Source organism: Argiope bruennichi, chromosome 3 (assembly GCF_947563725.1).
Source record: "Argiope bruennichi chromosome 3, qqArgBrue1.1, whole genome shotgun sequence".
NCBI lineage: Eukaryota > Metazoa > Arthropoda > Arachnida > Araneae > Araneidae > Argiope > Argiope bruennichi.
The window spans coordinates 63,025,671-63,314,028 of record NC_079153.1 but is presented as its reverse complement, the minus strand read 5'-3'; the positions used below and the strand labels follow the sequence as shown (position 1 = coordinate 63,314,028).

The 288,358-nt window shown below is 29.4% G+C and overlaps 5 protein-coding genes across 17 annotated transcripts; 1 reads left to right on the top strand and 4 right to left on the bottom strand.

Moving 5' to 3' along the window:
* Positions 1–67,328: 67,328 nt before the first annotated feature.
* Positions 67,329–87,807, bottom strand: LOC129964106 (B9 domain-containing protein 1-like). The gene is made up of 6 exons (XM_056078788.1): positions 87,567–87,807; positions 86,844–86,912; positions 81,067–81,178; positions 77,839–77,935; positions 73,042–73,172; positions 67,329–68,008 (listed from the first exon to the last, which is right to left on the bottom strand). The coding sequence occupies exons 1-6, from the start codon at positions 87,621–87,623 to the stop codon at positions 67,920–67,922; spliced, it is 555 nt and encodes a 184-aa protein (XP_055934763.1). The 5' UTR covers positions 87,624–87,807; the 3' UTR covers positions 67,329–67,919.
* A 16,315-nt stretch (positions 87,808–104,122) lies between these two features.
* On the top strand, positions 104,123–188,394 carry LOC129963456 (RNA binding protein fox-1 homolog 3-like). 11 transcript variants are annotated; one of them, XM_056077840.1, is made up of 12 exons: positions 104,123–104,579; positions 159,371–159,523; positions 164,299–164,352; positions 165,712–165,885; positions 166,546–166,599; positions 172,243–172,335; positions 175,724–175,778; positions 179,228–179,381; positions 179,795–179,861; positions 183,138–183,247; positions 185,405–185,468; positions 185,562–188,394. In XM_056077840.1, exons 1-12 carry the CDS (start codon positions 104,445–104,447, stop codon positions 185,595–185,597), a joined length of 1,149 nt encoding a protein of 382 aa, XP_055933815.1. In that variant the 5' UTR covers positions 104,123–104,444; the 3' UTR covers positions 185,598–188,394. The 11 variants fall into 11 exon arrangements, with proteins under 11 accessions (XP_055933815.1, XP_055933822.1, XP_055933826.1 ...); XM_056077841.1 differs by having other exon boundaries at positions 104,125–104,579; positions 179,255–179,381; positions 185,384–185,468; positions 185,562–188,391; XM_056077838.1 differs by having other exon boundaries at positions 104,125–104,579; positions 185,384–185,468; positions 185,562–188,391.
* Positions 188,395–188,445: 51 nt separating this feature from the next.
* LOC129963457 (centromere protein X-like) lies at positions 188,446–206,471 on the bottom strand. Its single transcript, XM_056077852.1, has 6 exons — positions 206,265–206,471; positions 205,203–205,254; positions 203,522–203,575; positions 193,191–193,222; positions 188,728–188,802; positions 188,446–188,635 (listed from the first exon to the last, which is right to left on the bottom strand). Exons 1-6 carry the CDS (start codon positions 206,298–206,300, stop codon positions 188,621–188,623), a joined length of 264 nt encoding a protein of 87 aa, XP_055933827.1. The 5' UTR covers positions 206,301–206,471; the 3' UTR covers positions 188,446–188,620.
* A 4,182-nt stretch (positions 206,472–210,653) lies between these two features.
* On the bottom strand, positions 210,654–234,988 carry LOC129962860 (uncharacterized). The gene is made up of 10 exons (XM_056076859.1): positions 234,952–234,988; positions 230,755–230,810; positions 229,699–229,804; positions 227,288–227,379; positions 226,389–226,502; positions 223,990–224,081; positions 221,626–221,685; positions 218,417–218,492; positions 213,915–213,993; positions 210,654–210,774 (listed from the first exon to the last, which is right to left on the bottom strand). The coding sequence occupies exons 1-10, from the start codon at positions 234,986–234,988 to the stop codon at positions 210,686–210,688; spliced, it is 801 nt and encodes a 266-aa protein (XP_055932834.1). The 3' UTR covers positions 210,654–210,685.
* Positions 234,989–242,694: 7,706 nt separating this feature from the next.
* LOC129962489 (nucleosome-remodeling factor subunit BPTF-like) lies at positions 242,695–286,016 on the bottom strand. 3 transcript variants are annotated; one of them, XM_056076225.1, is made up of 24 exons: positions 284,120–286,016; positions 280,050–280,171; positions 277,188–277,393; positions 276,148–276,251; positions 274,487–274,646; positions 273,899–274,291; positions 272,181–272,786; positions 270,833–270,972; positions 268,530–270,252; positions 265,547–265,685; positions 263,704–263,953; positions 262,443–262,548; positions 262,211–262,350; positions 259,955–260,078; positions 258,842–259,140; positions 258,565–258,697; positions 257,669–257,965; positions 255,374–255,593; positions 253,860–254,085; positions 253,264–253,661; positions 250,308–250,481; positions 249,163–249,358; positions 248,276–248,360; positions 242,695–245,747 (listed from the first exon to the last, which is right to left on the bottom strand). In XM_056076225.1, exons 1-24 carry the CDS (start codon positions 285,230–285,232, stop codon positions 245,554–245,556), a joined length of 7,548 nt encoding a protein of 2,515 aa, XP_055932200.1. In that variant the 5' UTR covers positions 285,233–286,016; the 3' UTR covers positions 242,695–245,553. The 3 variants fall into 3 exon arrangements, with proteins under 3 accessions (XP_055932200.1, XP_055932202.1, XP_055932201.1); XM_056076227.1 differs by having other exon boundaries at positions 263,782–263,953; positions 284,120–286,015; XM_056076226.1 differs by having other exon boundaries at positions 274,556–274,646; positions 284,120–286,015.
* Positions 286,017–288,358: the final 2,342 nt, after the last annotated feature.

Below are 288,358 nucleotides of genomic sequence, written 5' to 3'. Positions count from 1 at the left end.
CAGTTCATAACAAAACAACACATTTCACAACAAAAATTATATCACATTAAAAGACCAGTTTTCTAGGACGACAGAAAGTTTAGTTTTGATGTGCAAGAATTAACACCTGAGTAACAAGCAACGTTTAAGTATTTTGTTAATGGATTGTATATTTAGAAAATTTATCATGAAATATCTGAGAGATATCAGTATTTGTGCATAATGATTGTGAAGAATCAACACCGCTTGCAGCATGGTTAATATTTCTGGGGTCACATAAATGAATCTACTGCATTTCAAGTCACTTCTCTGAAACCTCATCAGAATCCTAAATAAATAAATGTAGTGCAACATGCATTGCCTTCAATTGTCCACACATTTTAAAACAAGATGACTCACGTCTTGGAACATGAATTTACTTAAATAGAAGTCTTTGCTATTAAATCCTTAAATTGAAAACTGATGCCTAAATTGTTTTTAGCTATGCTGTCAGAAAACTCAGACAATTTTAAGTTCATCATAGGCAACAAGTTCCGATAAACTAATATTAACTTTATGCCAGCAAAGAGATGACTATCTTTCTAAAGAAACTGCAATAAATTCCCTGATGTTTTCCATAGAGCAACAAATTATTTTGTACATCACAATCTTTTCGAAAAAACGCTTGCACAACAATAAATTATTGGTAGTCCAAATTGCATTACATTTTGAAACAAATGATATTTTTTATCGCAATCTTCAAAAATAGTAAAATAAAAAACCCGAACCAATTATACCTTATTTACCAGTGGAAATCGCCTCCCCGAATTTTTCTCGCATATTCTCCGTTAAAAGTCTTTTCCTCCCCCCTCCCCTCCGCCTTTAAATTGTGGATCTTAGGTAATGTCTCGGATGTTTCGTATTCCACTAGCATATAATATATACGGTAGACGCCTTTTTTTCCAGCCCACTTGAAATCAAAGTTTGAAACTGCAACTGTAAGCAAAGTACAGTAAAACATTTGTAATACAGTTCGAAACTGCAATTCTGAGTCCAAAGTACAGAACTGCAGTTGCAGTCACGATGATGCATTGAATTTCATTGATTTAAATCATGGCATTTTTCAGTTATTGCATTTACGTGCTGCAAAAATATAAACGGTTAACCCGTTGATAAATATGGTTAAAACGTTGGTAATAATATGTATTTTGGATCATAAACCTGTGTATTAACTTTTATATACCTAACTTTTTATACTTTTAAGTTCAGAAATCACTCATACTCAGACAGACAGACTTCACGTGAATGAATTTTCATAATTTGACAGAAATCTACAAAATTGCCAAGTTTTATCCTTGCAGCATAAAGCTTATTTTTAATGTGTTTTTCGAACTCAAGGTGGTCTGAAATACAGGGATACGTCAAAAAATCAATTTCGATTTTTTTTTTTTTTTTTTTTTTGAAGATGACAACACTTTCTTTATACTTCATACACAAAGAGGAAAAGAGGATATTGACAACAGAAAAAATATCTAGGATGAATAGAGAATGGTGTCCACTTAATCCAGAAACTAAGCCTTAAGTTGAGTTAAATTTTAACTTTGCCATAGATTAGAATTTGTTTGCTATGTTAAAAATGCTAAGCCAAATCAAGAAAGAATTAGAATTTTTCATTATTAGATTCTATTCATCCTATCCATAATTTTAGTTATATCATTTCTAACTTAATTTTCAACTTTATTTACCATTTACTCATTTTTTTTAATTTTTTTATATGTAACTACGTTGATGAATTATAAGACTATGGGTTTATATATCTGTATCTCTTACCAAACTATAAGTTAAGTTAGATTAATCTTCACTGTAACTCAGTCTCCCAGAAATGTACTGTAAAAGGAATGTTTTTATTAAGACATTCTCTAGCAAGAACTTCGTAATGTTCCATATATTATCCTTTAAAAACTCGACTTCTATTCCCAGTAAGCACCATCTGCACAATATTAAAGACATAAAAGAATTAACACTTTCTGTCTGCCAAGAATTTTTTACCCTCGGACTGTGAAACTTTGCCCACTTTTCCGGTTGGTCTAACAAGGAACTGGAGAGGGCTCAGATGCCAGACACTTCATCTGATTACGGCTTAAAATATATTACATTCTCATGAGGTTTCAAAAAATGGAACATTAATATCATTAAATTAAATTAAATCAAACTAAAGCCTACTTTTATTATTATTATTATCTTTAATAATTAAAATAGTAAAACATAGATATCAATAGGATAAATTCCAAAAATAAGAAAGGGAATTTACTGCCGATGTGCTCTTGAAAAGCTCTAAATTACATAGGGATTTCATTTCTCAGCAAAAGTAGTCGAAAACCGGAAACTAAAAGAATTGAATTGAATGTTTGTGCTTAAATTTGCTTTGATTTTTAATCCATAGAGCATTGTAAATGTCTTGTAACAAAAAGCATGAATGAAATAAGTGACTGAATTTATAAAATTTGAATGTCCTTTCTTTTTATTTATTTATTTCAAATGCAGAAAAAGGCAAAAAGACGGGAATCGGAATAATCCATAAATAGTATTTCTTATGATATGTTTCCATGTCTATAAATTTTCTATAAGCTATATTTTATTCCAAAAGTAAATTCACGACAATAGAATTTTCAGTCTCATTTATCTTAACAATCCACTCATGTTACTTTCATCATGACTATAAACATTGTATTCGATAAATCTCCCAAAAGATAAAGCTTTCACTTTACTCTAAAAGTGCTGAAAATACACGCAAATTCCATAAGAAACATTCCTTTAATCTTTTTGTTCTACGAAACCTGAAAACGACTTTATTTCTGCATTTTTATTGGATTGAATAGATCTACACAACACATTCTGTTGATTCCTTGAAAGCACGCCAGGATCATTCCGCTCCGATAAGAATTGAATAACAACAAGTGCGCTTTTCCAATATCGATTTGAAGTATAGAGATCGCACTTAACGTTGTTTGAAGCACTCTCCAATGGTTAAGAGACGAGGTATCTTCAATGTCAAGGAGCTAAGTTTTGAGAATTTTCGATGCAACTATGACAATGTCGTTACAGCTATAATTCCCATCAACCAGAGTTAGAAAATCATAGGAAACAGCCGATATTGATTATGAAGGAGGAATGTGTATGTATATACAACAGAATGCATGATGATACTACAGGATCGATTCAGTGAGTTATTCTGCAGTTAAACATATTTTTTTCTTTATGACATAAACAGTAAAAAATATATAAAAAAGAATGAAGAAAGATCAGGGTTAAGGCGAAAAACATGTTGCCTTAAATAGTAGTAGCAAAATTATTTTGAAAAAAAAGCGCATTTTGAAAATTTTAAGTCTTCTAACTGTAACAGTATTTGCAGTAATACCATAAAATTATAGATCATTAGCTTTTACCCGCGACTTCGTACACATGGAAATTTTGATGCGTTATGTGTTCAATATCATTAATGCTATTACATTCACGACAAAGGAGATCATTTTGGAGATAAAAACGATTCAACAGTCCTGGTGTTATAATTGTTTTGCTGATTAGTCTGGCGAAAACAAAATTAAGTCCGTATCCGTTGAAAATACAGTTGTTGACAATCAGAACACACTGCGCATGCTTGAATTTTCAACTCCAATTGGAGCAACGCAAATGTGTGAATTTTCTACGCTCTTTGGGGTAATGCTGATTTGAAATTTTTAATTTCTATTATTCTGTTTTATTTTAATTCAAAAGTACTTCAGAATGAATCCGACCGATCGATTCATTAACAATATTTAATTTTAAATGCATCAAACACTAAGAAAATAAACAGAATCGTTTGAAATAATCAGTCGAAAACATGTTAAGCCTAACCTCATTAGCATGGGAAAAAACCCTGAAGCTTTATTCATTTGGCAGTGGGGAATTAAAAACAATTTTGGCTGGAAAGTTAGTTTTTAATTAATAAAAAATTAAAAACTCAATTAGTCGGAATAAATAATATCCTATGTCCTATTCCATACTATAATTTATATCTGTGTTAAATTTTGTCCAATTCCGTTCAGCCGTTCTGGCGTGATTGACTAACAAACATCCATCCCTCCATCCATCCAAACTTTCACATTTATAATAGTAGTATAGATTTTAACTATAATTTAAACAAGAATGTGATGCATTAAATTATCTTCATTTACAGACTCTGTAGAAGGCATGTTCCGTCATAGGTAGAAGGCAGTCATCCTACACAATTTTTGTATCCAACAGAGCAGCGAGAACTAACCACCATACTGGAAGTTTCTCATCCCCTTTTTGAAGATACCCCCAGGAATGTTGGTCTCTGAGTAATCACACTGATTACTCCACTCCGCCTAGTAAAGACATTCGGATTAAATCTGATTCACCGGACCGCCGTGACGGCAACTCTTGCGGGAATTATGATTGAGTTCTGAAAGCCATCACTCGCCACAGTACAACCCTTCCCATCGGAAGCACATTAGTAGAAGATAGTCACCCCACACCAGTTTCGTATAAATCAGGGCTGTAAGAACTAACCACCAAGTTAGAAGTTTCTCATCTCCATTTTTGAGGTGGACCCCTGGGAGATTAGTCTCACAGTAAGAAAGAGTTCTACAGATATATTTGATGGATGCTGCGTGAAAATCAGATCAATGAGCCTGATCTTAGTGACTATTTGGCAACTTTGCAAAGTATAGTCGAAAGATTCTTCTGGAAAATAAAAGAATTATGCCTATATTTCTTTTAAAAACTGAAACCCAGAGATTTGTCTGGAAAATTCTATATCCTATTGGAAAACCTATATAAAAGCAAAGATCTGTAGCTTTTGCAGCATTCTGAACTCTAAATGTTGTTTTCTTTGGGGTCTAAAATTTCGCTTATGTTATGAATTTCTAGAAATACTATTTTCTATGTAGTATTAACTGTGTTTTGTTTCCATGCTTCAAATTTTCTTTTGGAACAAAATGCTATTTTCCATTCTCCAGCGATTTCCCTTCTTTCACTCTATACCCACCAGAAGAATTTTTCTGCCAATACTATGACCGCATTCGAGTATTTATTAAATAATAGTTATATTTTGCTGTTCATACTTGTATGGTACAATGATTTTTCATATAAAGAGAAATAAATCCATCTGTTTTATGAGAAAGTCCCTTGAGGATTTGTTTTCTGTTGAATTCATAAAAGTTTCAAAACACGTACTAAAACATTCGTTAAAGCTTGAAAACATGAGTGAAAATTCTATTTTATAGTATCTAGGACCGTTGTAATAAACTTGAATTGTTATTTAAATTCAGTTTTCATGCATTTTAGTGCCATTTTAATGATTTAGAAGAACAGAAAATCAATGCTAAAACTACATTTTCCAAATACTTTTCTTTAAACAAATACTCGAATATTTGTTTTTATTTTTAAAGAATGTACTTAAATTGTGTTTGTCCATCTGTGTCTGACATTTGGATCATCGTTTGAATCTATCAAAATTTTAATACAACTTTCAAATTTTCAATTCAATTTTCATAAAACTGATATCTCTGTCTTTCAAAAAAAATATGCTTAAAGGAATTTAAAAAGCTTAGCTGAACAGAATATGAAAGTGCAAATAGCACTCTTATTCTAAATAAACTGATCGAATAGAATCAGGCATATGCATTTGAAATTCATGTATTATTAGATAAAACCCAAAAGCATAACAGAAATAGACAATATGCTGTTTTGAATCAACTGAGCTTAATATATATAAATGATAGTTATAAAATCTTTATTCTTAAATATTTAATTTTATGTATTCTGAATTTAAAAATTAAAGTTTGACCAATTAGCTTAAAAATTAAAAATTATGTTAAATAATTAACTAGTATTAAAACTAATTAAGACTTAATTTAGATAATTCATAATGTTATTTGAAAAAGCTTGAGAATTTTTTTTTAGAACGCAATAAATGTCAATCTTTTAGCTTTCATGACGAACTGAGTTTTAAAATTCAATTTTATTAACTTAACACAACATTTTATTAATTTAACACATCATTTTGAATCTGAACTCGGACTATTTTGGGACTGATGACATAATTTTAAATATTGATTAGCTGACACTCGCTCTTCAAATTTGCACATCACATCAGCGGAAGGACTTATGACCTTGAAAATTTCGAGCCTAGAAAGAGTGATGCGATCGATTATCCATCTTGCGATCGTCTGAGTTAGAAAATGGATATTTAATAATTCATTCCAATATGAATTAAAAGGGGACAGATAATAATATAACAGCAAATTATAAATATATGAATTTCAGTATGCCATTAAATTTAAGTCTTTTATTAATTATTTGTATTTCTTTTCTGCAATTTTTTTATAGATTATTTAATAAGAAGAACTAAAACATTGAAATAATGCAATAGGTGAGTATATTTATATGGAAAATGAAATTGGAATCTACTTTGAGTAGTTTTGAATGCAGCTCTGACTGTGCAGTCCAGATCTCTAACTGGTGAATTATCAAATCTGTGAATTTTTCCTAACTGGTAAGTTACAACTAATTAGATAATTTTTTATCTCTTCCTCCTGAGAATTCGCTTTGATATTTTTTTATTTGATGTATTCATGGTCTATTCCGTTTGATTTTTTAAAACATTCATTCACCTTGTTATATTTAAATCTTCAGATAATTTTTATGTAAAATTTAGCGGGAAACAACCAAACCACTCCTTTAACGCCAAACATTCATCATCTGGCGCAAGTCAATACTTTCGTTCATATTACCTTTGCATAGAAAGGCAAGGAATAATACAGTCTAGCATCACAAATTAAAAAGTTTATCATTTAAGATTAAAAAAAAGCAATTTAAAGTAAAAATATCTTTTATAATGAAGTGCAACATGCATTTACGATTATTTATAGAATTTTATTACAGTATATGTATGTCTACCCTGAGAAAGAAAACATTTCTTTGCTAATAAATAACGCTGCAGTTTTAAATAAACTGTAATTTATAGATTCAATTTCGCAAGCAATTTTAATTAAATTTATTTAAAAGAATTTTAACTTAAAACTAATGAGATATATAAAAATAATTGTTGATATGATTACCACTATATGAGGAAGCACTCTTAATTGATTAGAAAAAATAATAAGCATATGATAAAATATCTTTAAGAATTTTTGTAATGAAAAGCAATCTAATTAGCAACGTCATGAAAAATAATTTCAAATTTGCTCGTGTAATGCACAAAAGAGGAGCTCGAAGTGTTTTTTTTTTAATTGATTAGCTCGATTCGTTTTCAATCCTGTTTTTGAAAAACTCAAATGAATTTATTTCTGTCGAATCTAGTTTCGTTGTAGGGTCAAATATAAATCAATTATCATTTTAAAAAAACACAGAAGCTCATGCTAGGAAAAATAATAATACAAAAAATCGTGAATAATATTGATTCATTAATGTGTCTCTACGATATACCAAATTCATTTTTTTCTCGGTATCTGATTACCATGTCCTGAATCAATTTTTGATCCTCTAGTAGGAATTTTTATCACAATTAGTCTTTCCTTCTATCTAGATTTCGAAAAATTATTTTCCTAACCGGTTATGGTGAAAATGCTTTAGTAGGAGTTTTTATCACAATTAGTCTTTCCTTCTATCTAGATTTCGAAAAATTATTTTCCTAACCGGTTATGGTGAAAATGCTTTAGTAGGAATTTTTATCACAATTAGTCTTTCCTTCTATCTAGATTTCGAAAAATTATTTTCCTAACCGGTTATGGTGAAAATGCTTTAGTAGGAATTTTTATCACAATTAGTCTTTCCTTCTATCTAGATTTCGAAAAATTATTTTCCTAACCGGATATGGTGAAAATGCTTTAGTAGGAATTTTTATCACAATTAGTCTTTCCTTCTATCTAGATTTCGAAAAATTATTTTCCTAACCGGATATGGTGAAAATGCTTTAGTAGGAATTTTTATCACAATTAGTCTTTCCTTCTATCTAGATTTCGAAAAATTATTTTCCTAACCGGTTATGGTGAAAATGCTTTAGTAGGAATTTTTATCCCAATTAGTCTTTCCTTCTATCTAGATTTCGAAAAATTATTTTCCTAACCGGTTATGGTGAAAATGCTTTAGTAGGAATTTTTATCACAATTAGTCTTTCCTTCTATCTAGATTTCGAAAAATTATTTTCCTAACCGGATATGGTGAAAATGCTTTAGTAGGAATTTTTATCACAATTAGTCTTTCCTTCTATCTAGATTTCGAAAAATTATTTTCCTAACCGGTTATGGTGAAAATGCTTTAGTAGGAGTTTTTATCACAATTAGTCTTTCCTTCTATCTAGATTTCGAAAAATTATTTTCCTAACCGGTTATGGTGAAAATGCTTTAGTAGGAATTTTTATCACAATTAGTCTTTCCTTCTATCTAGATTTCGAAAAATTATTTTCCTAACCGGTTATGGTGAAAATGCTTTAGTAGGAATTTTTATCACAATTAGTCTTTCCTTCTATCTAGATTTCGAAAAATTATTTTCCTAACCGGATATGGTGAAAATGCTTTAGTAGGAATTTTTATCACAATTAGTCTTTCCTTCTATCTAGATTTCGAAAAATTATTTTCCTAACCGGTTATGGTGAAAATGCTTTAGTAGGAGTTTTTATCACAATTAGTCTTTCCTTCTATCTAGATTTCGAAAAATTATTTTCCTAACCGGTTATGGTGAAAATGCTTTAGTAGGAATTTTTATCACAATTAGTCTTTCCTTCTATCTAGATTTCGAAAAATTATTTTCCTAACCGGTTATGGTGAAAATGCTTTAGTAGGAATTTTTATCACAATTAGTCTTTCCTTCTATCTAGATTTCGAAAAATTATTTTCCTAACCGGATATGGTGAAAATGCTTTAGTAGGAATTTTTATCACAATTAGTCTTTCCTTCTATCTAGATTTCAAAAAATTATTTTCCTAACCGGTTATGGTGAAAATGTTTTAGTAGAAACATGCATAATGAATGTTCTGTGACCAGAATACATAATGTATTTATATCATATAATACTTCTTTACAAAAATAAGATAATTCAGTAAATATATAATTTAATATTGAATCTAAAATTAGTTTTACAACTAAAATCAGAACATCTGATATTTTAAATTATTTTATGCTTCAAAAGTTTTTTTTATATAATAGAGCTTACAAAAGTAATATTTACTATGTGAAATAAAACTTTTAACGCTTAAAAACGTGATTTTGAGCACCACTGAAGAAAGATATTTCTACATTTTTTTTCTTGGATTTTGATAATTAAAAAAAGCATGTTTATGTGATTTTCAACAATTGATTGGTAATCTCAAATCGAAACTCAGGATTTTGACGAATCTCCACGTTTTAAATCTCCCAGAATTTGAAAAACACATTTTTGGCATTGTCTGTATGTTTATCGGTGTCAAATATAGCTAAAAAAACTTTGAGATAGATTGGAGAAATTTAATATATCGTCTTCATACCAAAGTTGTAGAATTCTATAAATTTTTATTTTTTTATACGATGTCTGTCTGCCCGGCTATCTGAATATCCATTAACATGGCAGCTGCAAAACGAAGATTACTTGAAAAATAAAATTTGGTACACAAATCCAACATCTAAAATATAGACTTTTGTAAAATTTGGTTCCAAGGGAGTTGACAAAGGCGTTGGAACCAAAGGAATTGAATCAGAGGACATCAGTATTTTTTTTCACCAGAAACTCAGAAATTTAATTAGATATATAAAATTTAAAATGAGAATTTATTGTTACAATTACAGGTCTGAATCAAACTTTAGTTTTAATTAGAAAAAAACGCATCTAAAACATATATTCGATTTAGGGCACCTATTGCTATATGCCAGAGGTTAATTCTCCCAAATAATCGCCAGGGTTCACATAATAGATTCAATAAAAATGCTTAATTCAAGCCAAAAATCAATATTCCATAAATATTGCTCGCCAATGCTAGGCAAGGCATTTATAGCTTTACTTTTGCCAAGATTCATAATTTTATGTGGTAGATGGGTGAGGGAATAACACCCTTATTAGAAAATATGGGGAAAGTTATGGGGAAAATACTCCTGCTGCTTCTAATAAAATGCAAACCTTTTTTCATCGCTTTATTAAATATTTAATCCCGTGATTTTCTTCCATTACTGAAAGATATAGGAGAGATCATTTCAATTAATTATGCATAAACAAGGAAAAACATAATTTTCCGGAATATTCTATGTTCAATTAATATAATTTAATTACGCTTCCATGGGTATTAAGAGATCCACTAGAGAAGAATTTAGTTTTATAACCTTTTATCACAGAGAACTATTGAAGCATGACTTTGGAAGTTCTTTCTTCTTTTTGAAAAATTGCTACTCGGGTATTAATAAACTCAAGGTATTAATAGAACTCTTTCAATTTGCTATTGATAAGATACTTTAAGAGATACGTTATTGTTAAGATAATTGTTTGCTTTTTCTTTATTATTTTAAAATACTCACTGCAATCAATAGCTATATTACTCATTTGGCAAAAATAAAGAAAAGTTACTTAAAAGGAAATATCCACGAAAGTTGGCTTCATTATTCATTCGGCAAACAATAAAGAAACCCTGCTTGATGGAAATATGCAGAAGGCTGGATACATTATTCATTCGACCAACAATAAAAAAAGCTACTAAGAAGGAAATATCCGGAAATCTGCTCCAATATTCTTTCAGCGAACAAAAAAGAAAAGTTACTTAGAAGGAAATATCCAGAAAGCTAACTACATTATTCATTCGTCAAAAATAAGGAAAAGCTACTTAAAAGAAAATATCCAGAAAGCTAGCTACATTATTCATTCGACAAATAATAAAGCAAAGTTACTTAGAAGGAAATATCCAGAAATCTGACTGCATTATTCATTCGACAGACAATAAAAAGAAGGAAATATCCAGAAAGCTGGCTACATTATTCATTCGACAAACAATAAAGAAAATCTACATAGAAGGAAATATCCAGAAAGCTGGCTACATTATTCATTGGACAAACAATAAAGAAAAGCCACATATAAGGAAATATCCACGAAAGCTGGTAAACGCACCTACGAAAGAAAACTTTCAGTAAAGAGCGTTAGTGTTTTTACTAAGCGAGCTAAAACTAATAGTATTGAAAAGAATACAAGAAAAGGATGAAAATATACCAAATTGACAAGTACACAAGAATCATAAAATTACTGTGAGATTTGCCAAAAATTTGCATGTCTGGAGCCTTTTTAACATGTTTCCTTTGGACTGTAACATTCCAATGCAGAGAATATGAAATTAATTTATTTATTTATTTATTTATTTATTGCTTTTTTATATCTGAATTTCAAATGTTCTTTTATTTTCATTTTGTTTCTACAATTCCTATTACGAATATAAACATTTCATTTGGAATATGAGAAAATTCACTTATTTTATATATATTCCATTCAGTTGATTCTTTGATCATTTTATATTGTTATAATATTTTATTTATAATTACGTTATTTCTTCATGATTATCTTTTAAAAATTTATACATTATATCTAGAAAATGTTTACCACCTTTCAGATCGGTATAGAGCCTGCGTCCACTGGAAGGTTAAATTGATCTAGTTTTTCCAATATGCGGAGGTTCTCCTCCTAATACTCATATCTGTGAGGTACGTGGCAGAACAATTTCGATAAATGGAAGTTAATGATTTTACACGAATCTTAGTGATGGCGGACATCTCAAAACATTAAAAACTAAAATGAAGAATAAATCTACATAATTTTGCTTCCTCAAATTTGTGTGAGAAGCGAAGACAGTACACTAGCTGGAAAGAAATTGTCGAAGATTTCGAAAAACTCAATGTTTTGCAGCAATAAAGTATTTGCTGCCTTTCGAGAATTCAAAAGTTGTGTAACGAAAATGTTCGTAATATAACGGTCTTACCGCTCACAGAAACGGAGTAAAATTTTGGTTCAAGGTATTTTGAGGTATACGCTCTAATATCATTTGAAAAACAACTGTTAAGCTCTAACAGTTACGGTTACAGCGATAAAATTCTAAAAAATTTCTAATGGCAACACCAGCTTTTTTTATTGAAATATGTTCTCCATAGTCAAAAGCAATAAATAACATTGCAAAGGTGCCTATAGCACGAAAATCACCAGGGCTAGACAGACTAAGAAAAGAGAAAATAACCAATAACAACAGAGAAACAACAGAAAAAAACATTTTATTGTGTTTCACTAATTTCTACTTAACATATTCTATCACGATTAACTTTGTATGCGGCAGATGATGCTTAGAACCAAAGCACGTGCCATGTCGAAAGGAATCTGCTGAACTCCACATCTTTGTTTGCATACCACAATTGTTTTCTCTTTTCTTCTTAGTCTGTCTAGCACTGGAAAAAAATAATGCATAAAATAAAAATATATCAGTCAAAAGCAAAAAAATAGAGGGGGGAGGGGGGGTCTGCTAATATAAATAGGTATAAAGCAAAAACGTCCAGTTGTAAAGTTTATAAAATAATTTCTTCACAATTTTGGAGATACTTTAAGAATTATATTACCCAATTCCTGAAATAAAAAATAAACTGCATTCATATCCGTGTCTAAATATTAGGGTTCAACTAAAATGATGAATTATCTATCAGTTCGTATGCATGCAAACTATATATTTTCAAATATATATGGAAATTATAGGAAAAGGAGCTATGTGTATGAAATTTAATACACAAATTTATCAGCAAAATTGTAGATCTGTATTGGATTTTAAATAAGATTGATCAAAAAGGAGGGTTGATGTTCTATATATAGCTGTGGACGCGCTAATTCAAAAAAATTAAATATTATTCCAAAAGTAAATATTTTTTTGATTCAGTAGTACTTAATAATTTTTAATTCCAATTATGTCAAATTATTTTAATAGTATTTCATTTCCATAGTTATTTTTTAATTGCCTTCAATTACAATTAATCCTTTAAAGAGTATTGTACAAAAAGTCATTTTAAGATCATTATTAAAAAGTCATTTTAAGATCATTATTAAAAAGTCATTTTAAGATCATTATTAAAAAGTCATTTTAAGATCATTTCATCAAAATTTAATGAAATAAATAAATTTTCAAACAAATAAAAATCAAGTAGAGACATATTAAGGAAGTTATTATTTTTTGTTACATTTTTTTTTGTCATTTTCCAATCAGTTAATGAGCATGCTTGTGCATTTAAGAAGTAGAACTAACACAAATAAAAAAAAAACTTCATGGAGTAAAAAGTATTTCCTATATATGTCAGGAGAGCTATAATTAACGAAAAAAGTTGGAAGAAAGCTTTATTTTCTTGTGAATATTTGTGATGAAGGCTTGTCTTGATATTAAACTAGAAATGAATAGAGAAAAGAGAACTCTTTATGCGGCATAAGAAAAAGTAGGTAATTTTTTTCTATTATTTTTAAATATTATAAAAATAGCAGATTTGAGGGGGGAAAAGAGCAAACTCGTCGCCTGGCATTGCAGTTTCTTTTTCAGAAGAGTAAATAACTTATTTTCTACAAAAATAATTCACGTTAATGATTAAAAAAAAGTTTGTCATTCTGATGAATTAAGCTTTGCCTCATTAAAATAAATGAAAAAAAGCAAAGTTAGAAATTTTTGTTCTTAAACAAAAACAGCTTTTTAAAAAGCATAATAAATTGCGGAATTATAAAATTCAAAATCTGTTGTCACCATTCTTATCTATTAAGAGGTAGCACAGCACATTGAACGCATCAATAAAACTGAAAACCCATTTTTTACTTTCTAGTTTAGTTATATTAACGTTCCGCTTTAAAGTAATTCTAGAACTATTTTGGGACAAATCATAATTTTGAACTGCGTTCAAATGACGAGGATGACATCTGAGATGCCTCCCCCCCCCGCACCAATCTTTTAAAGTGATTTAAAGTGCACCAGTTCTGCTTACACAACGGTTCTTTGATGGAATCAGATCTCAGATTTGAAAACCTTCTGTTCCGAAGCCGAGACCTTACCACAAAGCAAATGCGGCCCTTGACTTTCTAGTGTACGTAGTATAGAGAAAGTAAGATAATTATTTAAAAAAATCTAACTCGATATTTTGACAAATCTTCATATTTTAGACCTCTCTATATTCGGAAAACACATTTTTGGAAAATGTGTATCTGTCTGCGACAAAAATAACTCAAAAACACTTTGAGCTAGATGGTTGAAATTTGGTATAAGGTCTTTACAATAAATTTGCAGATTTCTATCAAATTTTGAATGAAATCTATTTAAATGAAGTCTGTCTGTCCGGTCTGTCAGCATAATAACTACAAAAAAAAGAGAGCTAGATGGATAACATTCAGTACACAGATTTAACATCTATAGCATACAAACCTGTCAAAGTTGGAGCCAAAACCAAAACGGGTTGACTGTCTGTCGGTCTGTACTTTAAGAAACAGGTAGGCGTGATCATTCAAAAACGCAACGTATCAAATTAAGTCTGGGATTCTGTGACTTTAAGTGCAGTTTTGTGTCAAATTTTTTTGTTTCTATCGATTGAGAAAAACGTGCCTAAAGCACAAATTTGTTTTTCGGATACTATTAACCTCATACGAGTGATTAATCGCCAAATACCTCGCCAAGGATGACGCGATAAATTCAGCTAAAATGTTAAATTCCCTTCAAAAGTTACTATTCTGTAACTATTGTACTCCAGTGGTTTGCAAGCCATTCTCTGCACTATCAACTTTATTAGAGAGCATGCGAGAAAGTTATTTGGAGGACCACTACCACTAGTTTATAATATGCATTTAGTTATTCAGTAATGCAATTATGAAATTAATAGTGTGTTCAAAACTTCTTTCATGCATCTGTAATACGAAGAACCGGAAAGTCATATCATTGACTCTCCAACCCGCCCGAAGGCACACGGATAAAGAATACTGAATGACAACAGCAACACTGGCGGGAACTATGGTTGAGTCCTAAGGGCCATCACCGGCGACGGTACAACTCTTCCCGAAGGAAGTACGTCCTGTCATCGACGGGAGGAGCCAGATCCCCCACCTTTTTATGTACCTTCCAGGGTGGCGAGATCCAATCACCATACCAGAAGCATCTCATCCTCATTTCGAGGTTACGAAGAACAGGAAAAAAATACTCATCACAAGAATAGCTGTGTTATAAAGATAAACGCATATAAATATATTTTTTTCATAAGTAATTGTAGAGGCAATTATCCTGAAAGATCTTTTATAAAATAGATTCACTAACAATATTTAATTATCAATGACTTATCAATGTTAAAACTCCTACTAAATTATTGCATTAATATTTATTTATCCAGCGGGAGTGAGATTTAGATATCATAACTCATTTTGGATCCAAAGAGAGCGTTTTATTTCAAAGGTAATTTAGAAATTTTTTTTTCCTTCGAAAAGCTAAATTTTAAATAAAACATTTGTAATTAAAAAATTATTCTAAGTACTGATGAATCATTTCACTAATACTCTTATTCTCTGAAAAATTAGGAATTTCTTTATAATTAAATGTTTTTATGGTGAATAACAGTTATTAAATATTATCTTGGACTACAATGATACATGTTCCATAAGAACAAATTTTCACAACCTTACTGATTTTTAAGATACAATGAATCATAAACATCCATTTACAATTATGCTGCATATTAAAAATTCTGTTAATATCTTGAAGGTCTATGTCAATTATTAACTTAACCTCTTCAAATTCAAAATTTAATCAATTCATTAAGAGCATGAATCTTTTGTAACGTGGTTCCACAAAGCATGATTTTTGACTTATGTCCTCATGACCGTTATGTCTGTGAAGAAAAAAAGCAATCCAAACTATTATGTTGTTGTCTTCCAAGTCCAGAGTAGGTTACATAGTTCTTGTGCTAAAATATTGAAGAAACTAAAAGATCCGTGGCACGAATTATGAAATTTCTATAAAGATGTAGACATCATCGAGTAAGAAGGATTTTAAATGCCTCCATTAGCTACCAAGATATTTAGTGGAGACTTTTTCAATGAGTGTTGTAAATTATCTTTCCCTTTTCTTGTTTCATTTTTTTTAATTTTATTTTTCATTATATTCTAGATTTTTTTATGCTGAAAAGATGTTGCTTAATAGTAAATTTTATCAAGTTGCTCCCATCCCCATTGTTTAATAATACTTTTTTAAAAAATTTTAAAAAATAGACGTGCTGTTCTTGGCGAAATTAAATTCACATTTTATTTAATTGGTTATAGTAGGTAACAACAAAATAATCAAATGATAAATAATGGCCGTTTCTCAAATAACACTATATATTGTTAATGGCAAAATGCTTGTACAATCTTTATATATTGTCACGAATCTGTAATATTGCTTTTCTATTCTGTTAGTCTTTTAAGAAAGAAAAGAGTTTCACAGATAGTGTAATGGACATCGAGTAGATGGCAGGTCACTTACCCGGACTTGGTGACAAAACTTCCGTAAATTTGGTGGCTTGGTGCTTTTGGCGAAAAAATGAAGGTTTTAGTAAAACCAGAATTACAACGATATATCTAGTAGGAAACAAGTTACAAAAATCCTTCTATATTTTTTAGATGTCTTATCGGAAAACCTATGTAAAAGGTTAGACTAAAACGATTCGAGTGAATTCTCTCTTCAGAGCGTTGATCACTGAGTTATCTCTCTAGCTGTAATTCAAGCGATATTGTGCTGTGTTGTTATTTAATTCACAATATGCTGCTTGCGTTTGTGCTATTAATTTCTTTGTGAATGCTTCGGTGCGTTCTGCTGTTTGAGAGTGTGCTGTTGATTTCGTTGTATATGCTTCCGGTGCGTATACGCCATTGATTTCTTTGAGAATATATGCTTCAGATATTTTTGTTGTTTGCTTCTGTGTATATTTCTTTAAGTATGCTTTCAATGTGTTTTGTTATTTATATTCGTATTTCTCTGTGGAATAAAGTGCCATTATCCGCAATCGAGATTGTTGAATTTCTCACCGAAAAAATTTTTCATGATGGAATATATTAGAAGCAAGGTTTTTTTTTATAACATGGCTGATATGGAGGCTTTATTAAACCGCCTTATCTCACTCATTTTTCGAATAGTTTTGCTAACCTTTCCTCAAGAATAATTTCACTGATATGGCTAAATTTTATATTAATGAAGGAAAAAAATAGGTTATCCTGAGACGAATTCAAAAGCGTTATTGTCTAATGTTTTGAAAAAAAATGAAACACATTCATGTACCTTTCCCAGAATTCACCTTTAAAAAATATTTTGAAATTCTCTTTTCTCACAATAATATGATTAGCATTGCCAGTCAATTAAAAAATCGCTGTAATAAAGACTTTATTTTCAAATAAATAAAGTTAATACTTTGTAAACTTTATTACGTTACTCAGTGAAAGAAAAACAAAACTCATACTCTAAATTATTGCTAAAATATCTTTAAGTTTCAACAAATCAGTTTTTCCATTTTTTATGTTCAAATTTCAGAAAAAAAAAGCCTATTTAATCGTTTTTCTGATAACAATGATTTTGTTAATGTTTGAAATAAATATTTATGCCCCTTTTATTAATATTCATTGTAAGTACTGAATTTTAAAATATTTAATTTTAACAAAAACTCTATAAAGATTACTCAGGTAAATCCTTCATCAGTTTGATCAAAATTCAAAATCACGATGCTAGTCCCTAACAACAAATGTGGCAGATTCAGGTATAAGGCATTAATTTAAAAAGTGTGATATTTTATAAAATTGAAATCTATATATAATAAGAATTTACATTCGATTATTCCTTATATTAATCTCCTTTTCTACTAGATTATTGCTTTGTGATTATGAACAATTTAAAATACGTTTCGGTATTTAAACTAGCAAATCGTTTTTTTTTTAAATGTATTATCGAAACTAGAGTATTCAGGAACTTGAATATTCAAACTTGAAATTTCCTCTGATTCTTTTAGGAGCTTTTTAAATCGTTGCCCATAGCTCTTTAGAAAATTTAGTTTCCTACTCTTTGCTTTGTTTTTACAATAACGGTTTCTATAAATATTTGAAATCCATATTAAATTGTTTATTTTCTAAGATTTATTGGAATGCTTACAGAATTTAACCATATAAATAGATAAATTATTATTTTAGATACTTTTTCTGAAATTTCAGAAGATATGTTCCCGTGACTTTTATCCAAAGGTAAGAGAAAATGTTTCAAAATCTTATCTTTCGAACGCTTGAAGCATCAAATATCTAGCCTTCTGTAACTATATTTATACTTCCCAGATATTTTCTATTGTCTGGAGGGTACTTTTATGCATTTGATGCAAAACAAAGAAGAAATACTCCCACAGCATCTATTCAATGATAAGAAGAAAAAAAATTCAAAATCTTATCTTTGGATGCTCGAAGCTTCAAATATCCCAATGTTGACGTTATACTTATTTTTTCTGTATATTTTCTGGTTGTCAAGAGGCTATTTTTATGCAAAATTAAACCTTAACCAGACGATGATTATCAGTCGATGAATTGTTTTGTCTCAGTCAAAAAGAAGAAAAAAATTATTTTACTTTTCCTTCTGGCGATTAGTGAAAGATTTTTGGCGAATTTAAGTGTCGCCAAAAGGATAGAAGTTGTAATCACCTCGTAATAAATCAGAAAAAACTCTCAAATAGTTTGCCTTTTTTTTTATTGTTGTTGTTGTTCATGCTGTTGTTTTAAACTGTTAGTAAAAACTTTTTTCATCTGTCTGAGAGTAAATTCTTTTCGATTTAGAACGGAAGTGTTGAAAAGTAATTCTATTAAATCTGGTCAGTGGGCTTTTGTTTGGGGAAAACTTACAAGATTGTATCCACCATTTATTGACAGATATAAGGCGTTTGTTTTTGTTGTTTTTTTACGGAGAAAAAAGTCGCATTTGTAAAAATACTTTGATCTATTATTTAATTAATATATACTATTTTATAAAGCAGTCTTTATTTAATGAAGCACTTCTTTGTTTTCTCAAACAGCAAAGTAATTTTAAGCGAAAAGGCTTTTTTCCGAATATTTCCTGACCATTATATGACCTGAAATGTTTTCGAGGGTGGTACTTAATGTCATTCCAGCTTCCATTTAAAACAATGTTAATGTTGTCCAGCTTCCATTAAAAACAATAAAACTTAAAGTTGAGCAAAACTCAATGTCGCATAAACATTATCTCTTTTATGGAACATAAAACAATTTCCTTTATTTAATAAGGTCGTGTTGCATTTTCAAAGTGTTAATATAAAAAGTTGCAACACAATCCATTGCAAAATAATAGGAAAATGTCATTCACCAAAGCCTTTATTTAGCTTAATTTTTTTCTTAAATCTAAGAATTGAAATATGCACTCGGTGGTAGATTTAGATTCTTTATAGACGTAGGAAATACAAATTATGAGACAGTTTATTTTTAATAATCTAGATAGTTTAATATCAGATTTCAACTTAATTTTAATTCTTAATTATTTATTTCAATGTTATGTTACTAATTTTGTGGAAATGTATGTATTTTTTATTTTCATTTGTACGCAACATTATTGAAGCAGACATTTCGTGTCTATAAATATTCTAGTAACAAAATTAATAGGTCAGTGAAACATATTAAAACTTGACCAATTATAGTTGATAAAGTGTTAATACTATCCATATATTTTATAATTCATTGCATTTTTACAGATTACGGATTTATTTATTTGGCCACTAGAAAAATAAGATTTTTTAACTGGCCCTCTTCAACTTTCTTTTAACTATCCCAATTTAATTATCCCCATAATTAGCATTTATGACTGAGCGCACTTACGACTTTAGCACTTATGACTATTTTATGTCATAATTAGCATTTATGACATAAAATATAATTTTTTTTACTTTATTTATACTATTTTTTTCTATAGATGTATGTGTTTTCCCATTAGATATGATGCTAACGATTTAGAAATTAAATGTTAGCCCCGATTAAAAGTGATAATTTATATATAATACAACGTGTTTTTTTAACGAATAATTATTTAATTAATAACAGATACTTTAAAAATCCCAGAAACCTTTGTTCTTTCATTTATTTTTCTAGAAAATTCATCGTTCATATTTATTTCATTTTATACTGACAAGTGTTGAAAATTAAACTTAGATAGGTTTAGTTGGTAGGGAGGGTTCATTTTATTTTTTAATTTAAGGTTTTGTAAATGTGATGGCTAAAAGCTAAGTTGATAAAAGCTAAGTTTTCTCATGCAAGATTGACACTTCTCATGTACGAGTAATGCATGTTAAATTTTATTTTTATTTTATATAAAATATATTGTTAGAAAATATGCTTAAAATTTTATTTGAAAATTAATTAAAAATAGAAATATTCAATGGCAAAAAAGCTGGTACCAGCAAAAAGATAGTTTTTTGAATTTTAAAATTATATAAAAATCAATTTTATGCTGTAATAATTTCGGAAATAAACGTTGAAAAAAGTCAAAATTTTCTTGAATTTAAAAGCTAATAAAAATTTCTAAACGATTCACTTCAAATATATTTGTACATATGTGATGTTACATATGTGTACATATGATGTGTGATGTTCAAATATATGTTAATAAAGTTAAATATATGTGTGCAAAGTGCAAGTAATTCTAAATCAGACTTTTAATCTGTGGTGAGCCAACACACACACTTATTATGTAATTTTAAAAAGTTCAAAAGTCATGAAATATTAAATATCATCTTTCTACTACTGGATAATTTTTGTCTTAATCAAAACTGTAACGCCGTCTCAAATATGCCCTCTTGTAGTTTCGAAGACTACAATAAACTTTAACTTAAGGGGATTTTTTTTAATATTTTATGTTAATTTTAATATATTTTAAGCGATCTTGTACACTGCGTAAAAAAAGTAGAAGGACACTTGATTTTGTAACAATAACAGAAAAATATTTTATTTTTACTAAAAATTTTTATTAGAAACATTTAACAAATATTTCAAAAATACAATTTTAACATCAGAATTATGATGTTCAAACATAAAATATTAATGGCAACAAAAATAGTTTCTCTTTTTTGAAACTTTGTAAAAAAAGTAGAAGGACAGCATTATAATGAATGAAAAAATAGTGACTTTAATAAGGAATGGTCTTTCCATTGGCCTTTATAACTTCAAATATTTTGTTTGGAAGTGAATTGTATAGAGTTTGAATTTCAGTTTGACAAAAATTGTCCCACGAGTCATTCAATGCTTCTCGAAGCTGAGTTTGCGAATCAAATTGCCTTCCATCAGCATAAACTCGACGAACTAGCATTGCCCGGATGTTTCCCACTATATTATGGTCAGGACTTTTGGTTGGCCATAGTAAAACATCCACATTATTTGTTAGGAACCAATTTTTGACTCCAGTCGCGGTGTGAATGGAAGCTCCGTCTTGCTGAAACTGCCATTCTTCACCCCCCCCATGTCAGAGGCATAAGGAAGAAGCTCGGAATTCAGCACTTGAATGTAGTCTGTATGTTTTTGCCTACCATTTAAGAAAACCAGACTTGTCCTTCCTCCGTATCCAACAGCCAACCAAACCATTAAACTCCCTCCTCCCATTTGTCGTGTTGAATAGTATTCGCCTTCAGTCCCCAGACAATGCCAATAGTGCTGATATCCGTCTGGACCGTGTAAGTTAAATTTTTTTTCATCGGAAAATATCACAGAAGTCCATTCTGTAGTCCAGGACATGTGCTCCTTAGCCCACGCTAAACGGTTATCAATGTTAGCTTGTTTCCACTTAGGATGATGTTTCCTTTTTTTTGAAAATGAATTTTTTAGATCTTTTAATATAGTTGTAAACTGTTTGTTTCGTCACATGATTAAGTCCTGCTTGATTTCTTGCCTTTGAAACACTTCCTTTGTTCTTCTTCAGCACACGAGCAAGTTTTCTTTCATCACGTGTTGTTAACTTCTTCGGTCTACCAGTCTTCTTTTTATTTCCATTTTTATAAGGATTTCTGATAAAGTTTGAAACTGTATTGGGGCTCACCTGCAACAATCGAGCAATCTCTCTGACACCTTTACCATCATTTTGATATGCGGAAATTTGGCCTTTTTGCAAATCGTTCAAAGGTATTCCTTTAGGTATTTCTGAGAACGGAGAAACAACGTAACTTTTAAACAAATTAGATTTTTTTGACAGAAAAGGATAAAAAAAGTACAAAATCACTATTTAAATAAAGAACAACTCACTAAATTAAATATATTAGCAAGTGTCCTTCTACTTTTTTTTTTTTTTTGCGTATCGGAAATTATATATACTCATTTTCTTAATAATATTAGTGGTAGATGTTTAATTTTTACCTAAAATGAAAACAAGGGTCATTGAAATAAATCTGCATAAATATCTGGTAGTTAGGAGAAAATAAGAGATATTAATTAGCAAAAAGACACTGTCCTTCTACTTTTTTTATGCAGTGCAATTCTAAGGTGTTACCTTTCATTAAGAAAGTTTAACTAATGCTATTGTTCCTTAAACGAAGTAATTCAATTTATGATTCTTTAGATATTTCACATTCACCTAAATCATCTGGAAATAAAAGCAACATAATTTTTTCTGTTTACATAAATCAAGTCAAATATCGTTTAAATCACCTTTTTAGCACAAATGTTTATAGTAAAGACTTTCATAAAGATATGTAATTTACTTGAAATCTAACAGTGTAAGAGATATGAAAATTTTAGCTATTAATTGTAGTTAATGTTTTTAGTAATTAATGACTTATTAATTCAAATTAGCTACATGAAGCTTAAAACTTGCTATAACTCAATTTTAAATCATTAATTTTCGATAGGAAATGTCTATTTATAATAATAAATGGGCGATAAATCTTTAAAAGTTCTGAATTTAGTTATAGTTTAGACTAAATGCAACAAATCATTAAAATTCAGAACACATGTTTTTGACACAGACAAACATCATTCATCTAAACTTAAAAATGCTCTGTTTTTGTAATTTTTAAGTATCTCCAAACATTTTTTTAAATATTCGAAAAATGTACTATCAAATGAGTTTTGCAAGAGGTTGAAAAGTTTTGGATTATTTTAAAATTATTCTTTGGTGTAAAAGAACACGTAATTGAGATGAAATTCGTAAATTAGATCGCGATGTTTGAAATCATCAATTAAATAGTTAACATAGCTAAGATGTGTTTTTTTCATCTGAAAGATAAATATTAGTATTGCTAAGACGCATGGAGAATTTCAGAAGACAATTATCTGCTTTCCCATTAAATGTATGCTTTCCTTAGAAATTTGATTTAAAATTTTTATCAATCTTGTTCAACATTTTGTAACAATTACGTCAGAACAAGAAGTCAAAAAATGTCTGTATTTCTAATAATAATGAGTAAGATCGGTATATTATCGGTTGCCAACTATTATTTATATTTTAAAGAAAATTCAACGTAATGCCTGGTTAAATAAAGTAATTCATAGAAGAAGATTATTTTATAATTATTCCTTTGCAGAACTCAATTTCATGCTCAAATAATATCTTCTTAAAAATTGTTTATTCAATTTTTATTTAAATTTTTCTGCAATATAATTCATTTAATGAACTTACTCTTCCAGTTATTTCTTCTAAATTTATGAACATAATAATAAATAACATATCATTACAATTTCGCTCGATTTTTTTTTGTTTAGTTTCGTTATTATTATATTCTTTAGGTTGAAAAGTGTTGCGTGGCAATGAATAAATCTTTTATGAGCACCATGAAGGTTTAAATCTTACTGAAATATGTTTATATAATATTCAAAAGCTTCATATCATAAGAATTTCTCTATGTTAACCATTTCTCTACCATTTTATTACCAGTAATCCATTGTTAATTATTATAGGTCATTCTTTATTAGCCCGATATTACAGTAAAAGAGTACTATCTATTTTCCAATTTTTTTCTCCTTTATTAAAAGAAATGCAGAATATAGAAACTATCGTTTGGCGATTATTGAAATAAAAACACTAGGTTATTGACTGAAGAAGTTTAATCGAAACTAAATTCCTCAAAGTTTATCCTATATTTATTATCTAAATACGGAATCCATTTTTCTAGATGATGGATTTTCCAATTCCTACTATTAGTTCACACTCTCCCTATATATATATACAGTGGCTCAAACAATTGAGAGTACACCTTGCTTTTACTTGATAAATCTGCTTCCAATATAAATAACACATTACCGAGAAGTGCAAACATGTGTTTTTATTTTTACACTTAACAAATGGTTTAATTTAAAGAAAAAATAAAGAACAATCGACGAAAAATTTCTAAATTGAAATATTTCAGAAGCATTTTAAATAAACATACTCAGATTTCTGCCTCAAAAAATTGAGAATACACCAATGAAATTTTTGCAATATCTCGCATTGAAACAAAGTGTCACTATTAAGTTACATATTTTTTGGCTTTTATAATGACCTCTAAACGACATGGTATCGATTCGACCAATTTTTGGTGGTATCTGAAATTTTACCCCATTCTTCTTGCAACACTTATTTCAAAAAGGTTTTGTTTCTTATTTTGTGTTTTTGAACCCCTTTTCGAGTATGGGCCATGAATATTCAACGACATTGATGTAGGGGCACTGTGGTGGTGTGTGCAACTGCTGTTTACAATAAAAAAGACACCACATTTTGTCGTTGCTTGCATTCTGTTTGGAGTCGTTGTTCTGCTGGAAAATGGAATTTCCATCTAAACAGAAATTTTTAACACTTCCCTTTAGATTACTGCTACCATATGGTTCATACAACTTGCTGCAGAAACTTTTCAAATCATAGGCAGAAGTGTTAGTGCTGAAACTGTGCAAAATGCTATTATACAAGCTGGATATAAAAGTAGCATTTTTAGTGAGAAATCGTTTGTCAATTTGCAAATTCAAAAAAAGCATTTGAAGTTTGCAAAAACTCATAAATTGAAGACCAATAACTTTTGGAAGAAAGTTAAATTATGTAATGAAAGAAAACTTTACATTTATTGGCAATGACAAACATCGTACTGTATGAAGAAAGCCTAATACTGCTTTGGATCCAAAAAATTTACATCCTACAGTTAAACATGGTGGTGACTCCATCCTTATTTGAGGCTGCATGGCTTCATCCGGGGTAGGAAATTTAATTCTTATAGATGGCATTATAAACCATATGGTTTACTTGGATATACTTCGCAGCCATCTAAAGAAAAGTGCTAAAAATTTGGGTTTAGATGGAGATTTCATTTTCCAGTAGGACAACGACCCCAAACAGGTAATGACAAAATGTGGTGTCTTTTTCATTGTAAATAGCAGTTACACACACTACAACAGTACTCCGACATCAATGCCGTTGAATATTCGTGGCCCATACTCGAAAAGGGGTTCAAAAACACAAAATAAGAAACAAAACCTTTTTGAAATAAGTGTTGCAAGAAGAACGGGGTAAAATATCTTTAGATACCACCAAAAATGGGTCGAATCGGTACCATGTCGTTTAGAGGTCATTATAAAAGCCAAAAGACATGCAACTTAATAGTGACACTTTGTTTCTATGCGTGATATTGCAAAAATTTCATTGGTGTATTCTCAATTTTTTGAGGCAAAATTCCGCGTACGTTTATTTAAAATGCTTCTGAAACTTTTCAATTTAGAAGTTTTTCGTTGATTTTTCTTTATTTTTACTCTAAATTAAACCATTTGTTATGTGTAAAAATAAAAACATGTTTGCACTTCTCGGTAGTGTATTATTTATATTGAAAGTCGGATTCATCAAGTAAAAGTAAGGTGTACTCTCAATTTTTTTGAGCCACTGTATATTTTGTTCAAATTTTCAATCGTTAATACATTTTTTTAAATTTGTAGTGGATGACACTTGATATTAATATAGTTTTTTTTAAATATTATTATACTATCGGAATATTATATTATCGAAATGGAAGTTAACCATTTAAAAAAAACACTAGAATAGAATAATTTAAGGAAGTAAAAACATAGCCAATATATCAAAAATTATATCAAAAAGGGAGAACGATGTTAAAAAGGGCTTTGCCAGGCAAAAAAAATCAGTGAATATTAGAAAGAACTATAAATAAAATGCAGGGGGCGGGGAGTCCCTACTTACAGCCATAAATAGAACACTACCTCATGTTCCCCTGTCTGTAACCCTTACGGTAACTGCCGGTTGAACAGACCAGAAAACTTCACATTTATAAAAGAAGCAAAAAAATCACGAATATGCATATTACACTTTTTAGAAAATACAAATGAATAGAAAATTTATAAATAATACATCGGAACAAATAAAAAAAAAATCTAAGAGTTTTGAAATTTTAAAATAAAAATAAATGCATGAGATGCCTTATAGCTCTTTTACTTTTAAAAAAGAACAATGGATTTAAAAATAAAAAAAGGAAATTACATTCAACAATGAAAGAAAGAAAATTTATATTCAATAAAAAAAATATCACCAGTAGAGAGTACAACAATTCAGATAATTAAAGGAAGAGACTGATGATGTTCGAATAACCTTGAAATATTCTCAATGTCATCTATAACCTTGAAATGTTCCCAAAGTCATCGTCATAGTTTTTTTTTCAATCTGTCTTCTTATATCACTTTTGTCCTAAGTTGTTGTTTTTTTTAAATCTGCACCTTAAGTTAAATTAATGATATGTCAAAGCATTGAATTATTCCTTTTTCTTTTCTTTCAAAATCATGTAGTCTAATCAGTTTTTATGAAGCTTACCGTTATGAATCATCATATTAAATTAAGCATAGAATTAATGTATTGAAAATATAGTACCAAAGTTTTTATTTAGGATTTTGCTTTCAAATTTGGCTCAGCATAATTTTCACTCAAAAGACATAATGAAATAGAATCGAATGTCACTTTCTGATAATTGTTTTAAAGTGTTAATAAGATGTTTTTGATATGTCGCTTCAGAAATAGTTATACATAATAATAATAAATTAGCTTCAAAAAGACTAATAAAAAAGATTATGTGATAGAGAATTTTTTAAACGATGAAATAATAGGATGTGTCAAATATTAAGAGTATTTTTGGCACTAATGCAATTGTTTTACAGATGAGGAAAAAGAAACCTTCCATGAGAAGAATAAGGTCGTCTTTCTTTAAGAAGAACAATCAATTACTCCCAGAAATAAAAAGACAGCTTAAAGATTTCAAATATCGAAAAGAAAGGAGACAAATCCTCTTTCAAAAAGTATTAATGCTATTAAAGAAAAAAAATAATAGTTTACATTTAGAAAATAAACTTAGTTCCATTGCAAGATAGATTTTCAATTCGCACCTCGGTTACACTTTAGTCTAAAGTAGTTCTAAAAATCAGATCCCTATACAATTACTTTTCACTTTACTCTAAAGGGATTTCTTTTTCTGAACTTTTACTCTAAAAATCATTCGAACTATTCGCTTTAAAGAAAAAATCAGATCCCTATACAATAACATATAATTTAAAATCTTTGTATCTTTTTATATTATTCTATGTCAAATCGTAGAATAATACAAAAATGATGCATCATAGAATAATATAATCATTTTTTGTTAAAATTAACAAAAAAATTGAATGGAAATTATTTTTTTGTAATTAATAAAGTTATAATTTCTATATTTTTATATAAAATAATACAACTCATGTCACCAAATTTTTGAAAAACTCATTTCATAAACATCTGAAGTATAATAATTTTCATTTATACCTCTTTTTGGTCAAAAAAACATATTTCTAGCATTTATTAAAATACCTGTGACTTTTAACCGGTATGTGTTTACTTCATAAATCTCTTTTTCAATCCATTTTATGTAAAAATTCAAAAAATATAACATTTTTCATTATGTATCAAAAATGTCATATACCTTAAGGGAACTGTTAGAAAATTTTTCGAACTGGAAACTCGTTGACGCTTACGATTAACAAAAATTTCTTTTTAATTTTCAACCTCTTAATTTGTTATATATTGCATAAAATTTTATTTAAAAATTATTTAACCGTACTTATAATCGTAACGTAAACTTTATAACCGTAAACTATAAAAAGAATTCTTATTTTTTTAATAATAGTTATTCACACAATCTTTTCTTATATGTGGGAAGCGCTGACAGATCCCGTATCCTGTATGGCGCCATGCTGGCCATGTTGCGTCACGTCATTAATCAAGTGATGCTTTCCCGCCATTATTGGCAGACGAGAGTTAGGCAGTGAGACTGCAAGACGTGTAGCTCACGCTCATGTATCTTTTATGTTCTATGTAGTAATGTTTTGTCCTTTGTACTTTAATCTTAATAAATATATTTCAAATATTAATGCTGGTCGTTGCCTTTTCCCACATTTTTGGGGGCTCGGCCTTTCTCGTGAATACCCCTAGCAAATCCCGCCAAATTGTTGAAAAAGCTGTGGACGTTAGTACAATTTAAGACGTTAAATTGATGCTAAGAATTTTGATAAGAGTGGATTTTTGCCGTGGATATTTTAATGGACGTTAGTGCACGTTTTGGATGGATATGATTCAAGTGGAAACGTTAAAGGTTCAATTACTTCGTGTTCTTGTGCAACTGTGCTGACATATACTGGCTGCTTTAAAAAAAAGGAACTTTTAAGAGTGAATAATTCGACTGCTCCCAACCAGGTAGGCGCAATTTTTTCCCAAGTTTGTAATTTATAGTATAGTACGTTACTTTATTCCATTCTCCCTTTAAATTTTAATCCCGAGTGAATGTGCATTAGTTCTGTTTTAATTCATTACAATGTCTTTAAAACTAGGCGATATTGAATTAATCGCTAACTCCCTTAAATATGCAAAAACTAATTCCGTAAAATTGCTTAACTCTGTGTTAGGTTACAGTAATTTTGACCATTCTTCTCGAAAAAGAATGTGAAATTTTGAAAGATTTGAAAATTTAGATGTAGAAAAACATAAACAAGAATTGCTGAAGATTTTTTCTTTATCTGATTTTATCTCCGTTTCTAATTTATTACACTTAGAAGTAACTGAGACCGACAAAGATGCTATGTGTGAAAATATTTTTAAAGCCCTAACAAATTTAAATGAATTTCAGAACTCGCTAGATATTAGTTTTTTATCGGAAACAGAAGAAAAACCTTTGTCTCCTCAAAAGGTTTCTCAAACCGAAACTTCATCTATTAATAACAGCTCTATGAGTAATACGGGTAATAATTCTTCCTTCCCCATCCCCGTAACTTCAGACGAAACATTAATAAATAACAGTCAGGCATTAATTACTGGCGCCAAAAGGGAATCACTCGAAAATGATCCCTCGAATAAACAAACGATGAATGAAATAAACCTTCAGTTTTGTTTTTTATTACGCGATCTCTGTGGTAGTAGCAGAAACTTCACAGGAAATGATTCCTATTCGATTAAAAGTTTTTTTTATGATGTTGAAGAGAATTTTTCTCTTTTTCTTCTTTAAGCGAACAACAAAAATTAATCTTTGTAAAGAGATTAGTTTCCGGCGCAGCTAAATCTTTTTTATTCTCTCAAAGAAATCTAAATTCCTATCATGCTTTTAAAAGTGCATTCATTAATGAATTTTCCGATAAAGTAACTTCGATTGAAATACATAAACAACTAGAAAGACGTAAAATGCGCTCGAATGAAACTTTTATGCAATATTTTATTGCCATGCGTGAAATTGCGAATCAGTCTGAAACCCTTATTGATGAATGTTCTGTTATTCAATACACAATAAATGGGATACAGGGTTCTCCTTCTGATAAAATTATTCTTTATGGTGCAAAATGTTATTCTGAGTTTAAAGAAAAATTACGAATTTTCGAAACTATCGTAAGTGCAATGAACGCAAATAATTCAAAGATGTCGTATTCTAGATATGCTAATGACGGCCAAAGACGTGATACAATACATAAAATCCCTGTCCAACAAAGAGAATCAAAATTGAATCTTAGTAATCCGACTAACAGTAAGACGCGTTGTTTTAACTGTAACGATTTTGGACATATCGCAAAGTCTTGCCCTAATCGTAATCGTGGTCCTAAATGTCTTTCTTGTAATTTTTTCGGACATAAATCTTCCGATTGTCATCGTACTACTCGGAATGACAGTTCTACCCCACAGGATAATGTCAACACTTTACATTTATTGCATTCTCCGTCGAATATGCATAAAGAGGTTGTTATTCTTAATAATACACTTTCCGGATTAGTCGATACTGGTAGTTTTTCGACACTTCTCAAACATTCTGCATGGATTAAACTAGGATCGCCGCCGTTGACGAATAACAAGATGACACTAACTGGATTCGGTTTTTCCCAAACTAAAATAATAGGTTCCTTTGAATCTGAAATTATTATTGACAAACAAAGTTTTCCTGTTTTTATTTCTGTGGTACCTAATAATTGTACTACTTATGACCTAATAATAGGTTGCGACGTAATAAATCAGGCAAATTTGATAATTAAACCTGACGGTGTTGTATTTTCCAAAATTTCTAAATCTGATGATCCTGTTGAAACTGACAGTTTTATAATGGCTATTTCTGCCGAAACTCCCACGTTTGATATAGGTCCGAATATTTCTAAACAAACTCGCAATGAAGTTGAACAGATTTTGTTAGCCTATAAACCTAACAAAACTAAAACCACGAACATCACACTTGATATAACGCTTACTGACGATGAGCCAATTTTCCACTCTCCTCGACGTTTACCCTTTGCCGAACGTGATACAGTAAATGCGCAGATAGACGAGTGGTTAAAAAATGGAATTATAGAACCATGTTCTTCACCCTATGCTAGTCAAGTTGTCGTAGTTCGTAAGAAAGATGGAAAACATAGAGTCTGTATAGATTATAGAAAATTAAATCGTAAATTAGTTAAAGACCATTATCCACTACCATTAATTGATGACATTTTAGATCGTCTTCAAAATGCTAAAATTTTCAGTACTCTCGATTTGCGTAACGGATTTTTTCATGTGCCGGTAAAAGAAAAAAGTCGTTGTTACACCAGTTTCGTCACAAATACAGGTCAATTTCAATTCCGTTATATGCCATTCGGTTTAAGTTCATGTCCTCCTGTCTTTATGCGATACATAAATGCCGTTTTTCGTGATCTTATTGCAAAAGGCATTGTCCTCCCGTATATGGATGACATCGTCATTCCCGCAAATAATGAATCTGAGGCTCTCGAACGCCTTAACACTGTTCTAAAAGTAGCTCGCGATTATGGACTAGATATAAACTTTAAAAAATGTCAATTTTTGTATAGTCAGATTGAATTTTTGGGTCACGTAGTAGAACACGGCAAATTGCTCCCTTCACCCTCCAAAACTAAAGCCGTTCTTAATTATCCTGAGTTAAAAAATGCAAAAGACGTACAACGTTTTCTAGGTCTTACGGGATACTTTAGAAAATTTATTCCCTCATACTCTACTATAGCAAAACCACTTAGTGATCTTCTTCGTAAGGACAGCCCCTTTCTATTTCAAGCTCAGCAAAAAATTGCGTTTTTACGCTTAAAACAGTTACTTTCTGATAAACCCGTTTTAACTATTTTTAATCAAGGCAGTCCCATTGAAATTCATACAGACGCGTCAATTGATGGCTTGGGGGCAGTCCTACTACAAAAATCCAAAGATGATAACAAATTCCATCCAGTGTATTATATGTCCAAGAAAACGTCTGACAGCGAAAGAAAATACACCAGCTATGAACTGGAGGTACTCGCCATTGTAGAAGCTCTTAAAAAATTCCGAATTTACATCCTCGGATCACACTTTAAAATTATCACTGACTGTAATGCATTCGTCAAAACGTTAAATAAAAAAGAAATGAATTCCCGCATTTCGCGATGGGCATTATACTTTCAGGATTTTGACTACGAAATAGAGCATCGAACCGGTTCAAAGATGACTCATGTCGACGCTCTTAGCCGAAGCCCATGCTGCATGATCATTCAAGACTGTGTCAATCTTCAAATTTTCAAAGCTCAACAGACAGATGAGCATATTACAGCTATAAAAGCATTACTTCAAAATGCACCTTACGAGAACTACATAGTCAAAAACAACATTTTATATAAGAACTTAGACGGAATCGATTTATTTGTCGTACCTGATGATATGCAGGCCAACATTATTAAATCCTGTCATGAACGAGGCCATTTTGCAGTAAAACGCACGCAGGAAATGTTAAACAAAGAATTCTTTATTCCGAACTTGAAAGAGAAAATTGAACGATGCATACGCAACTGTGTAACATGCATTCTAAATAACAGAAAACGTGGCAAATTAGATGGCACTTTGCATCCACTTGACAAAGACGATACCCCCTTTCATACATATCATATTGATCATTTGGGTCCTCTTCCCAGCACTTCTAAGAAATATAAGCATATTCTGGCGATCATCGATTCCTTTACGAAGTTTGTGTGGCTTTACCCGACCAAGTCCACCGACACCGCTGAAGTTCTCAATAAGCTCGAATGCCAAAGATCAGTTTTCGGTAATCCTTCAAGGATTATTACGGACAGAGGTACCGCTTTCACATCTACGTCATTCAAAGAATATTGTGAACATCAGCATATCACCCACATTGCTATTACAGCTGGACTTCCTAGATCAAACGGTCAGGTAGAAAGACTTAATTCTACTATCATATCTGTACTCTCCAAGCTATCCATAGAAAACCCTGAGAAATGGTATAGCCATGTTGCTTCCGTTCAGCAAATTATTAATTCTACATTTCAACGAAGTATCAATTCTACTCCATTCGAAATTCTGTTTGGAACTAAAATGAAATCTGAGCATGATATAAAAATCCTCGAAATCGTCAACGAAGAGATCCAGTCTGCATTTCTCCAACAGCGTGATGAGCTCCGTAAAGATGCAAAACAACAAATCCTCAAAATCCAAGAAGAAAATCGCCGTACCTACAATCTGCGTAGGAAACATGCTCAAAAATTTCAATTGAATGATCTCGTCGCAATCAAGCGCACTCAATTTGGCCCTGGTCTGAAATTAAAACAAACATTTCTCGGACCATATAAAGTGATCAAAATTAAAGCAAACGACACATACGATGTTGAAAAGTGTGATTTCTTCGATGGACCATCAAAAACTTCAACTTGTGCAGAATATATGAAACCATGGTCCAGCAATATAGAACATATCACTTGAATTGTGTTTCAAAAGAAAACACTGAACATTACTTAAAGAAAAAGAGAACTATTTGCCTTCTTTTTGTGTGTGTATATTTGGACGATATAGACTTTGAATTTTTTTTCTCTGTTTATTTTGTGTTTTTATATTTTTATATGTTCAACACTAATATTATTTTTATTTTTAGTTAGTTATTCGATATTTCCAGTGCACGCTATTGTATTGCTATATACTTATGCTGTCACGGATGGTATGACTATTTTATTTGTTTTATCTTGTGAATATTTCAGTTTTACATATTATTATTTTCCTGTATTTGCTGTTTGTTTTATATATTTACTTCATTGTACTGTATACCATAAGGCGAGGTCGCCTATCCTGTCATGATGGCCGATGTGGGAAGCGCTGACAGATCCCGTATCCTGTATGGCGCCATGCTGGCCATGTTGCGTCACGTCATTAATCACGTGATGCTTTCCCGCCATTATTGGCAGACGAGAGTTAGGCAGTGAGACTGCAAGACGTGTAGCTCACGCTCATGTATCTTTTATGTTCTATGTAGTAATGTTTTGTCCTTTGTACTTTAATCTTAATAAATATATTTCAAATATTAATGCTGGTCGTTGCCTTTTCCCACATATATATATATATATATATTCAAAGCAAAAAAATATAAGAGTCTGGGGATGCAAAAAAAATCTTTTTATTAACTAATTGAAGTTTTAATGAGATATTAATATGCGTGAGTGTATGTGTGTTTAAGAAATTTAATTAAAAATTAATCTAAGTTTTCACGTTTATCCGCGATAAAAATCGAAAACTTTAATGCATCAAAATTAATTTTATACCGTTTCAAATGTTTAAAAATTTGTCTTCATAATAATATAAATTTGGAATCGTGTAATTTTCTCTGAACTTCAGTAATATTTTAAGAATATTTTTTTTTTTTTGCCTAATTTCCAACAAAAAATTAGATTGTTGGTTTGAAATTCAAACGATTTTCATCAAATATTGAATTACGTGATTTTCTTCCACTGTTGAAAGTTAAAGAGTACGAATAATTTTTAATGTCTGGCAAATTTATAAAACAAATTAAAAAGTAAAGTTAAATATCGTAAAATTTAGAAAATAGATATAAACTGCACGTTTATATTTTTAATAGTGCTATGATATTCATTTGAAAAGTTCGTGTATACAATGAAAATATGTAAGAAAAATTAAAATAAATGGTTTTAATGTTGACAATTTTACCGAATCAGGAACATGAAAAGATATTTAAACGATTTAACTGGAATTAAATATCACCAACATCCCCTGTGAATTAGCTAGTCGCCAAAATCGATTTGTATTAAAATAAAAATAATTAATTAACTTAGTACAATGCAAGAAAATGTCATTCTAGCAATATTAAAAAAAAAACAATTTATCTTAAAAGTTGAATTTATTAAAAATGGCCAAGTTAAAAATCTAAAATTCATAGAATTCCTCTAACTGTTTTAAAATAAAACAGATAGAAAATTCTTGAACAGATTTAAACTGGAAAGAAAAATCATGTGTTTGTTTATACTGCGTACGTAAATTTAACTTTATCTCTACATTTTCTAATTATTCGACATCTGGTTAAAGAAACCTTAATCTCAAAAACCTTTCTTAATTAGAAAGTTAGTCTTCTAAAGTTCAGAAAATTCTGATTTCGAATTTCGATAACTAATTCGAAAATCGAGCTTTTAGATGGTTACATTTAAAAAACTGTTTGTGTTCATTTTATCCTTTTCATTTCTAGACATCAGAATAAAGTAGATTAAACAACCAAAAAAAAAAGGGAGAGAGACAATGTCAAAGAAGCAAAAAAAGGCTCTAAACAACTTATTTTAAGATAGTGAAAGCGATTTTCCGAAGAAATTTGTAAAAGAAAAACAACTTCCATACTTTAAAATTTCGAGTTTTATACTCCAAACATTCTTTTTCCCAAGAGATTAGAATGTTTAGGTCGCCTTGTTAACGAAACCATTTTCTTACAGTTCAAGTTACTTTTAAAAGGTAATTTTATGGGTGAAAGGCAGAAAAAAAGTAATAACAAAGGTTTTGGGGTTTTTACCTTGAGACTATTTAGGCAGTGAAAAGGAGTCAAAAAAAAAGGAAAATGGTCTTGAAAGTTTAAATTTTTTCAAAGTTCTAATTGAAAGTAACGCTTGAAAAGGAGAAACTAAAGATGGTACGATTTGCTTTTAAAACCATCTTTTCACAGGAATAAAGAGGATATAATCACTTTTAGATAGAAGCTGGGAAGAAATTTAAATTAGAAAACTTCAAAGATTATGCCTTTTACTTTCTTAACATCAAACGGCGTCGTTTATACTTTAAATATTTTTCACTTTCTTTTATACGAATTGCACTAAAAGAAAGTATTGTAATCGCCAAAATATTAGAACTAGACAAATTTCCCCTTTTAAACGAATTAGACGGATGTCCTCTTTTAGACAAATTAGACGGATCTCCCCTTTTAGACGAATTAGACGGATCTCCCCTTTTAGACGAATTAGACGAATCTCCCCTTTTAGACAAATTAGATGAATTTCCCCTTTCAGACGAATTAGATGAATCTCCCTTTTACAGGCCTCAGGTGCGAATTGGAATTTTGTCTATTATTATTTGGAAATATGTTTGCCTACTAAAAAGATAATTCAAAAACGCTTTAAGCTTCACGGATAAAATTTGGTACTGTATATTTGGTACTCACGGATGAAATCTGTACTTCAAATTTGTAGATATCTATCAAATTTTGAGCAAAAATCGATTCAGTAATATACAGTAATATGCAGACAAAAAAGATATTTAATGCAATAATTCTCATATTTATATATATATATATAGATAGATAGATAGATATATATATATATTCGAGTTACAAATATATAAAGGAATACTTAGTAATCAAAGAATGAAAAGTTTGTTATTAAATATACTTTAAAATAATTTTAAAGCTATTATAATTAGAGAACATACAGAAATAAAAAATAATTATTTATTGAAAAAATATTTTCTGAGTTTTAAAGCAGAGTAAAAACTGTTCTTGGACTGTGTAGTTTTTGAGGGAAAATGCTAAAATTTCGATAAATTTTCACTTCCAATCTAATTTTTTTTAATTTAAAAAACCTCTTTATAATATATACACAAGAGTGATTAGTCTAGATCCAATTATCTACCTTGTAGAGCATTTTTGAATAAGGCGAATATGCATGTCGCCTAACGAACGCATCACGCATTTTACAGAGAATATCCACTTAATAAACATTAGCATTTTAAAACTGATACCAATATTTCATTTTTTGTTATAATAACGCATTAAAAAATAAAGCATAAAAAACAGTAAATAATAAAAATATATAAAATTCAACTTTTCAAATCTCAAAGATGTATTTGTCTGTTAAATGAAAATATTATTACACATTTCTTTGAAACTTTAAAAATAAATAAATTAGAAGAAATTACTCATCTATACATAGATCTCTTGGGAAAAAATTATCTGTTTAAGACGAATGCTACAGAGAGAAAATGGATTTTTGAACTTCTACAGGCCATATATTTTTTTATAACATATGGCCGGTAGAGGTTCACAAATAAATATTTATCAATATTTTATAGCTAATATTTTATCAATTTTTTTAAAATAATTTTTATTGATAGATATGTATATATTCTGTTATACATTCTGCGAAAGCAAATATTTAAATAATTGTTATCATAATTTTCCCGCAGATAAAATTCAAAGCTACGAATTTCTGTAAATTTTATTTTTTCTTGAATAAATGTTTGATGAAAAGAGAAAGATATAATATAATTCATAGTTTAGAATACTAATTAATTTTTTTATCACTTTGAATTTCTAGAAGCATCTTGACAGTTTTTCAAAGTTAAAACTTTGTAATATTCAACTCACATAAAATTACATCACAAAAGAGTGGGTAAAATGTATTCATTGTAATTTTCTTTGAAATATTTTACAGTTTATTTATCATGGTCTTAAAAGATAAAATAAAAAAGCAAAGACTACATTAAACACATAATTAAAAAAATCTTTTCACCAAAAGTAAATATTCGCTATAACAAAATCGTTGAACTGCAGCTCATTGTAATGTAATATTTAAAATTGTGTAATTTTTAATCTTTTATTATAAATTTCCTAAGTGTAATGAAAAAATTCATTACTTACAAAAATATTAAATAATTATTGTCTGGGTAATTGTAACAAAGGGTGCTGTAGTAATGTGATTGCGGTTAATATTATGTTCGCTTTATTTTTATCAAAGTGGTCTTGGTGGCCTGGTGGTAAGGTCTCACCTTCGATTCCACAAAAGAATCGTCGTGTAAGTGGGGTTGTTGCACGCTAAATCCATCGGGGCCAAATGTCCTATCGCTGGTAGGGTGTGGAAGCTTGGAAAGGGGGACGCTAGGTCAGGCCCCTTCATCATCATCTGACTGCGGCTCAAAAGTACGAAGTCCATCCCAAAATAGCCCTAGTGTTGCTTTAAAACAGGACGTTTATAAAACTAAAGTAAATTTTATATTATCAAAATACCTGTGACTCAAATCGATATATTCAAATGTGCATAAAATTATTCGTTTAATGAGATTACTGCATCACTTAATACTATCAGTTTTGAAGTAGATAATTTACCAATCTTTCATTTTCAACTAGCTTTAATGATTGACGTTTCAGGAATTGCTTGCACCATTTGTTAGGAAAAATATGGAAATCATTTTTCCCAGAAGATGCTATTCATATTCTTTTATCTGTACTAGAGAGATCTGGACCGATATAAAGCAATAATTAATCTGATAGATCTGATTTGAAATTCTGTTGGACAATCAGTTGCCTGAGACTGAAATTTGAAAGCAAAACAGATAAAAATAAGCTGCTTTGAGAATTAAAGACAAAATTTAAATTCTTAGCCAGTATGAAAGTTTTACCTAAAATTAGTCAATACAGTGTTGACACACCGTTGAAAATTTCACAGACTTTTTATAAAATTTTAAAAAATCGTGAGCTTTTTTGAGCAAGAATAAGCTATAAAAGTTGATGGTTCCGACAGGAAAGAACGTGTTTAAGAAACCGTCCAACGAACTCCAAAATTAGTCAAAGACTTGATATTTTGAAATCCCAAAGCTTCGCCTAGTAAATTTTTTTAAAAATAACATAAATACGAATAGTTTATAAATCAAGTATAATTGACTATAAGCAAAAATTAATTAATTTTTAATTGGAATTTTTGAAATAAATTATAAATAGATCGGAGAAAAATACTTTTTTTACTTTATTTGATTAAAAAAAATATAGTTGATTTTATTCCATTTGGTTACAGTTATCGAACAGTTAAAGTTTAAAAAATTCTTAAGTCATGAAATGGTAGCTACAACTACTATACTAAAATTATCGAAAGTTGAAAAGAACTGGCAGTAAAAGAAATTGCACTGATACCCTGATTCAAGAGATTAAATATAATACATCCTTCGACATTTGGAAAGTCAGGAAACTTAAAATCTTTCCAAGTCGGTAAATAAGAAAAAGGCATTCTTTTGTCGAAACCCAACGAAAGTGTATAATGAAAAAAGAGATACATTATTTAACTTCAATAAATAAGTAAACTTTCAACTCTACGTTTTCCATTTGATCTATATTTGTATTAGAAAAAGCAGTACCAAAGCCTTTCTTTGTTAATGCTTCCTTTAATAAGAAAATCAAACCAACACACAATAGCTATGATTTTTTAAAAAAATCTTTGTATTCTTACCTTCCATGACTCTTACCAGAAATTGTATGGATATCCTAAAAACTAACAAAAGAATTCCATAGTGATAATTTCACAGAAACTTTTTCTAACTTTAACCTTTTTGCATATTAAATTAATCTAATAAAAAGTCTTATCGAAAATGTCATTAACAAATTTAATAGTGCAAATTTTTATTCGTTTAGTAAAAACTAGAATTTTTTTCTCAATTTTAATCATTCTCAACTTTTTATGCTTCAATTTAAAAAATTTTTGTAAATATTATGAAATCTTAGAATTAATTTTTTTTCTAAAATTCTCATCCAGATGGGGCCACTTGTTTAAAATCAGAATTTCATCGAATTAATCAGTATTGCTAAATTAAATGATTAATTCTGAAATTTCAAATCTAAAATGCTATCGTCTAGAATACACAAGTTAATAAAATTTCAAAACTCTAGAACATCAGAAAATACATGGAAAATGAAAAAATTACAATACTAATTAAACGAGTCAGTTTGAATTAAAGTGTGTAAAAATCAGTAGTCAGACCTTAAAGAAATCTATGTGGTAAAATAACTTTCGTATTTTTAATGCTTTCTCTTAATATCCAGTGTTATTTTAATCTCAAAAGTTTAGAGTTTTCATATACCTTGTATGAAAAGAAGGAGTTAAAAGAAGTTTGTCTTTAAAAGAAATTTGATGGACAAGATACATCTTTACTTGCCTTTGTGACTGAACCACTATAACATCTTCCCTTAATTTTTTACAAAATTATTGATTAAAAAATCTCAAAATTAGTTACAACTTTCCAGAAACCTTAACGCTTTAAAAACCTAAAGCGTAAAGCCAGATTATAGAAAAAGAAATAACTGTAATAAACTGTATAAAAGAAATAAATAAATGACGTATGAATACGCTAATTGGGAGATTATAACTACTTTGATCATTTATCTTTTTTCCAATAAAATGGAGAGAAAATAAAAATACAAAGTTTCAACACTTATTTCTTAATTTTAGAATCCCTAATTAACTAATTTCATTTTAACTCCTTTAAACTAGATCAGGACTCTCTAATCTTGAAACAAGAGACGTTATACTTTATTTCTACTTTTAATATTATTATTCTAATATTCTTTAAATACTTCAGTGTTCTCAGCAGCTGCCATCATAATTATACTCAAATGAGAGCGGAGAGGCTTAAAACTGCAATATTTTATGACATAAAACTTGAGTTTATAAAGTGTATAAAAATTTAGAGATTCATATCTTTATTAATAGTGGTGCAGTTCTCTGAATATTCCTAAAGTTTTGATATCTTTAATCAAAGAGTATATGAGAAAAATTCATCAAACTTCTATGGATATACATTTTTTTAATTATAAAATAAAACTCCGGTTGCAATTATAAGTACATTTCTTTCATTTTAACATAAGTTAACGTTACTAATAATTTATTACTTAATTTCCGACCTTAACAACTCTGAGAATGTCTATTTCTTATTCCTCTAGCGTTTCCATTACCTAGAAGAACAAGCATAACTCGGCAGAGTTTGTGTGTGTGTGTGTGTGTGTGTGTGTGTGTGTGTGTGTGTGTGTGTGTGTGTGTGTGTGTGTGTGTGTGTGTGTGTGTGTGTAATGATATTTTAAACTCTTAATTTAAACCAAATTAATTTCCAAAGCTTTAACCCATAGCAATTTCATTCTCTTATTTCTTGATCCAATTCCACTTTCGGTTTAATTAATCCAACTAAAGCTATGTAAAAATTTACTGCGCAATCACTCCTACGTATCAAATGAAAGTGATACTTCCGTTGCCCTTCTAAAGGTCAACACGTGTATTGAATTGGCGCGTGGCCGGAAATCCAATGTTATATAAGACTAGTGATCATTTGTTTCGGCCCTTCTTCCCTTTTTTCTTACTTCTGCTTTTGTGCCGCGCTGCGTCTGCTTGTAAATATGCTTTATTATATATATATATACAATCGTAAATAAAATTCTGCTCTATAGCTCGTTTAAAGTTACAAGCGAAATTTAATTGAGTTGCAAACGTAGAATCGAACATGAGAAAAATGCATGAGAGTCCAAGCTCTAACCACTACCCTATTACTGATACACTTATGTTCTTCATCATAGAAGGGGTTTAGAAAAGGGTGCAATTTTTTTTTTTTTTTTTTTTACAAGGAAGACATATATAGATAAAATTAAAAAGCAGAACTTTACTAATTATAAAATTTGATCCAAACCATTAGAGCCGTTTCCGATACCAAAATTGACCTTTTAAAGTTATAAGATATAAATGCTAAGTAAATGAGTCATTTTTATTGCATTCTACATCTGACTTTAACACCGAAAGTTGCAAATAAACAACAAAATCGTCTCCAAGCTACACACTTTAACGCTGACATTCTGAAGCAATCATAAACAAGTACATGGAGGTAATTCCTGTATATACTCAAATCTTAGTTACAAACTCTTAAAATTAAGTCATAAATCCAGCCGACGGCGATGAAATGCTCAGGAAAGGATACAGAAGAGAGCAATTTCGCAGGCAGAGGAAGATTTATAATAATCTCTGAGATAAGTGTAAAGGATTGTGTTTTAATCTCCAACCAGAAACAAATTAAGCTGATCAAAAGCTTAGGAGACTTTTAAGATTAAGTAATGAAATAAACTCAATTCCTTCAAACAGAAAATCTTGACTTTCCCGTTTATTTAAGTAGAGTAACGCACTTTAAATACAATGCTTCTGCAATAATTGTCTCTTATATAGCTAATTGTCCCGATTTGTAGGAATGATAGCAATAGCTGTCTAACAAATTTTCACAGCAACTTAGAGCGTCATCATTTCTTATACAATCATACTCATAAATTCAAATATTTCAGAATATCAAAAAAAAAATCCCTATAGCAAAACTTTTTATGAAATAGAATTACACTATCTTTTGAAGTATGCTTTTTTTTCAAGCTGAATAATTTTATTGGGTGCATGCACCGTGGGTTTTTTTTTTTTTTTTTGTATCATTATATTAAACAACTTTAAGATTATAGCAATTTTTTGTTCCCACATTTTTACTTAATTAATATAGATTAAGAAGAAAGTATCAGTTAGTGGAATGAACAAAATTTGTTCTATTGCTTCCTTGCATAATTCATCCCATCGTAAAGAAGAAAAACTTACCGATAATTTAATGGGTATCAAATCCATGACGCCGAACTTGTTGGCAAACTCAGCGGCCATTTGGCGATTTGGATGAGAATTGTTGTTAGAACCCAAGGTCCGAAGATCCTTTCAGAAAACTCCACATCTGTTGGGAAACTATTAAAGACGAAGCGGTCACACGAGCGTTAATTCTCTCATTGATGAGTTGATCGCGGAGCGAGTTCTCTGGTTGCACTCGAAGCACTATCGTGATGTGCTATTGTTTTATAACAATTCACTGTTTATAATTGCGCATTGTTGATTTCGGCAAGTGCTATGTGTGTGTACGTTTCGGCTATATCATGCTATCTGTTTTGCTTGCTTTATTGTAGAATAAGACAATGTTTTCTATTAGTGAGCTTCTGGAATTTCCCATTGTATATCCATAGATGATTTCTGTAACAATATTTCGTTTACCCTTTGGAAAAAAAATCCCAAGAAATTATTTTCTACAGTTCAATATTAAATCTTTCTGCAATGAATGCATGGAATGTTTTTTTTTTTTTTCATTCTCTAAATCGGTTTTGTGATAAATTGGTCGACTTTTTTTAATTATTATTTGTGTGAATTCTCGAATTTTCGTATCGTACGGTTTCCCCAAAAAAATAGCTATATATCTATTTATTAAATTCAACTCATACCTCATATTTCCTTGACTTTTTAAAAATATTTCACGTATTTCTGTCTTACCAAAAAAGAGTAACTTCGAAGCCTGTCGGCTGAGTAAATGATATTTGAAGGAGAAAAAAAATATCTGAAAGTGATTTTTTTTTCCAATTTCGCCAACTTTTTTTTTTGTTTCATTGCTCTATGAAATTTACGATAAAAATCTTTGAAACTTTTTTTTTTCATTCTCTGCATAGCATTTTTCTGAGCAAGAAAGCTGAGATCAAAAGAGATAGGATTTTCGAAAGACATCAAAGACTTGGAGTTCAAAGTTTGCGAATTTCCAGAATATGAATATCTTATCTTCCATCCTTATTTAATTTCCCATTTCAATCTGCTATTTTCCATTTCTTAATATTTTTGTTCTGTTGCCACAAAGAATATTAATTTATTTTTTTATTCAGATACTTGTATCACATTATCAAACAGGAATAATGGATCACATCCCAAGGTTCTTTCAATTTTTAAATACTCTAAATTCAGTTGATTCATTGACTTGTTTCATATTTGTAAAAAAATTCCTTTGTAATCGTTTTTTGAATTCATTTCTTTAGATACTAGAGTTTTGAAAATTTTGTACACTTGTGTAGTTTTAAAAAGAATTTAGTATTTTAAAGTTTCAGGGTTTAGTTATCACTTAATCGATTAATCACTTAAAATTTAATTCTAAATGTAAGTTTAATTCCATAATAAATGTTCTGGTAAGGAATTCTAGAAAAGTTTATTTTAGAGTTCTTTAATATTTATAAAACTGAATAAGAAATTAAAGGGTTGAAACCCGAGTTTAACCCCCTTCTTCGCCAAGTTACGATAACGCGCCAAAGCTGCCAATCTTTATTATGCACTAAAATTGGACATCTGCTCCTTTTCTTTTGAACATTTCGCAAAACCGTTGTTGGCAATTTTTGAAAATTTCGCCAAGCAAGGAGTTAAACTCCGGTCGTACCAATTAAAGATTATAAACCATTTTTTCTTTTAGTACACGAAAAAAAAAAACGTTTTAAAAATTGTATTTATTAACTTATTTAATCATGAAATACAGGAAAAGAATCTATTTTTCATGGTAACGTTCGAGATAATAATATCTATTGATTAGTACGGCATCCTTATATATATAGTAGTTTCAAATTTTTTCTATGTACGGTGCAGTTTTTTGCTTTTAAATTTTTTCTAATTTATTAGATGAACGGGGAGAAATTTTTCATGGTATTTTCTAAATACTAGGAGAATGAATTATGCATGAACCTCTGGTAATGAGCTACTCTATATGTATATTAATAATTTATATCGATCATATCAACCAGCTATGATTTTATCAAAACAACAAAAAGTTATTTTAAATGACACTTAAATTATTTCTAAAATTAACAGGATTCATTCTGACAGACAACTCATGTTGCAAAGTAGAAAAGCAGAGTATCTCCTTCTCCCAACTTTCAGACCCTCGTTTAGAATGATAGTTCCCTACATGACTGTTTTGTACTTTGTGGTTTAGTGAAGGAAGCCGAGTATGCATTTTTAACGCTTTTTTATTAACTTATAAAAACCAAAATTTGGAAAAGAACTATAATTTTTATAACAAGATCACATATTAAATTTGAATTTTCTAAATTATTATGTTTTCGGGTTACCAGTTACTAATGCAAGATAGAAAGACAGTCAACCCTTGATGGATATCCTTCAAATTTCATATGACTCTCTATATTAGTTGGTAAACCTTTGTACCAAATTTGTTGTTGTTGTTTCTTATGGCACTTGCCTCTGACAAGCCCGCTGTTACGAAGACAGTGATTTAAGCCGGAGGGGGGCATCTCTTGTTTTTATAGTAGCTGCAACTAGGGCCAAGAGTACAACTTTGCTACTCACGCATCACTCATTCGCTTGCACAACCCCTTTTTATAGGAGGGCACATTCACACATCTCACAGATAGAACAACGGAACAACCATGCCCAAACTGGGATTCGAAACCGGGACGCTCAGATCACGGGGAAAACGCGCTCCCCCTATGCCAGGACGCCGGCTTTGTGCCAAATTTGTCTGGTTCTATACATTTTTTATGTAAACTTGTACTCGAACATTCGGATAAATACGTTTCCTATGAAGGAATTTCATTAAGATTTGACAAAATTGGAGTAAAATCCACATATCATCATCACCATATCATATCACACCCAAACAATGGAGGATAAGCGATAAGACAAGAGCATTATCCTCTCCATTTAACTTTCCAATAACCGTGCAGAATAGCAGTCCTCCCACCCCCACCCTCCACACGAGTGTTTTGTACTTCATAGTTTAGTGAAGAAAGCCAAGTAAGCATTTCAAGGCCTTTCTGTTAATTTATCAAATCCAAAATTTGGAACAGAACTACGATTTTTGAACGAAACAAGCTCACATACTAGAACTTCGTTGCTTTAATTCGCTGCGTTTTCTAATTACTGAGTTTACACATGGACCGAAAGGCGTTCAACTTTCTGACAGTTTAGACACTAAATGTATGAAGTAAACATTATCCATATAATTCCTTTTGTTTTGTTTGTAGTCATTATGTAAACTTGTATTAAAACAACAAAACATACAGAATTCCTCTGAATGTTCCGTTCAAGTTTGCTAGAAATCTACAAATTTGATGTAAAGACCGTAAACCAAATTTCGACCGTCTAGCTCAAAGCATTTTTGAGTTATCTTTATCACAGACAGACAGATGGACATTTTTCAGAAATGTGTTTTTCGATCTCAGGCAGGTCTGAAATTTAGAGATTCGTCAAAATCTCGAATTCGAATTTTCTGACAATTACATTAGTTTCTTTTTGTATACTTCATATATCAGAAAATAAAAAATAAAAAAATTAGAACATCTCAAACTGCTCCTTCTTGGAAACGATTTCTTTTATATAAATCTTGTTCTTTTAGACTTAAACCAGCTGATTGCGTTCTATTTTTAGCATCAAAGAATTATTTATGCGATAGTAAAATCAGTGAAGGTGCTAAAACGATTAAGGAAATATTTTCACCTCTGAATATCGTAACCTGCTTGAAAGAAATGGGATTTATAATCGTGTTTCTAAAGGTAAAAGGATTAGCCTCTAACTGTTTAGAAGAATAATTTTTCCTCCTAAAGATTTCTTTTTCATCATCATGGGGGGAAAACTATTCTTTGTCCAATATAATCTTACACATTTTTCTTTCTTTCAAATCTATCGAAATGATGTATGAAAACTCTTAGCCTTCTAGTGACAAATCTGAATCGAGAATACTGTTAATAGATACTGTAATTGTGCCTGCTTTATTGCAAATAATCTTGGAATTTCCTTCAATTTTAATGAGAAAACGAATGCATCAAAAGAATTATTCAATTACATCATAATTATCTTGACATCCTGTGAAAATCAATTTGTTTAAAACCCTTTTCTGATTTTAGCAGATTTATCAGTAATCCTCTATGCTATATTGATATTTTCAAGCCACATATTTGTATTCCATTTTTTTTTTTTTTTTTATAATTTGTTGCCTTTGTTCCTTAAAATAGAATATATATTTTGTTATTTTATATCTTCTTAATAACAGATATAGCCTATTAATTTGTGATTTTCAAATCTAGACTGAAGTACCAAAACAAGTACATTAAAAAATAAAGATTGTGAGAGGAACATCGTCTTTTTCTTATTATTATTAATATTTATTATTAGCGGCGGTGGTGTTATTGTTAATGTTGTTGTTGTTGTTATTATTGTTATTATTATCAGCCTTGTTGTTTTGTTAATGTCTTTTTTTTTAATCATCGTCGTCTTCATCATCATCATCATCATCATTATTATTGCTTGCAATGTAATCCGATGTCCGCTAACGAAATTCAAACAATTAAGTTTAAATGATATAACTCAACTTTCCAGAAAATGACATCAGCATTTTTTTTTTTCGAAGAATTTGCGTTCTATGAAGAAAATTGTAGCTTTTACAAATCTCTGATACTGAGAGAAATGAAATTGTGTGATATTGATCTGGCTCTGTTTAACTCATATTAATCAGCCAATCATCAATACAAATTATCTCACTTTCCGCGAACGGATACCCGGATACCATAAGGAAGCAGAAGTGGGTAAACCAAGGAATAGCAAAATGAATTGGCAACGAGTAGTATCTGCATTTCATCAGTTTTTTTCTGTTAGTTGGAAATGACTTCAGATCATTTTGTGAAGTCATATCTGCTTTAATTGAATAGTCAATTGTTGAAGACTCAGTGCCACACAAAAGACAAAGACATTGGGATTTAGCAGGTGCCAGGTCCATTTACACTACAGTTCATAGAAGAAATTTGTTTCTGAACCCGAAACTTTCCATTCCCGAAGTCTTTACCACTAAACGACCACATCACAAAATTCTAGAAATCCAAACAAATAATTGAAATTGATTTTCAATAAAATAATTTACAACACTTGAAAAATTAGATATCCCAAAAATTTTCTGGCTTACTCTCTAATAAAGGTGTTATCCAGAGAACGCCTTGCATGGCATTGGCGCCCAATTGTTACAAAATATTAACATTTGGCGTGAATTTAACATTTTTACTGAATTTATCGTGATATTCTTTGCGAGTTATTTCGCGACTAAACCTTGGCATAAAGTTAATAACATCCGAAAAATTGAATCTGTATTTTAGAAGCTTTTTTCCCAATCTATGAAAATAAAAAATTATAAAAAGCTACACTTGTAGTAACAAAATCCCATAACAAATTTAATATATTTACTCATGGCATTTTTGAGTGATCGCGTTTATATGTTTCTGAAAATACAGACCGACAGACTGTCAATCTGCCTTTGGATTTGACTCAAAATTTGAAAGGTACACTATAGATGTTAAATTTGTGGACCGAATTTCATCCATCTAGCTCTCTTCGTTTTGCAGTTATCATGTTAACTTATATTCGAATAACCGAACAGAAAGACTTCTTCTGAATGGATTTTGCTCAAAATTTTATAGAAATTTACAAATTTGGTTAAAGACCGTATACCAAATTTCATCTAACTCTACGTTTTTTTTTTGTTATCTTTGACACAAACAGACAAAAAGAAGGACATTTTCCAAAAATGCGTTTTTAGAACTCGGGGAAGTCTAAAACGTTTAGATGCATCAAAATCTCGAATTTTTTTATGATTAATGATGATGTCGTGTCCGCATTACCACAGAAAGGGGCTGCGGTAGCTTCTGAGGCAAAGGCCCCTGAACGCCTGAGAGCAGAAGTCTTTCTAGCTCATATAAAGATGACACTCACACACTCGCTTGCGCAATCCCTTTTTACAAGTGGGCTCTTTCGCGCACCTCACAGATAGAACACAGGATAAAGAACAACCATGCCCGAACCAGAACTCGAACCCGGGACGTCAGGATCACGAGGAAGATGCGCTACCGCTATGCCAGGACGCCGGCGACCTTTACTATATTTTCTCTATCTGAGAAAGTAAAAGGTTATTTGTATTGAATTAGGTTTAGTTTAGTTTTATTAAGGTCCCATTTAAAGCAACACTAGGGCTGTTTTCGGACGGACCTCGTAATTTTGAATCTTGGTCAGATGACAAGGACGACACCTGAGCTGGCATCCACCTCTCCACACCCGCGGGAGACGTTCGGTCATGACGAATTTAATGTGCAACAGACCCCCTTACACGACGGTTCTTTGGTGGAATCGGGACACGAACCTGAAACCCTCCTGTTCCGAAGCCGAGATCTTACCACCAGGCCACCACGGCCCCTGTATTGAATTGAGAAATTTAAATTTATCTTTGAGTTTTCAAATTGTTAAACGAAAAAATTGTCCAGCTATTAACTCTAATCGCCCAATAATTTTTGGACTCAATCATAGCCTTAATTTCACCTAAAAGAGGTAGAACAAGATAGTGTAAATAGAGAGATAGAGAAAATTTCGCAGAAAACGCTAAACTCTTATCACCTATATTTTTCAATTTAAGGTAATAAAATCCTTTAGAAACTTTTAAAGTCACTCTCCTAATCTTAAAAAAGAGCATTTCGTAACGAACTTCGGCACTTTCACTCCTTGCATTCTTTGTTCTATTTACCCCAAGAGATTAGAATGTTTCAGACGTCTTGTTAACGAAACCATTTTCTTGCCACAAGGGATACCATTACAAGAGACTTTTATGGGAAAAAGATGCAACAACAAAAAATTACAAAGGTTTATGTGATTTTACCGTTCTACGCCTATGTGAATAAAATACCAAAAGGTATGTAAAATAGCTTCGTATTTTAAAATCTTTTCCAATACTGTAATTGAAAGTAGCACTTTAAGAGACAAAATTGCAGGTAAAATGTTTTGCCTTTAAAAAATCTCTTTCTAAATAACACCAATTTGGTTGAAGTTGAGGAGTGTTTTTACTGGCTTATCCTACATCAATTAGTAGAAACGGAGAGATTATGACCACTTTCAGCTTTGCATTTCACTTCGATAACAATTAGGAAAGAAATAAAGTTTGAATAAAAATTGACTTTAAGTATGCATTTCTATTTCAATTTACTGGTTTCAAATTTGTAAAAATTGTTTTTTTTAATGCACTTCCTAATGAGCTAGAGTTCTGTTGGGTGTTTTCCTTGACAATATATTATTGTAATATCTCCAGAACTAATTAATTCGTTATTATATAATCTGTATATATATATTAATAATATATTAATTAATCGTTTAATTTTATTAAATTTTGATTTCCCACACATGGGGCAACTCAATAGTGAATTTGAGAAAAATTAATTTCAAGTTCCATAGTAATTATTACATAGAATTACAAATACTTAAGAGTAATAAGAAATTGATATTTATTACTTTCATTATAGAAATAATGTTAATTTTTATTACTTTGATAAAAGTATGTTGGTATTATTAAAAACTGCTCCATATTTTAGCCTAGTTTAATTACTAGTTATTATTGGTTTTATATCTTTATTTATTCTTATTCTTTCTATATTTGTCTCCTAAACTGCAACATTAAATTTTACAAATAGCTTATTCATTCTGGTTTTATATTTTTACAGGCTAGGAGATTAATCTATCGAATCTATAAAATAATCTATAAAATATTATATTATTCTTTATTAATATATAATATATAATTCTCTATTAAAATATTATATTATCTCTATTAATATTATATTATTCTCTATTAATAGATTTAGTCTTTAGCGTTTGGTTTGGTTTGGTTATATTAACGTCCCGTTTGAAGCAACACTAGGGCTATTTTGGGACGGACCTCGTAATTTTGAACCGCGGTTAGATGACGAAGACGATACCTGAGCTGGCACCCCCCTCTCCACACCACACCACACCAGGGGGAGGACGTTTGGTCATGACGGATTTAACGTGCAACAGACCTCCTTACACGACGATTTAGTCTTTAGGGAATTAATCGAATGTTAAATACAATTCTACAGTTTTGATGAACAAATTATACTTCTGTGACCAAAAAAGTATCCGAATTCTTCAGTTAAAATATATCTATTGTAACTATCGTTTGAACTTTTATCAGACATTTTTATGACTTGACTTCTGACAACAATCAAGAATTTATTTCATTTTATTGTTTTAAAATGAATTTTTTTAATAATATACGAATTTTCCTATGGTTGATTATCCGAAATTGGAAATTTATTGAGCAAAAAGCCTGTATTGAATTTTTTTTGGCAATGAAAGTTCTTCTACAAAAGCATTTGACATGTTGCAAAAACTTTCTAGAATTGACTTATTTCTAACAAAAACAAAAGTTGCTTGATAGAAAAAGTTTGAAAATTGTAGAGAATCCGTCATAATTGATCCGTGATTTATTAGAGTTCCATCTAAATTAATGATAAAAATGTCGATAAGGATAGAGCATTGATGTTTGGTGGTTGGTGTTTAGTGTTTGACAATACATGACATTACTAAGCTAGTTATCATCTGGTTCGTTTAGAGTAATTTTAAAAATCAATTAGGATTACAAAACGTCGCTTCTCGAGATGTTCCAAAAACAATAACGTGCTCAAAGTGACTCGAGAAAAGCTACGCTTTTTCGATACGATTTTCCATTGTACCCAAGTAGCACACAAATACTGTACAATACTGTATGACATTGATCAATATTTTTGTTGTATAATATTGTGTAACAGGGTGTGCTACCTGGGTAAAACGCATTATTACTAATGATGAAACTAAAGAGTGTCAAAAAATTAATACAAGATTTGAATTTGCCATCATTTATGCAGTAAAGTGTTGCCAATTATTTTTTAAAAAAAAAGCCATTTGACAGTTGATAGGTCAGGATTAGTAAAAATGGAGCGTACGCAATAGAAAAACATGTTTTCATTGGTGAACAATATTTCAAAAATAATGAAAGTCTAGGGGTTACAGTTCGAAAATTTGAAAATTGGTCCCCTAGATCATGTGATTTAACGCCATTATATTTCTTTTTATGGAGTTATTTGAAGTCAAAGGTCTAATAAGCCAATAAGCCAAATTTTGATTTGATTCATATATCTTTATTTTATTTTTAGAATTTAAGTTTACTGTATGGCAACGATTAAGCACATACCAAAAATAATGTCTTTAACATAATTGCAAAGCGGAAGCAAAGATCCAGAAACTAAAACAATTCTGTAAAATGGCAAAAAAAAAAAAAAAAAAATGCTTCGGAAATAGAATTGATATCACTGAAATGCTAAAAGGTTATAAAAATAGTTTGAGTACAGTAATATGTCCCTATGTCATTAAGAAAACAAAATTTAATATTTCGATTAATTCTTAATTTAAAAATTTATTTAAAAGATTTTAAAATCTCTTTCCTTTGTGGACATCTACCACTCAAACAATAACTCCGTGCCAAGTATGACGAATCTAGATCCAACCATCATTTGTGTAGAATGCTTTGAACAATTTTTAATCATACATATCGCTTCAAGCAAGCCACACATAGTAATTCACAAGTAATATGCCAACCTATAAACATCATCATGTTAATAGTATAATTATTTAATCTTCTTGTATCGCAACGTTTATCTTAAATAAATTCTTTCGATAAAAGAAAAATTAATGATGACATTTTAATCTTCCATTTCTTTGTTTCATTTTATCGTTCTCATAGTGTCGGCGAAATTTGTTTATTATTATGTTACCGTTAAAGCTCGAAAGCCACTAATGCACAGATTAGCTAGCTAATCTGCAGATTAACTGATTTGCTTCGTTAAAGTACGGAATCAAGAGTTTTCCACATTTTAACTGTACACACTAGCGGTTTCCTATCGTTAAAGTTCAAAAGTTTGTTTCACTAGTTAATGTAACCCCCCCGGGGGGGGAGGCACCTCGAAATAAGGTTGAGATGCTTTCGGCATGGTGGTTGGATCTCGCCATCCTGGAGGGTACACTAATAGGTGGGGGGTCTCACTCCTCCCATCGATGACGGGACGTACTTCCTTCGGGGAGGGCTGTACTGTGACCGATGACGGCCCTTAGGACTCAACCACAGTTCCCGCCAATGTTGTTGTTGCGGCGGTCCGGTCATTCAGTTTTTATGGTTTAAATCCGTGTGCCTTCGTGGCGGGGCGGGGCGGATCGTTAGATGGTTGAATTCACTAGTTAATGCTGGTAAGAATGGGTTATATAAACTTGATACTAAAACAGGTATTTTAAAACAATTATATACCAAATCTGAATTCAATATTTAACAAGAGAAATTTTTAACTAAAGAAGATGTCCTTTCTGTAGAAATATCTTTATGTCAAACAGCAATAAAATAATTCCTTGGTACTGGACAGGGTTTCAAAACAGGTGATTGCAAATCTAAAGGTACAACAAATATCATTACAAAAATCAATTGCTATGCAATTCAAAGGGTCACCGATCTTTAGATTGCACTAATAAGTATGCATAATTTTAACATATGCTTCGCAAATTCATTTCCTTAACTAGAATAATATGTTCAACCGTTTGATTCTTTGTATTATAGTTTTTAAATTGATTGATGATTGATTTTATCAATTAACTTGTTATTAACTTGATTCTTTAAATATCAAAAAAAAATAAAGCATTTAATTGAAGCGTGCAGAAACGTTGCTTTTCCAGCAAAGATCTTATTCCCTCTTAAATGATTATCTAGTTGGTAATGTGTATATTATTTAGATAATTCGCAGATTATCTAGGTAAATTGAGAAATGAAACAATTTTCCGCACTGTAACGGATCACCCTAGTTAATGTGCAGATTAGCTAGCTAATCTGCAAATTAACTTTCTGCAATTTAGCGACAGCGATCATACACTCATGTCCATAAATTAAGGATAATGCAAGTTCAGGAAAAGAAAGAGTCAGAAGCAAAACAAATGTGTCTTATTTGTAAAGCCTTTTTATTAAACAAAAAGTAAAGAGCTAAAAAGGTACTATATGTTTGATATCAGTCATAAAAATTCATTTTTTTTTGCTCCCTGAAGCAAATTACAAAAAAACCCACCTATTTACAAATACCAATATTACATGGTTGGTATGATTGTTAATACATAGCATGTCTCCCAGACGATGCAATGCAGTCCGTACAACGCCTAGGCATACTGAATATCAAATTATCAATCTGATCTTGGGGAATATTACACCATTCATCAAGCAATGCTCTCCGAAGTTCCGACAGACATGTAGGAGGTGGTTGACGGGCTACAACTCGTCGGCCAAGCTTGTCCTATACATGCTCTACTGGATTTAAGTCCTGTGAGAATGCTGGGCAGTCCATACGGATGATATCCACCGATCGAAACCAATCGTTTACGATGTTTACATGGTGAGGACAGATGTTATCATCCATAAACACGAATTTTGCGCCCATCGCGCCCTGAGACAAACGTACATGTTGTTCCAGAATGACGTCCCGATAGATTTTGTCTGCCATGGTTCCAATTTGAACATGCAGGTCAGTTCTAGAACCCAGAATAATTCCTCGTCAAACGAGTAATCCTGCACCAATGTAATAGTGTCGTTCAATGATGTTCTCTTGGTGGTAGCGGGTACCTGGCGCTCTCCATATGAAAGTCCGGCGAGAATCAGATTGCAAGCTAAACCTGGACTCGTCGGAAAACATCACACAAGCCTACTGTTGCGGTGTCAACAATGCATGCTCTCTACTCCAGGCTAACCGCAGGAGACGGTGAATTGCGGTAAGTGGAACACACCTGACAGGTATACGAGCATATAGAACAATTTGCCTAAGTGTCTGTACACGGTCTGCCTTGAAACTGTTGTACCAGTGGCTGAAGAGAGCTGACGAGACAGGTCTGATGCTGTGCTCCATCTGTTTCTTTTGGTAGTAACTACCAAATACCGGTCCTCATTCGGCGTTGTAACTCAGGGGGGGGGGGACCTGTGCTGTAACGTCGACTCACATTACCATCCTCTTGGAATCGTTGCCAAAGCCTGAAGTTGTCACTCTGGGCGATTCCAAGTTCCTCGGATACTTCCAGCTGGGTACGCCCACATTCCAGACGGCCGATAATTTTTCCGCTTAAAAAATCATCGAAATGCGTCCTTTGTGTCATAAATATGCGGTTATTGCACTGAAAAGTTTATAAAGCACTTGCGAACAATTTTGCTTCTTTGCCTGTATTCCTTATACATCACTCTCTTACACTCTCGTCATTGTGACGTACTATAGGTGTCATCTATTGGTTTCCTACAATTTGCATATGATATTTGAAAATGTATGTAGTCATTTTACGAGTATGTATTTTAGAGTTCGATTTCCGCGTGACTCTGAATTATCCTTAATTTATGGACATGATTGTATTACTGAATCATAGGCTAATATGCATTGCAAACACATAGTATTTCCTAACATGTAAAGGAATGCAGAATGTCATTTAACAATCGCCTGTTTATTTAAAGTAATATGAAACTAAGCATTTAAGATTGCTTTGGGAAATTTCATTTTTAAACTTTAAATTAATCCGCATTTACATTTAGGGAGGAAAAAAACTTCTTTCTCCGTATGACCAAACAGTTATTTCATTTTAACACAGCTCATTTCATATACGAAAGAAAACAAAAAAAGAAGAAGAAAAACCTTGGGAAAAAGTTTTACAAAGCACAAGAGAGAATAGCTGTAAAAAAAGAATACCAAAGAGGTATTTCAATTAATTTAGATGCATGACTGAGCATCCACTGGAAGAAAGCGCTTATTTTCTTTGTTTGGAATTTATGAAAATCACATTCCAGAGTTTAAATTGAAATAATGGAAATTTTACTCTGCATCTATGATTGAATTACTTTTTTTTTTTTTTTTTTTTTTGCTTCAGCTTATGATATAAATATTCGTTTCTCTCGTTTTCGCTCTCTCTCTCTTTCTCTCTTGAAATTTCTTCTCTCTTTTTAATATCAGTAAACGCTGTTAAATTGTCTAGCACGCCGTTCAAAAGAATAAAATTATTTCTTTATTTGTTATGAATTTGGGAATGGCATGAAATGTAATATTCCCTCAATCTAACTATTATTATCTCCGATTTGCCATTACTTCTTGTTCATAGTTAAAAATCCAATTTTCAAAAAAAAAATTCAATTTTTTCGAAATGTAGGGAAACAAATAATTCTAAGGACACTGTTCTTATATTGAATACTAGTTGCCTTTGGCGACCAGCTAGTTCGCAGGAAATACTGATAATATTTAATTTCAGTTATATCTCATGTGCAAAATTTATTTATGGTTCCTTCACCAAAAAGTTGACAGCAGTGGCCTGGTGGTAAAGTCTCGGCTTCGGAACAGGAGGGTTTCAGGCAGGGGCGGCGCCAGAGGTTTGCCGACGAGGGGGCAAGACAAATCCGACAGGGGGGCAAGCATTAAAAGAAGTTAAATATTATTTAGCTTTTTTTTTTTTTAATTCAGATACTGACCTTTTTTTCATTGTTAAAAATTCACAAAGATATTTGTAAGAAAATGTTCTCAATTTCTTTTACCGAACATCAAAGTAGCTCCCTACCTATAATAATTTTTATAATAATTGCAACAACGAGCAGGAATTTGGATGCATTCATCCAAAGTCTTTTTAGTTATCTTTGTGACAGACAGACGGGCATTTTCCTAAAATCTGTCCTTCGAACTCAGGGATGTATAAAATGTGGAGATTCGTCAAAATCTCGAGTTCGAATTCTTTGACGATTACTATTCTTTCTCCTATATTACATATACAAGAAAGCAAAAATCAATATATTTTATTAAAAAAACAATTAGATCTTGAATATGAATTTCCAGTTTTAGGCAGGTGGTCTTGCAGTTAAATACTTTTTTCCCTCGAAGCTATTGCAAGCTAATATTTTTCCCAAAAAATAAATTTTATGCTCTCAATTGCATGTGTTTGTTTTTCTTAACTCCTTCGTATACAATAATAAATCTGAATCGAGCATCGATTCTCTAAATTTTTAATTTTTTATCTGCATTAAGTAAAAGTATTAAATTGAAAACGCATCATTACCTGAAATTTCTTTCTATTATTCAAGGATTAAAATAAAAATAATTGCCCCAAATAAGATGTGCCATCTAATTAGGAAGTTAAGTAAATTCGTATGTCAAGGGGTTAATGTGTTATACATGAATATTCTATGAATAACTATTTTAATCATCATTTTATTAAGACATCTTTATTTAAAGTCTTTAAAAATTTAGAAGCATCTGAAATTATATAGTTTTTGCCGTGAATAGTAATTGAAAGAAAAAAATAAAAACGATACAAACGATGCGTAGTCATAATATTAAATGCAGAGTCTGAAGAATTTACGTAGTAATTTATTTAACAAATTTAATCCATACTTGGATAAACTCTTTAAGTGTAGCTAAAAAGCTACCATACCACAAATATTTATTTTTTGACGTCATTTGCAGTCGGTAATATTTCTTTAGTGTAATAATTGTACATTGATAAATTAGATTTCAAAAGAAAACAGATATTTTACTGTTAAATAAGGTTAATTCACAATTATACAATTTATTTTCTCCTTGATTTATAAATAATTCACATAATTTGGCAACAGCAAAGTAACACTTTATAGCATGCATATGCTTAAGAATGTCAAAAGAAAAGAGTTTTATTAAATTTAATTTAACCATTAACTAGATTTTAGTAAGACAATTCTCATAGTGAAAAGATTAAAATAAATTTCATAATTCGTTACCGAGGAAGTAACAATTAGATGAAAAAAATGACGATTCATTTTTATTCGTTGAATTCTGAATTAGGAAAAACAACTCTATCACCCTATTCATGTATAATATTAAAGTATATTTCCCTAATAACTCTGCTTGCAGGCACTCGATGTAAACTATTTTTTTCTACTATCTATGATAACATTTTCGCCGAAAGTAAAAGATTAGTCAGCAAAAATGCAACGTCTTATTCACTTGCTTATTCTCTTATCAACGTCTTATTCTCTTATGCATATTCGCATTCTGTTAAATATAGCGCATATTATAAGCTGAATGAATTACATTGCCAACAGGGGCAGGCAATTGCCCCCCTTTCCCCCTGCTAACGCCGCCTCTGGTTTCAGGTTCGGGACCCGATTCCATCGAAGAACTGCCGTGTAAGGGAGTCTCGTGCATATTAAATCCATCCGCGCCAAACGTCCTCTCGCTGGTGTGATGAGGTGTGGAGAGAGGGGGTGCCAGCTCAGGTGTCGTCCTCGTCTTCTGACCGCGGTTGAAAATCATGTGGTCCGTCCCAAAATAGCCCTAGTGTTGCTTGAAAAACGGGACATTAATATAACTAAACTCAACAAAAAGTTTGTAAGCATAAAGCCAAGTCCTTGCAACTTTTTCTGTTTATTGTGAAGATGAATTGTTTTCAATGCCTCTTCATTTTTTTTCCTTCGTGCACCAAAAAAAACTTCTTAATTTCATTACTTTTTACGTTTTTAATACATTACATCAATCATTATTAGCATTCCCTAAATATTGTTTACCTAGCCATAAAAACAGAATAGTCAACAATAAATAGTGTATAAAAAAATATTCAAAACTTATGACTTCGAATTATGGGTAATAATTTGTTATTACCCATAATTTAAAATACAAAATATAAATTTTTAGTCAGTCTATGCGCTCAACAATTTCCAGTTATTACAATACTTCTCATAGATTGATAAGATGACCTACATAATTTCAACACTGTAGCGAAATTATCCCAACTGAAAAGACAAAAATGCTGACATAATCACCTTAAATATGCTATTACAAAGAGAAGAAGCACATTTAGGAGTCATATATCAGTGACCAATATAAGCAAAAATTGTATGAAGAAATAAAAGGACTGGATAATATTTTCAAAAATAAGAAATGCCTATAATAAAATAATAGATCAAATATAAGAAAAATAAGATAAGATAATCAAATATAAGAAAAATAAGAACTAGATAATATTTTCATCTGCATGTGTTTCTGAGTTGCCATTTGTATTTATCCTCAAAATCTTCAAGTACTTATTTTCCTGATTTAAGTCCCCACGCTTCTGAATAAACAATCAATGTTATTATTTTTTTTATTATTATTGAATAGTTTCATTGAAAATTTTTTCAAATCTCCCATTGTGTATTGTCTAAAATCTTTAATTCTGCATTACTTAAAAAAATAATTCTTTACGATTTTTTTGATCAATTTCAGAAAGCTCTATCCCTCCTTTTTTTTATGAAATTTTGTATATAATATATTATATTACAAAAGTAAAATGCGTTTCTGTAAACGCAGTTGATAAAATTATGAAAAGCATTTTAATAAAATAGTTTTAAAAATATTTTCAAAAATTTATTAAAATGAGGAAAAATTTATTCAAAAATAAAATTGATATCTCTGAAAAAAATGTTTTTTAATTTTAAAGTAGCATAAAAATGGTTTTTCTATAAAAAAAACTGCTCTAAAATTATTGAAATAAAAAAAAATCTTTAAAAAGCAATAAATAAAATTTGATTAATCTTTCATCAAAAAAATCTAATTAAAACTTTGAAAAACTTCGTTTTAATGAGCATCTAATACCCTAAGAGTAACTATCTGCCAAAAGCAATACTCTACCTATAACTATCTTAATTTTAGTAATTATAGGTCCATCAATAATCTATATTGTAGGAAGATTTTAAACACATCTACAGGAATTTACAGATATCTTAACATATTGTTACGGAATTTCCGGGGTTCGTTTGGATAGTGGGAGTTATATGGTGTGGAGTACACTCAATCAGCAGGCGGCAGTAGAAAATGAAACAACGACGTTTATTTACAAGAAGACACACAGGACAACACAAAGACGAGAACTATATACAGCACAGAAGACGATTATCTTTAGCCGAGACGTGCAGCATACAACAGTATACACAGCAGCTCTACTCCGTCGCTGCTCCGCTAGTCCCTGGAAGACGAGTTCGTTCACCACTCTTCTCTGTCGCTTCCAACTGTGACCCATTCACGCCTCGACTCACCACTGGTTCACAACCCAATTTACGACGACGACTCTGGTTCTTTCTACTCTGCTCTGCCGCTTCCGATTTCTTCTTAATTCACCGTCCCGGATCACGACTGCCCGGCAGCTGCGGCTGCTTTCTTTTATAGGTCTCAGGAGGCGGGGCTAGACGCCTCTCAACCAATCTGGAACGTTCGAGGCGTATCTCCGTTCCTACTCGACGGATTGGGAAAATTCTCGATGTTTCGGGTATAATCTATTTTGGCGCCAAAGTCGCCAAATTCGTCGCTAAGTCGCCAAGTTTGTCGCCAAGCTCTGGAACCTCCTATGGAACTGACTATGCTGGGAAGCCGCCTCACAGGTTTGTAACAATATAAATATTATCATCTTTAAAACATATTACAAAATGATTAATTACACTAATCTCTTTTCCCTTGTCTATTTCATAATTTTCTTAAAGCTAGAAGGAAGTTTATCCGGGACTAGCCGCCTTCGGGAACTAATTGGTTCCCCCAGAATATTGGTAGTGTTTATTTTCAATTAAATCTCTAATGTATAGCTCAATATTCACGATTCCATCCAGAAAATATTTTTAAACATCAAATTGTGATAGAAATTAAATCTGTGTTTGTTTAATAAATTAATACTTAGAATATATAAATTTCCCTAAGAGTGTTAAGTCCCAAGAAATCACAGCGCATCTTAAAATCGTAATTGCCCAATTCATTTATCTTTTAATTCCCTCGATACTTTAAATTTATTTTCTGATTCATCAGGCAACCTGCACAGATAACAAATAAAATTCTTCTTCTTTAGCTTTCAACAATAGAAGAAAATCTCGAGATTAAATATTTGCTGAAGCAATGAAAATGATTTTAATTTCTGTGTAAGCAAGCTATTATTAAAAATCAAGCAAAAAAAAAATTTTTTTAAACAAATCTGCCAAGATTCAAGGAAAATCTGCACGACCATTACATTTATATTCGAAAAATATTATTTTTTTATTTTAGTAAATTTTAGGATGGTGTAAAAAAAATGTTTGTGTTGTAATATCTTCAGAATTTATCGTGAAAAAAAATGAAAAAAAAAAAATCACTCCGAGATGCACATTTCCACCTTCTAAAATACATTTTTGTCAAATTTAACGACTTTAAATCTAACGGCAACTTTAGGTCTGGCCTGTAGAAGGCTAGGAAATACCTCTCTATTATTAGTATTAAAAAATAATACATATTAGTAGTTAAAAGCTGATTTCCTATCAGTAGTTATTCATATCTAGAATGATACTTTTTGCTCTTTGATATTTATTTTCAAAAATGTCTTCTGCAAATAGATATTTACCATATGATGGCATAAGAAAATTCATTAAAATTCAGAATATTGAATTTTAGATACATTAGAATTTAAAAGCATCCTTTGATGTGCGTTAAAAATGGAAAGTTGTTGCGCTGAATTTCCATTTCCAGAGAACAGAAAAATATTGCGTAATCTTTTGCAGCGGGGCTGGCTTCTTCGCTCCATTCGCAGAAGTCATCTTTATTCTATTTCGTCACATAACTCAGGAGCTCCATGAGTGAAATTCCGGATAAATATTTGAAATGCCCTTTTCCGGATATCAATAGAGGTTGTGCGAAACATGGTAGACTTTGGCATAGGAATTCAGTTGTAAAATCCATACCTGGGAATTCTTCTGGAACTAGGAAAGTTTGAGAAACGGAAATTGATTTAGAATGCGCATTAATAAATAAAAAGGATGATATACTGAATCTGTTGAAAACTTTGATCTTGAACAAATGCACAAGAAATATGCAATACTTGTAAGCTGATAACAAATAATTGAAATGTATGCTGGTTATTTCGAAATGAATAAAAATTACTCATTATTTTCAGAACTTAAATTTAATCTTTTTATCTGGCAACTTTTAGTTAAGGAAAAAATGGAATTATAATCAGAAACACTTCAATAAAGACTTTAAAAACAATTATAAGAAAGTGATTTTACCCTTTTAATGCGGAACTTAAGTATCGTACCTTTGCAAGGAATGCCTGCCCAATTTGACGAATTTGTTAGGATTGAGAAAACGCTCATTAAAAAAAATGTTTGCAAAATTTAAAAAGAAATTTATTACGAAATAACGGAAGAATAAATTAATCTCAGATGTATTTCAATAGTTTTTGAAAAGTAAAGTGTCCCCGCCTACAATAAAATATATTGCCTTTGTCATTTTTCGCAAATGTTGCAAAAAAACGATATATCGTCTTTCGGCGCCAAAAGGGTTAATAAGGTAAAACATTCAACCTCAAGATGTTGACGATTCAATTCAGTTTCACTGCATTAACATCACATTTTAAAACAACACTATGGCTATTTTAAGGCGTAATTTTGAACCGCGGTTAAATGACAATGATGGCACCTGAACTAGCACCGCCACCCCTCTCCAAACTTCCACACCACACCAACGGAAGGAAATTTGGCTCGGATGGATTTAACGTACACCAGGTTCGCTTACACGACGGATCTTCGATGGAATTGGGTTTCGAACCTACAACTCTTCAGTCCAGAAGCCGAGATCTTACTGCCAGGCCACCGCGGCCCTGAGAGATTTTGACGAATCTCCTTATTTTAGATCTCCGGAGTGAGAAAAACAAAAATTCTGGAATTATGCCTGTCTGAAAAACTGTGTCCATTATAGCTTCAAGTTCGATACAAAACAGTGGTGTCTTATATATGTAAACACAATTACTCGAAAACCTTTTGACTAGACGAATGAAATTTAGAATGTGTTTTTTTTTACACCAAAATTATAAATTTGTCAAATTTTACCAAAATTCATTTACACGAAATCTGTCAATGTGGCTGCCCGAGTACAAATGAATATGATGACTACAAGTTTAATGAGCTAGATAAATAAAAATTAGTTATGCAGGTGGTATTTAATTTGGTATATACGGTTTGGTTTGGTGGTATTGGTATTTAAGGTGTAGATCTATGTCAAAAGTTGATTTAAATCCGTCAGGAATTGGCCATATATTGGTCTATGCATCTGCATACATGTAAATGCGATTAGTCAAAAACACAACGACTTAAATAAATGAAATTTGTTGTGCAATCTTTTCACAAATACTTTAGATTTGTATCCCATTTTGGTTTCAATCGGTGGAAAGAATTGCGTAAAAAAATGGATATTCGATTTTCTTTACTATACTATGAAGTATAATGTTCACATTCGAGACTCTAAAACCAAGAATTTGAGCACTCATGACGTTCATGATATTACCCAAAATGACAAACGTATGTAAGTGGTGAGAAAGAATAACAACTTCATCCGAGAATAAGTAAAAAATGTTTCAGGTAGATCACTCCTGTTGGTTAATCTTATAATTTCTTGTAGCTCAGCATTTTTAATTTTAGTGCTGTATAAATTGTCCACTACTGTCAGTTTTTATTTTTTAAATACTGACATATTAAAATCTTGTATGTTAACGTGAACTCATCATTCAATGGATATCTCTCCTTCAGTTCTAACAATATAATGACTAGCAGCATAATATTATATGCATTACTTACCTTTAATCGAAACCCATCTTTGTACTACTGTGTGCTTGTTACATTTTTTTGTTACATTATTAGCACACAAAAAGATTAATCTTTCATTGTTGTTGTTTTTATTATATAAGCAATGCCTTAAAGTGCACAAAAATAATGCCTTAAAATATCTAATTTTCTAACAATATTTATCTTTCAAATATTTTTAAAATACTCATCTCCATACGTTTAATTCATCATATCTCCAATGTTATATAATTGGTAACATAAGGTGCTATAACAAACTTCACTTGAAACAAATAATTTTTACATGAAGTAAATTATCCGCTGTCTTTTTACAGAATCCATTTTTTTTATCATAAAATACTGTTAAACACTTCCATCACAAAAATATAGTGTTTTAAAACATACACTAAAAAAGGTTTTTTGTAAAAAATAAATATGTATAGAACTCTGCTATTTATTGCCTCAAAACTATATGTGTAGGCAAATAGAAATGATAAAAAGCATTTTCTTACTAATGTCTGCCCTTTCTCGACCACTTTGAGCCTTATCTGCAGTTGTAATGATTTCAAGTTCCATAGATAATCGGGAATTTATTGGGCTGTATACCCAAATGTACAATAAATGAACAGACAATAATATGCTAGAAAAAAAATTAGGTAATTTTGGTATTAATCCTTTAGTTTGATTTGTCCTTTAAATGGTTTAAAAAAATAACTAAAACACTTATGCTTACACTCACTGTTTCCATCTCTGAAAATATATTTAAAGTATTTTTTTTTTTTTTTTAAAGAAATGAATGCACTCTCATGAAAATCATATGTTTTATTCAAAATACAAATGGCAATTTCTTTTAATTTCATTATTATTTCAATGCCAGTTTTGACAATTTATACAATAGCAGGTCAACAAATATTGTAGAAAATAATTTCATACAAATAAAAACAAAAACAAATAATGCATCATATTACTCTTTAGTAAATGTGATAGATCAATTCATAAAAAAATCAGTATTTTGTTAATTAATGAGCATAATTTATCATTAAACAATAAGCTACCAGAAAAACAATTAAAGTATTATAATACTAGATAGGAAAATATAAAATGTTAGTTTAAAAATAATGATGTGAAAATTATAATTATGCAGTGAATTTTAAAAGTATCATACATATTTGAACAGAAACTGCAGCTTTTAACAATGAATAAAATACCAAAAAATAGCAGTTATAAATATATATATTTTGTCTTTTTTTGTGTGTAAAATCAATAAAGATATTAATATGTTTCAGAATTGCAATAATAAGCAAAAACATCATTTGGAAAAGTACAAATATTGTTAAATACATTACTGATAGATATAACTGGAAAAAAAAGATTTATCATAGACACAAACTGAAAATTAGTTACTTTTTCTATTATATTACAAAGATATAATTTAAAATAAAAATAAATATATCTTAGTTATAAACTAATAATTTAGATATCAACAGTTATTAAGGATTGTCAATTGCCATCATTAGAACTAAAAATATCTTAAAGTTTCAATATCCCAAACTAAATTCGTACCAAAAATATTTCAAGCAAATTCTAAGTAAGCAATTAACAAAACAAAAAAAAAATACTTATTAGAATGATTTATTCATTTTAATTTAAATGATTAAAATATTGTAGATTAAGAGTCAATTAGATAAAAATAATGACATTAAACTACAATGCATCTTATTGTTTCTAAAAATAGCAGAATTGTAAAACCATGTTAAAAAAAATTAACATAATATACTTTTATCTTAACATTTATCTAGCAGCAAAAGTATAATAAATGTGAAAGGCACTGTGAAATTTTATATTATTGCTTCTAATCTATAACATTTCATAATCTTGTGCAATTTTTTTGTGTGCTTAGGTGAATAAAATTTAGATATATAAAAATATTACAACCTATTCTAATGTTTTAAGATCCTTATATTATTTATCATAATATATTAATTATTATGTGAATGCATTATTCATCATAATGCATTCACTTCCTTATCAAAAGTATAAATACAATCAATACAATAACAAAACTTTCTTCACTAATTATTTCAAGGTATAAAATTTTAATTATAATATTTTGATACTCCTATAATCTATGTTCAAAGGTATACACTCAAAAAATTTTAAATGCACAAAGGAACTTTTAATATTGTAGATGTTTTACCAGGATCTAATTGAATTTATATGAAAATAAAACCTTTGTGAAGATACTAATTTTAAAGAAAGTTATTAATGAAGGAATTTCATGAAGCATTATTATGAATTATTAATAAATTGCAATGTGAATTAATCATATGTGAATGTGTTAACATTAATCTTTCAGGCCTTTAAAACTATAATACTCCATCCAAACATAGTTAAATAATAGAATTTAGGGATATAAAAATACAAAGAACTTGAAAATGTAATTTTATTGAGAAATGCAAATTTCTATTAAATTCAATATTTATTAGGAAAAAAAATGCAAAAAAAAAAAATTCACATACAAGGTTTAGATACCTAATACCTTCATACATATGTAATTTAAAAGTAATGTATGTTCATCAATTCTAAGTACAACATAGTCTATGTGACCTAATTATATTAATTAATGAATTGATATAAAAATAATAAAATCAAAGCAATAAACAGTACTAAAAATCTCACATTTCATGGAAAGTAAAAATATCAAGCTTAGTGCTATATGCAGAAAAACTGTATGTTCTTGTCTAAACATAAACAGTAATATAGAATTAAATTTTGGCCAGTTTATAATTTCCATTTTATGTTTCTAAATTATACTGATACATTCAATATGTATAACAGGATCAGAAGCAAAAAAAATTAGGCCTGAATATAAAACAATGAAATTAAAAACTTTTTTATAATTCAAAAGGCACTGTCTAACAATATGAAGCTCCTTTAAACATTAGAAGATCTACCTTAGCCTTCTAGAACACAGAATAAATATTCCTTAAATATATGGCACTAACTTAATTTCATTTGTTGGATGTGCGTTTATCTTGGACGGAAGTATACATTCTGTAGGTAATTTTATATTGAATTGCAAAAAAATTTTACCTTGATGATTTAAAGAATGGCTCTAATTCTATGATTAATTTCTTTGTACAAAATACATTATATATTTAAAAAATGATGACTTGAATCTTTTAGAACTTCTACGTATTTTGATGTTATTAGAAAATAACATCCAAACAACAGCAAAATTTATTCATAATTCGATAACATTATAATTATTATTAAAGTAATAATTAACAGTGTTTTTTAGATATATAATGTCATTCTAAATCAAAAATTCTAAAATTGAAATAGAGGTTTCGTTGTTTTGTTGACATAATCTTGTATCGAAAATAAAATAATCTTATCATAAAACAAACAAAAATATGAATTAGTATTTATATGACTAAAAAAATTAATAATCATGCATTTATGCTTAAAAACAATCAAAGATTGTAAAAATGAAAATAGTAGACAGTATCAGTTTTATATGCTCCTAAAAAGAAATCTCACATAAATTTATATTCTCTAAATTTTGGCTAATAATTAGGGAAGGATGCCAATACATATAGGTTGTTCTTAAGTTAATTGATTCATTTTTGTTAACCATATACTTTCACAGATATATATCAAACAATAGAAATTATTTTGAACACTCACAAATAAACAAGAAAAATTATAAGAATATTCAAACAATATTGTAAATTGGTTTGATATACAAAAATTTTGCATACATATGAACACATTCAATAATACATACTTTTAAAAGTATTATCAGACAACATATATTTGAATTGTAAAAATAAATCTAAAAGTCTGATAAAAAATACTTTTTTAATTTATAATATTTAAAAGAAATGAAATAACTTTCAAATGTTATCTGCAATCCTGATAATCTTTGGCATTTGCATGGATATTTGACTTTTGGTGAATAAATACAAAAATGACTAGTGGAGTATCTTAGCTTTAAAAAAAAAAACCAGCTAAATGTCCAATACATATACAAAATATTTATTATGAAAAGTTTAATTTATTAATACTTAACTAAAAAAATGTTTCCAGAAGACAAACAACAAAAGTTACTGTAAACAATTCATTTGAGAATTCAATAATTTTATCTTCCATACATATACTAATGTCATAATCGCACGAAACAAATATGACTTCCTGTTAAACACGTTATTTTTTTTAATAATTCAATAATTACTTCATAAAAATTCAAATATATAAGATTCTTTTTTTCAAAGCTAAGAAAATTATATATAAATACAATGCTTGACAGAACCACAGCATCAATTTCTGGATTACTGTTAACAATAAATAAAAAGATTTAAGAGAATCAGATAATTTAATTGTACAGATAATTTTACATTATTTATATGCAAAAATATTATTTTGATTATTTAAATTACATATCTACAGAATAAACTAAATTTATTTCCAAATTAAAATTTATTTATTTTAAATAATCAATTTAAATTTTGCAGCTATTTTTTCATTATGGGAAGAAATATAATAATCACACAGCTATATTTATTTTGAATGACAGAATTTCCTTTGGGTCAGTCTTTATAATGACCATATTTGATAATCTCATACAGTATAAATAATGTGAAAATTTGATAGCAGAGGAGTGATAAAAAATATTATTTTTACAAAAAAAAAAAAAAAAAAAATTAAGTTCAAAATTAAGTAACAAAATAATAAAAATTGTTGCAATCACATAATTATTATTTATAAAATCAAAATATAAATCTAATGATTATGCTTCTAGACAAAAATAATACTTTCATAATCATATATGAATGGCCATACACAATTTAGTAAGTTCATTTGAAGAAAAAAATAAGTAGAAATATAGCTCATTGAACAAATAATAAAAGTATGCTTAAAACCATATGACTAGAGTGAAAATATGTAGCACCCTTCCATTTAGCATTAAAATCATTTAAATAATAACATAAATACATGCCATAAAATAATCCTAAAATGACTATATGAATGATCTTCAATATCAAAATATGAAAGGCTCACTAGTATGAAAATACATAATGACTTTTTAACCAGTATTATAACCCAGTTTCTCAATATTTTTGGTAATCACGTTAAAAAGCACTGTAACATATCCTTGTGATCTCACTTTAGTAACTGAAAAAAAAAAAAAAAAAAACAAGCAAGCAGTATTAACTGTTATTTCAACATGTTATAAACAGAATATTTGTAAAGAATGTATCCAAAGAAAATCTAAATAAACATTTTTGTCATAGAATACGAGTCTAAAATACCAAGTTCAAGTACTGGTAATTCAGAAACATTTAAAAGGAGAAATCAAAAAATTGTAAATAAAATAAAATAAATCTTTAAATGAGTCTTAATTTTTTTTTCAGTTGAAACTGAGAGAAATAACTACAAACATTAATACAGAATTAATTAGAATCTGGTAATTTCATAAATATTCAGATGATTCATAATATCTCTTAAGCTGGAATCTAATTTTACTTTAAATATATAGAAAAATAATTGATTAAAAGTCTCTTAATGAAAAATGCAGTACATATGCATATGCCTATTCAAATAACTAGATAGGTTCTTATATTTATAAAAAATATTTGCTAATAGGAATATAGGCTAGTCAAATATGCATTCTCATAAACTTAATATTGGTATAGCAATCGATAAAACTTCTTCAAAAGTTCACAAGTCTTATATGAAAATAGCATTCATACGACTTGCAACTGCAGAAGTTGGTATGCAATGAAACTTGTTCTAGATATCATTTAACAAGTTCCAGAATCTGTACCTCTTCCAGCACTGAAAAATTCTTTTCTTCAAAGCTGCCAATAACAAATCCTGTAGTTGATTTGTTGGACAGCCCAATTAGCAAATTCTAGAGTTGCATATTCGCAATTTTGTAGAAATGGATAGCTACAAAATTTCTAAATTTGTATCTCATGATAATATTTATTAGCTGTATTATTTAATCCCACATTCTTACAATTTAGCCAGATATTTATTAACATCATTATACATTGATAGCATGCAGATATACAATACATCATACTCATAGTTTTTAGAAAGTTTTATACTTTTAACACTTTCATTGCGGCAATGGCGCACCTTTGTCCCACCCTCTGTGCTAAGATATATATGCTCATTATATTTATAAGATGCATTACAATAATATAGAAAAACCTTGAGTAGAGGATGAGTTATTTTGTCCCTCACGATGAAAGTGTTAAAAAATAATTCTAAAAATCTAAAAAATACAGTTTATACACTAAATAAAACATTACATTTTTTTTTTTTTTTTTTCTTTTTTAACATCAACGTGCTTTTGATATTGTCTCTTTCATTTCATGGTTTGGTGATTTCATACATGGTTTCATTTTATGGTTTCATACTAAAAAAATGGCAAAATGGATTCCTGGTGTTTCAAAACATCAGAAGTACACATCCAAAACTCCAAGTTGCATACAATTAAAATTTATCTTCAAAATTAATAAATTATGAAGGGTGTAAGAGATTAATGAGATTACTTGCTTTTTCAGGGCTTCAAAGATCCTGGTGTGGGCAATTCCTTATTAATTTGATGTTTAGTATTCCATCTGACTAATGATATGAGCATTGAAGTACTCTAATCAATTACTAATGTCTAATGTTATAATCTAACTCTATTGTCTATAATCTAATTCTATCGAAAAATTGATATTTTTATTGTTTTATTTCTCATTTAACAAGGAAGTCACATTTCTGTCATTTTATTTTAAAAAATTAGAAAGTGTTAAGGCACTTTACAGACATTCTGTATATTATGTTTTTAAAAAAATTATCATCAGTGTATGGGCTTCAATATATACAGCAGAAATATTTTATGAAATAATATAACAATTTATAACATGTCTGATTTTTCCATTCATAAAATAACACAAAAAAGTTACAATTTTACATTATGTTATAGTATTCTGTATAATTAAAAATGTCATTAACCTGTTTGCTATCATGATTGATGCCTGTGATTCAGACCACTATCTAATAAGAAACTTGCTTATTTGCTCTCTTTTAACTGTAGTAGAAAATATCTATTTAGATAGAAAGTATGAATCACAGCCGATTCACATGCTGAGCAATGTATTAAAACAAAAAATGTAAACTAAATATAGGCTTTTTCTACAGGTATCAAATTCTACATTGACTGAGAACTTTTGTTGTCATGCAAATGCGAGTGACATGGCAATCAACGGGTTAATAAATATAGTTTCAGGATTTAAAAAAAGAAAAAGCTTGAAAGTAAGCCAAATAATAAATTTTAAAAAAACACAGAAGTTAAATAAATAGTATGCTTATACCAGAGATGGAAAGTTCTTTGCATAGTATAACTTATATTATTTTGTAATTTATCAAAATGATAGATGGTTGGCAGAGACATTGTAACAGATTATCTGCTAAAGATTGATTAATTCAAGTCCATCTACAAAGAGACAAGTATGTTTGCAAACCAAGTTCTACCAGGAAATTTTTGAATTCCTCTAAATACTTACACAAAAATAAATTAATATGCAAAACATTTTAAGCAAAAAGAGAGTTTATAGAGAATTAGAATTCAAGTCTATAGATAATTTGCATATATATTTTTGGAGATGCTTTTATAATTGAAAAAAAAATCAAATAACACTTTTACTGTCCTTTGGTATTAAAAAAAAAATATTCCTCATTTTAAGAAAGTAATACTGCACTTAACCCTTTCAAGGTCAGTGGTTGCAAAAGAGGACACCAATTTTAAAATTTTCTGTAAAAAAAAAAAAATTATTGGTTTTAAAACTCAAAAAATTGTTGGAAAAGTGCAATTGGTTTCTTTTCCAATGAACAGATGGCAACAAAAGCAATTTTATATAGTTTTTTGGGGGGCGGTATTAATTTTATGTTAAAAATGTCTCAATTTTTTTCCTGAAGTGTAGGAACTTTTTTTAATTTTTAAGAATTGAAATTTTATCAAAATCAGTCACCCACTTTCTTACGATGTCCAAGAGGTTTTAAATCATAATTCTTTTGAAGCTTCTAATTAGTTTAAGAATGAACCAAAGTGGTTGGTTTCTGGCTGGCCACATTTGGGGACACAGCCCATCTAAGACATCTGTTTCTTTGTTTACTTATCTTCTGTTTTTTCACTTCTTGTATCCATGAGAAAGCTATAACTTGATATTTTTCAGAGAAGAGTGCAATACAGATTTTTTTTCTGGCAGGGGGAGGGTTCTTGTCTTTGGAGAATGACCACCCATATTTGAAGCCAGAAAACATTTCAGGCGGTTTCTCTTTTTTAGCGCTTATACTCTGCTTAATTTTTGAGACTTTTTCCTGTGAACCTCAAATAAAATTCCTGACAGTTTCAAAAAAAATGTGCACAAAACATGAACAATGTGCAGAATATGCAATGTGCCATTGTGTGTTAGACAAAAGGACACTCCTATATGTTTTGAAAGATTTCATGCCAACTAATAAGTTATTCTCAATTTTTTTTTTTTTTTTTTTTTTTTGCTTTCTATTTGATATTTATAAATTTAAATTTAATTGTGAATATATATTTTTAGCATTTTAGTTAGATAGTTCTTATTCTTAATTGATATTTTGTATTAAATTGCAATGTTTCTATTTTTTATTATTTATATATATAATTTAGAAAGTTCATAATAAATATGTCATAAATTGTATTTTTAATATTTTAAATAATTTAAATAACCTAAAACTTTTTAGAAATGTTTATTAACCTAAAATATTCATAATTACTGCTATTATCATAAGAAATTCAAACAATTATTTCAAAAGATTTTCTAACACAGAGATTGCCCCTGACGGGTGGTGGATTGTTAGTTAGTTTTAATGGCACAAGAGCCAGAAAAGGCTATACTGCGCCATATATATGGTCAATAAGAAAACTAAAATTGTATAAAAAGTTCAAAGAGCGTACAATAAAGTAAAAGGTGCATAAAGTTCAATGATAAAACTGTAGAACAATATGGTAATGTGTTTGAAAATAATTAATATAGAGTTTTAGATGCAGTGGAAAAATCACAGGAACCGTTGTTGGTTTCTCAAACCCATAAAAAGGATTTAAAAAGGAAAATTGAGGGATATCCCATGGGGGAAATGAGAATAAATCAAGTGTGTGAATACTCACATCACGAAGTTCATAATCCTCGAGGAGTAATTTAACTCTCTCACAGAATGGAAGAATGTGAGAAGGTCGAGCCGTGTATAATCTCCGAATGCGAACAGGAAGCATCAAAGAGTGTGAAGGATGTTTCGGGATTGACAAAGCTCAAAAGTAGTAGAGTACACGCAATTTTTGGCGCCATAAATTTAATGGCAGCTGGTGGCAGACAATGTAAAGACTGGTGAACTCCGAAATGCTCCTGAACAAATTCGAAAGGCAGAGTGGTGTATGGCATTCAGTATGTGTAAAATGGAAGACCTTTGCAGACAAATACACCATACATCCATAACCAATGCATGAAAGAATAATTGCTTCGTAAATTTGAAGCAAAGATGTACGATCTGCTCCCCATGAGGTTCTTGATAATATTCAATAACCTGTCACACCTCTTCCGCATATGTAAGACATGTGGAAGAAAAGTGAACTTACAATCAAATATTATTCCCAAAAATTTAAATTCATCCACTACAGGAATTTCGACATTCCCAGTATAAATTTCAGGATCCAAATGAAGGCCCCGTTTCTTGCAAAAGTGAATGCAACAACTTTTTCCCGGAGAAATCATGTGTTCGTTATGACCACACCAGTCAATAAGTTTATTAACTGCAATTTGCAGTTGGTGTTCCATTGAGCGCATATTGCTGCTTTGGCAGGAGATCTGGAAATCCTCCACATATAAGGTGCTTTGAACAGATGAAGGTAAAACTTTGAGACGGGTGGTATCCTCAAATGAGGACACTACCCCCGTGGAAGGATAGATATTAAAAAAAAATTTGATTGTCTATACAATCTATTAATCACATTGATTGGGGGTTTTTTTTATCAAATTTCAAAAATTTTAATGATTCGCCACTGAAAAGATTAAATACCTAAAGTATTTGAAGTCAGGGAATATGTTAATGTAATTAACGAAAATAATAACCAATAACAAAGCACCAATTCACATATTAATAAATTCAACAATTTTACTTACCATCCCTCCCTTCTCCTTGAGCAACAACACGTGGATCTATGAATTCTGGTCTACGTCCAATAAGCCAACTAGTGAATTTCTGAAGCATAGATGAAGATTCTGGAACAAACATAGCAATTCTTCTTTTGTGCCTAAAAACGAATGTGAATCTTAATGCTAAGCATACATTTAATTATACTCACAATGATAAAATTTTAAACAAGAACAACATTTGGCAGGCCATGTATGTCATGTTCAGTATTTACCTCTGAGAAAAGGTTTTGGCAATATTCAATAATTTTGAGAGCATTGTGCAAAAACAAGAATAATACAAGATTAATAAAGCCCTGATCTTGAACAACTAATGAGAAATTGTGCCAAAATTGGCAGCATTTTGGTTTTGAAAAATTAATAAAAGAAAAATTAAAAAATGGAACTGACACAACACTTCGAAAAAACAACCACAGATTGAAATCATAATAACTGACTGCTCTATCATGTTCAGCATTTATCTCTGAGAAAAAAATTCAGCCAATATCCTAGAATTTTGAGAGTTATTGTGCAAAAAACAAATCATACATGATCTAAAAGAAATGCAATGCAGTAATAGTTATGAGTAAAGTAATTTTTTTTATTTTTCAAATTATCTATTAGTAACGGTATTCAATATTTTAGGCCATATTTTACAGCTATTACATACTCTTTTTCACAAACAATTATAAACTGAACTCTAAACTGTGAGCATTAATGATTATATAAAGCTTAAATCCTTTAATTTCATTATATGCACAATTCATGTAAAAAAAAAAAGATTCGAAATACAGGATTTGTTAGTGAAAATGGTTATAAATACTAATTGGTAAAAATATTATTAAAACAATTTTGAATACCAAAAATAGTAAACACCTGAAAGAGATAATATATTCAACATTGCTATCTATATGATGAAGCTTTCCCATTTTAGATTTAATTTCATACAACTTTCAATTATTGATTTCATATATATACATACTGCTTTTTTATTATTAATCACAAAGATATTTTTTAAATAAAACAGAATAAACATTCATGTCATACTGACAAATTACGCAAGACTAAATGGTGTTCTTTTATAGAGTTTTCTTTAGAATTTTTTATAGAGAAAATAAATTTGACTACTCAAAAATAATTGTAAATCCAAAATTATTACTGAAATTACAATGTCCATTCCTCTTCCTTCATCCTGTTTAGGGATAAAGAAAAGGGGTGGGGGGGTCTCAAAATCTCCAAAAAGAAAAGAAGCTATTTGAGAGTGATATACAACATATATATAAAAAAATTAAAACAGAAGAAAATTCTCAAAATTAAATCATTCTAATAATATTCTATAAACAATAAAATATAGTTAAAATATGTGGGAATAGATAAGACAGCATTAAATAGATAGAGATCTTCATTTAAACTTTCGAATTAAATTCCTGGCCTTGAATAAGAAGTGGAAATTGTATATCCCAACTAAGCCAGTCTTGAATATAAATCCTTCATTGCTGGTTTTATTTATTAAGAAGTTATTATTTATTTATTAGGAAGTCGAAATGGCAAACTAGACAAGGAAATGTGGTTGCTGAAATATACATTATCTCTAAAGCAATCAGAGATAAGAATACATGAAGTTATTCAACACTAGACACTAAAGAGTTGACTTATTTTGGAAAAACAATAAGCACTTCTTATATAAATATAAAAAAACAATTTTTAAAAATCAAGAGTGAAGAAATTAATAAATTAAAAATTATATTGAATAATGATTTATTCATATATCTTACAATAGATACAAGCACCATTTTCCAGACCGATGTATTATTTATTAAATTTTGTAATTTCTATTTAATTTTCAATTATTGTTAATTAAAGGTCTTATGTTCAGTAACTGAATTAGTATTATTTAGAAATCTCTTGATTAAGCTGTTTTAAACTTTTTACAAAATTTCTAAGGATAACTAAATTGATTTTTAATTGAGTGGGGAGGGATAAAAAAAAATAAAAAGACAATTTCAAAATATTTCTAAAATTAGCAAATGAGCAAGATGAAACTGATGATTATGGAAATAACAGAGCTCAAACTTTTAACAATTCACATAATCAAATATATACATCCACAGAAAATGTACAGCAGCTGGTAAACTAACTATATTAATTGCTTAATAATGCTTTAATTTAAATTCGCATATAAAAATATCTGTCTTCCTTCATGAACTAAATTCTGAGTAGTTTGAGTAAAGTTTCATTATATGGCATATTTATAACTCAAAGTTTGGCAAGTTTTCACTGATAGAAAAATAATATTTTGCAGACCATATATGCTTGGCAATAATTGTAATGAACCTCACAGAAAAGTACTGAATGAAGTTTTTGTCAAATGAAGAGAAAATAGGAATTACAAAAAAGAATATGAGGCATTTGGGATGAAAAGGAAAATTGTAAAGAGACAGATGATCAAAGGAACAATATTTTGAAAAGAAAATGTCATTGGTTGGGATGGTCTGCCTCAGTTTATTTACTTTTGGAATAAGAATTTCAGATATATTTAGAATAAAAATATATAGATAATGTGCAGTTTGTATTGTGAAGATATTTGTATTTTGTAGGGATTGAATAAGTGCATCTTCATAATACAGAATGTAATTCAAATCGTGAATTCATATAATTGTCCTTCAATGACAAATACATAAAAAATTATATAATCTTTCCTATTTTCACCTCAAGATTATTAAAGTGATAATGTCACATAATTTGAATTAAAACAAATTATATCAGCTGTAATTAGATGGAACTATTACACAAATGGGGGGGGGGTGATCAAAAATAGAAAAATGGTTAAGTTGCAAATAAAGAATGACAAGAATTTAGAGGTAATCAGTTCATCCTTATTATTTTGTCTAAAAGGTATTTCATGCCTTTAAACTGTTTTCGTTAGTGAGAAGATATTACTTTACTTATGCATTTACAATTCAAATAGAAGGTAAACAAAGCTTATGCACAATTCATATAAAGAATCTCATAGTTCAATATTTTCAGTGACTTGTATGTTCAATGAATATATGGTAATACATTGTCACATTTCAATCAATTTGTTTTGTGATTTTATTTCATCAATATGGAATATATTATTTACAAGCCATCTTTATAATCAGCTAGTACACCTAGTATATTCTTTCTGAGATGTTGGACTATTAATATATAAAGCTTTAACAATCAAGAGTACACCTTGGTTGTTTGAAAAATTGTTCCCATTGTCATGATGGAAGAAAAAAATATATTAAGTAATTCCAGAACTACATTCTTTTGTACAAATAAATTGTTGGAACCAAAACAAGTAGTCTCCCACAAATTTCTTGCATATTCCCTATAAAAATACTGTCCTCATTGATAGAAATTATGCACCTCATGCAAGAGCATGAATGTTTCCATTTTTATTTTCAGAATCCTGCATATGACTGTTTCTTATTTTATGAAATTGTGAAAAAAATCCAAATACAACTTTTAGGTCCTTTTCATCAATTAATTAAAATCAAAAAGTGTAAAAGAACTATAATTTCAGAAATATGAGCATATATCAAATTTAAAATATCTAATTTATTACATTTTTGAGTTCTCATTTCTGTACATTCGTATACATATTTGCACATGCATGCAAATCTTTGATGGATTGCATTCAAAATTTGATATAGATCAGCACTTTAAATGCTAAATTGCATACCAAATTTCATTTATCAATCTATTTCCCTTTCAGAATTATTGGGTTCACTTGCATTCGAGTAGACATACAAATCTCCTCTGAATATAATAATCTTTTAATTTCATTCAAAACCTGTGAAAATCTACAAATTTGCTATAAAGAACATTCACCAAATTTCGCCCACATAGCTCAAAGCTTTTTTTTTTTTAATACATTCATAGAAAAATATAACTCCCAAACTGTGTTTTTCAGGCAAATAAAGGTTTGAAATGGGAAAATTCATTAAAATTGCAAAGCCAAAAGTTGTGATTAATGATTACAAAACTCTCTCTTTGCAATAATAAAATTTCTATATGAGAAAGTATTAATAAAAAGTATAATTTCTTAAATTTCAAAAATGTCAAAAAATCATTTTTGTTACAAATTTAGAAAGTTGCTTAAAAATGCAATAAAATCTCAACTTATAATTAAAATTTTAAGTAGATTTTTTTTTTAAAAAAATCCCTTTAAAGTGCCTATTGCCATATCTCTAAAATTTGTTTCAATTTAATCTGGTAATTCTAATAGTCTGCCCAAAAAAGACAAAATAGAGAAACAAAGTCATATTAACTTTTTATTATGAGTAGAGTTGTCATGGTAATTTCTTTTCTTTACATTGCTTTTTATAAAGACATAAACGATGTTTCGTTATATTTAATAACAGTAATTCTATTTTAATCATTGAATTTAAAAAAACAGAATATTCATACATGCAAATTTAAAAGAATACACAATAACAATATGGAAAAATATCTTTTACAGAAGGAATTGTACTTAATTTAAACTAGAAGATATAAACAAATCCTAATATCAGTTTTTGAATTTTTTTGCTCATTTATTGATGTAAATTTTCAACTCATATATATCAAATTATTAAAGTATATAGTAAAATAACTATGTTAAGCAAAAGATTATATGAACTTTACTTTTCTTTAAATACTTATTCAATTTTTTTCTCATACTTATAATGCATAATTTTTTTAAATTTTTTTAGATATATTATTTCACTAAAAAAAATTAGAAATGATAGAAATGCAACATTTTTTTGTCCAATGACATACCTTCCAGCAGATATGGGTACATGAACAGAACCATAGCCTCTAACAATATCATTTCCAAAAAAGTCTATACCATACATACTAACAACTAATTGAGGCCCTGAAAAATTTAATTACTATTAACTTATGAACAAATAAATAAAAATACTGAAATAAATTTATTCCTGTAGGAAAAATTATATTACAGAAATACTTCAAAACCAAAAAAGAATCCTAAGATTATATAAAATAATATTCAGAAATCATAATACTTTTAAAAGGAATAAGCAAAATAATAATCATGTTTTTATCATTCACATTTTTGGTTACTGTGACAAATCAGTAAACAGTAACCAATAGGAAACTTAGCAGAGCAAATAACAGTAGAATGTATTTCAAAAAAATTATTTTAATAATCAAATAATCATCAGTATTATTTTTTTAACGATGTTTTGAAATCAGCATTAAAATAAAGAAAATTTCTAAACACACAAGTTAGAAAAAAGACAGGTTAATGTATTTCATTTGTAAGATAATTATTTATAGAGAAGCAATGAAGGGTAAATAAAATTTTTCTTACATAGTTTGACCTTACATACAAACATGAAAAATATGAAAAAACACTGATAATTTCCTTTTAATTCTTAATAATACAATATTATCACAAAAACAGCTGGCTTTTGGAGGCCATTCGGACTTCCAGTAAATTTTCACTCCATGTTTTTTTCTCTTCTTTGCACATTTTCTAACTTGAAATGAATTAAAAAACTTAGATTTAAAGAGAAAAATAAACCGAATAAAAATTCTTTTGACATATTTGTTTTTATAATTTTCAAAAAAGGAGGCAATATTTTTTTATTAAATTTTAATATAATGCACCTGTACAGAATTTCAACTTTTTCTAAATAATTTGGATAATAATTAATTATGAAAATAGTTTGGAATTCGAAAAATAAATGATGTAGAAAATTTATGCACCAGAGCCTAAGATCAGGTTATATAAAAGATATGGATTAATTTTTCTCTGCTTTGATTTGATCCATTTAAATAAAATATTGCAAGGACTTAGAGAGAAGGTGAAAAAAAAAGTTAGATTTCTTAAGTGTTTAACTGTTTTAAGCCACTTGTAACTCAATAGTCTCCCAAGACTATGTGTCCTTCTTGTCCCAATCTAGTTAAATTATTGAACTAATCCAAAAATAGACAGTACTTTGAACAGGCCTTTTAGAACATTTAAAATTTAATTTAACTAAATGGCAGAAATAGGATCTGAAGATCATAAATCTTTACATTCAATTATATATAACATGAGTTATTTTTAATTTCTTTAAACACCATATACTATTTTAGACAGCATTTCAACATTTCTCTTACTCCTTTCATTACAAAAATTTTTCATGAAAGAATAGTATACATATGAGATGTATTTAGCCATGAGAAAATATTCAATTTAAATATTTACAAATAGCCAATACAATTTAACATTTTTCCTAATATCCAATGGTACATTTTCACATTTAAAAATTATAGCTTTTAAGTTATAATAAATTAATATATTATAAAACAAACAAACATAAAAAGCAAATTTGTTATATTTTATTGAAAAATATGATAAATCAATAAATATTGATAGCAAATCCTAATGACATTAGTACAATTGACTTCAGCGTTTTGGATACAATTCTTGAACAATTAATTCTACAATTCTTCAACAATTAATTCTTAATAGCAATTCTACAAATTTCTTGAACTGCTACTATGCACTCTTAAAATCACGAGGCTTTGAGAAGCATTACTCTGAATCATTGTAGAACACATATAAAATGCATCAGCATTAAAATGTTGTGTTGCATATAATAATAATGTTAATAATTAATGTTTTATATTCATCTTGCTTCCATGTAAATGCACACTCTCTGGTTTTTAAATCTTGCAATATGTTGTGTTACATTTGACTTAAACCAACAAAATTTTCTATTTTCAAAATCTTTTGATAGCAAGGAGTTTGCATGAAAGACAGCAATGCATGAAAGTGTCCAGAACTCAACTATCTATGTGCTCACTGTAAATACTGTAATGATTCAGGCAAAATAAAGAAAAATTGCCAATAGAGAGAAATTCATAAAAATTCTATTTGCAGAACATTCCCCCATTTTTTTTTCTCCCATTAAAGAGGTTAGGGTGCCCAGAGCTCTCCTCAGCACCACTCTTACTTATAGTGCCAGCAACAGGAAGAAGTTTGGTAACATTGAACAGATATTTAGGTTGAAATACAAAACAGTAATGTTGAAATAATTATAAGGTGATATTTATAGTCTAACTATAGAATAGAACTTTTCTAAACTTAAGAATTCTAATAAAAAAAAATATTATTGCAAAAAAAATAATGAAAATAATGCAGGGAGTGATAAAAATAAAGGTTATTTTTAAAAAAGCCATCATAAATAGAAATGTTAATAGGTTTGATACAATGCAAAGGAAATTGTAGTATCAAGAAAATGCTATAAGCGACAAGTATCCAACCTTACCAAAGTGTGAAAATGTTAGTATTTAATTCTCATTTTAATTAAGTGAAAGCATGAAGTTATGTTAAATTATAAATAAATATTAGAAATTAAATGTTAAAAGCAAAAGTACAGAGAAGATTATAACAGCATATTTTCTGTAGTTATGAAACAAAATATTGCAATAAATAAAAGACATTCACAGATTAACAGCTATTCAAAATTTTAAAATATTTCTATACAAAAACAGCAATTTTATAATGCAGATTTTATTGAATTAATAAATAAGAAGTTTTGAAGAAAAATGAAATGCACATTTTATAGTTTATTGTATGAATAGTAAAACATTAACAATATCATAAAGTATAAAGAATCTTTTGCAACATTTGAAAGAAACAAATGAAAAAGCAAAAAAAAAATAAGAAAAAATTTACATGATGTATTATACTTTACATTAATCTATCATTTATCACACTATTGAATAATATCTTATGGACAAAAGATTATAAATTAAACAGGGATTTCATTTAATACATTTTTAGTATGTTTAGTAAGATATTATTTTTAATGCATATTTTATTATATTGAATATTAAGATTGTTACACAAATACACATTCTTTACATAAACATAAAGATAAATTGTAATAAGCCAGATGAACTCTTCATAGTATTAAAAAATTACTATAATTATTGGAATATCAATTGTTGATATTAAATTTTTATAAAACTTAATAAAATAATACTTACAGCCAAATGGATTTGTTGATTTAAAAGAAATATCTAATGGAAAATTAAAAGTAAACTGTCCTGTTTCATCTTCACTCTTTTTGGATATTTGTGATATTCCTTCTTCTATACCCTAAATATAAAATATAACAAAGCATTTATAAACTATGAGTGGAATTAGGGAAATTTAGTAATGAAATCTCAGATACTATTTAATATTTTTTGTAAAGATTGAAAATTGCTTAACCCTTTCTAGGGTTGTGGAAAGTATGCTTCCCACCAAATTTATCAATCTTTGTATGAAATTATGCAGGTTAGAATAAGTTCTGACAATTTTTTTTAAAAAGACAGAAACTTAGATGCTTCAGTTCTTTATCTGTGTCTTGATTTGTTACTTAATTATTAATTAACTAAATTAATGAATTAATCAAATTAAATTTATCTAATAAGATAAATGAATCCCTTTCCTTATTCTAATTTCAAACCTAAAAATATTTTAACATAATATGACTAGAAAAAAATGGCCCTTTAAAGGGTTAAAAAAAGCGATAATAATAATTGTCATCAATAAAAATATTATATATATATATATATATATAATTATATATATATATACATAGTGGTGGTCAAAATTGTGTTCACTTTTGGAAATTGTTATGTTTTCTAACTTTGTATGCTTACATTTGTACATGTAATATACATATGTATATTTCACAAAATGCAGACTCTTACATATCATTTGAAAATTTAATGCTGGTTTCAATACAAAAAGCAAAATACAAATATTTGCATTGCAAAAAAGTTATTCTTACTTTAATCTGAATAACAAACACTGTGATGAAGTGGACTGTAATTTCTAACTTTCCTGACAAATCACTATTCTTGTTCTGGGCAGCAATCAAATGTTAATAACTACTAGCAGAAGATGATATCATGTTTAAAGTTGGAACAAGTTATTATTGTCCTTTTTTCTGTAGAAGGAAGACTGTTTTTTATGTAATCAAATTGCAAATTAGAAATTTGGTTAAACATTTTAATACATAGTAGGAATTTTGGAAATATTTCTAATATTTCCTCAAGAAGTAACGACATCAAATAAAAGAATAGATTGGACATCCTAGAAAAAGAACTAAGATTATTGTGTAATAAAAATGTGGTTTTCCTATGCTGAAATTGCAAGACAGGTGAGTGGTTCAGTAATTACATTTGGAGTCCGAAAGTTTTGTTTACAATATCAGGAGACAAATTCAATAAAAAACAAAACAGGAAATGGCTGAAAAAGGTGCACACCATCTGTTCATAACAGAAGAATAAAAAGTCTATGTCTCCAAGATAGAAGAATGTCATCAGCAGCAACCAGAAGTCAATTGAATGATGCTGGCATTTATGTCAGTTTAAGAACAATCAGGGGAAAATTATGAGATGTTGGACTAAGAGGTAGAATTCAATGAAAAAAATCCTTATGTCAATTTACAGCAGTGTATAAAAAGATTACAGTGGGCAAATGAACATATTAATTGGACAGATGATCAATGGTCAGAAGTTATAAGGAGTGATGAAACCAAGATATTATAATTCAATAGTGATGGCAAAAATATGTAAAAGATAGAATAGGCGAAGGGCTACATTCTGACTGCATTCAGACAACTATGAAGAAGTCAGATAACGTTATGATTTTATCACACATGTCAGCAGACGGTATTGGTCTTTTTCATGTTATTGATGAAGCATTAAATGTAAGAAAACACACTAACACTTTTCTAGAGATAAAACTTACACCTTCCATCAGTGATCTCTTTCCCAACAATATATCATTTATTTTTCAGCAGGATTCAGTTCCTTGCCACACAGCAAAAATATCAAAAGTTTGGCTTAGTACATAGAGCACTGAATTGTTATCATGACTTGGAAACAGTGCTGGCCTCAAAATTATAGAGAACTTAGGGTACTGTTTGAAAACTCTTATACATATGAAGTGTTCATAAAATAAAAGAGGATTAATTAAGGCTATAATTGTTTCTTGGTATCATGCAATAATGAAGGAAGAGCTTAAAACTCTTGTTAGCTCAATGAAACATCAATGTGAAGCTGTAATAAAAAATAAAGGCTACCTTACTAAGAACTGCAGTCATCAGCATTTAATGTATCTAATTGCCTCTTGACTTTCTTTTGTACTGCAAATATTTGAATTTTGCTTTTTGTATTGAAATGAGCAATTAATTCTCTTTAAAATGATATGTAAGAGTTTGCATTTTGTGAAATGTTACATTTTCTACAAGCATACAAAGCTAAAAAACATTGAAATTTTCGAAAGTGTCAACAATTTTGGCCACCATTGTATATATATATATATATATATAACAACGGGGGGGGGGGGGATTGAATTCTGCACCGAAAGTAACCATGCACCAAGTTTAAAATGGCATTCTTCTAAAGCATTAAATATACAATATCAGCTCTTTCAGACAAATAGAAACTATGCCATGTAAAGGTAATTAATTTTAAATTGAATAATATCAATGTATATTTCTTGTTCCAAAGGCAGCCCTAGTCATCATGAAAAAATGCTGATTAAAAGTCTGAAAATTTCTTTCTCTTCAGGCTTGCTAATTTGACAGAAATGGCAGCATTATATATCTATATATACAGAATGTCCCAGAATTCATGCGCCAAAACTTTAACTATAATTAATTACTCTAATTTCCTAGCATCAGGTTGGAACATATTTATATAACTAATATAAATGTACATAACATATTTATATACATTTGATTAGTGGCATATTTTAATAATATGAAGTCACAAGTACTAAATTATTTTAATGACTGTTCGAGATAAAACCTATTAACAATAAAATTTAAAAAAATGAATTGTATTAATTTGTGCTTTTAACTTTATAATTATGCTTATTTTCTAATATTCATTGCTTAATTTGAAAGTAGTTCCTGTTTTGTTATTTACTATAACATTTATTTTCGTAAGTCATACAGCTAAAATATTTTTTTAACTACAAACAATATATACTAAATTATTTTTTTTAATGGTTTTACACTACCAAGTCTACCTTTTATTTCATATTGATAATGTTTTCTTTTTTAATTTGTGTAAAATTTAGCATCCATTTAAATATAAATTACACAAGAGTCGATATTTAATAAAATTTTCAGATATTTTTTTTCAAAAGACTCAGATTTTCACCAAGACTGATTAGCCTAAATTAGTAAAATATTTAATTGCCCAATAATAATGACAATCAAAGCTTTACAACTCAATTAGATTTGGTTGCAGAGCATTAAACTGTTTCTTTTATTTAAAGATTAGAGTGTCAAGAACAGAGCCGGCCTTCTCTATGAAGGGGCCCAGGTACGAAAAAATCATTTGCGGCCCTAAATTTTTGCAAAGTAAAAAAAAAAAATGCGAACACATATTATTATTGTATGTTTATTTAATGCTTGATTTTTATTATTATTATTAATTACTTCAGGAAAATTACAATCTTACGTGATTTTTTTTTCGATGCTTAGTACAGCAAAAACATTTAAGCGTTATGCACACATGTTTGACCGAAGACCATTCTTTAGTAATTTTAATTTGCTGAAAGAGCGCTCAGCATTAATTATAGAAATTGGCAATGTAAAGGAAAGTTTTAACACTGTTAATACATTTAGAAATAAATCATTATAATTATTAATTAGTATATATTGCAGTAAGTGATGAGTGTTATTTACAACCCTTTCATTCAAACAATTATTTGGATTAGGTTTTCATCTACAGCATTATTATAAAAGATTACAAAGTTTTCAAAACACTTTTCTAATTCATGTTTTTTTTTTTTTTAAGTTTTCATATTTTATATTATAGTGATTATTCGAAATACTTTCAAATCTATCTTGTATCTGTACAATAACAGTATCAGTTATAGAGTTAAAAAATAACATCTAAATTCCACAACCAGGTTTTCTATAATTTCATCTTCTGCTGTTTCAAAATATAATTTTTCTCTTTTTTGAATTCGTTTCTCAGGAGAATGCTTTGAAAGATTCCAATTCATCAGAAAATGAGCTAAATTTTATTCTTAAATTTCGGGTTTCAGTTTTAATTTTATTGACTAAATTAAAAGCCCAATTGAGAACAATTGTTTTTACTTGCAATAGTTTATTGATAATGCTAATTTTGAACAATATTGTAAGCCATACTATTAAACATAAAATAAATGTCATTTCTTGTATTGAATCCAATATTTTAGCTTTGGATACCACTATATAATTGTTATTTGCATCAATAAAATCTTCTAAGTCATTACAAGTTTGTTCAAACTGTATATATATACTATTTTAACCATATATTTATTTTGGCATCCCAACGAATGTGGCATAATGGTTTAAGAGTAATGTGCATTTTGTAGAATTTCCCATCATCATCAGAAGCGGCATTACAAATTAATAAATTAAAAGAGTGTCATAGGCAGGGCACATAAATTGCATGAGGGGTTAGAGCAATTATTCTAGATTGTACATCTTTATATTTCCCTTTCATGTTACTACCATTGTCATATGCCTGCCCTCTACAATTCATAATATCTAAATCAAGCTCAGTAAATCTTTTCAATAGAGTTTTTGTTAGTCCTTCTCCAGTCACATCAGTTACTGCAATAAACCCTATAAATGAACTCATTTATATTTAATCTTTTCTTGTCAAAATTTACATACCTAATAAAGACTGAAGTTTATTTTTTATGGGAAATATCAGAAGTAGAATCCATTTGGATACTTTAATAAGTGACTACTTTTCTATTGTCTTTAATTTTGTTAAGAACTTCATTTCCTAATGTAGGAATAATTTGATGCAATATATGTGCTAAATCATGGACAATTCTATTTTTGGATTTTTTTTTTATTCTGTTTGTATGATCTATAAACACAGAATTGTATTTAGTTAATTATTCGAATAAACTTAAAAAGTTTCCATTATTAGGCGTTTTTATTATTTTATGGTTTTTTTGAAGCAGATTACTACATGCTAAAAACAGAATCACATCTACAATTCTTTGAAATAGTTCTTCGTTCCATTTCCTTATTTATATTAACTTGATTTGTTTTATCAATAGTTGAACATAAATTTAGTCTTTTCAGTAATCCTTTCCAATGAATAAATGAATTAAATGACAAATAGACTCATGATCTTGAATTACAGTTGATAAATTTCTCCAGTAATTACAGACACCTATAAATCACGTAGATTTTTCATTTCCTCAGGAAAATAATGTATAGCAAAAACAAAATACCGAGTCTTGTGTTTTTGAATAAATCAACCATCTGCAAAGCTAAATTTCATCATTCAGCACTTTAAAAAAAATAGTAAGTAATGGAAAATGATCTACCTTCAGCATTCTTAGCAAAAACTCTTTTGTTTGAATAGATCCGATTTTAACACAAAAAATTCTAAATTTATCAGTTATAATACTTAAATCACTTATAAGCACTTGATCACATTTGTTATTGTCATTTTTCATCGTTATTTTCTGATTCAAAAATTTAGCTTTTCTTCTTTTTTCTTTTCTGCTAATTTTCTTTTTTGAAACCGAGTTTTGTTATCCACAGTGATAATTCCATGACATGGACATGATTAGATCTAACAATATTAAACATTTTACAGCATGAATTATCAAAATAATATATGCAATTTAACCTACAAGGTGAGGTAAATGATTTTTTTTTTTTTTTCATATTTTGCAAATTTTTCAATATGTGGAAAAAATGAATTTAATCCAAAGATTAGAAATTTGAAAAGATACTCACCTCAGTTACCATCCAATCAGATCCATATACAAAACAATGTTTGCAATATATATCATCAATCTCAGGAAACTATAATAAATTTTTTCAGAATTTTAAAATGAGTTAGATAAGATTGCATTAAACACAGAATCATTAATATAGATGAAATTAAACAAATTTCATAGTTTTATAAGTTTGTTGGCTTATGTAGATAATTACAAAAAAAAACACTCAAGAAGAAAACACCAAACATGCAAAATAATCCATATTAAATAATTTCATAAAATTGTTAAATTATTACAAATTTAATCATTTCACTTGTACATTAAATTCTACAAATTGTATGTGGTACCACACAATTTAAAAATATTTTTATGAACACTATTATATTATAATTAATTGCATATTAAATTTATAGCATGATAATTTCTAAAAAATAAGCTGCAATTCATAATGAAGATTACAAATTCAAGATTCCAAACATAATAGTTTCTATTCAATAAAGTCATCAAATAGCAAGAGAATGATTTATTTTGAAATGATCATAAGTAAAACACAGGAAAGTAATAAAGCTTGAATTCCCCAGATGGAAAAAGCAACGCATATGCAGGAGAAGAAAAAAAGTTTACATCTTAAATGGCTTATCAGCATAACAGTAAAATGTTAACAACTCAGAAATCAAAAAGTGTCATTAAAATTATTTAAAAATATAATTAATTAATTTTCTTATTAGATATCATTTACCTCAGCTGACTCTATTTGACCAGTAACCATTAACAGAAAAGAATTTTCATTTTCCATGACCTGATAGTAAACATTTGTTACAGATTCCCGCGAATTATTATCTAATGTGATAACTGATTGGATTTTAAAAAAAGGATGATTAAAGCATATACAAATTACTATTCAAATTTTAAGTACTGAGACTCGAAGAAAACCCTTCTGGTTTACAAACAACAAAGATCTTCATCCCTTAACATTTAAATTCAGCAGACAAGAAAGAAAAAGAAAAGTGGAGCATAAACAATACCTTATTGCCATTCCTAGTTATCAAATAATTCTTTAAAAAATCCATGATGGTTTTTATGATAAGTATTTTATCTATTGTTTTGTTAGATATAACAAACTATTATTTATCATATCAAACTATTATATTAACTATTATTTAAATAACATATTTTATTTTTAAAAGTATATTTAAAGATCAAGCTATTTTGAAAGAAAATTTTATATAAAAAATTGCTATGTCTTTATATTATATTTTTTCAAAGTCTGTGTTTTTTATTTTATATGGTGATACCTACAGTAAAATTTAACTTTGGTTGCTACTACAGAATCATAGCATAAAACTCCATAAATACAGAAATCAAGTTACGTAGATTTCACACGAGGCTATTTTGCGCGCAGTAGATGACCGGATCGGACAACGGATCAGAATTTTCCATCATAGTCACGTGATCAACCTGAAGTAGGCGTGATCTTTTTTTTTTTTTTTTTTTTTTTTATTGAACATTTATGAATCCCCCGTGCACCACAAAGTATCACATGGGGCTTACAGAAGTAAGTATGTAACACATTACAAAAAGAAAAATAAGAAAATTTAACAGTTATGAAGGATTACATATGTCAACAATAAATTTACAGAAATTTTCAAAAGCACTTCTAGTGGAAATAAGTTGGTGAAACTCTGTAGGCCAATTTAAATTCATGTGCTTAAGAGCCAGTCTTAGGATCTGTCTTTCTTTGACAAACTTGGAACATAGAAGGAGCACATGTTCAACATTTTCCTCCCCACCAATATCACAATCGCAGGAAGATGACGGAAACAAATTAAATTTGTACAAGTAACTTTTAAAGTTACCATGACCAGTTAGAAATTGGGTTATTTTGTAATTAGTATAAAAATGATGGCATGACAGTCTCTTATTAATGGATGGAAAAAATTTCTTTGTTAAGCTACCTTTATTTGAAAGGAGGTATTCTTGATTCCAAGACTCCAATTCTATTGTGGTCTTCTATTGCGCGCAGTAGTTGACTTTGTGTGAACGCTGCTGTACTTAAGACTTCCGCAGTTTCGAAAGTTTGCCAGTGAATAACATATTAGAATGGAATTTTCAGTCGAGCAAATATTTAATAAATGATTATTCGATCGATAAAACTGAATCTATCGATACTGATCGAAACATCTGGTAGGAAAAAAAATGCGAAAACAATAGGAAGATCTAACCACGGAAAAAGATTCGCTTCCTCCGTGAATCCAACAGAGTTTAAATTGAAGAGCGTTTATAACCAAAGAAACGTTTTATAGTGGGACAAGGTAGTCTTATAGAGGTTGGTGGTGCGTAACGTACTGTGTGCTCTCAAAGTTTAGTTGTTCCAATTAATTTTGTTTCCCTTAGCTTTTTGTTTTCCTCTTCTGAGCATTAGATAAAATTACCTGCTCTAATTTTTTGTATATAAATCTATTTATTCAAGAGCTTAAAAGTCTGCAAACTGAGTCACTCAGAATTTATTGTATTGTATTCTTCGCTTGAAAATGTCACTACAATTATGCAGGATTCAACAAATTCCTTGTTTAAACCCATTTCTCATTCAATCCTACATTGAACAGTATATAAATCGGCAGAGCAATATTTTAAATGTAAAATTCACAAAGCAAGATTATTTTCACAAAATCGGATCCTGTGTGGGCTGCCCATGTCTTACGCTCGGATAAAATTCTTGATATCCCAGTTTCGAAGGGAGTCATTTGGGAAAATGTGACTGATATATTAATTATATTTAACATACCCACACAAACTTCTCTTGAAGAACTGGCTGAGGAACTAACACGCAGTAACGACATAGAAATCATTGAAATGAGAAGATTTGTTAAACCTAACTTGACTCGAGACTTTTCTCCAGTTCTCTTTACAATACTCGGCACCGCGTTACCAGAATTCATTAAGATTTGGTTTACAAACCAAAAAAATCCTGAAGTTTATTGATAAACCTAGACAATGCTTTAAATGTCAGTTTCTTGCATCTAACTAGAATTTGCACCAAACAAATCTGTCATTTATGTGGTGAAACACATGATGGCCAATCCCGAAAAGTGCATTAATTGCCAGGGTCCGCACTCAGCGATATCGAAATCTTGTTCCCATTACATCAGAGAGCGGCAAATGCTTTAATTTAAATGCCAAAAAAACTAACGTCTCTTCCAAAAAATCCTCAAAAGCTATTCTAACACAGTCAAAACAAATATGTCTGTGAGCGAAGTCGAGGAAACAGTAAACCAAAAAATGAAGTTATGGTCAAAAATATCACAGAGAAATTAGAACAGCAAACAAATATGCTAATTGAAATTTTTCAAAAAAACTGTAGAAAATGAATTGCAAAATTTTGCCATCATGTTTAATCAAACAAATCCCCTGGGAGGAAAAAGAAACAACAAAGATTGTGGCTCAAACTACAACCATTCCGATATAATGGGATGCAGGTGGCCCTTCAAGTTTAACTTTTAAAAAGTTCTCTTCCTTTTGGATGGATTTTTCCTTTCTTGTTAGTGTTTTTGCTTTTCATTTACCTAAATGATGGAATTGTTTATCCTCCTATTCAAAATTCGGGTTCGAACTTACGAACCTCTTGGTTTTTGAATCCCTTTTGCTTTTTGTCCTTTTTAAAATCTCAAACTGAGATAAGTTTCTAGTAATCATTTTAACTGTTCTTTTTCTTCCTCTCCCTTTTGGGTTTTTCAAGAGACATTTCTTTCTGAAATGGAAATTTTTTCCGTTCCGTACATTTTTTTTCCGTACACACAGACAAAAGAAACTGGGTGGTGATCTTCTTATTGGAATTCCTGCTAACATTTCCGGGAGAATAATCCCCAACAATATTAGAGAAGACATTAACTTGGAACTTTTTGCAGTTAAAATACAATTCCAGAATAGCAAATTCAACATTATTAATTTATATGCTCCACAAGGTTTTGATATTGATCAAGCAAAGCACTTCTTTGATTCTCTTACTTTACCTATTTTCATCTTCGGCGATTTTAATTTACACCACAATATTTGGGGAGTATCTTGTTCATCGGCTCTGAGTAGCGATTTTGTTGATTGGCTAACTTATTCGCATTTCATAATTCTTAATACAACTATTCCCCCTCATAGTTCCTTAAGAACTCAATCTATCTTAGATCTTACTCTCTGTTCATCTGATATTCATAATCAAACTTCCAACCGTTCATCTGATATTCATAATCATATTCCTTCCTTCCATTATGTGATGAATTCACCTTTTGAAAGTGATCATAAATCATAATCCGATAGTTGTTTTCTGGTCAGTTATAGAAAGTGTCAGTCGCAACTTACAAACAATTAATTGGACGAGAATCACACAACAAACACGTAAAATTTTTAATATAGCAAATCAATGCTCCATTGAAGGAATTACGGTGAATACAACTAAGATAATAACCCAAAATACTACATATAAACCATTGTCGTGTAAATCTTATCCTCCTTGGTGGAATCTTTCTTGCCATAATTATGAAAAGCTCAATAAGTATTTTCGAAAAAAGGCAATCAGAGACATTTTTGTGACAGATTGGATGAAACACAAAAAATTTGCAAGTCGGCTTCGTTTTCACGTTAAAAAAGCGAAAAGAGAATATTAGGAAAAAAATCCTAATCCAAAAATGTTCTTTAAAATTCTAAATAAACTTTCAAATGACACAAATCCGAACTCTAAAAACAACAACATTATTATACAAAATAATCGCTATATATGCGATCCTGCACACCAAAGTGCACCCATTTGCAAAGACCTTTTCTAATCAAAATACAAATATTGAACCTATTCCCTTGGATTTATCTGGAATAAATTCTTCCCTCAATAGCAAATTCGAAATTTGGGAACTTAAGAAAGCAATCCATAAAACTAAAAACTCTAATCCTGGAGCTGACAATATCCCAGCCATCTGATTCAAAAATCTCAAAAACGATCAACTTCAAATTATTTTGAAACTATATCAACATCAATTTCATTCAGCTGACATCCCCAAACAATGGAAGCACGCTTTAATTATTCGGATTCCGAAACCTTCTTCCTATCAGCCCATTGCCCTAACCTCAGTTTTTTTGCAAAGTCTTTGAACATATCCTCACTCAACGCATTACTTACTATCAAATTTGTAACAAAATACTGCTTACAAAGTTTCATATGCTTCAGAGATAACCAAACTGCAATTTACAATATTCAGATAAAAATCACATAAGCTCACGAAAAAAAAAAAAATACTTCGTTGCTGTGAATCTCGATATCAAAAGTGCATATGATTGTGTTCATATCAACAGCCTAATTTTTAAATGCTTACAGCTTGGTATAACAGGCAACATGACAAAGTGGTTTTTCAACGTCCTACAAGCCAGAACTTTCCAGATTCGCTGGAGGCATTCCCTTTCTAGTACTAGAATACTAAACAAAGGGTCACTCAGGTCAGTGTTCTTTTACCAATTCTGTTCATTATCTATATGCATGATTTCCATGAAATCATAGAGGAAGGGATTGAATGTACTCTCTTTGCGGATGATATCTTTGTCTTCTGAAGCCATTATTCCTGGGAAATCATTATCAAGAAAATACAAAATACAATGGAAAACATATACAAGTGGTGCAATTATTGGAAACTAGAAATTACTCCAGAAAAAAGTGTAATAGCTGAATTGTCTAAGAAAAAAATTGCAACTTATCCACGCATTTCTTACGCGGAACACCCTTTAAAATGGAATGAAATGATTAAATTTCTTGGTATTCATTTTTCTAAAAAGAATCAAATCTCAGTAAAAATCTCAGAAATCCTGCACTTAAAAAGATAAATGATCTCAAAATATTCGCATCAAAAAACCATGACACCAGAGCTAAAGATATTATTAATATCACAAATAATAGTATTTTCAACATATTTTAATATGGTTGCACCCTAATCAACAGGTTTTCCGAGACTCAGTTTAAAGCATGCAACAGTATTTGAACTATAGCTCTGAGAACTTCTTTAGGCCTCCCAAAATGGACCCCAAATGTTGTCCTTCTGAAAATTGCTTCTCAGGAAATTCTTTCTGAAAAAATCAAGCGACTAGCTTCCCAGTTTTTTTATTAAGGTATCCGAATACGTTGAAATGGCTATTTTTTTCAAAAAATCGTATTTTTAGTTTTTGGTTTTATTGAATAAAGCAGTTATTTAGCTTTACAAAACAGCTTGTACTTTGTTTCTACGTCAATTACAAGCCGAGATATTAGCAAATTAGTAAAGCTCGGTAAACCGGAAGTGGGTGTTCAAGTAACCGGAAGTAAGCATTTAAATGCCCATAAAACTGTCAAATTTGATTGAAATTCCGCGATTTTTTTAAAAAATAATTTTAGTATATTATTAATTTAATATTTAAAATAATTCTGCACCTTAAGGATATCTGGCAACGTAAAATTTAAGGAAATCTGGCAACATTAGTTTGTTTACATTTGTAGCGTGCGTTGCGATTTTGTTGTGATCTTCTTGTTTAGTTTTTACAAAAATAATAGTAATCTGCATTAATTTGATAGATTATTAGTGAAATTTTAGAAAGTGTTAGTGTTTTTAACAGTGCTAGTAATGGGTAATAATAAAAACAAGTGTTACTCTCGCAAACGGAAATTCGGAGGGAACAGATACTCCAGTAAAGCTACAAAAAGTAGTAAGTTAGATGCTTCACTGTTAACAGTCAGTGAAACAAAATTAAAACAATCTTCGAAACCTTCAGATATTCCTATAAACAACGAAAAGAATGTGCTTATTAATTTCCAAATCCTCAATGACATTATTTCATCATTATGTTGTCCTGTGTGTTTTAAAAGTGGAGTTAGCATTATCCAGGAGTCTGTATTTGGCTTAGCGATGAATATGACATTAAAGTGTAAAAATTGTGACTATTCAATATCTTTCTGCACCTCTCAAAAGGTAAATAAAATGCATACCATAAATCTTGCATTTGTTTTTGGTATGAGAGTTATTGGCAGGGGACATTCTGCAGCGAAAAAACTGTGTTCTGCGATGAATGTGAATGTGCCTTCGAAAAAGTCATTTGGCTATCTCGAAAAAAAACTGGAAGCTGCTGCTAGTAACGTGGCATCCAAAACAATGAAGGAAGCTGCATTAGAAATTAGAGGTGACTCAGTAACTGAAGAAATAGCTCAGTGCGGTGTGTCAGTTGATGGCACATGGCAACGAAGAGGGTATTCATCTCTGAATGGATGTGTCACGGTCATTTCAATAGACACTGGAAAGGTGTTAGACATTGAAGTGATGTCGAAAGTGTGTAGAATTTGTGACAAAAAAAACAGCGAAGCAATAAACTCTAGTCATACCTGTACAAAACATACAGGTTCGTCTGGTGCTATGGAACCTCTTGGTGCTTATCGTATTTTTGAAAGGTCTGCTGACATGAGGAAACTACAATATATAAAATTCTATGGCGACGGGGATTCAAAAGGATATGATGCTGTGAAAGATGTTTATGGGAAGGATAGCGTTACAAAATATGAGTGTATTGGACATATACAGAAGCGTGTTGGCACAAGGCTAAGAAAATTAAAATCGAAGCAAAAAGGTCTTGGAGGTCGAGGAAAACTTACAGACACCTTCATCGATAAATTGCAAAATTACTACGGAATTGCTATCCGTAGTAATGTGAATGATTTGGAAGGCATGCAAAAGGCAGTAATTGCAGCATTTTTTCACTGCTGTTCCAGTGCAAAACAACCAATGCATGGTCAATGTCCAGTTGGGCCCGAGAGCTGGTGTAGATATCAGCAAGCCATATCGAACGGAAAAAAATACAAGGAAAAATCAAAAGGGCTTCCAAAAAATGTCCTCAATAGCATCAAGCCTGTATACATGCAATTATGTGACAAAAATTTGCTACAAAAATGCTTGCATGGGAAAACCCAAAATGCAAATGAATCGTTCAATGGAATTCTTTGGAAATTTATTCCAAAAGAAATTTTCGTTGAGTTGTCAACATTGCGGTTGGGTGCATACATGGCAGTGATTCAATTTAATAAAGGATTTGAAGGACTGCTAGATATTTTAAGGCATTTTGGTGTAAGTTTGGGGGTGTTTACCCTCAAAGGTTTTGCTGAACTCGACGAAGTGCGAGTTAACGAATCCAAGCGACATTCTTTGCCCGGAGTTAAAGTTGCCAGAAAAAAAAATCGGGCAGCTAAAAAGAAAAAATTAGTTAAAAATGAGCAAGCAGAAGGTTTAACTTATAAATCTGGGACATTTTAGGTTAGTAGTCACATGTATATAGCATATATGTGGTAAGTTGTAATAAAAATGCATTTTTCTCAAAATCACTTTTTTTGCATATTTTGCCAGCGATAAAAATGATAACTTGAATTATTCTAAAGCAATTGCTTTGAAACTTGGTATAATCTTTCCTTATAATGTTTTCTAGAGCGTGACCTAAAAGAATGTTCATAATAGGAATATTTTTTAAATTATGGTATGTTATTTGAATAATGGTGTTATAAAATATGCAAAATACCCTGTGATGGTTCTTCGACTAGCTCTAGAAGTTTTATTTATTGGGGTAGCCTTAAAATTTTAGGTCATTCCCTAGGTAATTGCATAAGGATTATTTAAATACTAAATTTATTGAATTTGGTTAAATAGAATTTCGTGTACCATTTTTGAAGTTTTCCTAAAATTTCTTCAAAATTCACCATATATCTACCAATTTTCTAAAACTAAAAAAAATTATTGCAAATTTTAACTTATAATAGCTTATGTACACATAAACTGAAGTCAAAAAACATGTTAATTTGTTTCTATATGATAATTTTCAAAAAAAGTGCTCCGAACGTATTCGGATACCTTAAGCAAATAGCTAATGGTGTACATTCTTCACTTCTAACAGAGCATTCTCATTATAATCGAGATCACTCCCATAATTTGTTTATTCTCAAGAATTTTAACGCCTCTACCAACCAAATACCTTGCCTGAAAACCCATCGACTAACTCTAAGCATTTTAAAATTTTTCTTATGAATATTGAATATCAAAATAAAAATCTGCCCTTGACTGAAATCAATAATTACTTTAATGAATGCATTCGGAATTTCTTTCTTGGTCATTTTATTGTTGCTACTGATGCATCTGAAACTCTCCAGTATACCTCAATTGCTGGTTTTTCTTCTATCCAAAAATTTATGTTTCGAATCCATCCTGTCAATTCCATTTTTACTGAAGAAAGTTTAGCCATTGCTGAAGCACTAGATGTTCTCGTTGTTCCTGGAAAAGACGGTCTGAATTCTTAGAGATATCTACTCTGCGCTTACATCGTTGAAAAATATCTCCATCCAGTGGCCAAAAATTATTCACCGCATAGCCTCCAAAGTTGAAACTTTAACCAAACTAAATAAAAAAATATTCTTCCTATAGGTATCTGGTCACTGGAATATAATATGGAACAAGCTTGCAGGTCGCTTAGCCAAAGAAGTTACAGAAAATACACCTTGGATTGAATGGATCTCTCCTGAAGATATAATTTCAAACCTAAGAAAGCATCGCATCAGATCGCAATCAATAATTATAGAAATAGTAAATATTTCAACTCGTTGGGAAACATTCTTAGCATTGAAGCACTATCTTCCTGGTCCAAAAATTAGAAGGAAGATGTTGTTTTGGCCAGACTAATCAGCAAAACAATTATAACACCAGGACAGTTGAATCTTTTAATCTCCAAAATGACCCCTTTTGTCATGAACGTAATAGCATTAATGACATTGAACAAAATGTCTCGTGCAAAATGTATACATATTATAGAGACAAGTTATGGACTTTTTTAAAGTTAAATAGACAAGATATCTCCTTCAAAAATGTTTTGTGTAAAATAACTGCAAACAAACCAATCTGCAAGTTTATCTTCAAGCATTGAAACACTTCAATATCTATTAATTTTATTGATCACACTTTGTTGCGGCCTTTTTGAGTCACTGTCCTTCGTCTTATTGTACCTCGTCTTTTCACTGGAATTTTAGAATCTTGAATACGGACTAAATCGCATCAGCGGAACTGCTTTGTAACTGTTAACTGACTGAAACTTCAATTTGTTTTTGTGTATGTGCACGCTCTTGTGTTTATTGATATAATTTTTTTGCTCTCTTCATCTGGAAACAGGGGATAACAGCCATTGGAGCTATAAATCCCAATCTCCTACTTCTTTCAAGCAGGAAAAGTTTTATGACGTGAGATATTTCTTTTCAACCTTTTTCGGCAACGATTGATCAACAATTCCAGAAATTAAACGATTTCAAAATGTAATACAACGTTCCATAGAAGATGACATTCTCATTGAGGATTTAAATGCATGCAAATGCCTAAATGGAAACTGCGGTTCATATTACTTCGTTTAAATTTAAAAGACACTTAACTAAATTTTCATCTATAATGGAATTTCGAAAATAAATATTTTTTTTTGTTTAATTTTATTTCCAAAATCTGACAAATCCATTTTTTACATCAAAATTAAACACATTCGCTATCGACTATAACTGCACATCTCGTCCATCCACCCTCTAAAAATGTATCCCTGCAGTTTCTTTTGGTATCTTAGAACGCGCTCGTTAAGCAGAACTGTTGGTTAAAACAGGAAAGCAATATATATATATATTTAGGTTTTTTTGCTTTTTAAGAAATTTTGAAAAAGAGATATATTTACTTTTAATAAGAAGACCTTAAAATATAGAAATCAAATATAATCTCAGTGCAATAAGCATTTTGAAACTTTAGGAAAGGAAAAATTCTGAATAAGATTTAGAATTTCTATCGTCGATTTCGTGGAAGTATTTTTAGAGCGGGAGAAATCCTGATAATCAGATATCAAGTCTCAATTATACCGACGTATTTTCTCTTTTTAACCGTGTACTTCTCAAAATAAATATATAGAATTATTTACAAATAAACGTAAAGTTTGTTCAGAATGTGGACTAAAGTTTCAGTTGTGTTCAGTAGTGACTCAAAAAATGGGACATTTTCCATCTAATTTTCAAACTGTAAAGTTTTACTAAAATATTAAAAGTTTAAATATTACTAAAGTAAAAGAATTCTGCGAAGATTTTAGATTCAATTATTATTTTGTATCTCCAGTATATTTATTTATAGGATGATTTTATTTACCTGGATGGTATTCTAATGGACCATTCTTGCCTAATTAGAGAAATAAATATGGCTAGTATTTGGAAGAACGATTGAATGAGAGCACTGAAAGCTATTGGTGTCTTTTTTTACTTTTTTGTTTGCGAAGTATATAAATATATATATATATATATATATTGTGATTGTCAAACAAATTTGACTACGAGATTTTGACATATTTCAACTTCCTTGAATCTGATATGCATAGTGTTAGAATTGTATCTGTTTGAATGCCCTAGATTATGGGAAAACGATACTCAAAAACGCTTTGAGCTAGATGGATGAAATTAGATGCGCTTTCCTTGCTTTCTATCAAAATTTAGGCGAAATCCCCTAGCACTAAATTTAATTTCTACAATAGTAAAAATTTCATATACAGTTTTAACATCTGAAATGTAGATCTGTATGAAATTTTGAAGCAAAGTCCACAAAGAGTTGAGCATTAATTTTTCTGCATATTTGAATGAATATAAACGCGACAAATCAAAATCATAAGGACTCAGACGAATGAAATTTGGAATGTAACTAGCATGTTTGGTTTGTAACTAGATTTGTTGTTTGATATCAATTTCAAACCAGTCTAAAAGAAGGTATCCAAAATGCCTCTTCGACTTTCTTCACAATATTATGACACAAATTATTCACAATATTATTAATTAATAAATAGCTCATATGCAGGTCTTTTGTCATTCTATAGGACAATCGGGAAAGGTGAGGGTGAGATGCAGATTGTACTGCTATCTTTTAGTCATGTCCCATACTTTTTTATGCAGCAAAAGGCCATCAACTTTTAATTAAACTCATTATAAATATACTGATTGTAACTTTTCATTTAGTATCTAAAATTTTGTTATGAATTCCAAGTCAGAATTAATTATATTTGAAGAATGTAAGCTACTGCAAATTAAATACGGAAAGAGGAACGGTTTTCCCGTACCATATATAGTAGTTTCTTTCATCATACGGAAACTTTATGAGACGTGAAAATGTTTATAGTTTCAATGTTTTCCAATTAATATGTTTTTTCATACAACATTGAGTATCTGACCTTAACTATAACAAATTACTAAAATACCAAATAAAGGTAATAAATTTGTTGCTATGTTTGAAAAAAAATTAAGAAAATAATGTCCCCTATAGATTGCGTTTTATAGACCTTAACAATAACAAATTACTAACAGACCAAATAAAGGTAATAAATTTGTTGCTATGTTTGAAAAAAATTAAGAAAATAATGTCCACTATAGATTGCGTTTTATAGAACATTATCTTAGAAATAATTTTAATTTTTGAATAATTTTTAAATTTTGAAATAATTTTTATCTGGAATGAGAGGAATGTAAATTAATAAAAACTAATTTATTGTTGAAATTAAAATTTTTCAAAGAAATAGTGTAAAATTAAATTTATCATCTTCATCACTAACGCGACTACCCCGGCTTTCCGCAGAATTCCATTCCATGCTGCACTATTCGTGGCTAAGGTTTTCCCCAATTGCCACCTTAATAGTTTTCAAGTTTTTTTCCAGGCTGTATGAACATCCCATATATATAGCAATTTTAAACTGTTTATTTTCGTATATATGATTTTTTATCGCAATTTCATATATACTTGTGTGTGCGCGCGCGTGTGTGTGTAATTAAGGTTTTAAAATTCTTTAATCGACTCAATTTATATTCTTTAATAGACTTCTTTAGAGGGAAATTTACAGTACATTTATCTTCTAAATTTGTCTGTGTTGTGTCTTTATTTGTAACGTATATAAATATTACGTAAGTATATAATACATTAAAAGTACATAAACACACCAAATCTTTCTTCCTTAGTTTTCAACAATAAGCGAAAAGCACGTGATTAAATATTTTATGAAACAATGAATATAGTTTGTGCAGTTTGAATGTAATCTATTGCTATTAATTAGCCAAAATAAAAAGAAAGATTGCCGAAATTCAGAAAAAATTTACACGAATGTTTGGTTACTATTCTTGCAAAGATACTTTTTTGAATTTTAGGATGATGTAAAAATCATTTTTGTGCTGTTATAGTCGATATATAGTTTTAGATATATCCAGAAATTGAGGTTAGCTAGCTCTTTCGTGCGTTTTTCCCATACAGAATGTTTATAGAAGCAGTATTTTCTGGATTCTTATCGAAAATGGGGAGTGGAAGAAAGCAAGTGTTACGAAATTTCCGGGTTCGTTTGGATAGTATGAGTTACATGGTGTGGAGAACGCTCAATCAGCAGGCGGCATTAGAAAATAAAACGACGTTTATTTACACGAAGACACACAGGACAGCACAAAGACGACAACTATATACAGCACAAAAGACGATTATCTTCAGCCGAGACGTGCAGCATACAACAGCAGCATACAGCCAGACTCTACTGCAGACAGTAGCGCACAGCTTAGTTCAGCACTAGCTTCACTCCGTCGCTGCTCCGCTTTTCTCTGGAAGGCCAGTTCTTTACCGTCGCTTCCGACTACTCTACTCTGTCGCTTCCGACTACGACTACATAATTCACGACGACCCCGGCAGCTGCGGCTGCTTCCTTTTATAGGTCTCAGGAGGCGGGGCTAGAAGCCTCTCAACCAATCAGGAACGTTCGAGGCGTATCTTGGTTCCTACTGGATGGATCGGGAAAATTCTCGATGTTTCGGGTATAATCTATTTTGGCGCCAAAATCGCCAAATTCGTTGCAAAGTCGCCAAATGGTCGCCAAGCTCTGGGACCTCCTATGCAACCAACTATGCTGGGAGCAGCATCACAGATTCGTAATATTGTCCCCCTCCTAAGGACTGCACGTCCCGGGCAGTCCCACTTCAATTCAACAGCTGGCGTAGGTTTCCGAATGATGTGATGATGTTGATGCGTTTGGCGACTTTCGCACTTTCGAAGATGACATCATTCACTAATTTGGCGGCGACTAACGATCCATCCGAACCTTCTCAATGCTTTTGACACTGACCTCTTCGTCGTTTCAGATTGTACACCCAGACTTGATTTCTTTTCTTGAAATGCAATGTGTCCCATGAGGCGAACCGCTGTATCGTAGTAGAGTCCTCCGAAATGAATTCTTGCCAGGCTGGTCGGTTTATCACTTTGAACTTCTTTCATTGAACCAACCGTATATCAGGATTACCCGACAGTGCCTTCTGAAGTCCACTCGAATGCCAGGTATTCACCTTCGTCGCCGAAGCTTCCGCGAGAATATCTCCTCCTACTCCCGGCTCATTCTCGACACTTGAGAATCGTCCGCTGCTCTCCACACTGGATCTTCTGAAGAGCGCATCCGTTTCTGCTGGAAGAGTCCTTCTGCGACGACGTAGCATGTCCGGATACACAGGAGATTCCTCGGCACCTACGTGCATGACACTCCTTGGAGAATCCACAGCAAAGCCGAATTCTTGGAGGAAATCGAGGCCGTGACAACAAGGATCAGCGATTCCAGCCACGTAGTCTTCTTCCGTGTCACTATGCCAGGAGATACCAAGAGGCTTGCAGAGAGGCAGTTCCTTTAATCTTTGGGACGAATTGAATCCAAACAGGGTCGCATTAACTAGGCATCGAACACGGATCCGTCCCGTCCGAACAAAGTCCATCTTCTCCCTCCCCAAGCGCCTGCACTTTCGGTTCCACTTCAGGGGACTCATTCGGAGAAGACTGCTTCAGTTCCGCAATTATTTGACATTCTCCCTGTTCGTTCCTCTCCTTATTAAACTTCGGTTCATCCTCCGGATGGCTCAGCTTCTTTTCGGTGACACCGGTCCCCATTCGATCTTGAGTCTTTTCTTCCACTTGGCTCTCGCTGTTTCCTTCCATTTCTTCTGTATAACTTGGATGTCTTCAGTTTTGTTAACTTTATCTTCTAAAATTTCTTTCCACGACGAAAGTCCTTTCTTCAATTCACTCTTCATTTCTTCATATCCGGTTTTCATTTCTTCCGTGAAGGCTTCCATTTCTTGCAAAAGTTTCTCTTGTCCGGCATTCAGCTCTTCTTGGTTTTCAACTCATCTTGTCTTTGCTTCATCTCATCCATAGATTTCTATATCTCAGCCAACAGAGCCAGTAACTCACCATTACCGCTATCAGCCATTTTTGCTTGGGATCTCGTCAGCACCATACACTATTAACCACTATCCCACTTCTGACACCAAATGTTACGAAATTTCCGGGTTCGTTTGGATAGTGGGAGTTATATGGTGTGGAGAACGCTCAATCAGCAGGCGGCAGTAGAAAATAAAACAGCGACGTTTATTTACACGAAGACACACAGGACAACACAAAGACGACAACTATATGCAGCATAAAAGACGATTATCTTCAGCCGAGACGTGCAGCATACAACCAGACTCTACTGCAGACAGTAGCGCAGGGGCTTAGTTCAGCACTAGCTTCACTCCGTCGCTGCTCCGCTTTTCTCTGGAAGGCCAGTTCTTTACCATCGATTCCGACTACTCTACTCTATCGCTTCCGAATACGACTCTCTGTCGCTTCCGACTACGACTACACAATTCACAACGACCCCGGCAGCTGCGGACAGCCTCCTTTTATAGGTCTCAGGAGGCGGGGCTAGAAACCTCTCAACTAATCAGGAACGTTCGAGGCGTATCTCGGTTCCTACTGGACGGATCGGGAAAATTCTCGATGTTTCGGGTATAATCTATTTTGGCGCCAAAATCGCCAAATTCGTTGCCAAGCCGCCAAGTTAGTAGCCGAGCTCTGGAACCTCCTATGCAACCAACTATGCTGGGAAGCAGCATCACAGATTCGTAACACAAGCAATCACTGATGGCATATTCTGAGGTCAAGAGCTTTTTTTATGAAACAAATATTGACCAAATCGGATTACTAATGGGTGCTGAGCGGTTGGTTCAGTAACGTTTCTTATTATTTTAAACATATAGATGATTGTAGGCTTACTATGTCGTTTATTTTACAATTTTCAATAGCTAGCACATAATAATGACAGAGAAATTACTACAAAACAAATTAAATTTGAAGGCAAAACTCAATACAGTATCGAATTAACTGAAAAAAAAATTAAGATATAACCTTATCCAAAAATTACCTACATTTTATGTAATTCATATTTCATTGACTGAAATCTTATTTTTATTAGTCTGAGTTAAAGGCAATTTCACAAATGGTTCGCGATGCCTATTTGATTATTATTTATTTTGCCGATTTGATTATTATCCTTTTAATTTGTGTTATTTAAAATCGTATGTTTTGTATTACATTTTTTCTAAAATCAATAAAATTTCAAATTAGATTTAATTAGAGTACTTTTCTCCATATTATTGTGAATATGTGAAAATTATTTCAAACCATGCAATGTATTTTTCTATGGTCATTTGCGTAAAAACGCAATTCAAAAAACAAATCTAGAAAGTACAAAAGAAAAATGATGAAAAAAGAAGGAATGATTGCATCATACCTTCAACCGTTTCAGATTAGCGAGAATACAGCGGGATAAAAATGACAATTCATTCTTATAATGACATGCTGCATTTAATGAAGTTCGAATATTTTCATACTATCTCACTCATTTATTTGGTCAGTATAAATGAAATGCGTAATAGTTGGAAGTAAAAAAAAAAAAAATGATCGCAGAAAGAAAGTAATTAGTACAAATGCATTGCATAATATTGTTTATTTCTCATAATACATTTGTAAGATTGTACAGTAATGCTATTAATGATGACCCAGCTATTGTATCCAGCTCCCATAACAGACAAATCAAGACGCAATCTTTTCTGACGAAACAGGTCTTCTATGAAATGGACGTACTATGACGTCATAATCTTATTGCAATTTATTTTTAGATTACTTTTATTAGAATCAATGATAATAGAGTTATTGCGACTCTGATTCTCTAATTTTCAATTCAATATAATGACAGAAGTGCATTTCTTACTTTTGCAAAACAGCTTTTTAAAATTTTGTACTCTTTTAGTGGCTCACACTAAAAATACATTCCTGTCACATTAGCCAATGATAGAATATGATTCTTGAAGGTATTTTGCTGGATGTAGCCGCTTTTCATCTCACGGTTCCCGCGCAAGCGCAGATGCTGTATTGGAAAATCCATCTTGAAGTGATGTGTTGCGATGCAGGGAATGTGCTAACCCCCCGCCGCCCCTGATCACTGAAAGCGTGCATCCGGGTACTTGGTCGAAATTCATTCATTTCATTCTTTGTTTTCATACTTGTCAGTCTGTAAAAAGTGTAATAATTCAGTGCTGGTAATGTCACATTGGAGAGGCACGACAACATTGATGTGATTTTATATAAACTGTTTTTAAATTGAACTATTTAAGTGGTTTTTATATTGTTTTAATAGAAAGTGGTGGACGCATATTTCATCGTTATTTGATCAAGTTACTCATCTTTTCAAACTCATCATGACATCTGCTATAGTAAATGGACTGCAGTTTCAAGGGCTTAATGATGAAAATGACAATTCATCTCATCCAAAAGAGCAAATATATATGAATGGAACAGCAACGGATACTTCAGATTTACTGAAATCGGAAACGGTTAGTTTTTTTTAATGTTTCAAATATTTCCATGGCGTTTTTTGAATTAGTACCTACTATCATTCAAAAATGCCTAATGAATTTTTCTTTATTTTAATTCCATATAAATACACGAATACTACTGTTTATTAGTCTTAAACTAAAACTGTTTAAATGTTAGAAATTGCCATTAAATAAACTGCATTGTTACTTTAGTTTTAAGTAATTTCCAAAATTAATACATTTCTACGGTATAAAAATGTTCATGGCAATAAATTTCAGTAATATGGTCTCGGTACTTTGTTACTTTATATTTATTCACATTTATTTGAAATGATAAATTGAAAAATGCAAGATTAATGAATCAGTTGGTTAGCTGTATTTAAACAATTGTTTAAAAAATCATTTGTTGGCTTTTATCTTTTATTGTTGAAAGTATTTAAATATCAAGTATAAGATTAATTTAGATGCAAGCTAATTTTATCTTAAATTCCTATAATTTATCTTAAATTCATATAAAATCTAGCATAAGCTTAAGTAAATTATTAGATTCTTGTGTTAAGATTAATTATTAAATATATATTAAATAGATTGTAATTAATAGTATTTTTTCCTTACCTTCTTTAAAGTTATTATTGTTTTATTATGTAGCATTTTAAATATATATTTGAAGTTTGATAAGCTATATTTTCTTACCTGACAGAATTTGGGAATTAAATTTTTGTAAAATGGTATGGTCGTATTTCAAAAGTTTCCAAGTTTATATTTGAGAAATGCAGTTTGGATAAATGCAATTCTATCTCACATTTAAAATTTTTGAAGCATGTGTAAAAATGATTAAATTGTATAACAGATATCTTTTCTTGATACTTTTCATGTGAATTCAGTAACATCATTATCAATAGATATTAATTGCAACAATATTATGCTTTCATTTGTTGAAAGTCAGTTGTTTATTTGCCATTCGTCAAATTTAGCTTTAAACGTTTCATTTTGGTGAAATGTATTTAAGTCCTTAGTTACGTTTTTTTTAAATGTGGTATTTAATCACTTATATTGATTTTTTTTTTTCTTCTTTCCTAATAGTAATCATTTTCAACTTGCAACCTCCCCTTCTGTATCCTACATATTAATATGTTGATTTATGCAATAATTTAGCTACTATGATTAGTTAAAAACTTTTCTTACTTTCTTTCCAAATTTTTAACAAAATTAAATTAAATATCACGATATTTTAAACTACTGAAATTCATTCCTCATCACAATGAAGAAAGTTAAGAGCATCCCAGTGAAGGGATGCTTAGAGAACTGATTCTTTGTGAATCACTTCTCAGAGCAATTTAATTCTGCAGTGTAAACTGATTCCCATACAGAATCGGTGACACTGTTCTTTGTAGATTGCAACTGTCATTAACTTTCAAAATATTATCTAGAAATGGGCAAAACTGTTTTGACTAATATTATTATTATTTATTTCATATAGTGAGGATTTTAAATATTGTTTTCTTGGATAAATTTTTAAATAATAAATTAATGATGTGCCTTATCGGAGAAAAATACTAAATTTAGCCTGTTTTTACAATCTTCATTTTTATTTAGATCATAAAATAGGCAACAATACTTATGTATTGCCTCCATGTCATTAGTGATTTTTTTTTTTTTTTTTGGCTTAACTGAATGCAAATATTGTCAATAAATTGAAGTAGCATCTTTGATAATTAATCACTGCTCTGTATTATATCTAAGAAACTCATGTTGCAGTGATGTAAATGTGTTTATGAAATCATTTTTGAAACATGCCTGGTTTTTACAATTTGAGATTAATTAAAGTCTAATAGTCCTTATGCTATTTTAAAGGTAGTAACAAAATATTTAATCCTTAGAAAAGAATTATATCCTTAGAAAAGAAATTTGTTTGGATACAATCTATTATGCATATTTGAAATTATATAAATCTATAAAAAAATCTTATAAATTCACTATATAACCTAATTATATAATTCTATAAAAAGTATATAATTTTAAAATTATAATTTTATAAAATTGTTGGCTTTCATGTTATTTTAAGGCTTCATGCTTTATGCTTTTCATGCTTTAAGATTTTTTTTTTCTTTTTTTTTAAGAACTGTTCCAAATCTATTGTAATAATTAGTTTGCATTAAAAATATTTTGAAAAACTAAAAATGAGTTTTTTTATTTTGTTACTGTTTAGTTTGTTTTGGTAATAGCATGCAAATGTATAGATATTTAGATAATTTTAATTATAACAGTAGGCATGCTGGGATTAATCTAATCTAATTTTATTTAAGCTTTTATTTTTACTGAAGTAAGATTTCTCTCTCGTCCATATCATTAATTTTTTTCACATTTTAATATTATCTTTCACAGTGACTTCATAATATCTGATAATATTATTCAGCATTTTTAAGATTTATTTTAATTTACTAAAATTTGTTATTAGATTGCAATATTCAGCATTTTTTTAAAATATAATTCTTCATGTCTGTAAAATTCATTATGTAAGTTAATCTTAAATCAAAATTAAAATATCTCGATATAAAACCATTTATTATTCATTTTTTCTTATGCTTTATTTTTACAATTGATGGATTATTTTAGAATTTATGATTTGCACAATTTCTTCCAACTTCCTATGATAATTTTTTTAATTTTATGCATGAAGAAATTTGCATTTAAGAAATTATACTTTATATAAATTAATTTTCTTTAGATGCATGCTGGTTTCCAAACAATCTTAAAACATTCTTACGTGCTTCTATTTTATTCTTTTTTATTTAATTGGCTTTTATTGTTTACTTTCTTGAATTCTTACTGCATGTAAGCATTTAAAAAAAAGGGAAGGGGAAAGGAAGGAAGGAACCTTCCATTTTCACCAGAAAACTGATATTTTAAAGAACATGATTAGTTTTAGAATCCAGTAGTCAGTTAAAAAAAAAAAAAAGTATGCTTATTGTGGAGACAACTGTCTCTGTAATCTACATAATTGAGAATAATTCACTGCCAAGAACAAAGTTTAGAAATAAAACATATCTTTGTTTTAAATTGTTGTTTTTAAAAGTGTTTTTTCCCCCCATTTTATCTGATTGAGTTGTAAAATGTGTTAATGACAATGATACAAGTTAGCATAAAGAAATGTAAATTAAGTAAAAAGTAGCATTCACATCAAAACCTTAAAAAAATTAGTGTCTGATTATTGAAAAAAATGTGATTTTTTCTGAAAAGAAAAGGGCTTAGGCCAAAGTTATCAATTATTTTGATCTAATTCCTTTATGATTTTTGAAACAATTTGATTTTTTTAAGTAAATAAATCAGATGTCTTTTTGTAAGCTAGATAATTAAAACTTTGAAATCTCAAGAATATTTTACTTGTTTGATAAGTTAATTAAGAAAACAAAGAAATAAGAATAATCTATTTTAAGTAGAATATGAAAAACTGAAAAAAGTTAGCTAGTGCAGTTAAGGTATTTCCAATTTGGTTAGTCAAAATACAATTCATATGCTTAATCTGACTATATTTTTGTTTATATAATATAATAATTGTTACCAAAATTTTACACCAGTCATTCTGCCACAAAATTAATATATTTGACCATCTTGTTGTTCTGATATTTAAAGAAGCTATCAGTTTACTGATTTGCAAAAAGAATTAAATTTCATTCAGTTGATTGCGTAGTGAATAATTTTTCATTTAATTTGTTTAGTTAATTATAATTTCAGTTTTGAAATTTTTGTTTTTAGGTGTTTAATATATATAAGTGTTTTCTCATATATACCCATATTTTGAAATTTTAGAGCTTTCTTTATGGGTTGTGTTAAGAAAGTTGATCAATGAATTGAAATAAATAAATAAATTGATTGTTGTCATGATTGAATCAAAATAAGCGAAAAAAAATTTATGCCTTTAGTATAATAATTACAAAAATAATTGTACTTAAATGGGGGAAAATTACTTTGGAATACAAGCTGTCAAATTAAAACAATTGGGGAAGTCATTAAGGATTTATTTTATGGGTAGAAAAAATGTTTCTTCATCTATTTCTGAATTTAACTTAATGCTGAATGTTCTGGTGGGTAACTGATTCTTGTCACTGTAATAAGGAATACTAATAAAATTTGTTATTAAGATTGTTATTCAATAATTTTGATACATTGTGAATAGAAACACTTTCCCTTTTTTTCAAAATATTTTTTGTAATTAAATTATATTATTAAAATTTAATTTGTTTTAGTTATTCCAATTTTATTATTTTGTTCTTTGGTACTTAAGATGTGGTTTATAATGAGAACTGACATGGTTTTTATCACATGGACCAGCCTGCTAAAAGCATAAGATATTTTGTCCCCCTCTCCATTATATTTTGAGCTCCACTTTTCAATTCTTGGTCCAGTTTTTAGTAATTCTTAATGAAGAGAAACATCCTTAAAGAAATTCCAAGAAGAAGGGAAAAGGGGGGAGGGGGGAGGAAGAGTAGCAAAAAAAACAACATTTTTTTTTGTTAGAGAAACATTTAATGATTAACGATATATAATTTATAACTGTTGTCAAATAAAAATTAGCTAATTAACAAACAAAATTTAATGAATTTCTCTATATTATTTCTTTATGTCTTAGATTAATGTATTATGAAAACAGGAAGAAATAGGCCTTGATTAGTTCTGTTGTGAATAAGATGACACTATTACTTCAAAATATTAATTTTATTTTTAATTGGGAACAATGAAGTGAAATGAATTCTCTTCTTGTATTATGTTAGGGAATTCTTTTTTCTTTTAAAAAGGAAATAAAGATTTTTTTAATATTTAATAGTTGTTAAGATTAGAATTGCAAAAATTTAATAAATTATTAAGCATATGTCTGTGATTAATCACCAAAGAATATCACTTAGGATGTCCATTGTAGTTTAGTGAATATGTTTGATAATGAGATGCTATCAAGTCCAAAATTCACCTGTGACATGTGTTTAAACCAAAAGTTTGCCAATGGCATGCAATTATTACTTACCTTTAAATGAATACTATGCATTTATATGAAAACAGTTCTAATTAACTCTGACCTGCTTTGATTACATTTATTTTGCCTATGATGTGTAATCTTAAAGCCTAATTCTACCAGGATGTTTTAAAACCAATAAAGTAAACCTTAAGAATGTAAAGCATGTCAAAAAAATTTTCGCCACAGATTGCAGGTTGTGTTTGATATGGTAGCTTGTTAGAGAAGTCTTTTCTATGCTCTATCCCATACAATCAATTTCTAAACAGAAACAGAACTTACACAATGCACTAAGCGTATATTCAAGACTAAAGATATACAATTCTTAATACTTATCTCATTACTTCTGAGACATGGATTGCTTACTTGCTATGAAGATTCCTATATGCTTTGGAATATTCCTAGCATTGTATTGAAGGTTGCATCATCACTGAAAATCTAATAAATTGTTTCTGATTAGTGAAAGTAGTGTCAGATACAAGGAACTTGATGCATCTTTTAGATATAAAAAATACACATTTTCCTGAAATACCTTTTCTTACCTTCCAACTTGTAATCATTTACAAGCATATATTATATGATGAAAAGTATTTTTTAAAAGTGTATTTGTATTTTATTCCCTTTGAAAGTTCGTCTCATTAATTTTGAAACACCCTGTATTTTTTAACTTTTTAAATAAGCATTAACAATATGATATTTTTGATAAACCGTATTGTGCTAAAAAGTTATGTTAATTGATGTGATTCAGACGATTTAGAAATTAGGCTATCAAATTGGCAATCTATTTTCAAATCTTAGCAGCATTTTCTAATGTATCTTTTATGTTTAAAATAATGAATTCTTTAAATATAAGAGGTGCTTTTATCATTACTAAGCCATTAATATATTTATTGAATCTTATAGGCCTTGGATTTGTATTAAGAGATAAAATTGATTAAATGAATTTATTTCTCTTACGTAATTTAAGTTATGGTGCACTTAATCTCTAAAAATTTTATGGCATTGAAAAGCTATTTGTAGGGATATTTTGCTGCATGCTCTATATGTTAATTTCAACTATTTCAGAAAAGTAATATTGTTAAATTTTTCTGTAGAATAATAATGGCTGACTCTACTTGCTCTTTAGTGGCAGTAATTTTGTTTCTTGTGTAATAGTTAATAAAAAAATACTTATTTATCTAAATATTTGCTATGTTATTTCATTAATATCATGGCAGAATTTTTTATGTTATCTGCTTATTGCTACATTTAAAAAAATTACGACTTATATCTCCATTTTGAAAAGGGGGAGAACCGTAATGTCACACACATCTTCATCTGATCTTCCCCCTTTCCTTATAGCTAGGGATCCGTAAGTTTATGCAAAAAGCATAAAAATAAATTTCGTAATTGCAATAATAATGAACTAGGAAATAAATGAATAATAGGACTGAATTACTTTGATGAATAAAATGTAACCAAGATGCATTTTACAACATTGGCAATTGATGATTTTAGACACCTCTACAGATTTTGTGTCTCAAATTCCATTCAATGAATTTATTCGGGATATGGACTCATAATTAAAAAAGTGATGACTTAACCGTGTAAAACCATTTTGATATGTCTGTAATAATCTGGTAGAATTCCATGTAAGGCGAATCCAGACTATGTATTTTGCTTTGGGTAAGATGTTAGCTTACTGGGCCATTCTTTCATCAGTGCTGATTTGTATTCCCCGACGTTCTTTTTTTATAAATAGACGACCTTCAAGGTTTACGTCACTCGTCTTTTCCCTCTCAATGTAGTGTATTCTCATCCCTCCTAGCACTTTTTTATGCGCTTCCTCTTTTCTTTTCAGCACTCTGTGCATCTTATTAAGCGTATTTCACCAGCTTTATTTCGTTTTCTTTCAAATGGATTTACTCGTCTTTAGTTTACTCATAGGAGAAAGTTGGAACAGCTGTTTAAACATCTCCGTCCGTTCCTATCATTAACCTATTTACATCCAAATAGTTCTGGCCTTTTCAGCTTAGGATAGGAAGTCATCTGCATGAGATAATGATGAGATGACTGCTTTATTTGAAACCATTAAAATATTTTTAATAGTAGTTTGAGAAGGCGACATAGACGCCGTTTTGCTTCATCTAACCGAAGTGTTCTAAATTTCCCATGTTCTGCAAAATCCCAAAAATTAATTTATTTAAAAAGCCTAGATGTTTTGGTTTACAAAAATTATGGAAGTATGTTAGTAAGGAAAAGTTATTTTTTCCTCTTAAAATGTAAAGATTAATAGCACTAATTTAATCTTCAAATATTAACAAATGTGTGAAAATGCATACAGAATCCTTTTCTTGTATTTCAACAATTTTTAGCAATAAATTTTAATAATATATTTACCTATACTAATAACCATGGGGAAGGTCTCCCCGAAATTTTATCGCACTCTCTCCAATAAATGGTCTTATCCCCTTCCCCTTACATAAAATTGTGGACTTACGGTAAGAGTTCGAATGCCTAACATGGCATTGGGCGAGCAATAGTTACGAAATACAGCTTTTTAGAGTAAATCTAGCATTTTTAATAAATCTGTCCCCTGAACACGTACCTCGAATACGGTTTTGCCGACCAACAAAAACCAGAACTACATTTATAGTTGGTAATACATCGGCAACGTAACCGATTTCATCGATGAAGTCATTATATTTGCAGTTACTGCGTTTAATGCATATGAAAATACAGAACGACAGGCGGTCATCCATTTTACAGATTAGATTCAAAATTCGATAAGAATCTGCATCTTAGATTCTTAATCTGTCCATCAAATTTTGTATTTTATTCTTTGTTTTGTAGTGATCATCGAGTTCACTTGTACTTGAACAATCAGGCAGATAGACTTTCTGTAAATGGATTTTTTTTTTTTTTTTCAGATTTTTATTGAAATCTGCATATTTGTTTTAAAGTCCACATACAAAATTTCATCTAATTAGCTCAAAGCGTTTTTGAGTTAGTGTTCACAGACGAATAGATATAAAAACAAAAATGCGTTTTACAAACTCAAGGAGGTCTAAAACGTCATGTTCCATAAAGTCTCGAGCTTGCATATTTTGACGATTGCAAACAATACTTCTGTACTTCATATATGAGGTAGTAATAAAGAAAAACGCTTGTTTGTGTTACCGATCTACGGGGCAGACCATTTGGCCGAGATATACTAAATTTGGCACAGATGTACTTTGGGAGGTTGGAATGTGCACTTAGGAAGGATATTTTTGAAATTTTATTTATATTTGTATTGAATTAAAAGATAAGCGATATTTTATCATTTTCCATAATAACTTCCAAAAATATAACAGAAAATATGATTCTCACATTATTTAAAAATTCTAAAAACTGTTCTTTAATTTTATCTGTTTAATTGTTATACACTGTTTTACTTAATTAAAATATATATGTGTGTATTCTTCAATTTTTAATAATATTTATTCGTTGAAATTCAAACCATTTTCATTGTTAGGCTAAATACTTATTCAAGTGATTTTCTTCCATTGCTGTAAGCTAAAGAAGGATTTATTATGGAGGGTATTATTATTTAAAGAAGGATTATTTAAGTAGAGTACATGGGAAAGAAGGAATTGAAGTACCGCGAAATTTAGAAGGTAAATGGGCTGCAAATTTACATCTTTAATAAAGCTGGAGGAGTGGTTTCCATTAGTAAGGATAATATGCACAATGAACAGAACATCAGACAATCAAAAATAACACGGATGGAGGTATCATGAGCATTAAGTTATGCATATTTAGAAATACATATAAACAATATTCCTGATGTACCAGTTCGTCATCAAGATGGCTAATGATAAATATTTACAAATTAGAATATTTGTTATATGAATTCTTTTATTGAATTTCTAATTTTTTATGTTGATAACACATTTGTTGTTAATATTTATCCATATAATAACAAAGATGAGTGTGTGTGAGGGGGGGGGGGGGAGGGAGGCGCTCTACTGGCCACATCATTTGATCTACAGCTTCTAAATTTGGCACATGTATACTTTAAAGGATTGGAATATGCATTCCGAATAGCATTTTTTTTTTTTTGAAATTTTAATTCGAATATTATTTAATAAGCTAGGTTTTGCTAAAAAATAAATTAGATTTTGAAATTTTTTTCAATGTAACTTCCAAAAATATTACCGCTTAAAAATGATTTTTACAGTGTTTAACGTCAAAAAAAATTATCTTTTCAATTATGCCAATTTAGTTGTAAAATTCTTTTTGTCTGGATTTTAATTAACTTTAAAACTTATTTTTAAGCATGTGTTACTACAATATGTTCATTGTTGTGAATGAAACCAAAATCGTTTTAATTGTTTCTTCAAATATTTGATAACGAGATTTTTTTTTCTATTGTTAAAAGTTAAAGGAGGATTTACCTTAATATCTATTTACAGACTGAATGAAAAAAAGGAAGTTAGATACTGCTAAATAAATTTAAAAACGAATGATACATAGAGCCGCTATTATGTCATGGGGCTAGTTTCCATTATAAAAGTTCATATGTGCAGTGAATTGAACAGTTGATGACTTGAAATAACGCAGTTTTATTGTCTGACAATTTGTTTTGATGGAATCATGGGTATGAAGTTTTATCTAAACGATTTAACAGCAATTAATATAACCAATATCTCCGGCGAACCAACTGGTCACCAAAGGCGTGTATTTAATAAATTAGAATGAAGCGGAATCACCTTAATCATCAATAATAAGTAATTCTGAAAACATAATTGGTTACACAATCATTTTTATAAAATGAAATTTCACAGAGGTTAAGGTAAAAGCTATTATAAAAATTCTTAAGTTAGTTACCAGTTGTGTAATTTGTGTTTATATGGACGTTGTTTTTAGAATTTTTTTTTATTTATAAAATAGGAATAATATAAATGAATATTATTTTGAATTGTTTGAATTTTTTATAAAATAGAACTGAAGCAGAACATTCAACTTCATCCCTAAAGATTATACGTTGGATTCCATTCCAATATGTCAAGCGGAAAACGCGACTTACACTGTTTTTTGAAACTTTCTCTCATCCAAACGTTTATTTATTCCGCCTTGCGAAAGCCCGCCTAAACGCGGGAGAGAATCCTTCGCATGTGCCACCGAATTCAGCGGCGCGTGGCTAATGCTTTTTCGTAAAATCGATTCGTCTGCTGGAATATTTGAAAAGTCTCCCTGTTTTGTCTGCTTTGAAACTTGATATCAACGACATGCTAGATGGGATTTCCCGCCATTTTTCTTTCTCTTCCCCTGTGAAAGACATTGATTGTTGTCTAATGTTCTTCTAGTTTAAATTAGAAAGAGTTCGACATCTTTAAAATGCTAAGTATCTGAATCATAAAACTTCTAAACAGTCGTAACATTCTGTATTCTTCAGTTTCTAGCAGATGGAAACATTCTATCATATTTTTTTGTAAATTGCCTTTCTTTATTGCTCAGTACATTGATTCACTTAATATACACGCAAATGCGATTTACAATTTTCAAGAAGGTTTGAAAAGGTGATTTGTTTTGAACTGTAGAAGTTAACAGGCGCACAGATTTAAATTAATATTCATTTACTCTATTTTATGTCGCATTATGAAGCAGTTTTCGGAACTGGAAACAATAATTAGAATTTGTTTTAACAACAAACAAAACAGTTACACTGCAAATCACGCATTCATCGTAAGGAATTATACTTTTTAAATGTTTATGCGAAATTTTTGTTCTTTCCTTCTATCGAATCAATTCCAATTCAACGATTTTTTTGAAAGTTTTGTATTTATAATTTAATTTGGGATTCTCTTCATGACTTTCTTCCTTTTTTTCATACAAAAATATCACTTATAAAGTGTTCCCTGTTTTTATGTGTTAATGTCCCTACCCATGTGTTATGCGGTCAGAAGTTTTCAACTGTTATTAATCAGTGCTCTAAAATTACTTATAATTTCTCACCCAATGTCGATTTGGCTCTGCATTTTTTTATTTTTATAATTTTAAAGTATTTTAGTGATAATTTTGGAAATAGTTACTGAAAAAACATCATTTACTATATATATAATATTATCGATTTCATAACCGTAAAATTAATTCATAGTACTATTATAGCTTTATATGTTTAATCTTCGTTTTTAAAATTTTTTTCTGTTGTTTCTTAATATTAGTACTTAGCTTAGAATAATAGAAATATGAAGTGACTAGTTACCTCGGCCGACCAGCTGATTCCCCAGTAATATTAGTTATGTTTAATTTCAGATCATTAAATCGTTTAACCATTTGATTCAACCATAAAATTGTTTAGTTATGACATGTTTTTTAGTTTTTTTAAAAAGTCTTAGTTTAGTTATAAGGTTAGTCATGCTCATGATCACGCCAAATCTGATATTTATCTCACTTAGTTCTGTTATTGTATGCCTGAACCTTTCTAATGAAGATAGCCGCATAGCATCACAGCACAATTAAAAATTTAAATAACCGATTCATCTAACTCGAATTTCGCGATGTTGTAATTTCACTTTTATTTGTCTTGATAAATTGCAAAAATATTAAACAGAATCCCTCTTCTTTAGCTTCCAACCAGGGAAGAAAATTACGCAATTAAATATTTGATGGAACTATTAAATTGTTTCAATTTTAGTTTAACAATGTTCGAAATAAAGCGAATAAATATTCGTAAAAAATGCTAAAATTTAGCTAAAATTCGTATGATTATTAAATTGGTATAATTTAAAAGGCATTTAAAATTTTTTTTAAACGATTTAGAAACTTATTTTTGTGCAGTTATATTTTACTAAATTATCGTGACATAGTACGCACAAACACACATCTTTATTATTAGTAGAGTTGGTAGAAAATTTTATTTTATATTGCGGTATTGTTGCATAGGTCTATATAATTTAATGAAAATCAAATGTCTCTTTAGTTAGAATATGTGATGAAATAAAATGTTTCGAATTTTGGATTGCTAGTAGTTTTACTATAAAGGTAATTCTACAGTGCTTTTATTGTCAACAATAGTGTCATAAACACTGTTTTCAGAGGTAGAATGTTTATCCAGTTCTCCGGAAACGATTTTCTTTTATTTTCAATTTATTTGTCTGAATTTAGGATTATAATTAAAGGTGAAATAAAAACTTTCATTGCTATTTAATTCTGAATTCATTTACGGATATTCGAAGGTGGTTTAGAGATCCCGCTTTCATAATTAAAAAATAATGGTGTCTTGTTTATGTAAGAGAAACTTCTAGTGCAAGTGAATTTGGATACTCTTGAATAAAAGATACTTTATTCTTAGAAATTTTCATTCTAGAATTTTATTAATAGTGTGATTGATACCTTGAAACGTTTTTTAGTCAAATTTTTTCCCGCTTCATATATTTTGAAGAATTTTTTTCACGTTGGTAATTATTTTTAAATGCATGAAAAAAAAAAATACAACTAAGTACAAATGCCTTACTGTATCTTGCCGGATAAAAAAAAATCTCATTGAAAACTTACAGAAATTTCGCTATAGGCAACCGGAACCTTTTGCAATCGTCGATTATAGTTTGTTGACAAATAACAATAATCACTATGGTGTGATTTTATGCTCACATAAGGTTCAGCAAATATCCCGTGGCAACTTAATTTTTATATCCAATATAAATTTTGTTGGAGAAAAATGTTTTTGACATAACATAGCATGCGCACTTAAGTTTGCTTATTTAGTTTTTTTAATCGACTCCATTCTTCACATATGAAATTCGCTATAACTGTTGCAAGGATTGATGGGGTTTAAGTGTTGATGTGTTTTGTTCAAAATTTCTATTAATTTTTTTAGTCGCATAAATATGATATATTTGAATATTTTGCTTTCCTGTATTAGCGACATTTGGAGAATTGTAATTTAGAATATACACATAACAGTATCTATGAAACTATATCATTTACTTTCAAATCAATAGTGAATCGAATAAAACATGCATGTTATTTACTTCGTAATATTGTTATGAAGCTTTTTGCTTCATAATATTACAAAATAATATCTTACAAAGAAAGCCAGTTAACTTATTTTCTCTACAGTGAAGGAGGGGGGGGGGATCAAACTTTAAGAATACTTTTTCTTCCTTCGCCCCCTCTAATTTTTTTTATAAAATTTGATGCTGGTAAACTGTACACTTAAGTATGCATTAAATAAAATGCTAGATACCATTCTTGAGCAAAATAGCAATATGTACAATGCACTTATTGCAAAAGTACATTAAAGTACATGCACAAAATATCCCTTTTATATAGATATGCATTAATTTAATCAGTTGTCCTTTTATACATAGTTTATTTTGCTGAACATAAGAATATAAGTGCGATCCTGGCTTAAAATTCTTGTCATAATGCTTTAAAGATATGGTAAAGCCTGAAATAAAAATTTTTAAAATGTTGCTTTATTATTATCCTTAATTTTATTGAAAGCTTTAAAATAGTTTTAAGTTCCCCGAGACTGCTTTTGAAATGTAAAATCACTTTATCTAATTTCATTGAAATATTTTACCAGTATTGTTGTAAGGAAATAGTTTAAAATCTTACAAAATCTGAAATTTTTAAAGAGAGTAAAAATTCTCTTCCTCTTCTAGTAAGACAGATTAATAAGATCTATTCGGAATTTTTATCTATTTCAGATTTCGTGGGTTAAAAAAATATCACTTCCCATCGCATTTTGTCTGTGTTCCATGTTACCGAAGACAATTTTACAATTTTAATAATCTTTATTATGAAAATTTTTTAACTGAAAATCCTTATCCTTATTATGAAAAATTTTAAACTGAAATTCCTTATCCTTATTATGAAATAAATATTTAACCGAAGAGAATTTTAATGGCTTAAATTAACCTTATTATTAAAAAAGATTTACTTATGCTACCCATCTTATTAAGGCCACGCATTTTATTAGTCTTACTCTTATTCTGTTTATTGTGTCCGTGGATCAGCTTAATAAAATCATGTCAAATGATATCACAATGCTTGAAAAAGCTAACTTCCGATTCATATATTTTCTAATTTTCGCTTTACTGTAATTTCTCTTTCTTATTCTCCACTTGCTGCTTTTGTGAACCATCTGGATCATGAGTAATAATGTTTGCATTTAATTTAAATTAATCATCTACATAAGTTATTTATATATTCATGATTTCTACAGCAAATATCGAATTAATTCTTCGTATCTTTTTTTAATATCAAATCTTGATAAGCATTAAAATCGTGTTATTTTATTAGCTTTGTACTTGTTCTGTACATTGTTTATATGGATCGTCCTAATAGATTCAAGTTACTTGACATCTGAGTGCTAATAAAAATGGAACTGCACGTAATAATCCGTCTTCTAACTTAATGGCGTTGTAACTTCACTTTCTTATTCTTCATAGATATTAAATACAATCGTTCTTCTTTATATTTCAACAATGAAATTTATTGTTAAAAATTATGCAATAAATATTTTTAAAAAATTGCCAAAATTCGTTGAAAATATGCAATGACATTGCAAAATGCATTGAAAATATGCAATGACATTGCAAAATGCATTGAAAATATGCAAAGTTAAATTGATATTATTAAAAAGACTTTTTTCTAAGTAATGTAAAGTCAATTTTTTGCTATAATATTTTCGGAAATTATCGCGAAAAAAAAAACACCTTAATTTTTTAATTAAAATTTCAAAGAGAAAAAAAACAAAACATTCCTACTCTCTCAAATTATATCTGACCCCAAATTCGGTACCTCAAATTCAAACGATCTGTCTTGCAGAGCGCTAAAACACACACACACACACATGCACGTTCTCCTTCATTACTAGTAGAAACATGCAATAGAATCTTGGAGAAAAAAAAACACGTTTTAAAGTTATTATTTGATATTTTACTTTTTAAGGATCATATTGTGTGATGTTGATCAAACCATGCACATAACAAAAATGCTAAGTAATAACTTTTAAAAATTTGTTATTTCAAAATTGCGAAAATTGAGTAATTTCAGAGTAGAATCAATTCTGAAACTATCTTGGGTTTTCAGTTTTAAAATATAAAATAAATGTTCGTATCCCTAATTTTTTTACCAATTTTTCTGTCATTGCTTGCTAGATATTTTATACTTTCATATATTTGAAATATCAATAATATTTGAAGTATAGATTAGACAAAGATCTACTGTTTTAAAAAGATATCTTCCAAATTTTAATGTTTGTTTCTCATAATAATAATCAGCGTCGGATCGACGTTTCGGCTCGATTCGGCTTCATTACGTCCCTCCTTCTTACATATTATGAACTTCTATTTTCTTTACGGTACATTTCTTGAATATATCGTCTTTATTGTTCTTTGAAATCCCTTCCCATTTTTTCCATTTTTTTTTTTTTTTTTCATATGTTTTTCTGATTACCAGGAAAATATACTCTGGAAATAATCGATTTGGTCTATTTTTTGCGAAGATCTCTTAATGGGGTAGATTTATCTAAAATACATCCATTTCAACGAGCAGTTCAGATTAAATTGAATGAGGCAGTAATGTTTTTGTTGTAAACGGTCTTTTATTGCATATCTTCAAAGATTCATGCAAAAGAGCGTTTTATTTGAATTTGGTTTTACAGGGAAATGCTTTTAAGTATATCACTGTAACAAACCAAATGACTACAAAAATGACGCGAACTAGAGTAATACATGGAGAGAGGGAAGTCAAAACGCTTTACAGTAAAGGACGATCAATACGTTTCTCATTTATAGATTGTTTAATCTAAGACCCGATACATTTGTAACCATTATAATGATAGTTTCTTTTATTCAATGCAAAGGTCGCAAAGCTTCGATTATAGATTGTTTTCGGTGTCGAAAAACTGGTATTGGAAACGAATTTGGTGTTAAAGAAGACAGTGTTGGAATTTCCTGGTCTGCCGATTTGAGGGATGTGTCACGGAGTTCTTGAACTGGAGGTTCTTAACCTCCGGATTGAATAGATAATATGGGTATTAGCATGACATTCTCCTGAGTAGCGATCCTTTTCAAGAAGTATGTGAACTGTGATATTGATATCGTGGAATTATTCACGGTTGTTGTTTTAATAGAAAAATTGTTTATTTAAACGACGATATTGAAGAAGAACGTGCAGAGTTGTTTTCTTTTCTTTTAAGGATGTAATAAGCTCCATCAAAAGACAAATTTGTTTTGTTTGCGAAACACACATACTCAATGTAAAAACTCTCCGTGAACTTAATTGATCTAACGCTGCGTTTAATATTTACTGACAATCAATATGCCAGTTGATGGTTGAATTTGTTCAATAATCTTTTTTTTTTTAACCAATGCTTTTTAACGCATTTTACTTCAATCTCTTAAAAGACGTGTAAATGGTGCTTTACTGTATTATTACATTAAGCGCACTTGATATAGATCTATTATTTTATTTAGTGAAATTTCAATATCATACTTAAAATTTTATTAGATTAATAATGTCTGATATATTGTGAAAAAAGTTTTGGCCATCAACCGTGATCGTTTATTACATATTTGAAATTGAAAATTATTAATTTTTTAAAAAAGTTATTCGAAGAAAATTTTTTTAAATTAGATCGGAAAGATAAAAAATTAAAGGAAAATAGTAAGAACAAATGTCGTTAAGCTAGAAATGGAACATCAAAATCATCTCTAATGGAACGGAAAAAATCAATGTCTGGCTAATGTTGTAGTTGAAATGATAATGCTCTATTATGATTGTCATAATAGCTTCTGTTACAATTCATGATTGTTCTTTTATTTTTTTCATTTGATGGATATTTCTAACTATCTGACAAAGATCGACTATTTTATTTGCATTTGGAGATGTGATTCTTCTGTAGAGAAGAGAATTTTCAATGTTCTGCGAAGAATTGGCGCGATATTATGAAGCAATTATCTACAATGAGGAAAAAAGGATCCCCCCCCCTATTTGAATTTTAGAGACTACTAAATCGATAATTGGCCTTCTATTAGTGTAATCGACTTCATAATTTAACAACTTAAAATGATTCTACCGACTCGGGAGAACATTTTTCAAAATGTTTTTTTCCCCCCCTGATAGAAAAGTTTTATTGCAACTTTTGATGATTTCTTAAATTTGAATAGTAGTTTTAATGATATTTAAACCAATCTCTTACGTAGTTTCTATTCTGTGATATTTTAGATAAAGAATGCTTTGGAGAAGTTGATATTTTGTTGAAATTCCTCATCAGATATTTAAGTGTTTTGCACAGAGCTTTGTAATCCATTTCTCGTATTCCAAAAATTAACAATCGTTAAAAAATTTGCCCTTAGTGTTTTTGCAATTTTCTTTTTCAAATTTTGCTGAGTCGAGAAACACATTTTTAGAATTATTTCGATCTGTGAGAACTCAAAAATACATCGAATTACATGCGTGAAATTTGGTGTAAGACGGTTTCAATTAGTTTGCAATCAAATATCATTAGCTAAATTTTGGATGAAATTCGTCTTTGAAAAGTCTGTATATTGGAAATCTATCATATTCCATGTCTATATGAATAAGATTTACTGAGAAATCCGTATAGCTAAATGTATAAAATTAAGCATATTGATTTTTCATGAGAACTATAGAGCTATATCAGATTAAGATCCCAAATTATTCTCTGTATGCATTTGTGACTGTATGAACGAAATAACATGGACATGTAACAGCTTAGACAAATATAATTTTATGTTTGATCTTGTCATAAACATCTTGTCAATCCAAATTTTTGTACCCAATTAGTTGAAAGGAAGGCATCTAGAACCCATATTCGATCTTTTTTTTTTTTTCTTTCCCCCCCCCCCCCCCCCTCTGAATTAGACAAAATCCGCCATATTGTGGTGATGCACCAGAAAGACGAGATGAGAGACTCTTTCACGTTAAATTTGTGCTTGAGGGGGATAAGTGGTACTAAATGTGTCAAGTTTCTTAATCTAATTTAACTAATCATGTTATAGAATATTTGTTACTTTACAGTTAAATTATTTTTATTTTTAAATTGGGAGTTGGTTTTCTATAAAAAAAAATAATTTCTCTGTTAATTTGTTTTTAAGATAATATTAAAAAAAATCTTACACATTTATCACATTTGTACATGGGGCAGTAAATTTAAAATAAGCAAGATTTTAAATTTATAAAATGCTATAAATATCTTCTTTTAAATACCATTTCACCTTATGAAAGAATACTTATCTTCGAGTAAATATATATACTATAAATTCTAAATTTTGTTGCTATCAGATATTAAATTACTTATGTGTATTTCTCTGATTGGAATATTATACAACACACATCAGCTCTCTATTTTATTAAATTTTTAAACAGAAGTATTCTATAGAAAATCGAAGAAATGTTCTAGAAATTACTCCATCCTCATTCCACCCAAAAATAAATCGAATCTTTTCTTTCACGTAAAAGAATCGGATGAAGAGACTACTGTGAATCCAACCGTTGCATCACGAAGAGATAGATGCCTATATTATTGTAGTACGTAACGCTAGCGTGAAATGACCTCTTTTCGGTGAATTATTTATATTTTTCTGATTTGTTCACATTGTCTTGTGAATCGCGTGCTTGGGCGAGTTGCAGCACTTACATTTACACCATACTTTGCGTAATGGCATGTATAGGTGCGTGAAATATTGGGACTAGGCGTTGGTCGACAGAATAAAGGTGATTGCTCCATTCGGAATTTGATTGAATGAATACATATCTAGAATTGCTGCAGTTTCTGCACATTTCAGATTCTTTAAATGTTTGTCAAAACGTATTGTAACTGCCTCTTATTTGATCGTATTTTTTTCGTCCGAAAGGAGTTTTTAAAGTATAATGTGAAAATTTTCATTTTCCCTTGTAAATTAATCAACAACTTTTGTTGCAGTCATTGTAGAAAAATTAAACGAATATTTAAGATTAAGTGTTTACATTGGATTATGACCTTAATGGAATTGTTTAGAACAACATCAGTGACATGGGAATTTTTTATAATGCTGTCTGCGAAACTTTTCACTATTTATAAATAAAAATAAAGTAAAAAAAATCTTAATAAAGAAGACTAATAATTTTTTTTTGTTAAAATTTTGCGAAATAATCATGAATGTTTATTTATTTAAGTAAATTTTTATTTTAGTAGTTAATCAAAAATGTTTTGTTGTTATTGTAGAAAAATTAAACGAATATTTAAGATTATATTCTTAAATTAGATTATGACTTATTGGAATTGCTTAGAACAACATTAGTTGCATGGAAATTTTCTATAATGGTTTTTAGGAAACTTTTCACTATTTATAAAGAAAATTAATAAAGATTAATAAAAAAAAAATTACGAAAGTTTTCTCAAATTATCATAAGTTTTTATTTAATAAGATTTTTTTGTAAATTTTTATTTTAGTATTACACCCCCCCCACACACACATATACACCGTGAGCCGAGAAGTTTTCTTTCATATTGATGGCTTTTTTCTTCTTTTCCTTTTTTTGGAGATTTAAATTTTTTAATCGATTCTTTATGATTGAATAGAATTTCGAGCTGTAGTTACCCTAACAATATTTTCCAAGGATGCTCATCACGAGATTCACATTTGGCGAATTTATTTTCAGACGAAGTTTAAAATAGCATTAATGTATTACTAAAAAATTTTTTAATTAAATTTTTCAGAGAAAAGAGGCGAGGAAGTATTGTTTGTGGTAAGTAAAACTGTTTGCATCTGCCGTTTTGAAATAAAATAAATGTTTTCGAAAAGTGAAGACAATACTCTATTTGACTTAAACACACAAATAACTCGCAAGGTCACACAGTAGATAAAATTGTCATGACCGTAGTTCCATGTTTAGTCTCTGTCCTACCCGTAGAATTTTGATAATTGAAGGACTAAGAGAAATAAGTTATACTGAACACAGCTGTAATTCGACAGTGAAACCTTTGTTCGAGGAATGTTTTATTCTATCGAATCTTTTATTTATGCGTGCTCTTGTCCGAATTTTGTCGAATATATAGGAGAACTAAATATTTTTTTGCAGAAGGAAAAAATATTACTCTATTGAACAATGCATCTTCCAAATTTTCAAGCGACTTATAAATTATGTTTTATATTCTTTCCTATTGTGCCGTTGTATCCTATAACTTATCAGACATTAAATCAGTCCATTTCTTTTTGTTTAAATTGAATTTTAAATTTTTGAACTTATCTTTAAAATTATTTTGGCACTATATACGGTCTCTAAAAAAATATCTCTAATACAGTACACTCCCGATTATCCGCGGAATTGGGTGGCGCGGCCGCCGCGGATAACAAAAATCGCGGATAATCCGAAAAAAGCTAAAAACGGGTATAGCAAAAGAGAAAACAGTCATTCCAACTTTGAAAAATTGTTTTATGTACAATAAAACATAAAATAAACAGCAGGAAATGTTTAATTAACGCTTCATATTTTAGTATATCACTCAAAACTAACCTAAAATGCATTTTGTTAATGAAAACAGAAAAGTGCTTTGTACCTACGAGAGGCGTCAAGGATACACAGAAAAATTAATACATATGTACTGTTTTAATACTGTAATGTATTATGTAATTACAAAAACATAACTGTAAGACTGCACCTTTTTGAAAAAAAAAAAAAAAAAAAAAAACTTTGTGTGGCAGGCGCGGATAATCCGCACCGCGGATAATCGGGAGTCTACTGTATCTTGTATTATTGCATTATAATGAATGTATATTTCTTAACACAAGAAAGCGAACTGAGATAAAGCAAGGCTAAGCTTGCTTTCAGTCAATAGTGATTGAAAGCGAGTATAAACATTAAAAGAACACTTAACAAATTCAAATTATTGTGAAACTTAGAAAGTCTGGGAATTTTTCGTATAATTCCCTTCCTATTTTTTATAAATGAGTCATCACTTGTTGAATTGGAGAAATTAAGTACTGTATGAAACGTGTATACAAAATGAGAACAATTTTGCTGATGGAAACATAAACTAAGTTAAAAAGGTTTTTTTAATATTCAATATTGAGTACAAGAATGTAATTATTTTGAAACGTTTTTTGTTGTTAATTGTTGTATATAAATATTATTTCCATGTAATGTTCAATTTTTTTACTTTTTCGTATACAAGTATCAAGGGAGTATTGTAATCATCAAAATGTCCGAATTCGAGGTTTTGATGTATCACCACGTTTCAGACCATTCTGAATGCGAAAAACGCATTTTTGGTATTATATTTGTCTCTGAGCACGATAGCTCAAAAGCTAGATAAATAAAATACCAAATTGGTAGACTTTTATCAAATGTCGAACGGAATTCATTCACAGTAAATCTGTGATTTCGATATTTATATAACGCACGCAGTGAGCAAGGTAAATAACGTTCGGTATTCGGGCTTAGCATCTAAAATACGGATCCTTATCAAATTTTGAAACAAATCCGTCAAACGGTTAATCGTCTGTCTGTTTATACTTTCGAATACATATAATTGCAATAACTCCTAAACACGACAACTTAAGAAAAAGGATGTATTATTTTGTGATTACAGTTGTATTTTCTTATCAAATTTTGGTGTTAATACGCCGACACGAAGATGTCCAATATACATATTTTCGCGATAGGTACTGTAAAATTGCTAATTTACGCCAAAGATCTACATTTTGTATCGATTGTTCACCACTGCTATTAACGGCTTCTTCCAAGATCCCTAATCCGATGCTGATTAAGGGGGTAAGACTTTTCTTGGAGAGTATGCGAAAAAGTTTCGGAGAGACCGCTTCCGTTGGTTTAAAACTTGATAACTTTATTGTGTTAAGGAAGAAGTAGTGCTTGCTTCCTTCCAATATATTTTAATATGTATTTTAAAAGTAAAATTATCATGATTAAATCTGTGTCTTCACTTATGCCTTAATCTAAATTTTTATATTTCCATCAAATATTCAGTTGGATCATATTTATTACATAATTAAAGATAACTTTAACATAACTTTAATAATTCATTATTAAAGAGATTGATTATTTATCTTGCTCAAATGCTTTGTAGCGTTTGTCTTCAGTGATTTGAAAATTTTCTGCTGCATAAGCAGTATTTTTTGTGATGCTCTACGAAGCTGTTTACACCGTACAAAATCCGTTAATTCTAAAATTTCTTTTAAAACAATGTATAAAAATATTTCACGCGTTATCTTTTCCTTTTCATTCGATATAGCTTGTATTCCTCAAAGGCCTTAGTTGCTCGCCACGTAATTTAAGAACAGTCACTTCCGAGTCTTCACTCTTTTAACGATGTATAAACGCTGCTTGATTGTTCAATTAAGAATTCGGTGAGTAATTGCAAACTTGGTGGGAGGCATATTGTGATGCACGCAACTTTAGAACCACCGAAAAGTGACGTAGTCCGAAAGAAGAGTTCTCGACATCAATCTTGATTCATACCCTTCTAGCTCCTCCCTGTTTGTCTGCAAATGAATGAAGCAACTGCCTTATTGGTTGGACTGTGGGCTATTATCTTTTCACTGCAGTCGCTTCTGGTATGAAATTTAAAAATCGGGACTGTTCTCTAAATGCGTGCTTGTTCACGTCGCGTCCGACTACGTTATAGTAATTCGATGCTGCATGACCAAGTGTGCTTGTTCAGTGACTGGGATGTCGTTCAGGGTCCCACTCTGGCTCAATATTCTTTCACCTTTCACACCTAAAAAGGATGGGGGGGGGGGGATTGTAACAATAAAATTGAAGTTTGATTAGAACCCTTTCCATGTTTGAGGAGATATGAGTATAAAAATAAGAAAATATGTTTATTAACCCTTCTTTAGCTTAAGAAAAGTTTGTTGTTATGGTTGATCATCGACTTTCACATATGATTGTCATGCGCATTTCAATGAATTTACTGTAGCAGTATCATCGATAACAGTTACAGTTCAGATTGAAACCTAAATATTAATTGTGGTTTTTGACCGTTAGATTATCTTTCTCTTCAGTCAAATGAGTATAAATAGACATATTTAGGCGTGATCGTGAATATTTCGGTTTCGAATATTATCATTTCTTGAAAATAATTTTCTTTTATATAATAATTTACAATATTTTATGTTAAATTTATTCACTTGTGCAATTAATCGTACTTATTTTATTTCTCGATATTTGTGTTTAGCATATTTCATTATTTTATGAAATACAGTTTATTATTATTATTATTTCAAGCCATTGTTAAGCCTGGATAAGTAATAGAACAACTACTGTGACTATTTAAGGAGTGGGAAAACAATTTTTGAATTTCATGTTTTTTATTCATCAGTCCCAAAATAATTTCGCAATTTTTCTCCCTTTTAAGATTTTGTTATTTTCTGAATTATGAATTTTCTGTTGTATGGAACTAATAGGTTGTTTTTGTATTCTATATCATCGATTCTATATAATTCTTACATAAACAGAAATTGGAAATCGGAAACCTCATTTTGCATTTTTAAATGTTGAATCGGATGCTTACTAACAATATTATCAATGCAGTTTAATGCATTTGTATTTTTTTTTTCTCAAACATTACAAACAGTTGATGCAGTTGGAGATTCTTTCTTTTTCATATTGGTTTGCTTTAGCTTGAAAGCATTAAAAATGCCATTGGCAATGTAAATAATAAATAGGAAATAACACGATATATAATATGAAAATGCCATTGGGGAAATTGATGCGCAAAAGAATTTAAAAGTAAAATATTTATTATCTGCTACATGATATATTTTTCACTACAGAACCCTAACTTTTTACCACTTATGTAGCTTAAGCACAATATTTGTCTAATCTAATCAATTCTGAAATCAAGGAACACTGCGTAGAATAATAAGTTTCCTTTCTAAAATTGATATCTTCCGTAGTTCCTTCCTATTCCATTGATTGTATAATGTTTCATAATTGTGAAGCATTTTAATAGTACATAACATTTGTCGACATTTTGTTTAACATGTGTTTGCCAATGATATCGCTGTACGTCTTTCAAGGCTGAACATTAATATTTCTGTCGCGTTTTCTATTGTGTTTCGTTGCGTTTAAGCGCTTCTTGCATAAATAATTTTTAAGTCACATACCAGTTAGGCTTACGTTTTTATTGTCTCAGATTAAAATAATAATAATAATAAACTTACTTAATTGCTTTGTGCTTTTCTGAGATAGTAATAGAAGTTTCACCTTCTAAACTGTTGAAGGTTGTTTTTGGCAATTTTCTACTTTCAAAAACTTACAAAGGAAAAAGAAAGATGAATATCTAAAAAAAGATTCTAATATTTTCAATATAAATATTTATTTATATTTTTAATAGCAGAGGAGCTAAATATTTGCATGAAAGAACAAAAAAACTCATTGAATGGTGATTTCGATTTTGTCTTCGAAATCCAGTCATTGACTGCTATCAAATGAAACTCATATACAAACGCCATTGCTTTCCTTTCTTTCTGACAGCCATGTTTTAATGTAACCTTTGTTTCAGATTTCATATGCTTTTAAGCTTAATTTCTGTGGTTTTCATTACATCACTTTTTACGATTAGATTGAAGAAAAGTGGCACTCATACGAATATCTAAGTCGAAATTTTTTTTGGAAAAAATTAATTTACATTTAATGGTTCGATATCTTTAGAAAGAATACTTATTACTAAACATGGATATTGCTAAATGCTGATTAGTTTCAATATTTTTTTTTTCGTTCATGTAATATTTCAGACGCATACATGAAGTTATAGCTTTTAACCCCTTATTCATTCCGATGTTTTTCATGTTATTTAATAAAATAAGAAATTGAACGAATCTTGACAATTTCACCTTCATTCAAAAATTTTGAAATTTCATCTGAAGAAATATCAGCTGAGATTTCGAACTCGTAATAAGTTATTCAATAATTTTATTTTACCATAATGAGACTCATGCATTCCCTTCCTTTATAATTTTTGGAAAAATATTAATCATCACCAAAAAAAAAAAAAAATGTGGTTCAGAAAACAAAGAAGCAAAATAATTGCGTTCCACGTGGAAGAATTTTTTTTAATATTACAGAAATATAGTGACAAATTTAACCAGTACTCGTAAACAAATACTGCAGAAAAGTATCATGACAGATTTTTTTTTTCTCTTATTCCCTGAAAATATCAGCCGCGTTATGTATTTAAATATTATTTGCCAAATTTCGAAAGTTTTTCCAAATCGTGATCGCAGTTCAGTTGTGAAAAATTAATCGAAACGGTGCAGCTGCGGCTATGAAAGTTATGATAGCGCACTCAGAATAATATGTGTAGCTGCCCTCTGTCCCAGCCATGTGGCGTGTCAAAGGTGCAGTTCGAAGAAGCAGCAAAAAAAGCAAACACTTCCCCTCCCGTTCTTCCTTTTCCCATCACTTTTCACTCACTCGTCTCCTCTCTTCTCATCCGTTCTCCCGCAAGCTACTCTCGAAAATGTGGACGGAAGGATATCTCCCCCCTTGGGGTGAAAACATGCGTTGGCCCTCTCTGATCGTTTTATTTTTTTCCCTCTCCCCCCCCCCCTTTGTTCAATGGAGGGTAAAAGGGTAGATGTAGATGGGAAACGTACTGCACTGAAATAAAAAAATAAAAAAAAAACGTTCCAGATTTGGTTTTTGCTTACTAATATCAGCCTGTTTAATTAAATAATATTAAATCTTATATAATTTTAACTGATTATATTATGCTTGGTTATTGATTCGTGTTTGAAATCTTGATTTACCGAATTTTATTGTCATTTGTTTATATTTATAATATAAATAAAGCAAAAGATTAGGATAAAAATTTATCATAAGTGAAGGGCGTACATTGGATTGTTGATCTCTTGAAGTGAAGGGCGTACATTGGATTGTTGATCTTCTCTTAATGTTGATTTTTATTAATTTACCCCTGATTTCTTGTTAATAATGATGAGTAATACACAATTCAAAATAAAAACTGAGCCATTTGTGATTCGAAATTTTGTCTACGTATATAGATACAGAGTTATTCAATAATTAATGTATTATAAGTCCGTTTTTTTTTTTTCACAGGTTTTATAACTAATTGTTTGCGCTTGTGATATGTTAGTGTTTCATTTCCATTTATAACAAACAAACAAAAAAAAAACCCAAAAGAAACAAAATGAAAGATGCAAATGATAATAAAATATGAAATATAGATTTCGATTCATTTTAGAAAATTTTTAATAACTATTATGGTTCCGGATATTTATTTGTTGTTATCTGCGATTGTTTTGAATATGAATTAAACAAAGTTAATCTATTTTTTTCCTTCCTTATAAGTGTTCAAAATATTCATCCTTTTAAGCTTCGACTATTTAGAAAGAATTTGACTGGCATCGGCCATGTCTGTCGCTGCTAGTTCAGGTTCGCTTTACATGGACAGCTAAAACATCGAATCTCTGGCAAATGAAGATGAGCATGTTTCTAGACGGCCAGAATTATACCTAATGAAATTAAGATTTAATTTTTTTTTAATTTTAGAATTCCTTTACAAAAAAATCCGTGATTACTGTTTAAATATATAAATATATAAATTGCTTTTAAGTATTTTATCATCAGACATAATATATTGTTGGACAGTTGCTAACGGCGGATGGTAGTAGCAAAGATAACTACAAAATGAAGGGCAGACAAATGCGGAAATTAGTATAAGTGTAGGATATAGTAAGACGTGTTGTGCGTATGCAAATTTTGGATTCCCGAATTTGTTCGTCGTGTTATAGTGCTGATAAGACATAAAGGAACTGACGCCAATCGACTATTGTTGTTCAAACGCAATATTTAACGGGGAAGAATCAATTGACAAACTTGCAATTTTCTGTATGTGTTCCCGACATCATTTAAATGAATTCATGCATGACCAAATTATTAGCAAGATTGAAGAAAGTCTAAAAAATATAGGTTGTTGTCAGGGGGTTCGACGGCAACTACAACGCTGATTCTAGATTTTGGAAATTATTTCAAACAAATGAAATGTGTAACAAACGTCACGGAAGAGGTTGTGTTGGCAGTACGATGCTTGCAGAAGATAAGTATGTAATGCTATCGACAAAGAGGAAAAGGCGCAGCACATCTATTCAGGTAGCAAATCAGTTTCTTTCTGTGTTGCCAGACTTTATACGGAGGACTGCCATTCTGTTATGTGCAACCCATTGTCCAGACGTCACCGTTTACAACGGCGTCATCAGCATCGCTGTTGGAGGAAAAAAGAAAGTGCTTGCATATTCTTCTCGGATGAAAGTAGATTTAGTCGCCAATTTGGCATGAGGGTGATATTGCATGTAATCCGGCAAATATACAGGAAAGAACCAATATCCTACATGTGGTGTCATGGTATGTATTGGCAAATTCTTCCGTTTGTAATCGCGACTAACATGGACGTTTATGGAGCTCTTCTGCCTCATGCTCGCATATTCCTTGGTACTGTCGGTGATAAATTTGTATTTTCATGGATGACGCAACATGTTATAGAATAGTCGCTTCCAGGAGTGTTAAGAGAGCGAGGATATTCAACGCTTCGAGTGGCCAGCAAGTTCTCTAGATCTGAATCCCATTGAAAATGTTTGAAATGCTTTAAGGAGGATTTTTCTGGTTAACTAAGCTCTCCAACAAACCAGAACACCTCATCCGTGTTCTAACAGAGGAAATGGATAAATTATTCCAACAGCTGCCGAATAATATTGTGCAAAGCATGTCACGACGTATGAATTGTATTGCCTTTCATGGTGGTCATATCCTGTATATTAACATCTTCCGCCAGAGTTCTTAAGGGAGATAATTGCATTTTTTAACTTTTATGTATTCAGCTTAATATGACCATTTTATTCCTCAAACAATTTTCGAACCCTTCTGGATTTCAAAGCTCAATAAATTATTGTTAAAAGAATGTCCTAGCATTCTGACATCTATTTTATTTCCCTTTACATCCAATCCCGCTTACTTTTTTTATGCGCTGTATAGCAGTTCGTGATCCATCCTTGGCAATTGTCCACCTATGTAGTATCTCTCGAACTTGCTTATTACTGTTAATTTGAGTTGTCACTAATTATAGCATATTCGATTTCTGTGTAATTAAATAATAAAAGTGATAATATACGTCCACAAATTGTACCAAAGTATAATAAAATAAGTAATAAAGGACTAATTGTGTCGAAATGCACCAATAGAAAAAAAAATCAAGCAGAAATAAAGTCAAATATTTACTTGTCTCTGTTTCGGTTGAATAAATAACAGGATTCTTGTATCACTCGATTTTCTCCTCAGTCGTTCTACCGCGAGCTTTGCTCGAAATATGGATGAGAGGATGTCCCTCTCCCATGGGTGAACTATGCATTTGCCCTTCCCGAATGCAGGACGCTCCCCTCTTCCCCCATCGCTTCCTCCCTCTTGTTCAATAGAGGATAAAAGGATAGATATAGATTTCCGTTCTTTTTTTTCTTTTTGCGGGATGCAGATGAAAATGCTTGCTTTCAAATAAAATCGTTGAGTTCAAATTTTAAAGATAATGTTATTGTGAGATCACATAAATATCACTAAACTTATTCCCAAAAGAATGCGGACTGAATGAAATTTAAATATTCTGCTTGGAACAGCATCCCATATTTTGAACTTGAGTTTCGATGTTTAGTTTTACTTTTTCCTATTCTATATATTTTTATTTGAATATTTATTAAAAAAACCATTAAAAAGAGATTGTTATAAAACATTGTTAAATTGAAGTTGCCAAAAATTTGTTTTAAATGTAATAATTTTTTGCAAAAATGTTATTGTTTCCTTTATTCTTTTTTTAAAAGTCTACGATGCTTTTCTTGGATAATGTTAAGTGACCCTTACTAAAATTACCAATGTGTTAAACTACCAATTACCAATTTGTGGTAATTACTTCAAAATCGGAGTAAATTAGTGTGTTTGTGACTCAACAAAATGTTACTATTGAGCACTGTATTTTAATAGTAGAATTTGCCAAATAAAAAATTTTCCTTGATACCATTAAAAATATTGTTAGATTGCTTATTTCTTATGTCCCTTTTTATATTTAATTGCTAGGTTTCGAGGTTTTTTTTTTATTTATTAAGGATAAATTAATAAATAAATGGAAGAGAATGTATTATTGATTCCAGTAATAAATTAGTGTAAGATAGCGTATTATCGATTGCAAGTTAAAAATTCTTGCAGTTTAAAAAAAAAGGTAAATAATTATTTTAATTTTATTGCTCATAGAAAAAAAAAACTTGCCAAATAGAAAAATTTCTATTTTGAAAGATGAGGGATTTTTTTTAAAGTGTTAATTGTATTAATGAAAAAAGATCCTGCATATTTTATACATTAATTTATAACAAAATTCGAATTATAATTCTATATAACGAAAATTAAAAGCCAACAAATGCAGTGGGCGTAAAAAAAAAAAAAAATATCCATACAATGAGATAAAGTTTGAATAAATCATCGTTATTCCTGTATTTGTAAATACCTGCATGGAATCGGAAAGCATTTCATAGCATGAAACAATCTGCTTAAAAGACCTAAGCCTTTGCCTTTAACTCCAGTGTAAAAAACAAGAAAACAGTTGAGAAATATTGACTTTCTAAAAATTGTCTCGAGTTCTAATATTGCCATTGATGTATTATGTAGAATCTTTAAATCATGAACCAGTTGAAGAATTGAGTGGCCAGGGAATTTTTAATTTCATTCAGTTGGAACTTGTTAAGCAATATGAAAATTAATGATCTGATTCAGTGACGTGCATTTTGAGCAATTATCAAGCACTTTCAAAATATTATATCATTTGTCAGATTTCTACTAATAATAAAAGAGAACTTGTGTGTGTTGATGTTCTACAGGCTAGACCAGTTCATTATTACTATAAAACATGCTTTTTAATAAAAATTTTGAAATTTTGTTTTATTTGCAAATTTATTTTAATACTAAACAGTGGTGAAGTATTTAAAGTGCGTCCATTTTTAAACATTGCTACCCTTTCCTGTGATTTACTTGGATGCATGACAGTGTAAATAGAAAATAACGGAAATGCATAACACAATGGGGCTTCTAATAAGATAAGATAAGGTTTCTAAAAGTGAAAGAGCTCTATATCTGTCTATTCTATATTTATTAAAATTTGAAGCTAGAAAATATCTTGCTGGGAGTTATTAGTAACAAAAAATATGTAATTGAAATTTGTATCAACTGTTTATCCCTGTGACCCAGCTGATCGCCAAAGGCGACTAATGAGTAATAGAAAAATATTTGCAAGCTAATGACCAAGGATTTGCCAAATGAAATACCGAAAATAGTATATCCAGCCTGGATTTAGAAATTTCTCTTAGAAGGCTTAAGAGACATAAAAAAAATGATATTACTTCCAGTTAAACATCAATATTATTACAATTTGATATACTTTCACTGCCCCCCCCCCTCTTTGTCTGTGTGTGTGTGTGTGACATGAGATATTGATAGGGAAAATATTTTTTCAAAGTTCTAATATATTATTAAGTTTTTGATTGGGATTTCTGACTCACGCGCGAACCAGGCAAGGGAAACACAGAGATCTTTTTAAAAAGTATTTGTTTAGATCAGTAATTTTTATCCTTTCACTCGCAGCGTAGGAACCGCTGACGAAAGTGTTTTTACAAAGCTTCTCTTGAATTAATTAAATAGAAGAAGTGGAATGGGATCAGGAAATAAGATTATTTCGCTGTGTATTATTACTTAAATGGTGCTTTTTTTTTATGCTTTTAGTTCATGGTGGAATCCTTAGCACATTTTTGGAATTCATTAATACAAATGTTTATGCGTATTATTCTTTTCGGAAGCTTCTAAATAAGTATTTGTTATAATGAAACGCAAAATTATTGGTGTACATTTTGTTGCCAATAATTAGACGGATATAATACGCCTTGTAAAAATTTAAATTTTTTGTATTATACATTAATTTAAAACTATGTTTTATAAGCTGGTAGTCTTAGGATTGTAGGATGATAACAGAGTTGAAAACACGCTTTTCGAAATGATTCTTGCTGAACATACTAATTGAAAGATAAAACCGCTGCTTAAAACATTATCAAATAGTTTTACTTATTACTAAATTCTTTCTTATAATCAATTATTTCTTTGTTTTAAGTATAAAAAAAAGTCGTAAAAGCTTCTATTCTTTTTCTTACAAAAAAACTGCCATGAGGAAAATTAAAACTCCTAATATAATACATACCATTTGCAAATATATTTTATGTTTGGTTTTTAAATATTCATTAAAACTTATTCAGTAGCTTTGAATTTTAAATTGAATTGTTTTTGCATATTAATGAACTTTATTTGAAACTTTATTATGCAAATTGAGAACCGTATAAAGAGATTAAGATTTGCTTATACTTCATTTTTAACGAAAGAGAATAAAATGAACATATTTCATTAATTTTTTAAAGGATTTAGGATTGAAGCGCAAACTGTTTTAATTCAGGATCAAGTCTGCTATATTTTATTCTGTTTTGGCATTTTTATGTTCCGTCCTACTAAGCAGCCATTTATCGATCTAATTAAATATTTATTTTAAATGGATTCTTTCTTTTGCGCGGAAGAGGAGAACGTGACTATACATTAGTTACGGCTATCAATTACTTTTGTATTGTTGATGAAATGCATCAAAATGAGTCTGACACACTTTAAAAACTTTTAGTTGATTGAAAACCTTCTGGTAATTATGTCTTGTGAGCTATTTAAAAAGATGGGCATTAACGGTCTTTTTTTGTTTTTGAATAGTTTTCTCTGTATTGTATGTGAAATATTGCTCCAAATTGTATTCACAAAAAACCTCATGTTCCACATCCTTGATTACATGTAATATTGCTTATCCAGATTGTTATTATTATGTCTTTGGAAACTAAAAAAAGGAATTAGTGGATGATAAAAATGGCTTCTACCTCATAATTTTAATTGCTTTGGAGAACTCTTCACTGTTTTCAGCATACGAGAAACAATAAAACGAACAAATTTGCCTCTTTTCAAGGTCACAATACCTGTCTATTAACCTTGAATGCATTTTACGAAAAGAACTGAAATCCATAAAGCACCTTGAAAAATAGGTAGACGCTCAAGAGTTCAGGATTGATTCCCGATTGAATTCTTTTTCACCTCTGTCATAAAATATAGATATTTATACTGGAGTACATTTTTATTATTTTTATTTTACTTTGTTTTTAGAATCGCAACCAATTAATTGTCTGAAAATTCTTTGTAATAATCTGCTTATTTCCGGTCATTAGAATTTCTTGGCACATTAAAGTAAACGAATTGCTGTGAAAAAGGTTGAGTTACATGGAAAGGACGCTTAAAAATAAACTGTTTATGTGAGTAATAATACTGGCCTATAATTCTCTATATAAAATCTGGATTTGATTTACAGGCTGGTCACAAAATCTTTCTCTGATTACAGATAGTTGTTGTGAAAAAACTATTATATTTTGGCATATGATTATTTCGACGTATTGTTAATACGTTTATAAATTTTTTAGTAAAATCACTTGCGTTATTAAATTACAAGTGTAAGCATGCTTTGTACCTCGAAAAATGTCAAGACAATATTCTTTTTCAAGTATTGTCCAATATGTCATCTGTCACACAGTCACAGCATCTGTGACCGTAACTTGGAATGTGTCCATATCTTCAATTGGCATTGCAAACTCTTTGTCATTATGTAACCTCAAAATTGAATTTAATCAGTAACGGCATTTGAATTCATGGAACCAAAGAATACAGTGAACTTCTATTTACACCGTTTTGATTACAAACCAATTTAAAATCTCTATCTATGCTTTAGTAGCGCCATCTATCAGATAAAAAAAATAAGAACACAACTGTACCTTTGTAAAAATGTTATAGTATTTCTCTGATTACTATATATGTGTAATGATATATCTTAATCTAATTTAAGTCTTAGTTAATTTTCTAATTTTTATCTTAATTTTGCCTATATTAACTTTATTCTAAAATCTCTTTATTTCCCGATTCATTCTTATTTTTTATTTAAATAATTCAACACGCGCTTTTTAAAACTGCTCACTGCAACATTTTCTCAAGCTCCGAGCAAAGGGATAAAAATCCTTAATGCTTAAAACATTCTTTTAAAGATACTTAAATTTCATGTTCCTATATCGACACTTGTCAAAGAAATCCCTATGAGAATCTCGTAGTAAAAACCACTGAAAGGGAAATTTCGGTTCTCTTTTGCTTTTCTGCTCTTGTGTCGCGATGTAAACTGACGTATTTCTTACCACTTATTCTTTGTGTGTGAATTATGCTTCCCGTGGTGAAATAAATCAAAGTTTTAAAATTTGAAAAGTTTCTTCTATTTGGTCACGCATTTCTTATATATAAATCAAGGAAATACTTTATGATGATATTATATATTAGGTGGAATATTAATTCACTAGTATTTTTCAATTTTATTTCAAACTTCGCATTAAAAAAATCTTGTTTGTTTGACGAAGTTGTTATAATTGCTTTTTTTTTTTTTTTTTTTTGAAGCTCGAAGAATAAATCTTACGTATAACTTGGACCTTCTTAACATCCCTATCAAACATGAAAAGCAAAGGGAATCGAAAATGCTTATTTTCTGTACTTGTCATTCTGTTATAATGATTTGAGTATGTGCAAAAAACAATAAAATTTTATTATCTTGTGCTGCATTCAATTCTCATTCAAATAATTAGGACGTTTTTAAAATGCATTTTTGCATGGTTTTTAAATTCCAAAGGGATAGGGAATAAATTATTACTCAATACTACTTACCGCAAAAAAAAACACAAAAAAAAAACCCTTAGACTGAGTGGAAAATTGACAACTTCCAGTAAGCACTGATATCAAAACTTTACCATTTTTAATAGTTCTTATAATATTAAAAATGAATTACTGATGAACTATGGTATTACAAATGAAGTGTTCGTGTTTATTGAAAAACTAACTAGTTTCAAAAAGTGAAGGCTTTTGTTTGTAAATGAAAATAAAAATAAATAAATTATTTATATTCAGTTACCTTTCTTTGTGAGAATTTTGATTATTTTTTGTTGTTTTCATAAAATCAATTTATACATAAGGATTTAAATAACTTCCCATACATTTTTATTCAATCTCTTTCTCTTGCAGTTCTGCTTTTACTGAAAATTTAGTAGTATCCATATGTGTGTCAAAATAAGATAAAGGAAGATTTCATTAATGCCAAACAGAAAAGAATATTGATTTAATGCAGTTATTTTATTAAAGATTTAAATTAAGGAAATTTCTTTGATTATTTTCTTTTATTGGCATTAAAGTTTGAATCTTAATCTACTTACTCCACTTATTACAGCTGTTTTAAGAATTTAATTTAATTGAGTATAAAATGCTGGCAAAACCTATATTTAGTATCTATCATTCGAGATATGTCGCATCATTATTCATTCTGAAAATATTTTTTAGTCTCCCATGTCTGTATATTAAAATTTATTCATCCCGTTCTTCTCCTTTTTTTTTTTCTTTCCCCCAACAAGCATCATTTCCATTTTATCACCTTAAGATAAATTTTATTCCACAATACCAACTATGCATTGTTGCTCTATCATCTTGTACTAGGAGACGCCAAACCTTTTAGAAAAGTGATTGTTTTCAGGCACTTGGATCTCTTGTCATGACAGCGTTAGACCATTTCCACTCTCGCCTATTCTCTGCACTCAGTGTTAGAGCGTTTCCACTTGCCAATATTTATAACTAGACGCTGAATTGGCAGATAACTCACTCTCCTGTTATCACTGAAAATTTTCCTGAGCTCAGTCCATTCTTGACTGACTCTAATCTTCAAGTTGAAGTCGCTGTTCTTCAGCTTGTCATAGAAAACGTATAAATCTCAAGAATCTAATCCATCTTACTACTAATAAATAAATAAAAGAAAATTGTAAGATGCCTTATTTTTAAGACTGAATTGCACCCATCTTCCTACTCTAGTTTTTCATCTTTTTCTATCCCATAGGATGTCCTTTGTTTTGCAATTTCTGGTTATTCAGTTTAATTGTATTGAATATCAGCTTCCTATAATTCAAAAGATATTCGTTTTATTAACCTATTTAAAAATTTCAATGCTCTTTATGCAAAAACTTTTCAATTTAGCCTTTGTACTGACTTTTGTCTGCTTATAATAATATTGCAACAAAAGCACATCTGCGCTTGTAATTCTCCATCTTGTGTTTTTAATGGTTGTATCATATATGTAAATTGAATGATAACAATCTAACGTTGTGCTTTATGCAACCGATAGAAATTAACAGTGGAGATGGCGAAGTATTAAATTTAATGCTAACACTACTCAAATTACTTATATAAGAACTGGAATTTAGATTTTAATGGCTCAAGAGCCAAGTATAGCTATACTGCACTGAACACGTGGTGTATATAGCTAGCTGCATATGATGAATATTTATGTACAGAATGCATGTTGAACAAATGTGATTAAATAAAGATTTCTGCTTCAGATTTTTTTGAAATCTTTATGTGCCACCTTTTTTTACCTGGTAATTTGAATGCTCAATTTTTATAATAGATTTCTTTCTTCTTTGCTTCAGATAACGTTTATACCAGATTTCAACAAAATGCATCAATCAGAAAGATCTTTAAATAAGGTCATTTAATTATATTCACCCTGCTTTAGAGTTTAAGGAATGTTCAAAATACTTTATATTTAGACATGTAATTATAGAACAATAACACAATTCTGTTATTTATCCGAGCTATACGACCATATACTGAATAGACTAAATAATAGTTACTAGATTGCAAACATTGATGCTATATATATATATATATATATATATATATATATATATATATATATATATTTCTGTTCGACTTTTCTTATTGTTACTTTCAACTTTTTATTTCTATTTAAACAGGTTGTCTGCTCAAATGTATCATCTACTCTAATGTATTTTTTTCTCTGGATATTAGGCATCAAATGTTTCAGTTGACGACGCGTTATCTGTTTTTATTGTTTCACACTTTCATACGTGTCCGACATTGTTATTGCACAATATGAATTTGTTTTTGAACTGAAACGCATTTTGTCACAACTTGGTAATTTAAGGGAAAAGATATTTCTGCAAATTATATAGCTAATCTCTCTCTCCCTTTCGTCATACATGCGAATACATTTTCCTTCATAAAAATATTTTAGTTATAATTTTATATGGATGTATTCCTGGGAATATTTTAAGATCATACTTTTTCTTCTTTTGCATGCAAATAATCTATAATGTTATACCAGGACCGTGTGCACGATGTCTTAAGACCGTAAGAAGTTGCTATTTTAATAGTTTAAATTTGGCCATCTTATGAGTTTTTCCCCCATGCTTGTATACATTGTAACAGATATTGAGTTAAACCATTGTCGTAATTCAATAGTTTATAGTTGTCTACTGTTTATACTTAACCCTTTTGTTCATTTTGTATAGTATACCATACATACAACTTTATAAAAATATACTACCACTATAAAATAATTTTTAACTTAGTTTTATTACACGATTTTTTTATTTATTTTTTGATGTTTTTTATAGCGTAAAGAAGCTACTTATATACATTTTTTTGCTTTTCTTCAAAAAAGCAATCTTGCCACGATAAGGGTTAATTAGCTTCAGAAGTGCTCTGAAATTGTCTGATATTTTTTAAAATTAAATGTATAGTCGATGATATCGTAGGATTGCTCTGCAATACAATACTTTTTTTTAATTTAAATTTTTCATCATGTGAGAACATGATGCTGTTTTAGTTTGAAGGTTTTGAAGCCTCAAAATGCACGGGTAGAAAATTGGCAATTCATCGCTTTTGAGGCATCAATTTTTCGCTTTTAGGATTATTAGAAAATGATAAAGAAGGTTGCCACATTTGGCGAGTTATCACCAACAAAAAAGTTACAACTTGGCGCGAATGTCCATCATGTAACCGATTCTCCTGTCTGGCCAATAAACGACACTGTCGTAAAAAGTTACAGGCCAAAGAAATATAGAGAAGAAAATGGAAATGAATGCGAAACAGCGAGGAGAGATATCAAAAGTTTACTTCCCCTCGATGAGGTGTATATATACACATATAATTTTTTTTTTCAATTTTTCTAGCTGACAAAAAAAAAGTTTTGGAGCTTAAACGATTTTGAAATGGGGGAGAAAAAAAAAACACACACATCGCTTTTTCAAATGGTGACGATTGCACAATACAATAGTGGCGTGATCATTCCAAAAACCAGTTTAAACCAAATTTTCTCAAAAAAAAAAAAAAAAAAAAAAACTGATTTTGATACAACGTTTTGGAGCTCAAACGATTTTGAGATGGGGAGGGGCGGAAATCACCATCGTTTTCTAAATATCGACGCATGCTTAATCTGATAATCATGCGTGATTGCTTAAAACCAGTTTAAACTTGTTTTTCACGTGAAAAATTCTGCCCTCGAGAAAGAAAAAAAAAAATCTCAGAACTCGATTGATTTCGAGATGGTCAAAAACCATCGCTTTTCTAAATGTGTTTGCGAAATATGAGTCTTGTGAGAACATCATGTTTTTCTACCATTTTTGGTTTGATACTTTGATCTAAAAAAAATAACCTTCTCACATGATAACTTGAAATTTGTGATATCAAATTTAAATTTATGATTAATTTTTTAATTTGTGCTTTTACCGCAGGAAATAAATATTGACCTCCGTGAGGGGGGACATTCAAAATTACATCACTTTGTCAGTCTATTTGCTATACAAAAACTTTTAATAGAAGATGTCTCTTCAAATCAATGATCCGTTGGATATAATTTGGGTTGGTGTCTCAAATTTGTCAACGAATACAAAGTAAAATTGACGTTTCCTTTTTTTTTTTTTTTTAAATCCTTTTCAAAGAACAGAAAACTGTTTGCTTTCTGCATTGAACACGGCCTTTTTTTATAGCATTCTAAAAAAGTGCCTTCCTTTTCACACAATACAATACTGTACGGAAGCTTCAACGGAATTCCGGTTGCCTAACTGCATAAAGACGACCAAGCGGGCTGGCTCAATGCTCGTTTCTCGACCTCGCATGAAATAAAACTCCCTTTACATTAATCACGCTTTTTCCTAAGTACCTGCTATTCGTCCACTAGTGATTTGAAGCCTTCGCGTGAGGTAAAAACAGCGCGCGCGTTTATTATTCATACCACCTCCGCAACATCGTAAAAAAAAGTATTATTTTTAAAATCTTCTTTATTATCACGATCTCATTATTGGCTTTTCTCATGTATTCCGCAATAAAAAAAATGAAGCCTCTTGGTGATCTTCAGTTTCGAAACACGATAGATAATTAAAAATCGTGTCCTTAAAATGCTTTTTTAAAAGCTCGTCTCCATTGAAAGTAATAGTTGAGCAAACAATTGGAAGTAATGGTAGCTTTTGTTCCGAGGAATTACTGCCTATTGTGAGCAGTGTCTGCTTTTAATAATTTTTAATGCAGTTGTTTTGGCTCGAATCACAGCAACTGCCGATTTTGGTTTTGTAAATTTTACTGACTTTAAGACAAAAATATCTTTGGTATCATTAAATATACGTACTTTATAAGTAGCTTATTAAATGATTATTTTATTTTGAGTCTTCTTTGATCTGTTCGTCATGATTTTTTTTTCTTATCGTCCTGCCTTAATCGAACCATTATTACACTAGATATATTTTTCTGCTTTCAGATTCACTTAAATAAATATTGTTTCGATAAACTAATCTAGAAGGTTTGATTTTTCTTCGTGATATGCAATATTAATAATAACTGCACATCTGTATGAAATTAATTCTTGAGAGAGGTTGAAAAGGTCTTTTTATTGTTGGAATAATTTTTCTTTCATTTTTATTTTTGGATGTAAATATTTAAAATTTTCCCCTACTCGACTTTTTGATAACTTTTAAAGATAATTCATTATTTGCTTGAAGATTTAACCTTACAATGCATCGTGTAGTCATTTGGCTACACATTTTTATAAACTTCATATGACTGTTCTAAAGGACAACAATGAGTATTCGGAAATTCTTTTTTAAATGCGTTTTGATAAACATTTGCAGAAAACACTGATATATGGCAGGAGTGGTACTAGAGTTGGGTTTAAATTGGGAAACTTAGAAAAATACCAAGATGGCTGTTGTATAAATAATTCCACCATTAAAAATGTTATCAAAATATTTTATTTCCATTGTAAAAAATGTATTGGTAAAAAGAGACTTTAATTTTTATTGCAGAATCGTTATTACGAGATTTATGTCATTAGATATTGTTTAGTTCATAATGTAGCCAATTGGCACATCTTAATTGTTTTGTTAAAATTTCTTCTGAAAAAAAAAATGAACTAAAATCTTTTAAATAATTTTCTTGAATGATATGCAGCAGCTATCAAAACGTGTATATTTTTTGTCATAAAAAAGTAAAAAGACATACATTCTAGAGTTAAATTTCTCATTACAATGTTTTGTGCAATAAATTACATTAAGGTGTTATAAATAAGTAATTCATTCGAAAATTGCACGAATATACTTCCACAAATGTGTGGATTTTTTTTCTTTGCATTATGACCTATCTATAAGATAATATTTATTACTTATGATTTTCTTTGTGGATGGTTTTACTTTTGTGTAGAGATTGTTATAATTCTCCTGAAAATACATAACTCAGCATTTTTATTTGGAGCTGAATTTTCCATACATTTATTTACTGCCCTCTCTCGTAGTGGTATATGTAAAATTTGCCGTTTTCCTACAAAAATTTTTAATTTTAAGTAATTAAACATAAAATAATGAAATTAATTTTTGGATCTTACAATTTTGAGAAAAACGATTTTTTCTTCATGAACTTAATATAAGGTTCTCGTGTTTTTGCTATAAATTTTCTCTGTGAATGATTTCACCTTTTTTGCTTGTTTATAGGTAGTTATAATTTTCGTGAAAATAATAATTTTTTTTATGGTTGCAACTTAATTTTTTATTTGGAGTTGAATTTTGGATATATTTTTTATTCCCTGTCCTCTGTCTTAGTGTAAAATTTGGTCCCTTTCAAATAAAATTTTTTATTTTAAATAATGATTTTTTTTTTTTTTTTTTTTAATATTACGATTTTGAGAATCTTTTTTTTTTTTAGGGACTTAATGTAAGGTTCTCATGTTTTTAGTGTTTCGTTCTTCTTCCCTTAATATTTCGTGCCCTATATGGTTTGAAAATCACTCCTCATGGTAAAAAGAATAACCATTCATCAGCATTTTGTAATAATTGCCATTGTTTCCCGTCTCTTTTGAAATTATTGTTATTGAGAAAAAACAGTAAATAAAAAACAGTATTAAAATAAAATAAAAAAAAAACAGTATATTAAAATAAAACCATTAATGGATAAACTATTGTTTTGAGAATTTAACACGTTTTTATTGTTCGAACTTTTTGGCCACCTCCTCTGCATATTTCAAATTTCCGCGTTGTTGTTTGTGTGTTCTGGTTTTCCTCTCTCCTCGGCCAAAAAGTGAAAATACCAGACCTCCCTTTTCGCGTATGTCTTGAGTATTTATAAACTCTGGTTTCCTGCGCTTCTCGAAGTCTATTTTTAAGGCCAGATCCTACTCATTCCCGCTTTTGTTCAACACTCGTTCGCCTCGCTTGTAGCTGAAACGCGACTCGTCGGAAAAATTACCTCTCTTATTACTTAGTGACGAGGCAGGAAGAATCGGTGATGAGGATGGTGATGTACTCGTAGTCCGATCGCACGCTTGTTGGACAATAAAAAATAAAAAAATAAAAAGAGAAGAAATTTTCTCTGTCCATTCCAATCCAGCCATTCGCTCGGTTTCACTGCGTTTCAGTGTCATTTCGGTTTTCTTTTCAACAACGGTGCGTTAGTGTGTGTGTGTGTGTGTCTGTATATGTCATTGTTTTCCGGTGGTTGTATATTCCGTGTCACTCGCGTCAAATTTTAGTGCATTTTATTTATTTGCTGTACATTCGCCGAAGAAGTCATGGCTGCTATACCCAGTGCTGTGTTCCCGAGATTGCTGGATCGACAGAATTTAGGATTGTTTGGATTTCCCTTGTTACCTCAGGTGAGATCAGATTTTGCACTTCTGGTCTAGCTTAATAAGCTTTAAATAAGAATTAAAATTACTTTAAAGTAATTTTTCTTTAATTAATAGGTTAAGTCAACATGTCGCATATGCAGCTTGAAGGACAGATATCCGAGTAGCACACATATATTGTAAGATATTGTATGGCATTAAACAATATTTTATAATATTGTTGAATATTAATTGATATATTGTCACACAATGTTATATTATATTGTGCAAACAATATTCTATAATATTGTGCAACAGGATGTGTTGCCTTGGTAATCTGTCAATTTATATCTACTTTGCCTAACATATTCCGTTGTCAGTTACAATTAGATTATTAAGTAATCTAATTACTTAGATTACTCAATAAAATTAATTAATAATTACATATATTAGGTTACAGTGGTTAGATAGCAGTTTGCCATAACAATTATCCGCTATAATAAATTAATGACTTGTTTTTTAGTTTTTACATTAAGTAAATTTAGCACTGTGATGAATCATATACTGATTCTCTAAAACAGTAAGAACACTGAATAAACTACTATAAGACTATAAAATTTCAAATTTAAAAAACTATTTCTATTTTCTTAATTTTTTTTTATTGTCAGGAATTTTCAAAATTATCTTCAAAATTTAGCATTAATAGGAGTACTAAGCATTAATTAATAATTGTATAGATTATTAAGTAATACCTATTTTATTAGTCGGACCAAAAAGTGCGAGAATGATTAATTCTCAATTCGAGTAGTAATTTCTCTTGCGCCTTATCTCAGTAGCATTGACCTGCTTTGTTATCTATTTAAAACTCAAATCAACTTTAATAATAATAATTTTAAAAAATCCCGAGTAATAATTATTTTATATGTATAATCATAAGTCATGTCTTTACCTTACCTCATCTCTTAGAGAGGATTGTTAAATTATTTGGTATTTGCTCTGCTTGTCATAAAAACTCATTTGCATAGCAAATGTGCCTTATCTGTGAGTAGATTTTCTTCGTTTTTGAATGCAGAAATTTTATACTCACCGAAAAAGCAAATAGTTATTTTCTACTTTTTCTTCTACCAAATGAGGGTTTTGTTTTTGATTTAAGCAGCTGAATCTACAAAGCAAGCTGTATTGTTTTATTAGTAAACACAAAACGCGCATCGCATAAATTATTTTTGAGAGGGATGCTGTTCACGGCTTGTACGTAATAGTCGAGCACCGATTGAGCGGATGTATATTTTCGTTCTGCTGAAATTGAATGAAACTAGAGATTAAGAGCTATTTAACGCTGTTGTGTGCTTGATTTCCTTTTGAAGAACGTTTTAGAGCTTTGTCATTAAAAATCGTAATCATTTTAGAAATTGTGAGCAATTTATTGGTTTTTATGAATCAGTTATATATATTTAAATCGTCATACAAATCAGAAGCTTTAAGTTTACTGAAAATTCAAACCAGCGCCTGAGTGAGCTTTTTTATTTATTTATTTTCTGTAACATACAAACCCTTCTTTTTGTTGAATTCGTATTAATAGTCAAACTCGCATTCTAAGAAATATAAATCATTTATGTTATGATAAATTTTACTGAAAAGTTTTTATGTCTTTTCGTTATGTGTTATTTTTTAAATTGTATTTAAATGAATGAAATGGCATTCAAAAACCTGTTTCTTAGAAGATTGTAAAATTATTGACTAATAAAATACATTGATCTTTGCAATCAATGAATTGAATGATTTTAGATAAAAGAAGAGGACAGGACAAGATATCATAACGTTATTAAAATAGAAACTCTGCTCAAATAGACAACGAGAAGTTAGCAGTTTTTAGATATGAAACGCATATTTTGTCATAACATACTAAGTAAAATTTAATCTCATTGTCAAATTTTCAGTTTCAACAACAATTTAGAAGTTCTGATCCTCAAAACCTGAAATAAGTTTTGAAGAACGGAGCTGCCAAATAATTTATATATAATATTTACTTTTTAAAATCCAAGTGATATGGAAGTAATTCCCTGAATCTTTATATCCAGCGAAGATGAAGAAAATTTTAAAAGCTCGAGAAAGATAAATTTAAAAAAAAAAAATTCTTATTTTATTTTACGATTTTATATCCATCTTACTAATAATTGCTATATTTTAAAAATTTCTGAAGATAGGAATAAATTAAGAAAAAAAATATATTTTTTAAATCTAAAATTTTATAATCTATGAAGTATTCAGTATTATTGTTTTAGAGAACAAGTGTATGATTCTTCATATTGCTAAATTTGTTATATTGAATAGTTTGAAAATTGAAAACAAATCATTAATTTATTATAGCGTTTAATTGTTGTACCAAATAGCAAATTGTTGTCTAATCATTGTTGCTTTTTTAAGTTTTGCTAGATCAAAATATCGAACCAATTATCAGCAAATGCAATATTATTTTAGCTATCAAATTCCACCAAATCTATTAAAATCACGGAACCGAAATTCTTCAGATTTATTCTTAACATTAAGTGAATAATATCCTCTTATTTATATTCTCTTATTTGACAATTTGGTTCACTGGGTTGGTTGCTAAGAATTTCAATGAAACATTTTGTACTACAACAACTTACCAGCAAAATATTTATAGATTTCAAATTTTGATAGAAAAAAAACTAATATTATTTTAGAAGCTTTATATCGATATTCATTTGTACTATGCATTTCCTTAATTTTCTTTCGGTATCTTTATACATTCAGTTACGACAGAGGAATGAGGAGCGTTATTTAAAAATAAGTGAACTTAATTTTTTTTTAACCATTGTTTAGTTCTGAAGTTATGTTTTAATTGTAAGTACAACAAAATGTTAAAAATCTTGTTAAAAGTATACCTTGTACTGAAACTCACGCAAAATGGGAAAATAAGTCGAATCTTCATATCATGGTCACCACCAATTTGGGAGGGGGGAGACAAGGATGAAATAATAGCAACAACAATGGAAATAGATTTATTTCACTTCAACAGTGAAATATAATATAGCTAAATATACTTTTTTAAAAATTACTTAAAAAATAGAAAAAAAAATATTTTTTGTGCTATAATATATTCGGAAGCTATCGCTTAAAACTGCCGAAATTATATTTAATTTTTAAATGGTTAAAAGTTTAATTAGAATTTTAAAAAATCGTTCAATGGTGCGGTGCACATTCGTACCCTCCAAATAATATGTGTGCCAAATTTGGTAGATTGGCCTAAACCGTCTGGTACGTACTGACTAATATATTTACTAAAGAAGGTTATTTCTTTGAAGATAAACACAATTGCATAATTAAAATTCTGAACGAATTACACTTTATTAATTTAACACTAATATTAGTAGGAATGATATTCTGAACAGAAGTGAGATAAAAAATGTTTTAGTTCAATATTTAAATATCACCCTTGCTGTATATACTAATGCAATTACATTTAACAAATTCTTGCTATTCTATAGTAGTACGTAGAACGAACGCACATTTGGTTTACAACCTTTTTTTTATTATTATTAAATTATATATATATATATATATATATAAGAGAACATTTGTTTGTTTGTCATGACAGCCTATAGGATTGACCACTTGACCTAGAGCTACCAAATTTGGAATGAATACTTTAGAAGGTTAAAAATGGCAATCGGAGTAGTTTTTTTATATATAATTATCAAAATTTAAGCAGAATCGTACGTTTTTTCACCAGAACCTCCAAAAATATTATAGTATAAAAATTATTTTCACATTATCTTAATTTTTTTTTACTAAACTATGATATTAATTTAATTTTTCTATAATGTTTAGTCTGTTTTTAATTAATTTTAGAAATACTTTTAAATATCCTAGTTATAAATTTTACAAAATTACGTGAAAAATAAATTTGGTTTATTACAGTATTTTATTTTAATACAAAATCATGATATAAGGTGTGTATGAACCTAGTTGTATCATCATCATGGATTCGAAAAGAAGTTTCAGCGAAGATTTACAGACCAGTGTAAATTTAAAATCTGTCGTCAGAGATCAAACACTATTATTGCATACAGTTTTTAAGAATGAGATGGCAGCTCAGGTGCCGCCCTTGTCATTGAAACAAATTCGGAATGACCAGCTCTATTCCCAATTAATTCTCACGTTTCAATCTTCATGCTACTTATCATTTTGCCTTAATATATGTATGTATTTTTTCCCCCTCTATTCGTGTTTCTGCAGCAGATTACAAAATAAGTCATCCGTTTTTGTTTTTTGTTTTTTTGTCTCTATCCACTATTGGTGACTATTTGTTTCGCTATTTAAATATTTTGAGTAATAAAATTCCTCAGCAAAGCTTTTTTTTATATATATTTTGTAAAAACTCCTACTATATTTAGAAACCTTTCACCGTTCTGTTCATTGTGCTACTCAGTTCTCTATTTTTTTGTCTGTATCTTTACATATCCAATTATATCACAGGAAAGAACAAAGTCACATAAAACAATTTCACCTTAGTTTAAATGTAAAGTTTAATTGATAGTACAGCGAAATTTCAAAAAATTTATTTCAAACATACTTATAAGAAACCTACTCAGCATGTTAGAAGAAACCTGATCTTCGTGTCTTTAAAAAGAGTCAAGATGAAACATTAGTAACAGCAATAAAAAGGATTTGAGTTTTATTTCACTTCAACAGTGTAATATTTTATTATAAGATACGCATAAAATATTTTTTGAAAATTAATTAAAAATAGAAAAAAGTCATACTACGAAATAATAGGGTATTATTGAAAAAAAATGTAAAAGTCATTTTGCGGCTGTAATAATTTCGAAATCTATCACGGTGAAACTCAAAAATTTTGTTTACTTTTTAATTAATCAAAACTCTAATTAAAAATTTAAAAAAAACCCCTTCAAGTTGTATGTTTCTACTCTCCAAATTATGCAGTTCCAAGTTTGGTAATTCTGCGTCAAATGGCATGTTCTGTAGAGTGCTAACGAATACATTCATCTTTCTTATTTGTAGAAAGAATAGGAGGGGAAATCGGCTGATTTTAATCTATCATGTATAAATTCCATATTTTTATAATTAAAGAAAGTCATTCAAAGAAATGGATTAAACAACTTATATTGTGCTCTAAATCATTAAGCTTGGTCATTAAAATCATTGCGTTTAACAGGAGCTTGCTATTGCTTAGTTTAAAAAAAGATACTAATTCCATGTAACATCTGAAAGATCGCTTCACATTTGCAGAAGAGCTATAATTCGCCTTTAGAAATTTTTCTTTGCCTCACAGTGCGAAAAATTGTACTTCATTTGTTTAGTTGAGATAACATTGTAGAAGTTTTCCTTATGTATAAAATTTTTTTTGATTAATTATATTATTGCTGTGTGTTCTTTTTTGTAGGGGATACATTTTATATTCATTTCGCATATAATTATCGTGAAATCATGGCCTACATGTTGTTGTAGTTTAGTTAAATTTGCTTGTTTTTCACACTGTTCTAAATGAAATAATGTGTAGATTCTGTTCCGTAATCATTGTATAATTATTTAAATTGGAGGGAAAGCGAAGACAATGTACTTCAAATTTATTTCCTCCTCAATTAAATAACTAAAAGTTAAAACAATAATAATAAATTAGCTTATTGAGAATATTCCTTTGAACATTATAGAATGAATATTATTAGTTAAATGCGGAATAACAAAATACCAATCTAAGAAGGTAGTATATTGTCTGATTTTACTATTTTACGAATCATATTCTTTCAAAATGTGGCTATATTTGCATGAAATGACGGCATATCCAAAAATTGATTTATTAAAAAAAAAGATTTAATTCTTTATTTTTGATTTAAAAAACAACAGAAAATTCATTAAAATTAAGTACAATTTGAAAATACCATCGAAATGGATGAATTAGGCGGGGAAAAATAAGCTATGATGAAGGAAATAACTGATGAAAAAGAAATTTATTTTTATTATAGTCATAAGAGAATTTCTTATTTTGGATTAAATCTCTAAAGTTAATTTTTAACAGCTTAATCAAATGCTTAGAATTTTGATCTTGTGATTTTTTATCACAATTTTGATTTTACTCCAAGACGATGTAGCTGGAACATTCTAGAAGTACCAGGGCGCTTAGCCAGCAATCTTCTACCTTGATTTAATTTTTAAAAGCTGCCAAATCATTTTTTAAGTATTATTTAATTACTGTACGCTGTTAAAGGAATCTTGATCAAACCATCACAGCATACTGTCGACGGTCATTTTCTATTCCAAGACTAGCTTATTTATCTGTTGACTGAATGGACCATTAACGGTGTTTTGAAATAAACGCAAAATTATCCATATTGGAAAGAATGTGGCTTAGTTAGACTAATCAAAATTTCTATTTCAATAAATCAGTGGATGAAGGTGGAAAGTTTCAAATGCATAGATCCCAAAGTGTAGGGCGCAACAGTCTTGAATGTACGAGTATGTGCATCTTTCCACAGTTTACAAAAAATTGAAATGGGGCATAAATCTTCATCAGGCTACACTTAAGAAATATTTGGTGGAGATATATTTAATAAAGAATATTTTTTCCACTTCATAAAGGGTTTTTCCCCCCTCCCATAAAACCTCATTTGGAAAGAACATATATTGTTTGTGTTTTGTTAAAATCAGTACACCCAGGATGAAATGGGTCGCTAAGTCTAAAATTTATTAACCCCTGCTTTAATGTATTAAGAGCGACTAGGTTGCATTTGTCAAAATTACAGTGGGTAAAAAAAGTATTGGCAATTGCCTTAATTTATTCATATTGACAAATAAATAAAATGTTATGCAATTTTAGCTGTCGTAATTAAATACAAGACATCTTAGATATATAAAAATAGTAAAAAAAAAAAAAAAAATTTAATATGCATTTTCTACGATTTTTTCTTTCAAAATAGAAAATTTGCATGTCAAAAACATATTGGCAAAGTTTTAACTGCTATGCAAATTTTGTTACATTGAAGTCACGTGTTTCGACTGATAAGAAACTCTACCGGTATAAAGTCTGCAAAACTACTCCAAAAGTGTCTATGCATTATTTTGCGATTACTGCAGCAAAATGACTTCGAAATCGAAGGAATTCGACGTTAGTGTTAAAAGCATGATAATTAGGCTCAGAAATGAAGTTTTAACTTATCGTGCTATAGGAGTGCAGTTGAATAGAAGAGTATTTACTGTCAGAAGTGTTGTAAAAAAGTTCAAGGAAACAGGATCAACGGAAAAAAAGACTAGAAGTGGACGACATCGAATATTTTCTACAAGAGAAAAACGTGCCATTATTAACAAGGTTAAGAAAAACCCTAAAATAAGTGCACCCCGGATAGCTAGAGATGTTGCTTTCACTTCGCAAAAGACTTTCAGCGTACAGACTGTACGGAATGTTTTACACGAGGGACGTTATTATGGAAGGGCAGCTAGAAAGAAACCATTCATCTCGCAAATAAATAGGAGAAAGAGGTTAGATTTCGCAAAATCCTACGTTGGGATTACTACTATCCGAAGAGTTTTGGAACACAGTTATTTTTTCCGACGAATCAAAGTTTAACATTTTCGGCAGTGATGGACGACGATATGTGTGGAGGAGGCCAAATACTGAATTGGAAGAGCAACATTTAACTGCTACTGTAAAACATGGTGGAGGCAGCGTCTTAGTTTGGGGCTGTATGGCAGCTAATGGAGTTGGCAACTTGTATTTTATTGATGGTATTATGACAGCACATACATGCATTGACATTTTGCGCGATAACTTAAAAATCAGTGCCCAAAATCTTGGCTTGGGAACATCATTCGTTTTTCAACAAGACAATGACCCCAAGCATGCAGCGAATCTCACCCGTGAATGGCTACTCTGCAATGCTCCTCGCCAGTTAATAACCCCACCTCAATCGCCTGACATCAATTCAATTGAAAATTTATGGCACCTGCTCGATCTAGAAATCAGGAAACATAAAATTTCGAGTAAAGACGACCTCAAACGTTTACTCTTGCAAAAATGGCACAAAATTCCCAACAGTACAACAAAGACCTTAGTTTCCTCTATGAGAAATAGATTACAAGCTGTTATAGATGCAGAAGGCATGCATACAAAGTACTAAACATATACTGATTTTGTTTTCGCTCATAATTTTGACAATTTCATAATTTTGCCAATACTTTTTTTATCATGTAAATTTTGGATTTTCTCGTAGATTTTGACTAAAAAAATATTTAAATGAAAATTTCGTTATATTTGTTTGTCTTTCCTCCTTCTGTAATCGCTATGTTAAAATAAAATTTGTAAACATACTTTGTTAGCAAATATGATCATTTATAGGCAATTGCCAATACTTTTTTTATCCACTGTAAATGATAGTTGATGTAATTTTGGTATGCATCATAACTTGTTATATAAGAATATCTTTCATAATTGTCCTGTATTTGAATTCATTTCAGTTTGGACCCTTGATATTTATTTTTCGGCAAAGACGATATTAGTATTATAAATTATATTCGTGTTATTATTATCTGCTTCTCAATAATCCTCAGCAAAACTCATTTAATAAGCAAAAAAGAGAGGTCTAATATCATGATAGTGAATTTCGTAAATTTAATTGATGTACCGCTATATTCTTACAACAAATAGAAAAAGAGTAATGATTTTTAATACTAAGCAAGTTTCCTTGATACAGAGTTCTCCAATTAATTGGACATTTGCATATGTCAATAGATTGCGAAATATTAATTAGCTAATTAACCGAATAATTGCATTACAACTTAAATATAATCTTATGAGTTTCAAGCTCACATTTAAGCGGGTGTTCATCGTTCATTCTGTGTTCTTATAGCATCGGTGCGTTTCACATTCGAAACCTATTATCGTGTGTGCGACCTTGGTGCATGTTAAATCTGACCTTGAATATCAAACGACCTCCCGCTGGCCCAGGAACAGTTTGAGACGGGTATCGTTTTCCGTCACCTGATCACGGCACAAAATTACGACACCTATCCCAAAACACCTTCCATATTGCTTTAAAATTAATTCATTGTGTTTGAAACGTTTAATTGCACTGGATAAACCAAATATTATTTGAAGTTTCATAAAATTAATTCCTCTGGGCAAGTGCAACAATATTTTCGTTCAAGATTATCCGAAAGACGATGTTGCTTGTCCTGAACTTGATTTGTTCTAAATGAATGTGCCCACGACCGTATGGAGAGAATTGTGTCGCCGGTAGCATATTTGCAAATTAACGAAGAGTAGCCGCATCTAAACATTTGCGAAAAAGGCAAACTCTGTGTGTTTATTTATCTGAAAACCCACTGAAGTTGATTATAAGATGCTATTATAAAATTAATAAGGGAATATGCGTTGACTGTATAATTAAGCTTAATAACCCTTTCTTTTTTTTACCCAAATAATTTGTGTCCATCCTGGATTTTCTGCTATCTTTTTTTGACATCGATTTGACGACAGGACCATGGTTCTTGGTTATAAATTAATCATAGTAGTTATTATTATATTAGTTATTATAATATCAATTATAAATTAATCATAATATGATGACATATTAGTGTATACGTAAGAATAAAAATTAGTATTTCATGTTCCGTTATTAATAATAATAAAGATTAATCTATTTTTAGTGATAAAATATAAAATATGATGAAAAAAATCGGAATTTTTTCAGATAAAAATCAATTGGTTGTGTTATTTATTTTTTAGTTTTTGTATACTCTCTAAAACATTCTCATGTTGTAGATTTAAAATAATAAGGAAACTACATTATTTAACTGTTCATTGATGTGTTTACGAATTGTTTTATTTGAAATTCAGAGCTGCGTATTAAAGAATTTTTGAACCGGACGATCATTTCATAAATCTCTGATTCGAGACGAAGGAAACAATTACCCAACCTCAAAGAAAGTCGATACGAGGAGGGGAAAAAAAAAAAAAAAAAAAAAAAAGATCGAAACAATTTTTCTGGTACGAAAATTTTTTCGATGTTTAGTTTTTTGCTGTGAACACTAAAAAACTTTTGTTTTATAAATAAATAGTCTTTTCTTAAAATATAGGATTAGGGATGCTATATGAGAAATGAGAAAACGTTAAGAACACTCTTTGCTGATTTTTAAGTTTCTCTTTACGAAAATAAAACTTTAGTAAAATGTCACTGTTATCAAATATTTTTTGTTTCTCTCTTTAATAGCATATTCAAATCCGTTTTTCTCTGAGTGTAATTATTTCTGTATTAGAATTTTAAGATTTTAATATCTTCATATTTGTTGAACTTTTACTATTTTTATTTTGCCATAACTTTTCTTGTTTTTTGTTTTTTAAAATATCTTAGAATCCATTAGCAAATTATTTCTCACCACACTTTCTTTTTTGAGATATTACCGTATAGATTTGTGTAGGAGTATACAGTGAGTTTAAGCAATAAATAATTCTTATTATGTGAAAAGTGATCTTGATTTCTATTTGTGCGATAACTACATATCAATAAATTTCATGTGTAATTATTTATCTTCATTCAAGCCATATCATAGAAATTCGATTATCAAACTTTCGTGTAGTTATGGTAGGTATTGCACTTCTTCCGTAGGTAGCATTTGTTCCACGTTTTTTTTTTTTTTTTTTTTGTGTAGTAGTACATTTTGTATGGGAAAAAAGAATATTCTTTTCTAATGATTCAAAATTCTGCTAGTTAACGATAAAATTAACCATCTTTAGTATGCGACTGAAAGACATTTTTTTTTTTTTTTTTTTTGAGATGCAAATTCGATCTGTAGTTGATAATTATGCATGCATTTTCAGCTGTTATTTCGATTATACGACAGTACCGTAATATATTTTGTCTTTAAATACAGGACCATCTGTATCTGTAATTAACATCTGCGTGAGTTGTGCCGATGTTTCTTTAACTCTTTCAAAGATTTGTTTATTATTTTTAAAGCCCTATCAACCTTTCATTGGAGGATGCGTGTCTTTGTTAAGAATAGTGTTAGATTGCATTTCCCTTGTGGAATACGTTTTTATTCATCAAATGATTTTTGAAATATATGATGCTTCTTTTTGTGATATAATTTTGTTAAAAATTTCTCTCGATGGGTTTGGATATTACTTACATATATATATTACTTGTTTGTTTTTTCCCGATTGAAATTGGAATATTGTTAGCAACTGAAACACAACTGTTTCTTAAGCAATGTCAATTGTCGTCTGCGACTTTTTGCCGATTATGGATGATTATGGCCGTCGTAGTCTTATCGCTGTAATGCGAGAAGAATTAGAAAATGAATGGATTAATTTAGACAATGAGATTTGGGTAAGAAATCTGAATTTTGTTCGCATTGTACTGTGCTGTCATTAATGTTTATTATCATAAACATGTTTGTAGATATGTTATTTGCTTCTTCAATTGTGAAAGAAAGATGTTTTGTTGCCTTTTATTTTTGAAATTACTTAAATATGATTCAGTTTCCTCGATCATACATAATATATATTTACAATACTAAGTGCTGTAGTGATTTTATTTGTCTAACGAAAATAAATTTTTAAAATTCTGTATTTAATTATTGACTTGCCAAGTCTAAGTTGTGATTTTGGAATTCTTCCCGATGAGCTTACTATTTTAGATCTTTTGAGCTGTAAGTAAAAAACGTATAAAATGCTGTATTTGTTGTGTACTATATGCTTGATGCGTATTCTCTTATTTTAATAGTTCGTATTCTTAGAAGTCGAATTCTTTTTTATATTGTGTAGAAAATCATACGTACATCCTTTATGAATGTATGATTTCATTCATTCTATTCGTTTTTATAAACAGAATACTAGAAAGGTTGATATGATGTTTTACTGTATTTTCGTAAACAAACTTTACATTTAATGTCTTGAAAAACAAAATATATGAATGTAGAATGCTTTTTACTTTTGGAAACAGGCCGAACTTTATTTTCTTTAGATTGGACGAATAATGTATGAGATAAAATAGAAAATCTTCGTGAAAGATGTTTAACCTGATGTACTCGCTGATTTTCGCAAATTATACAGTAAATCCTCAAGAGTTACATTGGTAAATTCTATAATCTCACTGACATCCTGAAGTGGAATCGGAGTCACAAAATTCAAAACATATTCCTACACTACTGGCTCAGAATGCGCAACAACATTAAGATATTTTTACGATATTGGCCAGTATTTAGAATATCGTACGTGGAAATATCGTACAATATATTGTGCCTATAGGTTAAGGAACAAAGGCGTAGTAGAAATAAATAACTGCTTTTTTTTTTTTTTTTTTTTTTTTTTGTCACCATGCCGGATTAGAGTGAAATGAACGAACTTTCAATATACCTTTGGTGTGGGGGGAGAGACCGAAATTACCATATAAATGTATTTATTTCACATTCTAATATTGTATTGTATCATCTCCCACCCCATCTAATAAAATAAGAATGGGTGTCGTAGTAATCTTCTCATTTTTCGACTGTTTTTGCACATAATTTTTTCTACATTGAGCACTTTGTAAAGAAAATACTGAAACATATAAAAAGGGCTTGCATGTTGATTTACTGTTTACCTTCTGCGTAATCTATATTGGTTTACTATTTTTAAACTTTCCCGTCTTGGTGTTCGCTTATTTTACTAGCTGATCGGATGTGGAATGTTAAAACCGAATGTTTTTAAAATAGATTTCCGAACTAGCTGTCTGGATTATGTTACTTCCTTCCTTTTTTAGCTATGTAAATTTGAAAAAACTTGTTACTGCATTTGTAGTTCAGACAAAAAGATGCAATATGGATAAAATATTCGAATATATTACTGCTTTCTTTTAAATCTGTTTTTTACAAGTTGGAACATTTTTAATTCCTTAGAGAAAAAAAGAAATCTGTTATAATATTAATGAGATTTGCATTGGATATAGCTTACTCTTCAGAATAAAACAGGAGTTTGTACAAATCCATTATTATTTTTAGTTACATATTGTTAATGCCATGTTGTTGTCCATTTGTAAGTGTGTAAAAAAAAAAAAATACTTAAAAGATGTGTTTTTATTCCATTATTTTAAAGAATTTTAGCAATTTACAAATCAATATTTGTATTGATGAAAAACAGTATTTTCTATTGTTTCTTTATATAAGAGTTATTTTATGAAACAGTTTATTTTATTTGATCCTTTCTTATAAAAAAATCATTTTATTCTGAAATTTGTTTTAGTATTATATAATTGTTACTCTTATTTTTCCCTGCTAGAATGCTTCCATTACTATTAACACTCTTCTCATTCAGGGTTAAATTCATATTCTTTATTTACTTTTAATATTAATCTATTTATGAATTTTTTTAAACTAAAACATTCTGAATTTAAATGTTTTTAAATAACTAATATTCACTTTTAACGATTTTTGTTTAGTATAAGTAACTATTTAGTACATTTATTTTGCTTAGTTTCTTGCTTTTTAATTTTCAAGAATGTAAAATTTGATTTTGTATTGTTTTAATTCTAATATATTTAAATAAATTTTAACTCGTAAAATGGTAGTTTTTAACTAAAAGTTCATTTTATTTTGTTATGAAATATATCACCTTTTTATCAATAATCTCTGTTTTATTGATTATTTATTTGTACTTACAAAAAAAAGCTATCAACTTTTTAAAATTCAATTATTTATTTGTAGCATATGGTTACACCTCAGCTTGCGGCAGCTTATCCACAGTATTCGCCATCAACTGAACAGACTCAGCCACCTTCATCTAGCAGTGCTGAATCTAAAGACAGCACTCTTTTCCCACCGTCAATAATAACTGCTAATGGAATTGAACAACAAACTGTAAGTTTTTCTTTTTCTCTAAATATGTTATATAGTATGGAAACTTTTAAAAAATGCATTTCTGACTCAGCATTTTCTTAATAGAAAGTAGTAGAGAATATGTGTACCTTAGAGTATGTGTATATTTAGTTATTCAAATTAAGGAAGAAAAAAAAATCTTAAAAGTTGAAAGATTGGAAAAGGAAGAAAACATAAATTACACAGCCGTGAGCCTTAAAAATTAGGTTTACTTTTTATAGAAAATATAAAATGTTAAACATAGTAACTATTTCTAATTTTATTTCAGAATTCATAAATAAAGCATTTTACTTTATGAATAAAACATGCAAGAATTGGATAATATCTGAGAAATAATACTTTGAGAAAGAAATCACAAATACTTGTTGCCATTTTCTAACAATGAGCAAATTGCTGACATGGTTAATCATTTGAAAATACAAAGCTTTTTTTTATTGTTAAATTTATTCTTTGATTTAGCATTACACTGCGCTTGAATTTTTTATAGTATTTTTTCTGTTGATCCGTAAGATGAATATTAAATTATATTGTCTCCAAAAAAAGTGTTTTAGATTGTAGGTGGTAATCATTGGAAATAGATATAAATAATATATATGTAGAAATTTTTTTGATTAATTCAGAATTTATCATCGGTGATTCTGTTTATTCATTGTTCAAAAACAATGAATAGTACAAATATAATGAAATTCTTCATTTGGTTTGAAGGCACATATTGAGGTTTGTTTTCTTAAACACACTGGTTCATTACAGGAATGACTGTAATGTCTTCATTTTCCAGATAATATACTGTTCTTTTTTATATTAACTTTTTTAATCTGTAACTTCTGGTAAAAAGAATGAGATACTGATACAACTTCATCTCAATAATAAAGAAATAAGATAATTATAGATTTATGAAAATTAGACTAATTTGGGTGGTCAGTGCAATGGTTGATTTTTTTTAAAAAAAAGTTGAATCTTTAATGTTTTACTTATATTATGAATATACTAGTAGATTAAGATTGAAAGTCATAGATTTTTCATATATTTAATATTATAACTGTTCTTAAATTATTGGTTATAGATCTTAAACTCAAATTATTCCAAAATTCTTTTAAAAATTAATATAGTAAGAAAAGAGCATTGTTGTAAAATATTCTGTTCCATTAGTATGACTCCAATCATCACTACTAGTCTTCAATGTTGCTTCTATTTCATTAATACATCTTTAGTATTTGGTGATTGGAACTACTGCTGAGATTTGATGAGTTTTGTTTGGAATCTTTCAATGGGAAAAATTACTTAAAATATATATGTTTATTTATCTGTATTTTTTTTAATGGAAAAGAATTGGCCTATTTAATTCTTATTTTTGAATTTCAGTCTTAATTTTACATAATCAGAAAAAAAATAATAAAAAATCTGCTTTGAGTATTGCTGAAACATGTGCTTCTGAATAAGAAACTTGTGAGTTTAGAGTTTAATGTATTACACATTTTCTGTAATTTCTTTACTTTCTATGCATAGAACTTGTCTTTTAACTGCATAATATCAAGCATGTTCGTTGATGATTTTTCTTATATAATGTATTAACATTCTGCACAGATATGTTTTACAGCTTGGTAAACTGCTAGAGCAAAGTATAAGACTTGTGCATCTTATTTAATTTTGCTGTTAGTGCATCCTAATAGCATTATGTTTCAAAATGGATGCTATTTTGTAATTTTTTTTTTTTTTTGAAATGTCATTTTTAAAAATAAAACATATGTTTTTGAAAAAGTATTTATGTATTTTTGAGTTTTATTAGAAAAATGTATATTCAGTATTATTTATCAAGATTAGTTTTAAGTATTCATTTTTCTTGAGATAAATAAATGCTTGAACTTTAAAAAAAAAAAAATTATTTTTAGATAATATATAATATATATACAGTGGCTCAAAAAATTGAGAGTACACCTTACTTTTACTTGATAAATCTGACTTTCAATATGAGTAACATATTACCAAGAATTGCAAACATGTTTTTATTTTTACATATGACAAATGGTTTAATTTAAAGTAAAAACAAAGAAGAATGAATGAAAAACTTCTAAAAGGAAAAACTTCAGAAGCATTTTAAATAAACATATGCAGATTTTCACCTCAAAAAATTGAGAATACAGATGGTATTCGCACATTTTTATACGATTTTAATGAAAAAATTACATTCATATTTTGTGTTTTAAATGTTCAGCTTGATAGCCCTTGTTCTTAACAATCATTCTACATCATTATTATCATGATATGATATTCCGTCATGGCTTTTAGAGCGTTTCTGAATAAGAGTAACCTCTGCGGAAAGGGCGAAAATGTATCCTTCCATCCATTGCCTTTATAAAAGCGCCATTTTGCTTTTAAACAAAAATTCTAAATATCAGATGATAAATAAAACTTTCAAAAATAAAATTGTCTGAAAAATGTGTGAACTTATGAAAAATATGTTTAATTACTAATAAATATTTTTTATTGCTGCTTTAATCTAATTTTGAGTAATCTTATCTTGAACTTTTTGAAAAATTATTTATGTGTGATTAAGCTTGTGAGATTAACTTAAAGTCAAACTTTTAATTGGAAAATGGCTTCTTGAAGAGAAACCAATATTGATGTAAGAAAATTTATATTAAGATTATTTAAAAAAGGAAAATCTTATTGTGAAATAGCTGAAATAGTTGGTAGAAGTCACACTTGTGTCCAGAAAATCATTATAAAATTTTAAAATGACAGAGATTGATTGAAAATAAATGTGGAAGAGAAAGAAAAGGTATTCTGAGTGATGTAACTAAAAGGAAAATTTTGAAAGAAATCAAGATTGATCCAAAAGTAAGTGCAGTCAAACTTGCTGCAGAAACTACTCAAATCATAGGCAGAAGTGTAAGTGCTGAAACTGCACGAAATGCCATTAGACAAGCTGGATATAAAAGTCGAGTTGTCGAAAGAAACTGTTCATCTGCTTGTAGATGCAGAAAGGTGTTTAGAATTTGCAAAAACTCATCAATTGAAGACGAATATCATTTTGAAGAAAGTTATATTTAGTGATGAAAAAAAAATCAACATTTTTGGCGGTGACAGCTGTCGCTCTATATGGAGAAAACCCAATATTGCTTTGGATTAAAAAAATTTACATCCTACAATTAAACATAGTGGTGACTCTGTCATGATTTGGGATAGGAAATTTGGTTCTTATAGATGACATTATAAACCATATGCTTCACTTGGATATATTTCCCACCAATCTAAAGGAAAGTGCTAAAAATTTGGGTTTAGATGGAAATTTCATTTTTCAGCAGGACTACGACTTCAAACAGATTGCACGTAACATCAAAATGTGGTGTTTTTTCCTCTGTAAACAGCAGTTACACACACTAGCACAGTCCGCCAACATCAATGTCATTGAAAATCTGTGGGCCACACTCGAAAAAGCAGTCCAGAAACACGAAATTAGAAACAAACCCTATTTAAAGCAAATGTTGCTAGTAGAATGGGGTAAAATATCTTCAGATACCACCCAAAAGTTGGTCGAATCGATCCCACGATGTTTAGAGGCCTTTATAAAAGCCAAAGAACATGCAACTAAGTATTGAAACTTTCTTTGTATGTGAAAAATTACAAAAATTTCATTGGTGTATTCTCAATTTTTTTAGGTGAAAATCTACATATGTTTATTTAAAATGCTTCTGAAATTTTTTCCTTTTAGAAGTTTTTTGTTCATTCTTCTTTGTTTTTACTTTAAATTAAACCATTTGTCATGTGTAAAAATAAAAACATGTTTGCACTTCTTGGTAATGTGTTATTCATATTGAAAGTCAGATTTATCAAGTAAAAATAAAGTGTACTCTTAATTTTTTGAGCCACTGTATATATAATCAAGAAAATGAAGGAAAAATAAAAGTTTTAGCATTTCTCTAGTATCCTGATTTTCTTTCTATTCTACAATTAAGAATCCTAGGCTAAATATTGTTTTTTTTTTTAAAGGGAAGTAAGACAAGAGTCAGATTTGAATAATAATTCAAAATATAGATTAATAATTTTTTTCAAACAGGGAAATGTTTCAAATAAGATGAAATGAATATGTACAGCTGAATGTTGTTTCAAGAAATTTTCATATTTTAATAAAGAACTCCAACATAAAATTTTAATACACATTTTCTTTGTTTGTCTTATATTTCTGAGTGTCATTTGAATTCCTGTTATTGATATTATAAAAAATATTTACCTTCTTTCTCTGTTATGATTTTAAATTTTTATTTTGCCTAATAAGTGGTAATATTGCAATAATTAGTTTATAAAACTAATGTATTCATTATTACACTTCCTAATTAAAATTTATTTTTTGCTGTTGCATTATTTTACCTTGATTTATAAGATGTTAAAACTTTTTGCTGATTATTTTTTATTCAGAAAAGCTTGAAAGCAGCACTTCTATATTTAATAAATGGATTTTGCTGTCTTCATTCACTTATCATTTCTTAGATTTGTTGACAGTAGTAATTTCAATTTATTTAATAATATTAATTGTGATGTGCTTTGATTTTATAACACATTTGGTGTCTCTTCCCATTGCCTATTTTATACAAGATATGCTCATGGTCAAAATATTTAGCTCATGATGTGATTACAGATTATCATTATTTATTTCTACACAATTTGTTATTGAGTATATTTTTTAACCAGACTAGTTCTCTCTATTCTGTTTTGTATTAAAAATCGTTTTCATTTTCCAATGTATATTTTCTCTTAAGCACAAAGAGAAGTCATCGCTTGATCATGAGGCACTATGGTGTCAACTTTATAGGGTATGTAATAATTTATATTTTCGTGGTTCCTTAAGTGTAATTGGGAAAAGGTGGATGGTCATCTAATCTCATGTAATTCCTCTCATATTAACCTTAAATACAGTGTGGAAGTACTGTTTTCTTGCTTTCAGCATTTTCCTTTTGTAGTTTTTTATTTCCCCAACCTTGTGTGTATTTTTTGCTTTTTCTTATTATCACCAAACTAACAATTTCTAGGTGTTTGTTTGTTTTTTATTTTAGGAATAGAGTGTTTTAACTAAAGAGTGTTGTTTAAATCCTAGAAGCTTGAGTAACTTGTTCCTGCACTAATGAATGTATTTTATATGTTTTGAGCATTACTAAGCTTTTAGTATGTGCTTGTCAATCTTTTAGTATGTGCTATTTTGCAATGACCAAAAAATAATGTGATTGTCTAAAAGGAATGCAAATTAATGAAAATAGCTTAATAAATACGATTGTACTATTAATTAAAAATTTTGATTCTAATACTTTTATTTTATTTTTATAGCAATTTTAATTCATTATTTATATATAAGTTTGTATTTTTAGCAGTGTCTTAATATATATATATACAATTATAACAGTGTCTTAATATATATACAATTAAAAAATTTTGATATTAATATTTTCTCTTTGAAGGGTATGTTTGAATTTCATTTGGTGTTTCACTTTTAAAAAATAGTATATTTAAATAATTATCAATATGATTTAATGAATTTACTTATAATCAAAATCTCTTTTTGCATCAACTGAATTATGAAAAATTATATGGAAATGTAATTGATATTACTTCTTAAACTTTTAAATTATTTGCTAAGCATGATTTTGTGAAAATTAAATGCTAAGCTAAATAATCTGCATGAAAGTAAAATGGTCCCTTAATCTGTATTATTTGCAATTCATTATCAATATTGGACATAGTGGCTGTATAAATTATATTATAAATATATCTATAGTGTATAAGTTTTTGTTATTCATAAAATCCTTTGAAAAATGTGTTCATTAGATAACTTAAATAATAATATTAAATATATATTACAAAATATTTGATTAAAAAATATTAAAGAAATTTCTCTTTGCTGTATTATGGCATTAACTTTCAAAACTAAAATTTCACGTGCTTATTATGCAAGATTTTTCTGATGTTTTTTGAATTGGTATAAAATATTGTATTACAAATAGGAGCTATTATCACTTTTTCATGAACTATGATTATGGTGAAGCAATTATAAGCAATTTTTATATTTACAATGCTTTAAAGCTGCTGTCTCTCCCCACTCATCCTTTCATTTAAAAATATGGCAATAGCTGTATCTTTTCTTTTCTATATGGTGAAACAAGTATTTTTATTATTAACAGCAAACAGACTTGGACAATGAAGTCAATGGAAGTACTTGCCAAACTACTACTAATTCTACTACTGTTACCACCATTCCTGCTACGGATGCTACCAAAGTAAATCAACCAAAGCGACTTCATGTCAGTAATATACCCTTCCGATTCAGAGATCCTGATTTGCGACAACTTTTTGGGGTATTTATTTTTTGCATGCTGTTTTAAAGAATCACTGTATTGTGTGTTGTTTCTGTGAAGTACTAAGTACTTAATCATACCTTTTTAATATGTTACTATAATAATGAAGGAGGAAAGGGTACCTTTCAGACTTTTTTAAACCAATAAATTTCATATGGATTTAGATTTAGTGATCTACATTTACTTTATACAATTTTCTTTCAGTTTTGAAGATTTTTCTTGATATATTTATTTTATCGAATGACACATTTGTTGAGATATTTCTATTTTTCATTAATCCTATTAAAAAACTTTTTATTCCCAACTTTAGCGTTTTCAATTAAAGAGAGCCAACCCATTTCAAAATGTTAGTTCATCAAAAATATTTCCTACTGATTTTCAGGATAATTTTTGTGATATGTCCCTTTTTATGAAAATGTCTCGGCTCCAGTAGTATTAAATAAATTTAATTTTAGAAAAATTTTATATTTCAGAAAATATTACTTTGATAAGAAGAAAATTGATCAATTTGATTTGAGAAATCATTCATTAATTTATCATATCTTTGTTGTGATTGTAAATTTTCTTTATTTTCTGAATCTTATATTCAATATTCAGCTGTGTAATTTGTTTTGTAAAATAAGCTATTCACATTTAGACGTTTTCCTTCTTTTTTTACAGCAATTTGGTCCTATATTAGATGTTGAAATAATATTTAATGAGCGGGGATCGAAGGTATGTAAGAACTCTCTGTAAACTAAGTTAGATGTGTCAAGGGCATCAGCAAACCAGCAAAAGTTGGATAAACATGAGCGAGTTGCTTTTGCATACTTCAGACAGTAATATCAGTATGTTCCATGAAATTTCAGTATACAAACATTTATTTTGTATGAAAAAATTTCTTATATTTTTATGGTAATTGATGTATTAATAATATTTATTTTTTAGGGAAAAGGTTAACATTTTCTAGTAAATAGTGGAATATTAAACATTTTCTGTATGTCATTTTTTGTTTATTAATGCTTAATTTTTCTTAATTTGTGAAATTTTAGGTAATATAATTTTAGCTAATTCAGTACTTTTCATATGCATGTAGAAATATCATTTTCTTTCAATTAAGTATTTGCTTAATATCTGAAGATATATGCGAATAATATATTTTTTTAAATCTATTTTCTTCAAATTTTATTTTAAAATTTTTTTCTATTTTCATTTTACCACTAAAATTCTCTTAATGTACTTATGGATAACTTTTCTTTCATGACTGTTGGTTCTTAGTGCCATTCTGCTTGCAATATATAATTCATTTATTTATATATATCAGAAAATTTCCCATGTGTTTTTGTATTACTTTGAAAGTATTACTGACAAAATGAATTTTCTTAAAATATGTGGTTACAAATTTAAATTTATGAAGAAAAATTTAATAAATAATTATAATTTAAAAAAAAGATGGGGGATCTAAAAACAACCGTAATTTTTTTTCTGCCTGTAGATAATTACTAATTTTTAAATTATTGGAGAAAACATTTTCTGAGACATAATTTGTCAAGTGACATTTATAAAATATCTTAAAAACTGTACATGAGTATCAAAATTTTTTATTCAGAATGATGTTAAGTGCTGGATACGTTGTTAAAACGCAAATCATTTAGCAATTGTTAAAACTTACTTTTCTTTCAATTTCTCACTTAGTGTGGGCTTAAAACATTTCTTAGATTATATATATATAATGTGATTTAATAGATAAAAAAAATCTGTTAGAAACTTTAAGTTAAAGCTAAGGGAAATTTTTAAAAGTGTACTTCCTCTCAAACTCTAATCTTACAACATTATTTGATTTTCTATTAATAATTGACTAACTGTTGGGTTTAAGTGTTTTAATGTTTCCCATTTTCTTGATAAGAGCTTATCCTTAGTTATCTTTTTATTGCAGTGAATGTTGTGTCTGCTACAAAATACTAAACTTTTTTTTGTTATTGTTTTTTTTTTTTTTTTTTTTTTTTTGCATTTATCTGCATTTTTATTTAAACTGGTAGAAAACATTGTTTTTTCATGAATTGTTTATGAGCATGAAAATAATTAATGTTTTGAGGCTGATTAAGGATGCACAAGTGGCAGGTAAATATGATTTTATCTATGTTTTGTAATGTCCATCCTCTTTAAGTTTTGCATAAAAATGATGTTAAAGCCTTTTATTAAGCTGTTTTATACTTATCACATTATTCTTTCTATCTCTATCTCTTTCTCTCTTGCAGTGACATTTTTAGAAAAAAAAAATTTGCTTGGCCTGAATTTTGTAACCACTTTTGTACGCTGAAGTTGTTACATGCTGTCTGTTTTGCTTGAATACACAAAGAGAGAAAATAACTTGGTGTTGTTGCAGTTATGATGCAAATGCTTTTTTGTAGTTGTTTCTCCCCTTTATCTTGAATGTATTTTCTGCAACAAGCAAATGGTTAATTCATTAAATTTTTCATCCAATATCATTAAGTAATTTATGCACCTTGTGTTTTTTTTTATGTGTGTGTCTGTAGTGTTAGTATAGAGCAGACAGTTTTTCTAATTGCCCATTTGACTTTTAAAGTAATTTAGATAAATTATACTGATTTTAAATGCATGCTTTTTTTTCTAAGTTAAAAAGTTTTAAAGCATGCAAAAAATAAAATTTTGATCATACAATAGGAATGGCAAAAATATTGATAATTGATAATTCATTAAATTATTTTAATTCTTTTCTACCCTAATGCCAATCTGATTCTGTTAAATTAGAATATTAAATTAAATTTTTCCTTTAAAGCATTTCTGAGTTTATTTTTTGTGAATTAAATTTTGATATATTGTCTGTTCTTTTTGCTTATGTCAATTTCTGCAATAAAAAGAGAATAATTTTATAACAAAGAATGCATTGGCAAACAAAAAAAAGTGTGTAATTTAAATTTTAACATTTTAAGATGTTCAGAAAAATATTAGGATATTTTAATGAGAAATTTTCATTTCAGAAGTGGCCCATTTGTTAGTATTTCTTATAAAACATAACTAATTTAAGTTAGAATTGTTTTAGATGTAAAATTTGTTGTGAAATATTGAACTATGTTTCAGGTTGTTAATAGAATTTGCTTTATTTATTAATTTCCACATATTCTTATCATAAAGAAATAAGATTTTATTGCTGTTTATCATTTCAATTTAATATTTTTGAATAGTAGGTTTGTTATTTTGATGTACTTAGGGGGAACTCTGGTATTTTGTATCTTTTTATAGATATTCTTATAGATATCTTATATAGATATAAACACATCATTCCATCATATTCCATATTTTACTTCACTGCTTTTAATTGTCTTTGTATATGGGAGGGCATTTTAGTTAGTTTTTCACTATTGAAACTGTGCACTATAAATGTATATTTGAATTTCATTAAATGTTAAACTATTTGTTTTCCATGTTATATTTTTAGTAATGCATAATTCATGTTTCATTTAGATTTTTAGTTAAAAAAAGATCAAGAAAGATGTATGCTTTATAAATGCCTTTTATTTTAAACTATTAAATATAAACTTAGGTTCAGAAATTCGGTTCTCAATGTTCAAACTCCATACATTGAGAACCAAAGATTTGGGTGTTTTTATATTAATTCAAAACATTGCATTGAAATCACTTATAAGTATTCAAGAATCATATATAGTGGGGGAGAAATGTACTGGCAAATTTATTCACATTTAAACCTAATTGTTGCAATTAAAGTAACAGTTGCATGGTTATTAAAATGTTTCTTAAGCTTTCATTGAGAAACCTTATAAAAATTTTGTACTTTTATTTTATCATGCAAATCACCTGATCTGTTGTAGAAGCACAATAATTATATTGCATTTATGTACCATTTGTATTGAGTTCCTATCATTAATAGTTTATGCATGCCAGTTTATACACTGATACTGCCATATATATTCATGCCAGTTGTATTTATTACATTAATTTTGTCTGAAATATGTGTAATATGTATTACATGCTTTTTTTAAAGTGTTTTATATTAGTTTTATTGTATTCCCACTTAGCTTCTAAAGCATGGTGCATGAAGCTGTGGGTAGGCAAAGCGTTAAGGGAAGGCAGGACCATTATCTTTCTATAATTGACTGCTATCACTTAATAATCTAAATTAGCATTTCCTATTTCTGCCTTTTTGTGTTGTGCAGCTTCTTTTCTAATAGTCACAGGTGCTTCCTTGAGTAATTATTCTTATTGCTGTATTTCCTTGATTCTAAGAGGTCTTTTAATACTGATTTGCATGTCAATTTTTTATATATATATATATATTGGTTTGTAACTTATCACTGTTGTATATTCGAAGGGGCAATTATCACACATTTTATTTTTTCTGCCATTTAAATGTTTAAAGTATATATAAAACAATTGTTTCGATTTTCAAATTTTAATTTTTTTTTTTTTTAATTGAGTGAGTTTTAAAAATATAGCATAACCATCTTGCAATAAATGCATTCATTAATTGATATATTCCCAGATGCAAGTCCATCGAAGAATTGTTTTTATGTATCTATAATTAAATTTAGTATTGGCTTTAAATTAGTTTTTTTTTTTTTTTTTGTACATCTCTTAGAAAATGTTTCATATTTTTGTATACTGTAAATTTGAAAATCCTGCACATATTGTTCTACAAATTGTGTTTTTAATACAATTTTCAAAGTAAGATAGAAAATTTTCTTGCTACATTTGATTCTATCAAACCTTTAAAGTTCATAAGAGAATTTCTATTTGTTAAATTATGCTTTCTATTCAACTTAAATATTTATGATCTTTTTTTAAAGCTCTGCTTCGCTGAGAAATAAACTGTGCATTTGTTTTATTTTATTAACTTTTTTTTTTTTTTTTTTTATTATTATTAATGGTTATGCTGTATTTTTGAAATTAGTTTGACGAGAAAATGCTTATAGCTTAAAATTTTGATGTCAGAACCATTGATAATTTATGATTCCTTAAAATATAAATAGATAAAAAGCGAATTAATATTTGAAATTGGCAGAAAACTCCTTTCGTGTTTCATCAAAATGCATCCTAATTCTTTAAAATTCGTTCACGGTATTAATATTTATTTGGTTATGAAATATACAATCAACCATTTCTAATACTCACTTTTATTTTTGATTATTTTTTATGAAAGAGCAATTTTAAAAGTCCATTGTTTGTAGTTTGTTGCAGTTTAGATTCCTGCATTAGTCAATTAACCTTCTTCTGAGGTATTTCTTGCTTATTCTCATTGTCTTCGTACACTTTTTATAAATAAGTAAAATATCACTACAAATTTTGTGTAACCTCACAAATCCCATCTTTTACTGTTCCAATTTTATAAAGAAATAAACTGCATGGTTTATTTTACTACTTTAAAAATTAATAATAGATTCTTCTATCTACATAATTAAAAATGCTTTTTTATAAATGTATACATCTTATTAAGTTTCATGCATTCCCCCCCCCCTTGTTGCATTTTAAAGATAAAAAATTCAAATTTAAAACCCATATTCTTTTGTGGCCTCTCTCCTTCCCCTCGACCAGTGTCTAAATGACAAATTAGTTAACATATTTTTAACCCTTTTTATCGCTATTTCCAGCAGTTTAAGAAAGTTTTTAATGAGAAAGATTTTTAGAACCAATATTACAGCTATTTCCTCCCCTAAAAGAAGAATGTAATTTTCTTTGTTGCTTGAAGATTATCATGATGATTTAATTATTCAATATGACTAATGCAGGTCTCTAATATAATCATATATCAGTTAAAGGTAAAATTTAAAACAGTTCCAAAAGGCCCCATCATATATTATTATCAAATGAGGCTCCAAAAGAATTTATTTAAAGGTATCTTACTATTGAGGAAATACAGAACTTAATTTCTACACTATTAAAGTATGAGAAGATATGTTTTTGAACATTTCTTCTTTTTAAATTTAAGTAAAGTTTAGATATAATATATTTAAAATTCATTTTAGTAACTATTTTTGAATGCTTAAAAAAAAAACTACTCTAGTGAGCAAGATTTTTAAAAATAATTTTTCTAGAAAATCTTACTATGGATTCACTAGAATTCATATTGGACTTAGTAATGCTTTAGATCCTTGTCATATCCTGCCATCATTATTTGTAGTGATGATTCAGCTCCTTTGAAAATTACCATTGCCCGTGCAGAGGTCTGCCTTGCATGAGGGCTTTTTATTACACTGGTTACTGACTGTCTGAGTGAGCTGATGCCTTTGTCCTCACTTGTTTAAAAAAAGAAATATTTCTCTGTACTTGTTCTTTGCAGGCAAAACTTGTTCTGGTGCACGGATCTTAATGCATGTTTCTTGTTTGTCTATTTGCATGCAGGGGTTCGGGTTTGTAACTTTCGCAAATAGTGCGGATGCTGATCGCTCGAGAGAGCAATTGAACGGCACAGTGGTAGAGGGACGAAAAATAGAGGTGCATGAATATTTACCTTTGTGATAGCACTCACTTTATTTTAATCTTGTGAAAAAATACCAGCAAAGAAATGTCCATCCTGTTACTCACCTAGATTTAATTTTGCATGAGAGGGTGATGGTGTAAATTACTATAACTAATGTTAATTGAATGAAGGATTGTTATTTTTTTTATCTTTTTTACCATACATATAATGGCAGTATGTTGTAAAATACACGTAAAAATATTTTTATCACAGTTAAAAAGTTATCTAAAATTTTAAATGAATTAAAAAACCAAAAGGGTTTTTTTTTATTATATCTCTTGGGAAGAATCAAAATTACCATGTGAAACCAATTGCAGTATACTATGTCTTATTATAGGCCTTCCTTCTTTGAATTTTAAAGATTAATAGTGCTTGACTATGAGAGGAAGGTTAAAAGAGAAAAATTACTTAATATGAATTAGTTGTTGTAGTATGAGAATCATTCAAATTCCTTAATATTGTAGGAAATTAAATTCAGCTCTTAATTTTCTTTGAAACTTCCAAATATACAGTGTCCCTTACCAAACTTTAAGGGTAATTAAAATACATATAAAGAAGCATTTTTTTATAGCAATTTGGAAAGAGAAATAAAAAAGTTTGGCAGAAAAAAAAAATCAGAATGCTGTGGAAATAAGAAGAAAGTTCTTTACTTACATTATATTACAGTAAGTGCTCCACCAATATCAATGCAAACCTGGTAGCATCTAGCAAGTGATTGGTGTATTTTTTTGAAGATGCTTGGTGTTTCACAAACAATTGAAGCAGCAACTGAAAATTTTGCATTGAGGTTCTCATTAGAGTCAATTGGAATCTGTAGACACTGAATTTTTTCTCCTTGCTTGTACTTACTTACATTTCATTTTTTTACCCCATATTGTCATTGCTTCTTTATTCTTTATTGTATTAATTGCTTGTTTATATGTATTTTACTTAGCCTTAAAATTTGTCCATTAATTCAGAGACACCCTATATATCCTTAATTTAAATAATTTCAGAAGAGGTAATCTCAATATATATATATATAACTGAACAACATGAAAACATTTTAGAACTAGCTATTTTTGTGTTGCTAAGTGGCAGAAGAGATCAGGAGATTTTGAATGAATATATTGATGTAAAAAAAAAAAATAGCAATAGCCTATTTTGAAACTACATAATACAATAATTTTAATATTTTTAAATTTAAAAATAAAGCCTTTAAGATGTTAAACTAGAGTTTTTTTTTTTTTTAATTTATAATCATTAAAGTCTATTATGTTATTTAAAAGCAGAGTATAATATTCATTTGAATGCAGCAATTTATTAACATCTTTAATTCTCAGTATTCATTTTTCAGTGCAGTTTTTCCTGATTTAATTTCATTAGATTTTAAATTCTTCTCTAATTCTAAATGCATTAGTTCTGTTTTTCATTTTGAATATCTGTTTTGTTAAAGCCTCAACTTCAGTCTTTTAAAATTGGATTCATTTCATTCTAGTCTTTACATTTATATAAATTTAATTAGTCTTTTGGACCCATCTACCTGAATAAAATAGATATTTTATTTAAATAATTTACCTCAGTTTTCTTACCAGTTAAATCTTATTGTACCCCAGTTTTATTTTCATTTATTTTCTTTGAAAATAAAACACATTTGAACTAAAATTAGTAATTGCAAGATTTCCACAACAGCTATTATATTTCATTGTTTTTATATAAAAATTAATTTAACTTGTACTTTTTAGTAATTAAAATTGTTCAATTTGTTAAAATACTTAAAACTGTGTATTTTGAAAATATTTTTCTGTACTGAATATAAGCGTTTAAAATATTTTAAAGTATTATATAAAATATGATAAGAAATATATAAATGTGATGTCACTCTCCCTCATGCATTTTTTTTTTTTTTCTTCATCCAAAGTTACAAACATTTTTGTATTTTTGTTTCTACCAATAATTTTATTATTTTTAGCAGCAATTGTGTTAAGTTTGCACCAAGCTATTTTATGCTTTGGCTATGTATGGTGTTAGTTTTTGTATGTTGGCCCAATAATTGCCACACCCAGTAGCTGTCTGCTTTTAGTTTCAAGTGATTGTTTTAAATACGGTCATGATTTGTGTATTAGTTAGACATATTTTTTGCAAACCAATCACTGCTTGGCCTCTGTATTATATTATAGAGCCTTGCAAATTCTTTTGGATGACATGGATAGACATTTCTTTTGCTGTTATTAATTTTTTTTAATATATTTCTTTTGTTTTAAAAATTTTAATTTTCTGTGTACAGTTTTTAGGCAGAATGAAAAATGTAATGGCATTTTTTTTCTCAATCTTTTTCATTTTTATAGAATGTAGGGCGACTGTTGTATCAAATAATTGAATACTATTCTAGTTCGCTGGAAAAATTAGGGGCCAGGTAAGAAAATGGCGCTAATGACGATGCAATGATTTTGAAAAAAAGATCAGATTAATGTAATCATAGGGAGTGTGATTTTTTTAAAAAAAAGGGGGGAAAGTGTTTTTTTAAGAGCGTGTTATACTAAATTTCTTGCAAATAAAAATGTTGTAATAACAAGACAGCTATTTTAATTTCGTTTAATAGAAATCTTGTTTTTCTAATTAAAATTTCAACCTTGATTTCAAGTCTTTAATTCGTCTATTTCAAACTGAATGCCTATAATTTTTTTTTATGATACTGGTGTGAACATGATTGATTTATATAAATCATAAAAAGTAATGTTCATTTCATCTATTCTTTGATTCAGACTGAATTTTAAAAATTTGTGTATAATTGTGATGCAGCATCTCTAATATACACATCAAATATGTAAAAAACATCAGTTACTTTTAATTAATATTACAATGCTTTATTATTCTGCCTATTAACTATTTTTTTTATTTGTTTTTATTGGAAAAGAAATGTCTTTAATATTAGATTGTTTTTGTAATCTTTATTTAATTCATAAACTACAATTAATATTAGTGTTAATTTAAAAGTTTTATTATGTTTTTTAATGCTTCCTAATTGCAACTTTTATAAGTCTTTGACCACATTCCTTTGTAAATTACTAAAAAGATTATTAAAATTTTGTGAAAATAATGAATAAAACATTTCTTTTTCATATGTCTTAAATATATTTTAAAGCAAATGCTTAATTTTGTTTAAAGTATTTTTCATCAATAATATTAACAATATAAAATGATGATGGAAACATAATAGTATCTATCGATCCTATTTAAATTTTAAAGCATTTAATATGCTATAACATAAATCAAAAAGAATTTAAAAACAATTATATTTCATGAGATGATTTATTTAAGCATTTGCTAAAAAAGAAAAATTTGGAAAGATAAGTTTCTGACTCAATTTTACTGGCTTTTCAGGTAAATAATGCAACTGCTAGAGTTCAGACAAAAAAAGTTACGCCAATTCCTAATGGTAATTATTTTATTTTCAAAACATTCTTGTTCTATATTTGTTTTATAACAGACCAGGATTGTTATATAAACATGATAGATATCTTCTACTTCTTAAAAATTTTATTCTTATCGAAATTAGTGTCTACAATATTGTTTGAGAAGTTGAAATTATTATTTATACCCCCATTGTTGAAAAAAGTGATTTTGTCAGTTATTTGAGTCTTCAGAATTTCAACTTCACAAATGTAGGAATTTCTTTATGAATTTTAACTTTTTTATTTATACTTTTATCTAATCACAACTCTAATTCATATGAACTATCATGCTGACAAATATGATTGAGTCAAGGAGGAGGGGGGAGATTTGTAATATTAATATTGTAAATTTAATATTAAAATAATCATTCTGAATAAAGTGTGCTTCAAAACGAATGCCAAATTAGTAATGCATACTTCATACAAGAAGTTTTTATGAATGACAGGTTAATTTTGTTCTTCAGAAAAATGAAGGGAATTAATGCATCCAACATGCAAGAGGTTTTTATGAACAAAAAGTTAATTATCTTTTAGAAAAATGGTGAAAATTATTAAAATTTACTGTCAAAAATAAATTATTGATTTTGTTTTTAAAAAAATTTATAATATTCCTTTATAATTAATGTGCTGAATGGAGGTTCATGCATGTGTTGTACTTAATAAGCAGTATCTTCCATTGTAGTACAATTTATTAGTATAAACATAATCATGTGAGTGTTACTTTATTATTATAGACACAATGTGCATGTCTATAAGAAGAAATATTTTGAATTTCCTCCTGCTTTATCAAATGTATTGTGTTATTTTTTAATTTGATTGAGTTTTTAAACTATAAAATAAAGCCCATAATCAACGCCCAAATTCTTTATGTTGAATAAAGTGAATAACAGTTGAATTTGGTATTTAATATTATAATATAAATATTTGTGAAATGAAAAATATAAATCACTCATAATGAAATTCATGGAAAATAACCATCATAAAGTTTTATATAATATTATATACTCATTTAGAAGGGTTTCTTTTTTCAGAAAGATATTAATTTTGATACCTCGCTTACAAAGGAAGGAATCATGCTGCAAACAAATTTAAGAAAACACCATATTCTTTCTCTTTTCTACATTTTCCCTGTAATGTAATCACCGAAAAAAGTATAAAAATATTAAATTGAGTAAAAATATAATTTATTTTTATTTAATCGAAATGAAATTTTTTTATGCTTGATTTACCACTTGTAGTGAATAAAAAAACAAATATTGATTTTACAAATATTATCACTAATTGAAATATGAAAAGTAGTGTAAGGTCTTAAGAAGAAATAAAAACATAATATACTTAACATTTTCTTTAATAATAATTTTTTTTAAAAAAAAATCTACTCAAAATTGCTTGAATAAGTCATGGGTCCTGAAAACTCTTTTAAAGTGTCAATATAAATTTTTTTCGCAATTGTCTGATAATAAACAAGATCCTGTTTGCATTAATCTTCTGTGCCATTTTTATAAACTTCTCATGCTAGAAGCCCCATAAGTTTTCGATCACATTCAAATCGGGACTCCTCGCCAGCCAATCAAATGAATTTACAGAATTAGTTTCAAACCAAAGTTTTGCACTCTTAGAAGCAAGCATTATCTTGTTGGAAAATATAGAGCCCTGAAATATGTAATTAGTGGTGCTTCATGTAACGCATTTTTTCCTAACATTACATATTTTCCTGAATTCATTTTGCTGTTGATAAAGACTATTGGAGTAGTTCCATTTGCAGCAAAAAGCACCTCAAATTTACTGGGCCATCACCATATTGCCATTGGGAAAGCACTTTTTTGCCTTTTTGCAGGTCATACCAAAAATAACAAAAACCATCAGGCCTATCAAGATAGAACTGTTTTACATCAGCCTGTTTTTGACTAAAAGAGATGTATTTTTTGATGAAGTCAGTTCTTCTTATCTTATGTTGATTTGAAAGAGATGGACATGACACTAATTTTCCATTTAAAAAAAAGTATGAGGGTTTTTATTCAAAACATTTTGAACAATCCTTGAGAAATGTGGTAAATTCAAATTTTGTTTAGCTTCATTTGCAGTTTCTTTTTTTCTGGCAAGCTGTCCTTACAATCATTTTTTTCTGCCGATGAGTAAAAACTTCTGTTCTTCCATTTCATTTTTTCATACGATACATTCTAGGAATTTTTTAGAAAATTATAAACTACCTTTTTTAGATCACTTGATTCTTTCAATATTTCCTGCCCACTTATTCATCATTCTCAGAAAGCAACAACTTTCCTTTTTTCATAGATAGAAAAATGAATTCCTTTGAGTGTCGTTAAAAAGTCATAAAGAAATTCGACACATGCACAAATTTGCTTCTCAAACCAGCCTTTAAATGCAGGATTGTCATTTTCTCTTTTCAAATATGCAAATTTTGAATAATTGTGGAAGAAAACCCAATGACTTTGTGCTTTTTTTTTTCCATTGTCATTTGGATTTAAAACTCTAAATGCAAATTTATATTTGGAAGTTTAAATTAAACAAGAAGTAATTTTAAAAAAATTCTTCTTTTTACTTCAAACATATGCCCATGATTCTGTAAACACAACTTTCTGGATTGCATGCCCTTATACTTTTTTTGCACACTGTATGAAATTCAGCATTATGCATATAATGTAATAATTTTGAAATAATTTATTCTCCAAAAATAATTTCCTAATCTGAGGAGTTCACAGTAATTTTGAGTTTTACTAGTCATTAATTTTCTGCAGCAAAACATAGAGTTGATAAATTCTTTTCTGAAGCTGACAGTGCTGTCTGCTCTTGGTCTTTCAAAGAAGTCTTAATAATTTATAAAAATTGAACTCCTTCTGTAACATCAAGAAGAATGCTTAGACACTCTCAGCTATGAAGAGGAAATAATTGGAGTGCAGTAATAGAACATTTATTCTGCAGACATGCACTCAAAATTATTTATTGGTTGCATTTACATTGCTTTGCAATTTAAATTCTTTAGAAAGAAATGAGTACAAAAGAGTTTATTTAGCTTTAAGTATACAGTATTCATTCATTTATTTTGAAATTATTGGACTTATATTTCATCTTTATGTTATGTCAATACTATAATATATATTCACACTCAATTCCACTTTCAGTGAGTGCTAAGATTTTCAAACTTTTAACATTTGAATTTTTGAAATCATTATATTTAATTTTAGAAATATGTAAAAATATTTATTAATTTGGTTCTATTATTCAAAGAAAAAAAATGTTTAAAGTAACATATTTTGAATACAGTATATATTTTATAAATTTTTCAATTAAAAAAAATTACTTGTGAATCTTTATATTTTGGAAGAGAGTATTATGATTTTAAAATGCACCTGCTTTAGAATAGTTAATTGCAATTAAGTATAATTTAATCTCTGACTTTTATCATATCAAGATGGGCTGATTTATTCTTCTGATGCAGTTGCTGCTCTTCGAGGTGTAGCTATTCAGAGAGGGCGAGCTCGTGGTGCACTAGCTACTGCATTTGCTCGTCATGCATCTCCTTTGACAGCAGCAGCAGCTGCTACTGCATTACATGGTTATGCACCGTAAGTATATATATTACTTAATTCTTATATAAATTGTAAATACAATGGCTTATTATTTATTTGACCTTATTTTGTAAGTAAATGATTGCTATTTGTAATTATTTGCAATATATAATAGGTATTTGATTATTAATGAGACAAATAGTTATGGTTAAATAATAAAAGGGACATTTTCTAAGACTATACTTACACACCATACTTATACATTGTGTCTAATTTAGGTTGCCACATATTTACAAATATTGCTGTTCTAAATGTCAATTTAATATTAAAAACATTCTCACAATTCTACATTGTAACATGGAAGCATATGTATTTCTGTTTTTATTAATATTTTTGGTACTGTATTCTTATTGGTATTTAATGTTTGATCATTGTTAGTACAATGTCTAAATACTTATTGTGACTTTCAGTATCTTTTCTAGAGTGTGTCAAGATCCATTTCTTGCATATGCAGGAGCAGAAAGATATCAGTTACCTGTAAGCATTCAATTTTTATTAATTTAATTTTTTTACTTAGTTATTTATTGTATATTTACTACAGATGATAGTAACTATTGTTGTTAGATGTTCTTTTTAAGACTCTTGAAACTATTAATCTTGACGAGCAAAAACTGTTAAGTTGCATATGTCTTAAGTTATTGTAAATTAAGATATATATTTTTTAATTTTATGAGTGTTATCGAGTTTCTATTTTCATTTTTTAATATTATATGTAATTTTAAGTTGTTTTTATGTATGCACACACACACAAATTTTATTATGAAGGTCTTCCACCCCATCAATATGTACTATTTTCTACTTGTGCTACTGAAAATATATCAGGAAAAAGTTATATTTTAATGAGCATTGTATCCTCAAAATTGCCATGATACCCATTTGATTCCCTCTGCCCCCTTCCCAATTTAAATGTTTATCTCATGAAATATATATTGACATTTTTGGAGTTAATAAAATTGCCTTAGTTTAAATGGAACAGTCTCCTTTAAATTTAGGTCAGATGTTTATCAGATGTATTTTATTATGATTATCTTATTCTGTTATATTCTGACAGTATGTCTGATTAATATTTACATGCTTAAGATAAATCTTTTAAGTATATGGAATGCTTTTATCAAGATTTTCTTGAACTTTCCATTATAAAAAAAATAAATTGAACAACCGTTTAATCATTTTAATTTGATTATTTATATGTATATTGCAAAATTATGCCCATTATTTACTATCTTTAATGCCACCAAATCTATAATATTGGATATCTGATGACTAATGAAGTAATATAAGTACAAAATGAAACTAATGTTGATTATTTTCTAATTACTTCTTTTCATCATTAGGCTAAAAGCAAATTGTTTATATACTTTATTGCTAGTAAAATACGAATCTATGCCACCAGTTACTGCTTTATAAGTGAATAATCAATGAGAAAGAAATCCAGCTCTCAATCTGGCTTATAAGACCAAAACTATACACAACACCCTTTTTTAATGAAATGAATGAGACAAACTTTGTTAGCACATGTATGTGAGTTATTTAGATAACTAGCCACCTTTGGCGACCAGCCGGTTCACCAATCTTAATGCTCGTTAAAATTTTAATTAATAAATATTTTATGTAATTCCTACTTTAATAGCTTCTTTATTAAAATATTTTAAAACTTCAAATTTCAATTCACTCATAATATTATAAAGGCCTTCAGTCATAACGTAATCTGTATCTCTCTAATTTTCTGTTAGCTCCCGTAGAATTTATGCTTTAAATTAAAGTGGAAAGGATTAATCTGCAATTAATATAATAATAATTTTTACTGAAACAAAGCATTTTTTTTTTTTTTTTTTTTTTTGTAATATGATTACTAAAAACAGAGTTGCTGAGCATTTAAATCTTATGGGCACTAAAGAATATCTTTCTTAATTTATGTAATATCTCAAGAATTTGTCAACAAAATTTTTTCAGATTCATCATGAGCAGTCTTTTCTGTGGTCTTTTCTGTAGAGCGCCAACACACACACACACACACATTGAGCTTTATATATAAGTATAGATAAGATCAAGTCCTGCATGTACGTTCATAATATAGTGCATGAAATCTCTGAAATTTCGCGTTTGCTTCCTAATATAATTATTATCCTGAACCTTGTATTAAAGTGACACAATTCCATGCATGAGTGTTTTGCTCTTTTTAGTAAAATGAATATATAATATAGTACATTGTAGATGTTTTCTTTTCCACTAGTTGAAACCCGGAATTTGATACATAACTACAGTTGTAATAATAAGACTGCATACCATCATTTATCTATTTTTGCAGTTTTGAATCATCACATTTACATACCCTCAAATATACAGATGAAGATACATTCAACTTGGTGAAAGATTTGGTACAAAATCAACCTCATGTTTACATTTTAATAAACCTGTACTAAATTTTACCCATCTTCTGCTCTTTATGTTTACTTTCTCATATTCATATACAAACAAAAAGTATTCTAGCTGTCAAAAAATTCGAAGTCTCATCGTTAAATTTCATTCATTTCATGAAATGCATTCAAATTTAACCATCTTTTCACACTTTAGACCTATTTGAATCCGGAAAAAACATTTTTAGAGCTTTGTTTGCTTGAATATAAATTAACATAATAAGTTCTTTGCTTTGAGTTGTCAGATGAAATTTGCTATATAGTCTTTATATCAAATTTGTAGATTTCAGTCAAATTTTGAATGAAATTCACTCAGAAGACTGTCTGTGTGTGTATAAGGGAACATAAGAACTACAAAATGTAAAGGCTTAGATTAATAAAAATTGGCATATAAGTTTAAAATCTAAAATGTAGACCATATCAAATTTGGAACCAAATCTGTCGAGAGATTGATTGTTTGTCCGTACTTTTGCATACATGTTAACGTGTAATTTAAAAATTTAGCAACATAGGTAAATAAAATTTGATTCACAGTTTTAGGAATCATAGGAATAACTGACTATCAGTCTATACTTTTGCATGCATGTCAATTAATTGCAATAGCTCAAAAATGCAATGATTTAAATAAATGAAATTTTGTATGTGATATTGTAATTACTTGTCAAATTTTGATTTCAGCCATTCGAAAAAAAATGGCATTCAGAATATATATTTGATTTTCTGTCATTAGTGTATTAACCATATGCCAGTGATTTTTTTTTTTTTTTTTTTTTTTAACCAGCGTCAAAGATAGCTTGCTGATAGGCTCTTTCATAACTATTGTTCATTAGTTGGATGTGGTTAATACTCAAATACTGGTGTGTGTATTCTTTTTTACCATGCTGAAAAGCCTACAACTCTTATGTAAGTTTCGACGAAATAAAATTTTGGGCATTCATGTCCTTGTCAGAGGTTCACAATTTTTTACAAGGAGGAGAATAACATTTTTTTTTAGAAAATATGCAAGAAAGTTTCAAGGAGACCACTTTCACATATTTTTTTATTGAGTTTGCATGAACAAATTTTCAGTTTAGCCCAAAATTTGGTAGAAATCTATAAATTGAATGTTCATGTCAAATTTCATACATCAAATTCAAAACATTTTCTAACTTGCTCTAGACAGATATTATTTTCAAAATATGTTTTTTGTATTCAGAATGGTCTGAAATAATAATATACTTTTTTATAATAATACTTTATTATAAAAAAGTAAAGATATGCTAAAAAAGTACCTTTAATATTTTAACTAGTTTATGCAGAATGTTTATTTTGCTTACAAGAGCTGTCTTTCTCTTAGGCGTCTTATGCAGCAAGTGCAGCTTACACTGCTGCAGCAGCTCGAAGTTATGCAGCTGCAGCTGCGGCCGCTGCTGCTCAACCTGTAGCATCCTATGCAGCAGTAGCAGGGTAAGATAAATTTATTTATTCCTTATCTTTTATTGATATCTAATCTTAGTACTTGTGAAATTAACATAGTGATTTATATTGTATAAGTAAAAATCAGGCTTGGCATTAGACATTTCGGTAAAATTTGAATGGTTGCCAACCACAGAAATTAATATGAGGATTATGGTTTATTATGAATATCCTAACTAAGGAAGCCTCATCATCATTGATGGGCTTATGAAATAGCCAACAATTCCACTGTTGTACCCCTAGGGGAAGTGGAAACCCATTTACTGGATTGGCTCTTTTCACAATCCTGAGGTGCCTCTTGCTATGGAATTTTATTACATGATAAAGAAATTTACTTTTGTTTTCAATTCACAAATAATATTTAATAATATTCCATAATTTAATCAAATCTCCAAGTTTTAAGTATTTGCTCTTTTTCCAATATTAGTCATCTATGGTAGGTTGATCAGAGATATTGGTTAAATTTTATTTCAGTTCAATCATTTAAATATAACTTTATAACCCAGATTCAATCAAATTATCATCTGTGTTACATATGCTCTTTTCATTGTGTACATGGACCTTTCTAATAGAGGTCAGTCCCATAATATCATAGTACTATTTAAAAAAATCCTTGTCTGTTTTGTCTATCTTCTAACTTTCGCAGCTTTGTAATGTTGCTTTTTTTTTCTCTCCATCTTGTAAACTGTACTAGTATTAAACCAAATTCCTCTCCTATAGTTTTCAAAAGTGGAAGACGCACTTTTAAGTGTTTGAAGAAACAATGAAAACAGTTTGAATTTGAATCCAATAATGTGATCTATTGTTAAAATTTTGGCAATTTTGTTTAGTTGCCAAAATTCTGGAAAAATTTGTACAACTATTAAATTGCCATCATTAAAAAGAAATTTAAATTTTATAATGATGTGAAATTCATTTTTGATTAATAATTTTTTCAGAAGTTCCAGGGGAAAAAGACAAGATTCAACTTCATTTTTTACTAATTAAATTTTTTTTAAAACAAAAATTCTTCCGTGGTGCAATTTCTATTCTCAAAGGAATATGTGTGCCAAGTTTGGTGGCTGTTGGTCAAACATTATGAGCTGCAGAGCCCCAACACGCATATACTTTCTTCTTTATTATTAGTAGAGATATCTTTGAAATCTGTTTTGGATTTAAGGACGAGTAGAAATCATTTGTTTATTGCATCTTAGGAAAACTAGTACGTTTACAAATAAGTTAATTATGAACTGTTTATTACAAATTAGCAAGATTTTTATAAAAAAAAAATTTTCATTTCAGTTTGTGGTTAATTTTAATTGCTTCGTTTTATATATAATTAATAGTATATTTTGTTATGAATCTTTTTGTGGAAATATGTTAATTTGATATTAACTCTCTGAAGTTGTTGTTGTCTCAGTTGAATAATTTGTTGTTCTTTAATATTGTGATATTTGAGTTAAGCATTTAATATTGCATAACTGTAATTTGTATTTTTGTACTTTGTCATTAAACATTATGATAAACAGGGTTTATATTTACCATATTTTATTGTATCCAAGATGATTTAAAGTATGGAACTTAAGATCATTACAGTACCAAATCTTGGTGATACAAATATTTGGTAAAATTCCTTCAGAAAGGTAGAAACTACTTTTTAAAAAAAATGGCTCTTTTTCCTTTTTTACATTAAATAAGTTGATATTTGGCTGCTTATGAAATATACATTTGAATGATTATATTACTATTTGTTGCTAGCATCCGTTGCATTCTTATTCCACTATGAATATGATCTTGTTTAAACTGGTAATTGTTTGCCAATATATCCTTACTACTCATTTTTAAAACTTATGTCATTTTTACTCAGTTCTGAAAGGTTTATCAGTTTAGATTTGATTTTGTTTCAACAATTATGTTATTTTGTTGCAATTGTCCCATCCACAGTGCATTTAAAAGGGCATGTTTTAATTCTGATCACCCATTTGATTGCAAAAATAAGAATGATATATTTTTTCGTTTCTACAACACCTAAACAATTTTTTATCAGAATATTGACCACGTCTAATTTTAAAATAGATTTTTCTTTATTTTACATATAATCCAAATTGTTACATAATTTAAAAAAAAGCATTCTAATATTTTTTTTAGCACTCCATCTTTGTATTACAGTTATGCACGTGATTATGCTGATCCATATCTTACTCATGGCATAGGACCTGTGGCAGGATATGGGGTAATTTAAAATTTTCATATATTTAATTTTATACATAAAATTCATTTTTGTGCTTTCATGTGAATACATTTTTTATTTTTAACTTTTGTACAGGCTGCTGTTTACAGAACCAGGTTCACTCCCTATTAGTGAAGAGCTGTTTTTTAAAAAAGAAAATCAGTGCATCTAAGTGGATGTCTGATGCACATAAATGAACATTGCTGGGAGCACAAAGAATAGTGTTTTTCATTGAGAGGAAAGTGACGCACATTTTGCATTGTGGTTTTATTTATTATCTTTGATCTGACAAAAAGTGAGCTCAGGACTTCCTCAAACTTTTTTTTCTTTGCAGAAGTATACTTTACAATATGGTTCTAAAGCCAAATTAATGAAGTTTCCTTAAACGACAACTTGACCTCCGCAAGCATAGCTTATGTACAGGCATTATCCCCCCAGTTTCTAGTCACATTTATTTCATTTTTATGTGGCCTTTTCACTATCAGTCTTTTTCCCCCCCTCCCTTCTGTGTATCGTGTATTTTTACCGAATCTCAAAACATAATACATTGATGAACCTCTTATTACAGTATTTTTGAGTGATATGTATTTGTCTCTTTTCTTTATTTCATGTGCATAACATCTTTTCGTTTTTATCTTTCCCATAGAAAAGTAATGCATTTTTTTACTCTTTTAAATATCTCTTTTCATTATATATATTTTTTTGGTTTTGAAATTTTACAAAATGTTTTATTTTTCAATGCATATGTAAAATTCTTTTAAGTTGTATATTGATGTTTTCCAACAAGTTCTGACGTTCGACTCTCTATTTCATGTCGAGAATGACGATTCTGTTTTGGGAAGAAAAAACTAGGACTTAATATTTTAACAACTTTAAAAAGATTTTCAGAAAGAGATGAAAAAACATAAATCTAATCATTCAAATCATCAAAAAAAGATAAATCTAATCAAACATAAATCTTGATGACAATTTTTTTTAAAAAAATGTCTCTTTTAAATTGGTTTCTTGGAAGCCTGTGGCCTATATGAGCATTTTTTAAAGGATTTCTTTTATACTCAATGGACTGTATTAACTCTTAGGATATTTATAATTTACAAATGCAGTCAAAATTTTCATTTACACTTCAAACCTAGAATAACCCACTTTAAAAATATTAAAAATAAAAAGTTTATAGTGAAAGACAGAAATTAATCATTAATATGTGAAGAAGAAAATGATTTATATTTACTGTAAACCAAACAAAAATTCTAGGGACATTGATTTCATGTCTGCTTTGGTTTTTATAACTTTGTTGTGACATTAAATTTTTTTATATAGCATGAGGAATAATAATCAAATATTAAAATTTTTTTTAAAAAGTGAATAATCTTGGCTGTTGTAATGTGTGCCATATTCTTGTGCGAGTTTCCATTATTTAATTCTCTATCTAATTTAATGAAAAATAATATTAGAGAATTTTTGAACCTTTTGGTTAGACGATTATTCCATGTTAAATATATATGTCTTTTATAGGGAAATAAAAACATTAACAGTTCAGTAATTTGAGATAAATTATCAATTCAGAATGATGAAAAATAAGCTTACCTATTTAGGATGCAAGAATTGTCAAAATGTCATATTTGCATTGTTAATTTGTTACATTTATATAACATCTTTAAAATACTACTTTTTTTTTTTTTTAATTTGTAAAAAAAATTTCTACTAAAAAATGTATAAAACAATCCTAGTCATATGTGTATGATTCTAGTATGAATTTTATTTCTCATATCTTCTTTTCATATTTTTTAGCACTACAGAAAATTTGAGGGAATTTTATATGAAAAGGCTACATATTAGAATATGGTGCTATATATCATTAGAGTCTATTAAATAATATAGCACTGATAAAGTTGATTCTGAGTTTGAATTTTCAGAATACACAATCATATTTTTTTAATTCTTAGCTGCATTTTTAAAAATCAATATTAATATTTCTATTTTCAATTTCTGAAAACTTCTTTTTTCATATAATTTTTATACATCGAATCATTAAATTTAAATCTTTTGATATCAAAAAGAAATTTAAAATAATAACCCATCATTAAGTTCCATGACCTTGGATATTTTTGCATATACATATTTGCTACCAGTATGATTGTTCTCCCCTTAGTTTGTAAAATAAGGATGACAATATAGCTATAGTTTTTGTCAGATTGTTGGAAAACAATTTTGTTGCATTTGTTTTAATAAGTGTCAATATCTGATACTTAGTCTAAGAAACTGAATACTCATTTATAGTAGAATCTCATTTTATTTAGCATGTGAGTTTGTAGCATTAAAATGTATGGCAGCTAGAACATTGCAGCTGCTTGAATTCATAATTTCCCTTAAAATTTCCCAAATCTTAATGTTTTTTAAAATTTGAATTGCATTTTCTTTGAAAGAGAAATTTTTATTTTCTTAATTTCTATGTGAATGCTAACTATAATGTATTATACAAATATGATTTATAATTTTTGTAATATGATGGAATCTTTATAGATGTCTTGCATTTTTCGATGATAGAAGAGTGCATTGTAATGTTAATGATTGCAGTTGATTTGATAATACCAATATCCATCTCATAAATTTTATTCAGTAAAATTGCAAGTATTATTTAAGTTATTTTTAATCAATTTTTAAATCATGTATTGCCTTTTACATTCATTTTGTATATTTTTCATATTTTAAAATAATCATATCTGCATCATCACTAGCTTCACATTGTCGAATAATGGATCAATAGAGGTTGTTAGTTTTGATATAGCAATTTGAAGCAGTTAATTCTAAATTTCTTTCATGCAAAATATAAAAAAATAATACAATTTTGTTTTGTAGTTGTCTGGCTTTTTGTATCATTTTTATTTATTGTACACATTAAAAAGTGCTTGACATATTTCTAAAAATTTCATTTAAGAAATCTTTTGATCAGTTGCTTTTTAGTCTGGATTTCATTGTTAAATAAATAAATTCCTGACATATTGTTTGTGAGTATTTTATTCATATAATGTTATTTTTATTTAGTAATCATAGATTGATGCAAGTTTAATTAGTTAGTAACTTTTCAAGAATTGTTTCCATTTTAAGAAGCTTTACTATCAACAAAATTCTTTTTTTTCTTTCTCCGGTCAAATAAGCTAGAAGTCAAGGAGCTGAAAGTAAAAATGAATACATATTATTCATACAGTATCCTATTGTATTCTTAGTTTAAAAAGGGAAGGAGGGAAAAAAAAAAAAAACATACCAACTGAGGTAGAATTTTTTCTAAATGCTGGTTATTCACTTCAGGAATTATATCACTTTCACCAATGCATTCACTCTAAAATAAGATTACTGATGGATTATATAATTCCCAGTTTGTTTTTTAATTAAAAAAAATATTTTTTTTCTAAAATTTATTGACATGTGATAAGTTATTTTCCTGTTGAGTTTTTCCTTTAACTAATTATTACACATTTCTATACTCTATTTCATCCTAACTTGGCAGTATTGTAAAAGGCAGAAAATGTGACGCTCCACATTGGGAAAGAATTCCCCATCAATTTTGACTTTAAAATAGCTGAAATGCACAGAAATTTATCAAATAATATCATAAATTACAGAAATCCTTTTTATCAGTATGTACAGTACACTCCCGATTATCCGCGGAATTGGGTGGCGCGGCCGCCGCGGATAATCCGAAAAAAAGCTAAAAACGGGTATAGCAAAAAAAGAAAACAGTCATTACAACTTTGAAAAATCGTTTTATGTACAATAAAACGTAAAATAAACAGTATGAAATGTTTAACTAACGCTTAATATTTTAGTATATCACTCAAAACTAACGTAAAATGCATTTTGTTAATGAAAACAGAAAAGTGCTTTGTATTTACGAGAGGCGTCAAGGACACACAGAAAAGTTAATGCATATGTGCTGTTTTAATACTGTAATGTATTATGTAATTACAAAAGCATAACTGTAAAACTGCACCTTTTTGAAAAAATCAGTCAAAAAAAAAAAACTTTGTGCGGCAGGCGCGGATAATCCGCACCGCGGATAACCCGCCCGCGAATAATCGGGAGTCTACTGTATTTAAAATTATTCTCAGTTAGAAGTGCTTATCTATTAAGTATTTTGTAAATAAAGTGAAAGAATAAAACCAAACGATTGACATAATAAATTCCACTTTGGCTAGAAACGGTCTTCAAGGTCAAATATTTGGCATGTTTTTCTTGTATATTTCCGCCAACTTTGCTTCATTCAGTTTGCAACCGTTATTATCATAACTCGTACTTTTTTACCAGCTGATATTTTGATACTGTTAATCACATTAGTAGTTATTAGTTTTGATTGTTGAATATTTATTCAATTTGCCATTTCTATTCACTTCTAAAATGTCTGAAAAAGTGTTATCTCCAACTGCGCTGTACATACCTTCAAGACGAGTGAAATGAATAAAAAAAAGTCAGCATGCAGAAACATATTGAATGTTTATTGTCGACTCCAAGAAGAAAACTCTATCAGTCAAATCGTCGATAAAGTTTCGCATCTTACAGGTGTTTTGCAAAGAACAATTTTCTGTTTGAAAAAAGAAATAAAGGCATCCAGTCCTTTTTTTAGTACTCCTGGAAAGAAACGACCAGGCTCAGTAGGTAAACATTCAAATCTTGTAAACTATGATGATTTTACATTATCCTGTATTTGACGAAAAATCCATGCATTTTTTTTTTTTTTTTTTTCGGAGAAATGAGATCCCAACATTAGATAAAGTGTTAAAAGATGCGAACGATGATACAGATATCTTTTCGAAAAACATTAGCCGAACTTTACAGAATAATGAAAGATTTGGGGTTTTCTTTTGATGAGAAACGAAGAAACAAAATGAAATAACTTTAATGATTTATTAAAATAATGAAACAATAATATTGAACAAAATAATGAAAATAAGGAAAAAAGTTAATTCTCTGATTTAAAATGATAATAAAGTTAATAAATATTTTCTATTTGCGAGATAAAGTTTCGCCAGCGATCTGCATTTCTAGTAACTTTGTAGTTTAAAGTAACCCAGTTCCTCTGACAAGGACTGTGATTCGGCATACCTAGAATATACTCTACTGCCAAGTTAGGGTGGAACAGAGTATAGAATATCATATCAACAGTTTAGATTCAATATTGAAATCTTTCTCCTTTTCACTTCTCTTTTGCTTTATATTTTCCTACATTGGTCATGGAAGAACCCAAGTAAGTAAATCTGATATTGAAAATTCCCAACTGAAACAATTTTTCAAAACAGTATTGCACTTTCCTCTGATGTAATTGGATACATAAGAATATAGATAGAAAATTAGGGAAAGACTTTTAAAATTGTATAGTATATCAAAATTTGAAATTTAAAGATATTTAGCTATCAAGCCATTAAGGCTTAGTTATTCAAAATGTTTAGCAACCATTAATTCCGTCGAACCAGATGGTTTCTAAGAAACTAATAGTAGTGTATATATGTAATATTTTAATTTTGAATTCAGGGAAAGACTGAAATTACAATTATCTCAAGTATTTATCAAACTGTAATATGGAGAAATGTCCTAAAATTATGTGTGTACTTGTATTTACAAATGTTGATTAATATCTATTTTAGGAGCGGAGGAGCATGACATACATAAATGTATGAATTGCCAATTGTTAAGTTGCAGATTTTAATGATACATAAGTGATTTTAAAATAGCTAAATATCTCTGGTTTGACTAATGAACTTCCTGAAGAGAATAATGCAAAGAGATAAGAAAGAATAGTATTTTATAAATGGAAGGGGTTCATTCTATTTTAATTGCTTAAAAGTAATAGTTTCATACAATACACAAGTTCTTACATCCAGCGGTGAATTGGGAGTCTAAAAAGTTCATGAAAGCAAATCACCTGCTCAACAAGTAATAAATATGATATTTAAAGATACATATTGGGTATAAGGAGAGTAAGTACAATATCTGCAGTAATTGAACCTGTTAATAGATATCATATTTATATGAAATTACTATGCAAGAGGTTAAAAAAAGACCAGAAAAGTCTAGCTCCTGCTAACCTATAAGCGTTCAATACCCCTACCCCCCCCCCCCCCCCATACAAGAAAATCGAATACTCCAAAGATGCAAATATACTTTATACATATTTATGTAGTCTCAAGCATATTTCCATGTTTATAATTATTTTGGATACAGAAAGTAGTTTTTTTGAAATTTATTTACTCTATTATATTGCTGTTTTACACAGTTGGTCATATTTAGTAAAATATCCTTGACATACAGACATGAATTATAAAGATTCAAATTTTATTATTTTCGGGGCCAATCAATGGCTTAAAGAAAGAATTTTATGTATTGATTAGCATATTACCTATATTGCAAATGAACCTACATATTTAAAGTAAATGCCAAAATCATCTATCAACTTATAAAGCATAAAATATATCAGATTATTTTTAGTTGCTGGAAGTCTATGATATCTGTCTTGAACAATTTAAAAATTGGCTATTTAGATCACTGATTTCTTGCATCTGATGCAAGTCATCAAAATAACCATGTTTTATCGTATCATTAATTACTGTACCCATGACTTAAGCCTTCATTTGTGTTCTCTCTATATATACATATATATATATTGATAAAACCAAAATGCATCTTATTATAAATCATAATTTTTGAATACTTATATTCAACATTAATTCATATTAAAGAAATCAAATGGATAAACTTTGTCACTTATATGTAAAGTTTACTTGGGATTTCCGCTGTACGACGACTTGGCAACATATATTAGGTCTTATGATAACTATATTCTAAGTTGATATTGGCAACTTTAAACATTTAATCAGATATTCACAATACAATATTTGAATTTTGAGCTTGATGGTGTGACAGTTAAGAAAAAAAAAATGCCTAAATTTTACAATTTATGAAGCTAAAAAAGGCCAAAAATCTGTAGCTTATCAAAAGTAAAAGAAAATGTCCATTAACATTTTTTTTTTTTTTTTTAGTATTTAAAAACCAGTGTGATAAAATGCATAATAATTCAATAGAAATTCTGAAATTAAAAAAAATGTAAAATCATTCTACCTCAATTTTATCCCCTTTAGGTGAATGTAGCAATTTTGTAATAGCAGTTAATATTTCTAGATATTGTTTGTGCAGTTAATATTTCTAGGTATTAAAGAACATGTGTGGTAAATTTTTTTCGATTTTTGTCTAGGAATATGGAATTTTATAAGCTTAACACACGGACAACAAATAAACACATGGACATTCAGTTTTGTGCGTGTGTGTAAATAAGAAAAATTAATTGCTTCCTTTATCTAATAACTGCTAAAGAGTCATGTAATTTCTTCTCCCCAAAAAACATTCAAAAACTAAATGTTTTCAAATTAATTTTGATAAAACTTGATTGACTACTATAATAATGTCTCATAATAGAATAGTACATAATATTTTAAACATATGCATTCAGAGAAATTTCTTAATCTCTTATAAACTTTTTTTCTAGATAAATACTAAAAATTATCACTTATTGGAAGATTATGAAAGTTGTTACTTTTTTTTTTTGAAAAAATATTTTTTAATTAAATAGATGTCTAAAATAAATTCATGACAAGCAATATAAAAACAAAAAAGTAATATCTAAAAATTATCACACTTAGTAAAACATATCATTTCATATAGGATTATAGCATCACTTACCTGTGCTTGAATGGCAGCTCTTGCAGCACACTCTAAAATGTATAAAATGTTTCATTTAAATCAATCTAAAAATTTATAAAACAGAAATCATTTTGATGAATAATGCAAATAAAAGATTTAGCACTATATCATTAATTGTATTTTATCTGAAATATCTTTCGAAGATATCATATAAGCAGGAAATGATTATTTTCTCTGAAATAATTTATAAACGTTGTGCACATTTTATAAAAATACTAGGGCAAGTTTTGTTATATTTTAGCACATTATTATTTTAAGTTCAAAATAGAAATCATGTACTTGTTTCGGAAAAATACAAATATAGCATTACTGTACTTTTATATCCCAATGTTTCCCCGATCATTTGCATCACTTTTTGTTATTTATGCTTTGTTCCCAATATTATAATATTTAAATTTCTTATATAATTAAATAAATGCACAGAAATAACTTTTTGTTTTGACATGTATATTATACATTCATTAAATAAATTAACTAGTTAATGAAACATTCCCCCTTTCCATATATATATATATATATTAATTTCATTTCATTCATAAAGCCAAGAACATTTTAATTAAATACACTTTTTTTTTTTTTTTTTTTTTTGCTGTTTTACATTGCTTAGTTGAGAAGAGGAAGCTAATTCAACAAAATCCTTTTCATTCAACTTTGTGCTGTTTTCTCTATTCATAACAGAACATAAAATATTATCATGAAGATATATAATTCTATTATAGAGCATACTATACAGGGTGTTTCAGTGAACCGTTTCAGAACTTCTAAGAGTGGTAGGGTACATCCTGACAACTCGAAATCATAGAGCAATGTGGGGTCGGAAATGCTTTCCTGAAGCGGTGTTGTACACAGAAGCACCATAAAGAAAAGAGACCGTAAATGAGAAATCGTTTTAATAATACATGAAAAGAAGCAAAAGGTACATGGATTAAAGTAAGTGTTCGAAGTTTCTTCCACGGGCTATAATGCACGCCTCACATCTCCGACTCATGGACATCCGATCATTCTCGAATACTCCAGGCATATCTCGAATCTCTCCGGCAGCTACTGCGATTCTTACGACGAGCTCCTCAGCAGTGTCAACAGGGATGTCATAAACTAGCGATTTCATATGACCCCAGAAATAAAAATCAAGACATGATAAGTCGGGTGACCGAGCAGGCCAACGCACAGGACCCCCACGTCCGATCCACCGTTGACCAAATGTGACATCCAGGTAGTTACGAACATCTCCGCTATAATGGGCAGGGGCTCCATCGTGTTGGAATCCCATTGTCTGTTGCGTCGGTGCAGAAATCTGTTCATCTCTCAAAAGTTGTGGCAATACTTTCTGCAGAAAGAGCAAGTACGTAGGTCCGGTTAGACGACCCGGTAACAGGTAAGGTCCGATGAGGTGATCTCCCACAATACCGGCCCATACATTGACAGAAAATCGATTCTGTGCTGCACGACGTCGTATTGCATGCGGCTTCTCGACCGCCCAGATATGGTCGTTATGCGTGTTGAAAATTCCTTCCCTTGTGAAGGATGCCTCATCGGAAAACAACACTTCAGCAGGAAAAAGGGGATTTGTAGCACATTTTCCCAGGTACCACTGTGCGAAAGCAATACGAGGTACATAATCCTCCGGTTTCTGTGTCTGGACACGCTGCACGTGAAACGGATGCATGTCTTCTGCTCGGAGAATCCTCCAGACGCTGCAATGGGAAACTCCGACTGCGTTTGCTTCACTTCGTGTACTCGTTCTTGGATTCCCCTATACATGCTGCAGCACATTCTGTTGGGCGTCTGCAGTCCGTGTTGTTCTTACCCTGTCCCTGTGCGCTCTTTTTAATAAACCTGTCTCAGCTAACTCTGGTGCAGTCTTGCAAAGAAATTATGACTGGGAGTACGCCTCGTCGGATATCGTTCCGCGTACAAACGCTGTGCGACTGGCCAACTACAATTTGCAGCCCCGTACGCCAAATGCATATCGGCTAACTCTGCGATCGTGTAATCATCCATCCTACTAACTTAGCGTTCTTGTGCGAAATAAAGATTCCCTGCACGAAAGCTCGGACTTTTCGCACAACGCCATCTACCGCGTCAGGAAAGCATTCCTGACTGCCCATGGGTATATGATTTTGGTTCGTCAGGATGTACCCTACCCCTCTTAGAAGTTCTGAAACGGTTCACTGAAACACCCTGTATATAAATGCTATTATAGGACATAATACATGGATACAATCACAGATGGATTTCAGTATTTACAACCCAAAATTCCTATTTTCTTCCTAAGATCTGGTAATAAAATAGTGAAAAATATTCAAAGCAGCATTCTGTACATTCTATGCATCATGACTAAACTTTGCATGAATAAATACAAACAAGTAATAAAAGTAAATCTTGCTTTCTTTAATAAAGGGGTAACTGTTTACAGAGGTAGCAAAGTATGATCTAATTAGATGTAAAATTTGACAGGAAAATGTTTCAGCAATGATTTACACCTAGAGTGGATTAAGTCTTCTAGAAGGCTTTAGGCAATATAAATCTCCAGGTCTCCCCCCTACCTCCAAACGTTAAAAAATAGCAACAAAAAAAAGAGATAAAACTTTTACAATTTTAATAATAAAAACAAACCATTCTTAACACGATTTTAATAATAAAAGCAAACTTAACAGCGTAGTTTTTAAAAATAATATAATATCTAGAAATGCAATTAATTAGGATTGTTATAACAATAATGTTCCCAAATTAATTAAACATTGCCGGATTTGAATAAGGTCGATCGCACACTTTTCATAAAAATGAAAGTATAAAAGTAAATAATTTTCAAAATACAGCGATGAAACTTCGAGAGCTCGGGGGCCTCTAGAGAATCGCCTATCTTGCTTATTTATGGATCCAGCCTTAATTTCTACTTCACCCTGCCGATTTTTTTTTTTTTTTTATTATTTTTTTATTCTCAAAATCAAATACTATATTTAGTTTTATTTCAAATATTTTTAGGTCAATTATTCATTGCCTAATTTTTTGGCACTTGAAGTAAAAATGTCTCTGTTTGTGTAACTTATTTAGAAAGAGTAACTGTCACGGTTTTCGGCAGAAACTATAAAAAGTACTAACATTTACTTTTTACTGTCTTGTATAAATAGTATAGAGAAAGTATAGTAATCATCAAAAAATTCGAACTCGAGATGTTGAGAATCTCATCGTTTTAGACCACACTGAGTTCGAAAAACAAATTTTTGAAAAACGTCCGCCTGTCTATGACAAAGATAACTCAAAAACGCTAGATGGTTATAATTCGGTGTGCGGTCTTTACACCAAATTTGCAATTTCTATCAAATTTTGAGTAAAATAAATTCAGACGATAATTACAAAGCGAAGATAGATAAGATTCAATACCCAGATTTAACATCTATGGTGTAAACACCTGTCAAAGATTGAGCCAAAACCAGCATTGAGTTAACTGTCTGTTGTGTGTGTTGCGGTAATTCAAAAAAGCATTGATTTAAATATATCAAATGAGGTATAGGATCTTGCGCCTGCAAATGCAATTTTATGCCAAAGCTTTATTTCAATCAAGAATTGAAATTGAAAAAGATGTGTCTAAAGCACAAATTCAACTTTCGGAACTATTAACCCCATGCCAATCAACCATTAATCACTAAATAACTTGCCAAAGATAACACGATAGATTAGCAAAAACTTTAACTTTACGCCAAAAGTTAATATTTCATAACTATTCTACGCCAGTGTCATGCAAGGCGTTCTCTTTCAAGATAAGTTTATTAGAAAATGTACGAGAAAGTTTTGTAGAGACCATCTCGGAGGTTTAAATACTAAAATATCTAAATAGAAATCTATTTAGAAGCCGATTCCAGAGACTACTGCAATTTAACAACTACAAAGTGAAAACTTTTTAAAATTTCATTAGTCCCTGCAGTACATTGCAATTTCAATTTTAAAACGAGATTTCAAACGAGAATTTTATCTTCGTCTGAAAGATTTCATACAACTCTTGTTATCGTTATTGTATAAATTAGAATGATGATCACAATAACATAACACTCTTTAAAATCAATCAATTAGGAAACTATTTATGTTTTTTAATTGAATAGATAATATAATTGAAAATGCTACAGATATATGTATAAATATAAAATTTTCTAATTAATCAGAATTCTAAAAACAATTTTCTAATCATTTGAACTTCATTGTAACTTTTCAGTTACACGAGCTATTATTTTTCATTACGACATCCTCTGAATGGAGTTCGCTCAAAATTTGTTAGAATTCAACAAATTTGATTCAATAACCATATAGCAAATTTCATTCATCTAGATCGAGCGTTTCTGAGTTATCGTGTTCAAAAAAATGTCGAGTTCGATATTTTTTTTTTTTTTTTTTTTTTTTTGGTGGTGGTAGTGGTGGGGACAATATTTTTACATTACAATTACAATATTTTTTTAATATTTCGTATACAAGAAAACGAAAATAACGTGGCATAAAAAAAAGTCTGATACAGATATAGCAGATCTTATATAAGACAGGAAATGAATAGAAAAAATTTGCTAATTTCAGACACAGGTAACACATATTAAACAAATATCGTTGGCTTCTGGCTTTTACTTTACAGTGATTAAATTTGAAAATATTAAACCAGTTTTATCTGCTTGGCGATTTATTCGCCCTTATAGCATTTTTATTTATTTTTTAAAGAGTTACTTCAATTTATATAAGGGTTTTTGAATTTTGGGTAAATCTTTGAAGGATAAACGCATCTTCGGCTTATATTTAGAATTATTATAATAAAATGGATTAATTAGGATTTTCAGTAGTAAAGCCTGACATCCCCTAATGCCAAAACTTATATTTAGAAATATCCTAAAATTTTGAATTGAAATATCTTCTCAGAATCTCACTAGGTGTCACCACCAATGCATATAAATAGAAGACAAGCATACATATTTTAGGAGAATATTTTTTTTAATTTCATCATTTTTTTTTTTTTTCCAAATTTGAATGTTTATAAAAAATGTTACATTTCATGCAAAACAATAAAAGACATATCTTCTATTTTAAGGAAATTTAATTCTAAACTCAACACACACACAAAAAAAGGAATGAAATATTTGCATTATAAAGAAAATTACGAAGTAGTGAAAAATATGTAAAGACAACCAATGAAAAATCTTATTAGTTTTATAAAATATCTCTTATTTCTCAAGATATTAACATATTGGCAATTCATAGATCTTACAAATACTTGCAACTCATCTTTCTTTATTATGGTATGCTATGAGCAATTATAGCTTTAATTAATTCTCTTTTATCTGATGGGAACCGTTTTTGTGCTTTCGAATGGCACTAGAGATATTTAATAAGACTCAGGTCATGGCTATTTCCTGGCGATCTTAGGAATTCTATGATATTTTAAGTAAATCATTGTTTGCTTGTAAAGAGCTGAATTTTATTGGTAAATCTAAAAATAGCATATAATCTAAAAATAAAACCCTAACAGAAAATATAAGGTTTCGTTTTAGGATATTGTAAATGCATTTTCTTGCAATGCCTCTTCTATGACCTCTTCTATGAAATTCTCTTAGTGCCTCTTCTATGACAAAAAGACGTCCTATAACATTTGTTCACATATGTGCATGCTCAGATCATAATATTTGTAGGGAGGGTTCTTTGTCATTGGATAGAGTTTAACAGCAAGATTGTCTTTGAAATTCGGATGTATCTCCTATCTGGATCAACATATCATACATTTCCTCACATCACTTTCAAATTTTATATCTTTGTTTTACCACCCTATTAAACTTGTTTCACTAACATTCTATCCATTCACTATGTTCCATTGCACTCAGTATTTCTGACAATGAGATAATTTATGTTGCTTTTATTCAGATATGGTTCCTTTCTAGAAATTTTACCTTCGGTCCATAATCTGTTGTGAAACTGACACTATATATATATATATATATATATATATATATATATATATATATATATATATATATATATATATATATATATATATATATATATATATATATATACTATAGTTGCACATAGTTTAGTTCTTATTACTCAAATGGCATCCTGCTGCCTAATAAACAAATTATGTTTATTATCCTATCATCAGCAGCTCTTGTGCACTTTTTTTGCCCTTTACTCATTTTTTTTTTATAGAGAGAGAGCATATTCCTTGAAAAAGGAAACAAAGCTTTAGTATTCCTGATATAATCACAGTCCTACTTCATCACCATCTTTGTGATTTAGGCATAAGAAAGGCCATTTTTACAAATAAAATAATCCTGGATGACCATTTAGCAGTTTGAGATACACGAGGATAGAACCTGGGACCTTGTGGTTCGCAGCCCAGTAACATGACCGTAATACAAAAGCATATGCTCATGTAGCCTAGTTGTTAACTGGCTTAAATGCTATTCACCACAACCAATCACCATCTTTCTTGGATAGCAATTTTCTTAATTTTTTTTATTACTTACAATATCAATAGCATTAAATCCTGCAGACATAAATAAAAACTGAAAATGTTCAATAGTAACATCAAAAGGCAGCTTTAATCTATTAAAGAAACAGTCAGTCTTAACATCGCATCTTTGAAAATGAATCTGAGCAGCAACTGCTATTTCATTGATCTTCAGAGCAAAAATTGCAATCTACTGTTGCCATTTGTAACTATAATCAGTTCCTTTGTTGTTGTTGTTGTTTTTATATCAGCGCAGTACTACAAATATTTAATTTCAATTTAGCATCTTGAATTCAGCATTAAATTTCCTTTAAATAGATATATAATTCATTTGTTTGCATTAAGTGTAAAATATTTTAAAAGCATTTTAATTAAAAAAAAAGATTTTTAAAAATTCAAAAAGTATCTGCAATTTTCATCATAGCTGTAAGAGGAAAATATTTTAAATTACCTCCAATTTTCTTCCAAACATTTATACCAAACTAAATATCATTTTTATTTTCAAAAAATACTATTTATTTGACGAAATATTACTGCTCCTTACAGAAGTTACATTTAATATTTCAAGAAAATCAACCATGGCCTTTCAAAGCAACGTGAAAAGGTCTGATAAAATTAATCTGAAATGTTACGGTGCTGAAAGTTCGAGATGATATCAATAAATCCCTTCCCATGCACACCCATTGTGTTACCTCTAAAAGTTCTTTTTTGAAAACATTATAATGCTCAGTTCTGATTTTATTGCTAGTGATATTTCAATAATATTAAGCAATGGCATTTCAGTATTATTGTAATTTCCAGGTAAAGATTTCTAATATTTCCAATCTGACAATATTTTTAGCAGATTGGTTTTAAATTTTAAAATCAAATTTTAATAGTAATATATATGCACTCAAATAACACATTAAAACTATCTAAAATGTAAATCAATAATAAATAAGCTATCTTAGTATACTAAAGAGTAATTAAAATACAAATGAAAAGATAAATTGAAACAGAAATCATATGAAATGTATGACAAATTTAAGTTAAGAATTAGTAGTTAAAATATTATTAATGAATCAAACAAATTTTCACAAATCAAAATTGATCAGCAGTAATGGTATACTAAAAGAACACAAAATGTTGTTATATCTTGTGTTTTAATAAAAAAAAAAGTCAAATAAAATGAAAATTAAATAAGTTGATCCAATTAAATCAATTAATCAATCAATTAAAAAATTCTTATATAATTTACTTTTTTCTTTTCTTATATAACTTCAATTTTTCAAAACTTTTAAACATATTTTGTATCAGTTTTTCATAATTTTCAGCCTTGTGGCCTTCAGCCAAATGATTTTCAAGAATTAAGAATAAGCATGATTAAGCTGAAGATTCGATATTAAGTGTAGATGTAGAAATTTTTTTATCTTTAATGTATTTAAAAATTTGTGGATTATAAATACTCCCAACTTATAGCTTTTTATTGCTTAGTCCAAAAAAAAAAAAAAAAAATTGTAATGTATTAGAAATCACCATCTTTATTGAATGCTGTTCTTTATGCCAGGCTTTATACGAAGTAGTAAAAATTATTTTTGTCATTTAATAGTTGCTTCAAAATATTTGCTGTACCTGCAATCAGCATTTTTTAAAAGGCTTTCCTACATTTTTATCTCATGATTGCTGAACTCCCTACTATATCATAAGCAAAACAAATAAGGATACTTTATATTTCCATTTTGCTACCCCAGGAGAAAGCTGACCATTTTTAGATCAATACAAATAAACACTAATGATCTGATTTGAATACATTTGAATTTCCTGTCAAATGTCTGCAAAACCTTTTATTCTTCTGATTAATATTTTATTTTCAAATTGAAAAAGAAGAAGCTGAAAAATACTATAACAGTATATAACTTTATATCTTAAATCAAAGAATATTCTTCACTGCAGTTTTGTAATTTTAATATTACTCTTTAGACAGTTTATTTCCTTTAATCAAGATGCTATAAATTATGACAACACAAGTTCTTATATCAAATCATAGTGTTCACTTGAAGAGAATTGTTATGATGTTGGCAAGCTTTTTCATACTCATTCATTTCATAAATAACATTATATGCATCTAATTTTTATTAATTAAACAAATTAGGTTACAACAAATTTATTATAATTTTGCTGTAACTCTGTGTAATAAGCCATTAAATGCAAAATGGGAATTCAAAATATACAAACATATTTACAAGTGAATACTCTAATAGATTTATATTTTTAGTGTAGTAGAAAATATGCTTACCAATTTCAATTTCACCAAAATGATTACTAATTAGTGTATTTATCACCATTAATTTTATAAATTAACTGAACAACAAAATTTTGATTTTCTTTTTCTTATTTTACAAGTTTATATCAATTTTTTAAAAAAATGGATCTACGCCCAAGTGATACTTTGCATAGGATTAAATAAAATGAAAAAAAAATATAGAGCATATTAAATCTTTTTCTAATTAAATAACTTATTATTTCTTTCCACGGCAAGAAGAATATCTTTTCATGACAAGTAAACAAAAAGAAATCTTAACTTAATAACACATTATTTCATAATTTCAATTTACATATTGTCCCTTAAGACCAGTTTTGAAACTGCAAAAATAAGAAATTAAAATTGTCTAAAAAAATAATACTCAAAGTTTCATAATTCAGACAGTTTTAATTGCAAATATTGGAGTATTTTAAGTTACAATGCTAATATTCCAAGAATAATTTTACAAATATGACTAAAGAACTGTATAAACATTTGGACTTTACAATTTTTCAATAGTACATTTATCACCTGAAATAAAACAAAAATATAATTATTTTATTTCAAGCATTTTTCCGACTAAAAGTATATGCCTGTCTCTTACATTTTAGAAATTAGGTATTGGACCACAATCAAAGCAATTATTCTTTATAATAAAATGAATAAACAAAGAATAAAAAAATCAGCCATATGCATTAGTGATTATAGGCAATACAAAAATATTGAGAAAAAGAATTATTTTATGAAGTCGAGCCAATTTGGCAAAAGGAATATCAATATTGAAATATCAGCAATCTAACAATACACTGAAATCATTATAGTTGCCTTGGCAACTGAATTTTTTTCCCTTTGAGCAGTATTATTTATTAATTCCTTTTTCATATTTTTTTAAAAATAAAGTTTATAGTACTATTTGCAAAAACTTGAAATTATTTTAATTCAAGTATAGTTTAATTAAATTTCCCACTGCATATGGCATAATACCTACTTTTATTTTATAGTTGATTGTTTAATAACATTAAAAGGATTAGTTGATGAAATTGCCCCATATGTAAAACAAATAATACAAGTGCTACTTTATCATAAGATCTCCAATGAAATGGTGAGTAGTGCAACTTAAGATTATAGGCAATATTCTCGGTACAATATCTAAATCAAATGTTTGATTTTTAAATTTGATTATTTCTTTCAAATTTGATTATTAAAATGGCACTTCATGCTATGACAATAAAAATCACTATATGAAAGAATTTATTCTTTTGGTCTATTAATGATGGGGATGAAACAATAGAATTTCAAGGACTTCTAGGCTTGGCACAATAAAAAAAGAGGGAGATTTAATTGTTGTCAAAGTGACCAAGTAATAAGGAAGAGACAAATAAAAAAATGTCAACAAGAGATACTTCAGTAAAAACAATTAAACTAAATTTAAAGCATGACATTATTAATGCATAGATTAAGAATCTTTATATACCAAGCAACATTAAACATATTAGCTAATTATATCAAAATAGTCTTGCTTTATAAAGGAAAAAAAAACTTATTTACCTGTAATGAATATCCGTACCACTTCTGTTACTAGTTTTACAGCATCATTTTGCACTGAAATTCATAAAATAAAAATTCAAATTGTCATATTTTTAAAGCTAAAATACTAAATCAAGTTGTTTTTAATTAAATTTATATAAAATACCATTAGAAAAGGCTTAAGTGATACATTATCTTCAAAAAGTACGTAAAAAAATGTACTTTAATCCAGAATTTAAAAAAATTAATAAAATATTCTGTGTTTTTTATTTGTATTTCTCTTAAAATTATTTTTCCGATCATATTGCAATTTCATTTTTAAATTATTACAGCGATATTAAAATAAAAAAGAGAGAGAGAATATTTCAGGTTTTAATATGACAAAAGTAATTCAGTTTTTTTTTTTTTTAAGTTTTATTTAAATTAATATCTCATTCTGAATCAAAATGAATCTGAAATAAATAATAACAATTTCAAAACTGTTACACATAGGACACTGCAATCATTAATGCTGTGCATAAATAGCCTTTGCATATTGACTATGTGACTCACAGAATGGATTTACTGCTGACCTCATAATTTGAGGAGATCACTCTTTAGTAAAGCTAGAATACAAGCAGATTTTTCGATGTCAATCAAACATTGAAAAAAAAAAGTCAAATATCAAATAAATATTACAGTAAGGTTATCACATTTAGTGAATTATAATTTTTTAAAAAATTAAAGTTTGACATCCATACCATATTCTTTATTCAGGCCCACTCCTCAAGGCCATAAAAGTTATAAAATGCTATAACCAAGAATTTCTTCAAGTGCAAGTCATAATTGCCTTACAAAAATCATAATATTTAAAGATTAGTATCTAATTACAAAACTAAATATCAAATAAAGCACAAGTTTAGTGCTCACTTTAACATGTTTTTTGATTGAATAGTTTTGCAAAATATGCCAAGTAGCTGGAATTTTTATAATTAATTTATTATAAGAATTGAATGAATTCTTGTAATACATCAATGTGATTTCTAGTAGATGGAATTTCCTTAAAGATTACTTGGTATTAATGCATTATTGTCCACCTAGACTTGCACGTCAACTTTAGAATTACAATAAGGATTACACTATGCATAATGCAACCTTCTGCCAATATATCTTGGTTGACTTGCAACTGAATTCCAGATGTTGACATAATATGTAAGTACACATTATTCAATAGTGATAGTATACAGCTTCTACTACAATTAAAAATAAGCATAATTAATTATATTTTAATTCCTCAAAAATCCATTACTGTTGAACAAGTTAAAGCATTTCTGAACGTATGACTGACTTTAATGGAAAAACAAACAAATGAAGTGATTAAATAAAGTTTTATGATTCTGATTTATTTCTCTTAACATGCTATATTCCTTTTTCTTGTTTAAATTTGTTTGATTACATTGTTATTGCAAATTTCAACAAATTAGAAATGATTCTTTGCAAGTCTAAAGAGAGCAACTTCAATTATAACCACATTATATAATCAAGTTCCTTATTATAAATTGCATATTTAATTGTATGGCGGTGGAAACTTGTATAAAAAATCTTAATGAAAAAGAAAAAAATGTTCGATAGTATCTGTAATGAAATTATGTTTGCTGAATTCTTGTTATTTTTTAGAAATTCTAAATAAAAACATTTTTTTAGCATAAAATTATTAACCTACTTCTTGTGTTGGTGTTTTTGAATTTCAATTTCAAAATCTTCTCAATACATTTCTAAAAAAATGGAAAGGTTTATAAATAAAATGCACAACAAAAAAGAAAAATAATAATAAGATGTATAACAATATAAAAATTCTATAAAAGCAAAAATGTTTGGTCATCAAAAAATTAATGACCCATCATACTATTTAAAAAAAAAAATTATAATCCACAATTCCAACAAATTTAATGAAATAAGTATTTATCATGTAAACCGGCACTTATATTATCCCACAAATAAAATTTACAGCTTTTTCTCTTATAATAAGGTTAACTGGTGATGAGTCTAATTTGCAAGATCAAATAAAGTGAATTTTTACAAATATATTTTTATATATGTTCATAGTGCATATATAAAAAAAAGTTGAAGATATTTCTTTTAACATTGCATATTAAAAACATGCAAATCATAGTTCTTTAAGGAATGCTTATAATTAAACATTAATCAATTTCAATAAATTTTAATTGATGAACTGAAAATTTAAAAATTGATAGATCAAATTAAAATAAAGAGTTTTATTTTGTTAAAAAAACATTAATTGAAAGTTGTTGTTTTTTTCTACATCCACATTGCTTTGTCCTTCTTAGTAAATAAATTAACATATCCAGATAGCGTGTTGTATATACATCAATATGTTCATATTGAACATAATACTATATTTAAAAAATCAAATTTCATCAAATAAAGAACATCAATAACAATGTAACAAGTACATGCATTACAAAATTTTAAAAATACTTTTTAACTGTTACATTATGAGTTATACTGAACTTATTTATAAAATTTCCTTTTTAAAATAAAATTGTTTTAAATTTAGATCTCGAAAAACAAATTGTTTTTATTTGAATAAATAAATTAGTTTTTTCATTACAAGTAATTTAAAAATAAATTAATTTTAATTTTTAAATGATAAAGTAATTATAAATATATATTTATGACTGGGTTCATTAATAAAGAACAGATTTTAACGCTACAAATAAAATTACAATATTCAAATTTAATAAAAGTTAATTTTTTTCCTTACTGATTTAAGATGTTCTGAATTGCTTAGATCAGACATCTATGCATTAAACTTTTAAGAATACTGTAAGTGAATGTCAATAACGTAAAGAAATATCTTGTATTAATAGAAGACTTCAGAATCCATAAAACTGTCAATGTTTATTATCTACAAAAAAGTATGAAAGCGCGGCATAGTAACTGACAGTTCGAAATGATTGCTTGATTGAACTGTATTACATAAATCTCTCATCAAGTAATTGTCCTTAAAATTTTCTACAGAAAATAATAGAAAGGATAATAGAGGATTTTCTACAGGATAATAGACAGCTTTCAGCGATGAATTATTTATAATAATGAAATACGGAGTAATTTTGGGTGCTGAAGTTGAAGGAGTCTTTAGTGGCTGATTCTATGTACTTTTGGTTTTGATATATACTTTTTGGTTTTCTACAGAATTTCATACACTTGGAGTTCAACTTCCGATGATGTTCTGCCAAATGGAGAAACGAGTTTTCATTTTGGCATAATTTATCAAGATTTTCACGATTAGTGGGATCTAATATTTTCCTAAACAAAAACTGTATAAGCTCATAAAAAAATCAACTTTTTTGCTCAATAAATATTTAATTATAAGACTTTTAAAATTAAATCTTCAAAGACCGCATCCAAAGCATAATGGTTGGATCCGCTAAATCCTGTGATTTCATGTCAAATTGTGGCAAACTTCCAGTTTTAGGAAGTTGCTTCAGCAAGATAATAAAGTCATCCGTTCGTCAAGATATACAGAAAAAAAAAATTCATTTCTTGTAAGTTCACTTTACAAGGCCTTGAAGTTCAGATGCGTATTCATTACAGAATACATATTCTTCCTCATTCCTCCTCTCTCGATGAGCCAACTCGAACTTCTTACTTCTTTAAGCAATATAGTTCTAAATATGGTTTTACGAGCAATCAAAATAAGTGATTTTTAGACAATACTAGATTTATTCCTCAAAAGAAGTAATTACAAATGTTTCTTGAGCAGCCCTCACATCAAGGGTTACAGCAAACACTATTGTTTCTTGAGCAGTCCACCTGGAAAGTGTGAAGCAATAACAATTGTTTTTGAGGCGCCGCGCTCAGTAAATGTTGGCGAAGACACAATAGCTGAATATTGAACAACCAACCCAGAAAAATTATGAGCAACCAACATAAAATTTTGACTAACCTCACATCAAGGTATAGACATAGCAAATGTATATTGAGCAGATCACTCAGCAAAGTTTGAAGCTGTTACTTAAGAAAAGTTTAGAAAAGATACCACGACTGTATATAAAGCAATTCACCCAGAAATGCTCATAGAAACCAAAAAATATTTCTCGACCACCTGGCACAAAGTTTCGAGCTGGGGGAAAAATCTTCTTGGGTCCTCTTTTACGGATATAGATATTCTCTTATCTCAAGAAGTACCGCAGGAGGACTCCAAAATATATACAGGAATTTACCAAAACCTTTGATGAAGAAATCGAAACATCATAAAATAAACCTCTTGATTTAAGTTATAAAAGACAAAAAAAAAAAAAAAATTCCAATTTTTTTTTTTTTATTATTTTTTTTTATTTTCTATATCATTATTTTCAGATATGAAGAGGTTAAAAAATATATGAATAAATGCTGCATTTTTTATAAACTTTTGTTTACTTTTAACATACGCACGCAACAAATAATACCTGGAGTACTTTCGTAGGAAAGGGAATTTGTGGTGTTAATTTTTTTGTCATTCAAATTATCTGTCTTTTTAAATATTTCTCAGAATGTTTTGAATTGTATGATTTTCATTAATTCACTTTCAACTGATGCATGAAATTTTTTTTTCTTTCATATCCAAAAGAATTATTACCTTTTTTCATTTTCATTTCAAGTTCATAAGAAGGGCTTAGGTCATAAAATGATTTTATTTTTATAGTCAGTCATCATCAAGCAAATATCTTATATTATCTCTTATATATTTACCCAGGGCTGGCCTTCTGGGGGGTGCAGCAGATGCTATGCACCGGGGCACCGGGATTGAGGGGCCCCAAAATGATTAAGAACTAATATAATATTCTGAACTATAATAGTGGAATGGAAAAAAGAGAAGAAAAAATTTAACTTTAAAAATCTACGGGTTTGGAAATATACAGATATATTATTGTCTAATGGAAATATGTAATATATTACAAACCTAGGGCAATAATTTATTCTCATTTACCTCCCTATTAAGTAAGATTGCATATAGTGTTTAAAAAACCGTAGTATAAAACATTTAATATTGTTAGATCTTATCATGTTCATGGCAAGCATATATCCCTCTGGGTGTCAAAAAAGAAAATTAGCAGAAAAGAAGAAACGCTAAACTTCAAGAAGTCACAAGAAGATATATTTTCTTGTTTACAAATTAATTCTGGAAATGAAAAAGCTTCGACCTCAGAAGTTATAATTCGAGCTTCAGAAGAAAATTTCGCATAAACTACACTAACTTGTAGAAACGTGAAATTTGTTGAAGAATTATATATTTATCGAATATGATCGAATCAGAAAATAACGATGAAAAGGACGATAACATATTTCATCAAGTGAATATAAGTGATCTATATTTATAGCCAAGTATTATTATAAAGAATAAGTTTAGAATAAAACCGAACCTGTATAACAGAAAGGATGTTTTACGAATATTCCTGAAGACAGATCGTTTTGTTTTTAAAAAAAATGCCAAATGGTGAAACCCAGCTTCGCAGCTGGTTAATGTATACAAAAACGCAAGACTCAGTATTTTGTTTTTATTGTATACTATTTTCAAAAAGAAGTGGAAATGAACAATCTACACTATTTATAAGAGATTATAATAACTGGAGATAGCTGTCAAATGTAATTCAAGATCATGAGCATTCTAGTTGTCATTTTAATTCGTTTATAGATTGGAAAGAATTACTAAAACGACTAATTTATGTTCGACTATTGATGAAACAAATCCAGTTACTATAAACACAAAAAAAAAACGGGACGGTTGCACTATAATATCTAAATGCACTCCTGATATTTCCCTTAAGGAACGAATTTCAGTCATTATTAGGTATACAAATTTTGAAGAAAAAGATTAACTATAAATGAGTCATTTACAGGGTTTATGGTGTGACCGAAGAAGCACTAGAAAAAATTTTATTGAAAAGATTAAATAAGTTTGATTTAGATATTATGAATTGTAGAGACCAGGCAACAACATGAAAGGAAAATATAAGGTGTACAATCTAGAATAATTGCTCTGAACCCTAATGAAATTTATATGCCTTCTTTTAATTTATTAATTTGTGAGGCCACTTTCAGAAATGCATATTGCAATTTTTTTTGGATATTGCAACGTTTGTATTGCTTATTTTCTGCAACTACAAAAAATGGGGAAATTCTACAAAAATATCACTCTTAAACAGTTATACGATACTCGTTGCGAAGCCAAAACAGATTCGGTAAAACAGTGTTATGCACAGTTTGAACAAATTTGTAATGTCCTAAAAGAATTTATTGATGCAAATACCGCTTCCGAAGCTAAAAGTCTGTAGGATTCAATACCAGAAGTGTCATGATTTTATGTTTAATAGTATGGTTTGTAATATTGTCCAAATTTATCAATATCGATAAATTATTTCAATCAAAAGCAATTGTTCTTAGTTGATTTAATTTTAGTCAATAAAATTAAAACTGAAATCCAAAATTTAATACATTTTTAGAAGAAGCGAAAGTGATAATGTGTAATTTGAATATTATATTAATATAGCAAGCCTCTATACTGACGAACTGCTGGTCACCAAAGGCGGCTGGTATAAATAATTTTAGCCGCTGCCCCACCAAAAAGATAACAAATTTGGAATAAACAATTTATTTCACCATGGGAGGGCAACAATTTGTACATGGGGACGAGATGCCAGCCACGTATATCAGCACCAGTACACAATAGCAAAGTGACAGAAATTTTTCCCTTTATTAAATGATTTTGCTAAGAGATTCTGATAAAGATTTCTTTCATACTTATCGACTTAGGAAGGGGAATCTTAGGTATCTTTAAAAAAAAATGTTGTAAGCATTAGGGATTTTTATCCCTTTACTTGGAGCGTGAGAAAATATAGAAGTCAGTAATTTCATAGAGAGCGTGTAGAATTAATTAAATAAAAAGTTTGGAAATGGATCAGGAAATAAGAGACCATTTTAGAATGAAGTTAACATGTATCTTTGACAAGAATGCGTTGGTGTTAAGGATTTGGGTATTAAGGATAAACTGTAAACCACTGTATTACACAATTACTAAAAACAGATGAATCTTAAAAATAAAGATCGATATATATATATTAGCACTAGTAATCTTTTGTCATAATGCATTTTATTAACAAGCATATATACTAGAAAATATTTAATAGTAGCTAGCAGTAAATATTACATTAGTCCCAGCCTTTCTCTTCGTATAATTTCCATCAACTGGGTGACTTCTTGGCTTTTAATTTTCAGCTGTGCTGTTAACGTGTCTGGAAAAAACAAGCAGTTTATTTTATAAATTGTTATTTAATACTGTTTTATAACTATTTCGAAATAAGATATGTGACTAAGTTCAAGATTTAAAACTACTACGTTTTTGAAAAACGTCCGAAAATAGTAATATTTTTAAATATTTGCATAAAATATATTGGAAAAATAATTGTGAAAATAAAATATACGTTTAATGGAAGAAAAAAAAAAAACCTTTTTTTAATAATTGGGAAAAGGATTTTTTTTGGGGGGGGGGGAGAGTTATAAAAAAATTGTAGTTTAGAGGTTTATCAAATAATTTTCAAATAGCTTACGAAATATATCTAGTCCTTGAACTAATTAATAAGCTGTATTTTTATCCAATTTTCAAGTTTTTTCACATTGTAAAACATTAAAACATCTATAAAATATATCTAAATAAATAAATTATTTATTCTCTAGTTCGGAAACTGCAGAACATTATGAGAAATTATTATATCATATATGAACAAAAAATAGGAATTAAATTTTATTTATGAGATTTTTCGTAAGAAAATTCTATCAAAGATTAGAATTTGGGAAAATAACATCTTAAGATGTAAAATAGTATTAAAACATATGTAAATGTACACATAAAAATCGATGTAATTTCCGAAAAATGGACTTAGAAGCAAAATTAACAGTTTTATAACGAAACTTGCTCAAACATTAAGAATTTTAAATAAATATAAAATAAGAAATTTTTCAAAAAAAAATCGACTTTTTAACGTAGTCATTTACCATAAGTAAAATTTCATAAATTGCAAATTAGGATATATTTGGCTTAAATATCAATAATTTAACCCTATAACAAGGAAATGGATTTCCTTGCTGTTAAATGATAAACATTTGCACGTTCGAACTCTTATCAAGTTAAATTAAATTAACATTAAATAACAATGTATTCAAAATATAAGTTAAATGTATTTGAAATGGATATAAAAAAGAATGTAAAATATTTCAAAACTATATTCATTTATAATGATGTAACTACCTCCGAATACATAATTAATTTTTCAATAATTTATTTTTATTTATTTTCTAGACATTAGTTGTATAGTTGAGAAAATTATATGTTTTGAATATAAATGTAGTTTTCGTCTTGAATTATTTATTTATACTAAATATAACCCTATTATAATATTATTAATCAGTGGTATTTATATATATATACACACGCATATATATATAGTGTATATTCTTCACACCTGCCCCAGTATATAGTTCCCATGATGCCTTTCAGTTAATAAGTAAGGCATCAATACTCTGTGAAAGTTCGCTAACCAACTTCAAGCTACGTGATATTTTATTCTTCCATGTAATGTGTGTGTAATTTGATGTTTTATGTGTTTTGTGATGTGAAATCTAGAAGAAATCTCAATAAAATATGATTCCCAAAAGCCGGTGTTTTCATCTGCACAGCACCATGAATCTGTCTTCACTACGATGATAGGTTTTAAAACAGTCAACTTAAGGATCTATTTTAAAACTATCATCGTAGTGAAGACAGATTCATGGTGCTGTGCAGATGAAAACACCGGCTTTTGGGAATCATATTTTATTGAGATTTCTTCTAGATTTCACATCATAAAACACATAAAACATCAAATTACACACACATTACATGGAAGAATAAAATATCACGTAGCTTGAAGTTGGCTAGTGAACTTTCACAGAGTATTGATGCCTTACTTATTAACTGAAAGACAGCATGGATAGAATTCAGTCCAAATGCATGAATGAAGTGCCGTAGATGTCGAATATTGCTTGTTATCATCAAAATGAACCATTAAAGGCAGCAAGATTCACCAGCCGTAAAGGTTGTCAGTTGTTGCATGGTTTTGCTTTTATAGTATCCAGATGCAATAACCTCATCTAACGTCCTACTACTATTTTTTACTGAAATAGAATTCGTATTATATACGTCTGGCCATACTTGTAATTTCTCTCATTAGAAAACTATGCGTTTAGTCTCTCAAAAGCGAGCTTTTAGATCTAAAAGAGTTCAAAAGTGACAATAAACAACCCAGTTTTCATAGATCAATTACAGGTGGTTTTATTTACCAACCCATAACCACTGCTGTGAATTTCCTGGGGAAGTCTCGTCTGGCTGTGGGGGGAGATCTCGTCTGTAGAAATGAAAGTAAGATTTCTTCGCTAAAGGTTATCTGGAGTTTTCAGAAAGTGAAAAAAGAATTGTTCCTGGAGAGAACTGGTTACATTTTTTGACAGAAAGCCGACAGGACATGTCTCTCTAATCCCTCGCCTCAGTCTCGGAATTTTAAATTGAATTGGATATAGTGAAATTACTGTTATTCAAATGTTGGTTTGATTTTTTAAATTAGTCTTTAGATATCATGAATCCTGTATTGGGAATTGTAAAATTAGTACTTGAAAATAGTGCAAATAAAAAGATTTTCTAGATACTACCTGTTCATATTTGTGTAGTTTACTACTTGCTATTAGTAAGCTATAAAAAAGGGTCAGGGTAACCCCTTCAAATCGTTGGATGCAGATATTTGCACTTTTGGCATTTCCTACACAGAGTTTGGATAATGGATATGATCACGGCATCAAAATAGAATATCTATGTCAAATCTTGAATTCAGTCGATCTCGTAGACGAAATTCAAAACTCAGACTCGATTTCTTTCACTACACTATGAAGTAAAACACAAAAAGCGCCAATTATACGAAAAAGGCTAGGGGAGAATCTTTCCGCTGGTTGCAGTAGACTTAATTATTTCTGGTAAATTTGTGTCATGAACTTAAAAACATGGTCGTAAAAGTTGAAATAGTAGTCATTTGATGTTCAGCCAAGTGAATTAGCTCATTTTTTCATTCATTTGTATGGGGTCATTGTTACATTTCCGGAATTAAGGTTCGCGATATCATGTGTGGCTGTATATTTTTTAACCTATGTAATAATAAACGCTTAAATTATTTATATTCATTAAATTTTAAAACTCGTAAATTTTCAAGCAGCAAAATATAAAATAGAGGTAATTTGTAAAATCTATCGCATAGTAAATCTTTTAGTTAATTCATATATGAAGCTTACTGAAGTTTTATAATTTTAATATTCAAATGAGGCTTAAATTATGTACTTATAAACAAATTACCAATATATTCGTCACGTTCTTGTATTTCTTCCAACAGTGTAATTATATGCATCCTGTTGTCGATTGCTATGGCTTCTTCCTGTTCGCAAAACAAATAAATTACATTAAATAATATATTGCAAAATCCATGGGAGTAAGTACGGGGACTACTTAGTAAGGAATGACAGAAAGTTAAAAAATAAGTGAAAAATAAAATTAATATTGCCTGTTCATCTGTGTAAGTGAAAAATGGATGACGCAATTTTCACATTAAAATTTGTTTAACGTGAAATGGTTACCGTGGCTTGGCAACCGGCCATGAATGTGTTGTTCTCCCTTCACTTCCGTCAAAAATGAAAGTGATTACAGCGAATCTGATGGAATTTTTTTCCTGGAATTTTATTTTTGTTTAAGAAATCATCGTCTGAAGTTTATGTGATACTATAAAGAGCTGAACGGGAATTGTTCTTTCCTACAGTGGCTAGCAGACAGTTAAAAAGGCTTGAAGGGGGAGGGTAGCCAATCCATTTAAAAAAACTCGACGCACCAGTGATGTTCTGATCATTGAGCTCATCTCATGAGGCCAAGTCATTGTTGGACTGATAGCTCTCACCATTTCTAAACATCAACACATGAGCTGTGATAGATAAGGAAAACCGTCGGATCATATTAAAAGAACTAGCATAGAGTAGGCAAATTTCATAGAATTTCATAGAAAAACTGCATAGAATTCATGTCTGTGCATGATGAGTTCTAAGACAGCTCGTTCCTGTCCAAAAGGATGCGCGTGCGTAGAATTGAAATCAAGGCAACAAAATAATGTCATATTTCTTTCGAAAATTATCACTGCTAATGACAATTAGTTTCATCATTATTAACACGAGTTTCAACTATAGAGATCTGTGTGAAAAATCTCCTTCATCACCAACACTGGAGGAAGCGAAAGTGCTTCTGCTGGAAAAGTTATGATCATACCATTTTCTAACCAACGTATTATCATCTGATTAGTGAATATTTTATAGTATGTCGTACCATCACATACAGCTGTACTTTAAAAATATACAGAAATAACTCCTTCACATTTAAGAAAACAGAATGAATGTTGTACTATGAAAATTCTCGATTATATATTGTCAATTTGTTTTAAAATGTCTTTCAAATCTCAAGATCACACGTGTTCACAATCCTCCTTATCGTGAAAAATAAAAATCGCATGAGGCTAAATCTGGGAAAGGGCTTTTCACCATCAAAGATGATGGTGAAAGCCGCAGAAGCAATTTTGAAAGACATATAAAAAAAATGGTTTTCAGTATGTGTTTGAACACTGGGGAAAAAAGTAGGTTGTTTTGCACTTAATTAACTTTGAGAAATACCATTAATCATTGCAGAATTAATACCGGTAACTATTTTTTATTAATTTATGATCATTCTTCATTGATCAATTTATAGATTGTGAAATTTTATAAGCAGCTGAAAGCATGTATTTGAATTTACCTTAACTTATTTCTTTAAATTTCCAGATAAGAACGAGACAGTAAAGAGAAGGTTTCAGATGCTCACCTGTTACGGATATGCCAAGAATATATATGCATAGTGCCAAGCTTACAAATATTTTTGTAAGCAGTTTAGTACAATGAAATTGTTCTTTCACTGAATTAGACTGAAGATAGTTTTAATCTGATACCTTTTCCATTACTTGGTGTAATTGAAAATATTATCTTCAAATATTGAATGAAGCTAGCAAATGCGAATGTAAGCAATTTAATTGTTAAACAGATGCCATTTCATAGCGCTTTGCCTTTTTTTTTATGTTTCGATTGCAAATAGTGTTTGGAATCAAGACGACAATGAAACCTCTGATGGAAATGTTGGCCTTTGTGACCATTAAAACGCACTTTAAGCAAATAGACTCCATGCGGAATTCGAAGCAATATCCGTCTATCAACAGTTTCCATTCTGATATGCATAATAAATTTTTAAAAAAAGCGTCTTGATGCTATGTTATGCTCATGGAAGACATATTCCTAACTGATATGTTCGATTAATATTTTTTAATGAAAGAACAATATTGATCTTTGTTAACCAGTATTTTAGTTTCTTTTTTGTATCACCTAATTAAAAATCTTTTTTTTAATTACTCGAAGTAATTTCTGGCCTCCGTAATTGAGATCATAATTCGCGAAATATGCACAACTTATAAATAATATAGCACAGATAGCATGATCATTATCATTCAAAATGAAAATTTTTAGAATGTAATGGAGGTCCACTTACAGGTGTCATTCAGGTTATCTGACCGCATTTGAATTTATAAAGCTCTACACAATTCGTACACATACAGCTGTTTTGAAGCTTTAAAACTGAATATTAGTCCTCCAATGCTTTAAATTACCAGTTAGACATAATATCTAACCAGTGGGAGTTGTTTACCTAAAACTATCTCGCATACTCTCTAGTACAGATTATATCAGAAATCGCCTTCCATGGAATTTGTGTACAATACCTACAAAATATTAACTTTTTATTGAATTTTGCATTTTTATTGGATGTCATCTATAGCATTTTTTTTTTTTTTTTTTTTTTGACGATTAACCCCTGCCAAGCGGTTAATAATATCCAAAAATCGAATTTATATTTTAGGTGATTTTTTTTTAATCTATTGAAACAAAAATTTGATACAAAACACTTGTAGTCACAAAATTCCATGCCAAATTTGAAGTCATTGCTTGTTTTGAGTCACCGCGTTAACATGTTTCGGAATGAGCAGATCGACAGACGATCAATCCTTTGTTAGATTCGGCTCAAAACTAAACAGATATTTATTCTATAGATGTTAAATATGTGTTCCGAATTTTATACATCTAGTTCTCTTCGTTTTGTAGTTATTGTGTTAACTTACATCCGAACAAAGGAACAGACAGACTTCATTTGAACGGATCTAGCCTGAAATTGGATTGAAATAGATAAATTTGGTGTACATCAAATTTCATTCCTCTTGTTCAAAGCGTTTTTGAGTTATCTTTGTCAAAGACAGGCAGATGGAAATTTTCTAATAATGTATTTATCGAACTCAATGAGGTCTAAAACATGATCTGTCAAAATCTTGATTCTGAATTTTTCTTGATGGTTACTGTACTTACTCAATAATTTGTATATGAGAAAATAAAAATAGATGCAAATACTTTTGTAAAGAAGCACATTATTATTTATATACAACACAATAATGTGTTGTAAAAGTAAGAGGTAATAATGTGCTGCAAAAGTAAGAGGTAATAATGTGCTGCAAAAGTAAGAGGTAATAATGTGCTGCAAAAGTAAGAGGTAATCATACTAGCCCTTGTAAACTGGGAGATGCACAGCATTAGTCGAACAATGAAATCAAACCGCCATTCCTTTTAAAAATTTTCATCTGCTTCTAGCAAGATAAATATTAGTGGGATATTATAAATATGTTCAAGTGCTGAGCCTGAATTTTGTTTTCAATATTAACGAAAATTAAAAATTCAAAAAATTTGTTAAAAAACGTTTTATGTATTATTAGCCGTTTTAATGGCTGCTAAAATTTTCAATTAAATGTTTTATGTATCTTGCTCTTAATGACTTCTTCAGCAAAGCATTTTTAAACTTTAAAATTTGATAAATATTTAATACGTACGCTTTGAATGTGCGTATTACATGTACTGTTTTACTTCATTTAGTTCATTGTATGATGCATCTCATTTAAAATTTGAACTTTAAATTTTGAACAGAAATCATCAACGCTCAATTAGTATAAAAATGTTCTTGCTAAAGCTATTTCAAAATGGCCGCATTTTCAAAATTTTTCGCTATAGTTTAATTGTGAAGTGAAATCATATTTGTAAATACAACAGAATTTCAAAAAGTTTATTAAAATTATCTTTTTTAAGAAACTTATTCATGCATCACACACACACTAAAAAATAAGCCGCATCTCCATCCCTTGGGTAGAAACAATAGAAGAAAAATCCATTATGAAGTATTTATGGCAACAATGAAAATGGAGTTTCTTTACAGCAGTGTAAATTTGTTAAAAACAGTAAATATGATTACAAAAGAATATGATTACAAAATTTTTTTTGGAAATTAATTAAAAATAGACAAAAAAAAAACTGTACAGCATCTAAATAGATAACATTGAAAAGAAAACATTGAAAATTTTAAGATGGCGTAAAACTGATTTTTTTGCTGTAATATTTTTCCTAATTATGGTAAAAAAAAGTCAAAATTTCGCTCAATTAAATTTAAAAAAAACTTCTAACATTAAATTAAAAATAATTGATTAAATGTTCTAAAAAATTAAATTTGAAATTAATTCTAATTTATTTTTTAATCGCTCTGCGATGCACATTTTTAATTTCTAAAGTACATCTGTGGAAAATTGGTAGTTCTAGGCTTTACAGCCTTCCCTTGTAGAACACTAACACGTACACACATTGTTCTTTATTATCAGTAGAGATTCGCCGTATAAAAATACATTAAATGGTAAAAGATAACGGTCTTACTTCTGAGTCATCTCCACGTCCTTCCGCGGCTTTTTGAGAAGAAATTAACGAGAAAAGTATGTTGGAAAGTTTTGATCTAAATAAAAGCACACAAATTTAAAAAAAAAAAAAAAAAAAATGTGAACATCATAAATTATCTTAGAAAAAAAAAACTTCATTTCAAAAGACATCTCCTTCTGATATATTGCTGCTGTTGTTGTTTCTAATGGCACTTGTCATAAACAAGCCCCCTGACAAAGTCAGCGATTTTAAGCCGAGAGAGCGTTTCTTGTTTTAGTAGCGCCAACTAAGGCCAAGAGTATGTCTTAGCTACTCACGCGTCACATTTGCTTGCACAACCCCGTTTTACAGAGAGGCACATTCATACTTCTCACAGATAGAACAGATGAAGAGCAACCATTCCCGAATCGGGACTCGAACCCAAGACGCCCAGATCAGGGGGAAGACGCGCTTCGCCTATGCCAGGACTCCGGCCCTTCTGATATAAAAACGAGTACTTCAAAACATCTAAGATAAAATGATCCAGCAAACAAATACAATGAAACCTAGCTTAATAAGTATAATTCGTTATCGAATCATTCTCGTAATACGTAACATTCTTTCAATCCCCCCCCATAGGAATCCATGTTAAGTAAGACAATGTGCTTTTCATTCAGAAAAAAAAATACCCCAACAAATTATAAGAACTCAATTTATTACTTATAATGCATTCTTTTTTTTACAAGAAAATTATCTACTGCCATTTTTTTTTGTTTATGTTTTAAAAGTTGTCGGAAATGGGACGCAGCATTATCGTAAAACGAATTTGTAGTGTGTATAACTACTGCTTTATCAGGGTGACGTTTCTCAACATAAGATGCAATAATTTAACATATTTCCAACAACTTTCTTATCACACTGGAATGTTGATGCTCCATTGAATCTCTTATTTATTTTTTCCTGACCAAATCTCCTCCTCAGCTTTTTGTGACGTCAAAGAAAGCAGCTGCATAAATTCTAGGTAGCTCTGGCTCTATTCTTCCATCAACTAATCAACGTCGTTCTATCCACCTCTAATCCTATAATTCTAGCCAAAGACAAAATTTTACAGATTAAGGTTCCACAAGTCGAGCATAACGCGTTCGGTTCCGTTATACGGCCAAAATTTTATCCATATAAATATAAGGACTTTCTTCAAACAAGCGCTCAACACAGACTAATACAAGCCAGTCTAGCATATTACTTCACGGTGGCTGCTTGCTATTTGATCTCCAAAACACGGCTCGTTAAGGGGGTCATATTTAACAATTTTTTTTTACGCGTTATGCGAGCTTTTTGCTAGGTGAGGTTCGACTGTATATGTAAATTATGTTATACATATATAGGTAACAATTTTGTAGATGTGTGGCCGAAAAGACGACAAATTCGGAATGAACTTCAATATATTTTTTTCACTGGAGGCCATGATCTGTCCACAGGGGCAAAAGCAGAACACGTCCGTTCGTAATATAACACAAGAGAGAAAGCGTTTGAAATTCTTCCCTTAGGGCATTTGCTAAGAGATTCTGATAATGATTTCTTTGATACGTATCGATTTACGAAAAAGAATCTTAGTGATCTAGGAAACTAAGCCGCAATTTTTAACCCTTCGCTCTGAATGTGGGAAGTCGAAACTCACCAATGTTTCAGAGCGTGTGTTAGAAATAATTCGATAAAAAATGGAATTTGAATCAGGAAATAAGAAACAATTTCAGAATAAAGTAACATGGGCTAATTTAATATAGAGAAATAGAGAATAATTTAAGATATGCATTAGATTAAGAGATATCATTACATATAGACATTCTAGAGAACCATACTTTATATATGCCGATTGTTAGAAAATAGAAAATTTGTAAATCTATCCCTCCTTGTAAAACTTTAAATTATATTTTTTATATCAATTGAAAGTGTGTTTCATATCAATTGAAGTAAGATATAAGGTCTGTTAACTCCTCGTATAACAAGCACATCGACGAACCATATTATTTACTCCTTATACCACATCCATTTTGCTAATTATCTCTACTATATTATTCCTAAAAAAGCACGCCATGTTAGACACATACATTTATTACAACACAACACAGAACAGAGAAAAATATACATCAACACATTGCGTCACGTGATTACATTGAGTCACATGATTACAGGCGGATCAGGTGATCAGGCGGATAGAGAAAATCGTGCGAACAAGGTCTATTCATGTTAAGAATATATATTTTCATTACATTAATGCTGTTCTCTCTGTAAAACTCTGAAGCATATACTTTGCTATTTGCTTCTCCACTAGTGTCAAAACACAAAATATTATCTAGACTTACTGGGCTAAGAGAAAAATACTCATTATACAGGAAAAATCAAAAATATTGACAAAATTATTTGGGGCAAAAGCTATCAAAAATAACGTTATTCAACACGTGGCATGCAATCTCCGAAAGCTATATGAATAATTATGAAAAGAAACAACAAAGCTTCCAGAAATTAATGAATAATATACTATCCATTAATTAAAGATAATAAATTCTAGGCTTCCACAGATGAATATGAGTTCAAATTTATCTATTCATCATCAAATATCTCGGCAGATAGCAATAAACTGGCATCAAAAAAGGAAAAGGATTGGGGGACCGTCATAAGGCAGCCAACTTCTTTTGTTTAAGATGTCCAATTAGCAAGACAACAAATAATGGCATGTTATTCCTCGAAAAATACGAAGTAAATGTAGCAAAATCGCAATTGAAGTGTACACAAAGACAGTATTTGTAGAAATCATCAATACATAGGGAAACAGCAAATCGATTTTCAACAACCATAGGGCTTAATCCACGATCAACATTCCGAGGAGGGAATTGACTCCTTGTGCAACCCTTTTACCTTTTATAATTTTCCAACTAGACACAGAAGTTTCTAGAAGGATTTGCGGATTTCGATTCCTAATAAAAATTTAGCTATAAATCATATATTTTCTAGAACCTAATTTTTTGTCAAAGTTGCCAATGTCCGGTTCATCAACCTGTCATCCATTAACAATCCATTATAATATCTAGAAATATTTATTTATTACTATAATATTAATTGCACAGGGAAATCATATTACAGATTCATAACAACATAATCATAATTTATAAAACTTCATAAAAATTTCTACATTCTTGGTCATTTAGTAATAATATAAATAATTTTCTTACCTGGAACTTCTAAACCGATCCGGGATTTTTGAAAGGTTTGTAGAACATTTTGGATCATGCCTACAATAGAAAAGATTTAAAGATATGATGAATTATTTCTATAAAATGAACGCGTGATATAAATTTGCTACTGTGTGAACTTGAAAGTCCATGCTCTCTGTTGTTAACAAATCATTTTTTTCTTTACTAATACAATGTCTATATGTTGAATACGGTATTAGTAATTATGAGTTTTGACATAGCATATTCAATATTTAAGCATTTTGTTTATATAAAAATTTTAATTAAAAGAAAAATTAAGGCATCATAGGTATAATGATGGATTACTATCAAGCTATAAACGAGCCAAGGCTCATTGTTTCAATACTATTTAGTTATATATTTTCAAACGAAACGCAGCTTTCTTGTGCAAGAGTTAAAAATGGCAATCAGTGTTATCTATCTGAGATATCTTGAAAACTAAGAATGAATAATAAGAATGAATGAATAAAATATACTGTCTTCAGTGTTCCGCCGCTGTTATTTCAATAAATGCCACAGTCATCACAGATGCGCAGCTCTCTCACGTCCTTTTTCTTTTCTTTCTATTTTGCAAAGTTAGCTTTTGAGCCATGCACCGTATGTAACCTTTTGAAGAGTTCCTAAGTCACTTTGAAGAATCACTAAGTAACCTTTTGAAGAGTATCTTTTTAAGATCACTAATTAACCTTTTGAAGAGTATCTTTTTAAGATCACTAATTAACCTTTTGAAGAGTCACTTTTTAAGATCACTAATTAACCTTTTGAAGAGTCACTTTTAAGATCACTAATTAACCTTTTGAAGAGTCACTTTTTAAGATCACTAATTAACCTTTTGAAGAGTCACTTTTTAAGATCACTAATTAACCTTTTGAAGTGTAAAAATATTCTTGTAATCATTTACCAAAAATGACAAAAAAAGAAAAAAAAAAAAAAAATTGGAGTGCATTCTAATATCAAATATTGTATATAAAAAATATGTTCACATCAGTAAACAGTTTTGACTCTTTTGCGCATACGCTTTGCTGAATATTTCATTTCATTTACCCAACAAAAAATGAAATTATTTAATTGGAACGAAAACGAATGTCCGAAAATTTCTCACGGATTTATTGTATAAAAGTATTGTGGACTACTTTTAATACATCTTATCTCAAATTCACCGTCAGGTAGTTTGTAATTGAGGTTTAAAATTTTTTTTATTATTTATGATTTAAGCGAAACAAATTTTTAAAAACCATGTTCGTTATAATCCATTTTGTTTGGAAATAACAATGGATATATTATAAGACTCTGGTCAAAAAGTTCTAAATAAACAAAGAAATACTTTGAAATTATAAGCAAACTCACATCTATCAACAATACTATTTTGGAAAAGCATGCAGAAATCCTGGTTATCTGGCGGTAAGATCTCAGACACGGAGTTGAAAAGTTCTCGGCTCGAAATTCGATTTCATGCAGAACGACCACGTAAACGGATCTATTGTATGTTAAATTCTTCGTTGCCAAATGTTTTAAAACTGGTGGAGTTCGCAAGTTAGGGAGAGAGTGGTGCCATCTCAAGTACTGTCCCCGTTATCAGAACAAGTTTCAAAACTATGAGATTAATCCTAAATAGCCTAGCTCGGTTTCAAAAAAAAAAAAAATGTTAAATAACCAAATAAAACTGAACAAAATTCTAACCACTCAATCATCTTGTCTTCTTACAAAACTTTTTTTTTTTTTTTTTTGAAAAGGTTTGGATAGTTGACGGTATGAAGTTTCGCATTCTTTTTCCGATATTTGTATTGCTAAATGAATTACTTCGCTGATTATTTTTTAATAAATTTAGAAAACGTGTTCTGTTATTAAACTATTAATGTTTTAATTCGTATATTATATTATATTCATATATAAATGCTATTGGAGGGTATAGTTCAGCAACGGATTGTAAAACCCTCCGCGTTTTTGCGCATGCGTTAGGATGGGTTTAATTCTTCAAAATCGGGGTGAAAGGAAAGATGAAAGGAGGAGATGTTTACATTTGCTAGTATCTAATAGAGGAAATCCAAGGTCAAAGGGAATACCGGAAATGCCCTCATCGTTCCGAGTCTCACCTCTCAATGAGATGGAGTCGTCGAGAGAAATGTGGTCTTTTCAGAATCCGTTGACGAACTATACTAAACAAGATGTGAAAAAAGAAATTCAAAGTGTTGTTGTTTTGGACCGTTAATGATAGTTTTTGATTTATAAACGGAAAGAGATCAGAATGTGAGGAAACAACAACTAACAATGTTATGACAACTCACATTAGTAAGACATATTAAAAATGAAATTACATAATGGAAATTAAACTTTTAAACCTACGAATTTTTAAAAATGTCTTCTTGTTTTTCAGTCTCGTGCCAAACCTCAGAAAGATTCTGATATTCTGCTTTAGAAATTCTTCTATTCCTAGCCTAAAAGAAAATACAGCTCAGTTGTAATAATCATTATTAAAATAGCTGACATTTCATTTTAGAATGCATCAATTCTGAATGGAAACGAGAATCGAGAAAGAAAAATTCTCGGATATAAAGCTGCTTCAATGCATGATATATTTACGAATGGATGAATATTGATGAACAATGCGAAGTAGGGAATGACAAATTAGTCTTGAGTAAAAGTAATGACACAGACAAATTTTAGCGTTCATATAGAAATATCAACATAGTACATAAGAATAGACAAGATTGACTTGATTGTTTACTCGATATGACGTTACATAGTAACTTGAAAGCATCTATCTATATGGAGGAACTAACTGTTTCTATTTTTTTAACTCTTTGTAGATTCACTTTAATATTATTTCGCCTTATTCTCATTACGATAAGTGAGGAATATTGAGCGGAAAGGAAGAGAGAATACGAGAAAATATGTCGTAAGTCAAAAATACCCGCATGGAATGGCAGCATATCCCGATTACGCCACATTCAGCCGATGCACAGCTTGCAGTAAAGAAATTCTGATTGGCTTTCACTACATTTATTTACAAGATTGTGCTCATGTATCCTTTTATAGCTTTCCTATTGAAATTGTTCCTTAAATTATCATTAGTGCCTTATATTTACTTATTTTATACTCAAGATACTTCGTATTGTTAAGAAGTCAGTTAACCACGTGATCTTCCTGGGCAGAGCTAGCTGCCATCATGTATCACGTGGTCTCCCTGTTGTTGTTTAGTATATTATTTTCCAGTAGAAGCGAACTTGACTCCTGTGCTAGGGGGAATGTAATCTCGGCTCTCTCTGTCCCGAGAAATTTTTATGTGTAGTTCTCTAGGTCTACTACACTAAGGCGTAAATTAAATTGCCTATCTTCGGTAAATTTTATTATTTACAAATTATGTTTCAATGATGCTGTTGGAATATTTTGTAGACTCTTCTGCTTGGGCTATTTAGACCTTTCCACTTTTTCTTTTTTATGTCTAATCTTTTTTTTTCCTTTGGCTGTTTTTAGCTTCTAGTACACAAGATTATGAAAAAAAAATTTTAATAGCTACTCCTTTGATACTTATTTAAATTCTTTTTTTTAATGAGCTTTCACCGGTGTAACGCCACTTTTGGCACACACCTAATCATCATCAGAACTCTAAGGCGTAATCATATGCCTTTTGTTGTTGAGGTTACCAATAAACCCCATAAAAGACAACCTGTGTCTTCAAGTCATTTCACCCATGCAACAATCTTCATTATCAAATAAATTATTGTGCAATCAAAAAAAGCAACGATAATTTTTTTATACGTATTGCTATAGTTGATTTAGCTTATAATAATAAATATTTTCGTCTCCATTCACCAATGAACTTTCTTTTTATTATCAAATTGGGATTACATTTGATTCGAGACATGTTTTGCAGCAAGTAGATTGAATTTTTAGCAAGATGGACATAGAAATATATATAACATTATTGTAATTTGATGCTAAATGCATAGGTTTTATACTTCCTGACACAATATCCAAATTCATTGTAATTGAACAACTATGGGATGATACTAAATGTAAATAAGGACAAAAACAAGTGACAATGGTTTATAAATGAATAAGTTGATAGCCTAAGCTATTCTTGTTGGGAATAATACGGAACTTGGTATTTATGTATTAACTGTATGTCACTGATGAACCTTAATATCAACCACATTTCATTGGTGAACATCAACGAATTTTAGTTACAAAGTACCTACTAGCGTAGATTAGTTTAGTTCAATTACATTAACGTCCCATTTTAAAGAAAGACTGAGGCTATTTTTGGGACGGACCTGATAATTTTGAGCCACGATCAGATGACGAGGACAACACCTGAACCGGCACCCCTATCCAAAATTCCACCATTGAGAGGACTTTGGGCCACGATGGATTTAACGTGCGCCACTTACAAGAAGGTTCTTCAGCGGAATCGGGTCTCGAACCTGAAGCCCTCCGGTTCCCAAGCCGAAACCTTACCATCAGACCACTACGGCCCTTCTATTGGCATGGGACATTTGGAAATTTGTTTAGGGAGAAGGGGGTGATTAATCCCTGGTATGCAGTTGCTGTGCAAGTACCGCTGGATTGAGGGTATACAATTTTGGGGGTAGAAGCTTATGTAGGAATTACCGTTTTATTAAAATTTATATTTTCATAAATAGAACAAAGTGTGAGTGATTTTTAAATTGGATATACTTAAGCTAATTAAATCTAAACTGAATGCCTCTAATAACATTTAAGGAACAATTCTCTTCACTTACCCTCAAAATATTTTGCTCGGAAATATGATTTTGTGCCCAAAGATATCTGCTTTTTAAGTCGTTGAAATAAAACTCCAACTTTTCCACTTTTCTTCTTATTTCAAAAGCGTTGTCCTAATTTAAAATAATCAGTCGAATCATTCAGATGATTTACAGAATATAAACTAAAAAAAATCAAAATGTCTGATGGCTAAAATGATGATAAACACATTGAAAATCTTCATCTATTGTTCAATATGGATTTTTAATTACTGCGTACCAAATTTTAAAAATATTATTTCGTTTAAATTCAAATTAGAGAGCAATTACTCCTGACTTAATTAAATATAATATTTGTAAACGGTTTTGACCTTTGACGAAATAAGCGGTGTGATTAGTAACCCTAAAGAAAAAAAAAAATATTCACTATGGAAACTACAGTTACACTCTATTCTGAGTCAGAAAAGAATATCTTCGAAACTCATACAACAGTACTATACGTTTCCAGATCTGAGACTAACACTTTTTGACGCTTGCACTTAGCCAGGGGGTGGTACGTAAAAAGAGGAATGTTTATTGTGCTTTCTAATTTCGCGAACCACTTGATACTTCGAGTTCAGCTCATTGTAAAATGTAAATATATCCTTTCATCTTTATTCTCACCCAGTTTTTTGACGAAATAAATGAATCCTGGCGCATGAGCAAAAACACGGGGAGTTTCGGAATTGGAGAATAAACATTATCACTTCTGGCTTCGATTCTTTCGTTCTCTATGGTTAACTAATGTCCTCGAGATCTATGCCAAATATTTGCCTTATACCTATCTCCAATGAAAATAAGCAATATCGATATTTTCATCTGATAAGTTTATCAAAATTCGCTAAAACATCCGTCGAAAAAATAATGGCTCGGTAACATACCTGATACACAATAACACTAAGCGGCTCAAGCTTAGCATCTTTTCCAGTCACTTTAGCGATCCTACGTTTCCATTTTGTGCCTTCGGTAGCTTCTGCAAAAAGAATAAAACTAAAATTTTATTTCGATTCAATATAATCGCAAATTGTCATATATAACGTACAAGAAGATCAACTACATAATGCTAATTGCTAATTATTAGTGAATTTACGAATTGTCATTGATATCTCCCTTATTAATAAAAGAAATGCCTTTATTTACTAAAAGAAGGAGAGAAAAAAAGGCTATGGAGGCTAATTGGGAGCTGAAAATTTACACTTCCTCAATTACTATAATTTAATTATTTTAATTTCCCTAATTATTATTTATCTTCATCTTCAGGCAGAGATTGTTTACTAAATAAAAATGTGTATGAAAAAAATTGTTAATTGCATACTTCCAAACAGTATTTTGAGTTAGAATTTTCTAATTATTAATAAAAAGGTAAAATAGAAAAAAAATTACACTACCGATGTGGAAATATAGAGTTATATAAAAAATTATTGCTTAATCATAATGATGTTGAATTTTTTTAAACCATCAAAAAATTATGTACGTTCCAGATGGAAATGATAGTTTTACTATCCCCACTCACGAGTTGCAAGAAATACTTTTCTGTTAGATTAAAAGGCGACTGGTAGAATGTCTCAGCCACAATTTAGTTTATAGTTATTATTTGGCAATTGTTAAGTTGCTCTTTACAGGCCAAAAATTGATTATGAAAGTCACGCTTTGAAAAAAATATTTTGAAAACAATTAATACAATTCTGTATGTGACATTTATTAACTTATACTATGATAATAATAATAAAAAGCATTTGCGTAATTCTATATCATCTGTTCTGCAAGATTTAATGAGTCATTTTCATTGTTTTTTAATCGATTTCCAACTTTGTTCAACAACAATATACCTCACTGTAAATCATAGTACTGGAGAGATTTCAGAACAAAATATTGTTACGAAAAAAAAATTCGCTAAAATTTTGCTATAGTTAGTGTACAGATCATAGCCAGCAAATCTCAATAACAAATAACGATGTTTATTGACACGAAGGCGCAAATACACAAGCGACAAAATTCAGCTGTAAAGTACACAAGTAATATACAGTAGCCCACAAGTAGTAAGCGGTAGTAAACAATCACAACAGCTCAAAAAGTGACCAGACAGAACTGAACAGTAAGAGAGAATCCACGTAACTATTAATTAAGGTCTCTCCAAACGCTTGCTATTCTCCACTGTCTCCTCGCTTTAGCTATATCCAACTGCCGACGCATTACTATACGACTGGATTTTCAACACACAACTCGATGCTGTTTCTGGTCTCCAAGACTCGGCGCACGGCTCAGTCTTCTAATCGCTCGAGTTCACTCAACACTTGCGCTTTGCTGGACTAATCCAACAAATTCGTCGCAGACTAACTATATGACTGACTCTGGTTTGGTCTGCTGGTCTTTTATAGCTTCCGAAATAGCGCATAGAAGGTTCTAGAACAATCAAGTATAATTCTCCTGTTACTGACCCTATCGCCAAAATTTCTGAAGATTCTAGTATCATTTATTTTGTCGCCAAAGCAGCCAGATTTGGCAACAAATAGTCAAGTTTGTCTCAAATCCCTGGGTCTTTGATCAAGCATTCGATCAGCATCCAATAGAGCTGACCGCAATATTATCTTTCTTACGATGGACTTAACTATACTGGAAAGAAATATTACAGATTCGTAACAGTATGCATTGTTTTTAATATGTTGTTGTTGTTTCTAATGGCACTTATCATACATAAGCCCACTGACTTTAGAAGTCAGTGATTTTAAATCAAGAGCGCGTCTCTTGTTTTTCAGTAGCGCCATCTAGGGCCAAGAGTACATCTTAGCTACACACTCGTCGTAACATCATTATCAATCCTTAAATTGCCGACAATGATGCTTCATGTTTGATAATAATGTTTTGAGTTTTTGCTCTATTTTTAAGAAGCATACGAGCTATTTTTGGACAGTATTTATCAGTTTGGAGGTGATCAAATGATAAAAATTCATTATTGAAACTTCCATGTCCTACAGAGATGGCGATTTTTAATCCCCAAATGCAAATTCGATGCTCGCTCAGCGCATATACATTGTGAATTCAAGGATATCGAATCTAGAATACACGATCTTTTTATTAAAAATCCCAGTTTCTATCTTTGAAGACACACTATTTTGGATGGATGTTAGAAAGATCTTCATAAATTTGCATACGATTAAATGATAGGAGAGATTTGAAAATGGGCACATGTTCGGAAGATTCATAAACATATCTATGAGTGAGAAGATAGATATATTGATTATGGTTAACCAGATGAAACGGAAGCCTTTTAATTGCGAAAATTCTTTATTACCTTTCTGCCGACGTATTTCATCGAAGATCAAGCAATACGTGTGCAAATTCAAAATGTCTTCAAGTAACTCATCTATCAAGCAGCGAAATGGATCTCTGAAGACATTCTAAAATAATGAGAGAAAAAAAAAGATGTGCTAAGTTGTTGTGAGTCAGTCAAAGCACACATTTATTAAAAACACCACATAATGTCTTTTTCAGATTAAAATAACATGAATCTAACTAATTTCGTGAAGTTTATGACAGATAACACTAACGAGGATGCGCATACATTAATACAAATGTATGTAATAGTCATAATTATAAATACAATGATGACTTAATTCAAAAATACTATCTGTCCATTTTCCATAGTTTGGAAAGAAAAGAAATTGAATTTATTAAGAATGCTACAATCCCCCCCCCCTTCTTACAATGCTAACCTATATAATTTTGGTAATTCATAGTCTTTTCAAGAGTGATTCAATTAACAGTATATTTGTAATAATTTACCAAAAATGGTAAACAAAATATATTCAGGACGATTACTTTCTGATACGGCATACGAAAAACAATGCTATTGTATTGCTATTTTGTGTATAGATTCTAGTTAAAATATGAAATATGTTATTGCTTCATATGACCAGTTATTTCAGTAAATAATTCGATATTCTATGAAATAATTAATAAATCATGATCAACTGTTTCATGAAATAACTAATAATTCTATGAAATAATTGAATTATATGCTTTAATGGTAACATTTATAATTCGCGATCGCCAAAGAATTTGAATTATTTTGGTGCAATTTCTCGCCAAATATGATCGAGACTATTTTTTATTGCAATCCTAAAAGCTGTTTACATTTCAAGTAGTCATCCAAAATAAGGAAACTTTTGCTGAGTTTTGGGTCGATTGACACGATTTTAATGTTCTTAAAGAGAAACCGTAGATTAAATCTTACCACACTGTCAGGAAAACTAAAAACAAACAAACCATTTCTTTGCTCCTTTTTCAATGCAATATTATATTACGCACTCCTAAATTACTTTAATAAGTAATTACAATAGAATGTTACCAGAATGCCTTGAAACAACTCACATCTTTTAGAAAAGCGCAAGTAGATTACATACACTCACAAACTTAAATAGCTGTTGTAGCTTTGTTAAAATAAACAAATGACGTCATATATTACTTGTTATTATTTCAGTTCATGATATTTTTCTACTAATCTCATAAAACAATGATCTTGCTTTTATTCAAGTGAAACTAAATGAAAAAATTAATGCTTGCATCATAGAAAAAAACCGAGGCTATTTACCAACAAAATTTAAATCATAATAGGTGATTTCCTACGTATTTTCTCTTTCAATTATGTTTTTTTCCTGAGATTGCCGATCAGAAACTTGATAGCAGATTTCATTCATCACATTCTAACCGTAACCAATAAATATCATCTATTTGTTTCAATTTTACAGGTGACTCCAGGTTGAGCATCTTGAACATGATTGGCTGGTCTGGTCTGGTCATGTGATTCACTGACATTTACTCATTGCAACGGAAATATTGTTTTGAACCTATTTTAGATTAATTTTAAATATGATTGTCGTTTGAATTGAAAATATTGTGAATGTGCTTTCTATTATTTATAAGCATGGCGGGAATGTGAATGTGTATGATAAATTTTAAATCAAAAACGCTCAGGTAGCATCGTTGATACGGCCGGAGTTTAACTCCCTGCTTGGCGCAATTTTCAAAAATCGCCAACTCACCAATAACGGTCTTGCGCCGTGTTTCGCGAAATGTTCAAAAGAGAGGGGGCAGATGTCCAATCATAGCGAATAATATAGGCGAAAGATAATAGGTTCGCCAGTCTAGAGAAAACGAGTTAATGATGTAATTTCTTCCCCCAGACCAATCCTAAGCGGTTGCGCGCAAGGAAGTTTACTCTCTCCAATTCTTTTTAACATTTATATTAACGATCTACCTAGAGCTAGTAATTGTCACTTAGCAATTTTTGCAGACGATACCGCCATTCTTACACAGCATAGGGATCCAAACATAGTCATAGCAAACATTCAACAGTACATGACCATTTTGCAGTGCTGGCTCATCGGCTGGAAAATAAAAGTCAACCCAAGTAAATGCGCGTGCCTCCTGTTTACTAAAAAAGTGAATATGCCTGACTTAGCCCCTATCCAAATTTTCGGCCAACCCGTCCCCTTTGTAAATGAATACAAATACTTAGGGTTAATTTTAGACGCAAAATTAAGCTTTAATTGTCATATTAAAGCAGCCCTCACCAAAGCTACTAGAATGAGTGTTAAACTCAACAGCTTAATTTCTCCTAGGAGCAAGCTATCGATTAGGCTCAAGCTTCTGCTCTACAAAGCTATTTTAAGACCAATTTTAATGTACGGCTCCCCAATTTGGGGGGCGACTTCTGCCACTAACATTAAGAGGTTGCAAGTTTTTCAAAATAGGCACCTGATGAAGATTGTTGACGCCCCCTGGTATATCAGGAGAAAGATCTTACATGACGATCTCAAAATTGAATTTATTAGAAGAACATCAATAAATTTCTTCGAAAAACTGCCCCAGATTCGTAACAAGTTACTTAATCTACCTGCATATGATCCTGCAGTACCCAGCTCGAGGAAAAGACCGAGAGCTGCGATAGACAATGTCTATGTCAACTTTCCCTCAGTCAAAAAACTGAGAACTAATTAACTCTGTTACCAATCTGGTGGATTAAATTTATCAAAATTATTTGTTTTGGCCTCAGATAGCTACGATGAGCTACACGAGTGAAATTTCTTGAAATTTTTTCCTTCAGAAAATTTATTCCTTAAAAAGTCCCAATAGTTATGGCACGTGCAACGTAATTCCACTAAAGTTCTATTTTACCCCATAAATAATATAAATATTATTTTTAAATTAATTAATTGTATCATAAATAATAATAATATGAATTAAATACCAAATTTCATGACGTTAGAGCTTTATTGCGTTCGTCCAAACTAGTTCAATTAAATTTAACTTTTCCCTAAACTAACAAATTAAAGTAACTATTCCAAATTATGATGTGGAGGTGCTCGTGACCACTTTGTCACATCGCGGAACTCCGAAACATCACGACGTTGCCGTTGCCGAGAAAACGGAGGTTGCCAGGTTTGGCGCGTTATCGCAACTTGGCGAAGGGGGTTAAACTCCGGTTCACCCATTTTTATTCATAACAGAAATGTGAATGTATATGATGAATTTAAAATGTGCTATTATTTTGTGTTAATATTTATATTTTATTAATGCCTAAAATCCAGTAGTAAAAGCCTTAATAATGTAGTATTTTCAGTTATTTATAAATGCGATTATAGTGGGCATTTAAAAACTAGTATCTTTCCATCATATTCAAATATTATTGTTTTTTTAATTAATGTTTAATATGGAGGCAATAATTGCAAGCTGTAAACGATTCAAATATTTTGAAGCTTGTACAGCTCATCACATATTTCAGTTTGTGCAACTATCCATGTCAGTTTAGAAAATATAAGATTATATGTTAGTTCTAACTAATACTTATCTTTATTAATAAAATAACTTCTTACAAAATCTTCCATGCCATTTTTTCAGATCATTAAGCATTTTTCAAATCATTAAGATAAATAAAATAAACAAATCATCAAATAAATAATAATAACAAAAATAGAAAAAAATTTTGAGAGAAATTCAGACTTACAACCCAAAATCGTAGCATGACATTGCTTTCGGGCTGATAAGACCACCTTGGTTTTATTTTTTAAACCTTCTTTTAATTATATAGTAGAAATAAAGTGCACAAAATCCATATTTAATATCTTCGAAGACTTGGGAGTGCAAATTCACTAAAACAATGGAAAGTATAGTTATAAAATGCACTGAAGAATATATATATTTTTTAATTGTCCAAACTGGGAAAAAATTTGCATTACCGAAAAACTTTCTTTTCATTTTCTTTTAAACTGTAGTAAAAATTATTTTTATACAATAATAATGTTCGGAAGTTTTTGAGGGGAAATGCTAAGACTTTGATTAATTTTTAATTAATTTAATCAAAGTTTTAAAATTGATAATCAGCATCTGCTATCCAAAAAGTAAATACGAACCCAATCTGCCCTATAAAGCGTATTGAACGATTTTTAAATCACACAAATTACAAGAAGTTTGTCATGTTATAAATGTTATCAGTTAAAATTTACCCATCTCACTAATATCGGCAGGTGCAATGACGTACAGAGAACCGAACAGAATTTTTTTTGTCCCTCCACATAAGAATTCGGATAAGGGATTAATTTTTGTTTCGAGGAAAAATATTTTGATTTAATTTTAAGTAAATAACATGTGGACAAAATTTGATGAAGATTTAGAACTATTTTATTTAAGAAAGTTGGAAGAAGCTATTAAAATTAAATGTGTTCTGTGTAAGATTGCGTTTGGTTCATAGTCATTACAAAGCTTCTCTCAATACAAAGAAGCATATAACCTCTACATCTAACTTTACATAGTGCTTTTTATTTAATTGTTTAACATCAATTAAAATTATATGCAAATTGACACTGCATATAAACATCAACTTATTAATATCAAACATTATTTTTTTAAAAACCAACTGGGAGTGATCTGCCCAAGACTTTCTAACATATTATCTAATAAAGGTAATCCCAGAGATCATCTTGCATATCATTAGAGTACGATATACGCACATCTTCAAAAATCATATGCAATTTGCAGGAAGCTACCAGATGACACCGATAGTACGTCACAATGACGAGAGTGTAAGGGAATGATGTATAAGAAATATAGGCAAAGAAGTAAAATTATTCACAAGCGCTTTATAAGCCTTTCAGTGCAATAACCGCATTGTTATGACATAAAGGACGCATTTGGATGATTTTTTACGTCGTGGAATTATCGGCCGCCTGGAATGTGGGTGTACCCAGCTGTAAGTATCCGAGGAACTTGGAATCGCCCAGAATATCAGCTCTAGGCTTTGGCAACGATTCCAAGATGATGGTAAGGTGAGTAGACGTTACAGCACAGGTCGCCCCCGAGGTACAACGCCGAATGAGGACCGGTAGTTGGCAGTTCCTGGCAAAAGAAACAGACGGAGCACAGCATCAGAACTGTCTCGTCAGCCACTGGTACAACAGTTTCAAGGCAGACCGTGTACAGACACTTAGGGCAGATTGGTCTATATACTCGTAGGCCTATCAGATGTGTTCCACTTATTGCAACTCACTGTCGCCTGCAATTAGCTTGGAGTAGAGAGCATGCATTGTGGACACTGCAACAGTGGGCTTCTGTGATGTTTTCCGACGAGTCCAGGTTTAACTTGCAGTCTGATTCTGGCCGGACTTTCATATTGTTACGAATTCTGTAAATTGGTGTAATTTGTCTTATGATAATGAATGTTATATGTATCCCATTGTATTTCAATAGCAAGTCGCCAAATTGGCGAGATATTGGCTCATTGGCGATGTTTTAGGCAACTAATTTTTGTCGCCAAAATTGGCGACATTTCGCCAAGTTTGGCGACGGAAGTTGGAAACCTTGGTGACAGAGAGAATTTTCTAGAGGGATCCTGATTTCTTGAATTCTCTCCAAGGTTCTGGATTTTTCTAATATGACATAACTTTCTGTTAGTGACGTCACTTCCGGCAGAGAGCATATAAAAACAAGCACGAAAGATTAGGTATTGTATTGGAGCCTTAGACAGCAAGCAAGCTGTAGGCTGGTGACTGAGCTATTGAATGCGCAGTGTTATTCTTGTAGTCTTCGTTAAATAAATAGCTTTATTTATTTTTTTTAAAAGGATTCTGCTTATTGAATTTACTCTAAGCACATCGCAGGAAATTCGTAACAAATTGGCGTCAGAAGTGGGGTCGAATAGTGAAGATAAAGGAAAATGGCTGATCTTCATCGAGAATCTCTGTCGAAACTCACTGTGGCCGCATTGAAAGACGAACTGTCGGCGAGGAATTTGCCCACATCAGGACTGAAAGATGACTTGATCGAACGTCTTCGAGAAGCTCTTGAAAGAGAGCAAAGTTGTGGTGGTATATCCGACAACGTTGGTGAAACGAATGAGCAGAGTAAGAAAGCTGCGGAAGAAAAGCAGAAGGAAGAATCCGCATTGGAAGACAAATTAACGCAACTTTTGTCATTCATGACAGAAATGAAAGCTGGACAAGTTGAAATGAAAACAGAAATGAAAGCAGGACAAGTCGAAATGAAAGCAGGACAAGCAGAAATGAAATCTGAGATGAAGGAAATTAATAACGCCGTGAAGGTAGCCAATGCTAAAGTAGAGGAATTTGAAGGAAGACTAGAAGAAATGGAAAAGAAATTTGAGAAATTGAAGCAAGAAATGGAAGTTCAAGTTACTGAAGAATCAAGAGAGTCCTATGAAACTCCTCAAGAATTTGGATTGGCTGCTGCAAATCAATCTGAAAATGCTCGATATATGCCTGTTGTCAACAGACCCTGTATGAAATTACTGCCGTATGACGGACAAACATCTTGGCAGGTGTATAAGACGCAGTTCGCCATTGTCGCAGAAGCTAATGGCTGGAATCCAATTACCAAAGCTCGCCAATTGGCTTCTTCTCTCCGAGCCGAAGCTGCAGATATACTGAGGACCATTCCCGATAATGAACAGTTAAATTTTGATGCTCTTTCAAGTGCCCTAGAGTTGCGTTTTGGCGAGAAATGCCTGAAGGATTATAGCCGACTTCAGTTAAAGACTCGCCAACAAAAACCCAACGAAACCCTTCAAGAGCTCGCAACGGACATTGAAAAGCTGTCCCACCTCGCCTTCTCCGATTGTCCTACTGAAGTAAGAGAGACTTTAGCTGTGCAGTATTTCGTCGATGGCGTCAGAGACGTAGAAATACAAAAGGCACTACGAATGGCGGAAACTAAGGATCTGAAGTCCGCTTTAGTCTACGCGATCAAGTTTGAAGCGGCACAACAAGCATCGAGAAGGGATCGTCACTTTATCAGAGGTGCGGAGGTGAAACGAGATGAGGATCCTTTACTTAAAGTTATGACACAACTGTTAGAGGAGTTCCGGGGAATGAAGCAGAGGTCTGGAGATGAGACAGGCAAATTTAAAAGAAACAACGCCCGTTGCTGGAAATGTGGAGCAGAAGGCCATCTCCAAAGGCAATGCCAGGCTCGCCAAGATCAACGGCCTAGGAGCCTGTCGAGGAATAATACTCAGGAAAACTAGGTAGTGGCGGTCTCGCGGGGCGGAGGTTGCCAGAGAATGAAAAGCCCCATTTTGAAGTGTTACAAATTTCATCAAGCAGCGAGAATGGACTGTTTATTGAAGCGAATGTAAATGGATTTCCGTGTCGAATGGTCGTTGACACAGGGGCCAATGTCACCATTTTGCGCCAAGATTTAGCACAACAACTTGGCGTAAAAATTCTTCGGACACCGCCCTGCGTTACCCTTCAGACCGTGAAAGGGGATAAAATCCCCATTATTGGCAAGATGCATATAACAATTAAGTTTGGAAATGTGTTATATGGCCATACCGTGTTTGTAGCCGAAATCACCGACATTTTTATACTCGGTTTGGACTTCTTAACAAAACATAATTTTGTAATTGACTTTGAGAATAATGTGCTACGCTCAAATTCGGAAGATGTAGCGTTATTCCAGTTAGGAGCTATTGAAAGAGAACCGTATCATCGAATAACTTGTAAAAGTGATATTACTATTCCAGCTCGAATTGAGATGCTTGTAAGAGGGGCCGCTGAGAAAAGTCAAAACTTTCGACATGGTCTAACTGAATTTCCGGACTCTGAAAATTTTCCAAAAGGTGTATTGGTTGCTTCCGCACTGGTAGATCTTTCGAAGGAAACTGTACCAGTCAGAGTTGTTAATCTAACTGGTAATCCTAAAACAATCAGGAAAGGCGACGTATTAGCAACATGTGCTCCAGTCACCTGTATACAGAAACATCCCGAAATCATGTCGAAAAAGCCTTCTAAAGAACTCGAACTGAATCTGTTGAAGCCCACTGAATTGAATGAGGAACAGAAAAGTGTAGCATGGATGCTTATTGACGAATACGAGGAATTGTTTTCCTGTACATCTGGTGACCTCGGGAGAACGAAATTGGCTCAACATCGAATTGAAACTGGGAATCACTCTCCTATTAAACAGAATCCCCGAAGACTACCAATTGCTAAGACAACAGAAGTTAAAGATCTACTAAGGGACATGCAGGAACGAGATGTCATCGAGCCTTCGTCGAGTCCCTGGCTTCTCCCATCGTGTTAGCCCGAAAGAAAGATGGATCTACGAGATTTTGTGTAGACTATCGACGGCTCAATGATGTCACAAAAAAGGACAGTTATCCACTTCCACGAATCAATGACACGTTAGACATTCTTAGCGGAAACAAGTGGTTCTCTACCTTGGATTTGAAAAGCGGTTATTGGCAAATAGAGATACATCCGAAAGACCGTGAAAAGACAGCATTCACGACAGGAGAACAAGAACTTTGGCAGTTTAAGGTCATGCCGTTTGGTCTCTGTAATGCACCAGCTACCTTCGAACGCCTCATGGAGACAGTGTTGAACGGACTCACTCCTGAAGCTTGCCTTGTTTATTTAGACGACATCATCATTGTAGGGAAAAGTTTCGAGGAACACCTCAGCAACCTAAGGAGAGTATTTGAAAAATTGAAAGAGGCCAAATTGAAGCTAAACCCCTCCAAATGCAACTTATTCCGTCACGAGGTGAATTATCTGGGTCACATAATTTCTGCTGATGGTGTTAGAACTGATCCACAGAAAGTGTCAGCTGTAAAAGACTGGAGGCGCCCTAAAAATGTGCATGAGCTTAGAAGTTTTCTCGGTCTGTGCACATATTACAGAAGATTTGTTAAAGGATTTTCTTCAATCGCGAGACCTCTCCACAGGCTGACTGAAAACAAACAGAAGTTCTTGTGGACAGACGAATGCGAGGAAGCATTTAATAGCTTGAAGGCGGCTCTAACATCGTCTCCCATTCTAGTTTATCCGGATCCCGAAAAGCAATTCATTCTTGACACGGACGCAAGCCATGAAAGTGTCAGAGCAGTTTTATCCCAAGAAATTAACGGCCAAGAACATGTCATCGCATACTGGAGCAAGTGTCTTTCAAAGCCTGAAAGAAATTACTGCGTCACCAGAAAAGAATTACTGGCCATTGTAAAAGCTGTTGAGAACTTTCATAGTTATCTTTACGGTCGGAAATTTCTGCTCCGAACGGATCATGCGTCCCTGACATGGCTTTTAAATTTTAAGAACACCGAAGGCCAGATAGCTAGACGGATTCAGAAACTTGAAGAGTACGATTTCGAGATCAAACATCGCAAGGGGTCCCTTCATGGTAATGCTGACGCCTTATCAAGAAGACCATGCTCGAATGCTTGTTCTTACTGCACTACAGTCGAGAAGAAATATGACATGATAACACCTGTCATTCGTCAAATAAAGGATTCGGTATCGACACAAATAGACCGTTGGAGCGATAAAGAAGTCAGAGAAGCTCAACTTACGGATCCCGACATAAAACCTATCTTGGAACTTCTTGAATCATCTAGCACTAGACCCAGTTGGCAAGATATCTCCAGCTATCGTCCGGATAGCAAACGCTATTGGGCTCTCTGGGATTCACTCCATATTCGTAATGGTGTATTATACAGAAAATGGGAGTCTGAGGATGGCAAAACATCAAAATGGCAATTAGTACTCCCACGATCAAGAATACCGGAAGTGTTGGAACAATTACACAGTAGTCCAACCGGAGGTCCTTTTGGAATATTGAAGACCATCCAAAAGGTTCGGGAGCGGTTTTTCTGGAGCAAAGTAAGAGAGGACGTAGAAAGATGGTGCAAGTCCTGCGATGCATGTGGGGCCCGAAAAGGACCCAAAATACGATGCCGTGGAAAATTACGGCGCTATAATGTAGGGGCACCATTTGAAAGAATCGCGTTGGACATCTTAGGGCCTCTCCCACGTTCAAATGATGGCTACAAATACATCTTAGTTGTCAAGGATTATTTAACCAAGTGGCCCGAGGCTTACCCGATCGCTGATCAAGAAGCTACAACAGTTGCCGAAGTATTACTGCAGAACTGGATTTCTCGCTATGGGACGCCCCTTCAGATGCACTCTGATCAAGGCAGAAATTTCACTTCTGCTGTATTCAAGGCACTTTGTGTCCTTCTTAAGATTGATAAGACACAAACTACCCCCTTACATCCCCAGTCAGACGGCATGGTTGAGAGATTTAATAGAACGATCTTAAACCATCTCTCTATCCACGTTTCCATGAATCAACAAGACTGGGATCGAAAGCTTCCTATGTTCCTGCTTGCCTATCGAAGTGCCGTCCATGAAACCACTGGATTCACTCCCTCCCAGATGCTCTTCAGTCGTGAACTCCGTCTGCCCTGTGATCTCCTGTTTGGGCGCCCTCCTGATGTGCCTTCTTCTCCTGAAGAATATGTCCATGAACTACAGGAACGTTTAGAAAGTGTGCACGAGTTCGCCTGTAATCGGATCGACATCGCAACGGAAAAGATGAAGACCAGGTACGACACGAGAGCTACAGGACATGAAATTCACGAAGGTGACAAGGTTTGGTTTTGGAACCCGATTCGACGAAAAGGACTTTCTCCAAAGTTACAGACAAATTGGGACGGTCCATATACAGTCCTAAAAAGACTAAATGACGTTGTGATTCGTATCCAAAAATCTAAGAACTCAAGGCCTAGGGTAGTGCATTGTGATCGGCTGGCCCCTTATTTTTGTAACTCTAGGGACGAAACTAGCTGATCGAAAGAGCCACTTATATGCTTGTATGTAACTGTGTACTGTCGACCATTGTATATACTTGTAAATAATTTTTACCTATTCAAGGATTGTACTGCCCGGGACGTGCAGTCCTTGAGAGGGGGGCAATGTTACGAATTCTGTAAATTGGTGTAATTTGTCTTATGATAATGAATGTTATATGTATCCCATTGTATTTCAATAGCAAGTCGCCAAATTGGCGAGATATTGGCTCATTGGCGATGTTTTAGGCAACTAATTTTTGTCGCCAAATTTGGCGACATTTCGCCAAGTTTGGCGACAGAGAGAATTTTCTAGAGGGATCCTGATTTCTTGAATTCTCTCCAAGGTTCTGGATTTTTCTAATATGACATAACTTTCTGTTAGTGACGTCACTTCCGGCAGAGAGCATATAAAAACAAGCACGAAAGATTAGGTATTGTATTGGAGCCTTAGACAGCAAGCAAGCTGTAGGCTGGTGACTGAGCTATTGAATGCGCAGTGTTATTCTTGTAGTCTTCGTTAAATAAATAGCTTTATTTATTTTTTTAAAAGGATTCTGCTTATTGAATTTACTCTAAGCACATCGCAGGAAATTCGTAACAATATGTTCAGCGCCGGGTACCCGTTACCATCAAGAGAACATCATTGAACGACACCTTTACGTGGTGCAGGACTGCCCGTTTGGAGAGGAATTATTCTGGGTTCCAGAACTGACCTGCATGTTCAAACTGGAACCATGACAAGCCAAATCTATTGGGACGTCTTTCTGAAACAACATGTACGCTTGTTTCGGGGCGCCATGGGCGCAGAATTCGTGTTTATGGATGACAACTCCCGTCCTCACCGTGCAAACATCGTAAACGAATATCACCCGTATGGACTGGCCAGCATTCTGACCGGACTTGAATCCAGTAAAGCATGTGTGGGACATGCTTGGCCGACGAGTTGCAGCCTATCAACCACCTCCTACATGTCTAGCCTAACTACGGAGAGTATTGCTTGATGAGTGTTGTAATATTCCCCCAAGATCAGATCGATAATTTGATACTCAGCATGCCTAGGCGTTGTACGGACTGTATTACATCATCTGGGAGACATACTATGTATTTAACATCATACCAACCATGTAATATTAGTTTTTGTAAATAGGTTTTTTTTTTTTTTGTAATTTGCTCCAGGGAGCAAAAAAATCGCAATTTTTATTAATGATACCAAACATATAGCATCTCTTTTGCTCTTTAACTTTTGTTTAATAAATAGGCTTTACAAATAAGTCACATTTGGTTTGCTTCCGACTCTTTCTTTTCCTGAACTTGCATTATCCTTAATTTATGGAAATGAGTGTATTATATGTATATAATCCATCATTATGAGTAGTCCGCCATTTTAATTGGCAGATATAAAAATAACACCTTCTTAAACGACCTGCATACAGCAGTTTCTTATCTCAAAAAGCATTAAGCAACTGCCTAATCAGAAATTTATCCACTCTTGAACCAAAATCGAAAAAATGAATTTTTAGTGCCCCCCCCCCCAAGGATATGTATGTGAGCAATGGTCACCTGCTCTCATTTTAAAAATATATTGTAAAATAAAATTATGCTTCAACAACTGTACTGATTTACAATTTTACAAGCTTACAATTATATTTTAAGTTTGAATGCATATTTCAAATAATTATTAAAATATGCAATTGAAAATGTATATTTAGAGCAATATTTTATTTTAAAGAAACTTTAATGCAAAAATTCATAAGCTGTACAAAATAAAGTACAAAAATAATCCAGATTTATACAATTTGCAAGAATATAAGTGAATCATCATAAACAATGAGGTGTGCAAACTAGCTGGTCGTTGAAGGCAGTTAATAGTAGAGATAATAACGATTTAACTTTTCATTATTTTATATCATCCTGTTTATAATTTTATTTAAAAGCAATTAATTTAATTGAAAGATCCCAAAAGATGCTATCAACCCCATACTACTAAGATATTTTTTTTATCTTCAAAACACCGATGTGTCCTTTCATTTTACCGACATTATTTAGATTCATGCTGTATATAATTTGTTTTATTGTGCATACTCAATTATGTTTCTGGCATTATATGAAACACATAAAAAGTCAAAAGCAAGGAACATACAATTAAAACTACTCATAAGTATATTCTTTTTAATAATTGAAATTACAAATGACAAACACATGCACACAGCATTGTTGTCACTATCTACAAATTTGTTGACAGTACCAATAAGTGGATGGTACAGATTACACAGTCAAGTTTTTTTCGTCTTTAATAAATGGGAACAGCTTTATGTACAGAAAATGGCTTTAAGACACACAGGGTTTGAATTTAAAAGCAAAAACACAAAAAAAAAATAATCAGAGTTAAACTTGATTCCAAACAGTATAACTTAAAATTAAATAAATAAATAATTTAAGAATAGGAAATTATTTTGAGATCTATAGCACTGGGTGATCACCATTTCATGGCTGAGTAATACTACCACAGTAGTTATCTGAGTTCTGTCATCTACTGGTTATGAACTTTTTTTAATATTGTTACTAGAGCAGAATTAACCAGCAGGAACAATTCATTAGGCAGTAAAAAATTCTGCTACAAAAAAAGAGTATTAAATTTGTAAGAGTACTGAGCATTATAATTTTAAAACATCCTTTTCTGGTAACATATATCAGGTTACAATAAAAATTGTTAAATTATTGCTGACAGTTATATCACTGATTTTAGTTACTTCCACAATAATGATACAAAGCATCAAACTTAATCTTTTTGGAAGCACAAACTTCAAATCAATTTTGTTATTGCTGACATAATCACTGAATTTAGTTACTTTCATAGTAATAATATAAAAACATCAAACTTATTTTTTCGGAAGCACAAACTTCAAATCAACAGCTTAAAATTTGATTCATTCTATCAAGAAACATATACAATACGGAAACAAACAAATTAAACACATATAACTTTTTAAAAAATATTATTTTCTTTTTTTTCAGTTCTAAACAATTCACACACATTCAATCTAAACTTAATTTATTTAGCTCTAAGAATAGCTAATCAGTGTTAATTAAAGCATTAACACTTAAGTATTGCCTATGACAGGGCTCCTTGAACTTATTCCAGTAGCAACCCCAGAAATACACAGAAGTAGAAAAATATAAATTCAATTAGAGATTAAGAAATTTAATTAAATACAGTTATTAGGAAAATAGCAATAAATAAAATATTTCAAACCAAGAAGGTTCTCTTAAAAGTTTGTGTAGTAATGTTGTAGAATCCAGCAGTACCTTGACGATTACATTTGGGGGTAGAACCCACAGTTTAAGAAGCCCTGATCTATAACATAAATCTACATGTTTCAAGGATGGATCAAGTAGTTCATTGCAGTATGGAAATAAATGCTATCAAACTATATCAACTGAATTATAAATGTAAAAGAAGATATTTTGTATGGATACAAATTTTATTATATTTCATGAACAAAATAAAAAATAATGCATTTATGTACTACATTTTTGCAAATTCTAGGCATAAAGGAAAGCAACAATTTAAATGCAATAAATTAGTTCAATTTAGAATGAAATGTATTTACATTTATGTTACCTTATAAAACAAATACTTAATTTAAAATAATCTTGTATCCTAGTTATTCGTCTATCCAACACAAAACTGACCTTGGAGTATTTGCAGCATCATTAAGAAATGTTGCAAAAAACAAAACAAGCATTAAAAAATTACTTTTTGTGGTGATGGAATGGTGAAATATACAATGAGGAAATGCACATTGCAATATATATAATAGATATTTACAAACAGACTGCAGTAATCTCAGATCTACAGTTATCAATAGGTCCACTGATCACAAACTTATTTTTTAAAAAATAATGCAAAACTATCATAATTTATTCACAAAAGGAAATGAATGAAAATTGAATAATCATGCAGGATATTTTATTTTCTTTTAAATGTAACATTTTGTCAATGTTTTACACAGACACATTTTATTTCATGTAACACAGAAGATATATAACATCATTAAAAAAATTACTGCAATTGCAGTCAACAAAATAATAATAATAAACATTTAATTAAAAAGCAGTAAAAGCTGAAAAAAAAGTTATCTTTGAAATGCATTTTATAAATACAACATGATGCCAAACTTCAAATGTAGTCAGAATTAACAAATAACTAATTAAGTAAATGTTTACAAAAGATATTTAAAGAGTATTAAATTATGAAAACAAATTTCATTGTCAAGAAATGCTTCCTGTGGAAAGTGAACCTATTGTAAATCAACTATCGAATGAAAGGCTGACGCATTTTTTAAAATCTCAGCAATTCCATGCCCTATCCATCATCATATGTAACAGCTGGATTCCGATTTTGTACAGAACACATAATGAACAAGTTTTGAATATGGCAGACAATAATGGAGTTGCAATTCCATGACTTTGTATGTATACTCGGATGATTCTGATTCTGTCTCAAGTACAAAAAGTTAACTGTAAAATGTAAGCTTAAAACCTGAAGTTCATCACGAGCAGCAATATAATACATGTGCAATGGCATTTTGGGCTCCTATGAACATTCTTATTCAAAGAACCATGGTTTTCCTTCTGCTGGTGTCTATATACACTTTATCTTCTTCGTCTTTTTCCAACTTGTGAATAAAAGATGCTATTATTGATAAAAAGTCTTTAATTTTTTTTTTAATGAATGCAATTTTTCATGAACATTTTATGTCAGGTACGTAAGCAAGTGAGCCCAAAGTAGTGCAAACTACTAAAAATGAGAATTTGAACTTGTAGCCTTTTCAGATTTTGAATTCCATTCAAATGACGAGTTGAATTCTATAGCGAAGTTTTGGACAGGTGGGTAGAGCAACTCAGTCAATCATTAAGACATTTCTCTACACTTATATACATGGGTTGAATTGTTGCTCCTACGTGGCAAATATGCCACTGCCAAATACAAGTCTAATTTCACGTTATACTTTCCCGGAATAACTTTATTTTTTGTACAAAGAATGATTCCAACATTTCTGCACAGTTGTAGAATGGCGATGATCGAGGATTGTAATATCTACAATTGTCAAATATTTTTGTCATATCACCAATGAAATCAGCCAGTTTCTTATAGGTATGAGAATTCAACCTTTGCTCAACAGTTTTTAAATCTGAAAATAAAAATAAGAAAATAAAATTTACGATCACAAATTTTAAGTTATCATGTGAGAATATTATTATTTTTTAAGTCATTATTTGTCATAATTACTTTAAGTCATTTACCAGTTTAAACCGGTTTGAAACAATCACGAGACTGAGAAGTCTCTAACCTCCCCCCTCTCTCTATATATAATGATAATTTATTTAAACTTTTATTTTCAATTTTTCTAGCAGGCAAACAAAGTTTTGGAGATCGACCAATTTTGAGATTGTGGGAGGGGGAGACCATCTTTTTTCTAAATATTGACGCATGCATAATCTGATAGTTTCGCGATTGTTTCAAACCGGTTAATGACTTAAAATTAATTAAGATCATTCGTAAGAATTCAGAAAATGAATAATTTGGAAATCAAGTTGTAACTTTAGTTGGCAATAAATCACCAAATGTGACAACCTTCTGCATTATTTTCTAATAACCCTAAAAGCGAAAAATTGATGTCTCAAGAATGATAAATCACCAATTCGTTGCCTACGCATTTTGAGGCTTCAAAAACCTCAAACCAGAAGAACACCTCGTTCTCACATGATAAAAAGTCACTAGATATTCACATTTGCACATGTATAAGTCAACTTCTAACTGTTCATTTTGCACAACTATTATATACTTCATATTAGATGCTCAATCCCTTAAATCCGACATTCCTTTTTTTTAAATTACAGCACCCCCTCCAATATTAGTCACCCAGTCATTAATAGCATTTCTTACCGATATGTTACATACAATGTAGCATCAACAAATTATTGAAGAATAGATCATTCTAAAGAAATTCAATTAATTGAATTTTAATGTTAGTTGATTTTAAAACAAATATTTTCAAACATTATTTAAAATTACTTAATATTTTTTTAAAATTACATGACTTTGTTGATCAGACACATCAACATTATTTGTTAGATATTTACAGCTTTGTTTCACTGATTAGTAATCACTTTTGCTTTTTTTTATATCATCATTGCTCAGTTTACCATTATATCCAAATCCTATATTCATTTTTATTATGAGAAGTTATTCGAATGTTTTCATATTCATGCTGAAACAGGATTCTTTTTAACAACATGCTAAAAAATACTTTTATTAGCATGGGTTGTTACCAAATTCGAATAAAATGTCATTTCTCCATTTTTTTAAAAAGTTTTTCACAGTTTTTTTTTTTTTTGCTATATATCCGCAATTCCAAAGTTTCCACCTAATTTATGTAGGAGCTACAGAAATTCCACAGCTGTTGAAGGGTATGTACGGTGTTTTAATTTTTAAAATAAAATACTGAAAATATTTTTTTTATAATTTAATCCCCCAATATTGCAAGAGCCTCTTCCAGATTTCTTAAAAACATTCTCATTACTTATTTCTGAAATCATTAAGAAACTACAAAAAAGGACTAACATGGGTCATGCCAATTTTAGATAATAACACCCAATTTCTAAAATTATATCAAATTATTTCACATTTAACAGTTAATATAATATTTTGGGTTTAGACAATTTGAAATGGGGACAGAGATTCCAACCTTTTGGCATTAACAATTATCAAAAAAAAAAAAGTTCATTAATCCTTACTCCTGAAAGTTTATGAAGGGAAATAAAAGGATACAAAATTATTGCCCACTTAATTTTAAAGAAAAATGCAAATATGTATACAAGTAATCTATGAAATGGTTCACACCCAATAGAAAATTAAAGGCTAACACAGATGTATGGTCCATTATTTGCACTGAGTTCTTATTCTATTGAATAAACAATTCTAAATTTAGAATCAGCAGAAATCTTTAAATATAACACCATAAAGTATATTTACAGCTTAAACATTTTTTTGTAGAATTCAAAAACTTTTTTTTTTATTGCATACTCAAGTTTCAGATCAAAGATTTATTGTATTAAATGCTGAAAAATAGCCCCCCCCCCCTCTTACATTTTGTAAAATCACATTATCTCATTAAATAAATGAGATAGTGTTCCCTACTCTCATTAATGTCTCAACAAATTTTGCCCAGCTCAGTTAATACCATCTTAACTTCAAGAGACATTAGAATATTTTAAGCCTAGCCATTTTTTAAAATTCCTCTGCTTAAATTACAGCATCAAATAAAAAGTTAAAAGCAATGCAGGATGCTGCAGATAAAAATTACAAAAACTCTAAACTTGAAAATTTATAATACATTATACTTTCTCTCTCTCTCATATTATACATATACATTATTTGTTAATTTTATTTAATTTAGAAAAAGCAGTTACTACTTTCATAAACTGATAATGGATTAAATTTGCAAAATACTAATACATTTGTAACATACTAATTTTTAGTAGATAAGTTTTAATAGTCCCCATTTCATAAACTAAAATATTTGCATCATTAAATCAAATTTAAATTATTATTATCACTTCTTTGACATGACACTTTGTATTTTTTTAAAAACTGATGTTAATTAAATAATTTTTCGTGCATCTAATAAGTAAAACTGGGCATCCAAGACAAACTTACCCATTGGCTCTTTAATGACTTTGTAATAATCTGGAGCTTCAACTGGATCTACAGGTTTCATAAATGGCCATGCATGCTTGTGACTCTAAAATAGAAAGAACATATTAATTTATTTATAAAAACATGTATTTCTGCTTTAATAAATTATTCCATTTCAGATATACCAAATTACATTAACCATTCCAGAATCGGTTTTTCCAAACAAGGAATTAATTCTCAATACAAAGTCAATAACTTAAAATTAATTAATTTATACTAGGAAGAAATAAACTTTAAAACTAATATTAAATGTGTCACATCAATTTAATTTTAAGAATATTTTATGCAATTCACAACTGGGACGGGGCATTGAATCAATTTTTAAATTAATCCCTATAGACAAGATATAACTTGAAGCAGGAAAGATGTTGATAGATAAGAATATCAAGCATCAGAAGCTTATTTTGAAGAAAGTAGTTGTTGTAACCCACATAAACTTAAGAATTGAGTTTGATATTCCAGATTTAGAAAAATAAATAAGAGTAATTTTATTTCAACACTTCTCATACCTAATATAGCACACCTATTTTCAAAAGTTAAATGCAAATTTTAAGTTTCTGAATTTATGTGAATAAAGATTTTAGCAATTTTAAATCATTTACTAAATGCATTGCACTTCAGACAGCATATCAAATAAACATATCTGCATAATAATAAATCTCATCATAATAAATAAACATCTCTGCATAATATTAACTTTGTTACCTAGTATTCACCATTAAAAAAAAAAAAAGAAAGAAAATTGTATGCTTCCATGTCAAAAATATTTTTAATAAGAATTACATGATATTTTTCTTAGAAAAGTGAAACAATGTATATAATTATTGCAAAATCTTAATGTCACATACCATAAGAGATTTTAGCAATCTCTTTATATTCTCGTAGTCTTTATTTTCCAGTAATTTCAAATTTGCATGATTTATATCAGTATTGCTTTGACAATTTGGACATATATATTCATCAATGGAATCTGCTTCACTCTGTAGAACCCCAACACATCTGCCATGGAACCAATCTTGACATCGATCACAACATATGTAAAACCTAAAAATACAATAGCATTAGTTTCTAAAAGCTATATCACAGTTAATTATTTTTTAAAAAATTGTATATTTTATATTATACATATTTGGTAGGTATGACTTCCCACCAAATTTGAAACAACGTTAAGATTTTTAAGCAATTAAAAAATATCTTTTTAACAAATGAAGTAGAGAATATAAAGCATTCTTATTTATAGTTACGAAATCCTGTATACACTGAAATATTTATTAATATAAATATCAAAATGTTGCAATTAAAGTTAACAGAAAAAATAAACATTTTTTAAAAAAAACTTTTAACATAAAATTTACAGATCGCATACTATCTGTAAATTGAAAGATGCGAACTTATGACAGAAAATTATTTTAACAGGCTAATGTTTATAATTGCACAATATAAAAATCATTCAAAATGCTCAGCAATTCAGATCATTAGAACTAAACACACCAAATTTTGTAGGTCACTAAAAACCAGTACAAAAATTTAAAAAACTTTATCTCAATAACTCCTGAAAATATCACACAACATTCAATCTTACAATATTTTTAAAATTCAAAAATTAACCTCATCGCAACATCAATTTTATTTCTAAATAAATTCATCTTAATAATTTCTTTCAACTATAACAAAGCATACTTTATAATAATAATTTTCATTGTGTTAGTTATTGCATTTACACATAAACAAATTGATACTAAATTTTTTTTAATGCATGCTATTGTACCAATATATTTAAGAGCAAATTTTAAAAAAAGAACATAAAGAAAAACATATTAAGTGTTAAAACATTATCATGCTAGAAGTTATCATTATCAATGGCGGTTTGAATTTCATTTCATTTTTTAAAACTGTAAATGTGTTTAGTTTTTTTTTTTTTTTTTAAATCTTACTTCTACTTTAAAGTGAAAATAAGAAATTTATGTACTGAAGATGCCTAATTAATACTTACTGAGACTCATCATAAGGCGAACGACAAAGACAGTACAATTCCTCAGCCGCAGTTTCTGTAGCTTTCGTACAATCATTGCATACATATCTTGACATTGATTTAGCTTTTACTTCTGTTAATCCAATACATTCCACATGAAACCAGTTAGAACACAAATCACATCCAATCATAAACCTACAAATAAATGACACAATAAGTATTGCTTTCCAAGAAGAAAAGATAAACATAAGACAACAACAGATGGATTTTTAAGGATTATGTATGTTATGTAATACATACTTAAAATGTAGTAATATTTTTTAAAGATAGTTGCAATATTTAGAAAAGCCAACTACAATTAATTTATACAATACAGAACTAAAGAACTTAACAGAAGTGTTAGAGGATTTTTTTTAAAGATCTTCACTCATTAGCTCCTTTTGGACAAAATATTACTTTAATAATCCTATTACCTAGTAGCAAACTCAGGCTTTAACATCAAAGGAATATTGCAATTAGCAAACATTCTCCCCATAGGCATGATTTCTCCTCACTTTTTCTTTTTTTAGTAAACAAAAAAAATTATCGAATTTTTAGCATGATAAATGATTATCTATACTTATAATCAAGCTCAATGTGTGTGTGTGTGTGTGTTGGCACTCTACATGCCAGGTCAATTGACATAAAGCTACCAAATTTGGTACATGTATACCTTAGAGGTCGAGAATGTGCACCTGGGGTCCCTTTTTTTGAAATTTTAATTATTAATTAAAAACTAACTTTCCCGCCAAAAAAATCTTCCATTTTCACCACCGCCAACTTTTCAGCCAAAAAAATCTTCCATTTTTCCCACCGCCAAATGAGTAAAGATTTAGTTTTTTTTTCTCCCAACAGTAATAAGGCTAGGGTTAACATTTTACGGCGGATTATTTCAAACGATTCTGTTTATTTTCTTAATGTTTTATGCATTTAAAATTAAACATTGTTAATTAATCCATGTTTCAGATTCATTCTGAAGTACTTTTGAATTAAAATAACACAGAATAAAGGAAATTAAAAATGTATAATCTGCATAGCGTTACCCCAACTGGAGTAGAAAAATTGACGCATTTGCGTTACCGTAAAAGGCGAAGAAAAGTGACTATTATCAGTAATCATATTATTAAAAAAAATGCTTTGTTTCAGTAAAAAAATATTATTATATTAATTGCAGATTAATCCTTTACACTTTAATTTAAAGCATAAATTCTACGAGGGGTAACAGAAAATTAGAGAGATACATATCACGTTATGACTGAAGGCCTTTATAATATTATGAGTGAATTATATGACTCAAAATTTGAAGTTTTAAAATATTTTGCTGAAGAATCTATTAAAGTTGGAATTGCATAAAATATTTAATTATTAAAATTTTAACGAACATTAAGATTGGCGAACCGGCTGGTCGCCAAAGGCGGCTAGTTTTTAATAAAGCAATTAGTTAACATCAGTCAACCATTAATCTTTTAAATCCCACTTTAAATTAAAAATTAAACTTGAAAAGTATTTTTTTTTAAAGTATCTCTGTTCTGTCCATTACTCTCAATTAAGAGAATTTAATTGTTTAAGTACTTAAAAAAAATACTTTTAATTAATACTTACTAATTAATTAGTAAATACTGTATTTTCAAAAAAAAAAAATTGTCATTTTTTGTAATGTTTTTTTAGCTATATTATATATATAGGGAGGAAGGTGAAGTTATGTATTAATAATAATACAAACTACCTAAAAATGGAATCAATTCTTCTGCTTTTATTTTGAACGAAATAACTTAATAGATCCTTTGATATTTGTGTAGCTATCAAATCAATTTACAAATAGAAAAGAATACCTTGAGATGAATTGATTTTATTTGAAATTGGTTTAAAAATCATATTTTAACTTTATTAATACTGTAAAAGAATTGCAGTACTTAATTTACTTGAAATTTGAATTAAAATGGAGAAGTAGCATTAAAAATACATTGTTTGTCGACAGAAGGAAACTAAAACAAATTGAAACCATGGTACTCAAGATCGAAATTTTACACCCCAATCCCTCTTTTGTCACTCTAAAACAATGAATGAAATTGCATTCAACTTGTGATGAATTTAGATACTACATACAAAATCAAATAAGTGATTGATCAAGCTTAGACTTTGAAAATAAATTGGGCTCTGTGGCTTCTACACACATCAACTAATCTTGCCATTAACACTTATTAAAGAGGTTCATATGACATGAATACATACACATATACTTTAACACATTATGTACAGCACTTTGTATGTTCAAAATGCTCCCAGAGCCTACATATTTTTAATCTGCATTTCCTATTATATTTACATAAAGTATTCTTAAATACTACTATATATTTTATACATCTATTTATTATATAAGATTTTTAACATTTTAAAAGAGCTATTTCCTTACAAATTAAAACACAAAACTTGAAATAATAAAATGTGCAATATTAAAACATTTTATATGGTACGGTAAACGATCAGCACAGATCTACTGACTAGAATGACCGATTGTTTCAGCATACTCTGAATGTCGACATTCAGTTATTTTGCTAATCATTTGTCACGAGAATGCATAAGGCTTTGTTACCCTAGTAATATAACAAAAATATTTGCCTCTGGTTGGTTATACATTGATTCAGCCGAAAAAACATAAAAATAAGATATCTAATGAACCAAACACAGCATTCTATCTGTTAAAAACAAGAAATCCTGTGACCCACACACAATGTGTTAATAATAAGTTACTGCAACGACAAATAAAAAGTTTAATTTAATGCATTCATATTGCTTCTCAACAAGGATAGTTATTGTAATTTTGTATAATAACGTAGAAGAAATTGTAGAACATGAAGCAATAGCTGTTAACAGACTTCATGATACCATTTCATGTTATACTAAAATCATGTTCGATTGGAAAAAAGAGAAATTTTACCTTTTGCTATCGTATGGTTTTTTACAAATACAATAAAGTTTCCTTTGATCCAGAGCTTTATGGTCAGCTGGTTTAGTAATTGCAGACTTTTGCTTCTTTGCTGGAGTTTTCGTATTCTGTTCTATACCATCACTTTCACTTGATTGCGATTTTCTCTTTTTGGGAGGTTTCACTATTTTGTCTTCCTTAATTTGACTTTCTACTTTAATAGGCTTGTTTGGTAGGGATTTGGCCAGTTTAGGAGATTTTGGTGTTTTAACTACCTTTACTGGAGGCTTTGGCGACTGTTGTACGGCTTTTTTAACTTTCGGCTGTACTACAGGAGTTTGAACTGACATTGCCTGAGGTGGTATTGCAGCTATGGCTTCTCTTTTCTTTACTTCATCTTGAACTTCAGCCTAAAAAAAAAAATTTATTCAGTTCCATAATTAGAATGCAATATATAATTTCAAGTATAATTTTATACTTTAATGATAAAAAATCTTTAATTTTAATAAATTAAAAAAATGTTTTTTGCATTCTGATTTTTTTTAAATATTTAAATTTATTTCAATAGCAATTCCAATGGAGGTCTATGGTTATTTTTTTCCATGTACCTGAATTTCCAGTTGGATTTCTTTTTCCATTATAGCTCGTTTTTTCAGAATGTCTTTCCTTAACAATTCAGTATGCCTTAAAAGGAGAGTTTGCTGTTTGGCAGCCCCAGCTCTTACTTTTCTCTCTTCAGCAGATTCTTTACTCTTTTGTCTACGATGAGTATTTTTTTCATCCCTCTCCACACGATCCACAATACCTTTGACAACAACTTGACATACAGCTAACCTGTAATAATAAAAATATTCACAATTTTCAAATGTTATAATTTAGAAATAATTATAAACTTAATTGGTTGTTTCTACAACAAGGGATAGGTTATTCATTAATGAAAAGAGTTTTCATCAAAAATTTTCTTAATAATGCAGAAGTAAAGTATGTTAAAGGTCAAAACATTTCAATTAGAGATATTAAACTTGACATTAATTTAACATTGAAGGGTGAAAATAAACATACTAGAGTGAGTTTTAAATTTAAAAATTTTCCTTAATTAAAAATTAATCAAGATTTTCAACAATAGTTTTCAAAAACATAATTTTAACATCATTAAACAATTTGTGCTTTTAAGGGTATCAATTAAGTAGTTAAGTAATTTTTTTCTTCTAAATTTTGAATTTCAAAAATATTTTTAAAATAATTTTCCCACAATAGTTTCTGTTATTCTAGAAAGCTTCAGATCCAAATAATTAAAATAACACCATTTTAAGGTCGATAAGTTGATAAAAACACTTCACAGATGAAATTGTGAAGATAATGATATGCCCAACAGATTTAAATGGAATTAAACAATGAATATTTCAGGTAAATTCACAGATCATAAAGGCAGCTAGTTTTAAAGAAAGCAATATTAACATATATTATTAAGAAAAAATATATATATAATTAATTAATGATACCAATATTTTTTAACTAAATTGTTTTTTTTTTTTTTTTTTTTTTTTTTGAGGATAGACAGGTCAAGCAACTTTACAGAGGTTTAATTAACTAATTTTATTACATGAAAAATAATGTTGAAAACCATTAAAATTCATGTGATGCATAATATAATTGAATTGCACATCTCAGATCTTTTTTTCCGTGCTTTTACTATAAAAAAACTAACGGTTTTGATTTATTATAATTTTTTTAAACTTTACATTTGACTCAAATCATGCGATTTCCAATTTAAATAAGTTTAAAGAGTTTTCACATTTTTCATAGGTACTTAGAATTGCATATTTATGCTGGTTCTTTGTCATTAGTGCTTTTTTTAAATTTCAGCAGCACAACATAAAGCATTATATTATTTTAAGCTTTAATTATATATAGAAAAAGAAGAAACCAATAAAAGGTAATATTATGCCAGCCTCATTAATGCATTTTCAAAGCTGCATAAATACATGATTTTATAGAAAAGTTAATAATACTTTCAGATCAGAAAATTTGAAGCTCCGCTTTGTTTACAGAATTGCTAATAATTAATAATTAAAAAGGCAAGCATAATTAAGAAAAATAGTGCACATTTTATTTAACATACCTCTGACTATCTTCTTTCTGTTCTGGTGTCAATGCTTTAATCTTGTTTTTATCAGCTATAGCAGGTGCAATAGGGGTTGCAATTTTAATAGGAGATGTTACTTTACCATCAGTTTCTAGCTGCTGTTTTTGCATTTGTGCTTGTTGATGACGTTGCATTGCCAAAAGTTTTTGTTGAATTTCTGGTGAAGCATGCTGGTTCATCAGTGCTTGCCGTACAACTAATGAAGAAAAAATGATAATACATTAATTAAATAATTAATATTCAAGACATTAAATAAAGGTATAATTCTTCTCACTTTTGATAAATACTTAATTTTAAAATTATATTATTTATTCCATACTATAGAGCGTATATTCCATATATAAATGGTACTTTGTTATATTTTAAAAAGTGATTATTAAAGTTTCAAACTGAGATAGTTAAACAATTAGGAACCAACATGATGCCTTATGTTACAAAAATAATGGCTTAATGTTTTGGCTTAATCCTACAATTCCAACTGGTGAATATTAAAACCAGCTCCATTTTTCTAATTGAAATAGTCTTCTAAATAATTACTTTAATTCAAAATTTAATATCTTGTCAGTCTATATTCTATACCTTTAATAAAGTCTAGCATAGGAGAAATAGAATATAAAAATTTAAAATAAATATGCAGATAAAAAATTAACTTTACATTAAATTATACAAAAAAATAATACAATTCTTGAATATAAAATACATAATTTTTGGCTTATTTCAAAAAATAATATTGGTAAGGTTTCTCCTGATACCATTTGAATAATTAGTCACACGACACACATGCTACCGACTAGGTGACTTCTATCAAGTGCGAGACACAACTTGTGTCTCATGTACATCTACCTTATTTTATTTTTGAAAATCACCTTTCAAGACCCGATTTAATTATAGGAACTGGCAAGATGGGAAAATATTGTCAATCACATTTATTATGCTTCTAAAAATACTGAACCATCAACATAAAAGCAACCATAGGGGAAAAAAACAGTTGATCAATATATTATGTAGTACGATTTGTACAGTTTTTGGTTTTTTCTTGTTTGATTAATAATAAAATCAATTTCTTTAATTAAAGGAAATTAATAATTATTTTACTAAGAATTTTCGTTTAAAAAATTAGTCTTTTGATAAAAAGAAAATGTTCATTGTGAAAGGAACTCTAGATGTCCTTTAGCATTACTCTTTTCAGTAGTCAGAGTATTTGATTTATAACATAACAAATGAAAATTGTCTTTACATAGAGTACTTTATAGAAAAAAAGCTTCATTAACTGACAAATTTATTAAACTGATTAATAAATGTCTGTAACAATTTAAATTAACCAAGGTAGACTTGCATATCTCTTAGTGCATAGTTTAGTTTCTTGTTGATCGAGCAGCACTAAAAGTTCAGTCAAATTTTACCAAAAATTCAACTATTTGTCTAAATGATAAAATAAAAAAGTTCCAATAATCTAATTTAAAGGAAATTTTTTGTAAATTATTTTACTATTTAAACTAAATTCGCTATTTTTTTTACTATAAAAAATTTCCAAAATTTTTGATGGACAATTAACTTTATGACATTTAATCAGCATTTCAAAAAGCAAAGAAAAAAAAAGCTGAACAACAAAAATTTGTAGTATTGAAAAAAAAAAAAAAAAATCTATCTAATAACTATGTTACACATGTATGCCGTAAAGACAACAGCACAAAGAAAAAAAAATGTGCATTAAAATAAAAATTGCTAAAAATCAATGATGAACTGAAATATTACATGAAAAACAAATCAAACAAAAAAACTTGATGTTCAAATTTATATAGTTAAAAATAACAACAAAAAACTTATTTTGTAACCATGGTAAACAGTAATTCAACACTATTAGCCAATTCCCATTTGTTACTAAAATTTTTGTTAAATGAATTCAAAAGTACTGCTGTTAAACTATCTTATTCATTCTTATTTATTAATAAATTTGCAAGCAGGATAAAACATTATTGCTATCCAAACCAATAAATATGGTATTATTTTTAAAGCTTTATTATTTAATCTAAACACTTTTTTAGTTGACCACAAATTGAAGAATAGAAAACATATAGCCTTTATAAATCATGAAAATGGACTACAAATGATTATATTTTTCTTAAACTTCATGTACAACGATTTTTCTTCCTTTCTTCCTTCCTTTCTTCTTCTTCTTTTTTTTTTTTTTTTTTTTGTCTTAAATTTTATAACTAAGAAATAAACCACTAATCGTATAAATAAAGTACCATAGAAGAATCCCAAACTTACTTTGCTGCTTAATAGCATTTGTTAAGACAAACTGTTGGGAAGTACCATCACCCTTGCTTGTTACAGTGACAACTTTAGTTGGACTTGCCAAAATCTGTTTTCCATCAGGAGAAGTTACTTTAACCGGAGTAGGAGACAACAAAATTTTGTTGGTTTGGGTAGTAACTTGCGTTTGAGCAGTTGTAACAACTTGAGGTGCAGCTGAAGTCACACCAGGTTGCACAACCGTTGCCAGCCCAGGAATAGTAGCAGCTGTTTGTATTCGAACTTGCTGACCAACAGGAGCAACAGGACGCACTATATTTAATGAAACAAGAAATTAAAACAATGAGAAGGTATACATATTAAATATACAAAGAAGGAGAAAAAACTATTCGAACATAGAATATAAATCAATTTCATAACACAGATAAAAATCATTTGAATAAAACAATCACAAAATAACTCGTTTTTAAATAATTCAAATAGAACAAAATTAAGCAATTCTTTAACACTTATTAACACAATGCAATCTTTTGCAACACATAATAACAAAACTTCAAATCACTTTTTCCATCTTAATATGAGTAATACAACAACATAGCAAGATATTTAACTGAACACTTGTTTTGAAAATTGTTGTTATCTAAAAGTATGAAGATATAATTTTTAAAAATTATGTTAATAAAATTTGATTGACCATAGAGTTGAACTTCATAAAATAATTAAATGTGCTAAAAGTAAACACCAAGAAGTAAAATAAGTAAGATTTATTGAACAATAGAATGAGTAAATTAAAAAAATAAAACTTAATTGTGACATCAAAACAACTATAGATTACATAAATGAAAACTAATCCACAAACGCATGTCAAATTATATTTCACTACAGAATAAATTTTTAAATTAGTAACATACCTTGTCTTGCTACAGTTTGAACAGCAGGTGCTTGAGGTCGAATTTGTATTAACTTTGAGGTAGCAGGAGTCGTAGTTACTGTTGCTCCCGCAGTTGATATCAAATTAGGAGTAATAGCAACTGGCGATTGGAACTAAAATATATCATGTTTATATATTTTTAAAATGATTGTATCAAATAAAAAATAATTTAAGGGAAAGCAGTCTTGCAAAATACTTTTAAACCCACAAAGTTAATTACATTAAAAAGAAGGAAAAAAATCATGTGAATTCAATACCTTTATTTGAGCTGTCTGACCCTGTGTTACAAGTTGTATAGTTCCAGGAGCAGCAATATTTGCAACTGTAGGCATAGAAATTGACATAGCAGTAGATGTTGCTAAAGTAGCAACAGCAGCTCCTGTTGTAACTGTTGGTGCAGGCGCTAGCGAAATAGCTGGTCTCAAAGCTGGCAACTGGACTTGTTGAGCTTGTTGTACAGTCTGTATAGTCTGTTCAGGTTGTGTTTGTTGAACAGCTTGCGCTGGTAATGTTAATAACTGAAGGCGACCATCCGATAATCTGATCAGTTGTTGGCCTGAAATAAAGCAATGCCAGTTTGGGAAAAATTATATTGCATGAATTTGCATTTACTATTAATTACAGCTTCTAATAACCAAATAGTAATACAAACACCAAAATAATAATGTTTAATAAAGTAACTTCTTGGAAAAAGCAATAACAAAACTAGATAATGTATTTGTTACTTAGTTAAAATTAGATTCTAAAGACATTTATGAAGTTTTAAAAAAGGAAATAATCATAAGTAATGTTTCAACAAACACAGTTATATTTTCACCCTATTTACAAAATTAAAATACAAAAGAAACAATACTGAAAAACATTTACATACCATGCAAAGAAGAATTCATATTTCAGGGCGTTTTTTAAAGCTATTCAAGAACTTTAATCATTGGAGAAAATGAGTATTAAACTTTCAATAGTAAGAGCCAGTGCATTTCTTATAAAATTATTAGGAAACTTGACAAGTCTCGGACAAAATTCTTTTCACAAAACAATTTTACATAAACCATTATTTAAATAAGACACTGATTTAAAATAATTTATTGATTGCAGGAGCTAAGGTGAAATTTCATAATGATCAAAATAAATTAGAAGACTGAAAAATACACTTTTTTTCCCCCTATAATATTTAACTTTTTCTTTCATAAAACTGAAATAAGAAAATATAAGAAAGCCAGTTTTAATACTGGAAATAAAATGTCAAACTAAAATTACTTAAATAAAGAAAAAACTCTGAATGAATTATTTATAACTATTTATAAATCCTTTTTAAAATAGTATGATAAATTTATAGTTATTAAAAAGAGAATACATGACATATTTATTACCTGGCAAAAGTCCTCGAACTTGGAGTTGACCATTTGGTCCTTGTATTAATTGAATCTGTGTACGTATGGATGCAGCAGCAGGTGTTGGATTGCTAACTGGCTGACGAACAATCTGGCCTCCCAACTAAAAATACATCTTATTAATTAGTTTCTCAAAACAATGGTGAAATGCCAGAAAAAACACACCATCTAACTTAACAGCATTCTATAGATATTCATCATTTTGGTATTCAACAATTTTATGAAAGAAAAGATACATTTCAATCAATACGATAACAATAAAAATCACATAAATTATAATTCACAACACTGCAATGACTAACTATATTGCCTTTTTCACCTTAAGATGACTTTGATTTTTAATTATAAGCTCAAAAATTTTTAAAGAAAGTCAAACATTTTTTATATTCATTAAATTTGCAAATTAGAAAAAATTCCATAGAGAAGAATGAAGAGATAATTAATTTCCAGGGATTAACGAAATAATTTTCCATAAAAAAGGTATTTTATCAACAAAATAAAACCAAAGTATTCAAAGTATCCAAAAATATTCAAAAATTTGAATTGATAATACTTTGAACACAATGATTATTACAAGAGAAGGTGTTATACCCTCTCTTTTCTTAAATATTTGAAATTCCACCTGTATCTACATTCAGGATACTCTCTCAATAATAATACAAGCAGACATATTTTAATGGAAATCACTACATCTCAGAAATATTGATTAAACATTAACATAAAGACATAAAAAAAAATCTTTAAAGAGTTTAATCAATTATTAATATTATTATTATTTTGGATTTCTAATGGATACCATAAAATAGGACAAATAAAATCAAAATTTGGAAGGGGGGAAAAAATGTGCAATTCCACTACAACATAAACAGATATTTTATTCTGGCAAAACTATTTGTAATGCTTGAAATAATACAATTTCATGCAAAAACTGTAAAATATAACTATAATCATACAAAATCATATTACAGTTTAGTTTTTAAATCTTTTTATTGCACATTACTTTAAACAATGATATTTCAAGACTAATTTAGGAATTATAGAGTTAATACAAACAACAATCAAATGAGTACAATCAAATTCTACTGTTTTAATTCAAAGAAAAATAGAAATTCTGTAGACATTCTAATGTTTTCTAGAATGCCTTATTTTCTTTAAAGGATAGACCTGACTTTAAAAATCCAAATATGAAGGCATCAGATTCATGCTTTATCACAGACAATAATAATGTGTGAAAGGGACATTGAGGATAAAATATTGTTAAATAATCTCTAAAAAAGTATGATTTTTATATCTTGCAGAGTGTTGATGCTTGATAAGCCAGTCCATGAGATAGTATGTAATTTTCATAACTACTCGAGATTAAAGAATTTTCCTTTTCATTGCCACTTTTTATTTATGTAAATTGAGTTAATGGCAATTTATATCACAAAATTGAGTACTGCATAAAAATTAAAGGAAATAGGGGTAACTGTGTTCCCATTTGATTATTACATTTATTAATCTGCTCATATTGTAAAAAAGTACTTACTAAAATTTGCACAGAATTTAGCAGGAAAAATCTTCATTTAGCAAGAGTATCATAAATTAAAAAAATTTCAGAAATACTGACTTATATCATTTAAATGTAAATTTTTTTATCTAGTTTAAATAGAAGTATAAGCATTTAACATTAAGACAGATTATTTGCACAGAGGAGGAAATTAACGTAACTACTGTTACTTCATCTTCTAGGTTTAAAAAACATTTCAATAAATGATATTAGAGACATGATGCATTAATCTTATGTAATTTGAAAATATTAATTCAATTATGGATACATTCGCCTTATGTTTCTGTAAATTGAATGACATGTTTTTCTTATTTTAAAATTATTTATTAATAAATTTTAGTACTTTAAGTACAATATTAATAAAATCAATATATTTATAAAATAAATTTTACATGACATTACTAATCATTTACAATTACAAATAACAGAAATTTATTACTTATTCTGTTCACTTCGTTGCGAGGTGAATATTTCATGCTTTAAATTTTTATTAATGTATAAAATAAGCACTTGAAATCCAAAATTTATTAGTAATTTAAAGCAAAGCAGTGAGTCTGTTTTATATATTTCCATTTTTTTTTAATACTAGATTTTATAATTTTGTTAACTGGTGCAGTATGGCTCACTTAAAATTCTTTAAGCAGTAAAATGAAATTTTTAAAGAAATCTATTTCATAACAGCTCACCGTCAAAACTGTTGGTCGTGTAGCTGTATTGGAAGTATTAGCAGCGTTTGGAGTTCTTACAACCAATGGCGATTTCGGCAATATAGTTGTAGTTATGGGAACTTTTGTTGTGGTAGTTGTCAAAGAAGCCAAAGATTTACCTATAGAATCCAAAGAAACAGAAATTAAAATTCATAGAAAAGCAAAATCCAGCAAGTATTTAGTCAATATAAAATGAAAATACTTTTTATACCATCTGTTTTAGGTGTACGACTGGTGAAAATTCTTCTAATTCCAGGATAGGTTTTAACATTTGTTGTTGTAGTAGATGTTGACAAAGTAGTTGAAACCAAAGAAATCTAAAAATAGAAAATGAATTTTATGAAGAAACAGCATATACATTTGAGATGTTGATTATAATAATTCTATAATGGTATAGAATTAATCAAAGATTTAATTTTATTATTATTACTTGTAATATTTTCAAAGTCGTATATCAATTTAATTCTTAACATATCTTAAGCTCAAAATAACATTTTTATTGATGCAAAAAAATATTAATTTAACTGTTCTTAATAAATAATGTCTAAATGTGAAATTTGAAATACTGCAAGATCATTACAAATACATTTCATTATTTAAAGTCATTGTAGCCCTGAAAAATTATCATATTAAATGAGTATGAAACATGCTAGTCTAATAGGTCACAAATCAGCTGGAGAACTATGATCCACAGACATATCATAGTTCTCCTTTAATGCCCTTAAAAAAACAAGCAGATATGTTTTAATATAATAATGTTTAATTTACTAAAAATATACCATTTTTTTTGTATTTGTATATTAACCCCATGCCAATGACAAACATTAGTCATGAAATATCCTATTGTTTTTTGATAACTGCTGTAATGTGATTAATATACAAGTCTTTTTTTTTTTTTAACTTTATGAAGATCTATAAATAATAAAAACCCAAGTCTTCACAAAGCTAATCATAAATAATAATTATTAATTCACGACTGCCAATGCAAGGAAGGAGACAAAGTGTAAACCTTAATTTTTGCAAAAATATTGATCGATAATTTCACAAAGGTTAATTTAATAGCCAATGAAACCAATAATTAAGGGAGAAAAATATTTTCAATTCAACACAAATCCAAGAACATTAAAACTTCTAATACTGAGTTTTAAAGGAAATTAAATAAGACATAAAAAGGCAATACAACAATTTCTTAAAGCCTCGCATGCTTGAAAAAACAAACAAACAGAATACTAATATGTTGCTTTGAAAAATCAGGTAATAAAATATTCTAGCCCGTAGAAGATATAAGTCAAGAAACAAAAATTGGAAAAAAATCCTAAGCGAAAAAAAAAAAAAAAAAGCCAAACAACACATTTCATTACCCTTGTTAATAACAGTCAAAGCATATTCAATGCTAGACATAAGGCAGTGCGTGGAAAGAGTAGCCAAATTTGCCAAAAACTAACATGCATGCTTAATGTCAATAAGTTTACCTTTGCTACAGTAGCAGTAGAGGATGTAGAAGAAACAGAAGTAATTTTTGAAGTTTTTGGATTAGAAGAGAGAGTTACTTTATTAGGAGTTTTAGATCCTTGGCCAGATTCCAGTAATCTCTTCTGCTGCAGAGCAAGCCTCTGTTGAACTAGTTGAGCTTCCATCTGTGCTTTAATTTTCTCTGCACTCTGCTGCGACTGCTGATGAGCTTGGCGATCTCGCAAATGTTCCCTTTTCTTTTTCTCAATCCTACATGACATGAAATTAATAAGTTACTCATTGGATATAGAACAGAGACAGCATTCTCCAAATATATTACTCATCAAAAATTTGATAAATTTTCTGCTTAAAACTTTGCTTTTAGGATATATATCAAGTAGACCTTATGGTTATGCATTGAATTCAGATATTCAATAATGATTTTTGTAGATCAAATTTTCAAAGAATTATTATTAAATTGATAGCACAAATACAGAATGATATAATTTGTATTAATTTCTATCTATGAATAAAAGTTCAGTAAAATGGAAATACTATAACTAAAAAAGTTGTTATTTAAACTAACAATAAAGATGATGGATGTGTATGTGCATGTTAGCACTTTGTAGACCAGACTATTTGACCTACAGCTACCAAATTTGGCACATGTATATCTTACAAGATGGGAATGTGCATAACAGAGCGATTTTTTCGAAACTTTTTATTATGAAATAAAAGCAGAGGTGAAGATACTACTTTAAACTATCTAAAGAGAGCATTTGTTTAAAATTTTATTTTAATATTGGTAAAAGTACACCACTGAATGTTTTGAAGGATTGTTAAAAATTGTGTATGACATTAAAAATAAATAAAACATTATGCAGAAATGAAATTGATAGCATTAATAATACCAATGGCACTTTAAAATACCATTTAAATATAGCTGATATCTTCACAATATGAGTATTTTTTTCTATTAGTATTTGAAAGATCACGAAAAACATATTAGACGAAACAATAGAAAGCAGTATATATCAATTAAAAATAACATTAAAACATCTCATCATGAATTAAGTTAGATAAATTACATTAATTAATTAGTTTTTTTTTTCTTTCCTTCTTCTTGGCTTTATTCTGTACCAAAACTTAACTAACAGTTCAAAAATGAATTTGAAAAATTGATGGCAAAATAATTTGGTAAATAAGGGGTTAAAAAGATAATTTTTTTTTAGCAAGATGATATAAAAACCATTTTGTGAGATAGTTTTAGAAGATACAAATATCAGTATATTTTGGTAAGTCATAGCCATTATCCATCTGGTAATGGTTAAGTCTATTTTTGTGCCCAATGAAACTCTGATACCCGTTTTTTGAATTCATTACATCTTCTTTCCACCAAGTGAATAGAATTTTCGGTGAGCCTTATTTATAACATTTCTAATAATATTTTTCAGCCCCATTAATTGGCAAAGTGTTAAATTATAATTATGTGCAGTGGAATTATCTGAAATGTTTGTATACATTTGCCATTCAGCAATAAGCAAGAGCAAGTTCTGTGCAACATATGTTAGCATTTTATATATTGATTATTTATAATTGAAAAGAAGGAAAAATATTAAAATAACCACTTTAAATTTCAAAATAAATTAATTGTAAATAAAAAAGGCCAATTTAATTTTATCAGAGAATTGCCATAAAAGCATACAATCTATCATAAATATTACTTATTTTCATTCTAAATAGGAACGGAATATAATTGATTTCACTAAACATCACAGAAAATATTAATTATGAATTCAAAGTAAAGTCTTCAATTGAAAAACTAATCAAGACTGTTAATTTTTAATTCATTTATATACTTACATTTCACCAAATTCCCGAATTTCCCATAAATCCAAATCTTCTTCTGGAACCCAGCTTTCAGAAACAGTAGGAAGCTTATTTTCAGGAGATTCTGGTCTGCGTCGCTCACGCAAACCACTTCGCTGAGGTGTAGATTTAACTAAAAGTAAATTATACAGAAATATAATAATGTACTATTTATAAAAGGCTAAAGCATATTATTTAACATGCTTTCCTAGTAAAAAAAAAAATGCATGAAAGAAACTTTATTAATGGAAAAAAATTTATAACTATATAATATTTAAAAGGCAAGCTTTAATATTAAATCAGAATAAATGTACAACATTTAATACAAAATAAACAGGATAAAATTTACAAATTACTTCTGACAAAACAGCAAATAAATGTTTATATAGAACATACTTTTAGATAGTATAATATAGAACAATATTTTTACATTTTGATAATTCTAAAAGCTAATTTTTCCATAAAAGCATTGTTTAAGAACAAAATATCTAGCTAGAAGGTTCTAAATTTTATTTTTTTAAATTTTGTTATTATGTTTCAGTTTTAAAAAGTAAATCAAAATAATGCATAACAACAATTAAAATAATGATTGTTATTCCTAAATGGAGAGGGGCAAAACGTAAATTTTTTACACCAGAGTGCGTAGTAAAAAAATGCTACAAAAAATAAGTACTTTTAAACATCTCAGCTAAAATAACAATAAGCACCTTTGTACCAGTATGCATATATAAACTTCCATATTTTCTAAGCACAAGTTGTTTCTTGTTTTATAATGAAGTTTTTATTGAAATTTTAATTAATTGAATTTTTGTAAATATTTAAATTTATTTCAGTATTTGCACAAAGTCTTCTATTGCAAAACAAATTGTGTCCTTTTGGATTTGACAAAACATAAAAATAATCAAAATATTAATACCAAAAAATTTAAGTCAATTTTTATAAGATTAACAAAAAACTAATCTTTTCCAACATTTCTCAAAACAACAAATTACGAGTTTATTTAGATAAACACATTTCTGAAAATGTCGACTGATGTAGAAGTATAGCATAACCAGAAATTTTGTATGTGATTTTTATAAATCCAACAACTAATAAAATTCAACATGGTTGGATTGAAAAGTGAAAATTTCCTCCAACACTAACTCACAATATTTAGTAAAGTTGTAAAAAAAAAATCTAAGAATTAAAGCATTCAGGAATGGCTACTATCAATAAAGCTGGCAAAACTGCCATAAAATTAACAATATAACAAAGCCATATTTTAATTTTTTAAATCAGGGTAGCAGCTATCAGAAATTATCAGACTTGACAACATATTGCACTGCTTCAAAATTTTTAAAACTCATCAAATGAAGAATCTTATTTGATGAACTGCTTTAAAATTTAAATTAAAGTAAAGAAAGCCTCCTCGCCCTTCTATCATGACATCAATGAAAAGCTACCTTTTTAAACTTTTAAAATGGCGTATAAATAATTTTTCTGCGATAATATGCTTTAATGTTATGGCGAAAGCTCATTAAAGTACCATTTTTATCTTTATTTTTAATTAAACATTGAATTAAAATTTTGAAAATTTGTTCTTTAGTGAGTCATTAATACCAAAATAAATAAATAATGTGCAAATTTCATGTTTCTAACTTCAATGGTTTAAGCTGTGCATTACTTTTTCAAACTTTTTATATATAAAGAGATTTTTCATTGGGAAAAAATATTTTCTGCAAGAGTTATAAAGAAAAGGAAGTGAAAATCTTTATAAAATGATAAACTCTAAAACCTTAAAATTTCTGATATATATATATATACACAAATTTAATTCTTTAATAATTTTAAACACCAGACTCAGCAGGTGCCCCCCTCCCCAAGTAAAAACTAAATTTTAGTGAGATTGGTAAAACTAATAATTTTTAAAATAGATGACAGTTTAAAAAATGCAAAAATAATTGATATTATTCAAAATTTACAACTTCAAGTTAAAATCTCATCATATTAGATTTCATGAGGTTGATTAACATAATTACATATTGTAATTAATTACAATTCAATATAGTACAGTAAATTTTTATAATAGATCATTTATGGGATTGCACCAAAATGACATATTAATGAAATTATGATTGATTATGTAATGTAAAAAGGTTTCACTGTAGCTGCTTTTAGAGTAGTTTCTTCCAAGTTCGATATATTCATTGTGCTGTATTCTTTTTTCCCCACTGATTGGAACAATCTGCATATTCTTCTTTAAAAACATGTAAATTTCTAAATACTTAAAAAAATTCTTCAACATCTAAAACACTAAAAAAATGAATTTTGAACTTTAAAAATTTTTTAAACAAGTATGGCAAATTACTATTTCATATTGCCCTTCTCATATAACCATTCCCGTATTTCAATATGTGACAATACACACTGCTGAAAAGAGAGTAGGGGAAAAAAAAAAAAGACTTTTTAAGTGTTATCTTAATATGTTTTGGTACTGCTGGATCTATATCACCCTGGATTCCTTCTCCAAATTCTTCCCTTTTTTTTGACTTTGTTTCTTGATTCATCTGGTAAACAAGTCTATAATCATGCTCTCAAATTATCATACTCAACATGTGGGGAAACAAAACACCTTTTTCGCACTTCTTTAGAAAATTTAGCACTTTTAAAGAAACTTTTTTTTTTTCAAAATTAATATTTTAATAAAGTGCTTAAATTTGGTTTTAAAATTTAAGCACTTTTCATTATGATATGAACCCTGTATACAAAGAAAATTTTATTAGAGAAACTGTTCAATTCCTTGGTTTAATAAAATAATAATAAAAAAAAAAAAAAATCGCATTTTCTTCGAATATTATTCATTTTTTTGTTAATTATTAATTGAATTTTTACTTTTATGACAAACTCTTTCTTTCAACTGACACTAAAAAGGAAAAAAAAAAAAAAAATCAAGATACATTTTAATTTTATTAAAAATATAAAAAAGTTGTAGCCTTACCTCGTGGCTTGGAAGGTAAGTCAATAGGCACAGTGATTCTTCTTACTAAATATTCAGACCTGAGACCAAACATGCCAACATCTCTTCGTTGAAGTAATTCGACAGTTTGCACTTCAGTTTCAGTGGATATGGTGTTTGTTCCACTAGGCGGTGGTTTTGCTTGTACATCATCCCAGCGAATACAGGACCAGATTACACGAAGCTGTAAAGCAGCTTCATGAATAGTGGTAAGAGTTTGAGTTCTAAACTGCCAAGCCAACTTAAAGGAGGGTCTTGGACATGTACCATATGGCCAAATGTAAGGGTTATTCTTAGCATTATAATTGTAACCAGCAGCTTCACGCAATCCACCTTTTCTACATAGTTTTCTTAACTCATGAGGAGGTAATACAAGAATACTTTTGATATCAGCAGGAGTATTGAATTTATTACATGGAGGTAAAACACCTTTCCCAGTCTTCTTAGACTTTTTAGAAGTCCTAACTTTTCCCAGGAATGCTTTCCCTTTCGTGCCAAGTTCTTTATTTGTACAATTAGGTTTTGCTTTACCACTCGCACTTTCATCTTTGACATCTGGACTAGAATTTCCATCTTCTGTTTTCGGAACAGTTTGAAGAGGATGGGAAGTGGCACTATTAACAACTTTTGATTCACTATTCATCAATCCACAATGGGAAATTTGTTTAATGATAACAGTTTCTGTTTTTGTAGAATCTTTTGCAGGTATAATCTTTTTATCGATACCTGCAGCATTAATGAAATTAAATTTTGTATTTGGCTGATCAGGAGCTTTACGGACTATTATTACTTGACCAGAACGGAAGGTACGACAGGAAGGTGAATAACAATTGCATTGCCCTCCAAGCTTTTGTGGTGTATTTTCAGCTCTGCAAAGAGGCGAATAGCATCTCCTAGGAAATTTCAAAAGTGAAGTGCTAGTCAATTTTGTATCCTCAACACTAATACCGCTAATTTCTCCATTAGATAAACTCTTTGTTATTTTAGGTTTAAATAAATCCCTTCGACCAAGTTTGGTAGCAATAGCTCTGGAAATTTCTGTAGCAGTTGCACCTTTCTTTACCAGCAGTTTTACACTTTGTGTTGGGATATTGTTGGATTTAACTTCTACTTTAACTAAATTTGAAGGATTTTTCTTGTCACCTTGATCTGTAGCATTCTCTTGTGCTTCTATGGTTTTTAATCGAATGTCTAAATACTCATCTAATTTACTAGGTTTTGGTATTCTAGGATAAGTGACTCGAACCTTCTCAACAAGAGCTTCCGAGACATTTATCAAATCAATATCCAAGTCTGGATTTAATCTATAAGATGTTAAGACACCAACATTTTTAGGTATATATTTCTTTTTAAAAACTGGCTTTTTCTCCTCAGAATCATCCTCATCCATTGGCTCTTGTTTAACAGTTTCTACATCTAATTGATCAGTATCCATTTCCTCTGATGGTTCAGACTTAAGCTCAACCTCAGAAGCAAAACTGAATAATGGTTTGATATCTTCAGGTATATCAGTAACAGTCATTAAATATTCTTTTGTCTCCATGATTCTAGGTTCACAACCTTTTTCAGAGATAACTACTTTATGAGGACCTGCACGTAGCCCAAGTTCAGAGCACGGCTTGAATTTGTATGTACGTGTATAACTGATATATCGCCATCCACCCTGACCTGTTATACGATATTCTTCTCCCTTTTGTTTCCAAACCTAGAAAATAAGAAAGAGAAAATAGAAAATTTTAATAATGTACTGGCACACAATATATAAAAAAATGAATGAGTTTATATCGGAAATATTAACTCATTTAATATATTCTGTCCAAAATGATATCAAATGCACATATTTGAAATGATCAACACGAATATACACTTTCCAAAGAGTAATTAAACGTATTTTAATTAATTAGATTTGAAATAAATTACTTTACATATTTTTTTCTTATCAATGAATATGTTCACAAGTAGAAATTTTAATTCCCATAAATGTGTCATGTTTTTAAACTTTCCCAAAAGATTTTACCATTTGATATTAAAATTCATTATATGATCGTTATTTACCTAGCATATGTATTAAGCTTTGCTCATTCAGGTTATTAAAACAGATATAAACTGCATATACATTTTCCAATGGAGAAAGAGAAAAATTAAACAAAATCAGCATTGTAATATATACCAGTTTCATCTTATGGAAAATGAATTAAGACAATAGCTTCAGCAATAACTGGAAACATAAATCAAGCATATTTCTAATTAATGAAAAAGAAATGAAATGAAAATAAACTTCTTACTTGGTGTTTTAATCCTAGTGTATATTTCACCCACATAGTTCTATCTACTTCTTCTTCAGGCCCCTCTCGTTTCTCACGTTTTTCTTGTTTTTTTCGATCTTCACGGTCAACTGCAGTTGTGCGCTGTAATCGTACATGACCTATGAATGCAAAAAAATATTGAATGCGCTTCACATTATGTATCATATATATGCAAACAAAGAAAGTTATTTGTTAATATACATATATAAAATATTGGTATATAAATGTATTTACTTGAAAAGTACAAACAGTAGCATGATTAGTTGTAAATTTCAGAATTTTCTGATGACTATAAAAATTTGTTAGAAAAACAACAAGAAATTACCACTATTTGAGGCATGCGATTGAGTAAGGGCAATTATTTGAATACTTATGGGTGAAAAAAATATGGACAAATGCTGTAAAAATGAACAAAAAAATTGTGCAATGCCAGTAATAATTTATTAATTGTGGTAAAGTAATAACACAGTTTACAAGTTTGATTACTTATGGTGCACATGCAGAAACACCATTTCTTTGGAGAGTGCAAGTTTTGGGTTTAATTTGTCAGGGGGGGGGGATTAACCTCAGTCAAGAACCGCTGAAACTGAAAAGTATCCCATTTCTAAAACCCTACACATAAAAATTTAAAATTATATTCCCTCAAAAACTTTCAATTTTGCAAGATTTCACATCTGAAGCAATGACAAATGCTGAGTAATACTGGCATATGATCTAAAAGAAACTCACTAATTTTTAGTAACATTTTATAAGAATTTCTTTTATATTATGTAGTCACAAATAATAAAATTACTTCATGCAAATATGTGTGCACATTTTAAGTCAATAAAAACTTGTATTACTGATCTTTTTGAGTTTATTTATTTGAAATAGAGATATTTTTGTACTATGACCAGGGTTTACAAACTTTTTAAATATCGTGACTTCACTTTCCCACTTCATTTTTTCCCAATGAAAAATACATGCTCTTTTCAGTAGAGGTTTTATTGGCTAAAAAGATTTTTTTTTTTTTTCCTTGTGTAGAAACAAATTTTTATTATTCCATATAATTTTAATATAAAGCATATCTAATGCATGGCTTACTAAAAATTTCAAACCTACATCACATTTTTTGCAAATTGTATAAAGATATAGATTTAAGATCTTATTGCAACCCATCAAAAATTCACTTACAATCCACCAGTGAGTCAGGACACACAATTTGTTAAATCATGAGGTGAGGGGAAGCCTCCGATAAGAATTTTTCATGATATTTACAATTTTGTATGGACTATTAAGTATTTTCTTAAATAATTATAGCATTAAACAGAATTAAAAAATAACATACCTAATGAATCATTCCAGACAGTCGTAAATAGAACAGGCTTCATACAAGCTTCTAAAATATTCAGAGCAAAAGCAAAATCTGGTGCAGCACTACACTTATTAACAGCTTTCAACCAATTACTTCGATGGATTGTCCAATAAGCATGAAGCAAATAAGCAGGAATATTATTTTCAAGTTGTAAAAATGCTTGACGCAAAGTTGCTACCGTGAACCCCCTATCCCCATAGGTAGAACCTTGCCATTTGAATTCACTAGCAGCTGTTAAGCTAAATTTATGAGACAAATGCCGTTTCTTGTCTCTATCTTCTGCATGCTGATGTTTATTAAGAGCTAGAGTATTAGTTGTATACTGATTAGAATAGGGTTTTCCAGTTGAATCCATTCCCAATTTATATAGAGTTGGTCCGGTTGATGCTGAGTTACTACTCTTTGACCGAGTAGTCATTCGTGTGATTTCACCATCTTTGCTCACAATTATAATAGATTCCTCGCCATTTTTTCGAGTTTTAACAAAATTTCCAACAGGTTTATTTTCATTTGAGAAAGTCCGAGGCGTTAAAGCTCCCGTTTTGGATCTGGTAACTATGCCACCTTTTTGACTGTCAGCTGAAAGAGATATACAATAAAAAATAATTAGATAAAGAAGAAAATCTCAAAAAAGCATAGATATAACAATGACAATACAAAGCATTTAATATTATGAATTTATTCTAATTTATACACAAAAGTTTAATGCAAATGTAATTTTACAAGTAACCCATCAATTTACAGAGCAAGAAGTATATTGTAATATTCATATTTCACTCCATTTAGAATTGAAACTACTTGCAATAATACAAGTTACCACAAAGCATCTTAATTTGCACGAAATATGGTACAATATGGCAAAAGAATATCAACCTATTTATAATTAAGAATATTTAATGATAAGAATACTTAAGAATTTGAAATAAACAGGAGCATTCTTATAAGAACACTTAATGCTTTTTTTGCTTTGTAAACAGGTTTCTTAATAATAAATTTTCATAATCCACAAAAAATATTAAAGACTAAACAATGAAGAATTATCCTCCCCCAAGGAGGTAAAAATGAAATGCTTACTGAGACATAGATAAACATGCTGTCAACAACAACCAATGAAATGGTTTAATCTTTCTGAAATCACAAAAGTAAGATTTCAAAAACTAACTCCAACTTAAGTGGGCATAAACATTAAAGTTGGGAAAATTTTGCAAATATTTTTTTAACACAAACAAGAAGTATAATCTGGACCATTTCATTAAAATACTGCAATATGGCTTTTGTTTTTCATTATTAATGATTAAGAATATCCATGTGTTTTTTTATCAAACAGATTTATGCAATGAGTTAGTGTAAAAATATTTTATATATAAAAGGGGTTGCGAGATAATTTTTGAAGCACTGAAGGACTAAATATGGGTTTGTTAAACCAAAAAAGTTTAACAAGCCTACATTTATCGAATGTAATTACTTTTTTCAAATAATAAGGTTTTTGTGAAAATATTCAACTGACTAATGCACCATTTTGATGATTTTTTTTTCATTTGCAATTTACTGCTGGCATATGGTTAATACATAAGTACCAATAATCTTAATGCAAACAATTCCTTCACATCTATAAAAATTATTGCAACTATCATCGAAATATAAAATGATAAAATGAGGTTCAATCAGTAACTATAAAAATAATAACTTACTGTCATCGTCTTCCTTTTTCTCCAGCCTTATGAAATTCCCTTTCCCTCCTTTGGCAAATATCTTCAAATGAATACCCTTTTTGGAATCAGACTCCTCAGATTTTTCACTACTCTCACCATTATCTTTAGGAGGATCATCAACATTATTTTCTGATCCAGCATTACTTGATTCTTCATTTATGTCACTGCCTCCTTCAGCACTTATGTTAGCTTCATTAGATCTACTGTTATCGTCACATTCCATATTTTCAGATTTAACCGAAATTTCCTCACTTTTTATTTTTGGCTTATCATCTGCATTATTTTCACTTATTGAATTTAATTCAGCATGGTTATTCATTTTAACAGGATTCTCATCAGTCTCGTGCTTTTCTTCATTGTTCCCAACTTTAACTGTTAATAAATAAATAAACACAATTTAGTAAATTATCAAAAGCCAAATACATGATATTAATTTTAAAAAAATCATTTACATAAATCAATAAAGTAATATTTTAAAAAGGCAGCAATTGATTACAAGGCATAAGATTTAGCAAAACATTATTTATATGCAATACTGTAAAGCTAAAACAGAAAATGCCTTTTTACCAATTGTGACAGGTTTGGTAGAAGTGGTAGTGCTTGCAACTGATGTAGAGCAAATATTTTGTTCCTCACCTTGATCTTCAAATGATCCATCCATATGATGTGAATTAGGAAAATTGTTGTTATTCCACTGATCATTTTCATTCAGAGATCCATCAGTCAACTGAAATATCAAATGTTTTTTTAGATTATGTATAATTAAATATATATAAAAAATAATAAGTCATAAAATTAATTCACACAATAGATTTATTTAAAATTATTTTTATGCTTTTTAAAAAATTAAAAATAAACAATGATATACACTTGTAGTTTTCTATGTTCCATTAAGATAAAACAAGGGCCTTTTTTTTTTGCACCGTTTTATTGTATGATTTAAATGAGTATTGTATGATTGTATGATTTAAACGAGCCATTAATCAAACATAGCATATCAAGTCTATATAAAATAGTGAGTCATATTATGAGGCAATGCAAAATCAACAGCCTAGATGGCCAATGTAATTTGACTTTTCAGTAAATCAGTGTCACAAAGTAGAGATTGATAAACAATCCCTATAAAAAGAATCCCAGAGTTGTTATGCCATGCTATAAGACCTCTTTTTTTTTTCATGGGTAATTTTTCATTTAAAACATTTTACATTTCCGAATTCTAGTATGGCAGTATTCCATGTTTCTGAAAACAAATATTGAGTTGCAGTTCCTCTATTTGAGAAAATGAAAACATTTTTAGCATATAAAACAATTGTCAGAATAGGGAGTTATTTCAGGGGGGGGGGGGGAGGAAGAAAACAATGCAATTTGATCATGCAGTAAACTACAACACATTTATTTTAAAGCTATTTCTTGTTCATTTCAGTACAGTAGAAAAATTTACAAATCCCTTTATTCACGCATAAAATTGATTTAATAATATTTGATATGTGAAACATTGTTTTAACTGAAAACATTAGACTGTATAAAATTTCCCATCATTCTCCATTTTTTGGCATCATTTGTCTACATACATTCTACATCCAGACTTATCATCAAACAATTTAAGTTAATTAAAAAAAAATTTTTTTTTAATGTTTTATATCATGCACAGTTGATCTTAGAATCTGTAACTGCTGGATCACACTGCAGATCACAAGGTCTATGATTAAAAAAGTTCTTGCCTTCAATGTCATCGAAGTTCTTGCTGGTCTACCAGATTTTGATTTGGCAATACACTACCTATCATCATAAATCTTTTACACTATTCATAAATTGGAGATTCCTGATGAGAAATTTCCATTGTAAATAGAACACAATTTATGCTCTACCTTGCAGATTTGGATTCGAAAAACAAAACTACAATTTGCGTTTGTTCATGTGGTGGAGCTGTATGTTGCAAAACAATGGGATAGTACTATTTAGTTTAAAACTTTATCTAAATAACTTTGATATATTTTTATGGAGCATATAACTAAGCATATATCATCGTTTACTTTTAATTATTTGTTTGAAGAGTAAGGATACATTCTGGACACCAAATGTCTGATGGATAAAAAAAAAAAAACAATTTTTTGGACAATATATTTTAAAACTATCATCAATTAATCACAATAAACATCAAAATCTACTAACAGATTACATAAATCGCATTCTCCCCCCTCAAAGAATAGCATAAATTTTGTTCTTACATTAGATGTCATCATTGCTGCAATTCGTTCAGCCTCACGTCGCCTTTCTTCTTCTTCTTTTGCCTTTTGAATTGCTCTTTCACTCTGTATCTTTGCTAGAGCAGCTACAATACAAACCAAAAGAAAAAAGTAGTTAAATGAAAGCAAAACAGATATGAATTCATACTAAAGGCTATAACTATACTTGAAATTTTCTCTCTAACATGTTTAAAATTCAATGATCTAATAAAAATCCTTATGAAATTTGATCATATCAATAAAATAATTGAATTTCAAATGCAAAATCAACAGTAAATATTTCAACTGCAGCAGCAGGAGGTAGAATTATGTATAATGCAGCAAGTAAATATTAACTGTCATTTTAAAATGCATGCCTACTGATAAATAAAATGTTATTCAAAAATAAAAGCGATGCAATACCATTTATATTTCTTTCGTACTAAACATGGATTAGAACAGAGAATTATAAATAAGAAAAGTTTTATATATTATTTATACCTTACGAGCTTTTATTTTATACCTTACCTGTTACAATTTAACTACTTTAAGTAATTAAATTGTACCATATAAGGTACAAAATTAAATGTTTATTGAATTCAAAAAAAATTTCTTGATTATTCTTTAAAATAGTCCTTTATTAACTAAAATGAATTTGCTGGAAGAATTTTTTAAAATTATGTTATAATTCTCTGAGCCTATAAAAATTTTTTATAATTCTGAAACATTTTAAAATAAAAATTAAAACATATAAAAGGCAAGTTTTGAACAGAAACTGCTAATTTAAACTAAATATAAAATTAATATATATATTTTTTAAATTTTAACAATGGAGACTGGACGTATTATCTGATTATTAAAAGAAATTTAAAAAATAATCTTTTTTCACTTCTCATACTCCATCAATTCTAATATAAGTATAAATAAATTGGTTTTACAAAAAGTTTGGATTGTATTGAATGATTAAAGAAGTGCATCAATTTTTCTCCAATCAATATATTCTTATTTCAAAGAATATAAAGAATATTCTGATAGATACTTACCATTTTCCACTTCTAGATATGACTTCTTATTTCCCTTTGCACTGTTAGTAAGCTTTTCTGTTATATCCATTTGTCTAATAATTTCTTCTTTCATATCTTCTAAAACTCTGTATACATCATATTCTAAATCATTTGCATCTAAAGTTTCCATTAGTTCTTGAAATTGCAATTTAGTTGTGTAGTAATAAGATGCATCTTCCCCTTCGCTGCAATGGAAAAAATATATTTACCATGAAGAAAACCAGGTTTTAAACAAGTATATGAAAACAAACAATCACAATTACTAATTGTAAAAACTACAAATTTTTCAAAACTTTACCAATTTTTTTTTTAAAAATATCAATAACAGTATTCCAAAGAAACCCAATTAAATATACAATATATATATATATCATAAATGTAATGAAATAATTTTTATAAAATAATAATAATGATCCACAGTTCTATAAAAACCCATTCCTATAATAGCTTGCATTCTTTGGGACTGATGAAATAACATGAAAAAAAAAAAATTATAAACGAGACATTATTGTAGTTTCTACATGTTTATTCACTTTAAAAATGCATGAAAAGAAGAATGAGAGATTACAAACAAGAGTTGTCTTGATACTGGGAAAATAAAGAAAATTTTACATTACTTAAATTTTTTCATCTAAAAGAATGCTATCTCTTTACACATTGCAAGGATAAAAGATCATAGCCATAGCCCACCAAAAAACACCATTTGTTAAACCTTTGAACACCATTTGAAGGGGCATGCCTTTTAAACTATCTTTCCATTTCTTCAACATTAATAAGTCTTATTTCCAAGACTGTGGGAAAAGTACTGATTTAGAACAGTGAATATAAGCCAGATAAATGCTAATAAAACTGCTGAAACTAATGAAAAAAAAAAAAAACTTTTTAGCAGTGTTTTATATTTGTAAAGAATGCTACAATATATGAATACAAATCCAAAAATTTCACTGCTTTAAAAGTTCATTAAAATCCATATTTATTGAAAAACGATATAGTATTATGTGAAAAGTGAATAGTTCTTTTCTTCAACTTTTTAATTCCAAAATACAAATTTTCTCTGCATGTTCAGAATGTGTTAAGATCCAGTTTGAAATTTTCCAGCAAAAACTAAAAAAAGAATACAAAGAACAGTATAAATCAAGAAATTTAGTCAGTTAGAAAGAAAGTCAGTTAGAAATTTAGTCAGTTAGTTTAGAAATCAGTTTAAAAAGAAATTTGATGATTTTTTTATTCTATGCTTTGAAGCTCAAAGATTTTTTTGATTTTGGGGACATCGTAAATATAATTCTTGTATTGAGAAATGGCAATGCAGCTGTAGAAAGTGGACTGAGTATCAACAAGGATATGAATGTTGAAAACTTGAAAGCAGATTCTTTATTTGGTCTAAGAACTGTGTATTTTCTTAAATTTTCTAATTTGAAGAAATTTGCTTCTGTAAGCAAAATTAAAATGTCTGAGGTATAGTAAAGGTTTAGAAAAGCTGAAAAAGTTCAAAAGAAAAAAAAAAGTCCAAAAAGTGCAAAGCAGCTTTGCAAATTAATTTATTCCAAATGGGAAGAATGAAACTGATGACTGAAAAATGAGCAGAAATTAATGCTCAAATATATATATATATTGGGGAGGGGGGAAAAAAAATGCTTTTTTTTTGTTTAATAATTATTTTTAATAAATTTATTTTTTGTTTAATAGCAAGAATATTTTGCATATATGTGTGTGCATGTTTTATTTCACTTGAGTCCTTAATTTGGTGACTTTAAATTAGAGAGCGCGTAGCAAAGTGAACAATATCATTTCTCCTTTTAACAAACGAATTTTTTGTTGCTATATTCTAGGCAATAAATAAAAAGAAACTGGGTATTTTATTTTTCTGAATACAATTATAAGCATTCATTAAATATACTATTATTTCATGTATAACAGTAAGGAGAGGAAATGATTTCAATTAAATTTCACATACACAGGTTTTAGAGATAAATCAAATTTATAAAAATATAAAGAAAATGTTTCAATTTAATAAAAAAACATGCATAGACAAAAAAAATCCACTTTAATTAAAAATAAATAAGATTAACTCAGGAAATCAAAAACTAGATGGGGATGAGATAAAAAGCAAATCAAAATTTAAAATTCCATATCAGTCTTATAATTTCCATTTCGTATGTGCTCAGCAAATGGCTGTCTTTTTCAAATGAATTAATAATAAACAGACTTTTTCAAATTAATTAATCAGTCTTAGTATTGGCAAGAATGAAAATATCTTTATAGAAACATTGCAAGCAGTAACAGAGATACAAGATGGAAACATTTATACAAAAAATTAAATGTGATGTTTACCATTTTTCACAATACTTTCAGTTAGTATTCATAGAATTTTAAAATTCATTCATCATCAAAAAAAAAAAAAAAAAAAGGAAGCTTTATTAATAAAGATGACATGTGCTTATTTATACGCTGAAAAGCTGTCCATAAATTAGGGATTCAGATAGTCAATATTGAGATGGTTAAATAGAAAAGTCCTTTAATTCCCACGATCACCAGAATCGAACATCTTAGCCTTGGACTTTTTGCTCAAGCACTATCTCATTTGGAAATCAGAGACAGGCTGTAACAATATTCACACCATAATAGGTTTTATAAAATCTCAATAAAATTATTCCTTTGTTTGATAGACAATATTCTACAAGATTCTCCCACCTCCCCTACACACACACACACACACACACACAGTTTTAAAATTTCATGATTTATTATGTTATTTTTATAACAACTGAACTTCATGGATAACTAATATTACTTTGCAATACCTACATAACAAAACTTTAAACAGCTGATTTAAATACTTACACAATAATTCTCCGACAAAGGAACCAATATTTTCGACCATGGCGATCAAGACCAAGACACTCTTGACGACTCAATAGCATATTTTTCTCTATTTCAGAAATACAATCAGTAACCCCAGGAACCTAATTTTAAAATATATATATATATATCATTTAAAATACAAAGGTAATTTAGTGATTTCGAACATGGAGATTATGTTTAGAAGAAACCGGAATTTTAAGATTTGCAGTTACATCCTTTATTATAGCATTTTAAAAATAATTTTCACAATATTCATTAATGTCATGCTAAATTATTGGTCAAACTTTTTTATTTTGTGATTAACTTTATATACTTTTATAAAGCATGGCCCTATTAGCACAAGATATTGTAACATTGTGCTTGGGAATTTTATGCTCATAAGGTATGCTAGTTATAAGAGATAAAAAAGAAATTTTAAAGTTTAACATATTAATTGTTACACACATATTTACTTTCAGCAACAATGCCTTTTAACATGGTAATAACTTGGTTTTTATTTACTGTATTACAACAAAACACTCAAGTAGATACAGATCGTAGATGATTAGTATAGTATATAGATGATCAAGTAGATGATTGTAATTTTTTAAATAACTAAAAGTTTAATAATATACACAACTTTCTAAAAGAAATTAAATGAAAACAGCAATTCAAGGTGGAAATTTTTGAATTAGATTTCAAATCCATGGAAGGAAATATAATTATTAACCAATATAAACAACAATAATGGTAACCAAAGAAATAAAACAGTTTAATAATCACTTCTATTTCTGTTCCACGAGATTCCATTATCAAAAAAAGAGATTGACAATTGCTCATTATAGTTCCGATGATCGAACAAACATGAACCATTTGGTTCATGAAAAAACTAATTAAATTAATTTGAATCATGAAAAGTCAATTACTGATTGAATGTTATAGATCTATCTATAGAATTATGAAAATATTACACAAATTTTTATCATTTACAATAATGATTCAGTGCATAACACTTTTATGTCAAGAGAGACGAGCATCCCGAGTTTTATAATGGGAAGGAAACAATCTTTCAATATTTCTTATTTGACAATAACATAGGTATACATTTCATCACATTCTGTTAAACGGTAATAAAACTATGAAGAAACAAGTCTACCTAAAGTTTTTTAAGTTAATACAACAAATTTTCCCTTAAATTATTCATTCAAGAAATTACCAACAGGGTTCAGAATATAATTTTTAATTTAACAAAAATTAAACTAGAAAATATTGTTTGCTTACAGGAAAAGTTTTCATAAATTTTAATACAAGCACATTCGAAAATTGGTACATTCTTCTCTTTCTTTAAAGATATAAAAATAAATAAATATTATTTTTGAGGTTTGGTATATTTGATAATAATTGTTAAAAATATAATTCACAACTTTTATATTCCTGAATTTTAATGTATATAAATTATCTACAAAAAGAAAAGTTGGAGGGTGGGTATAAATTAGCAGAACACATTAGTTGAATGTAATAAGGATTTCAAATAAAATTCTAATAACTTCAAAATAAAATTTAATGAATTATCTTTCTAAAATTAATAATTACATTTTTATTAATTAATCAATTTTATTAAGTAATTTAATATACAATGAATTGAAGTCAATTTAATTTCAAAAGACAAACACACAATACAATTTTCAACCATGAATCTAAAAATTAATAAAATGAGAACCGTTTCCTCCATATATAACTGCATTCAAAACTAAAGATACTTCATTTGTATTTTAGTATTTATATGTACTATGCTAGTTTGCATTAAAGATTATTTTTATCAATCAAATTTTAAGATTTGGATTTAACTGTTACAGATAAAAATCTTTAAGAAATTTTAATAACGCATATCAGTAGATCTCATTCAAAACACTAAACTTCAACAAATCATACACTAGCAAAGTTTAAGCACATTCAATGCAGGGGAATATTTAAATGTTATATTAAAGGATTTAATGTATTTTTTTAAAGCTTACATAACTTTTAACTTTCGGCTTCATCTCTAAAACTTAATAGACAAATTTATATAGATTTTTCAAAAAATAAATAAATATTCAAAAGAAATAACTTTTAAAACCAGGCAATGCATTTAAAATCCATATCATTTTAAGCACAGCTGATTTTGAGGATTTAGTGAAAAAATGTAAATCTCACTTTTGAAGTGATTGATTACACTCATTTAGTGTAATCATTCTCATTTAGAATAAGAATAGTGCGATGAAACACGAATGCCTTGCAGTGTTCAAAATATTTACAACTACCCTTAAGCATCCATGTATTTATTTTTTAATCAAATGATTTGATTTACAAAGAAATTTATAAACTAATGTCCATTTGAAAGAAAAAAAAGAATTGAAGAAAAGAAGGCGATAAAAAAAAAAAATGACTTTTTGACAAATCAGGCCATTAACAATGGTAGAAAATCAAGAATATTTATCTTTAGAACAGCAAGAATATTTTTTAATTGTTTTCTTTTTCTAAGAATGTATTAAGACCAAATCAAGTAATTACAGCAGTATATTAACTATATATCATCCACAAACACAATCAAATTTTGATTATAGAAATATCGCACAGTATACAATCTTTAGCATTTTATCATTGACATGCAAATGGCTGCAATAAGCCACAAAATATTTTGTAATTTTTTTAAGGAATTAATTATTGCATACAGTTGCATTAATAATATAATACTGCCAAAATTGCAAATCTGAATCAGGAAAATTGCAACAAATTTCAGTTACACAGCATCAATTTCTGAAGAAAGAATTTCAACCTCTGAAAGTTAATCTCTCTCATTAATATAATCAATGTGCTAAAATATATATATTAATAATTTACATCTTTAGATTAAAACTTACAAATTAAAATAGTTTAACACTTCGAACCTGAATGTTGTATGTATATATATATATATATATATATATATATATATATATATATATATATATATATATATACAAGTTTAGATATCCATTAGGTTTAGAATGTTAACTGGGAAAAAAGAAAAGAATGTCCTAACATTTCAGCTACACATATTTCACACTCGTGCTTAAATTTTGTCATAAACACTTTTAATATTTGACTAATTAACAGCTTAGAATTACAAATATAATTCTTTTAAATTCTAAAACTGCCTCAAAACATGCAAAGTTTCTCTTCCTATGTGATCCTTTTGTTTTAAATAAAACATTTGGTACGCATAATGACCAATTCATATCTACATCTTACTATTAAAGCATTTTTAAAGGGTTTTTTTTTCTTGGAAAGAAATTAAAAAAATAAATATTTTATAAAGAATTCATGCACACATTGAAAAGTATATTGTAAATTCAAAGTGTTTCATATGAAACAATTATAAGTATAAAAGAAGGCAGATAACATATGACTAATAATCAGAAAGGATAATTTAATCTATTTTTCTTAAGCTATGTTAAGTAAAAAGAAGAAAAAAATTTTATGCAAAAATTTAGTTGCATAAAAAATTTTGAGAACTTGTAGTACAAGGTGGAAAAAAAAGAATACTGCATAGACAAGTATAAATACTAAAGACAAGAACATAAAGAATGGCAAAAATAAATAAAGAATTTTAAATTGTAAAACTTATATCGATCAGGGAGCTACTTTTTAACAACATATAGTTCTAAACAACCACTCTTTAGAAATATAAAATTCTAAAGAGTAGTCGTCCGCAGATAAAAATTTAGTAAAAGCCGCTTTCATAACTTATAACAACTTTTTTTTTTTCATTTTATGCATACTAAAATATTTAGCACAATAAAAAAAAATGTAAAAATATGTCTTGAAAGCAATCTTTACAGAATACTTAGGAAAACTAAATACTGATTATATGTAACAATATATAACCGATAAGAAATGGATTTTACGAGTGCTTTAAAGTACTTATGTAATGCAATAATTCCTTTCCTCTTACAGTGTTTTATTTTAGGGCTTGGCCCTCTTAAGATTAATCGAAATATATTTGAAAATTGTAATAAAAAATGAAAATGTTTAAGTGAAAAATTACTTACTTGATTTGCTTTACAAATCGCACACGTCCAGTCTTCAGTTGGAACTTCTTGCAAAGGTGGATCAAGGCACGCTAGATGATAGACAGCAGGACATGTTTCACAACACAATAGGTCTCCAAGTTTGTGACAAGCTCGACAATGGTCATCATGATAAATCATGCCTTCACTGATTAAATCATCCCTAGCAGGCGACGTGGTGAGAAAATTATCACATAAAAATTCTAAAACAGTTAGTCGACTTTCAATAGATGTAAATGGATATTCACAATTTTTCATGACACTTAACACATCTTTGTAGTCTGGATCACTTTGCAAATACATACGAAGAACTGCTGGCCACGTCATGCTATCTATTAAATAAAAATGAATATTTACTGTGTCTCTCATATCTAAGGGAGCGAACATTGTTCCTTGGGCCTCTTCTTCTCGTAGAATAGCTTTCAAAAGCATAATATGAATGTCAGAAAGTAAAGCAGTCTGATCTGTTGATGAAAGTGAGGCACAAAAATCTTCAAATAAAAATGGAGTGAGTCTTAAAATATTTCGAAAATGCCTAAGAACTTCATACACACCCAATGCTTGCATAAGATATTCCCTAGGTAATAATAAATCATCACTAGATTTAGGAAGAGTCAAAATTGGATAGTCTCGCTCTTGCAAAAATACTGGTGTTGTTGCTCTTTTACACCACTTTCTTTTGGCAGGTGTTGTGCTGGATATTGTGCTAAAACTACTTTGTGAATAAACACTTAATTCGTCCGATTCCGGAAAACTGACATCCGATTCATTTCCTTCCTCCTCCACATCTTCTTCACGATTATACTCACTGTCATCACTAGAAAAATTTTCATCTATTTCATCTTCTCCTTCATAGTCCAATATATTTGAGAAAAAATTGCGGCCTCTATTCGATTTTTCACGTAAACGGCCTCGATAATGCACGTGGGATCCCCTACGTGAGGGACTACTTTCACCTGGTTTTGTTGATATACGAGAACCATGATTACCTGAACCAGCGTATAAATATCGAGGTTTTTTTAGTAAATTAACTCTATGAGAAATGGCTGCTCTTTTTGGCGGTCGGCCACGACCTCTCCTGCCTCTTCCAGACATTTGGAAGCAATATTTATATATATTGTATTCGGAACATCATTTTTTCATGTTTTTGACACAAAAAAATACACAACAAGCATGCAATCAATTAGCGCTAAGTCCTTAAAATGAAAATATTTACAGCCGCCATTATTGCTATAGGCTTTGAATGGTCACGTGACCAATGAGTGACAACGTCGATCCAGTTTCTGCAATAATTTACTCATATCTAGCACTATATGTCAGAAATATGCAAACAATTGTGGAATCTATAACAATTTGCACGTAAATACAGTTACCTTTCAAACAAAACTTTCATAGACGGACACAATTCAACACGCAGAATGACGGAGTTCCGCTGTAATCCATAGCGTTCCTGGACAAAGCTAACGGTTAAGAGCTTTTATCCGATTGGCGGGTAATACGCGGTACTGGAGGTCTTCCTGAATATATTCCTGCTGTGAGAAATTTTCAATCAGAACTTTACAGAATTCTGTTGAATATCGTGTTTCACTTGATTGTCAGTATTCTATTACATTTTAACAGTGGTAATTTTCAAACAACAAAAATAACGATTCGCCATCTTTGATGCTTAATACCATCAACCAATCAGAGAAAGCGTTGCATTTTATAATAATGAACCATTTGCAAATGTGTAAATCATTAAACATAATTTTCTAAAGAAATCCCAACGAAAAAATTTGATAAGAACTATGAATTTTAAATTCTATGTTGAAAATAATTAGAATTTCATGCTTCTATCAAAATAACTGTTAGTATGCAATATGAATACCTGCGGAAGGGTCGAGGTTATTGATCTAACAAGCAAGGCCAAAACATTACTTTTCTTTAATGAAATTTCGCGGGATCTTCCATCGACAGATTCAAAGCAAATAAGTGAAAAGAAAGTCTAAATCAAATGTGCATTACATGAAATGCAACAGAATCATAATATGGATGAAGATGAATTTTAAAACAACGCTCCGACCTTGAAAGAAACTTTACATTGATATCTGTAAAACATCGCTTAAATTCATCCTTTATAATTTTTTTTTAATTAAGTTAGAAGAACTAAGAAATTATGAAAAAAAAAAGACTCCAATAAGAGAATTAAAGAAATTTCTCTCCTTAATCTGAATCTGATATAGTTTTTTTTTCCAAAAATTTTGAAGAAATTGATAAAAAATTGTGTTAAAAAATTCTATTCATATCAAGTATTTTCTCCAAACCTAGTCGATAAACTGACACACTAATGTGTTTATTTTATATTTTATTTTGAAACTGTGTCACTTATTGTGCGAATATTACTATTTAGCTGGAATATTCACTTATTAGATTCGGATCTTGTATACGGCATGGTTGTCAGTAATTACTGTTTTATCAGTTTTATTAGTATTAAATAAAGAGTCCATAGTTAAGAGGCATGAGTCATTCAAAAGTTTTTCTATTCTAAAAGATATATAAAGATAAAAATATTTAATTAGCCGTGCCTTTTCATTTTAATTACAAATTATAAATATTTAGTTTTCAACTCTAGTACGACGTAAACAGAAAAGTAGGATCAATTTTTCAGTAGGGAATTTTAGAATTATGATATGAAATTCAAAACTGCTTTTGAAAAATTATGTAAGTATCTTATTTATAGTTTAAGTTTGGTTGGAAGACATAATGAATCATGGTAATTGAGGTAATATCCTTCGGTAGTTTTGACGATACAGATCAGATGCAGCATTCATAATTTAATCGCATTGATAAAATTCTTTAGATTCCCACTTACATGCTATTTGTGTTCAATTTTCAATATTTTTATCCCCATCTATAGGAAAATGGGCGCTATGAACGAAATGGGTGAATCTATTCTTATATATCAAGAATCGAATTGAAAATGTACTGATTCTAAATGAGCTGAAACGAAGAGAACTTCATTTAAAATCGGAGCCGTTTTGATCTTGTGGAGAAGTGATGGAGAATAATAGGATTCGGTAAAATAAGTTAACGTTACTTCCTTCTGAATAACGATCTTTCAGAAATAATTAGAAGATGTAAAGTAATACTTATTAAAATGTATTTTCGTTCCGGAAATTCAAGTAGAAAAATATTTGTAATATTTTTCAACAAGATATACTTTTTCTTTAGAATTAGTTGAATTTTTCGAAAAAATCATTCGATTTGAGATTTTTACCAGATATTTCCTTTCTATAGTCATGTATTTTAATGAAATTGCAAAATTTCCACTCAAGTAAAAAAAGAAAAAAAAAACTTATGATAAAATCACATTGCAAATTTTAAATATATATTAGTTTAAAGTTTTTCTTGTTTTTGTGCTCCTATTTTCATGGCTGGACATGTACAAAGTCGTCTTTTCTCTTCCTTCGACAGTCTCTAATGCATTAAGTTTCTTTACATAACCATATATTGTGAAAGCATTATTCACTTCCAAAAATTAATTAATCAAGAAAGTTTTTATAATTTTTTTTATATTTAGTAATTTCATTTTATTAAGTAATATTTTGCAAATGTTATCTATTCCATATTAGGCGTTTATAAATTTCTGTTCATTAATTCATATTTGTTGTAATTGAAATATTTTATAAGTATTTTTAAAAAATCCAGAAGATTAAGAATTTTGTGAAATTCGAACCAAATTCAAAGTAATTTAAAAACGTATTCCTCGTTAAAGTCCAATTAAGCATTTCCAAAATTAAATTACAACAGTTTTAAATTGCTACAGCCGGTATTTCGAGCTATATACTAAAATCTAAAAGGAAATATAACCATTCTTTTTTCAGAATCAGATCTCAATGTAATTAAATCACAAGAATCTCATAAAAATTATTAATACTCAATTTGCTTTAATTAAAATTCAAAGCTATTTTGAAGTTAATTTAAACAAATTGCGCTTGCCCCCTCCATTAGTAAATATTAGCCGCCGCCTCTATTCTTTCTCCAAAACATTAAAGCACTATAGAATTGTATTCTGCACGGCAAGGCGCCATCTTTTGTTCGTAATATTATTCTAACAGTTTAATACTTATTTGAAAAGGTAAGTTGTGTTGTCTTTAAAATTAAAATCTTCTCGCAATACTTTTGATTGAACTCGGATTTGGTTAGTGATAATGAAATATGTTCTTAAAGCAACTTTCCAGT

Excerpts from the sequence above, each read along its gene's own strand:
- LOC129964106 (XM_056078788.1), bottom strand. The coding sequence starts at position 87,623 with ATGGAAAATGAAAATTCTTTTCTGTTAATGGTTACTGGTCAAATAGAG. Across the intron at positions 81,179-86,843 it reads CTGATTGGATGGTAACTGAG|GGTATAGAAGAAGGAATATC; the intron begins GTGAGTATCTTT and ends TTTTATATTTAG. Across the intron at positions 77,936-81,066 it reads ATCAACAAATCCATTTGGCT|GGCCTCAATTAGTTGTTAGT; the intron begins GTAAGTATTATT and ends TAAATTTTTCAG.
- LOC129963456 (XM_056077838.1), top strand. The coding sequence starts at position 104,445 with ATGACATCTGCTATAGTAAATGGACTGCAGTTTCAAGGGCTTAATGAT. Across the intron at positions 165,886-166,545 it reads ATTTGCGACAACTTTTTGGG|CAATTTGGTCCTATATTAGA; the intron begins GTATTTATTTTT and ends CTTTTTTTACAG. Across the intron at positions 172,336-175,723 it reads TAGAGGGACGAAAAATAGAG|GTAAATAATGCAACTGCTAG; the intron begins GTGCATGAATAT and ends CTGGCTTTTCAG.
- LOC129963457 (XM_056077852.1), bottom strand. The coding sequence starts at position 206,300 with ATGTCTGATCTAAGCAATTCAGAACATCTTAAATCA. Across the intron at positions 205,255-206,264 it reads ATTCAGAACATCTTAAATCA|AAATGTATTGAGAAGATTTT; the intron begins GTAAGGAAAAAA and ends CCATTTTTTTAG. Across the intron at positions 193,223-203,521 it reads GGTACGGATATTCATTACAG|AGTGTGCTGCAAGAGCTGCC; the intron begins GTAAATAAGTTT and ends TATACATTTTAG.
- LOC129962860 (XM_056076859.1), bottom strand. The coding sequence starts at position 234,988 with ATGCATGCTCTCTACTCCAAGCTAATTGCAGGCGACA. Across the intron at positions 224,082-226,388 it reads CCGAGCAAAATATTTTGAGG|GCTAGGAATAGAAGAATTTC; the intron begins GTAAGTGAAGAG and ends ATTTTCTTTTAG. Across the intron at positions 221,686-223,989 it reads GAAGACATTTTTAAAAATTC|GCATGATCCAAAATGTTCTA; the intron begins GTAGGTTTAAAA and ends TTTCTATTGTAG.
- LOC129962489 (XM_056076225.1), bottom strand. The coding sequence starts at position 285,232 with ATGTCTGGAAGAGGCAGGAGAGGTCGTGGCCGACCGCCAAAAAGAGCA. Across the intron at positions 274,292-274,486 it reads TACCAAACCTGTCACAATTG|TTAAAGTTGGGAACAATGAA; the intron begins GTAAAAAGGCAT and ends ATTTATTAACAG. Across the intron at positions 255,594-257,668 it reads AAATGCTATTAAGCAGCAAA|TTGTACGGCAAGCACTGATG; the intron begins GTAAGTTTGGGA and ends TTTCTTCATTAG.